We start from the raw sequence: 220,207 nt of genomic DNA on the forward strand, positions 1-220,207 counted from the left end.
ATTGGGAAAGGCAGAGGAGGCCTTCCTAAGACAACTTGTATGTGATGGAAGATTAAACAACAGACTGAGCTTCAAGTATTAAGTGAACACAAATGGACAAAAAAACTATTGCAAAAATGAAAGCAAATGTATTTGCAGTTTGAAAATCAATAATAAATGTGTCCAGAAGATAAAAATCAATTGGGGCCAATCCATCTGAAGTAAAGCAGGAAAATGGCATCCGCCGATTTCACCTTTGTAGAAAATATTTTAGTATGATTACCTGGGAAATAAATGGGAGATTGTCATTTATATCTATTTGCTGTAATATTCAACGCTGGGTGACTGAGTACAACAGTAAGGGTGAAGTCGATAAGAAGTCAGGGTGGGTAAACACGGATTTTGGTAATGAAGTCTCCTATCATAGTTTTGTAAATCTTTTATAGATTATGGGTAATACCTCATTTTTCTGGTTCATTGCTGTATTGTGCTTAGGATGGACAAAACATAAAATCCCAGAGAATCACTAAATTATTCTGCTCAAATCCTCCTCTTCTTTTGGCCACTGAGACACCCACAAAACCGCCCATAAACCCACAAATCTGGGCTTATTTGCATTTTGCAGTACATTAGTGCCATAAAGAGGGTGGTTGGGAGGTATGGTGCTGGTGGGGTGGGGGGGTCTTTTCCTAGACAGACACCCAAACTCAAATAGGACAGTTGACAGATGTGCTTATAGTCATAAACGGATTGAACCACGGTACTTAATATTTTCTAGTTAGAAAATAATTGTATTTATCGTATATTCCTTCCATAAAATCTAGATAACAATATAATCACATTTCTCGCTGATACTCCTACAGGTTGAATGTTTCAGTCTAATCAGACCTTCCTCAGCTATATGAGTCTATATAAACGTACAAAACTAAAACATAACAATAAAAAAAAGGGCAAAACATGCAATAGAGAGCAATCACAAACAATGAGTTCAATAGGATCCTAGACAGAATAGGTATATAACCCATCACAATGTAATTAGTACAAAGAAAGCAGCAGGTATCTATGGTCAGGGAAATAGGTCCCTATAAGATAATGTACAATATATAACCTATCAACTGTACAAGTAAGTCCATTGATAATTTAGCTGACAGGCTCATGGACACGATTAAAGATATATCCGTATAACATTGTAACAAATATATGTCGGAAAGGAGATTATACGGTATATGTCAAATCAAAATATAGCTGTGGCAAAAGAAAAAGTGTCCTATCTTGCTAATCACCTACCCAAGTCAAGGGGTCCACACCGCGAGGCGGGATGCACACAGTCGATGCCTGTGTTTTGTAGACCTGCAGTTCGAGGTCTGCAAAGCATGCAGGGTCTTTACTCATACATATCAATGCACCCTAACACAAACTAATACCCATTTTCATCCAACCCTCCGCACATGCACATTTTCACATATCAGACCACCCTGCTACATGCCAGTGTGATAGGTAACATTCTTCACCAATAGAGTTGAGCGAACACCTGGATGTTCGGGTTCGAGAAGTTCGGCCGAACTTCCCGGAAATGTTCGGGTTCGGGATCCGAACCCGACCCGAACTTCGTCCCGAACCCGAACCCCATTGAAGTCAATGGGGACCCGAACGTTTCGGCACTAAAAAGGCTGTAAAACAGCCCAGGAAAGGGCTAGAGGGCTGCAAAAGGCAGCAAAATGTAGTTAAATCCCCTGCAAACAAATGTGGATAGGGAAATGAATTAAAATAAAAATAAAATAAATAAAAATTAACCAATATCAATTGGAGAGAGGTCCCATAGCAGAGAATCTGGCTTCATGTCAGCAGAGAATCAGTCTTCATGTCATAGCAGAGAATCAGGCTTCATGTCACCCACCACTGGAACAGGCCACTGTCAGATATTTTTAGGCCCCGGCACCCAGACAGAGGAGAGGTTCATTCAACTTTGGGTTGCCCCGCAATATAATGGTAAAATGAAAATAAAAATAGGATTGAATGAGGAAGTGCCCTGGAGTACAATAATATATGGTTAAGGGGAGGTAGTTAATGTCTAATCTGCACAAGGGATGGACAGGTCCTGTGGGTTCCATGCCTGGTTCATTTTTATGAACGTCAGCTTGTCCACATTGGCTGTAGACAGGCGGCTGCGTTTGTCTGTAATGACGCCCCCTGCCGTGCTGAATACATGTTCAGACAAAACGCTGGCCGCCGGGCAGGCCAGCACCTCCAAGGCATAAAAGGCTAGCTCTGGCCACGTGGACAATTTGGAGATCCAGAAGTTGAATGGGGCCGAACCATCAGTCAGTACGTGGAGGGGTGTGCACACGTACTGTTCCACCATGTTAGTGAAATGTTGCCTCCTGCTAACACGTTCCGTATCAGGTGGTGGTGCAGTTAGCTGTGGCGTGGTGACAAAACTTTTCCACATCTCTGCCATGCTAACCCTGCCCTCAGAGGAGCTGGCCGTGACACAGCTGCGTTGGCGACCTCTTGCTCCTCCTCTGCCTTCGCCTTGGGCTTCCACTTGTTCCCCTGTGACATTTGGGAATGCTCTCAGTAGTGCGTCTACCAACGTGCGCTTGTACTCGCGCATCTTTCTATCACGCTCCAGTGCAGGAAGTAAGGTGGGCACATTGTCTTTGTACCGGGGATCCAGCAGGGTGGCAACCCAGTAGTCCGCACACGTTAAAATGTGGACAACTCTGCTATCGTTGCGCAGGCACTGCAGCATGTAGTCGCTCATGTGTGCCAGGCTGCCCAGAGGTAAGGACAAGCTGTCCTCTGTGGGAGGCGTATCGTCATCGTCCTGCGTTTCCCCCAGCCACGCACCAGTGATGGGCCCGAGCTGCGTTGGGTGCCACCCCGCTGTGAACATGCTTCATCCTCATCCTCCTCCACCTCCTCCTCATCCTCGTCCTCCAGTAGTGGGCCCTGTCTGGCCACATTTGTACCTGGCCTCTGCTGTTGCAAAAAACCTCCCTCTGAGTCACTTCGAAGAGACTGGCCTGAAAGTGCTAAAAATGACCCCTCTTCCTCCTCCTCCTCCTGGGCCACCTCCTCTTCCATCATCGCCCTAAGTGTTTTCTCAAGGAGACATAGAAGTGGTATTGTAACGCTGACGTCATCGCCACTGGCCATGTTGGTGGAGTACTCGAAACAGCGCAACAGGGCACACAGGTCTCGCATGGAGGCTCAGTCATTGGTGGTGAAGTGGTGCTGTTCCGCAGTGCGACTGACCCGTGCGTGCTGCAGCTGAAACTCCACTATGGCCTGCTGCTGCTCGCACAGTCTGTCCAGCATGTGCAAGGTGGAGTTCCACCTGGTGGGCACGTCGCATATGAGGCGGTGAGCGGGAAGGCCGAAGTTACGCTGTAGCGCAGACAGGCGAGCAGCGGCAGGATGTGAACGCCGGAAGCGCGAACAGACGGCCCGCACTTTATGCAGCAGCTCTGACATGTCGGGGTAGTTGCGAATGAACTTCTGCACCACCAAATTTACCACATGCGCCAGGCAAGGGATGTGCGTCAAACCGGCTAGTCCCAGAGCTGCAACGAGATTTCGCCCATTATCGCACACCACCAGGCCGGGCTTGAGGCTCACCGGCAGCAACCACTCGTCGGTCTGTTGTTCTATACCCCGCCACAAATCCTGTGCGGTGTGGGCCCTGTCCCCCAAACATATGAGTTTCAGAATGGCCTGCTGACGTTTACCCCGGGCTGTGCTGAAGTTGGTGGTGAAGGTGTGTGGCTGACTGGATGAGCAGGTGGAGGAAGAGGAGGAGGAAGCTGAGTAGGAGGAGGAGGCAACAGGAGGCAAAGAATGTTGCCCTGCGATCCTTGGCGGCGGAAGGACGTGCGCCAAACAGCTCTCCACCTGGGGCCCAGCCGCCACTACATTTACCCAGTGTGCAGTTAGGGAGATATAGCGTCCCTGGCCGTGCTTACTGGTCCACGTATCTGTGGTTAGGTGGACCTTGCCACAGATGGCGTTGCACAGTGCACACTTGATTTTATCCGATACTTGGTTGTGCAGGGAAGGCACGGCTCTCTTGGAGAAGTAGTGCCGGCTGGGAACAACATACTGTGGGACAGCAAGCGACATGAGCTGTTTGAAGCTGTCTGTGTCCACCAGCCTGAATGACAGCATTTCATAGGCCAGTAGTTTAGAAATGCTGGCATTCGGGGCCAGGGATCGAGGGTGGCTAGGTGGGAATTTACGCTTTCTCTCAAATGTTTGTGAGATGGAGAGCTGAACGCTGCCGTGTGACATGGTTGAGATGCTTGGTGACGCAGGTGGTGGTGTTGGTGGTACATCCCATGTTTGCTGGGCGGCAGGTGCCAAAGTTCCTCCAGAGGCGGAAGAAGAGGCCGAGGCGGCAGCAGCAGAAGAGGCTGAGGCGGCAGCAGCAGAAGAGGTAGCAGGGGGAGCCTGAGTGACTTCCTTGTTTTTAAGGTGTTTACTCCACTGCAGTTCATGCTTTGCATGCAGGTGCCTGGTCATGCAGGTTGTGCTAAGGTTCAGAACGTTAATGCCTCGCTTCAGGCTCTGATGGCACAGCGTGCAAACCACTCGGGTCTTGTCGTCAGCACATTGTTTGAAGAAGTGCCATGCCAGGGAACTCCTTGAAGCTGCCTTTGGGGTGCTCGGTCCCAGATGGTGGCGGTCAGTAGCAGGCGGAGTCTCTTGGCGGCGGGTGTTCTGATTTTGCCCACTGCTCCCTCTTTGTCTTTTGCTACGCTGTTGGCTCGGTCTCACCACTGCCTCTTCCTCCAAACTGTGAAAGTCAGTGGCACGACCTTCATTCCATGTGGGGTCTAGGACCTCATCGTCCCCTGCATCGTCTTCATCCCTGACCTCCTGTTCAGTCTGCACACTGCAGAAAGACGCAGCAGTTGGAACCTGTGTTTCGTCATCATCAGAGACGTGCTGAGGTGGTATTCCCATGTCCTCATCATCAGGAAACATAAGTGGTTGTGCGTTAGTGCATTCTATGTCTTCCACCGCTGGGGAAGGGCTAGGTGGATGCCCTTGGGAAACCCTGCCAGCAGAGTCTTCAAACAGCATAAGAGACTGCTGCATAACTTGAGGCTCAGACAGTTTCCCTGATATGCATGGGGGTGATGTGACAGACTGATGGGCTTGGTTTTACTGCGCCATCTGTGCGCTTTCTGCAGAAGACTGGGTGGGAGATAATGTGAACGTGCTGGATCCACTGTCGGCCACCCAATTGACTAATGCCTGTACCTGCTCAGGCCTTACCATCCTTAGAACGGCATTGGGCCCCACCAAATATCCCTATAAATTCTGGCGGCTACTGGGACCTGAGGTAGTTGGTACACTAGGACGTGTGGCTGTGGCAGAACGGCCACGTCCTCTCCCAGCACCAGAGGGTCCACTAACACCACCACGACCATGTCCGCGTCCCTTACTAGATGTTTTCCTCATTGTTACCGTTCACCACAATAAGAAAACTATTATTTGGCCCAATGTATTGAATTCAAATTCAGGCCTTTTTTGCAGACACCTAACACTATCTGGCTATCTATTTAGGTACCGTATTACACTAATACAGGCACAGCAGTAATGACAGATTTAGCTGAATATAAATTTCAGGCCTATTATTTAGGCGCTGGGTGACAGGTATACGTTTATGGACAGAATTAGACTTGGATATGCACAGTAGCGTGTGTGTGAAGTTATTGAGAATGACCCTATCAGCACCTAAAATCTAATATACCCTTTTAGGGATAGATTTAAAGTAGGCCTGATACAGCAGAAAACCACTAATTTAGAAAATTGCTAGGTTGGGAATTGTATTTCAACCCAGAACAGAAACTGTGCTTTGACGGACACAAAATAACTTGAGCAGCTACAGCAATAGCCACAGATTTAGCTGAATATAAATTTGAGGCCTATTATTTAGGCGCTGGGTGACAGGTATACGTTTACGGACAGAATTAGACTTGGATATGCACAGTAGCGTGTGTGTGAAGTTATTGAGAATGACCCTATCAGCACCTTGAATCTAATATACCCTTTTAGGGATAGATTTAAATAACCACACTATTGATGGTTAAATGGACTTGGTGGCAGCTTGCCCCTGATGTAGGATATAGCCCAAAAATAACCACACTATTGATGGTTAAATGGACTTGGTGGCAGCTTGCCCCTGATGTAGGATATAGCCAAAAAATAACCACACTATTGATGGTTAAATGGACTTGGTGGCAGCTTGTGCTGGTGCACCACAAGCCACAAAATGGCCGCCGATCACCCCAGAAAAAAGTGACTTAAAAACGCTCTGGGCAGCCTAAAAACAGTGAGCAATTGAATAGCAGCAGTTCAATGATCCACAACTGTAGATCGATCACTGTCTTAAGTGTTTTGGAGGAGTTAATCACTGCCTAATCTCGCCCTAACGTCGCAGCTGCAACCTCTCCCTACACTTGTAACAGCAGAGTGACGTGCAGCGCTACGTGACCCAAGCTTATATAGAGGCTGGGTCACATGCTGCACTGGCCAATCACAGCGATGCCAATAGTAGGCATGGCTGTGATGGCCTCTTGGGGCAAGTAGTATGACGCTTGTTGATTGGCTGCTTTGAAGCCTTTCAAAAAGCGCCAAGAAAGCGCCGAACCCGAACCCGGACTTTTACGAAAATGTTCGGGTTCAGGTCTGTGTCACGGACACCCCAAAATTCGGTACGAACCCGAACTATACAGTTCGGGTTCGCTCATCCCTATTCACCAACACTCAAGGTAGTGCACGCAGGGTTCTGGCTCCTTACAGCATTATTTGCCTTTGCAATAAAATTAAAAAAAGAAAGAAATTTATGAGTCTGATATTGCATTTAATCCATAATGCATACTTCCCCCAATGGTGTCCCTGATGGCCATCACACCATCCTTCACCTCGTTCCATCCCTGTATACAGCCTACTTGTCACGGCCTATGGTGTGCTTAGTGACATTTTCCTTCACTTGATTGCCCGTGACTACGTTTGGTGTTGTATGCATGTGGTGGCAGTGTCTCGGCCTTCTGGCTGATCCCCAGGACATGGTTGCCACGCATGCCGTTGCCCGCGGCAACAGGTGAAGTCTGTGTTTATGTGTGTACTTCCCCTTTAAGTGGCCATCTTCCCTTGCCTTGTGTTGGAAGGGTTAACTTCCTTCCTAGTATGTGTGCACTGGGTGTGTCTGTGTGTGGGTGTGGCTACATGGGCTATAAAGCCTCAGTTTAGATCAGTAGTCTGAGGGGTACTTCAGCCATGGCTAGCTGGAGTCATCCTCCTGTGATATACCATCTGCCAGTGGGGGCCACCCTTGTGGTCATAGCTTATGTTACATTGTGTTATGAAGGTGTGTGTTTGGTCTCTTTATTTATTGCAGCTTATGGTTTCCTGGGTTCCCGTGTGATGTGTGGTGTGTGCTGTGTCCCTTGTGTTGTTGTGCACAGCAGCACTTGCACATGGGTTCCAGGCTGTGTGTCTGTGGCAGGTAGGTGTGGTTCTTGTTTCACTTACCTGCCATTGCCATATGTCTGTTTATGTTTCCCCTTTCTTTATGGCTTGGCCAGTGAGACTCCTGTTCGTCCGTATCCTGGAGGAACAGGTAGCCTTACCCTTCTCCTAGTCCAGGGCCACACTGAGGGCGAGTAGGAATATTAGGTTCCGGAGTATGAGCCCTCCCACCATCAGGGTCGGCTCATACGGATAGGAGACAGAGTCAGAATTATGGATTGATAGGAGGTGACCTGCTCCCTGATTCCTGTCCTGGCCTTGCATCGACCATCCATCTTCTGGCATCGCACGGCTGAGGGTTTTCCCCATCCTCAGCCGTGACACTACTATTAAAGATGTGCTGCTGATTATTAATACATGTTGAGGACCACTACTTCCAACATGGTGTCCACGGTTTCTTTGCTAAGCTCCATGGTCAGTGTGGATGTTGTTTGTTCTAGCCCCCCCTTCCTGGTTCTTGGGGATAAGTCATACGTATAATTTGTTAGCCGCAGCCTTCCTCCACTAACAAATCAGTTCTCAATTTTGATGGACAAGCACTCGGGAATGGACGGACGATATAACAGTCTTTTCTGCACTGCTCTACATTTCTGGCCATAGGGGGCAGCATTATAATAATTAGTAGCGATGATATTCTACTTCAGTCGTCAGGTCCATGAATAGAGCCAGAAATGTATTCAGATCATATTCCTCCCTGACTGCAATACTTAGCGGGGTGTGAGAGTGAGCACAGAAGGGTGTTTCTGCCTGGGTAAGGAATCTGAAATCTGTGCTCCACCCTGAGGCATGATGAGAGTGACCACTAGCGTGGAGCGAATCAAAGCCAAATAAATTAACTTTGTCCGAATTTCAAGCAAAATCTCACGTGGGGTGTTGTGTGACGTCACCATGCTGGCCAGGCGCGGTGATGTCATCAGTGATTTCCCACGGTTTCATTCATCAAGATGGCCGCGACAGCTTCTCCGCGAGCAAATGGATAAGGTGAGTACGTTTTTTTTCCCCTAACTCTGATTAACCCCTGAAAGGCCTCCATTTTAACATCAGATGCACTGATCAGCAATGAAAACGGCATTGGAGGGGTTCAATGACGGGGGGGGGGGGGGGGGGGGGACAGTGCAATCCCCGTCATTGTACCCACTGCTTACAAAGGAATGTGATTCGTGACAAAGTAATTTATAACAACCTTAAAGGGAGTCTGTCACCACAATATGAACATATACAGCACTTACATTGTCCTGTAGCACACCTATATATAAATGTAATAGTACCTTTGTTATTTTCTTTACACTTGCAGAAGCAGGAAAAACAATGTCAAATTCATATGCAAATGAGCACTCGCAAGTGCCCAGGGGCGACTTTCAGTGTGTAGGAGCCCAGGCTGCTCTGCCTTCTTTCAGCTTTACTCCTCCCCAGCCTCTGCCTTCGCCCTCCCCTCCCTTGAGACATCCCTAGGTCCGTACCCGAATGGTGTCCGTTCGCCGATGCATGCGCATTAGTTGAACCGATGCCATGCCCGCAATAGGTTGCCCGCCCTCCTATTCCCTTGCATTATCCCTAGGTCTGGCCGAGATCTTGCACCCGCGCACTGAGTCACCGGGGCATGTGCACTGCAATGCCCATTGTGGGCACGGCATCGCTTCAACTAGTGCGCATGTGTCAGCGAACGGACACAATTTGGGAATAGACGCGAGGGAATAGGTGGGTGGGCAAAGGCAGAGGCTGGAGAGGAGTAACACTGAAACGTCTCCTACACACTGAACGTCACCCCTGGGCACTTGCGAGTGCTCATTTGCATATGAATTAGACATTGTTTTTCCTGCTTCTGCAAGTGTAAAGAAAATAACAAAGGTACCATTACATTCATGTATAAGTGTGCTATAGGACAATGTAAGTGCTGTATATGTTCATATTGTGGTGACAGACTCCCTTTAATTCATAAGAATATTTAGTTATGCTTATCTATATCTGTCTGACAAGGTCTTGATGTCCACTCTGCAGTCCATATCTACCAGACGGTAGTACCAGCGTTTATAGGCTCATCAGTCATAATATCAAGGATGTGGCATGGGATCGCTAACTACACCCCGTCTGTAAAGAAAGGCCACTCTGATCATCCACTCTGATCATCCTACGTCACTCTGGCTCCACACATTTCTCCTGCAGCGGCCACTAATGGGGAAAAGCAGTTTTGTTTTTTGCTTCAGTGGAATAAGTAACACATTCCCCCCCCCCCCCCCCCCCCCCATCACTACTTTATGTCACACATCTGGTTACATTAGACCCTGTTCATAGGCAACTGTGCCACCTAAAGGGGAAAAGTGTGAATTGCAACTATCAAGTGAAACACCAAGGTTTTATTAGGCCCGGGCTGCAGGTCACATGAAACTTAAAGAGGACCTTTCACCAGTTTTTACTTTATAAAATCGATACCTCACACTGTTGCCCATGTACCCTAGATGTCATATCGCTAATTTTCTTCATGATATGCTCCACCGTTGCGCCACTGTGCTCCTCGTTCTGTTTAGGCGCCCTGTATGCTAATTAATAGCTTTGGAACAGGGAGGAGGAGACATCAGCTTTTCTCGATGGGCGTCTCTTCTATCTGGCTGTAGCGCGGTCCAGTCACAGCGGACAGCGTCACAGCTATTGAGAGAAAAAACAGCTCGCCTTCTCCCTGGCTGTGACGCGCTCCGCTGTGATTGGACAACGCCACAGCCAGATAGAAGAGACGCCCACTGAGAAAAGATGATGTCTCCTCATCCCTGTTCTGATGCTATTAATTAACATACAGGGCGCCTAAACAGAATGAGGGGCACAGTGGCGCAACAGAGGAGCATATCATGAAAAAAAATTGCGATATTGCAGCGAGTCAGACTGCAGGGGCAACACATGAGTTACGGTGGGCCGATGGGGGTAGTACTTCATTTATTCACAGTTAGCAGAGCCTCCCTGGGCCGGCAGTGCAGTGAAGGGAAGGACAGCACTAAATCCTCTGGGGCACTCTCTATTGCAGGGAACACCAGCCAGATGGAAGTTGAGGTGCCCTTTATGGTATAGGTATTTAAGGTGCTCAGGTGGCTGGGCCACTGTGTTCGTGACGCCAGCATCATAAGGTGCAAATGTTCAGGGTAGTAGAAAGGATGAGGAGTCAGTTGTAGTAAAACAGTTGAACTTTTACTTAAATCAAATGTCTCAGGACCGTTGGTACAGTTCATCAGTACAGTGCACTTACTGTATATGGCATAAAGGATGATTCAGAAATTAGTTTAGCTGTAATCCTTACAACAGGTCTGGCAATTATCAGTTGAGGACTGAGGAGTTTTCCTAATGCTGTTATTTTACAGGCAAGACAAAAGTTCTCTTCTTAGATAGTTCTACTTTAAGTCCAATCTCTAGCACTCAGGTACTGAATATAATGGTTTCCATACTTTTATATTGAGCAATCCAATAATGGCATTTCTCCCTTGTGGCAGGCAAACTCTCTGCTACATTATTTTTATGCAGGATGCTCTACTGAAATATTCAGGTTCACTATGTCCCAGAAGGCGTTTAGTGAGAAAGGATAATTCTGCGCACTAATCATCCAGTTGTGTCCAGGTACCTTTAAGTTCCTCCTGGTCACTGGTGCTTGTAAAGTCCCTTGGCTAGACTCAGCTCTAATCTTCCCTAGACTTGCTTTATATTCGTACATAGACTCGCTTATCTGTGCTGGGCTGCTGTTACTACTTGGTCTGTCCTCTCCAGGCTTGATCAGGGCCCAGAGGAAAGAAAGGCAGCTACATCTTGGACTAAGCACGCTCTGCCCCTGCTCTTCCACTTGCTTCCTTCTCCTCTCTGTTTCCTTTCTACACACTTCCTCTCCACTCTCCTACTACTTCCTTATTAGCACACCCCAAGTTATATATATGTGGCGCCAGCACCACCTAGGGGTGAAATAATATAATGACACTGCCAGCCTGATATTAGGAAATACAATACATTAAATACATATACAGAAATTTAAGGGGACCACTTATACACACAAATATGACATCTAGGGAACATGGGCTACAGTGTGAGGTATCACTTTTATAAAGTAAAAACTGGTGAAAGGTCCTCTTTAAGGTCGTGAGCTGCTTGTGATATGGCTGCGCTGCGATTGAGTACCACGAGGGCTGGGCTCTAAGTAAACGAATAAAGTCCATAGAATTCAGTGGGCCTGTATTTTAGGTGGCCGTGCAGAATTAAAGGTGCTACTTACAAAAATGGATCCGTCACCCATTGACTTTCAATATATTTAATGATGGATTCGTTTATTCCGTTTTGATGTCACACAATCGTATCCTAACTGAATGGATGCATCCTGATGTGCAAAATCAAAACAGATCTCAATACTGGAATTAACAATGCAAGTCTTAAAGTAGCCTTAGGGTGCTTTACTGCCTGATTTATCATCCTGCATGAGCCACTACAAAAAATGTGGTGCAGTTTAAGGGTACATTCACACGACCATATGTATTTTGCATCTTCAAACCGCGGATCTGCATAATACGGATACTATAAGGCCTCACGCACACAAACGTATTTTGTTTCCGTGTCCGATCCGTTTTTTTGCTAATAGGATGCGGACCCATTCATTTCAATGGGTCCGCAAAAAACGCGGACATCACACCGTGTGCTGTCCGCATCAGTATGTCCGTTCCGTTGCTCCGCCAAAAAATAGTGCATGTCCTATTTTTTTCTAGTTTGCGGACAAGGATAGGCATTATTACAATAAATCCGCAAAAAAACGGATCCGCAAAAAAAAAAAACGGATGCCATACAGAACGTCATCCGTTTTTTTTGCGGATCCGCAATTTGCGGACCGCAAAACACATACGGTCGTGTGCATGTAGCCTAAGTGTGGCATCTGCATTTTTTCAGACCCATTGAATTTAAAGAGTCCACAGTCCGCATTTGCTGCCAAGAATTGGCAGGAACATTTTCTATCTTTCGCTGAACGGACATCTGGATGCGGAAAGTACACACAAATGCCATGTCTGTATGTCCGTTCTGCAGAATATAGAACATGTCCTATACGGTCATGACAATGCACCCTAAGACCGTCTAAGGGGGTAAAGTATCTAATGCACTGTGCCAGAAAAGTGCCTGTTTTATTGGTGGAGTAGGCATTTGTAATAAATAGTGATTGGTTGCTATGGGCAACTGTTTGATATTTTTGCCCGTATAGATTTGTAGTTGAGGCCCTTGTGTCCATTTCCTCAGACAGCGAGTGCAAAGAGAAAGCGGTCTCCCATAGCAACGCATCAGAACATTGGTTGTATTGGTGGGAGTCCAACTGCCAGGGCCCCCATAATCTTCACAATTCCTCTGAACAGTGGTGATCCAGGATCACTGTGCAGGAAGCTGTAGCAGGGACTCATAGCTGCCACAGGCACCTTAAGGGAACCTGTCATGTGGACATTTGATTATAATCTAACTAATTATATACAATCATTAACTACTAAAAAGTGCATTAGATGTATTCACTTACTGGTGTGACAGATGGTTACCTCATAATATACACACAAAGATGCCGCATGCCGCATGCTAATGAGCTGATTTGAGTCCAGCGTGATGTCATTGAGTCCAGCGTATATTTAAAGGGTTTCTGTCACCCCACTAAAGTGATTTTTTTTTTTGGGCTAGTTAAATTAGTTATATAGCGATATATTAAAATATAATAGTGTTCCTTACTTTGATCCAGCAGTTTAGTCAAAAAACAAAGTTTTATCATATGCAAATCCGGTCTCTACCAGCAAGTAGGGCGTCTACTTGCTGGTATCTGCTGCAGAAATCCGCCCCCTCCTCTTGTTGATTGACAGGGCCAGCCGGGATCTCCTCCTCCGGCCAGCCCTGTCGGCATTTCAAAAATCGCGCGCCCGTGTTGAATCTGCGCAGGTGCTCTGAGATGAGGAGGCTCGTCTCCTCAGAGCTCCCTCAGTGCGCCTGCGCCGATGACATCATCGAAATAGAAGACGTCATCGGCGCAGGCGCACTGAGGGAGTTCAGAGGAGACGAGCCTCCTCATCTCAGAGCGCCTGCGCAGATTCAACACGGGCGCGCGATTTTTGAAATGCCGACAGGGCTGGCCGGAGGAGGAGATCCCGGCTGGCCCTGTCAATCAACAAGAGGAGGGGGCGGATTTCTGCAGCAGCTACCAGCAAGTAGACGCCCTACTTGCTGGTAGAGACCGGATTTGCATATGATAAAACTTCGTTTTTTGACTAAACTGCTGGATCAAAGTAAGGAACACTATTATATTTTAATATATCGCTATATAACTAATTTAACTAGCCCAAAAAAAAAAAATCACTTTAGTGGGGTGACAGAAACCCTTTAATTAACAGCTATAGCCACTCCCCTGCCCACCTGCTGCGGATTCATATGGAAAATAACTGTCATTCAGCAGCAGGTGGGCGGGGAGAGTCAGGAGCTCATGAATATTCATTACTCATCATTATCAGCTGGAGCTTTTCAATACAAGATGTTGGCAGATTGACTGGGTCAATTAAAGAAAGTGACCCAGCATTTTGCTTAAAGAATCAGTCACTTATTTATGTTGCCCTTAGTTAGGACACCATAAAATTGGTGACAGGTTCCCTTTAAGTCCATGTCCCCCATAAAAGTGGCAACGGATCCGTCTTACTCTGCAGCACATCGCGGGCAGAAAAACGCTGCTTTCAGTGTTATTCTGTCCTCGATGGAAGTGCAACCAAATGGAACGGAATGCATTTTGGAGCATTCCGTTTCATTCAGTTCAGATTTGTCCCCATTGACAATGAATGGGGACAAAACTAAAGCGTTTTCATCCGCTATTGAGATCCTATGACGGATCTCAATAGCGAAGTTGAATGTGAATGTGAGTGTGAGTGGGCCTAAGGGGTCATTCATGCAACCGTATTTTTTTTGTCCCACGTATTTTTCTGCTGCCTCACTACATTGGGCGGGCATGGGAATCGCTCCACTCACCCGGTGTCTGTTGCAGGTCCGGCACTCCGGACCTTCTGCCTGTACTCTGATGGGGACCGAGCACACCAAAGCCAGCTCAAAGGAGTTCCCTGGCATGGCAGTTCTTCAAACAATCTGCTGACGACAAGACACAAGTGGTTTGCACGCTGTGCAATCAGAGCCTGAAGCGAGGCATAAACATTCTAAACCTAAGCACAACCTGCATGACCAGGCATCCAAGTGCAAAGCACGAGCTGCAGTGGAGTAGACAACTCAAAAACCAAGAAAGGTCTCTGGCTCCTCCTGCTTCCTCTTCTGCTGCAGTCTCGGCCTCTTCATCCCCCTCTGGAGTGACAGTAGCACCTGCCACCCCGCAAACAGAGGATGTGCCAGCAACGCTACCACCTGGGTCACCAAGCATCTCTACAATGTCCCATGGACGCGTTCAGCTGTCTATCTCCCAAACACTGGAGCGAAAGAGGAAGTACCCCCCTACCCACCCGCGATCCCTGGCCCTGAATGCCAGCATTTCAAAATTCCGGCCTTTGAAATTCTGTCATTCCATCTGGTGGAGACAGAGAGTTTTAAAAGCCTTATGGCGGTGGCTGTCTCACAGCATGTTGTTCCCAGCTGCCACTACTTTTCCAGACGAGCCATCCCTTCCCTGCACAACCAAGTGGCGGACAAAATCTGGTGTGCAACGCCATCTTTGGCAAGGTCCACCCAACTACGGATAAGTGGACCAGTAAGCATGGTCAGGGACGTTATATCTCCCTAACAGCACACTGGGTAAATGCAGTGGCGGCTGTGCCTGAGGCGGATAGCAGTTTGGCGCATGTCCTTCCACCACCGAGGATTGCAGAGTGTTTCTCTTTGCCTCTTGTTGCTTCCTCCTCCTACTTCGCTTCCTCATCCTCTACCGCCTCCTTATCCGGTCAGCGTAACACCTTCACCACCAACTTCAGCACAGCTAGGGTTAAACGACAGCAGGCAGTTTTGAAACTTATCTGTTTGGGGGAGAAGCCCCACACCACGCAGGAGCTGTGGACAGGCATGGAACAACAGACCGATGTGTGGTTGGTGTCAGTGAGCCTCAAGCCCGGCCTGGTGGTGTGCGATAATGGGCGAAATCTCGTAGCAACTCTGGGCTTAGCCGGTTTGACGCACATCCCTTGCCTGACGCATGTGCTGAATTTGGTGGTGCAGAGGTTCCTGAAAAATTACCCCAATATGTCAGAGCTGCTGCAGAAAGTGTGAGCTGTCTGTGCACGCTTTTGGCGTTCTCACCCTGTTGCTGCTCGCCTGTAAGCGCTGCAGTGTAACTTCGGCCTTCCCGCTCAGCGCCTCATATGCGACGTGCCCACAAGGTGGAATTCCACCTTGAACATGCTGGCCAGACTGTGCGAGCAGCAGCAGGTGATAGTGGAATTTCCGCTGCAGCACGCACGGGTGAGTCGCTCTGCGGAACAGCACCACTTTACCACCAATGAGTGGGCCTCCATGCGAGACCTGTGTGCCTTGTTGCGCTGTTTTGAGTACTCCCCCTACTTGGCCAGTGCCTATGATGCAGTTCTCAGCGTTACTATCCCACTTCTAAGCCTCCTTGAAAAAACGCTTCGGGCGATGATGGAAGAGGATGTGGCACAGGAGGAGGAGGAAAAGGGATAATTTACAAGGGTTTCAGGCCAGTCATTCACAAGTGGCTCCGAGGGTGGGTTCGTGCACCAACATACGCCAGGTACACAATTGTCCAGCCAGGGCACAGTTCTGAAGGATGATGAGGTGGAGGATGAGGAGGAGGAGATGGAGGAGGAGGAACCGTGTTCACAGCAGGGTGGCAACCAAACCAGCTCATGGGCATCACTGGTGCGTGGCTCGGGGGATACAGAGGACACAGACGATACACCTTATCATTGTTGTATTTTTTATATTTCCCAATGTTTTGGGGTGTACTCTAATTTAAACAACAAAAAAAAAAATTAAAATAAAAAAACAGTGTTGGCTACCTCCTCCCTCTCCACCGCCGCTTCCACCTACACCGCTACATCCACCGCCTTCTCAACCTCCTACTCCATATGGACCTCCACCTCCTAGATCAAGATTATACATTTTTATTTTTACGTATTTTATGTTATTTTAAAGGAATTCTGTCATCAGATTTTACCCCTATAACCTAAACATATGCTCATGTCTGGACTAATAAGAAAAATCCTAAGCTGGCCTTATTAAACCTCACTGTGGCTCTTTTTGCCCAAAAAACAGGTTTTTATAACCTGTCAATCACTTACTTAAGGTGCCCAAGGGGAGGTCTGTTAATACAGGGTGCCTAGCCGCACCCCTCGCCGTCCGGTGCCCAGCGTCGCCTTCCCTGTCTTAATCGCCGCCTTCCCTTTCTTCAGCGCCGCCTCCTACAGCTCAGCGCCGCCTCCACAATCCTCCCGTCCCTCTGCCAGATCCCGTGCCTGCGCACTAGGCTCAGCCAATCTGCAGGTCATAGTGCACAGGCGCGGGATCTGGCAGAGGGACGGGAGGATTGCGAAAGGCGCTGAGTTGTAGAAGGCGGTGCTGAAGACAGGGAAGGCGGCGCTGGGCACCGGACGGCGAGGGGTGCGGCAGGGCACCCTGTATTAACGGACCTACCCTTGGGCACCTTAAGTAAGTGATTGACAGGTTATAAAAACCTGTTTTTTGGGCAAATAGAGCCACAGTGAGGTTTAATAAGGCCAGTTTAGGATTTTTCTTATTAGTCCAGACATGAGCATATGTTTAAGTTATAGGGGTAAAATCTGATGACAGAATCCCTTTAAAGTCATTTCACTAATTTGTCTGATACATTGTTGGGTGACATATCCCAAATTTTTGGCTGTGATATACCCCTGCTCTACATTGTGGACAGGGAAATACATTTCATAAATTCATCTGTTACATTTTTGGGTGACATTCCCAAATTTTTGGCTGTGATATACCCCTGCTCTACCTAGTGGATAGGGAAATACATTTCACTAATTCGTCTGTTACATTGTTGGGTGACATTCCCAAATTTTTGCCTGTGATATACCCCTGCTCTACATAGTGTACAGGGAAATACATTTCACTAATTCGACTGTTACATTGTCTGGTGAAATTCACCAAGTTTTGGCTGTGATATACCCCTGCTTTACATTTTGGACAGAGAAATACATTTCACAAATTTGTCTGTTACATTGTTGTGTAACATTCGCCAATTTTTGGCTGTGATATACCCCTGCTCTACCTAGTGGACAGGGAAATACATTTCACTAATTCGTCTGTTACATTGTTGTGTGACATTCACCAATTTTTGGCTGTGATATACCCCTGCTCTACCTAGTGGACAGAGAAATACATTTCACTAATTCGTCTGTTATATTGTTGTGTGACATTCACCAATTTTTGGCTGTGATATACCCCTGCTCTTCATAGTGGACAGGGAAATACATTTCACTAATTTATCTGTTACATTGTTGGGTTAAATTCACCAATTTTTGGCTGTGGTATACCCCTGCTCTACATTGTGGACAGGGAAATACATTTTACTAATTCGTCTGTTACATTGTTGTGTGACATTAAACCTTTTTTGGCTGTGATATACCCCTGCTCTACATTGTGGACAGGGAAATACATTTCACTAATTCGTCTGTTACATTGTCGGGTGAAATTCACCAATTTTTGGCTGTGATATACCCCTGCTCTACATTGTGGACAGGGAAATAAATTTCACTAATTCGTCTGTTACATTATAAATTAAAAAAAATAATGTCTGCACACACATATAAGCAGTAAAGCTTCTTGTAATATTTATCTGAGGGTGGCGCCTCTTTTAGACTGAGCACACGCCCATCTGCCTGGAGCTTCTGAGCAAAGTAAAAATGAAGCTGGTTCCTTCACTGCCCTGATAATGTGGACTTGGATAAGTCCAAGAGAGGCGGTATATTAGTGATAGGGACCCATCCGCGGAAGCCACCTTGACGCGTGGTGGATGGGCCCGACACAAGTTTGATCAAAATGTGCACTAAGAGCTTCCATTGATTCCAATAGTAGGTATAGTACCACTTGAATTTAGAATGATCCCCATTTCTCAGCTTTACTGCTTATATGTGTGTGCAGCCATTATTTTTTTTACTTATTATGTTTGCCTTATGGATGTGCACCCATGACTATGATTATGAATAAGAATATGCCAGTCTAAACTTTCTTGTAATATTTATCTGAGGGTGGCGCCTCTTTTATACTGAGCACACGCCCATCTGCCTGGAGCTTCTGAGCAAAGTACAAATAAAGCTGGTTCCTTCACTGCCCTGATAATGTGGACTTGGATAAGTCCAAGAGAGGCGGTATATTGGTGACAGGGACCCGTCCGCGGAAGCCACCTTGACGCGTGGTGGATGGGCCCGACACAAGTTTGATCAAAATGTGCGCTAAGAGCTTCCATTGATTCCAATAGTAGGTATAGTACCACTTGAATTTAGAATGATCCCCATTTCTCAGCTTTACTGCTTATATGTGAGTGCAGCAATTATTTTTTTATTTATTATGTTTGCCTTATGGATGTGCACCCATGATTATGAATAAGAATATGCCAGTCTAAACTTTCTTGTAATATTTGTCTGTTACATTGTCGGGTGAAATTCACCAACTTTTGGCTGTGATATACCCCTGCTCTACATTGTGGACAGGGAAATTGTCACGGATGTAGTAGTGGAGAACACCAAAAGACAACAAGAAGGAAGGGAAAAGACACTAGGCCTCACTGCTAGGGAAGGAAAAGGGTCACCACCTATAAAACCCTGCTCCTGGCCCTAATTCCTATCCGTATGGGCACCTCTTGATGGTAGAGATGCCCATATACAGGAACCTAGAAAACCCTGGTGGCCCTCGGATGCCCTAATCTTAACGACAGGGCAGAGACTACCTGCTCCTTCCCTGGTGAAGGAACCAGCGTCTCGCTGAGGCCTAGTAAACAACTAAGGTGTGGGGGGGAATACAAAATACAACAAACGGAACACTTAACTTCTGAGGCTGATGGATGATGGATGAACAGGACTTCAACTAGAACAGCTCTTCTAAAAACCAAATGAAGCTATCCAGAGCAAGGAGTGATGGGTAGAGTCAGGCTAAATAGGGGGAGATAAAGGTCACATGATCCAGACCTGAACAGGAGGTGTGGACATACAAGCAACACACAAAGTGAAACCAAAAGAGGCTGTCAGATCACTAATGTGCAGATAATCTTTCAGACCTTCTAAAACCTGTCACCGGTGTGACAGAAATACATTTCACTAATTCGTATGTTACATTGTCGGGTGAAATTCACCAATTTTTGCCTGTGATATACCCCTGCTCTACATTGTGGACAGGGAAATACATTTCACTAATTCGTCTGTTACATTGTCGGGTGAAATTCACCAATTTTTGGCTGTGATATACCCCTGCTCTACATTGTGGACAGGGAAATATATTTCACAAATTCGTCTGTTACATTGTTGGGTGACAAATGCTCATCTTTTGCACTAGAAAGTACATTTGCGGCCTACAGTGCATTTAGAACAGTACGAATGGTGAGTCCAGAACAAGTACAGACAATAGTAGATTGGGTGGCTGACAGTGCCTCCAGTTCCTTCACATTGTCTCCCACCCAGTCCCCTGCTGAAAGATCAGAGTTGGCACCTACAGCCATCTGTCTTTCAACTCACCCCCTTGCAAATCAGGCAAGCAGCCTGAGCCCCAAGTCATGCAGCAGTCTCTTATGCTTTTTGATGACTCTGCTGGCAGAGTTTCCGTGGGCCATCCACCTAGCCCTGCACCAGAAGTGGAAGAGATTGAGTGCACTGATGCCCAACCACTTATGTTTCAGGATGAGGACATGGGAAGACCACCGCAGCACGTCCCTGCAGACCGACAAGGAGGGCAGTGGTAAAGAGTGGGTGGAAGATGATGTGGAGGATGATGAGGTACTAGATTCCACATGGAATTAAGGTCATGCAAGCGACGTGTGCAGTTTGGAGGAAGAGGCAGTGGTTGCACAGAGGCACAAGCACAGCAAAAGAGGGAGCAGGGTGCAAAAGCGTCTGTTACATTCTTGGGTAACATTTCACCATTTTTGCCGTGAATAAACCCCTGACTCTGCATGTGACAGAGACCTAAATTTCCAAAAATCGTCTGTTACATTCTCAGGTGACATGTTACCGTTTTTGCCGTATACAAACCCATGCTCTGTATAGGTGACAGGGAACTAATTTTTGTAAAATCGGCTGTTCAATTGGTGGGTGACATGAACCCAGTTTTGCCGTGAATAAACCCCTACTCTGCATAGTTGACAGGGACCGAAATTTTTAAAAATCGTCTGTTCCATTGGTGGGTGACATTAACCCATTTTTGCCAATGAAAAATCCCTGCTCTGCATAGGTGACAGGGACTTAAATTTCTAAAATTCGTCTTTAATTGACGCTCGCCCCCTCCTTTCATTCGATCCTTCCGCTTTAACAACTTGTCCCACATTTCCGCTCAATCACATTTCAGCCATTGACCTCCCTTGGATGTGGTATCCCTTTCTCACTCTCCCTCTCCGGCATGGAACCCTGATTCCCAGTTACACGTGATCACCATGGTAGACGCATAAAAGTACATCAAAAGTTGATAGAAAAGATATCCAATTGGATCGTGGACGTCACGGGGACGTGCGATCAGGCAGAAGTTATCTAGAGTCAACAAAGCGGCAGCAGGGCCTCTCCTGTCTAACGTTTCCAAATCCAAAATACCACAGTGACATTCCCTGTAATTTTTTATTAATCATTCCAATAACAGGGCATCTTAAGAGTCCTGTATTGTTATTTATCGTCACTGCCTCCCCCGAGTTGGGAGTGGGTAATTGCCGCGCGCCCCCTCCTTTACTTGCATGCTTCTGCTTTAATAACTTGTCCCACATTTCCTCTCGATCACATTTCAGCCATTGACCTCCCTTGGATGTGGTATCCCTTTCTCATGCTCCCTCTCCGGCATGGAACCCTGATTCTCCGTTACCCATGATCACCATGGTAGGCACATAAAAGATCATTGAAAGTTGATAGAGAAGATATCCAATTGGATCGTGGACGTCACGGGGACATGCGATCAGGCAGAAGTTATCTAGAACGCCCACCAATTTTAACACCGGGTCATAGAAAAAATACTAAGAAGAGCCTTCACTAATGAAAACTCACACACAAAAAAGTTGAACTACGGCTCCACCATGTAAATAAATAGAAGATTCTTCATTCAATAAACATTAGACAGACATTATAACATGTAAAATCGGCAGTAAAAAAACATACTTCGATGAGGAATAAAACCCTAGAGGGGACTGGGGGATCGACACACAGGGGCATCCAGTGTCAAAAGAAAAAGCCACACATAGAACCAACAAGGAACAAGTGACCCCCGGACATAAAGGTCCGCTAAGAAAGTTAGCAAATTAAATGTGGAAATAAACAGTAAATACCCCAAAGGTGCGCGCCGATCCCTTTAGTCTCCTCCTCCCAACGTCGTTTCGCCAGTGGACTGGCTTCTTCCGGGGATAAGAAACTCATAACACAATCCTTTTTTTATAGCGTCCTCACAGGTGCAGATTGGTAATACCATCATCATTAGGTGTGTCATGGAGACTAACTCTCCAATAGAAACTCGCATAGTGGGTCAGGTGGTCTAAAAAATGGGGGCCGGTTTAGCACAGTTGTGTGAAGCTGGACGCGCGGCCGCTGTGACGCATCGGTCACGTGGGACACACGTGACCGATACGTCAGTGCAACGTCACGCCAGCCACACCTACCAGTACTACAATAATATATACAAACAAGCCGCTTAGATATCATATCCAAAAAAGTAACAGGAGCAGCAATAATAGTAATCAAGTCCCCCTGGAAGGGGAGATGTCTCAAAAACATAATATTATACACGGACATCCCTAAATACAAGAAGAGGAGGGGAGGAGCTGATCCCGAGCAAAATTACCAATTCGGTCACATGGCTAATGACGCGCCAAGCACGTAGATCACGTGATCGGAACATCAACATGCAAATGACCTCCCATAAATGCCGCAAAGCATAAACCACAAGATTGCATGATATAGGAATTAAGACCAATTAATTAAGACCAAAATAAGTGAAAGATATGTGAAAAAGGGTGACAAGAGAGAATATAGTGAGGAAACTAACAGGAAAACGAAAAAGGTGAGTGGCAAGGAAAGTGAAAATAAATATTAATACAAAAAATCATACCATAAGTATATATTAAATATATGCAAGTGAATTAAATACGATCATGGGAAATCAGTTATGTGAGAGGTTATCTAGAGTCAACAAAGTGGCAGCAGGGCCTCTCCTGAGCAGATATCCAATTGGATCGTGGACATCACAGGGACGTGCGACATGGTGGAGCAGTATGTGTGCACACGCCTACACGTACTGACTGATGGGTCTGCCCCTTCAACTTCTGGGTCTCCAAATTGGGCACATGGCCTGAGCTTGCCCTTTATGCCTTGGAGGTGCTGGCCTGCCCTGCAGCCAGTGTATTGTCTGAATGTGTGTTTAGCGTGGCAGGAGGGGGTTATCAAAGAGAAGCGCAGCCGCCTGTCCACAGCCAATGTGGACAAGTTCACGTTCATTAAAATCTGCCACTTAGATCTTTCAACATTATTGTTAGCCCACGATCTGAAGGGACATGAAGGGCTATGTAGCTTCCAGTACAACCTGCGCCCAATACTAGACTCCTAAACAAAAACCTGCAGGTCTTTTGCTTCCTCTGCCTTTGATGCCCCTTGGCAGCATATTGCTATAAATTTTATCCCTTACCTTCCCCTATCCTCGGGATGCACAGTAATCTGGATGGTGGCCAATCATTTTTCTAAGATGGCTTATTTAGTACTTCTGTCTAGCCTCCTTTCTGCTAGTCGTCTGGCGAACTTGTTTATAAAACACATTTTTCGAGCTACACAGAGTACACATCACTGTACCATTACACATTGCATCTGACTGAGGAGTTTTCAGCACAGACGGTGAACCCTAACTGGAACCCAGCCCCCTTTCCTTTCCTACTTGCAGTGCAAGCCCTAGGCGCCAAGTCCGTAACTAGTCGATGTTCCCTACTCTGCTAGGTGCAGGACTAACACACACACACACACACAGAAAAAGAAACTACACAAAGACGTAGTTGTACAGGAATTGGTCGGAACCGGGTGGATAATGCAGTACCAAATCAGACGACAGAAGTTAGTCAGAATAGCCAAGCCGAAGTCAGAACCAGACAGGAAACACAGTACCAAATCACGAGACAGAGAGTGGTCAAGGGCAAGCCGAGGTCAATCCAATAAGCAATCCAAATGCACACAGAACAGAATTTGGAGCACAGCTAGGGAGTGTAAACCTATCACTGGGGTTGACAAGAGACTAAGGCCCCTTTTACACGGGCGAGTTTTCCGCGCGGGTGCAATGCGTGAGGCGAACGCATTGCTCCCGCACTAAATCCGGACCCATTCATTTCTATGGGGCTGTGCACATGAGCAGTGATTTTCACGCATCACTTGTGCGTTGCGTGAAAATTGCAGCACGTTCTATTTTGTGCGTTTTTCACACAACGCAGGCCCCATAGAAGTGATGGGGCTGCGTGAAAATCGCAAGCATCCGCAAGCAAGTGCGGATGCGGTGCGATTTTCACGCACGGTTGCTAGGAGACGATCGGGATGGGGACCCGATCATTATTATTTTCCCTTATAACATGGTTATAAGGGAAAATAATAGCATTCTGAAAACAGAATGCATAGTACAGTAGGGCTGGAGGGGTTAAAAAAATAAAAATAAAAAATTTAACTCACCTTAATCCACTTGTTCGCGCAGCCGGCATCTCTTCTGTCTTCATCTGTCAGGAATAGGACCTTTGATGATGTCACTACGCTCATCACATGGTCCATCACATGATCCATCACCATGGTTAACACCATGCCTATGTCGATGTCCGGGATTTTGGGATAAGTTGTCCAGAAAAAAGGAAAATTCTGGTTAGCAACTCTGTTCCACAGTAATTTATAATAGCAACAAACAAGTCAACAATTAACGATCTATGAGGAGATAGGAGTACAATTCCCTATTCAGGTTGGTGGGGACATTCACATAAATTACATGGTCCCATGGTAAAAAAAAGTCCTGAAAAATGTATTACCTATAATACGCCATAAACGTCTGTTCAATGTTGGTTGCACATAGCTGAAGCCACACCTATGTGGAGAACTGTTGTCACCCAACCAACTGGTGAGATGGTCAGGGTTAGAGCATGTTCACATCTGCATTTGGGGCTCCCTTCAGGGCTTCCTTTACAGAAATGGTCAAAAATATCGGAGAGAAAAGTCCTGCATAAATGACCTTCTTCTCTGCTAAAAAATGCTCTCCAGAATGAAAACTGAACAGATCCCATTATAGTCAATAGGATCTGTTAGGTTCTGTTCTTGTCAGTTATGTGTCGAATCTGGCACTTCCGTTATTTTCGTTCTTCTGCTTTTATAATGAAGCAGAAGAATGGAAAATAATAGTCACGATGCCCTTACAGAAACAGCTGAACGAGCTGTGCTGCACTGTTTCCGTAACCTGGTCACCTCTCTGGGCACAACATAGGTCAGGTATACTGATCTCAGCCATATATGATTTGATAATTCCTATGGCCATTAAATCCCATCAGGTCTGACCCCTTCTCCTATGCAAATTTATAGGCCGGGAGCCTAGGAAAGTTGGGTGACAACTCCAGCTTTCCCAGAAGCAGATGCAGCTGACTAGAATATTTAACCTCTTAGGCCTCTTTCACACGGGCGAGTTTTCCGCATGGGTGCAATGTGTGAGGTGAACGCATTGCACCCGCACTGAATCCGGACCCATTCATTTCTATGGGGCTGTGCACATGAGCGGTGATTTTCATGCATCACTTGTGCGTTGCATGAAAATCGCAGCATGCTCTATATTGTGCGTTTTTCACGCAACGCAGGCCCCATAGAAGTGAATGGGGCTGCTTGAAAATCGCAAGCATCCGCAAGCAAGTGCGGATGAGGTGCGATTTTCACGCACGGTTGCTAGAAGATGATTGGGATGGGGACCCGATCATTATTATTTTCCCTTATAACATGGCTATAAGGGAAAATAATAGCATTCTCAATACAGTAAATTAAGGATGGAGGGGTTAAAAAAATAATAATAATAATTAAACTCACCTTATCCACTTGTTCGCGCTGCCCGGCTCGTCTTCTTTCTTCTTCTATGATGACCTCGGAGGAAAAGGACCTTTGGTGACATCACTGCACTCATCACATGGTCCATCACATGATCCATCAATGGTGATGGACCATGTGATGAGCAGAGTGACGTCACCAAAGGTCCTTTTCCTCCGAGGTCATCATAGAAGAAGAAAGAAGACGAGCCGGGCAGCGCGAACAAGTGGATAAGGTGAGTTAAAAAAAATTTTTTAACCCCTCCATCCTTAATTTACAACACCTAACCCAAACCCGAACTTCTGTGGAGAAGTCCGGGTTCGGGTCTGGGTACCAAACATGCCGCTTTGCACTAGTGCAGAAAAATCGTGCATTTTCCCACAACGCACCCGCATCCTATCCGGCCCTCACACGCGACGCCCGTGTGAAAGAGGTCTTAAAGATTAGGCCTGTGTTCATTTTTGCATTTTTGATGTTTCTTCTCCACATTCCAATTGGCATAACTTTTTTATTTTTCTGTTCAAATAGCCATATGAGGGCTTATTTTTTGCAGGACAAGATGCATTTTTAATGCTACCATTTAATTTACCATGTCTTGTAATAGAAAACAGGGACAAATTTTTTGTGGGGGAAATTTAAAAAGAAAAAATAAATTCAGCCAAAGTTTTTTGGGTTTTTACATCACGGCGTTCACTGTGCTATGACATGATGTCCTTATATTGCAGATCAATGCGATTATGGCGATACCAAACTTGCATAGTTTTTATATCATTATTCAGCCATAACTTTCTTTTATTTCCGTCCACAGAGCTGTATGAGGGCTTGTTTTTGTGGAACAAACTGTAGTTTTTATTGACACCATTTTTGTGGTATGTACAACTTTTTGATCACTGTTATCCAATTTTTTGTGGGGGAGAAGATGACTAAGATGACTTTTTCATTTTTTTCCATTACGGCATTCACAGCACATTAATTTTAAAAAATATTTTAAAGGGGTTATCCGACTTAAATAAATCTATTCTAATTGCATTTATTGTAGACCAGTGAAAGATTTTTAAAATCACTTTTATCACCTATCACTGTTTGGCCAGTTCAGTTCAGGGTCATGTTACACCTGACGTCAGTAAGCCTGCTCTGCTGGTGACGTTTCGTTTACAAGCTTTTCCCTGCTTGAGGGAGTGTCCAGGCTCTGTAAACGAGACGCCTCTGGTGCCCTCCCCCCTCCCCCCCTCCAGCTCTTGTCACTGCCTCGGCTCTGCTATGCGATCACTCATGTGCAGTACAAACCAGAGTGATCTCCAGCAGCACAGGGTATGTTTGTCCCTCCTGCATTCACTGGGGCTAGAGGTGGCAGTTTGTAAACGTTCCCCTCTGCGTCTGGGGATCATTATTACAGCCCTGGTCCCCCCCCACACTAGTACACTTTCAACACCCCCTGGGAAATATAAATAAATTATTGGCCATCATTATTATCATCATCATTATTCAGCTATATAAAATCCTTATCTGCCACCAATATATGGATTTATCTAAGCAATATCCATATTGAATATATATTTGAATAATATAGATATTGCTTAGGCCTCTTTCACACTTGCGTTGTCCGGATCCGGCGTGTACTCCACTTGCCGGAATTACACGCCGGATCCGGAAAAACGCAAGTGTACTGAAAGCATTTGAAGACGGAACCGTCTTCCAAATGCGTTCAGTGTTACTATGGCACCCAGGACGCTATTAAAGTCCTGGTTGCCATAGTAGGAGCGGGGAGCGGGGGAGCAGTATACTTACAGTCCGTGCGGCTCCCGGGGTGCTCCAGAATGACGTCAGAGCGCCCCATGCGCATGGATGACGTGATCCATGTGATCACATGATCCATGCACTTGGGGCGCCCTGACGTCACTCTGAAGCGCCCGGGGAGCCGCACGGACGGTAAGTACACTGCTCCCCCGCTCCCCACTACACTTTACCATGGCTGCCAGGACTTTAGCGTCCCGGCAGCCATGGTAACCACTCTGAAAAAGCTAAATGTCGGATGCGGCAATGCGCCGAAACGACGTTTAGCTTAAGGCCGGATCCGGATCAATGCCTTTCAATGTGGCAAGTGTTCCGGATTTTTGGCCGGAGCAAAAAGCGCAGCATGCTGCAGTATTTTCTCCGGCCAAAAAACGTTCCGTTCCGGAACTGAAGACATCCTGATGCATCCTGAACGGATTTCTCTCCATTCAGAATGCATTAGGATAATCCTGATCAGGATTCTTCCGGCATAGAGCCCCGACGACGGAACTCTATGCCGGAAGACAAGAACGCAAGTGTGAAAGAGCCCTTAGATACAGATAATGCTAATGATATTTTCACACTAGCGGCAGGAAGTATCCGACAGGCTGTTCACCCTGTCGGATCCGCCCTGCCGCTTTTTGACGGTGCCGCTGGACGGATCCGTTATTGCAATGCATTTCTAGACGGATCCGCACCTGGATCCGTCTACAAATGCTGTCACTTGTCACACTGATCGGCGCATCCAGCAGGCACGCAGCTCCGACGACGGAGCTGCAGTGCGGATCCAGCGTTGCAAAACAACTGAAGGACGGATCCGCCCTTCCGGTCTGCGCATGCGCAGAACATGAAAAATGTGAAAAAGACTGACAGAGGGATCCGTCCATCCGCATGACAAGCGGATAGACGGATCCGTTATTGCAATGCATTTCTAGACGGATCCCCACCTGGATTCGTCTACAAATGCTGTCAGTTGTCACACTGATTGCCTGATCCGGCGGGCAGCTCCGACGATGGAACTGCCTGCCGGATCACACTAACGCTAGTGTGAAAGTACCATAAAAAGTCGAAAATCCAGGACTTTGAGTCAAGTGGCCGCTCGCTGTGCACTGCCGTGCTGCGCCATAGCTCCAACACCGTCCCCTTTATAGTCAATGGCGACAGAGCGGCAGTCCAGCGGCACGGCAAAATAGCGGCAGGGCGGATCCGACAGGGTGAACAGCCTGTTGGATCGATCCTGCCTCTAGTGTGAAAGTAGCCTTAGGCTCCATTCACACATCCGCAAATGGGTCCGCATTTGTTCTGCAATTTTGCGGAACGGGTGCGGACCCATTCATTTTCTATGGTGACGGAATTTGGAATTAGTGCAAATACGTCCTCCTTGATATACTGTAATAACAGAACATTTTTAGACTAGAAACAAAACCAAACATGAAAGAAATGTATGTAAAATAACATAACTTACACTGTGCAGCTGCAATGTGACAGGGAGGTCTTCTGCCCTGTGTGTGCAGAGCAGGGTGAGGGGAAGGGCAGGTTGTTCACGCCCAGAAATATTCATGAGGCAGAGCTCAGGCTTTGTTGGTACACGCCCCCTCACCTTGTACTGCAGCATGTAAACACAGCAATGACAGAACCATGAAAAGGTGCAAATATGGGTTTTAACTTGATGAAATCAAGCTTAACCAAATTATATGTATATCCTGATGGATTTTAAGTGTTTTTTTTTTTTTTTTTTTATTAACTCGGATAACCCCTTTAATAATTCATACATTTTCGGACGTGGCAATACCTAATATGTTTATTTTTATATGTAAAATTGGGAAAGGGGAGTGATTTGAACTTTTAATATTTTGGTATTTTTATTTAATAACTATTAGCCCCTTTTGGGGGCTAGAACATTTGATTTTTTGATCCTTTGTCCTATTCACACTAATAGAGATCTAGGGTGAATAGGGTTCTTATACATGGCAGGCCTGGTAAGCTTCAGAAACGTCCAGCCCTACGATTTCACTATTAGGGCTCCTCACAGATGCCGCGATTAGCGTTGATCACAACATCTTAGGGGTTAAATGACAGGGTTAGCCATTCCCCATCATTGCAGCCGGGTGTCTGCTGTATGATACAGCCGGCGCCTGCCGTGTATGGAGTGGGCTTACCGCAGCAGCATTCTCCGTACAATTGCGCGCGCATAATACCGTAAATGTATGGCATATGGATTGAGGAGTTATAGGGGTTTCATGATATTGATGACAAATTATCAGGACAGGTCACCATATCAGATTGGTGGGGGCGCGACTTCCAGTATCCCTGCCAATCAGCTGTCTAGATTGTAGCAAGGGCACAGGGTAATTACAGCTTTTCGCCCCATTCACTTGAAATGGAGATAGGATAGGCTATCAATATCATGAAATCTGACAACCCCTTTAAGGACTTAACAGAAAGGGATGACCTCAGGTCTTGTATGTTTTTTTTTATTAGTATAATACTAGAGAAATACTTACAGTATATGAGCAGTTGTATCACTTGTCATGTGACTTCTACTGCAACTGTGTCACCTGGGCAGAAAGTCATGGTCACCCATCCTCATACCTACCAACTTTTGAAAATCGCAAAGAGGAACAATATGTGCGGTGAGCATCACGGCAGTTTTTTTTTATACTAGGCCAGGCCTCAAACTCTGCCCATAGCATAATTACTGACTCGGTCAGAACTGCAGTAGCTGGGGATCGGATAGGTGAGTGTAAGTTCCTATATTCTTTTTTTTATTTACAGCATGTGGAGCCCCTGGGACAATTTTTTTCCTTGCACTTCAATATCCATTTAAATATTAGCTCATAAATCATCAGATTATAGATATTTTAAGGTACAAACAGCACCAAATAATGAAGTTCTGGTCTAATATACAGGTAGAAACCATACAGATAATTTAGTAAGGAGCTATTTAGTAAAAAATTTTAAGGCACATTTATGCATGAATTCCCCAGGTCAAAAAGAGGGACATTTAAAGGGGTTTTGCCGTCACAGAGAATGGGGGCATATCGCTAGGATATGCCCCCATTGTCTGACAGGTGCAGGTCCCACCTCTGGGACCTGAACCTACAATGAGAACAGAGCCAGAAAATGAACGGGGGGCGCACTGCGCATCTGCAGCCGCCCTCCATTCATTTCTATGGGGCCTCCAAAAAAAGCTGAGGGCCCCATAGAAATGATTGGGAGCAGGGGCCAAGCGTGCACAGTGTGCTCCCATTCACTTCTATGGGAGCAGCGCTTGGTGGTGGATGGACCCTGGGAAATCCGGGGTCCTCCAGCCACAGATCCCCCCGTTCCATTCTCGTTGTAGGTGCAGGTCTCGGAGGTGGGACCCACACCTATCAGACAATGGGGGCATATCCTAGCGATATGCCCCCACTGTATGTGATGGGAACACCCCTTTAAGGATCAAAAAGGGACAGAGGGACTTGGGTCAAAAAGAGGGACTGTCCCTCCAAAAGAGGGACACTTGGGAGGTCTGCATCCTGTCTGGGGACACCTGAATTGTATCACTTCGATAACTAAGTATATTTCAATATGACCTTCAGCGTAGGAATTTGTATAATTCTGCTCATTGTCACCCATATATCTGATTAAAGTATATATATATAAAAAAAAAAAAAAGACAGACTGAGAAATAATAATAATCCCCTTTAGAACAGAACAAGGATAAATGGTCCCGGGTCAATATCGAACGCTGTACAAAAAGCGATTTATTTCGTTTGGTCTTGAGCAGGCACCGTAGTTCAAAGTTAGTCTTTGCCATAGTTTGTCCTTCCGTGGATCCCGTACCGTCTGCGCCTGCGTGGTGGGTGCTGCAGGCTGTGTTATCATGGCGGCGCTCAGAGCCGGGTTACTGGCGGCGGTGACCCGCAGAGCTGCCCTGGCATCTCTTGCTGGACGGGCAGCCGGTGCCGGGCGGGTCCTGCAGTGTTCTAGTGTCCGGGCAGGTAGGTGACATGTAGTTACATCCAACGGTTGTGCTCTGGAGGGCGCGGGCAGGGGCGCAGCGAGTCACCTTCACCCAGGACGGGGCAGTGACAGCTGCAGTGCTATGTGCATGTGCATGTGCATGTGCTATGTGTGTGTATACACACATACATACATACACATACACATACATACATACACATACATACATACATACATACATACTCTCTGAGTAGATATGAAATACAGCTATACATAGGAGAGGGATTCAGAGACCGGCAGAAGCACCGGAGTGACTGTGGGTTATTCCCATCTTGGATATGCCACCAATGTCCTATAGGTGCTCACCTCTGGACCCCGCTCCTGTCTCCAGAACGGGACCCCAAAGTGAAGGGAGAAAAGTCGCACATGGCGCTACAGGAGTTCCGCAAGTCTATTTCTATTAGTCCTATAGAGGTGAATGGGAGTTGTCAGTGCTTTTGCGCCGCTAAGGGTACTTTCACACTAGCGTTATTCTTTTCCGGCGCTGAGTTCCGTCCCAGGGGCTCAATACCGGAAAAGAACTGATCAGTTTTATCCTAATGCATTCTGAATGGAGAGCAATCCGTTCAGTATGCATCAGTTCAGTCCCTCTTAAGTTTTTTGGCCGGAGAAAATACCGCAGCATGCTGCACTTTTCTCTCCTGCCAAAAATCCTGATCACTTGCCGGAATGCCAGATCCGGCTTTAATTTCCATTGAAATGTATTAGTGCCGGATCCGGCATTAAGTGTTGCGGCAAAACGGATCCGGTTTTCCGCTCTGCGCATGCGCAGACCTTAAAAATGCAAAAATACATACGGGATCCGGTTTTCCGGATGACACCGGAGAGATGGGTCCAGTATATGAATGCATTTGTCAGACGGATCCGCATCTGGATCCGTCTGACAAATGCCATCCGTTTGCGTCCGGATTGCCGGAATCCTCTGCCGCAAGTGTGAAAGTAGCCTAAGTTAAGAGGTAGTGTTGAGCGAACTTCTGTTTTAAGTTCGGCGTCTAAAGTTCGGCTTCCGGTTAGCGGAGAATCCCGATATGGATTCAGAATTCCGTTGTGGTCCGTGGTAGCGGAATCAATAATGGCCGATTATTGATTCCGCTACCACGGACTACAACGGAATTCGGAATCCATATCGGGATTCTCCGCTAACCGGAAGCCGAACTTTAGACGCCGAACTTAAAACAGAAGTTCGCTCAACACTATTCAGAGGCCAAGCTCTGGAGACAGGGGTGGGACCTGCACCTATCTGACAACCTCTCTATCACATCTACAGCAGTCTGTGATCATTATACATCAGCACTTAAGTTACTTGTCCAAAGGGTTTGGCCCATAAAGAACTATGGTTCAGTGATAAATGTATTATCATTGGGGGGTCCAAATGCTGGGCTCCCTACCAGTCCCAAGAACAGGGGTCCCCGAGTACCCTGCGCATTATTGATCACCACATCCTTCACTTAGGGAACTGTCAGAGATGGCAAGTTGTGTCCTTGGCAGTCCCATAGTGTTCACTGACGCTCTCCTGGCACAAAGTACTCGGCAACCCCTGCTCTCGGTATCACAGAGGGGTTCCAACAATCAGACCCCCCTCCCCCCCCCCCCCCCAGCAATCCTATTTATCTTCTATTCTGTGGATAGGTGGCAAATGTTCTTGTACCAACTCCTTACAGGAATTGTGCAAGAATAGGGGTTTGGCAAAGGAAAGATGAAGCCTCCCCCACTTCTCCTATTGCCGGTGATGCTCTGCTGGGTTCTGTCACTTGTATTGGCAAATGGAAAAATTCTTTGTGTTGTGAAATTGAAAAAGAAAGCCATGAGGTTGCTATGGTTTTTTTGTTATTGCAGCTCTGGGTTAGAATCTGACCAAGGCCAACATCTGCATGCAGTTTGGGTCTTCTGCCCTTGTCTTGGTGGGTTTCCTCGGTAAATAAAATAGTTTGTGCAGAACTTCGGAGAGGTGACCCTTAAAAGACGTTTTCTTAGATGCCATAAATGTGGTAACAGTTGTGGTCCGAGGGCTGAGACCACTTCCACTCCCTAGTATGAGGGTTGTCCGGACCCCCGTTCCTGGCAGAGACTGCCACACGTTAGTAAGAACTTGGAAGCAGCCACAAGCCAATCTACTCTTTTATGTGTTTTTCAGCTTCTGACCTTCCAAAGGATCTTTTGCCTGGACGTTATCCCAAGACTGAAGCAGAAAGGGCGGCTGCAGCCAAGAAATATAACATGTTATTAGAGGACTACAAACCTTACCCAGATGATGGAATGGGGTGAGGACACTGGTGTCATTTCTGGTCTTCTCTTCTACCTCTACTTCTCTCTCAGAAATCAAAGGCTGACCTTCAGACCAACACGCAGCCTCTTGTGGCAATTTCTGCAAAAAAAAAAAATGTTAACGTTGGGTGTTTTTTGCTGTGCGTTTTGGTGCAGAAAATGTGACCAAAATCTGTGGCAAAAATACTGTGTAAACACGAAAGGATGATTCCCATCTTAAAGGGTTTCTGTCACGGGAAAAACCGCTATGTAGATGACTGTTATGTGCGATGTGCTAATGTCAGCACTACATAACCGTATGCTTTATAACTCCCTGCCTGCCGCCGTTCTCTTAAAATAAAATGAAGACTTTTAAAATATGCTAATGAGCCTCTAGGTGCTATTAGGGCGTTGCTTCAGCACCTAGAGGCTCCGTCTTTTCACCCTTAGGCACGCCTAGGTCCACTTGATTGACGTCCTTCTTCTCCGCATCGTCCTCATAATCCCGCGCCGTCCCGTTTAGTATACGGCGCAGTGAGTGAAGGATGCTTGGTTGCTGCCAGCTTCCTCACTGCGCCTGCGCCGATTAAGTCACAGGCCTGCCGGGGAGGTAGTAGACCGAGCCTCTAGGTGCTGCAGCAACGCCCTCATAGCACCTAGAGGCTCATTAGCATATTATAAAAGTCTTTATTTTAAGAGAACGGCGGCAGGCAGGGAGTTATAAAGCATACGGTTATGTACTGCTGACATTAGCAAATCGCTACATAACGTTTTTTTCCATGACAGAAACCCTTTAAATCCTAGGGATATGCCATCACTTGATGGGGGAATAACCCTTTAACCACCTCAGCCCCCAGTGCTTAAACACCCTGAAAGACCAGGCCACTTTTTACACTTCTGACCTACACTACTTTCACCGTTTATTGCTCGGTCATGCAACTTACCACCCAAATGAATTTTACCTCCTTTTCTTCTCACTAATAGAGCTTTCATTTGGTGGTATTTCATTGCTGCTGACCTTTTTACTTTTTTTGTTATTAATCGAAATTTAACGATTTTTTTTGCAAAAAAATGACATTTTTCACTTTCAGTTGTAAAATTTTGCAAAAAAAACGACATCCATATATAAATTTTGCTCTAAATTTATTGTTCTACATGTCTTTGATGAAAAAAAAATGTTTGGGTAAAAAAAATAATGGTTTGGGTAAAAGTTATAGCGTTTACAAACTATGGTACAAAAATGTGAATTTCCGCTTTTTGAAGCAGCTCTGACTTTCTGAGCACCTGTCATGTTTCCTGAGGTTCTACAATGCCCAGACAGTACAAACACCCCACAAATGACCCCATTTCTGAAAGTAGACACCCTAAGGTATTCGCTGATGGGCATAGTGAGTTCATAGAACTTTTTATTTTTTGTTACAAGTTAGCCGAAAATGATGATTTTTATTTTTTTATTTTTTATTTTTCTTCCAAAGTCTCATATTCCACTAACTTGTGACAAAAAATAAAAACTTCCATGAACTCACTATGCCCATCAGCGAATACCTTGGGGTGTCTTCTTTCCAAAATGGGGTCACTTGTGGGGTAGTTATACTGCCCTGGCATTCTAGGGGCCCAAATGTGTGGTAAGGAGTTTGAAATCAAATTCTGTAATAAATGGCCGGTGAAATCCGAAAGGTGCTCTTTGGAATGTGGGCCCCTTTGCCCACCTAGGCTGCAAAAAAGTGTCACACATGTGGTATCTCCGTATTCAGGAGAAGTTGGGGAATGTGTTTTGGGGTGTCATTTTACATATACCCATGCTGGGTGAGATAAATATCTTGGTCAAATGCAAACTTTGTATAAAAAAAATGGGAAAAGTTGTCTTTTGCCAAGATATTTCTCTCACCCAGCATGGGTATATGTAAAATGACACCCCAAAACACATTGCCCAACTTCTTCTGAATACGGAGATACCACATGTGTGACACTTTTTTGCAGCCTAGGTGGGCAAAGGTGCCCAAATTCCTTTTAGGAGGGCATTTTTAGACATTTGGATACCAGACTTCTTCTCACGCTTTGGGGCCCCTAAAATGCCAGGGCAGTATAAATACCCCACATGTGACCCCATTTTGGAAAGAAGACACCCCAAGGTATTCAATGAGGGGCATGGCGAGTTCATAGAAAAAAAAAAATTTTGCCACAAGTTAGCGGAAATTGATTTTTTTTAATTTTTTTTTCTCACAAAGTCTCCCTTTCCGCTAACTTGGGACAAAAATTTCAATCTTTCATGGACTCAATATGCCCCTCAGCGAATACCTTGGGGTGTCTTCTTTCCAAAATGGTGTTATTTGTGGGGTGTTTGTACTGCCCTGGCATTTGAGGGTCTCCGCAATCATTACATGTATGCCCAGCATTAGGAGTTTCTGCTATTCTCCTTATATTGAGCATACGGGTAATGAGATTTTTTTTTTTCCGTTCAGCCTCTGGGCTGAAAGAAAAAAATGAACGGCACAGATTTCTTCATTCGCATCGATCAATGTGGATGAATAAATCATTGCCGGGATTTTTTTTTTTATATATATACAAAGTGTTTGCCAAAGTATATGAACACCGCCGCCACCTCCTCAGCTCATATGCCTCGGCAAACGTATCTTTTACTGCAGAGGAGAAATCTCGTCTTGCAGCGCCGCATACACCGACTTGCGTGTAATCTGACAGCAGCGCAATGCTTCTGTCCGAATGCACATCAGTGCTGCAGCTAGTCGATCGGTTGGTCCACCTGGAAGGTAAAAAAAACAAAACAAAAAAGAAAAAAACAGGCCGCAACGCAATACATTTAATAACTTTTGAACAGAACATATAAACTTTTTTTAACTTTTTTAACTGAACGTTAACTTTTTTACTTACCGGTATTTTTTTTTTTGTTTAGTTTTTTTTACCTTTATAGAACAAACCTCTCCTTCCCCATGGGACAATGTGCAAAGCGCAAATCGCCCAAAGATGTGGCGAAGTACGTTATGCACTTTATCCCAGGTGAAAGGAGAGGTTTGCAGCAGCTGTGAGTAAAAGGGCCCTAATAGCCCTGTGTGCCTGTCCTGTGAGATGCAATCCCTATGCTAAGTGTACCTGTGTGTGGTACTTCCGGAAACACTCTCCATAGCATAGGGCAGGGTGGTCAGGACAGAAATAGCGGGTGTCACGCCTTATTCCACTCCTGCTACAGACACGACATCTTTTTCGGGGTGACGGTTGGGTTGAGGTACCAGGAACGACACTGGGGAAATGTCGCTCGTGTAGACGGCTAACTACACTGGTGGATGGGGCCACGGAACCTCCTGGATAAAGGAGGTTCTCGATGATCTCTTCCTGGAATTTGAGGAAGGATCGTGTTCTCCCAGCCTTACTGTAGAGAACAAAACTATTATATGCAGCCAATTGAATTAAATATACAGACACCTTCTTATACCAGCGTCTGGTTCTGCGGGAAACTAAATACGGAGACAACATCTGGTCATTGAAGTCCACCCCTCCCATGAGCGCATTATAGTCGTGGACACAGAGGGGCTTTTCAATGACACGGGTTGCTCGCTCAATTTGTATTGTCGTGTCTGCGTGAATGGAGGAGAGCATGTAAACGTCACGCTTGTCTCTCCATTTCACCGCGAGCAGTTCTTCGTTACACAAGGCAGCCCTCTCCCCCCTTGCAAGACGGGTGGTTACAAGCCGTTGGGGGAAGCCCACGCGACTAGTTCGCGCGGTGCCACAGGCGCAAATCCGTTCTAGAAATAAATGCCTAAAGAGGGCCACACTTGTGTAGAAATTGTCCACATAAAGATGGTACCCCTTGCCGAATAAGGGTGACACCAAGTCCCAGACTGTCTTCCCACTGCTCCCCAGGTAGTCAGGGCAACCGACCGGCTCCAGGGTCTGATCTTTTCCCTCATAGATCCGAAATTTGTGGGTATAGCCTGTGGCCCTTTCACAGAGCTTATACAATTTGACCCCATACCGAGCACGCTTGCTTGGGATGTATTGTTTGAAGCCAAGGCGCCCGGTAAAATGTATTAGGGACTCGTCTACGCAGATGTTTTGCTCGGGGGTATACAAATCTGCAAATTTCTGGTTGAAGTGGTCTATGAGGGGCCGAATTTTGTGGAGCCGGTCAAAAGCTGGGTGGCCTCTGGGACGGGAGGTGGTGTTGTCGCTAAAATGCAGGAAACGGAGGATGGCCTCAAATCGTGCTCTGGACATAGCAGCAGAGAACATGGGCATGTGATGAATCGGGTTTGTGGACCAATATGACCGCAATTCATGCTTTTTAGTTAGACCCATGTTGAGGAGAAGACCCAAAAAAAATTTAATTTCGGAAACTTGGACTGGTTTCCACCGGAAAGGCTGGGCATAAAAGCTTCCCGGGTTGGCGGATATAAATTGTGTGGCATACCGGTTTGTCTCTGCCACGACTAAGTCCAAGAGCTCCGCAGTCAAGAACAGCTCAAAAAATCCCAGGGCCAAACCGATTTGAGCTGTCTCAACCCGAACTCCAGACTGGGCGGTGAAAGGGGGAACTAATGGTGCGGCTGAAGTTGGTGACTGCCAATCAGGGTTTGCCAGCACCTCAGGGATTCTAGGGGCTCTACGGGCCTGTCTGTGCGGTGGCTGCGACGGGGTAACTACTGCACGTGCCACCATACCAGCTTCAACTGCCCGTCTGGTGCTCGCCACGTCACCATGTTGTACGGCAGTGCTGGTACTAGGTCCAGGGAGGGCTGCGCTGCTGGTGTATGCCTCACCACGTGATCCGGCAGCGACAGCCCCACTCTGCTGCTCTTGAAGCGGATCCTGCATAACCTGTGGTCTAGCGACACGGGGCCGGGTACGCCTGGTGCTGCCAGGGACCTCCACCTCCTCGTCCAAACTTTGGGTCAGAGAGCCACTGCTTTCTACAGGTTCATATTCAGACCCGCTAGATTCGTCAGATGAGGGTTCCCATTCCTCATCCGACTGGGTCAGAATCCTGTAGGCCTCTTCAGAAGAATACCCCCTGTTTGACATTTTGGACTACTAAATTTAGGGGTATTCCCTGAGACTACCCAAGAAAAAAAGCAAGCCTGTCTTACAAAGGGGAGGCTAGCGAAGTACCGGAGGCCGCTGCGGTTGATAAAAAATATCAAAACTGATTTTTTTATCGCCGCAGTGCGTGTAAAATGAATGTGCAGTGATCAAAAAAATATATATTTTTTGTCACTGCGGTGGGGCGGGTGTGGGCGACCGATCAGGCCTGATCGGGCAAACACTGCGTTTTGGGTGGAGGGCGAGCTAACGTGACACTAATACAATTATAGATCTGACAGTGATCAGTTTTGATCACTTACAGATACTATAAAAGTACAAATGCTGATTAGCGATACGCTAATCAGCAAATAAGTGACTGCGGTGGGCTGGGCGCTAACTCACGCTAAACTACCTAACCAAGGGGCCTAAACTATCCCTAAAACCTAACAGCCAATACCAGTGAAAAAAAAAAAGTGACAGTTTACACTGATCACTTTTTTTCCTTTCACTAGTGATTGACAGGGGCGATCAAAGGGGTGATCAAAGGGTTAATTGGGGTGCAGGGGGGTGATCTGGGGCTACAGTGAAGTGTTTGGTGCTACTCACAGTTCAGTCTGCTCCTCTGCTGGATCCAACCGACGAAAAGGACCAGCAGAGGAGCAGAGAAGCCATATAACAGATCATATTTACTAATATGATCTGTTATATGGCTTGTGATTGGATTTTTTGAAAATCGACAGCCTGCCAGCCAATGATCGTTGCTGGCAGGCTGGTGACGAACTTGTTCTTTAACTTTTGCCGGCCCGCGATGCGCATGCGCGGGCCGGCTTTGAGCGAAATCTCGCGTCTCGCGAGATGACGCGTATATGCGTGACTGTGCGCAGCGCTGCCACCTCCGGAACGCGAATCTGCGTTAGGCGGTCCGGAGGTGGTTAAAGTGTATGTGGCTGTCAGCAATACTTCTATGCTTTTAAATACGCTAACATAAAATGAAATAAGAACGCTGCGATGTGGCCGTCAATGGAAAACAGTAGTGTTCAGTGATGAAAGCAGGTTCTGCCTTGGTACCAGTTATGGCTGCATCAGATTTTGCAGGAGGGCAAGAGAGCGCCTATTGCCATCATGAATAGTGTGGAGACGCACAGAACTAGCACCAACTGTCTGTTTGGGGTGCCTTTAGATACCATGGCCGTTCCCATTTGTGGACGGAACATTGACCAGCGACCAGCCTTGAGTATGTCCAGGACATGGGGGAACGAGCTCTACTGCCTTTTTTGACTCTGGAGACCTGGTGTTCCAATAAAATAATGCCCGCTACTCAATGTGCTCTTTAGGGCATCCAGCAGCTCCCCTGGCCAGCTCGATCACCAGATTTCTTTCCCATCAAGTGTCTGGGACTAGATGGAGCGACGGATCTCCAATACACAACAGCCAACAACCACCTTAAAGGGAATCTGTCACCTGCTTTAACCATTTTTAAGCTGGCACCATCGCTATGTTGACTAAAGTACCTTATTTCCAGCAGTCTTCTTTTTACTTGATTTCGTTTTGTAGTTTTGATATAAAAGCGCTTTTTATGTTATGCTAATTGGGGTCCAAGGAGCCCAGAGGGGCGTTTTTTCCCCTCTCCGGAGCCCAGTGACGCCCCCCTGCAGTGCCCAGCCCGCCTTAATTTGAATTCCAAGAACGCCTCCTGATCATCAAATAACCTCCCACAGCCCGGCAAATGGTTCCGCCCCTCCCCTCGTCATAGTCTACCTTATAGAAATGCCCCGTCCTTCTTCCTGTCTGCGGCCAGAAAACTTGCGCAGGCTCAGTACTGCCAGCGGCCTGCGCGATCATCAACGTCCTGAGGGCAACAGCGCTCAGGTCACATCACTGGGCTCGGCACATGCCCAGTGAGACTTTTGAGGCTGTTGCCCTCAGGAGGTTGATGATCGCGCAGGCCGCTGGCAGTACTGAGCCTGCGCAAGTTTTCTGGCCGCAGACAGGAAGAAGGACGGGGCATTTCTATAAGGTAGACTATGACGAGGGGAGGGGGCGGAACCATTTGCCGGGCTGTGGGAGGTAATTTGATGATCAGGAGGCATTCTTGGAATTCAAATTAAGGCGGGCTGGGCACTGCAGGGGGGCGTCACTGGGCTCCGGAGAGGGGAAAAAACGCCCCTCTGGGCTCCTTGGACCCCAATTAGCATAACATAAAAAGCGCTTTTATATCAAAACTACAAAACGAAATCAAGTAAAAAGAAGACTGCTGGAAATAAGGTACTTTAGTCAACATAGCGATGGTGCCAGCTTAAAAATGGTTAAAGCAGGTGACAGATTCCCTTTAACTGAAGAACAGGACCAAGTTGAGAGAGCTTGGAATAGCATACGACAGCATCTGTATGACCGTTACCATGCTAGAGTGGTAGCCTGTATGCCAGCATGGAGGGATGCCACCTACTATTGATATTACCCTGCTTTAACATTAGCCCTGCTGCAGAACCCAAAATAAAGGGTGCACCAGCTTGGTTGTGAGACGATTGACCAAGCACCACTAGCAGTTTATACTTTGTCAGTCTCAGCTCAATCACATTTAAGGCTCCCTGAGTTTTCGTAAAAGTTTTTATATGTCATGGAGGCATATGATATTTCATGGAGGCATATAAAAAGTTTTTATCGGTGGGGGTCTGAGTGCTCACTAATCGCTAGAATGAGGAATGAGTAGCCCGCACATATCACACTCTCCCTTCTCACTGTAAAGGATGGAATCTGGACAGGCCCATCGATTTTTAATCCGTCTCGCTTCTCTCCTGTAGAGAGGAAAGAGGGTGTTATGCAGGCGCTTCTCTCTTCAGGGAAAAAAGCCATAAAAACTGAATATAGTATGAAAACAATGCGAGTGGTTTGTATGTCATTTTTTTAGTAGTGGAAAAAAGCCAATGCAAAATCATGTGTTTAGGAGCCTTAGAAAGGTATTGATTATTTGCAAGGGTTAAATCCCCATTTCACTATTGCAGTTCCTAAATTATAATCCTTCAGTTGGTAAATCATGTATCGGTCATCAGTTACTTATGATGTTCTTTTTATAGGTATGGTGATTATCCAATGCTGCCTGACAAATCGCAGGAAGAACGAGACCCCTGGTACAAATGGGACTATGCTGTCTCTAGGAGAAATTGGGGAGAGGTGGTAAGTGTCTAGTTCAGGGAGGAATATCAGTGGCAAGAAGTCCGTTACAATGCGGCTCTAACCACACCTAATGGCTCCAATCATGGAAATTCAATCAACACCTTACCTCCATGACTGAATCACGAGTCACCAGTATTTCATGTGGGAGCATTCTCGTACAAGCCATTCTAATTGAGAAAGCCCGTCGGACGACTAGCGAAAAGAAAAAATGCACAAATCCAGTTGTTCTCACTTATTACTACTGATATACCATTACATGGATACAGAAGAACCTTCATAGACCTATTGCAATTAGGGGAGCAATATGCAGTATCGCTAACACGGACAACATTGCACTTTGGGGGAGCAAGGCGACTTCCTGTGCTTGTGCCACACATGGTAATTTCTGCGTCCCCACTGAAACACATTCAGGGGTACTTGTCATGTATACATACTTCTGACATAGATCAGTGGGGTTCCAGGTGCTGGGACCCCTGCTTAACATTATAACAAGGGGACAGAAGTGCTTAGCTGAGAGCTGTGGCCCTTTGGCTCTGCCTTGGTGTGCTCACGCTGGTTTGCATTGAAACGTATCAGTCATTAGTCTGCCCACTATAAGAGCAGCAATTATGGAGACAAGTCTGCTCTGATATTAGCCCAAAGAGTCCAAAAATATTGTGAATGGCTGTTCTGTATCTGTTAGTATACATGATGGTCATCAGTCCACTTAGTGGGGGGGTTAGTCCGCTGTACTCTAATAGCTGTTATTATATATATATAATTTTTTATTGTTTTGTAACATGTGGGCTAATAGTGCAGTGGACCTGTCTCCCATAATGTGCAGTCATCCTTTTTTATTGTTTCAGTAGTTTATGCACTTATTTGTTTTTCTTTTAGATGCACTGGGACTTTGATAAGTTCATCCGTGTCCGGGTTGATACGTCTCCCACCCCTGCACCTTTCAGTTCTATGTGTAAAGTTTTGGCTGTATTCCTGGGCACAATGTTTGTCTTGTTCTACATTGGACAAGTGTTTCCATCATATTCCCCTGTTGTAAGTATTTTATAATTAACAAAACTACGTACAATGAACATAATTTAGAATTTACACTCTTGGTGTGCAAATATAAAAAAAACTATAACTTGAACCAGCCAGCGAACTCTAATATTTAGAAGCGTTGACCCCTTTCCCAGCTTCACGATGGTGCGCAACAGGAAGCTCCATATCCGCAACAGATCAAGGTAGTCACAAACACATTAAAAGTTCTTCTCCAGCACACATCTCCATAAAATAACAATTTATTCAATGATTATTAGTAACATAGCAAATGCAAAAAGTCCTAACAGATGCTTATGCGTTTCGGACAGTGCAGCCTGTACTTAGTTAAAGCTATGACTAATGACTGGCTGCAGTGTCCAAATCATGTAAGCGTCTGTTGGGACTTGTAGGGCTGTGGTAAGGGAGACTGCATACAAGTGCTGCTGCTCATCAGCCACATCCCCACCTCCTCTTTGTACTTTGTGTCTCCTCATGAACTTCATTCCCTGGAGATCCAGCTGAAGATCTTATCAGCTGTATTCAGGATCATAATTCCTGACATGTAGAGCAGAGAGGAGGATGAGGCGGCTCTTTAGCTCAGTGTTGTGAAGGAACTTGTCCTCCTGTGTGATTAGGACAGGTTTTGTGTGTATTTTTTGGACGGCAGCCATTTTATTTCCCCTGATTGCTCCACAGACAAAACAAGCTTTTATGACTAATATATTGGGAATTTATTTATAATTAGGGATGAGTGTATCGACTTCGGATGAAACATCCGAAGTTGATTTCCATAAAACCTTGTTTGAATACTGTACGGAGCGACGTACAGTATTAGAATGTATTGGCTCAGATGAGTCGAAGTTATTACTTCGCGAGGTCTTGCGAGACTTCGGGTAATAACTTAAAAAATGTATTTCTACTGTTAAAAACCTTTTCCCGAACTTGGGTTCGGTTCCAAGTTGTCGATTCGCTCATCTCTCTTTATAATAAAGTTTGTGTTTTCATTTTCTTAATTTCCCGGTGAACCCCCTAAAAACAAGTTTTGCTTACTGTATTTTTTGGTTTTATAATACTCACCTGATTATAAGATGCATCTAGGTTTTAGAGGAGGAAAATCAGAAAAAAATATATTTTTCAACTGGACTCATATCGGGCATAAAAAAAATAATCTTACCTCTCCAGCCTCAGACAGCGTGCTCTTCCTGCACTCATCGCTCCCTGGTCTTCTTTTGGACCCCGCACTGCACTGTGATCTGATGGCGCACACCGTCCGGTCATAGTGCATGCCTACGTGCACCATGTCCTGACTCCGTATGCAGTCAGGACAGTGCAGCTTGGTGCCTGGAAAAAGACCAGGGAGCAGTGAGTACAGTCACCACTCCCCACGCCTCCTGCATACTAATGAGCTATTGAACTATTGGAGAGAAAAGTGCGTCTTATAAAGTGAAAAATACGGTAATTATAAATTTTTTAAATTTGGCTGGTATTACAACTTTTTTCATTGGTCTGTTTCATAGTGACAGGTTCCCTGCAATAAGTTTACACGTTGACTCTCATATTATTGGTTGATGTCAATTTATCTCCTATCTGCTTTAAGGTGGCTTCCTGCACCCATAACTTCCTCCTACTCCTCATTGGTTCACAAGGGCAATGTTAAAAAGGTGTATTGTACCCTGTGGTTTAGTTTTTTTTCAAGGTGTATTCGCTGTGTAAAGGGCATGTCCAGGTCTGTGACCACAGAAATCTATGCTTTTCTTTCATTTATGATTTAAAGATACAACAGGTAAAGGGTAGCACAACTCCAAAATTCCTGAGTAATGGGTGCCAGTGTATATGACCTTGATCCAGGGTCCAATAATAACCAAAAGAAACTGCACGGCACTCCAAGAAGTAAAGGGGGAAAAAGTGGATTTTATTCACCCATGTGACTGCGACATTTCAGTCCTCTCTGAGTGAATAAAATCAATTTTTTTCACTTTACTTCTTGGAGTGCTGTGCTGTTTCTTTAGATTTTAAAGATACTGTATATTACCATTTTCTAAATACAGTGACACCTCTCTAAATGTCCACTTCATTGTTTTATCCAGATCAGATTTCCTGTGACAGATTTTCGGTTCCACCATATATTTATACTGGCTTTCTTTGAGAAGCTCCCCCTTCTCCCGTCAATGAAATTTTGGATGGCCATCACAAACACTTTTCTCAGTCTATACTGCTGCCTATGTATCCGTTACTTTATGTTGTCTGTTTCCCTTCTAGGCTCCCAAGCAATATCCTTACAACAACCTGTACTTGGAATACGGTGGAGATCCTGATAAGAAACCTCCAGAAGAGAAAAACTTCACATTCAAATAGAGTAAAATACATGGCTGACTGCTGCGCTACCACTGTCCTTTTTGGAATAAAGTGGCATCCTAAAAACATATTTATTTAACCTATTTGTATTTTTGTATTTTTTTAAATTTAGGATTATATATTCAAAGAGTTATATTAAATGACTGCTGCAGCCTATCCCTAGTCTCAGCAGTATACGGTGCAGGACCAGTAAACCAATGATAGGTTACGGCAGTCATGGGCCGTACACATCAATGTTACCACTGCAGTCTTGTATACATAGAATGGGAGAAGGACAGGTGATCATAGGATTATTTTTTCTTATGCAATGTACTGGCAGAGGGCAAAGTTTAATATAACTTGGACAACCCCTTTTAGTTATACTTCGCACATTACTATTTTTTTTTTTTTTTTTTTTTTAATTTTTTTTTTTTTGTAATTTTTTTTTTTTTTGTCTGCAATATTGTGTTGCTGACCACACAGCTCTCTGCTTTGTTCATTGTGTTGTGGTAGAAACAATGGGCATAGGTAATGCACTGAGGCTATGTATAGTCTCATTCGGCCATCATCCGATATAACGCATAACGTGACATTGTGACAATTTTAGGTTTTGCTGCAGTTGAAAAGATCTTGGTGCAGATTTCCTAATCCTGCATAAGAGACAATGTAAACCTGAGCTAGGCAGTCTGGAGAAGAGCTAAATGCATCATAGTGTCCCATTCTGGAAGATAAATTTGGTACATGGCAAGATACTTTTTGTCTGAGAGCCTCTTCACATAAGTCTAGCGATTTGGTTCAGTTTCCAGCGTAGGGCAGAAAACCATAAAGAGAAACTGGTCTAGGTCTTGCCACAACAGGGCACTAAAGTGCTTCCCCTACACAAAGGCTCTCAGAGGCTACTTTTAGGTAGTGTACCTCTTGGTGAGAGATTGGTAATTGTTAGATATGCCTCTATCACACACTCAACATTTTGCCCAGTTGACAAAGTGAGAGGGCGCGCATGACTGGACTGAGAGAAGCAGATGGTAATTTCTACGAATTGCCCGCCATCTTAACTGTTCTGACCCAGCTGTTAAGTGGTTGGGTGGGGACACGCATACATGTTGAACAGGCTCTGGATGGCCGAGACAGACCCAGCAGTACACATTATCAATTGATCCGACATCAAGCACTAACACCCAGCGATATGTGTAGGACATCCTGCGGCCAGATGATCTGCCTCTCATGGCAGGGTTTCCAAATGGTATTTTTCAGCATGATAATGCAAGGGTTTCCTAGGAATGTCTTTGCCAGATTCCAACACCTCCTTGGCCTGCCCAGTTGCCAGATTTATCGCCGATCAAGCGTTGGGACGCCAGCTTCAACAACCTATAAGTGTGCAGTATCCATAGGCCCAGCTGCAATTTCTTGGGTAAATGTGCTGAAGTATACCATACAGAACCTGTATGCCTCTATGTCCAACCATATCTCATCTTGTATCCAGGCTAGGGGTGGCCCAACAGGGCACCACAGCCTCCTTTCAATTGTACAGTTTTCTCCAGCAAACTTATCCTTTCGTTCTAATATTTTATAATCATTACATTCACACATAGAAAGTTTCATTCCAACAACTCCTTCATGGTGTGTTATTTTTTATTTATTTTTTGGCATGGAGTGTACATCGGGTGCTGCATAATTTTTTTATTTTTTTTTGTGTATAGAAACTGGACCTGTGCTTTTATCAATTGTGTCTGGCTCCACAAAAAAACTAAAATAAATTGGTGGGCTACAACTGATGTATGTGCACCCGGCCTCACTAGGGGGAGATTTATCAAAAGTGGTATAAAGGAAAACTGTCTTAGTTGCCCATAGTAAGCAATCAAATTTCATTTAACAGAGCTCCTTTTAGATAATGAAAGGTGGAATCTGGTTGCTATCCGGAACTAAGCTAGTTTTGCTTTACACTCCTTTTGATATATATCCTCCTATGGGGACATTTATCAATGTCTTCATGCCAAGATAGTTGCGTAAAAAAATTTGCAGAATATGGCACGCTCTAAATGTACACCATAATTTGCAACTTTTTAAGCTTCTCTGTACTTTCCGGAAGTGCCGCAAAAAGGAGGTGGCCCACTGGAATTGCAATAACTTTTGCCAGAAAGTGGCATAAGTTATAGCTGATGTCTATGCTAGCCTGTAGCCAGCGCATGGCAGGGCAGAGATGCACCTAATTGTTCCCTTTTTATTTAGAGACTAATAAAACATAATGAGACATTTGGGACGATTTCAGTAGGAAATCCTTAAGTCAGTTTTCTGGGGCTTAAATATTTATGGTTTTCAGAACTTGAGTAGTGCCCTTGAGCCAAGAGTACTTTGGACTATGGACGTTTGTGGACCGTTGCCCCCTATTGCTACTACACAAAGCCATCAATTCACTACTTTTATGCATCTGAAAGAGTTAAAGGGGTATTCCCTTCTTGATGATCATAGTTAAACTAGTTCCTAATGTAAAATTATAAACTTTTGTAATTACCTTTTATTTGTTTTCTGAATTGTTTGCTATGTATTCCTCCTCCTTCCTCTTCTATGTTTATCTTCTATTTCCATTACTTACAGCCACCACTGCGCTACTGCTACAGTGGAGGCCAAGCTTGTCTCTATGTGGCTGGCCAGGCCGACGGGACCGCACATTGCTTGCTCATGTGCACTAGCTCCCAGGCCATCCACTGTGCTGTAGAAGTGAACAGCCGTATTTCAGTCCCTAAACTGTGAAGGCGCTCTGTATCGATCTTCTGCTGTGCAGGTAAATAGGGCAGCTTCTGCTGCCTCCAGCATCATGCACAGAGCAGGGACCCGCTGTCACAGCCTTCATGCCGTGCTCCTCTGCAAGTCTCTCACTGGAGCGTCAGCCCTTATTGAGGTGAGCAGCAGAAGAGACACAGCATATGAGCAGCGAGGCACAGCAATGCTGTAATCCACAATCATGGTCTGTAGGACAGGAGAATGCACTGCAGGGTCTGGTAGGAACGGGGTTGGGGAGAAGAGACAAGATGGCTCAGCACACAGTAGTGTAAGGCCAGATGCACACGATCCGCAAATTGCAGATCCACAAAACACGGATGGCGTCTGTGTGCGTTCCCCAATTTGCTGAACAGCACGGACAGTCTGATATAACTGCCTATTATTGTCTGCAAAACGGACAAGAATAGGACAGGTTATATTTTTTTTGCGGACCACAGAACGGAGCAACGGATGCTGTCCGCATCTTTTGCGACCCCTTTGAAGTGAATGGGTCCCCATCCAAGCCGCAAAAACTGCAGCTCGGATGCGGACCAAAATAATGGTCATGTGCATGAGGCCTTAACCTCAGAGCAGCTCCGAGATAACAGTCTGCAGCATTCCTTCTACTTGGGTCTCGTGAGCTGTCACATCCATAGACACTGAAACGGACGCTGCCTGGGCTACAGATAACACTGGCGATGTGCAGTGCCACTTCTCCAACCTCCTCCTAACTACACACACACAAGCCCTTTTCATAACCTTATCAAGGGTTACAAGGAGCAACAGCACAGCTATTACACGTTTCTGTAGGTGCATCGGGAGCGTGCACATGTCATGTGATGAAAGGGGCAGAGTACCACATGACTTCAGAGCTGGGGAACAAGGATGAGCAAAAGTAGACAACAGGAGATGAAAGTGGTGAGATGGGAATACCCCTTTAACTTGCACTATGATTTGTGCTGTTTACAGTTATACTGAGATACTATTGTTGAGCTGCATTTTATGTTTATTGTAATATATCCTGTTCATTTGCAATGTTATTGCAATATATCTGCACTGTAGTGTGGAAAGGGTTAATACACAGTCAGCTGATACTGAGAGACTTTGGGACATTCTATCTATGAACTGAGAAGTTAGAAATCTTTCACAGCTACTATGAGAGACAATGACTCGGTGACCTTTTAACTGTCTGTTTTAGCTCTGTTTACATCTAAAGATTTGTTTATGTCTTGAAAAACGACTTAGTCATTCCCATAGACTAGTGTTGAAACTCTATACAAGTGTATGACAGACTGAAATTACTACATTGGTTCTGTTTAGGCTGTGTTTCTCCACTCCATCCCTCCCACTAGAAGATTCTAGTTCAGCTAGAAATTGTATATAAGAGGAGCAGATGCTGAGAAGATGATACCCTGCCACAGACCCTAGGTTACGAGCTCTTTGAGTAGAGGGCCATCTGGGTGACGGAGCAACAGTCCCTTGGCAACCAGCACTTTGGCAAGGGTACCACCCTTCTGAGAAAGAGGCCCCTTTCAGATGAGTGAGTTGCATACTGCGGACCCGCAGCATGAGTATAAGACAGCTCCTGTCCAGCACTGCCGGGGTTGCATAGCTTTGTGTTGACTTATGATGCTATGTAACCCTTACAGTTCTGGAATGTATTGGATAACTCATTATCCAATATTACCCAATACACTCCAGAACTGTAAGGGTTACATAGCATCATAAATCAATATAATGCTATGCGACACTGGCAGTGCTGGAAGTTCAGGACGGGAGCTGTCTTATCACGCTTTGAGGCCGCAGTATGCAACTCACTAGTCTAAAAGCGGCCAGGGAGAGGGACAGCTAGCCAGGGAGGAAACTAGAGAAGCCAACTCAGGGCCTTGCACTTGAGTTCCCCCCCAAAAAGAAGCACACTGGTCTAACTGCAAACCCTGACTCTCTGGACTTTTTTCCCACTAAAGTGTACCATGCCTTCAGAGAGCAGCAACAGGTGGTGACACCTCAACGGTGTCTGGGGTACCCAGCATAGCTTTGGACCACCCCAAACCTGGCCACTACATGTATAACAGCAGAATAGTTCACTATGTATAGACTAGAGCAACAAAGTCAGCCTCCCGGTGCCTGTGTGCACAACAATTATATCACCCTCTTTCCCCTTGAGTCTTCGGCCTCCCCACCCACAAGGCCACAAAGTGAAGACAACATGTGTGGAGCGTACAACAGAATAGGTCACTAAACACAGACTAAAGATATCATCTGTTGTGATCAGATTTTGTTAAGGCACCATGTGGATGAGATTGTTGCAATCTCATCCACTATGCTGTTACCCTAATACACTGTGGATTTTCCACTGCAGTTCCAAAGTGGATAATTTGCAGTGTATGCAGTGTGGAAGTGCCCCAAAACTGTTGAGAATGATTCAATGCGATAGTGTAGCCATGTTTACATAATGTCTTATGGCAATGATTGTATCCTGTGGTCACTAGTGATGCTACCACCCTGCGCCATTAAAAATACCTACAAAAAGACACTAGAGTCTAAATGGCTTAAATATAAAAATGTCTTTATTACATAATTAAATGTGACATAACATGATTAGCAAAGATAAAAACGATAGTAGAAAAGGTACCGTTCCCCTGAGGGACGGTATGGCACTACAATGGTATTCTACAGGGAGTGCAGAATTATTAGGCAAGTTGTATTTTTGAGGATTAATTTTATTATTGAACAACAACCATGTTCTCAATGAACCCAAAAAACTCATTAATATCAAAGCTGAATATTTTTGGAAGTAGTTTTTAGTTTGTTTTTAGTTTTAGCTATTTTAGGGGGATATCTGTGTGTGCAGGTGACTATTACTGTGCATAATTATTAGGCAACTTAACAAAAAACAAATATATACCCATTTCAATTATTTATTTTTACCAGTGAAACCAATATAACATCTCAACATTCACAAATATACATTTCTGACATTCAAAAACAAAACAAAAACAAATCAGTGACCAATATAGCCACCTTTCTTTGCAAGGACACTCAAAAGCCTGCCATCCATGGATTCTGTCAGTGTTTTGATCTGTTCACCATCAACATTGCGTGCAGCAGCAACCACAGCCTCCCAGACACTGTTCAGAGAGGTGTACTGTTTTCCCTCTTTGTAAATCTCACATTTGATGATGGACCACAGGTTCTCAATGGGGTTCAGATCACGTGAACAAGGAGGCCATGTCATTAGATTTTCTTCTTTTATACCCTTTCTTGCCAGCCACGCTGTGGAGTACTTGGACGCGTGTGATGGAGCATTGTCCTGCATGAAAATCATGTTTTTTCTTGAAGGATGCAGACTTCTTCCTGTACCACTGCTTGAAGAAGGTGTCTTCCAGAAACTGGCAGTAGGACTGGGAGTTGAGCTTGACTCCATCCTCAACCCGAAAAGGCCCCACAAGCTCATCTTTGATGATACCAGCCCAAACCAGTACTCCACCTCCACCTTGCTGGCGTCTGAGTCGGACTGGAGCTCTCTGCCCTTTACCAATCCAGCCACGGGCCCATCCATCTGGCCCATCAAGACTCACTCTCGTTTCATCAGTCCATAAAACCTTAGAAAAATCAGTCTTGAGATATTTCTTGGCCCAGTCTTGACGTTTCAGCTTGTGTGTCTTGTTCAGTGGTGGTCGTCTTTCAGCCTTTCTTACCTTGGCCATGTCTCTGAGTATTGCACACCTTGTGCTTTTGGGCACTCCAGTGATGTTGCAGCTCTGAAATATGGCCAAACTGGTGGCAAGTGGCATCTTGGCAGCTGCACGCTTGACTTTTCTCAGTTCATGGGCAGTTATTTTGCGCCTTGGTTTTTCCACACGCTTCTTGCGACCCTGTTGACTATTTTGAATGAAACGCTTGATTGTTCGATGATCACGCTTCAGAAGCTTTGCAATTTTAAGAGTGCTGCATCCCTCTGCAAGATATCTCACTATTTTTGACTTTTCTGAGCCTGTCAAGTCCTTCTTTTGACCCATTTTGCCAAAGGAAAGGAAGTTGCCTAATAATTATGCACACCTAATATAGGGTGTTGATGTCATTAGACCACACCCCTACTCATTACAGAGATGCACATCACCTAATATGCTTAATTGGTAGTAGGCTTTCGAGCCTATACAGCTTGGAGTAAGACAACATGCATAAAGAGGATAATGTGGTCAAAATACTCATTTGCCTAATAATTCTGCACGCAGTGTATATACACTCACCTAAAGAATTATTAGGAGCACCACACTAATACGGTGTTGGACCTCCTTTTGCCTTCAGAACTGCCTTAATTCTACGTGGCATTGATTCAACAAGGTGCTGATAGCATTCTTTAGAAATGTTGGCCCATATTGATAGGATAGCATCTTGCAGTTGATGGAGATTTGAGGGATGCACATCCAGGGCACGAAGCTCCCGTTCCACCACATCCCAAAGATGCTCTATTGGGTTGAGATCTGGTGACTGTGGGGGCCATTTTAGTACAGTGAACTCATTGTCATATTCAAGAAACCAATTTGAAATGATTTGAGCTTTGTGACATGGTGCATTATCCTGCTGGAAGTAGCCATCAGAAGATGGGTACATGGTGGTCATGAAGGGATGGACATGGTCAAAAACAATGCTCAGGTAGCCCGTGGCATTTAAACGATGCCCAATTGGCACTAAGGGGCCTAAAGTATGCCTAGAAAACATCCCCCACACCATTACACCACCACCACCACCACCAGCCTGCACAGTGGTAACAAGGCATGATGGATACATGTTCTCATTCCGTTTATGCCAAATTTGGACTCTACTATTTGAATGTCTCAAACAGAAATCGAGACTTATCAGACCAGGCAACATTTTTCCAGTCTTCAACAGTCCAATTTTGGTGAGCTCGTGCAAATTGTAGCCTCTTTTTCCTATTTGCAGTGGAGATGAGTGGTACCTGGTGGGGTCTTCTGCTGTTGTAGCCCATCCGCCTCAAGGTTGTGCATGTTGTGGCTTCACAAATGCTTTGCTGCATACCTCGGTTGTAACGAGTGGTTATTTCAGTCAACGTTGCTCTTCTATCAGCTTGAATCAGTCGGCCCATTCTCCTCTGACCTCTAGCATCCACAATGCATTTTTGCCCACAGGACTGCCGCATACTGGATGTTTTTCCCTTTTCACACCATTCTTTGTAAACCCTAGAAATGGTTGTGTGTGAAAATCCCAGTAACTGAGCAGATTGTGAAATACTCAGACCGGCCCGTCAGGCACCAACAACCATGCCACGCTCAAAATTGCTTAAATCGCCTTTCTTTCCCATTCTGACATTCAGTTTGGAGTTCAGGACATTGTCTTGACCAGGACCACACGCCTAAATGCATTGAAGCAACTGCCATGTGATTGGTTGACTAGATAATTGCGTTAATGAGAAATAGAACAGGTGTTCCTAATAATTCTTTAGGTGAGTGTATATTGAAACAAGAGGAGTCCATAATAGACAAGAGGAGTCAACAATAGATAAATCCCGTATATCATAAATAGATACTCACTACCTATTAGTAAAGTGCAAGTGCCGGGACAAAAAGGTCAAACAGGTATCTAATTCAAAAGCAGAGGGGCTCCCACCCAGATAACACAATACAACTAATAAACAACAAATAACATAGGCTACATACCCATCATATAATGAAGACCCTCAGGAGAATCGCACACCCCTGGCTCTTCTTGAATACATAGCTCACCAATCAAAGGATTGTATCTGAATAATGAAAATTGCCTACCGATGTGTAGTGGCGGCATGAGATGCGTATGTATCTCCCCCAGCATGATGTGCCGCCTGCATCAAACCGGAAGCGCGTCACGGTCACGTGATGGCCAGCCACGCAACCGCAAGCGTCCTCCGGTTACTAAGATACAGGTACACATCAGCGAGTGGAGATCAGCGCGTACCAAGCGTCCCATTAGTGTAGCAAAAGTGATCATTATATATCAATGTGATTAATAAAAGGATATATATATCACACAGGCATCACAGTAATATAATTTTACATATGTGCAATAGAACGAGGAGTGTATATTGAAGTGTTATAAAAAATAAAGTGCTAGTGGATTAGAAGCATATAATAAATATGCCAATAAATAATCACAAAAAAATAAGTAATTGGTAAGAAAAAACAAAAATGTTCATAAAGAATATAGTGACAACGTGCAAATACATATAAACAATCAATTAAGCAAAACGTGTAAATAATGATATGTACACCAGTAAATACAAAATAGAAATTAACATAATATACAGTATTTCATATCATGTTGGTGAAAAAATGTAAATGTAAAAATAAAGGAAATCATAATATTTATATTTATATTTATTTATCAATGTCACAAACATGTTCCCTGACACGTATCTTCAATTCTCTCGTGGTCAGACCAATATAAATCTTAGGCCATGGACATGTTGCTTAATAAATTACAGCTTTAGTGGTACAGGTAATACTGTGAGCAATTTGAAACGTTTTCCTTTTAGCTGAATCGATAAAGTCCGTAGCTTGTATTATGTTTGGACGCGCAACACATTTGCCACAGGGAATACATCCCCATTTCGGTCCCTTTGATCCAAAGAATTCACCAACTTTTTTTTGGGTGATTATATGATTTGACCAAATGGTTCCTAAGATTTCTTGATTTCTCAGCTACAATAGCTGGATAGGGGGGTCAGATATTTGGCCAAAATGGGGTCTGCCCTTAAAATAGGCCAGAATCTTTCCAACAGGGAGCGCATATTCTCCCACTGTGTGTGATAACTAGTAATATATCTCACCGTGTCTTTTAAGTCCTTCTTTTGTCTTGGATGGACCAGAGTAGCACGTGATATATTCTTGGCTCTATTGTATGCCCTCTTTATAGATCTCTTACTGTATCCTTTTTCAAGAAAGCGTTGTTTCATGATATCAGCCTGATGTTCGAAGTCTTCATCACTGGAGCAAATCCATCTAATTCTAATGAATTGGCCTGTTGGGATTCCTCTGATTGTCTGTGGAGGATGGGATGATGAGGCATGTAAATATTGCATTTACGGAGGTCTATTTACGATACACATTAGTTTGCAAAAGACAGAGATCATCACACTTAATAGTGACATCCAAAAAAATCAATCTTTTTCAGATTATATTTTTAAGTTAAATGGATGTTGTATCTGTCCTTGTTGAGATCCTCAAAAAACAGATGCAATACATCCAATGTGCCCTGCCATATCATAAAGATGTCGTCGATGAACCAGTCCCAAAAAATGACCTGGTCCATCGACGACAACCAATCTGACATAAATAGCTCCATCTCCCACAGCCCTAGGAAAAGATTAGCATACGAGGGTGCACACGCCACCCCCATAACTGTTCCCTGGAGCTGTAGGTAGAAGGAGCAGTGATGGCCAGTTCGCAGTGTTCGCCAGCGAACACATCCGGGCTGCCATCTTTACTCACAAGTCTGGCGATGCACAGGTAAGTCCTTACCTGTGCGAGAGCCGGTCTGAAACAGATGCAGTCACGGGAGCAGGCAGTTCCAAGAACAGCCAGATGAAGGCCCCCGGCGGCTGTTCTCGGAACTGCCTGCCCCCAGTGACCACATTTGTTTAAGACCAGCTCGCGCACAGGCACAGGTAAGGACTTACCTGTGCATCGCCGGATTTGTGAGTTAAGATGGCAGCCCGGATGTGTTCGCTGGCGAACACTGCGAACTGGCCATCACTGAGAAGGAGCTACTAAAAATGAATAAATTGTGTGACAAAACAAATCTTAATAGTTCAATGAGAAAATTTGACATTCCATGGTGTATGTCACTCATTGACAAAAAGTACGAGACCGCCTCAATTCCATCCTCGAGTCTGATGCTGGTGTATAGCTACTCAACATCGCATGTCACCAGCATCATATCAGGATCCAAATGAATACCATCAATCTTTTGAAGAAAATCGGCTGTATCTCGAAGATACAAAGGCAAACACTCCACCAGGCGTTTAAGATGGTAGTCTAAAAATTTGCAAACGCTCTCAAAAAGGCCCCCACAACCCAAGATTATTGACCTACTTGGAGGTGTTGTGGCATGCGCATGCGTAATGGGACCTCCTTCACTTGCGGGGCGCCATTCTCGATATAGGTGCGGGTCCCAGCAGTGGGACCCGCACCTATAAGACAATGGGGGCATATCCTAGCGATCTGCCCCCATTGTCCATGATAAGACAACCCCTTTAAGGCTGTATCCAATAGATGAGATAACAAAATTACTGTAAGATGAAAGAGGATTTAAGGTAAGTTTTTTTTTGTAGCAGGTAGTATTTCTCAGTTGGCGATAAGCCTCAATCTCATACATTTTACGTGGCCAAATGACCACATTGCCACCTTTATCTGCCGACCTAAATTCTACGTCCTCTAAGGACTGTAGTCTATTTAGACTTTTGCGTTGACTAGATGTAAGATTATCATGTATTCGATTCATTGGCATCTTCGTGAATTACTTAGTTACAGACTTCACAAAGAGATCCACTGCCGGACATATAGATAAAGGGGAACATTTTTCCGATCTTCTAATCACTGTAGGTACAGTATCTTACCTGAGTCACCTGTATATTGCTCCTGTAGTAGCCCTTCTAAGATCATCAAAGTCTCTTTTTCGGTTGGTGTATTAAAATCTCCCTCCTCAGTTAGGTGATAGTCTTTTACTGCTACAAAGACATTAAATGGGGTATAAGATGAAAAGGTAAGGCCCTTCTGTAAAACCAAAATGTCTGTATCAGAAAGGTGATGTTCAGATAAATTGATTACCTTTAGATTGGTATTTTCTTGGTATCCATCACTTCTCCCATCCTGCCTCTTCTTATTAGGTTGTCCTCTATGCTCCCATCTCCTTTTGTTTTTTTCTCTCCATCGAGTGATCATCCCTTGAATGTTCTGACCACTAGTTTGGCTATTAGTATCACTTGCCATTGACAGTGAGGAGATGGACAATGTCCGACTAAGTATAGCCAGTGGATCTCTGCGTCTCCATCGGTATACCTTTTTTTCGATTGAACATCATTCAAATCTCTATTGAACCATTATCATCGTTCTGGGGAAAGAACAAAAATTACAGCGCTAGGAGGCAGAAAATAATGAAGAACTCTGTGTTCAGTATGAATGCTGTTCCCATATCACCCAAATTTAGGAAGGTCAAAGAGGGACACTTATGGCTCATTGGGTGAAAGATCCAGTTGCTGGCTGAGGCTGGTGATGGCAGCATTCACAGCAGGGGCGGAAATAGGACTTAAAGTTGCCCTGAATTTTTTTTTAAAGTGGCCCCAATGTTGTAGATGGGTCCAAATTGACAGAAGGTGGGGCACCACAAGTATATGGGGCCAGTACAAGTTGGCAGGGTCAATAATACCATAGTGTAGTACAGAATACCATCCCAGAGAACTACATACCACAGTGAAGCACAAAATACCTCCATAAGCTGTCCCTCTGTGGTGGCCATCAATAGCTGTCACGTTCTGTCTCTAATATGGAGTAGGGGGGTTGGAAGGTGAGATGTAGGCCACAACATGAAAACAGCCCTACCTTCACCATGCTGCCTGGACTTCCTGTGATAGTGTCCCTAGTAGTATGTATCCGGCCAGCTGCAGTGAGGAGGGCTCGGGTGACCCTATGGACATCGGCTCACCAGGAACATTCCCTGTAGGGTCTATGGCCAGTCCACTCCTGATTCACAGCCGTTTCCTGGTATGCAAGAACAGTATCAGGAAGGTGGGTGCAGTGGGAATCGGGCACCACCAGAACTGCAGCCACAGGTGGTACAAGTTTTTATTTTTATCTTTTATTTTTTACACTAGCGTTTTTAGATCCGGCAGGATGTTCTGGCAAGGAACAGCCTGCCGGATCTCTCTGCATTCTGGCATTGCCGGAAACCACTGCACCACTGACTTCCCAATTTGCTATAATGGGGACTGGCGGAGATCTGGCTGCAACCCGGCAAAAATGGGGCAGATTAAAAACGTTGTGCGCAGCGTTTTTCATCCATCTGGTTCTCAGCATATTTGCTGGGTCGCGGACGGATCTCTGCTGGTTCCCATTCTAGTGAATGGGACTGGCAGTTGTCCAGATATCTCCGGCAGGCTGCTCCCTGCCAGAACAGCCGGCCGGAGATGTCTAACACTAGTGTGAAACTAGCGTAAGGTGGGTACGGTTCTGTTACTTTTTGCAGCCCCTGGTACAGCTTTTTGCTTGCATTGGAATACTCCTTTAAATATTAGCACAAAAATCATCTGATTAGAGACATGTTCAAAATTTGGGTTCAAATTGTACCAAATAATATAAAAATTATTAGCCTGAGGTCGAATATACAGGTAGGAACCAGACAGATAGGTTCTGGAACCAGTGTCAAACTAGGGTGCCTAGCGGAGACTAGGGGACCACCGGGGGATTTTCCTGTACCCCTGTGGGCCAGTCCGAGCCGGCCTAAGATCAGTGACTGCAGACTTTGTGTATAGGAGGTCCTGTCTCCATATAAACTTGGTCTGCTGTTCTTTACCTATCTCATACTTTGCAGTGCAGCACTGCCTGTTCAATTTTGCTGATGTGTAAGTGGAGGGTCAGTACTTAAAGAGATGATTAGTTTACAATAAGGACAGAAGATTATAGACTACAGGGACCCAAATCCTCAGAGAGAAGAGGACTATCAGGAAGCTAGTGCATGTAGATGGAGGGAAGGGACATTAATAAGGGGGAAGGGCCTGGGGAGGTGCAGCCATTGATTAGTAAACTCTTGACTCCTCCTTGCTTTGGGTGTTTCCAAATGTTATGCCTAGTTACGCCCTTGGGTACTGTAAGGCCCCACACAGGGAGGCACCGGCAATTAGGCGAGGTGAGGCGATCGCCTCAGGCGACGCGGCCCTGGTGACGGTTGGGGGGCGGCAGGGCAGCAGGAATGGAGACGAGCGCTTCCATTGCAGATCCATTTGCCTCTATCTGTTTGCGAGCAGATTAATAACATCTACAGTGTAGTGGTCAATGAGCCCCTGAAACATCTAAAATTTCTCAACGTGGATCAGCAGAGAAACACCTATGACTGTGGGGTGTTCGCCATAGCATTTGCCTTTGAGTTTCTGGAAGATGACGGTGAACCCACGGCGATCTTCCAGCACAACATGATGAGAGACCATCTAATATCCTGCCTGCAGAATGGCAGGATCACAGGCTTTCCCAAAAAGGTCAATTAGCGACTCCACGTCTTTCATGACATGTTGAGTCTATGATGGGCCAAGAGGTCGCCCTGACCAGAAGCCTGATATTACCGAAACAGACCTGGATCCTCTATGTCACTAAAGCTGCAGTCTCTACCCAACCCCAAATTACAACCGCTGACCCGTGGTACAGGTCTAGAACCCACAGACTTGTTGGCATCAGTAAGTAACAGGTGACGTTTCTAAGTTTGATCATCTTCATGTACTGATTGTAATAATGTCTTCTCATGTGATAATATATGTATATGTAATAAGTATTCGACAACCACCAAAGGTTTGGGATAGTCACACCCCACAAACATTGGACTCTTAACCTATGGGTCCCATAACTTTGCTGTGTCTATAGTTATACCTATTAGTGAGGGGGGGATCCTAATTTATTATTTTAACTGGGTTCTAGAGACCTGATTATCAGGCAGTTGTGTTCCGGGAACATCTGTCAGACTATCAGATGATAGGGACCACATCCACGAGAAGACCTTGTATCTTCATTGGGTATATTGATGATTTGTGACTTTTCTGCTTCTTGATATTTAAGGTGTTTTCTGTATAACTTGGACGCAGTGGTATCCACTGGTCACCACCTGCCTGGGGTTAAGATGGCAATCACAGCAGATCGGATCACCAGAGGTCTGAGACAAAATGAGGCGCAGAATAAACCATCTCCTGATCTCCACCAGTGACCCCTGCTAAAAGGTATTGGTCTTAAGATCCCTAAATAAGGTAAGAGACATAAAATGTAATGTGATTTATGACTGGAGCTCATAATAATAACAGACATGATGCTAAGTTCTGGAGGCACCAGAGTGATGACACAGAATAATTTAGGGTTTAGATTATCCACGAAGATGAGCAGAGCAGTGGCCATTAGTGGAAAATCATCCAAATCGCCTGATACATGGCATATAAGTATGATACAATTCTAACTGCCTGCAGTTACCACTAGGGGGAGCTCCCATTGACCTTGATATGTAGATCACCTTGAGCAATGGCTTCCAGAATTTTAACAATGGAAGTGCGTAAGAAAGCAGGGGTTTCGGTGATTTGTATGAGGAGAAATGAGCTCCAAACCCTGTAAAGATATATGAAAATAAACCATCCCACAATTATAAGATGTATTCTGTTTATGTTGGATACAGCAGTGGACCCCAGAACAAGAATAACAGCTATAACAGTCAATGACAATGATAAGCATTTGTATCACTGTTATAAACATGGGCCTAAGTTTAATACAGTTAAAGGGCTTATAATGACCCACAGTGACCGGGAGAAAATTGTATGTCACTTACATGTAATTTTCCACTGCTCCATGTTCAGTCATGATTAGTTTTATTATTTGTATCTGCAGATCACTGTACCAGAGCGGGGGTCTCACTGTGATCTGACAATGAATATGGGATACAGCTGGAGGTGATGACTCTACCACAAGTCAACAACATGGTGGCCACCATGACAGGATCAGGTGACCTGCGCTTACGCAAGAGGCAGATTCCGTAATCGGTCTCTGCACTCACCCACCGGACTTTCTGCAGTCAGACGTATTCACCAAAGAAGTGAGCTTCCTGCTGCATGAAAGGCAGATTCCAGGCTTGGTCTCTGCATTCGTCACTGGACTTGTCATTCACCGGACTTTCCGCAGTCAGATGTATTCACCGAAGAAGTGAGTTTCCTGCTGCATCAAAAGGCAGATTCCAGTCTTGGTCTCTGCAGAAGTCAACGCACTTGACATTCACAGTTGATTCAAGGAAAATCTACCGTCCTTGTCACGTGCCATTGTTTTCCTCCACTGCCTAGGGCAGTGGTCGGCAAGCCGCGGCTCGCGAGCCACATGCGGCTCTTTACACACTTTAATGCGGCTCTTCTGCAGGGCTCCAGAAGCCATTTGCGACTGGACCCGCCGCCGCAGCTCTGCTCAATACAGCGGCGGGCACAGGAGATGATCGTTCTCAGCAGCGCAGGAGGAGTCTCCCCCCCCCTGTGCTGCTGCCCCCGCCGCTGCCAATAAGAAGAGACGGGAGGAGGAGGGGAGGGGCTGTGGCCACTGCGCCACCAATGAAGAAAACTGACCTGTTAATACAAATACAGGAGGCGGGTGCCGGAATCAAATAGCCGACACCCGACCTCTATGACAGGGAGCTGCGATCCGCTGCAGTTGAGTTAACCCTTCAGGTGCGGTACCTGAGGGGTTAACTGCCGCTGATCGCAGCCCCCTGTCACAGAGGTCGGGTGCCGGCTATTTGATTCCGGCACCCGCCTCCTGTATTTATATAAGAAACGTTGGTGGCACAGTGCGCCCCCCCCCCCCAGTATAAAAAACGTTGGTGGCCCAGTGCGCCCCCCCCCCCCCCCAGTATAATAAACGTTGGTGGCACAGTGGGAAGTGCCAATGAGGGTTAAAAATAATAAAAGAAAATTAACTCTCCTCCTCCAGTTGATCAGGTAGCTGCCGGTCTCCTGTTCTTACTTCTTTCTAGTTTCTTCAGGACCTGTGGTGACGTCACTGAGCTCATCACATGGCCCATTACCATGGTGATGGATCATGTGATGAGAGCAGTGATGTCACCACAGGTCCTGCGTCCTGAAGAAACTAGAAAGAAGTAAGAACAGGAGACGATCAATTGGAGGAGGTGAGTTAATTATTTTTTTATTTTTTAACCCTCATTGGCACTGCCCACTGCGCCACCAATGTTTATTATATTGAGGGGGGGCGCACTGCGCCACCAATGTTTATTATATTGAGGGGGGCGCACTGCGCCACCAATGTTTATTATATTGAGGGGGGGCGCACTGCGTCACCAATGTTTATTATATTGGGGTGATGGGGGGGCGCACTGCGCCACCAATGTTTATTATACTGGGGTGTTGGGGGGGCGCACTGCGCCACCAATGTTTATTATACTGGGGTGATGGGGGGGCGCACTGCGCCACCAATGTTTATTATATTGAGGGGGGGCGCACTGCGCCACCAATGTTTATTATATTGGGGTGATGGGAGGGGGGCGCACTGCGCCACCAATGTTTATTATATTGAGGGGGGGCGCACTGCACCACCAATGTTTATTATATTGAGGGGGGGCGCACTGCACCACCAATGTTTATTATATTGGGGTGATTGGGGGGGGCGCACTGCGCCACCAATGTTTATTATATTGACCTTCTACTATGCTTTCAGTATTCAGAATGCTATTATTTTCCCTTATAACCATGTTATAAGGGAAAATAATACAGTGAATAGACTTTCATCCTAGCAACCATGCGTGAAAATCGTACTTGCTTGCGATTTTCACACAGCCCCATTAACTTCTATGAGGCCTGCGTTGCGCGAAAAACGCACAACAGAGCATGCTGCGATTTTCACGCAACGCACAAGTGATGTGTGAAAATCACCGCTCATGTGCACAGCCCCATAGAAATGAATGGGTCCGGATTTAGTGCGGGTGCATTCCAGTATTTTGAATGCCGGATCCAGCACTAATACATTCCTATGGGGAAAAATGCCGGATCCGGCATTCAGACAAATCTTCATTTTTTTTCGCCGGAGATAAAACCGTAGCATGCTACGGTTTTATCTTTTGCCTGATCAGTCAAAATGACTGAACTGAAGACATCCTGATGCATCCTGAACGGATTACTCTCCATTCAGAATGCATGGGGATAAAACTGATCAGTTATTTTCCGGTATAGAGCCCCTGTGACGGAACTCAGTGCCGGAAATGAAAAACGCTAATGTGAAAGTACTTTAAAATATTAAGTTTAAATCCCCCCTTTCCCAATTTTACATATAAAATATATAAACAATAAATAAATAAACATATTACATAGCCTTTTTAGTCACCTTGTCACCCCAAAAAATAGCATAGGACTGTTCTATTATGGGCCGAATGTTTCATAAAATGCGAAATGCACGCAGCTTTTTTTGGTGTTTTTTTTTTTTTGCGCGGTATTGAGTATCACAATACTTTTTTATGGTGACGAAAGCGAATCAAAATTTTGGTTTCAAAACAACCCTACGCCGATCTGATCAGCGTACCGTTGTCACGATACCAAAATTTTGATTCAGTTTCGATTTGGCGACTAAAAATTTGATTTGGCTCCTAAATTTTTCAGTTCAGGAGCCAATGGCTACTAGGATTTTTTTTTAGTCTGGAGCACTGTTCTGTGTGCCGGGCGCCCGCTCCCCTCCCTCCTCTCGGGGGCGGCAGCCTGCGGCTGTCCTGCCTACATGTGTGCCGTGCGGCGCTCAGGCCAAAGGAGGCGTCACTGACTGTCAGTGGGGCCGCGGCGGAGGGAGGCGAGGAGGCGGAGCTGCTCTGTCTGCTATGGCCTGTAAAAGCTGCCCCTCCAGGCTGGCAGCAGAAGAACACAGTCACAGAGTAACACTGAGGCACGACTTGTTGGAACTTGGCCGACCCTGCTGGACTCTAGTCTGGACTCTGGAGAAGACACCTTAAGGCAGAGCCAGCTGAGATTGGAGCCAGGACCAGACCGACCCCACTCCAGCCAGACCCCAGTGATATATCAGGTACCGACTCCAACATTGTCCCTCATCATGTCACCCCCCCGATGGTGCAGACTCCAACATTGTCCCCCATTAGGGAGCATAATGGATGGGGGCTGACGGCTGTCATGGGGGGCATGATGGCTGACATGGGAGTAATGATGGATGGGTGCTGACGGCTGACATGGGCATGATGGATGGGGTGCTGACGGCTGACATGGGCATGATGGATGGGGTGCTGACATGGGGGGCTGACGGCTGACATAAGGTCATGATGGCTGACATGGGGGGCATGATGGATGGGGGCTGACGGCTGACATGGGCATGATGGATGGAGTGCTGACATGGGGGGCTGATGGCTGACGGCTGACATGGGGTGCTGACGGCTGACATAGGGGCATGACGGCTGACATGGGGGGCATGATGGATGGGGGCTGACAGCTGAAATGGGCATGATGGATGGGGTGCTGACGGCTGACATGGGGGGCATGATGGCTGACATGGGGGGCTGATGGCTGACATGGGGGGTAATGATGGATGGGGGCTGACATGGGCATGATGGGGTGCTGACGGCTGACATGGGCATGATGGATGGGGTGCTGACGGCTGACATGGGCATGATGGATGGGGGGCTGACGGCTGACATAAGGTCATGATGGCTGACATGGGGGGCATAATGGATGGGGGCTGACGGCTGACATGGACATGATGCATGGAGTGCTGACATGGGGGGCTGATGGCTGACGGCTGACATGGGGTGCTGACGGCTGACATAGGGGCATGACGGCTGACATGGGGGGCATGATGGATGGGGGCTGACAGCTGACATGGGCATGATGGATGGGGTGCTGACGGCTGACATGAGGGGCATGATGGCTGACATGGGGGGCTGATGGCTGACATGGGGGGTAATGATGGATGGGGGCTGACATGGGCATGATGGGGTGCTGACGGCTGACATGATAGATGGGGTGCTGACATGGACGGCTGACGGCTGACATAAGGTCATAATGGCTGACATGGGGGGCATGATGGATGGGGGCTGACGGACCACACAGAGGAGAAGCCAGCTGCTGCAGACAGAACCAGGACCAGGTGAGCTGCGGGCGGGGCGGGGGGAGGGGGGGGGTCACCGAGATGTAGCTTCGCTTGTGTTGCCAAAAAATCCTTGCACAGGCTCTGGTCACGTCCACGTGACAGGGCCGGTGCAAAGAGTCCCACAGTACCCGACCTATGTGGATACTTGCATGCACAATATTCTCAATAAAAACTTATTGAAACTAAAAACAGTGTACCATCCTATGTATTTTCGGTTTTAAAAATGTGGCTCTCAAAATAAATTTCAATCGTGGTTTTGGCGAGATTTGGCTCAGTTGAAAAAAAAGGTTGCCCACCACTGGCCTAGGGTAATGGCAGTCCTTCAGCCATTGTTAGAGGTTTCCTCCACTGGGAGTTTTTCCTCTTCTGAGTGCTGAAGGACCGACTCTTCATGAGTCAAAGGCCCATCATCAACAGGGCCACATTTAGGACCAGTGCCCTGACTTCTAATGAGAACATCTACTGTACACTTGATACCTTGCAGTTCAAAAATAAGTCAGTGTATATGAAGTAGTGGTAAGTCTGAGCCTCTTTATGAATCTTCATAGTCAACCGGATGGGGGTGCAGGGTGTCTTAGTTTTACAACTCAGCTTTTTTTTTTTTATCCCCTGCCTACAGGATAGATGTAAGTATCTGATCGGTGGAGACATCTGGGTCCCCCATCATCATGAGAATGGGGATCCTGTGTCCCCAAAGAAATCAAATTGTTAGCCATGTTCCCTTCTGCTTCATTCAATGTCTATGGGACTTCTGGAATTAGCTGAGCATTGTACTCCGCTATCTCCAGAGAGTGAACAGAGTAGCTATGTGCACGCTGAACCTGCTACTTTATTGATCAGGAGACACAGGCTTCAGTTCTTGTGATCAGTGGTGATCCCAGATATTCTGTGGATATGGAAAAGTTTTGTATTGACAGAAACTATCTCTGGACCACATACACATTGAAGTCAACAGGTCCGCAAAAAATGTGGATGTAACATGGACCACATCCATATTTTTTGCAGATCTCCGATTTGCAGACCGCAAAATGGATATGGTTGTATGAATGGGGCCTTGTACAGATTCTACTGAAAAAAATAAATAAATTAAGCGTTACAGTTAGCGGTGTACCTCCAATGGAGGCAGATCACGCCGCTGCCATGATCCCCCTGGAGGAAGAGGGCCCGGTTTTGGACAAAAGGCTCCGCCTCCTCATTACACTTAATTGTCGCTCCTGTCTTGAGTCCCTGTCCGGGGCTCAGGCTCTGTTTTCCAGCTCCCTGATTCCTCTGTACTCTCCTCGGGGCCCCCCTTTACTCAGCACATCATCAGTGGCTAGCACTGCACCCGCTGAAGTCCCGACTAGCGCTCTGTGTTGTCTCGCTGCTTGGCGCTGGGCTGGCCAATCAGCATTAGCGGTGCTTGCAGAGCCTGCTGGTGAAACTTTAGTGTCCTGAGCCACGGAAGTCGGGATTGCATTCCTCTGCAAGCAACTTGCATGTTACAGTGTAGAGGATGATGAGAGTGACTTCTGCGGAAACGCTGACTTTAGATGAGAAGTGACTGTGCTGTCAGTAATATGTGTTTTGGGGGTGAAGTGAACCCCTCATTTCCAGTCCTGAACTCCCAGTTCTGATGCAGAGTTCTATTCTCTCAGGTCAGCTCTGCAGACGAACATGCCCTGCTCTGTGCACTCGGATGTAGAGACACATTGTTTGTCGTGCTTTAAACTGCAGCTTAGCTCCGTAAGGGCATTACTGACTGGAACAGTTTAGTAAGGTCTGATTCACACCACCGTACTCAGTCCGGGTAACAGCTTGTGTGTCAACTATATATCTCCAAGACCGACCCCAGCTCCCCTGGTCCCAACTGAATGCACCATCGTGATTTCAGCCAGTTCCTATCTGATTGTGGGTCTATTGTACTGCACTCACATCGTCATGTATACAATAGTCCCGCAATCAGATAGGAAACGACTATCATAGATCACTATGATAGTTTGCATTAGGGGAGCACGGTTGGTCCAGGACATGCGGTCAACACACGGGCCGTGTTTCCCGGACCAATCAGGCCCCCATCTTTGTGCCTTGGAAGGGTCCCAGCGGTCAGGCCCTCATCAATCAGACATTTTTCAACCATTCTGTGAATAGATGATAAATGTGCACCACAAGGCTCAGCTGAATATATATTTATTAGGGTACTTTCACACTAGCGTTGAAGTTTTCCAGTATTGAGTTCCGTCACAGGGGCTCAATACTGGTTCAGTTTTATCCTAATGCATTCTGAATGGAAGGCAATCCGTTCAGTATGCATCAGGATGTCTTCTGTTCTGTCCCTCTTATGATATATGGCCGGAGAAAATACTGCAGCATGCTGCGATATTTTCTCTGGCCAAAATTCCCGGAACACTTGCCGGATTGCCGGATCCGGCATTAATTTACATTGAAATGTATTAATGCCGGATCCGGTACCAAGTGTTTGGGAAATTGCCGTATTGACGGATCCGGTTTTCCGGTCTGCGTATGCGCAGACCTTTAAAAATGTGGAAAAAAATAAATACTGGTTCCGTTTTAACGGATGATACCGGAGAGACGGATCTGGTATTTTAATGCATTTGTCAGATTTCCGGATCCGGCAGGCAGTTCCGGCGACAGAACTGCCTACCGGATTCTTCGAACCCTAGTGTGAAAGTACCCTTAGCCTCATACAGCAATAAACCATACCTAAAGTTCAGACTGACACCTGCTGGAGTAATATATATTGCATTAGTGTAATTCTATTGACCAGCTGCAAAAAAGCAGAGTAGGACAGAGAAATTATGTACAAGACAAAATTGCCCACATGTTTTTTAGAAATGTCATTTCTCCAGTAACCGGCGGCATATCTGCTGCTTTAAATGACAGCTCGCTGAGCTGTGAGCTTGGCGCTGTTGTTCAGCCCGGGAACCAGCAGATGGCAGCAGTTCCACCACCTCCAGTCTTGGCCTTGACCGGCCAGCCCCAGCAGACACAGCAAACTGGGCAGCGGCTGGGTGCGCTGCGCTACAACGCGTTTTCTTCGGTGCGTCCCACTCCGGCCGCCGTAAAGACCCCGTCCAGGACAACTGGCTCACCTAGACCGGTAAGCCACGGCACCGGAGGGGAGGAGGGGGGAGGGGAAGTGTCAGCATGACGGGAGTTAACACCTAGCTACTTCAGAGTTGTGCTGACCACGAGTGACGTAGTTACCGGGCCTGTCACTGGGGTGTATGGGGAGACCCTGCAGGCTGGCGGGTGTGGGAGGGCATCACTGCTTCCTGACTAGGGCAGTAGTCTTGAGGGCTGGCACGCTGGGTGTTGTTGCTAGGGAAGGCACATTGTTATTCCATACATGGGCAGAGTGTGTGCCATCAGGATGGCACTGGGGGTTATAAGAGGATACTGGATGATATAAGTGCCCATGTCATACCCATCAACCCCCAGTAACATTCTGTAACCTGGAATCCAGTAATCCGGAAAGTCTGGTAATCCGGCAGAGGACCTTCAACTGGAGACGGAACCGAAGCCCTGCGTACTGGCCTTTGTTCTGCTGGCATCGGATTAAAGGACTTTTACTGGCATTTCATATTAGACCACAAGTACAAAGGGGACGTGACTATAACGTGATTGGCATAATCTTACCCTAAGTCCGTCTGGAGCGGTGACATTGTAGCCATGGCGATGACAATTCCAGCAGTTAAAGGGCTGGTCTGAATTGTTTAAAGCAATTCGTCTTGTACGTGACCATATTTTTGGTCGGCGTCCGTAAAAGCGGACCCATTCATTTCTGTTGGGCCGCAAAAAACACAGACAGGACAGAGGTGTTAGGTTCCGCTGTCAGTGGTTGGTTTCCCACGATTGACCATTTACAATGGTAAAAATAATAATCTTATTTATACTTAACGTGTGTACTGAGAAAATCCCAGCCATACCCCTCACACGGGAGGGTGGCCCTTGTAGCCACGGACAGCATGCAAGCGAAGCCTAGCCAGTAATCGGGTTGTCCTAATTCATTATTTATTTTTTTTTTTAACGCAGGAAACTTTGAAAAGGGAATGTCTCACTGCAGCATATTGCCTTTATCATGTAGAGACAGTTAATACCAGGCACTTACTAATGTATTGTTATTATCCATATTGCTTCCTTTGCTGGCTGGATTAACTTTTCAATCAGATCGTACACTGCTTGTTTCCATGGTTACGACCACCCTGCAATCCAGCAGTGCTGCACACTGTAGGAAAAAGTGCTGGCCACTCCAGTGGCTGGGACCACGGGAGTGCTTTTTCCTATAGTGTGCAAGCACGGCCACCACTGATGGATTGCAGGGTGGTCGTAACCATGGAAACGAACAGTGTATAATGGGATGGAAAAATGAATCCAGCCGGAAAAGGAGGCAATATGGACAATCACATTACATTAATAAGTATGAGTGATATTTTCTGAAGTTCACACTCGGTTTGTGGATCTAGCAGGCTGCTCCGGCACAGAGCATCTTGCTGATCCCCATTGACTGCAGTGTAGTCTGGCTGTAATCCGTCCAATTTCCGACAAAAATGCTGGGGTAGGCATAAACTGCTGCGGAAATCGTCCGGATCACCGCTGGACCCCATTGCAGTCAGTGGGGATCTGGCGGTGAAGTAAAGGATCCGTCAGGCTTCTCTGTGCCAAAACAGCTCACCGGATCCACAAACGGAATGTTTGATGTAGGGCTGAAACGATTACTCGAATTAATCGATTAACTCGACACAAAAAAATCATCGAATCGGTGATTCGTTTGTGCCATGTGACCACAGAGTGTGATTGAAGAGCTTTCTATTTACTCACGTTCCGTGGTCACCCTCCTGCCCGCACAACGCTGCTTTGGATCCTGACGCACACACATCGTTAGGACATTTTAGTTCACTGGCGCTGCGGCTGGGCACTGATGGCTAGGAGGGGAAGTGGGAGAACTGATGGCAGTGGGAGGGGTAGCAACTGATGACATGGGGGAGCTGGTGGCACTGGGTGGGGGAGAGCTGAAGGCACTGGGGGAGTGGAGCTGATGGCACTGGGGTGGGGGAGATCTGATGGCACTGGGGTGGGGGAGTGGAGCTGATGGCACTGGGGTGGGGGAGTGGAGCTGATGGCACTGGGGTGGGGGAGTGGAGCTGATGGCACTGGGGTGGGGGAGTGGAGCTGATGGCACTGGGGTGGGGGAGATCTGAAGGCTAGTTATTGGCTGCACCAGAGCATATGACCATGCCCATGTAGTGCCAGGTGTAACCACTACGAGGACCGGTGCCTGGATACAGTGGAGGCAGCGCAGAGGACCGTAGTGGCGAGGAGCAGGTAGATATGAATTTTCTGTTATAGGAGGCAGGCTGTGGGCATTAGATAAAAAGTAATTTATTCCCAGAAACCCCTTTAGGCCACAGTACTTGGCAGAGAGACCTTGTGCGGGCCACAGGGTGTTGCACGCAGTGGCACAGATATACTAATCCTCTCTAGACAGTGTAAACTAAAGGCGGATTTAGATGGGGCAATGATCAGGCAGACTATTGGTAACGAACTTGCCTCCAAACGCTCATTCCCGACAATATGCCCGTATAAATGTGCCACCGATCACCTGATGAATAAGCGAAACGCTCATTCATCGGGTGATCCTGGTGTTCATGCAGGCAACTAAATGATCCTTTCTGGGCAGCAGATCGTGCTGTCTAAACAGTCATCTGCTGGCCAATGCAGATGTATGAGGACGAGCGATCGCAATAGCGACCCCTCGTCCTCCTGCTGTGGAGGAGATTGCAGAGCTTCACCTCCACTGATCGAGCAGCCGACTGTTGGGAAGGAACACTTCTTTCCCGACAATCTGCTGCGCTTCACCCCGTGTAAATCCACCTTTTAGGGCTTATGCACACGATAGTATTTTCTTTCCGTGTCTGTTACGTTTTGTTTTTTTTGTAGCCCATACGCGGAACCATTCACTTCAGTGGGTCTAAAAAAAATATGGAAATGACTCCATGTGCATTACGTATCCGTATGTCCGCAAGTCCGTTCCGCAAAGAAAAAGAACATGTCCTAGTTTTGCAGACAAGGACAGGCATTGTTACAATGGATCCGCAAGAAAAACAGATGCAACATGGATGTCATCCGCTTTTGTGGACCGCAAAATACATACGGTTGTGTGCATGAGCCCTTAAGGTGGATTTACACGGCCCGAATATGGGGCAGGTTATCGGGAATGAATGTTCCTGCGAACTCTTGTTCCTGACAATCTGCCTGTGTGAATGTGTCGCCGAGGAACAAGAAAAACGTTCATCGGGTGATCCTGTCGCCCGTGCAGGCACCTAAATTATCGTTTCTGGGCAGCAGGTCGTGCTGTCTAAACAGGGATCTGCTGCCCAAAAACAATGCAGCCGTATGAGGACAAGCGATCGCAATAGTGATCCCTCATCCTCATACTGTGGAGGTGATCGCTGCGCGTAAATGAAGAGCTTCATCTATCCTATTTTATGGGGGGACACTTGACTTTTTTTTTTTTTTTTTTTCCCTTACAACGTTCTCCACATTGGAGATATTTTTTAAATATTTTAATAGTTCAGACTTTTTCGCCGGTTCTTGCAATACCTAACATGTTTGTTTATGGTTTATATACTATTATATGTAAAATTGGGAAAAGGGATGATTTTAACTTTTAAACCTTATTTAATAACTATTAGCCCCTCTTTTGATCCCTTGTCCTGCGTCAATGGGGAGGGAGGGACGCTCTCCTTCTCCACTGTGCCGGCTGGCGGGCGTACTGGTGGAATGTGGACGTGCGACTGCCCCTATGACGTTGCTAAAATACAGCGGTAATTAAGGCTACTTTCACACTAGCGTTGTTTTAATCCGGCGTTCAATTCCGACACCGGAACTGCCCGCCGGATCCGGAAAAACGTGTGAAAACGGATTACATTTGAATCCTGATCAGGATTTTGATCACAATGAAAAAATGCATTGGAAAAAACGGATCCGCCATTTATGGACTTTAACTTTTTTTTCACATTTTTCGGGTTTAACATGCAAAAGCCGGATCCGTTTTGACTGAACACACAGTGCCAGATCCGGCGTTAATGCAAGTCAATGGGAAAAAGGCCTGATCCGGCGTTCAGTCAAAGTGTTCAGGCTTTTTGGCCGGAGGTAAAAATACAACATGCTACGTTTTTCTGAAAAGCCTGATCAGTCAAAAAGACTGAACTGAAGACATCCTGATGCATCCTGAACGGATTGCTCTCAATTCAGAATGCATTAGGATAAAACTGATCAGTTCTTTTCCGGATTTGAGCTCCTAGGACGGAACTCAGCGCCGGAAAAGAAAAACGCTAGTTTGAAAGTAGCCTAAGAAATAGCTATATCGCCATATCGCAGTTTTTTAATACCACGGTATATCATGAATACCGGTATATTGCCCAACCCTAGCGTAGCAGGGTATCCATAGAAATAGATTGGGTAGCAGCATGACTCACAAGTTGGCTGCGACCGCAACCCCAAAATTGTAAAAAAGAAAATCCAGCACACAACATGACTTGTCTTTTCCTAGATGCCAGGTGATTTAAGGCTAGGTCTACACGACGACATGTGTCGCTCGACACATAGGGCACAACTACACTGCAACATGTGTGCCGTGACATTAATGTTGCGCGACAATTTTTATAATGGTAGTCTATGGTGTCGCACTGCGACATGCTGCGACGCGACAGTTACAGAAAAATCTATTTCGAATGGATTTTTTTGCAACTGTCGTGTCGCAGTTGCAGCATGTCGCAGTGCGACACCATAGACTACCATTATAAAAATTGTCGTGCGACAAAATGTTGCGCGGCTAATGTCGTCGTTTAGACCTAGCCTAAAGGGTATATTCGGTTTCTTATATTGATGACCTATCCTTATCAATACAGGTCATCAATATCAGATTGGCGGGGGTCCGACTCCTGGCTCCGCTGCCGATGTATGAAGAGAACGTGGCGCACCTGCAAGTGCTGCATTCTCTTCACCGTTTACCATTTCTGCTCCGCCGTCCCATTCACTTGAATTGGATGAAGCAGTTGTAGTTACATTCCTTCCCATTCAAGTAATTGCACCTGCTCGCCGCTGCAGTTGATGGTGAGCAGGTAAAGCATCTGCCGCAAGAGGATCCGGCACAAATGCCGGCTGCCGGACAGATCAAAAAACGCTGCATGCAATGGTTTTTGTCCATTTGTGCCAGATCACCGTCGGATCACTTTATAGTCAATAGGGATCTGTAGAATCCGGCATTGCTGGATCCGGCCGGAAACATTCACCGGAGATTTGAATGTGGGCTAAACAAGTAAGGGACGGCACCGATCGCAGGGGCACTGTGCTCTCTTCAAACAGCTGGGGGTGCCGGGAGTCAGATAGAACATCAATATCAGAAACTGGACAACTCCTTTAAAAGAAAAACCTACAGCACAAACACATGAGCGCGCATAGTCCAAGTCTGGATTTTCAGTGGGAATGTCAGATGCAGAGAAGATAAAATCATCTGTGACTGCAGCGGTCTCTTTGTACGAGGCGGAAAAGGCACATTTCTTTCAAAAGAGGTTCTGCCCTTAGGTTTGCATATGACAAAACTGATTTATTTGAGCAAGTCCCCATGTTGGTGCCTGTGGTGTATTGACTCCCTGTCCCAGGTATGAATGGTATTTGTCGTCTATGATGTGGAATTGCCGGAGCTGCACAAAGCAAATGCCAACTTCAATCTTCGTCATGGCATCTCGCGTTGAGAGGGGGACAGATGTGGACAGTGACATGTTTTCAGTTACTTTCTATGTGATTGACAGGAGGGGAGGAGGATTGTAATAGACTTTACTGCAGTGAAACATCATTTCTCTTCCAGTCCAGCGTCCCCAGATAAGACTCGGACGCCAGGTCACAGTGCGGGATCTGCGCTGTTTTGTGTAGTCCAGCTTTGTCATCCACATACAGTCAGGTCCATAAATATTGGGACATCGACACAATTCTAACATTTTTGGCTCTATACACCACCACAATGGATTTGATATGAAATGAACAAGATGTGCTTTAACTGCAGACTGTCAGCTTTAATTTGAGGGCATTTACATCCAAATCAGGTGAACGGTGTAGGAATTACAACAGTTTGCATATGTGCCTCGTCTTTGCAGATGTACATGCAGTCTGCAGTTGAAGCACATTTTGTTTGTTTTATTTCATATCCATTGTGGTGATGTATAGAGCCAAAAATGTTAATATTGTGTCCATGTCCCAATATTTATGGACCTGACTGTATACATGAAGGCTGCTGCTGTTTATTCCTTGCCTCCACCACTCCTGGTAGCGGCTGGTGGAGATAGCTTCATAGTGGAGTGCACAGAAGTTTAATTAAAATATGGGTCCCGGGTGGAGACTTGTGTGCTCCTGCTTGAGCTTTACTTTCAATCCTTGGCTGTAAAATTCTGCAGATTGAGTTCAATCAACCCTGGGTCTTGTGTATACACTGTGAAAAGCTCCTAGAGTATGTATGAAATGCATGGCTCCATTTACCTGACGCGACTTATGCCCACTGATATAAATTGGATGCCTGAACAGAGGAATATTTTAGAGCCTTCTCTTATGTGTTGGGAAATCTTAATGATGCAGTGTTTACAGATCCTAAGGGTAGTGTTACAGCAGTGACTCGAGGCCGCCACTGTTCAGCGCACCCATCCTGGTCCTCTGCCTCCTGCTCTCTTACTGTCCTCACTGGGCCCAGCCACCGTGGTAGCTCTGTCTCTCCACTCAGACTGTGGCCCGCTTGCTGGCTTAAGCCTCTCCTTCTTAGGGCTCATGCACATGACCGTATAGCTTTTTCAGTGTTTTATGGGCCGTTTTTCCGTTTTTTGTTTCAGTAGTGTTTCCAGTTCCGTTTTTCCATATGGCATATACAGTATACAGTAATTACATAGAAAAAATTGGGCTGGGCATAAAATTTCCAATAGATGGTTCCGCAAAAACGGAACGGATACTGAAGACATATGGAGTACATTCCGTATGTGTTCCGTTTTTTTTTTTTTTTTTTGCGGACCCATTGATTTGAATGGAGCCATGGAACGTGATTTGCGGGCAATAATAGGACATGTTCTATTTTTGAACGGAAATACGGAAACGGAATGTACACGGAGACGTTTTTTTTTGCTGACCCATTGAAATGAATGGTTCAGTATAAGTAACGCATACTGAACTAAAAAAACGCCCAGTATACTGAACACAAAAAACGTTTGTGTGCATGAGCCCTTAGTGTGTAGAGTGCGTTTACTACTTTTAAATGGCCAGCATGTGTACACCCTAGTTCACACCAGCCAATGGCTGGTTATCTATGGTTACTTAAGGGTGGAAGGGTGCCTGAGCAATAGGTTGTCTAGCTTACTAGTTCCCTGAGAAGGTTTGCTATATTTGTTTGTCTACCAGTTTACTGGATTCTGACCCTTCTCTGCCTGCCCTGACCTTAGACCAGTGATTCTCAACCTTTCTAAAGCCGTGACCCCTTAATACAGTTCCTCATGTTGTGGTGACCCCCAACCATTACATTTTTTTCCTTGCTACGTCATAACTAATTTTGCTACTGTTATGATGACCCACCAAAAACACGCACAGACACCAATACACCAAATGTTAATTCAAATACACAAGTATTCATTCACAACCACAGAACTTTAGCATAAATACAAAATATTTGTAAACCAAATAAATAACTTTAACCACTTCCCGCAACTGTAACGCCGAAAGGCGTCATTGCGGCGGCTCCCCCAGGCTACGCTAACGCCAATAGGCGTCATCTCGCGTGAGCCGAGATTTCCTGTGAACGCGCGCACACAGGCGCGCGCGCTCACAGGAACGGAAGGTAAGAGAGTGGATCTCCAGCCTGCCAGCGGCGATCGTTCGCTGGCAGGCTGGAGATGTGTTTTTTTTTAACCCCTAACAGGTATATTAGACGCTGTTTTGATAACAGCGTCTAATATACCTGCTACCTGGTCCTCTGGTGGTCCCCTTTGTTTGGATCGACCACCAGAGGACACAGGTAGCTCAGTAAAGTAGCACCAAGCACCACTACACTACACTACACCCCCCCCCGTCACTTATTAACCCCTTATTAGCCCCTGATCACCCCTGATCACCCCATATAGACTCCCTGATCACCCCCCTGTCATTGATCACCCCCCTGTCATTGATCACCCCCCTGTCATTGATCACCCCCCTGTAAAGCTCCATTCAGACGTCCGCATGATTTTTACGGATCCACTGATAGATGGATCGGATCCGCAAAACGCATCCGGACGTCTGAATGAAGCCTTACAGGGGCGTGATCAATGACTGTGGTGATCACCCCATATAGACTCCCTGATCACCCCCCTGTCATTGATTACCCCCCTGTCATTGATTACCCCCCTGTAAAGCTCCATTCAGACGTCCGCATGATTTTTACGGATCCACTGATAGATGGATCGGATCCGCAAAACGCATCCGGACGTCTGAATGAAGCCTTACAGGGGCATGATCAATGACTGTGGTGATCACCCCATATAGACTCCCTGATCACCCCCCTGTAAAGCTCCATTCAGATGTCCGCATGATTTTTACGGATGCACTGATAGATGGATCGGATCCGCAAAACGCATCCGGACGTCTGAATGAAGCCTTACAGGGGCATGATCAATGATTGTGGTGATCACCCCATATAGACTCCCTGATCACCCCCCTGTCATTGATTACACCCCTGTCATTGATCACCCCCCTGTAAAGCTCCATTCAGATGTCCGCATGATTTTTACGGATGCACTGATAGATGGATCGGATCCGCAAAACGCATACGGACGTCTGAATGAAGCCTTACAGGGGCATGATCAATGACTGTGGTGATCACCCCCCTGTCATTGATTACCCCCCTGTAAAGCTCCATTCAGATGTCCGCATGATTTTTACGGATGCACTGATAGATGGATCGGATCCGCAAAACGCATCCGGACGTCTGAATGAAGCCTTACAAGGGCATGATCAATGACTGTGGTGATCACCCCCCTGTCATTGATTACCCCCCTGTAAAGCTCCATTCAGATGTCCGCATGATTTTTACGGATGCACTGATAGATGGATCGGATCCGCAAAACGCATCCGGACGTCTGAATGAAGCCTTACAGGGGCATGATCAATGACTGTGGTGATCACCCCATATAGACTCCCTGATCACCCCCCTGTCATTGATTACCCCCCTGTAAAGCTCCATTCAGATGTCCGCATGATTTTTACGGATGCACTGATAGATGGATCGGATCCGCAAAATGCATACGGACGTCTGAATGAAGCCTTACACGGGCGTGATCAATGACTGTGGTTATCACCCCATATAGACTCCCTGATCACCCCCCTGTCATTGATCACCCCCCCTGTCATTGATCACCCCCCCTGTCATTGATCACCCCTCTGTAAGGCTCCATTCAGACATTTTTTTGGCCCAAGTTAGCGGAATTATTATTTTTTTTTTCTTACAAAGTCTCATATTCCACTAACTTGTGTCAAAAAATAAAATCTCACATGAACTCACCATACCCCTCACGGAAACCAAATGCGTAAAAATTTTTAGACATTTATATTTCAGACTTCTTCTCACGCTTTAGGGCCCCTAGAATGCCAGGGCAGTATAAATACCCCACATGTGACCCCATTTCGGAAAGAAGACACCCCCAGGTATTCCGTGAGGGGCATATTGAGTCCATGAAAGATTGAAATTTTTGTCCCAAGTTAGCGGAACGGGAGACTTTGTGAGAAAAAAATTAAAAATATCAATTTCCGCTAACTTGTGCCAAAAAAAAAAAATTTCTATGAACTCGCCATGCCCCTCATTGAATACCTTGGGGTGTCTTCTTTCCAAAATGGGGTCACATGTGGGGTATTTATACTGCCCTGGCATTCTAGGGGCCCCAAAGCGTGAGAAGAAGTCTGGTATCCAAATGTCTAAAAATGCCCTCCTAAAAGGAATTTGGGCACCTTTGCGCATCTAGGCTGCAATAAAGTGTCACACATCTGGTATCGCCGTACTCAGGAGAAGTTGGGGAATGTGTTTTGGGGTGTCATTTTACATATACCCATGCTGGGTGAGAGAAATATCTTGGTCAAATGCCAACTTTGTATAAAAAAATGGGAAAAGTTGTCTTTTGCCAAGATATTTCTCTCACCCAGCAAGGGTATATGTAAAATGACACCCCAAAACACATTCCCCAACTTCTCCTGAATACGGCGATACCACATGTGTGACACTTTTTTGCAGCCTAGGTGGGCAAAGGGGCCCATATTCCAAAGAGCACCTTTAGGATTTCACAGGTCATTTACCTACTTACCACACATTAGGGCCCCTGGAAAATGCCAGGGCAGTATAACTACCCCACAAGTGACCCCATTTTGGAAAGAAGACACCCCAAGGTATTCCGTGAGGGGCATGGCAAGTTCCTAGAATTTTTTATTTTTTGTCACAAGTTAGTGGAAAATGCAGATTTTTTTTTTTTTTTTTTTTCATACAAAGTCTCATATTCCACTAACTTGTGACAAAAAATAAAAACTTCCATGAACTCACTATGCCCATCAGCGAATACCTTGGGGTCTCTTCTTTCCAAAATGGGGTCACTTGTGGGGTAGTTATACTGCCCTGGCATTCTAGGGGCCCAAATGTGTGGTAAGGAGTTTGAAATCAAATTCTGTAAAAAATGACCTGTGAAATCCGAAAGGTGCTCTTTGGAATATGGGCCCCTTTGCCCACCTAGGCTGCAAAAAAGTGTCACACATCTGGTATTGCCGTACTCAGGAGAAGGTGGGGAATGTGTTTTGGGGTGTCATTTTACATATACCCATGCTGGGTGAGAGAAATATCTTGGCAAAAGACAACTTTTCCCATTTTTTTATACAAAGTTGGCATTTGACCAAGATATTTATCTCACCCAGCATGGGTATATGTAAAATGACACCCCAAAACACATTCCCCACCTTCTCCTGAGTACGGAGATACCAGATGTGTGACACTTTTTTGCAGCCTAGGTGGGCAAAGGGGCCCACATTCCAAAGAGCACCTTTCGGATTTCACTGGTCATTTTTTACAGAATTTGATTTCAAACTCCTTACCACACATTTGGGCCCCTAGAATGCCAGGGCAGTATAACTACCCCACAAGTGACCCCATTTTGGAAAGAAGAGACCCCAAGGTATTTCGTGATGGGCATAGTGAGTTCATAGAAGTTTTTATTTTTTGTCACAAGTTAGTGGAATATGAGACTTTGTAGGAAAAATAAATAAATAAAAAAAAATCATCATTTTCCGCTAACTTGTGACAAAAAATAAAAAGTTCTATGAACTCACTATGCCCATCAGCGAATACCTTAGGGTGTGTACTTTCCGAAATGGGGTCATTTGTGGGGTGTTTGTACTGTCTGGGCATTGTAGAACCTCAGGAAACATGACAGGTGCTCAGAAAGTCAGAGCTGCTTCAAAAAGCGGAAATTCACATTTTTGTACCATAGTTTGTAAACGCTATAACTTTTACCCAAACCATTTTTTTTTTACCCAAACATTTTTTTTTTATCAAAGACATGTAGAACTATAAATTTAGAGCAAAATTTCTATATGGATCTCGTTTTTTTTGCAAAATTTTACAACTGAAAGTGAAAAATGTCATTTTTTTGCAAAAAAATCGTTAAATTTCGATTAATAACAAAAAAAGTAAAAATGTCAGCAGCAATGAAATACCACCAAATGAAAGCTCTATTAGTGAGAAGAAAAGGAGGTAAAATTCATTTGGGTGGTAAGTTGCATGACCGAGCAATAAACGGTGAAAGTAGTGTAGTGCCGATTTGTAAAAAAGGGCCTGGTCTTTAGGGGGGTATAAACCTGTGGTCCTTAAGTGGTTAAAATAAATAATAAACAACAAATACCCCCTAAAAAATAAATCAGTGGTGCGCACAGTACCCCTCAAATAAATAACTCAGTGGTGCTCACAGTACCCCCCCCCCCAAAAAAAATAAATAAAATCAGTGGTGCTCAGGTGCCCAGGGTACCCCTCAAATAAATAAATCAGTGGTGCTTCAAGTCCCCCCCAAATAAATACATCAGAAGTGCTCAGGGTCCCCCAAATAAATAAATCAGCAGGGCTTCAGGTCTCCCCCAAATAAATAACTCAGCGGTGCTCAGGGTACCCCCAAATAAATAAATCAGTGGTGCATCAGGTTTCCCCCAAATAAATAAATCAGCGGTGCTCAGGGTCCCCCAAATAAATAAATCAACGGTGCTTCAGGTCCCCCCCCAAATAAATAAATCAATGGTGCTCAGGGTCCCCCAAATAAATAAATCAGCGGTGGTTCAGGTCCCCCCCCAAATAAATAAATCAATGGTGCTCAGGGTCCCCCAAATAAATAAATCAGAAGTGCTCAGGGTCCCCCAAATAAATAAATCAGCGGTGCTTCATGTCCCCCCAAATAAATTAAGCCTTGCTCAGCCAAATATTTAAAATAAAATTGGCCAGGCTCAGCCAGGCTCAATTAAATCATTGGTGGCAGTGGTGCTCAGCGGCGGTGTCATTAACGAAAAAACTCGGACCTCAGCAGACAGGCGGCCCGACTTACCCTTCCAGACGTCAGGCTCCTTTAAGCACAGGCAGTGATAGGACATTACTTCCTGTGCCCGAGGATAAGGGGCCGCTGCTGTTGTGCGGGCGACCCACAATAGGAAGCCTCAGGCGACCCCCCGGAAAGGGCCGATCGACCCCCAAAGGGGTCGCGACCCCTAGGTTGAGAACCGCTGCCTTAGACCATTTACTGTATAACACATACTCCACCAGCTCTGAACTCTGTCTGTCCTTGACTACAACTTTGCCTGACCCCTCAGTTCTCAGCATTGGTGTCTCTAATCGCTGTGGATCAGATGTCAATGACACAGAGACTACTCCAGGAGGTAGCGGCCTGATGTTTCCCCTGCAGAGAAGTCTAGGGGTTAAAGGGTGAATATTAGGGGACTGCCAGGATTATCCCAAAGTAAAATCTGTTGGTTGACCCAGTGGTTCCATACCCACTACTGTAACAGCTAGTTACACTAGAGCATAATTCATGTGCATTTCTGCGCCTGTATTTCAGCTGAATGTCCTGGCCCGAATGCGGGTCTAGTAACCCCATCTAACAGCATTCAAGGGATTTATGATGCCGTCAGCTCAAATCATTAGGCCTGCGGGCAGCCCGGGACATTCAACCATATTAGGCTTTGTTCACATCACCGTTCAGCCTTTGTCACATAAGGACGGATTTGTCACATAACTGAGCCGAACAGAGCCCACGGGCCCCATAGACTATAATGGGGTCCAATAGGTTTCCGCTCAGAAGAAGATTTTGGAGCGGAGACTAAAGTTGTGCATGGAGGACTTTTGTCTCCGCTTCAAAAATCTTCTTCTGAGCGGAAACTTAACGGACCCCATTATAGTCTATGGGGCCCGTGGGCTCTGTTCGGCTCAGTCATGTGCCGAATCCGTCCTTTCCATTTTCCTGCCCGAGAACGGAAAGGCTGAACGGTGATGTGAACGAAGCCTTATGTATGTGTGAAACTGTCAGTTTTTACTGCACTTGAGTTCTGTTCCTGGACCTGAATGACACGGTTGAGAAAAAAAGGTATCATGCCCTCCAAGTTAGAAGGTTATTTTAATTGTGCTGCAGTGAAAGGAAGTGTTGAAGAAAAAAAATACCAGATTATTTTTTTTTTTTATAAGAAGAACAATGAACTGTAATAAGGTGTAGTGATCTGTATTCTGTACGTCTCTTTTCCTCATCCATGTAGACAGTCCTGACATCTGTGCACTGCCTAATAGGTTTTATTTACCGAGCAGAACTACCGGTACTTGGAATGAATTCACACTTGGCAGTTTTTTTTGCTATTTTTGGCAATGATTTTGGCAAGATTTTGTGATGTTTACTGCAAAATAAAAAATACACTCTAACTTTTTTCTGCTGACCAGCCTTGATATACGTCCATGTTTGCACAGTAAAGTTTGGAGACAGTTTATTAAAACCCTTATCCGAGTAGTGGAGAATCTCTTTTTCATAGAGGAGAGTGCCTGGGAATGCTCCTTGCCACGTATGAAATTCCTTTGAAATATTTCTGTCTGAAGCACAAGCTCCTCCACCTTCAGTGACTCATACAACAAGTCTGGACATTTCTTCAGTTTATACACCCATCATCACTGGAGGAAAATATTCTTCTTGGTCAGGACTTGCTACTCCTTTTTTCTTAGTGGCTAATTGTAATTTGTATTCACCAAGAATACGGGTTGGTGTTTTTGTTCCTGGCCTCCTACTGCAGACAGAACAGTTGGGGAAGGCTCCTGCTCCAGCCAGTTGTCCTATAGCTGGACACAGGACAGTTCTTAATGTTTCTCACAGTTTTGCTTGCAGCATAAGAGCCCGTTCAGACGGCCGAATAAACGGGTCCGCACCCGTTCAGCAATTTTGCGGAATGGGTGCGGACCCATTCATTTCAATGCGGCTGCAAAAGATGCAGACAGCACACAGTGTGCTGTCCGCATCCGTGGTTCCATTCCGCAGAAAGGATAGAGCGTTTACTACTCTTGTCCGCAAGAATAGGCATTTTCTAATATGGTTGCGGCCATATGCGGTCCGCAAATTGCGGAATGCACACGGCCGGTATCCATGATCCGCAAAACACTACGGCCGTCTGAATGAGGCTTAAGACAAATATGCTCAAAGCATAAAGGATAGTAAGGGAGAACTTGTGCTTTTGTGTACTTTTGTACTTACTGTATGTAACATGCCATTTTATTAGGGTACTTTCACACTTACGGCAGAGGATTCCGGCAGGCAGTTATGTCGCCGGAACTGCCTGCCCGATCCGTCAAAACGTATGCAAACTGATGGCATTTGTCAGACGGATCAGGATCCTGATCCGTATGACAAATGCATTGAAATGCCGGATCCAGCAAAAACGCATCCAGCATTTTTTTTTTTTTCTAATTTTTTGCGGTCTGAGCATGCGAAGACCGCAATGCTTGATCCGTTTTGCTGGAACACTCTGGGCCGGATCCAGCATTAATGCATGTCAATGGGAAAAAATGCCGTATGTGTTCCGGAATTTTGGACGGAGATAAAACCGTAGCATGCTGCGGTATTATCTTCGTCCTGAACAGTCAAAAAAGACTGAACTGAAGACATCCTGATGCATCCTGAACGGATTACTCTCTATTCAGAATGCATGGGGATAAAACTGATCAGTTCTTTTCCGGTATTGAGCCCCTAGGACGGAACTCGGTGCCGGAAAAGAATAACGCTAGTGTGAGAGTACCCTAGCTGACTGGGAGGTTAAAAAAAAATTCTATACAGCTCTTCCCTCGAATTCCTTTGTTTGTCGGAACCTGCTGTAGAAATTCTAGGGTGACCCTTGGATCTCTGCAATATGGATTTCCATTGAAGACAATGAGGTGTGGAATTTGGTGTTGTGTGTGTGTGTGTGTGTGTGTGTGTATGTATATATATATATATATATATATATATATATATATATATATATATATATATATAATATATACCAGATTTTTGTGGAAAGCTTGCTGTGTGAAGGACCCTTGGACAGCAGGTTTCTAGCCGTTTTGGTCATCCATTGCTCATGACAAGTGGCATTGATGATGCATGTGTACAGGGATTTATAAATTGCTAATCTACTTTTTTTCTACTATTAGTTTTTATTCAATACCTGTTTTAAATAAGACAGATATTTAATTTTACATATATTGCTCCCTCGCCACCAGTATTCTAGTAGTGTAAGTTGTTACACCCTTAGGCCTCATGCACACGAACGTTGTTTTGGTCCGCATCCGAGCCGCAGTATTTGCGTTTTGGATACGGACCCATTCACTTCAATGGGGCCAGAAAATATGCGTACAGCACTCCGTGTGCTGTCTGCATCCGTTGTTCCGTTGCGTGGTCCGCAAAAAAAATATAACCTGTCCTATTCTTGTCCGTTTTGCGGACAAGAATAGGCAGTTATATTAATGGCTGTCCATGCTGTTCCGCAAAATATTGCGGAACGCACACAGACGCCATCCGTGTTTTGCGGATCCGCAATTTGCGGACCGCAAAACGCACAACGGTCGTGTGCTTGTAGCCTTACTCGGTTGCATCCATGCATTTTGAACCTTTTCATTATGGGATCTGGTTATTGGATCTCAAGTCTGACATCTTGCTCTAATGTGTAAACATGAACTCTGTCTCTCCGGTATGACTGACTACCTGTGAACTCATTGATGACATCATTACAATCAGATCCCTCCTGGCAGCAATCGGGCTCCTCCATACCCTCCATGTTCCGCTGTATACCCCTCTATTCTGTTGAAGATATAATTCTCCCCCATCTAGAGGACCAGGAGTGCAGTTATATAATAGGTGAACGTATGCAGCAATTAGCCACAGTTATATAAACCTCCTGACTCACACTGCCTGCCTGTACTATCTTTGTGTGCAGACTCTCCAGTGTAGTTCTATGGGATGTAGCTTCACACTGTTCTCCCTGCCTCATACATGCAAGAGCTGATAGGGAGAGAGAGAGGGCAGACAGGCTGGAGACCCTGCAGTGTGAGGGGACAGCAGCTTTATGTCACTAAAATGTCTTGGCATTGTGGTAAGGCTCCAGCCCTCTGTCCCTGCAAAGCCAGGTATGATGGGAAATGTAGGAATTATTAGGAAAACCATATTTAAGGGGAGAGGAATAAAGATGGCAGACAACGAACAAATTACACATCAAATAAAACAGGTATACACAAGAGCCTCTATCTTCTTCTCTATTAAAGGGCCATCCTGCACTATATAGGCAAAGAAAAACAAATCCCGGGGCTTCTTTAAACTCCAGATGTCTTACCTTTTGCGTTGTGATAAGTCTGTGCCTAGCAACATTTTTATCAGCCTTGCTTTATAGCTACCAGAGAGAGAAATCTTGCTGCCCTGATTTACCTTCTGACTTGTCATATAGATATCAAAAGACAACATGAAAGGAAAATTCAGAAATGCCTGATACTTGAGGGTATTTAACGCTCTGGAAGAGGTGTGAAACTAGGCACTCCGGCCTCATTGAAATAGATAGATGGAAAAATTCACATAGATGGAAAAATTCTTGAAATCTTAAGTGCTATTTATTCTTAGCAGAAAATGCCTCCTTTGATAGGTTCTTACAGTAGGAGATGTTTTTTTATTATTTTATTTAGGGTACTTTCACACTTGCGTTGTTGGATTCCGGCAGGCAGTTCCGTATGCCAAGTTATGCAAACGGATACCATTTGTAGACGGATGCGGATCCATCTCACAAATGCATTGCAATATCGGATCTGTCTCTCCGGTTGTCATCCGGAAAAACGGATCCAGTACGGATCCGTTTTTCTGGAACACTTAATGCATTTCAATGGAAAATAATGCCGGATCCAGCATTCCGGCTCGTGTTTCGGAATTTTGGATGGAGAAAATACTGCAGCATGCGGTATTTTCTCCGTTCAAAAACCGTACAGTGACTGAACTGAAGACATCCTGATGCATCCTGAACGGATTGCTCTCCATTCAGAATGCATTAGGATAAAACTGATCAGTTCTTTTCCAGTATAGAGCCCCTTTGACGGAACTCAATGCCGGAAAAGAATAACGCTAGTGTGAAAGTACCCTTATGTGGCGGTGGCAGCAGCATGGCCTGTATTGCTGTGCAGATTCACATCAGTCCCTGTTGGGGCTCACTATCTAAATCCCAAATTAACTAACATCCGTATGTTTTTGTCGTGTGGGAGTTAACGAGAGTTTCAAGAGAAAATCCACACAAATATGGGGAGAACATGCAAACTTTGCAGATGTTGGCATTGGTTTGATTCATACCCAGGACCACAGTGCTAACCAGTGACCCACCATACTGCCTGTACTTTACAAATTAGAGCAGCAGCGTAGCTATTTATGTGAAACGTTTGGCCATATAATGGGGTAACTCTGTGGTTGAACATATTTCCTCCATTAAGTGTATGAATTCACTGGTCGCATTGTGTTTCTTTTTTTTTTTCTCAGCTATTCACGCTGCGGCGGTGTCATTGTCACATACATTGTGCAGTATTGTGTTAAGGCCCCTTGCCAACCACTGTATATGTTTTGCGGCCTGCAAACACGGATACTGGCTTTGCACATGCCGCCATTTTCTCCCCCTCTACCTTAACTGCACCCATGGAGAGGAGGATCCACCTCCAAGGACTGGAAACCTATAAAAAAGCTTTAGGACCTCCTTTGCCCTCAGTGTAGTTACCGAGTTTTGAAGCCTGGAGATATAGTCAGGAATGTGGCAACACCTCCTGCTAGGAGAGTAGACCTTATAATGTGCTCAGCCTTAGGGTCCATTCACAAGTCTGCAACTGTTTTGCGGTCCGCAAATTGTGGATCCGCAAAACACAGACACCGGATAACCCACAGGATCGGATAACCCCTTTAAGGTCCATTCCACCAGGGCCATGGCAGCCTCATGGGCAGAAAAAGGCAATGCTTCTATTGACCAAATTTGCAGGACAGAAGTCTGGTCATCTCCTTCTACCTTTTTTTGCCACGATAGGTTAGATGTGGGACTTTCTGATGTTTCCTTTGGGCGTTAAGGTTTTGCACGCGGTGGTCCCACCCTAATTTTTTGTTGGTATATCTCCGTGGATACTGTCATGGGAGAGGGGGAAAATGATAATTGCTCACTAGTAATTTGATTTCCTCAAGCCCATGACGGCATCCTTTATATTCCCACCCTCTTTCTTCTTGATGGATTTTGGTGGTGTACTGGTGTGCAGAAAACAAAATACATGTTTACACGGTGGTTAGCTTCTGGCCACTTGGTGATGGTATGTCACATTACTAACCATATCTCCAGGCTCCAAAACTTGGTCACTACACTGAGGGGAGGGGAGTCCCTAAAGTTTTTTTTTTTTATAGGTTTCCTGTCCTTGGAAGCGGATCCTCCACTCCGTAGGCGCTGTCATGGGCTTGATAAAATCAATTTATCGGTAAGTAATTATCATTTGTTTCACCTCCTGTAGAAATGTTCTGTTATCCGCAAAATGGACAAGAGTAGGCCATGTTCTATCTTTTTTTGCGGGGCCAAGGGACAGACTTAAGGATTCGGAAAGCAGACCAGTTGCTTTCTACGTTTTTTGTGTCCCCCATTGAAATTAATGGGCCTGCATCTGATCTGCAAAAAATAAGCATCGGATGCGGACCGAAAATACAGTCGTGATGGATAGATGGATGGATGGATGGTGAATCTTGGCATCATAAAGCAGGCTGAGCACAGGTCCTTGTTGATTCAGGCCATGGATTCCGGTTCTCTAAAATGGTTTACATTTATTTTTTTGTACCATAGAAAATGAAGCTGAAAGAAATTGAACGATCTGCTGTCCAGTCCTGGAGTCCAGCCAAACAATACCCAATTTACTTAGCTACAGGTACGCTTTTATTTTACATGATATCATGTATTTATTCACTTCTACAAGTTTATGTTGACTTCCCTATGATTGGTATCTTATAAGCTCCATAGTTTTGCCTAGTTATGGACTGTTCATAAACTGAATGAGTTCATTTTATTGTTCTGGAGGTCTCTGAAATGTGTGGTCTGTGTAAACTGTTCTTCATTTCTTCAAGGTACATCTGCACAACAGCTTGATGCCTCCTTTAACACCAGTGCAGCCCTTGAGATATTTGAGGTGGATTTTGGGGACCCTCATCTTGAAATGAAAAGAAAAGGTGTCTTCCCAGCAGCCAACAGGTATAACAGTTCCCCTGAGGGTTTCTTGTGGACAAACCTTCTCTCATACATTGGTTTTCATTTAGAAAGCTTCAGCGTTGAGTTCCTATTCGACTTTCTCTTTTCAGGTTTCATAAGATTATCTTTGGCAGCTTTGAAGGAGATTCGGTCGGCCCTTCTGGAGTGATTGTAGGCGGTGGAGATAATGGAGAAATTACACTATACAGCACTTCACAAATATTAACATCTGGAAAAGAAACGGTTATCACTAAAAATGCGAAACATACAGGCCCTGTCCGTGCACTTGACCTAAACCCATTTCAGGTACTACAATCCCTTGACACAAATGATATTGCCATAAAACAGTGGGTGGATTTTAGCCATTCTGTTAAGTCTTTTTTTGCCGTGTCAAGTTGGCAAGAATTGCTTTGGATTGTTAATTTGTGCCCAGCATTTACCGTATTTTTCGCTCTATAAGACGTGGCTCATAAGATGCTCTTAGGTTTTAGAGGAGGACAATAAGAAAATATTTTTCATTAGACCTCAGGTCAGACCACCGATCAGACCCCCAATGTTAATCAATAAAACTATAGATTAGACTCTCAATCAGACCTTGGCTCAGACCCCAATGTGAATGACCCCCAATCAGACCCCAGATAAGAGCCCCATGCCTCTCATTAGCCCCCAGCCTTTGAGTCAGCCCCCATGCCACAGAGCACAAAAAATAAAAAACCCACTTACCTCTCCTGCACGGACGCCGCCACTCCTTTCTTCCAGCACTCTTCCTGCTGCCGGATGTGCTGTGACCTGACATGTAGCCACTGCACAACCTCCGATACTAATGAGTCCTTCCTTAGTATTCAACCCATAAGATGCAGGGACATTCCCCCCCCCCCCCCACACTTTTGGGGGGAAAAATGCATGTTATGGGGTGAAAAATACGGTACATAGGATTATGAGGCAATTAAGCCTTGAGATTTGCCGTCATAAGAAATTTGTAGGGACTCTTCTAAGCATTCATGTCTTGTCCATTTACAGAATAATCTCCTGGCTTCTGGTGCCAATGATTCTGAAGTTTTCATTTGGGACCTAAATAATTTCAGTGTGCCAATGACCCCAGGAGCAAAATCTCAGGTAAGTAGTTAATGATGCTTAGGCGTCTACCTTGTAAGAAGAAAGTAAAATAGCCCCTATGTTACATTCACTTGTGGAAATCTACAATGTAAGAGAATTCTAATAACTATGGTGAGTGGTCTTCTGAAATGCGTCAGTGAAAGGGGTAAGTCCATTTCTAATGAATGGCCCTCTGCTTTCATAAAAAGGTTTCTCACCTATGAATGCTGTGTTCTCTAACTCCTTATAACGTGTGATATAATATTCCGCCATGTCCTGAGTGCTAAGACCCTTGAAAAGGGGAACGCTGGTCTTCCAAGTGTTTTGATAGCAGTACTCCCAGCACATTCTTCTCTTCATAGATCTGTGACCCTTTGGTCATATTCACCTTCAATCAGTAGCAATGCTGTAGTGCCATTCAGTGAAAGGACTGACGGTTTTGCTTCCGCCTGCTGAAACCCTCACAATCGCAGAAATATCCAAACACCATGTCACTTTGGCTTCTGTCAAACTCCATTGGCATGATAGGAATTTGCGCACCTACTTCAGTGTCTTGGTTATTATGCTTACTGACATCATAGTCAGGTAAATTTAAGGGGTTATCCCACCTTCGCTATGTATGCTTAGATCCCAATTGTCTGGCTTCACCCCTGGAGCCCGCATCAATGTAGAGAACGGATGTCCTCCATACCATCTGATGGGGCGACCACCGATTCAGACAGAAAATAAAGAGGGAGGTAGCAGCCCTTGTGTGCGTCTCTCTTGATTCACTTCTATGGGAGTTACTGCAACAGTCAACCAGGACGGTTGGAGGAGGACTAGCATTATTACACTGTATGGCATATACTTGGATAGGCTATAAGCATCCAAGGTGAAAATCCCAGTGGTGTTATTGCTTACTATTAAAGGGGTTTTCAATATATATATTGATAACCTCAGGATAAGTCATCAATATCAGATCAGCGGAGGGCCGACTACTGGCACCACCGCTGATCTGCTGTAGAAAGCAGAGCTTGTGTAAGTACCAAATTCTCTTTACTATTTACCTGCTCGCTGTCGCAATGAAGCAGCGAGCAGTGTAAATCACTTGACTGGAAAAGTAGTTACAATTACACTGCAGGTAAACAGTGAATGAGAACACAGCGCTAATATGTCTCATCAAACAGCTGATCGATGGGGCTACCTGGAGTCGGACCCCCAGCAATCTGGTATTGATGACATCCTGAGGATAGGTCATCAATACTGGTAACCCGACAACCCCTTTAAAGAGTTTTCCAGGGGTAAGATATTAAAGACCTATCATTGAAATAGGTCATCAATATCTGAAAGTTGGGGTCTGACTCCTGGCACCACTACCATCAGCTGTTTGTAGAGGCCGTGGCGTTCCATTGAGCACTGTGGCTTCTTGCTAGGCCTGTGACATCATATTCAGTGGTCACATGGCCTACGTAAAACTGTGTCATTCAAGTGAATGGGCCTAGGCTACAATACCATGCACAGCCACTATACGATGTATGGCGTTGTGCTTGTCATCCGAGCGCTGTGGTCCTTTAATACAGTTTATTGACCGGGATACCAGAGTCAGACCCCCACCATCAGATATTGATGAGCTATCCTGAGTTAGGTCTTTGTATTCCTGTAAAATCCTTGTTAAATATGTTTTTTTTAACCAATATTTAAACAGAAGTTGTCGTTAGATCTGTCTTATAATTGTAATTGCATGGGCACGAAAGCGACAAAGAATACCCTTCCTGTTGTGGAGTTGTATTGCATTTCGCTTGATCCGTTCAGCCCTGAAGAATGTCATATATCTGTTTTTTAGCGCTACCGATTGGCTGACAGGTCCAAATTTTTTGGGGGTATTTAGTAGGTGTAATCGCATCCACTAGTATAAAACAAGTGTCCTTACATACTTAAAGGGATGAGTGATGTATTACAGTAGGAAAAACATGCATTCCTTCTCTTCCTTTTATTGAAGACACTTATAATAATTTTATATTTTCAGCCTGTAGAAGACGTCAGTGCTGTTTCCTGGAACCAGCAGGTCCAACATATATTATCGTCTGCTCACCCTAGTGGTAAAGCTGTGGTATGGGACCTCCGTAAGAATGAACCGGTCATTAAAGTTAGTGACCACAGTAACCGGGTAAGTGCATGGCCACCAAAAAAAAGTTCAGTGCTTGAAAGATGCTTCATCACAGAATTTTCCTGCTCAGCGATGCTCTTGGCGCCTGCTCGAGAGCGGAGGGCTCTTCCATTAGAAGGGTTGTCCAAGTTATTTTTATTGATGACCTATTGGGATAGGTCATCAATCTCAGATCAGCAGGGGTCAGACACACCGCACCCCCGCCGATCAGCTGGTTGAAGAGAAGGTGCATGCCTTGCCAACGCATCCGTCTCTTCGTTGTTATCTGCTCGCCATCACAACAGCAACGGTGAGCTCATGTAATTAAAAGAAGCCGTCCTATTCACTTCAATGGGACTTCTGCTGGGTGTCAAACATATCCGTGGGGATAGGTCTTCGATTAAAATAACTCGGACAATCCCTTTAACTCAGGATTCCATAATGGGGTATATGACAATGGAACAACCGCTTCAAGGCAGCATGAAAAACTTCTGTTGATCAAGAATACATCACTTTGTGGGGAGAACGGATGTATCAACCAAACTTCTAATTGATCAGACTTTTTTAATCCGTTTGATCAGTAAGTTTATGGCTGCTGTTAGACCTTCATTGCCGTTTTCAAACATGAACATGGTGAACCTCGTTACATCGAAGATATCAGTCCGAGCCTTTATCTGGCACGAGATTTCATGTTCTCTGTAAAACGGACATCAGAAAAAGCTATTAGATAGTCCAGGCAGCCCCTTTAATCCATGTAGTGACTGTTTCCTGTAAACCGCTTATGCTGAGGTTTTGCATTATTATTTTTTCCCCCCCAAGATGCACCTTTCAGGGATGTTGTGGCACCCAGAGATAGCGACTCAGCTAGTCCTTTCTTCTGAAGATGATCGCCTACCAGTCGTTCAAGTTTGGGATCTGCGCTTTGCTAGTTCCCCACTGAAAATGCTAGAGAATCATAAAAGGTAAAGATTGGTGCATTCACTTTTCTCCACAGGTATACAATCCATCCTTTGTATTAGGCCTCATGCACACGACCGTATTTTTTCACTGTCCGCAAAACGGGGTTCCGTTGGTCCGTGATCCGTGACCGTTTTTTCGTCCGTGGGTCTTCCTTGATTTTTGGAGGATCCACGGACATGAAAAAAAAGTCGTTTTGGTGTCCGCCTGGCCGTGCGGAGCCAAACGGATCCGTCCTGAATTACAATGCAAGTCAATGGGGACGGATCCGTTTGACGTTGACACAATATGGTGCAATTTCAAACGGATCCGTCCCCCATTGACTTTCAATGTAAAGTCAGGAGTTAATATACCATAGGATCGGAGTTTTCTCCAATCCGATGGTATATTTTAACTTGAAGCGTCCCCATCACCATGGGAACGCCTCTATGTTAGAATATACCATCGGATTTGAGTTACATCGTGAAACTCATATCCGACAGTATATTCTAACACAGAGGCGTTCCCATAGTGATGGGGACGCTTCTAGTTAGAATATACTACAAACTGTGTACATGACTGCCCCCTGTTGCCTGGCAGCACCCGATCTTTTACAGGGGGCTGTGATCAGCACAATTAACCCTTCAGGTGCCGCACCTGAAGGGGTTAATTGTGCGTATCATACCCCCCTCCCTCCCCAGTTTGAATATCATTGGTGGCCAGTGTGCGGCCCCCCCCCCCCCACCCGGCCCCCCCTCTATTGTAATATCATTGGTGGCCAGTGTGCGGCCCCCCCCCGCCCTCCCCTCTATTGTAATATCATTGGTGGCCAGTGTGCGGGCCACCCCCCCTCTATTGTAATTTCATTGGTGGCCAGTGTGCGGCCTCCGTCGGCCCCCCTCCCCCCCCTCTATTGTAATTTCATTCATGGCCAGTGTGCGGCCTTCCCTGCCCGATCATTGGTGGCTGCTGAGATTCCGATCGGAGTCCCAGTTTAATCGCTCTGGGGCTCCGATCGGTAACCATGGCAACCACGACGCTACTGCAGGCCTGGTTGCCATGGTTACTTAGCAATATTACAATATTAGAAGCATCATACTTACCTGCTGGCTGCTGCGCTGTCTGTGTCCGGCCGGGAGCTCCTCCTACTGGTAAGTGACAGGTCTGTGCTTAATGATCTGTCACTTACCAATAGGAGGAGCTCCCGCCCGGACACAGACAGCGCAGCAGCCAGCAGGTAAGTATGATGCTTCTAATATTGTAATATTGCTAAGTAACCATGGCAACCAGGCCTGCAGTAGTGTCCTGGTTGCCATGGTTACCGATCGGAGCCCCAGAGTGATTAAACTGGGACTCCGATCGGAATCTCCGCTGCCACCAATGATTCGGGGAGGGGGGAGGGGAGGCCGCACACTGGCCACCAATGATATTACAATAGGGGGGGGGGGGCAGTCATGTACACAGTTCGTAGTATATTCTAACTAGAAGCGTCCCCATCACTATGGGAACGCCTCTGTGTTAGAATATACTGTCAGATTTGAGTTTTCACTAAGTGAAAACTCATCTCTGAAAAAGCTTTTATGCAGATGGATCTTTGAATCCGTCTGTATGAAAGTAACCTACGGCCACGGATCACGGACGCGGATGCCAATCTTGTGTGCATTGACTTGAATGGGTCCGTCAAAAAAATAGGACAGGTATTTTTTTGACGGACAGGAAACACGGATCACGGATGCGGCTGCAAAACGGTGCAATTTCCGATTTTTCCACGGACCCATTGAAAGTCAATGGGTCCGCGACGGAAAACGGCACAACGGCCATGGATGCACACAACGGTCGTGTGCATGAGGCCTTACATTAAAATTGATGATATATTAGGTTTGCAATATTTTACTTATGTAGTTTAACCTGTTTCATGACCAAGGGAGTTTTAGGCCTTCATATCATTAGGACTTAAAATTGGAGTGATTTTCATTTTATGTCTTTTGGTCTTATTTAATGGGAAAATAATTTATATTTTTTTTACTCGTTGTATCTTAACGTTGCACCACTCTATACTAAGGAGCTATGCCTGCACCATCCGCTGAGGCTGTCTGCAGTAAAATACAGCTGCCACCCTTCTGTAATCGCTATGTTGTCAGCCATTTTTTTAAATTCCTTTTATTATTTATTTATTTCTTAAACTTTTTTTTTTCCACAGTTACGACATAAGACAAAAAATTGAACAATTAAACACATAAAAAAAAAATATAAAATACAATAAAAATAGATAAAAAATAAAGTTCTCTCTCGTTCTCTCTCATTCTCTTTTTCTCTTTCTCTTTTCTCTTTCTCTTTTCTCTTTCTCTTTTCTCTTTCTCTCTTTTTCTCTTTTTCTCTCTTTCTCTCTTTCTCTTTCTCTCTCTTTTTCTCTCTTTCTCTCTTTCTCTCTCTCATGTCCCACTGCCCTATCTCAGTACAGTTCATATCCTCAGATCGATTAACTGAAAAGAGTCACAAACGGTTACGTCTATCAGGATTCAAAACTATTCACTATATGTAGGATAGAGCTCAAACTAAGATAAAATAACAAAACTTTATTTGTATTCACGTTAAAATCTGAATGAATGGCTATCTGCCTGTAATCCTGAACAACAGTGAGCCACACTCCGTGCTTCAACTCTTCAGCACACCTTTTTCTCATCAAGTGTGGGTTGATATTATGGCACACTTATGTAGAGTGTAACACTATCATCCGCTGAGCTGACCTAGTGCTCACTTAGATCATTAGCAATATAGAATTGCAAGACACAGTGATCCCCTATGTGTCTGGCACACTGATGGTGTCTTGCCATTATGATCCACTGAGCTAAAATAATGCCCAGCTAGATCAATAGTAACACGGGTTAGTTAAGCACGGTGTTGCCCTATGTATCATCCCTCTATAAATCGCCCTCACTAAAATTGGCTACATATGTAACTGGCTTATTGACTAGCATCTTCCTCGAAGCGTTTCCCTGCTGGATACACCCAGCTGTTCATCAGGAGTAAAGGCGCATGTGGTTAAGCCGGTTTAACCCCTTCCCAACCAGCGTCGTAATAGTACGGCGCAGCGGGACGTGACTTGCCGGCCAAACAGCTGCAGCGGACCAGCTGTTCCCGTTAGCCGGACCCCTGCTGTATGTGCCGACATCGGTGGAAACACTGATGTCGGTGCATTAACCCCTTTTATGCCACGGTCAGCGATGATGGAGACCCCTTCTATGCTGCGGGTAAGGGAGCCCACTGGGTCACCGCGCTGCTGTGGCGGGGACCCGATGGGTGAGAAGGCAGCCCGATGCCGTGCAGAGGCTGCCCAATGCCTTGCACGGCATCAGGACCTGCCTTCTACGGGTGCCCAGGAGATTCAGCCTCAGGCTGGGTCTCCTAGGCATCCTGTTAGTGTATTACACAAAGTAATACACTAATAGGCAATGTATTACAATACAGATGTATTGTAATGCATTGCAGAGGGGATCAGACCCCCAAAAGTGAACATCAGAAATAAAGTTATAAAATAAGGAAAAAACTGTGTTTTTAATAAAAAAAAAAAATAATTCAAGTGAAAAAATTCACAAATTTGATAATAAAAAATTGATAAATAAAGAAAAAACACACATATTAGGTATCGCCGCGTCCGTAACGACCGGCTCTATAAATATATCACATGATCCACCCCGTCCGATAAACACCATAAAAAATAAAAACTGTGTAAAAGAAAAAAAAAATAATAATAATTTGTGTCAACTTACATCACAAAAAGTGCAACACCAAGCGATCAAAAAGGTCTATGTCCCACAAAATGATACCAATAAAACCGTCACATCATTTTTGTGTCAAATTTGCTATTATTGTGTTAAGGTGAAATAAAAAAAGAAATGTATACATCCCGCAAAAAATGAGAGCCTAACTAAGACAATCGGTCAAAAAATAAAAAAGCTTATCACTCTCAGATAATGGAGACACAAATTTTTTTTTTGTTTGCCTCAAAACTTCTATTATTGTGCTAAAGTCAAAAAAAAAAAGAAAAAAGTAGACATATTAGGTATTGCCGCGTCCGTAACAACTAGCTCTATAAAAATATCACATGACCTAACCCCTCAGGTGAACACCGTAAAAAATAAAAACTGTATCAAAAAAAGCAATTTTTTTCACCATACATGACAAAAATTGCGACACCAAGCGATAAAAAAGGCATATGCCCCCCAAAATAGTACCAATCAAACAATCACCTCATCCCGCACTGTAGTCCAGGGGCATGCGTGCACTAGCTGCAGCACGGATCTGACAGGCTGTTCACCAGCCGGAACAGCCTGCCGGAGTTCCTTGCTGCTAGTGTGAAAGTATCCTAAAGCTTTTCTGCACAGGGAATCTGACCACGGAAGGAACCATGCCATTACCTCATTCATGCACATGGAGTTTGACCTGCCTCTCGGTTACATGGGCAGACACATGAATCGGCTGATGAAACGTTTGTGATCAGTTACATGTTAATGTTTCTCTCCCTACGACTGATTATAGTCTTGTATTTTTCCACACAGGGGTATTCTGTCGATTTCGTGGAGCAGAGATGACCCAGAATTACTTCTCAGTAGTTCTAAAGATCATCGTATATTATGCTGGAATCCAAGCACAAGTGAGGTTAGATATTCTTTGTATTCATTTCATTATGGCGCTGTTTACAGTATAGCACAGTAAAGGTGAAAGGTAAGGAGAATCTGGCCATAACTGAGTAGTCATCTAGGACTCCTGAAGCCTCTATGTATTAACCATCTCAGCACCAAGCTTAATGTCATCAGAAAACTCCGTTAAACCAGGCACAATGGGGGTCATTAATTAACAGTTTTATGTCTATTTTTGGCGTTAAATTGTCACATGAACCCTTTTTAAATGCTCATGCGACAATATTTGTTGCAGGGGCGTTTTTACACTGCGTTCGACACAGGGGAATGTTGAGGGAGTGGTGGGAGCCAGGCATATTTACTAATTTTGCTCCAGGAATATGGCGCTAAAGTTGGCAAAACAAAAAAAAAGTTGTCCTTGCGTCCACTTTCCGGCAAGCGCAATTTATGACTAGGCGCACGCCCCATCATAAATCCGACGCATCTTCCGTCAGCATAAAATGAACAAAAATGACGGTCTTGATAAATGACCCCCAATATCTTGGATGCGATGATGCCATTCACTTATGGTACAGCTACACTGCGACCGAAACGGCAGAAAAGTGGTGTGACACAAGAGGCTATGGCTGCATAGTGACATTTCATATAATGTATTGTGACTGCGATTCGCGGGATGTTGCCTGTCAGATTGCAACACTATTAAAATGCATCATATGAAATGTCACGCAACTTTCTACATGTGCAACACGTCGCCGTGTATCCGTACCCTTAGGCTACTTTTCCACTGGTGTTAAGCTTTTCTGGAGGTCTGGCCGCAGCACTGCAAACATGCTGAGAGGCGGCCAGACAAAAGCCGCAGTGTGCAGCTGAATGGGGCAGGGTGGACCTCCAGCAGCACATGTGTGCAAACGGTAGTACATATCCGGCAGGCTGTTCCCCTGCTGGAAAAGCTTAACGCCAGTGTGAAACTGACCTTAGTGATCCGTTTCTCAATGGGCGTCTCCTTCTCCCTGGCTGTGACGCTCTCCGATGTGATTGGACAGCGCTACAGCCAGGGAGAAGGAGACGCCCATTGAGAAATCCTGGTGTCTCCTCCCTGTTCAGATGCTCGGTATTAGCATAATGAGCGCGAAAACTTCAGGAGGGCGCAGCGGCCGTAGGAGCGATGTTTAATATATAAAAAATAATATATAAAATAAAAATTTAAATGTAGAGTATGTTTCGTGACACAACCGCTTTGTTCAAAAAATCACTGAGAAGGCTTTCACATTAAGGGCTCGTTCACACGAACGTAATTTGCGTTCCATATACAGGCCGTTTTCAGCGTTCCACATACGGTACGTATACGGAACCCTTCATTTCAATGGGTCCGCAAAAGATGCGGACAGCACTCTGTGTGCTGTCCGCATCCGTGGCCCCGCAAAAATGATGAGGCATGTCCTATTCTTGTCCGTTTTGTGGACAAGAATAGGCATTTCTATAATGGCCTCCTGTTCTGTTCCGTTCGCAAATTTGCGGAAGGCACACAGGCGGCATCCATTTTTTGAGGATCGCAATTTGCGGACCGCAAAAAACGGCACGGTCGTGTGAACAAGCCCTTAGGCTGGATACATACAGAGCTAGTTTGTGGTGTTTTTCATTTGTTTTTGCATTTTCAGTGTCATTTTTTGCACATATGTTAGCTGAAAGTCTAGGGCAGTGATGGCAAACCGTTTAGAGGTCGAGTGCCCAAACTGCAACCCAAAACCCACTTATTTATCGCAAAGTGCCAACCAGGCAATTTACCCTGAATACTACAGTCCAGTATAGTATATCCGCCATCTACTTTATCACTTAGCTATAATAGTCTGCCTACATTCAGTGCCCTGCCTGTGCTGTTCATAGCACGCCCTGCACTGATGAATGGGAGGAAAAGTCTAAGGCATATTGGTACACCATAGACTTTATCCAAGGTGCGAGTGCCCACAGAGAGGGCTCTGAGTGCCGCCTCTGGCACCCGCGCCATTAGGTTCGCCACCACTGGTCTAGCGGATAAAATGTTTGTTTTGTTTTTTAACGGGCACTAAAGGCGTTTTCTCGCCCAGTTTCCTTGGGGGACACAGAAGACCTTGGGTATAGCTCATCTCCATAGGAGGCGTGACACTAAGTGAAAGCTGTTAAGCCCCTCCTCCACAGCTATACCCTCAGCCTGGAGAGAGAGACAGCCAGTTTTTTGCTTAGTGTCCAAGGAGGCAAGACACTCCCTGCTCTGCAGGGCTGGTTTCTCCTTGTTTAAATTTTAGATTTTTACTTTTTTCTTTTCTTTTTGTTCCAGATCATCAGGGATAACAGAGACGCACTAGACCTCTCTGTTCTCCCGGGGTTGAGCTGCGCCAGTGCCGGTCACCCGCACTGCTGCCTCCCCCACAGAAGACAAGGTGGATCAGGGCAGCCCAGCTCCCCTACATCCCGCCAGCGCAAGGGTCGCCCGCACGCCAAGTCCCTCTTCCAGCGTCCTGCCACTACGGTGCCAGTAGCTGAAGGGGCGACCCTGCTGGAATGGACCGAGGGTGAAGACGGCTGTGGTAAGAGAGAGGCTTCTCCAGCCCTACGTCCCCCACCCCCCCACCCTGGTCTCCTGCGTGCCTGACGCCCATATTGGGCCTCTAGTCCCCTGCTGGATCTATGCTGGCCCCTGGGGTCAATCTCCTTCTGCCTTACCCCCCCCCCCCTGCCTGGCTCCCATAGACATGCAGCCAGTGGCTGTCTCCACAGCCAGCTACAGAAGCGGCAACATAGTTTATTTCTCTATCAGCACAGGCACCCGGTCTCTGGGTCCCCCCCTACATCTCCTACCGGAGTGTTGCTCCAGGCCTGAGGCTCCTGACGGCTGTGGAGTAAGGCCTCGCCTCCGGCCGACATTGGTATTCCGGTGCGGCCGGGCGCCGCAAAATCTTAGCCCAGGCTCCGCGGCCTGCTAGGCCGCCATTCCGGGTCCCTGACTTTTCCGACCGGCGGGGTGGGCTCCCGCGGCCGGCAAGCCGCCATTCCGAGCCCCTGACTCTTCCGGCCGGCGGGGTGGGCTCCCGCGGCCGGCAAGCCGCCATTCTGGGCCCCTGACTCTTCCGGCCGGCGGGGTGGGCTCCCGCGGCCGGCTTTGGGCTTGACTTCTAGGCCCAGCAGGCCCCGGCCAACCGTCGGTGCCGGTCGGTGGGGCTCCGCAAATTTTGGCCCAGGCTTCGCGGCCTGCTGGGCCGCAATTCCGACCGGCCCGCGGGGTGGGCACCCGCGGCCGGTTTGATGCGCCACTCCGCCTCAGGTCCCGGCGGTACATACCGGGCGCCGCAAATTTAGACCCCGGCTTCACGGCCTACTAGGCCGCAAAATTCCGGCCTCTGGTGGAGGGGGCGGGAACTTCTCCAGGCGCGAATTTTTCCCGCCGGGAGGTTCCTCCGCCCCCAGGGGAACGCAGCGCCGTTCTCCAGGCCGGATCCATGTTAACCCTTTGGGTACAGGCCGGATCCCAATGGGCCTGTATGGCTGGCCCCCCTTTTTCCTTTTTCCTGACTATCTCTGCCCCTATATGGTGGCCCCCTTTTAGCCTCAGAGAGGCTGTGTTTTTAATTAAAAAAAAAAAAAAAAAAAAAAAGAAATAATAATAATAGATTTCTTTTGGACTGCGCAGGATGCTGCAGCCTCATCAGTAGTGCTGCATGTCTGCATGCCCTCTTTCCACAGGCGGCATAGTGTTGCGCTCCCAACCTGCGTCGCTGCTAGGGCATTTCCCCTTTTAGGCGGTTTTCCTGCCCTCTTCCAGGATACGGCGCTGGCCAAGTGCATGCGGCCCTTCCGTAGGCAGCATTCATCATCTCTCCAGTTATGGTGCCTGCCATGTGCATCCCCCCCCTCCTAGGCGGGATACTGCACTCTACCTGGCTGCCGGCTGGCCATGTGCATGACCCCCTTTTAGGCGGAATACTGCACCTTCACCGGATACGGTGCTGGCCATATGCACGACCCCCTTCCATAGGCGGAATGCTGCACTCTCTATGGATTTGCTGCCGGCCATGTGCACGACCCCCTTCTCTAGGATTCACTGCCGGCCATGTGCGTGACCCCCTTCCATGGGCGGAACGCAGCGCTCTCACTGGATTAGTTGCCGATCATGTGCATGACCCCCCTTTTTAGGCGGAATACTGCACTCTCACCGGATACGGTACTGGCTATGTGCACGACCCCCTTCCATAGGCGGAACGCTGCACTCTCTCTGATGGGCTATGATGTACTTATGTACTATGTTACTATGCTGCACTCTCACTGGTTTCGCTGCCAGCCATAGGCATGACTCAGGCAGCATACATACATCCCTCTGTCTGTGGTTGTTTTCTCGCAGGTACGTTACTGGCCATGTGCATGTACCCCATACATGGCGGGGTGCTTGCACTCTCGCTGGATCCGCTGTCGGCCATATGCATGACCCCTCTTCCGTGGGCGGTGTACGCACTCTCGCTGGATTCGCTGCCTGCCATGGGCATGCCTTCCTTCTTCAGGTGACATACACACATTCTCACTGACTGTGTTTGTCTCTCACCAGTACGTTGCTGGCCATGTGTATGACTTCCATACATGGCGGGTGCACGCACTCTCCCTGGATGAGATGCTGGCCATGTGCATTACCCCCCCTTTTTTTCTGGGCGGCATGCTACACTCTCACCGGATACCTTGCTGGCCATGAGCATGGCCCTCTAACATGGGTGGAACGCTTGCACTCCCATTGGATACGGTGCTGGCCTTGTGCGTGACCACCCCACAGTCCATGGGCAGAATTTGGCACGCTCATGAGATTCACGGCTGTCCTTGTATGGCTGTGCTGGACTTGTACATGTCCCCCTTCATTGGCAGAGTAGTTGCACTCTCGCTAAGTCAGTGTTGGATGTATTATTGCACACTCACTTAATGCTAGGATAACCCTGTGCATGTTCCCCTTTCACTAGGTGGACCTCCTGCGTTCCTGCTGGATTATAGGGTATGTCCTGCTTCTCTGAAGTAGGTACGGCCTTAGGCATCACTCCCTTTTGGGACCGGCCTTTGCACTCTTGCCGACTGCAGTTTGCCAGATACAATTTCCCCCCTTTCGGGGCGGACTGCTTGCGTTCCATCGCATGCTATACTAGGCTTGTGCATAACTCCCTTGCAGGTTGCACTTTGCAATTACGTACATGCTGTGGCACTCTGTGGCGAGCCCCCCTTTTCACTGAATTAACCTTTTTGCAGTGAGCGGACGTTCTTGTGCGTTGTTTGGGCCGTGTATGCCTTCTCCTCCTGTAGGTGGGTTGGCCTTCTCACTGCTTACGGGCTGCTCGTACGTATGCCTCATCTGCTTCCTGCGGCATACTTTTGTTTCTTGGGATACGATGCTTGCCGCAAGCCTTGCACTCGTCTCTAAGGAGTTCATTCTGTCCACCTGACCCGGACGGGCTCTACTTGCTCTATGCTGCACGGAGCTGGGTGGTACTCATTCATTTAGTTGGCCCTTCATCCCAGGGAGTGTTCGTGGTTCCTAGATGCGTGCCCATTCGTCCTTCCGCGGTATTGCTTCCCTGCGCTAGTGGTCACATGGTCGAGAGTGCTGTTGTCTGGAGCGCCCCTCGAATTCTTCGTTGGCTCTGGCAGGACTGCGGTTCCCTTGCCTGCTCAAATTTCCTCCTCTTCGGATGTAGTGTGGTATGAGTCCTTCCTCTTGGCGCCTCTACGCTTCAGTCTGATCTGCTACCAGGTGCGGGCCGCTTTTCTCGGGAAGGTCACCCAAATTCTCTTGGGTGCTCGATTACCCAGGTCGGAGGACCTCCACCTTGGGTTCTTCAGGGTATTCGCCTTCTGCGAGGCGGTGAACCGGGCATCTCACAGTGTAGCAGGGTTCTGCTTTTGAGCTGTCCTATGGCTTCCCTGTTGCCCACTCCTCCGTTCGGTTGGAGGGTGTTATGCCGGCCTCTGTCTCGACTACCTTATCTCGCTGGCTCTGTTTGGCTCCCGCTCGGTACAGATCACTCCGATGTGGCTTGTGTCCCGCCAGACTTCAGAGACTGTTCCTTCACTGTCCTCCCCTCTGGGGAGAGCATGGTTGTTCATGTGGATGGTTCCGGTGTTCCTTTTGGCCTCGTACTGTCTCCCTTGTTCACACTGGCTGTATTAGCTGTGCCTATTTACTGAGTCTACCGCGTTCTGTCCTCCCGCTGAGTGCAGATTGCGTGGTCCATTCTAAGACAATGGTCCTGCTGTAGACTTACCTCCTCGGTAACTTGGGGGGACTACCTTTCGGTCCAGATTGTCCTTTGATCTCCCACACCGGGACTGTAGAACATGGCTACATCAGCATGGACTTTAGCCTGTCTTGTCCTGGCATCTGGCGGATACTGGGCGGACCCTTTGGTTCCGTTCCGTCTGTCTTTCTGCTCCCCCACTCGGGTGGATACGGGACAACGTTGCTCGGGGGCCGACGGGACCAGTTTTGTCGACTTCTGCCCGTGTTACTGGTCTGCGCCTGATCACATTGGGTTTTCGCCCGCTTGCCAGGCGACTCCAGCGGGTTCGCTATTGTCCGCTCCTGGCTGTATTTTCGTCCAGGATCTGTCGTAAGACTTATGGTTTTTTTGTCTGGGGTTCTGTGGGAAGCTGTGCATTCCCCACTCTGACTTTTTCTCTCCCCATGGTTCTGTCTTTTTTCCAGTCCGGCCTGGACCTGGGACTGGGATTCCTTTACTTGAGGTGTCAAGTGTCAGCGCTGTTCTTCCTCTTCCAGCGTTCCCCGGCCCTCTGGCCTGTCAAGACCTTCTTACTCGAAATGGCTCTTGGGTTTCTCTGTACTGTCCTTCGGTACCGCCCTGGGAACTACATACTGAGCTCTCGGCGCTCCAATCTTTTCCTTGGAGCCGTTACAGAAGTTCTCTCTACCCCGCCTGTCCTGTACGGTTGTGTTTCCGTATCAGTCGTGTCTCTGACGGGTGCCTGAATGGCCCCTTTTTTGTTCTGAGCCTTCTGTCTTTTCCCAGGACAGGGCTGTTTCTACATCCCGTTCCTTCCTTCTGAAGGTGGTGTTTGCCTTTCGCTTCAACACTTCACCGATTTGGACGTTGTTTGGGCCTTGCCGGTTTTTACTTGGAGATCTCCGACTCTTGTCGACGTTCGGTCTCTTGGGTTTCCTGGAGGTCCGCGCTTAGAGTTGACGGACTCCAGGGTGGTTTTCCTCCGCTTTATCAGATTGGCTATTGCTGAGGTTACCGCACCGAGGGCCCTATTCTGCCTTTGCTGTCACCGTTCATTTCACCAGAGCGGTCGGTGCCTCCTGGGCCGGAGGCATTGGGCTTCGGCCATGCATTTGAGCAAGGCGGCCACAAGTCTTCCTTGCACGCTTTACAGAGTTCTACAGGGTGCATACTCTGGCTTCGGCTTATGCTGCCTTGGTCCGCCTGGGTCTGCAGGCGGCGGTTCCTTGATGCCTTCGGGTGCTTCGCCTTGGAGCTGTGGTCCCTCCCCTTTTGGACTGCTTTTGAACGTCCCAAGGTCTTCTGTGTCCCCCAAGGAAACTGGGCGAGAAAACGAGATTTTTGTATAACTTACCAGTAAAATCTCTTTCTCGCTCTTTCCTTGGGGGACACAGCACCCACCCATTCATTGTTTTTCTCTACACGGTTTCCGAGTTTGTGTTACCCGTTGGGTAGTGGGCTTGTTGGTTCCTTGTTGGACTTTGCCTTTTCTCACTGCTTGGACACGCAACTGGCTGTCTCTCTCTCCAGGCTGAGGGTATAGCTGTGGAGGAGGGGCTTAACAGCTTTCACTTAGTGTCACGCCTCCTATGGAGATGAGCTATACCCAAGGTCTTCTGTGTCCCCCAAGGAAAGAGCGAGAAAGAGATTTTACTGGTAAGTTATACAAAAATCTCGTTTTCCAGAGTTAAAAAAGTGGCTGCGTAGTGGGAGTGACTTAAAAATAAGAACAGGGACAAAAAAGTCTTAGGGTCTATTCACACGTCCGCAAAATGGGTCAGCATCCGTTCCGCAATTTTGCGGAACGGGTGCAGACCCATTTATTTTCAATGGGGCCGGAATGTGCTGTCTGGATCCGCATTTGCTAAAAAATAGAACATGTCCTATTCTTGTCCGCAATTGCGGACAAGATTAGGCATTTTCTATTATAGTGCCGGCGATGTGCGGTCCGCAAATTGCGGAATGCACATTGCCGGTGTCCGTGTTTTGCGGATCCGCGAAAACACTCACGGACGTGTGAATGGACCCTTACTGCTGCCGTTCCAGCACTGCCCAGGTTCCCCATTACTCTGTACTTCCTGCTCTCACTACTAAACAGAGAAAGTGTCTGGAAATGCCCTCAGCCAATCACGGGCTGCAGCGTTGCCCTGCCTCAGCCATTGATCGGCAGAACCGGCATTTCCTGTGTGCCAGGATAGGAACAGGAAGTTGGGACATGGCTAGCAGCTGGGCCTCGGAGAGGTGAGCATCTGTACTTATGTTTCTAAGCCACTCTAAGGATTCCTGAATTGGGGACTGCAAATTGTGGTCCCCAATGCACGGGCACTCTCAACTGGAATGGGTCCGCGATCCGTCCACATCGCAAATAAATAGAGCATGTGTTTTTGCTGTGCAGAGGCACGGACTGAAATGCCATGGAAGTGTGCTCCGTAGTGCTTCCTTGGCCTTCTGCTCCATATCTTCTGAATTGCGGACCCATTCAAGTTAATGGGTCTGCATCCGTGATACACGGCCTGTGCCCATATATTGCAGACTTAATGTTTGCCGGCCACAATAGGGGCATGGCCAGCACACATTTGTGTATATGCTAGAAGCTATAATAAAAATTTGACTCTGATGCATGGAATGTAGACGCAAATATTAACCCTTTTCTCTTCCATATTTGTATTGTTGGATAGTATGTAAATTTTAACCCTTGATTTCTGTTTGCACTCCTAAATGTAGGTGGTATATGAGCTGCCGGTTGGAAATCAGTGGTGCTTTGATGTCCAGTGGTGCCCACGGAATCCATCTGTGTTCTCTGCTGCCTCCTTTGATGGTTGGATCAGTGTGTACTCTGTCATGGGAGGAAGCCTTGAAGCTCAGCAGAGGAGCCAAGCTGAAAGGGTGTGTCCCAGCTTGTACCTGGTTTAGTCATATTGAAACCTGCCTAATGTTTTAATGGTGATGTATGCAATACTTTCTTCATGGTACAATCTTCTAACAAGGCAGAAGCAAAGATTTAGTTGATTTCTCCTTTAGTGACTTGTCAGATTCAGCTGTTGGTGCTGTATGCAACAGAAAGCCCACCAATGTCATTTTCTAAGGGGCAGAAATAATTAGTAGGGCATTCCAGGTAAAGATGACATTTTCCCTCTAATGGTTACCCCTAGAAGGACTACATTGGTGGTGCTTGCTGTCCATTTTGAGGGACCATTGAACTAGCTGATGCGTAGCTTGCGAGGCAGTTTTCACAGAACTCACTGGGGCAGATTTGCAAAAGAAAATGCACCGGTTTTTGGCACAATTTGCAACAAACTCATGTGCATGCTTTGCATCACTTTTATTAACTGTTTTTAACACTTTTCTAAGATTTTTCCACCTCGTCCGACAAGGGGCGTGGCTGAACTAGAAACAGCGTGGTTTAAATGCGGCCCCTGTGCGCTAAAAATGCACCAAAATTTTGGTCTAGTTTTGGAGTAAAACTATGCCAACTTATTTGTGGTCTAGACAACAGTTTTTTGCCACACAGACAACGTGATAGCATAAATCTGGAGCAGGATTTACAACACTCCAAATTTACAAAGGTCCATGTGCCAGAGTAGTAAACTTGTCCAAAATGAATGCCTTATCCCTTATTCACACATCCGTGTTCGGTCAGTGATTTCCATCAGTGATTGTGAGCCAAAACCAGGTGCGGCTCTAAACACAGAACAGGCACAGATCTTTCCCTTATACCTTATGTCTGTGGAGGCCCCAATCCTGGTTTTGGCTCACAATCACTGATGGAAATCACTGACCAAATCACTGATGTGTGTATGAGGCTTTATTCACACTTCCGTGTTCGGTCAGTGATTTCTATCACTGATTTTGAGCCAAAACCAGGTGCAGATGTGAAAGAGCCCGCATACCTTAAGGCCTCATGCACACGACTGTTCCGCTTTTTTCTGTCCGCAAATTGCGGATCTGCGAAACAAGAAAGCCGCTCGTGTGCCTTCCGCAATTTGCAGAACGAAACAGGCGGCCCATTGTAGAAATGCCTATTCTTGTCCGCAAAACGGACAAGAATAGGATATGTTGTTTTTTTGGGGGTTTTTTTGCGGGGCCACGGAATGGAGCAACGGATGCGGACAGCACACGGAGTGCTGTCCGCATCTTTTGCGGCCCCATTGAAGTGAATGGGTCCGCACCCGAGCCGCAAAAACTGCAGCTCAGATGCGGACCAGAACAACGGTCATGTGCATGAGGCCTTAGTCTGTGGAGGCTCCACTCTTGGTTTTGGTCTACAATCACTGATGGAAATCGCTGACCTAAACACTGAGCGTGAATGAGGCTTAAGACTGTGATTCGTGTAAAGTACGACGCTATTAGCGAATGTACTTTGCCTGGTTGCAGCAATATCTAGTTTAGCAACATGGACTTGTTTTATGCTTCTTGTTCCACTACGTTCAAGAGACAAATGAAAGGTACATTTAGTAATGTTTTACATTTTGGCATGGACTTGGACCATTGCTGATGTGCCCTATGCATCATCATGTTTTGATTGGTGAAGCTTCAGTAGAAAAAAACACTCGAGAAGCCGTGGTTTATATTATACTGATGTCCAATTCCCTATCCCCGTGTTCTGTAGTTTTGTAGCAAAAGCCACTTCCTGAATGTGATGTAATATGAACTTTTTACTCGACAAGTGGAATTTCTGCCGTGTTCACTGTGCTAATTTGAAGAACATGCTTCTTGTGGCCGACTGAAGTGGTCCTTGTGTTGCCTCTGTCCTTTATTTTGATCTGAACTTTTGCATAAAAGTGTCATCGTAGCATACTCTGTTCTAAAATGATTGTGGCTTTTCTACTTATCTGTTTTTAGATCTCTTCCTCTTTCAACAACTTAGATCCATTTGGGACAGGACAGCCTCTACCTCCCCTCCAAGTGCCACAGCAGGCCCCGCAGACCACTGTTATTCCTCCCTTGAAAAAGCCTCCTCGCTGGATTAGAAGACCAGTCGGGGTTTCTTTTGCGGTGAGCTAGTTTTATAATACATCATTTTTTTTCTTTTTTTTTTCTGACTGACTCTTTTAGGCTACTTTCACATCTGCGTTTTTGCTGGATCCGTCATGGATCAGCAAAAGCGCTTCTGTCATTATAATAAAACCGTCTGAATCGGTTTTGAACGGATCCGGTTGTATTATCTCTAAAATAGCCATGACGGATCCGTCTCTAAAACCATTGTAAGTCAATAGGGGACGGTTCCGTTTTATTTTGTGTCAGAAAAAACGGATGCATCCCCATTGACTTACATTGTGTGTCATGATGGATCTATCTTGCTCCGCATCCCAGGACGCACTCAAAAACGCTGCTTGCAGCACTTTTGTGTGCGTCATGGAAACGGAACGGAATACATTCTGGCGCACTCCGTTTTGTTCAGTTTTTTTGTCCCCATCGACAATGAATGGGGACAAAACTGAAACGGTTTCCCCCGACATTGAGATCATATGACAGATCTCAATAGCAGAAAGGGAAAGCGCAGATGTGAAAGAGTAGCCTTAGGGTCTGTTCACACGTCCGTAGTGTATTGCGGATCCGCAATACACCTGGTCGGCACCCCCATAGAGCTGCCTATTCTTGTCCGCAATTGCAGACAAGAATAGAACATGTTCTATTTTTTTCGGGAGACGCGGACCGGAAGATGGGGGACGCGCTCCGGAAATGCGGATGCGGACAGCATCTCTTCCTCCCCTATAGAGAATGAATAGGTCCAGATTCGCGGAACGCATCCGGACCTATTCTACGGACGTGTGAATGGACCCTTATGCTGTTAATTTCTAGCAGCTCTGTCCTGATATTCAGGAGCTTCTGGCCTTCTTTACACCTTGCCATTGTGACAGTTTTTCTAACTGAATTTGCATCATGGAGGGCGGAGAAAGCCAGGAGCTCATGAATATTCAGGGCTCATTGTCATGCGCTGGAGCCGCTCAGTACAGGATTTTAGCAAAAAGGCTGGGTCATTTAAAGAAAATGACCCAGCGTTATGCTAAGGGAATCTGACATCTGTTTATATTGCCCTTAGTTAGGACACCATAGAACTGGTGACAGATTCCTTTTATTTTTCATTTACTGGTCAGACACCAAATTCAGCAGGAGGCTCCCTGACAGCCCCCAATGGCGCAGATATGTGGGAGGTAACCGTCCAATCCTTTTGTTCTTCGGGGGGGGAGGGGGGGTAAGCTACTACCACAGTTGTCTGGCTGCAGCTTTCTCCCAGATTAGGACCTATGCATGCCCAATGTATGGAGAGATCATGTGGCTGTCTGCTACCCAATGTGTTTGGCCTGTTATCAAAGAGTCCATATTGCTTTATTAACTTCTGTAGTATTTCCTGAGGTAGAAAATTCTGTCTCATCATGTTTGAGATTGTGAAATATCTCTTGGTTATATAATATTAAAAATGAATACTAATAATGTGTATATATCGCCAACAAATTTCCTCAGATTAAAGCGCTGAGGAATCTGAGGGTTCATGTGCAAACAAAATCATTCATTACATAGTAACAATCAAGTCAAATATCAAAGGGGTTATCCAATTCTGAAAATGACCCCCACAACGCCCAGGCCCCTCCTATAGATCATACTAACCCGCTCACTGGCACCTGCATCACTCTGTATCCCTGCATCGCTGCATCTCTCATACTGGCGGATCAAAACATCCGGCGACGGGGGGTGCAGCCGATAGCAGGCCGCGACGGTGACCAGCCATGAGTGATGTGACCCTCAATGCTAGGGAGGCTGGTCACCGTTGCGGCCTGCTATTGGCTGCCCAGACACTGGATGTTTTGATCTGCGTGAATAGGAGATGCACCGGCGGCCATGCAGGGATCTAGAGTGACGCGGGTGCCGGGGAGAGGGGTAAGTATGATCTATAGGAGGGGCCCGGGCATTGTGGAGGGCATTTTTAGAATTTGATAACCCCTTTAAAACAAGAGGCATGAGGGCCCTGCTCACAAGAGCTTACAATCTATAATGTATCTATAATACAACAATGTTATTAGCCATAATCATCACTTTCATTGTTTGTGGATTTCATGTCGATTACCACAAATATTTTCAGCAGACGCTAATCTTACAATTTACATGTCTCTCTTTTTCTGCCAGTTTGGGGGAAAATTGGTTACTTTTGACTGTCCCAAAGCAGCTCTCCAACAGACGCAAGACCCCACACCTCGCCAGGTGTACGTCAGTCAGGTGACCACGGAAAAGGAGTTCCTAACGCGGTCTAGTGAGCTACAAACAGCGCTTCTCTCTGGCAGTCTCCTGGGCTTTTGCCAAAGTAAAATTCAAAACTCCTCAAATGCATTTGACAAGAGTATCTGGAACTTTCTGAAGGTATTTTAGTAAAAAATACTCAACAACTGTATCAGTGCTTTTCTATGTCACTACGATGGGTCCCTTTAAATCATGCTAGCAGTGTCCAGCCTGAACTAAAGAGTGTAAATGCATCCACTAAACAGCTCCCCGATTCTGTGGAGTTACATGGTATGTCACAATCATCTAGTTAGGTAATCCCATGACACGGACTGTACAGAAACCACAATCCTATTATTATCAGAGCAGATGACTGGCTGAGAGAGCTCATGTGATGTGTCATGTGACTTCACAGGATTGGGAAGTTTTCTTTTCACCTCCGTCCACAGTTGAGCACTGTAAGTGTAATTCTATTAAGGTATTATCCTGATGATAACACTGTCCTAGTAATGTGTTCTATCTAACCCCTTCTTGCACCTTTACATTTTGGAAAATAGCTAGTTCCCACACCATGCTTTAAGTGTACTACTTTATTGTAACGGCACAAGCCCAGAAACGACACTATGCTCCCAAATTATGGAAACAGCATAACTCCCATTTACTTGTGAGAGTTACAGAAGCTTGGCTATTTCAGTAATGTCATTCACCTCTGACTGCCACATACTGACAGGACGGGGTCATGGAACCCCCTCTTCTAGAAATAGGTGCAGGTCTCAGTGGTGGGACCCATATCCTATGCATCTGCTACAAATAGCCCCATGTTAAGCAACCTCCATCACTCCAGCAACCTCCACTCTTCTAACAACTATCCTAGAAATGAATGGAGCATGCTGGGTATTGTAGTTTCACAACAGCTGGAGTGCCGAAGGTTGCTGACCCCTGCTATATCCTACTTATCATTCAGTGCCTATTACTGTGGTACGTGCACAAGTATTGTGGGTGGTCACTCTGGTAGACACTTGGTAGCTGTGCAGGAAGCAGGGACACAGACGGGATAAAGTCCGATTGAAGTGCTTTTATTTCACACTTATATATTTAAACATAAGCATAGCCTTAACAAATAGGCTTAAACAAGCCCTGCTCGGCTGACCAAGTACCTAATACAACAAGACAGTCTCTGACCCGGCCCCAGGTACAAATGGAAAGTATTGGGTGGCACATGCAATACCTTCTGTAGTTCAGCAGTCAGCTTCTCCAGATATGGCCACACTGCTCAGTATTAGGCCCTAATGACCCATGTGACTCGCAGCTGTGGGCTATGGGTGGAGTGAGCGTCCCACTGCCAACCTCACTCACGCCAGTATAAGCAGATCCTAGTACGTATTTTACAACCTGTATGTTAGCTATGGCTAACATAGACCAAACAGGCTATCAACCCTGCTTATCCTGTGTCTGGGTTAACCTTTTGGTTCCCAGAGACACACCCAAGGCTTACCACACACAGTTTAAGGCTCCATTCACACGTCCGCAAATAGGTCTGCATCCGTTCTGCAATTTTGCGGAACGGGTGCGGACCCATTCATTCTCTATGGGGACGGAATGGATGCAGAGAGCACACTATGTGCTCTCCGCATCTGCATTTCCGGAGCGTGCCCCCGATCTTCCGGTCCGCAGATCCGGAAAAGAAAAGAACATGTCCTATTCTTGTCGGCAATTTCGGACAAGAATTTCTATGGGGGTGCCAGCCGGGTGTATTGTGGATCCGCAATACACTAGGGACGTGTAAATGGACCCTAGCTGTTTCAATGGCAGATATTGGTTCTCCCAAACGATACCCTTCTCACACAAGGTAGATTACTGATGGCTGTTTTGTAACCCCTATAAACCATAGACTTGTGTGATCCCCATATGACCAGGTTTAATTCACATCCCCTGGATATGGAAGATTCCCATTAAATGTGATTTCAAGGAAATATATTGAAAATCAGACAGAATTAATACAGAAAAAGGAATACATTTTTCATTGTGTTCGCCATTTTAGAGAAAAAAGTTTTCATAGTTAAAGTATGACTATTTTTTATAGCATACCCCTTCTGTGAAAATAAAGGTCCCCGGATGCGGCTGCCAGTGCTGGACAGTATCGGCCTCTGCAGGCCCCTAACAGAAGCTGAACGCACTCATTGAAAATACAGGCAGAAGAATCTTCTGTATATTTTCAGCACTCGTCTACTGTTCAGGGCCTGCGCAGAAGTAGAAGCAGCCGAGAACAACCCGTGATCATTTGGGTAAATCACGTGACCACCTCCATCTTGCATCATCTGGACGCAGGCACCAACGCTGTCCATTACTTACATGGCACATACAAGGCAGCCAGGGACCTTTTTTTTCCGCACAGTTATGGTTTGATGTAAATGTAGTGATAACATGAAAAGTAAGTTTATTGGCTTTTCATATTTTTTTTTCTATAAAATGGCCAACTCCATTAATCATTTGTGGATATACACGTGGCATCGCCTGGTTACCCAGTATTTATCAGTTGGAGATCCCTGGAGGTTTTATTCTTCTTGTAATACCTATTCCTGTCCTGTTACCAGTTTGCAAATTTTGTCTCTTCACTGACTTCTTTCATTTCAGGTTAACTTTGAACAAGATGCAAGGGAAACATTCTTGAAATTGCTTGGATATCATAAGGAAGAGCTGGATAAGAAGGTCTGTTATACTGATTCAGACAGATGATTGAGCTACATACATAAGTACATACATACAGGAAATACCATTAGTTGTCTAGCAAAGCAAGCATCTTAAAATCCCAAAACCCCCACCCACCCATCCTTTTTTTTTTTTTTTTTTTTTTTTTTTTTTTTTCTCCAACAGCAGACGTCTGAGTATAGTCTTGCTGCTCCCATATGTATGACTGTCATTTGGATCAGTAATCAGAGCTCATTCACATGACGCGGCCATAAATAAGCCAGCATCTCATCTGCAGACAGCTATTTTATGGTGATTGCCCCTCATCACTGCAAAGCAGAGGGTTCTGGCTTAACAGGGTGAGAGGCCTAACTCAGGATTCGGCGTATACTATATCTCCTTTAGGAGAGCACCTAATCGGTGTGAGGAGTCCTATAGTCCAGGCAACACTCACCCACCCAGTTAAGCCAGTACTCTCTGCTCTGCACTGATAAGGGGCAATCACCCCGAAACAACTGTCTGCAGATGAGGCGCTGGCTTAATTATTATCCAAGTCATGTGTCAAGGTCTACCTAAAAGTCGAACATTGACTTATAGGATAGCTACCTTACATCTGGTGGCATTAGAGGCAGGGCTTGCTAAGAGCTCATTTGCATACCCTCTTCCCAGAATACTCCTCACACTATTTGGGCACTCTCCATAAGGAGATATAGTATTCCCCGAATCCTTAACATATATTAAGTTACTCACTTAAGAAGTTATTTCAGACATTCAAGAAAAGAATTACACATTGCAGACTAGGAAATAAATGACATCAAATGAATTATGGGTTATTTGTCGTTTTGGGGGGGGGGGGGGGGGTGGTTTGTATTTTTTTATATATTTTTCGTGAAAACAGGGAACTGGTTTATAGGCTGCCTATGTCCTTTAACCATGGCAGTTTGAACTCGCATACCTTTACATTTCACGATGCTGAGCGGACCACATAAATCAGCCAATACATTCCTTAGCTGGTCAGTTGCTTTGTAGCCGGAGAGGGTGACAGCGTGGTGTAAACAGAATACAGCCAGACAGGACTGCAGCAATTCATCAGCACTTTCCTTGCAATGCTATCCAACCCTCTGAATTTAGATTGAATAGATATGGACTCCACTGATCTTTTCAATATCATCTATCAGTGACTGCCCTCTGCAGTAGTTGACCAAAGTAATAGTTGTTGCCTAATGTCAAAACGGACACACCTGCAACCTACATAGACAAACATTAGTCGTAGAATGTTTTATCATGTCATAGGATAACAACTTTCCAACAAGGCAGACCTTTTTCTGCCCTGGGGGATGCATTGGTTAAAAGGGTTTTACAAGATTTTTATACTGATAACCTATCCTCAGGATAGCTCATCAGTATCTGATTGGTTGCGGTCCGACACCCAGGACCCCTGCCGGTCAGCCTTACCAAGCACAGAGCTGTACATTATATAGTGGCTGTGCTTGGCATCACAGCTCAGCCCCATACACTTCTATAGGGCTAAGCAGCTCCTAAGCCATGTAACACATTAATGTGTCGTCACTCGGCCTAGGAAAAGCAAAGAGAAGGCCGTGGCGCGCACAAGAGAACAGCTGATCGGCAGGGGTCCCGGGTGTCAGACCCCTGAAAACCCCTTTAACTATGCATGTCAACGCTTGTTTCATTAGTGAATTAGGATTGACTCAATACAAGGTCTGATCTGTTAGTGTGCTGCCATACGTTCAGGTTTTCTTGATGCAGTTTTTGGAGTCTGTCTTCAAGGGAATGTGTCATCAGAAAATTACCTATTGTTTAAATCACTTTATTTTTTAAAATTGTACATTTTTTGCCTAATAATATGTTGAGACTTTCAGTTCTGTTCAGGTAACTTCTTAGTAGCCATCACATTATCATCACATGCAGAATTACAATAACAAATATCACCTCTATATAGATGACCCTGGATCCGCCATTCGCAGTAGATGATATCACAGCTTAACTACTCCCTCCTGACCTCTGCACAGGTCACAGCGCATGCCTAGAAAATTCTCCCATAGAAGTCAATGAGGTTTCCTCCTGTCTATTGGGGCTATGGCCCATGTGGCTGTAGCAAAGAACAGGAGGGCTTAACGTATTTTACGCTTAGTGGAAAGTGTGAAAATTCCATGATTTCAGGATTCTTTTTTTAATTATAGATAGTGACATGGGAATTAAAAAAGATAAAAAAATCGAAAAATTATGGGGGGAATTTATCATGAGGGGAATATTTGAAGTCAGTGTTGCTTGAGTCTGTGTTGGCATACTTTATGACATATTTATCAAATGTCGCATGTTGTATGATAAATTTGTCTCATCCTTAAATCTAACACTTTTTTGTCTATAAAAGCTACTCCAGTTTTCCTACTCCACCCTCCTACTAGAGTAAGATTGTGACTTTTTTTAAAAAGTCTCGGTGATAAATCTGGAGTGAAACTCATTATCGTAGCTAACCACGCCCGCTTTCCCATCCATATTTCAAAACTAGAGTGAGAGGTGTAAAAATGCAAAGAGAATTTTTTGGTGCAAGTAAGTCCAAAAAGTCACGAAAGCACAGTTTAGTGACTTTTTGAAGCCAGAATTCTGGAGTGAAGGCATGGTAAATCAGGGCCTACATGTGTAACATAAAAACTTTAAACAACGGGTCATTTTTTGAGGACACATTCCCTTTAAAAAAAGAGAAATATATATTATCTCTTCTTTTTTCCGAAGGTGTGGCAGCACCCTTATTGGAACCGACATCGACAAGAAAATGACTTACTTTATAGTATCTGAGATGAAGGCAGCATGTTAGAGCAGGAGATGCTGAGCAGATTAATATATAGGATTGTGGAAAAAGGTGTAGTATAATGTGCATTTCCTTCATTTATATTTCTGCTCATTCTGGGCTTTGAAGTGGAGGAGGCGGTCCTATCAGTGATTGACAGCTATCACTGACCGTCGGTGCCGGTCGGTGGAGCTCCGCAAATTTTGGCCCAGGCTTCGCGGCCTGCTGGGCCGCAATTCCGACCGGCCCGCGGGGTGGGCACCCGCGGCCGGTTTGATGCGCCACTCCGCCTCAGGTCCTGGCGGTACATACCGGGCGCCGCAAATTTAGTCCCCGGCTTCACGGCCTACTAGGCCGCAAAATTCCGGCCTCTGGTGGAGGGGGCGGGAACTTCTCCAGGCGCGAATTTTTCCCACCGGGAGGTTCCTCCGCCCCCAGGGGATCGCAGCGCCGCCCTCCAGGCCGGATCCATGTTAACCCTTTGGGTACAGGCCGGATCCCAATGGGCCTGTATGGCTGGCCCCCCTTTTTCCTGACTATCTGTGCCCCTATATGGTGGCCCCCTTTAGCCTCAGAGAGGCTGTGTTTTTAATAAAAAAAAAAAAAAAAAAAAAGAAATAATAATAATTATATATATATATATAATAATAATAACAGATTTCTTTTGGACTGCGCAGGACGCTGCAGCCTCATCAGTAGTGCTGCATGTCTGCATGCCCTCTTTCCACAGGCGGCATAGTGTTGCGCTCCCAACCTGCGTCGCTGCTAGGGCATTTCCCCTTTTAGGCGGTTTTCCTGCCCTCTTCCAGGATACGGCGCTGGCCAAGTGCATGCGGTCCTTCCGTAGGCAGCATTCATCATCTCTCCAGTTATGGTGCCTGCCATGTGCATCCCCCCCCCTCCTAGGCGGGATACTGCACTCTCCCTGGCTGCCGGCTGGCCATGTGCATGACCCCCTTTTAGGCGGAATACTGCACCTTCACCGGATACGGTGCTGGCCATGTGCACGACCCCCTTCCATAGGCGGAATGCTGCACTCTCTATGGATTTGCTGCCGGCCATGTGCACGACCCCCTTCTCTAGGCGGAACGCTGCACTCTCGCTGGATTCACTGCCGGCCATGTGCGTCACCCCCTTCCATGGGCGGAACGCAGCGCTCTCACTGGATTCGTTGTCGGCCATGCGCGTGACCCCCTTCCATGGGCGGAAGGCAGCGCTCTCACTGGATTAGTTGCCGATCATGTGCATGACCCCCCTTTTTAGGCGGAATACTGCACTCTCACCGGATACGGTACTGGCTATGTGCACGACCCCCTTCCATAGGCGGAACGCTGCACTCTCTCTGATGGGCTATGATGTACTTATGTACTATGTTACTATGCTGCACTCTCACTGGTTTCGCTGCCAGCCATAGGCATGACTCAGGCAGCATACATACATCCCTCTGTCTGTGGTGTTTTCTCGCAGGTACGTTACTGCCCATGTGCATGTACCCCATACATGGCGGGGTGCTTGCACTCTCGCTGGATCCGCTGTCGGCCATATGCATGACCCCTCTTCCGTGGGCGGTGTACGCACTCTCGCTGGATTCGCTGCCTGCCATGGGCATGCTTTCCTTCCTCAGGTGACATACACACATTCTCACTGACTGACTGTGTTTGTCTCTCACCAGTACGTTGCTGGCCATGTGTATGACTCCCATACATGGCGGGTGCACGCACTCTCCCTGGATGAGATGCTGGCCATGTGCATTACCCCCCCTTTTTTTCTGGGCGGCATGCTACACTCTCACCGGATACCTTGCTGGCCATGAGCATGGCCCTCTAACATGGGTGGAACGCTTGCACTCCCATTGCATACGGTGCTGGCCTTGTGCGTGACCACCCCACATTCCATGGGCAGAATTTGGCACGCTCATGAGATTCACGGCTGTCCTTGTATGGCTGTGCTGGACTTGTACATGTCCCCCTTCATTGGCAGAGTAGTTGCACTCTCGCTAAGTCAGTGTTGGGTGTATTATTGCACACTCACTTAATGCTAGGATAACCCTGTGCATGTTCCCCTTTCACTAGGTGGACCTCCTGCGTTCCTGCTGGATTATATGGTATGTCCTGCTTCTCTGAAGTAGGTACGGCCTTAGGCATCACTCCCTTTTGGGACCGGCCTTTGCACTCTTGCCGACTGCAGTTTGCCAGATACAATTTCCCCCCTTTCGGGGCGGACTGCTTGCGTTCCATCGCATGCTATACTAGGCTTGTGCATAACTCCCTTGCAGGTTGCACTTTGCAATTACGTACATGCTGTGGCACTCTGTGGCGAGCCCCCTTTTTCGCTGAATTAACCTTTTGCAGTGAGCGGACGTTCTTGTGCGTTGTTTGGGCCGTGTATGCCTTCTCCTCCTGTAGGTGGGTTGGCCTTCTCACTGCTTACGGGCTGCTCGTACGTATGCCTCATCTGCTTCCTGCGGCATACTTTTGTTTTCTTGGGATACGATGCTTGCCGCAAGCCTTGCACTCGTCTCTAAGGAGTTCATTCTGTCCACCTGACCCGGACGGGCTCTACTTGCTCTATGCTGCACGGAGCTGGGTGGTACTCATTCATTTAGTTGGCCCTTCATCCCAGGGAGTGTTCGTGGTTCCTAGATGCGTGCCCATTCGTCCTTCCGCGGTATTGCTTCCCTGCGCTAGTGGTCACATGGTCGAGAGTGCTGTTGTCTGGAGCGCCCCTCGAATTCTTTGTTGGCTCTGGCAGGACTGCGGTTCCCTTGCCTGCTCAAATTTCCTCCTCTTCGGATGTAGTGTGGTATGAGTCCTTCCTCTTGGCGCCTCTACGCTTCAGTCTGATCTGCTACCAAGTGCGGGCCGCTTTTCTCGGGAAGGTCACCCAAATTCTCTTGGGTGCTCGATTACCCAGGTCGGAGGACCTCCACCTTGGGTTCTTCAGGGTATTCGCCTTCTGCGAGGCGGTGAACCGGGCATCTCACAGTGTAGCAGGGTTCTGCTTTTGAGCTGTCCTATGGCTTCCCTGTTGCCCACTCCTCCGTTCGGTTGGAGGGTGTTATGCTGGCCTCTGTCTCGACTACCTTATCTCGCTGGCTCTGTTTGGCTCCTGCTCGGTACAGATCACTCCGATGTGGCTTCTGTCCCGCCAGACTTCAGAGGCTGTTCCTTCACTGTCCTCCCCTCTGGGGAGAGCATGGTTGTTCATGTGGATGGTTCCGGTGTTCCTTTTGGCCTCGTACTGTCTCCCTTGTTCACACTGGCTGTATTGGCTGTGCCTATTTACCGAGTCTACCGCGTTCTGTCCTCCCGCTGAGTGCAGATTGCGTGGTCCATTCTAAGACAATGGTCCTGCTGTAGACTTACCTTCTCGGTAACTTGGGGGGACTACCTTTCGGTCCAGATTGTCCTTTGATCTCCCACACCGGGACTGTAGAACATGGCTACATCAGCATGGACTTTAGCCTGTCTTGTCCTGGCATCTGGCGGATACTGGGCGGACCCTTTGGTTCCGTTCCGTCTGTCCTTCTGCTCCCCCACTCGGGTGGATACGGGACAACGTTGCTCGGGGGCCGACTGGACCAGTTTTGTCGACTTCTGCCCGTGTTACTGGTCTGCGCCTGATCACATTGGGTTTTCGCCCGCTTGCCAGGCGACTCCAGCGGGTTCGCTATTGTCCGCTCCTGGCTGTATTTTCGTCCAGGATCTGTCGTAAGACTTATGGTTTTTTTGTCTGGGGTTCTGTGGGAAGCTGTGCATTCCCCACTCTGACTTTTTCTCTCCCCATGGTTCTGTCTTTTTTCCAGTCCGGCCTGGACCTGGGACTGAGATTCCTTTACTTGAGGTGTCAAGTGTCAGCGCTGTTCTTCCTCTTCCAGCGTTCCCCGGCCCTCTGGGCCTGTCAAGACCTTCTTACTCGAAATGGCTCTTGGGTTCCTCTGTACTGTCCTTCGGTACCGCCCTGGGAACTACATACTGAGCTCTCGGCGCTCCAATCTTTTCCTTGGAGCCGTTACAGAAGTTCTCTCTACCCCGCCTGTCCTGTACGGTTGTGTTTCCGTATCAGTCGTGTCTCTGACGGGTGCCTGAATGGCCCCTTTTTTTGTTCTGAGCCTTCTGTCTTTTCCCAGGACAGGGCTGTTTCTACATCCCGTTCCTTCCTTCTGAAGGTGGTGTTGCCTTTCGCTTCAACACTTCACCGATTTGGACGTTGTTTGGGCCTTGCCGGTTTTTACTTGGAGATCTCCGACTCTTGTCGACGTTCGGTCTCTTGGGTTTCCTGGAGGTCCGCGCTTAGAGTTGGCGGACTCCAGGGTGGTTTTCCTCCGCTTTATCAGATTGGCTATTGCTGAGGTTACCGCACCGAGGGCAGGATTCTGCCTTTGCTGTCACCGTTCATTTCACCAGAGCGGTCGGTGCCTCCTGGGCCGGAGGCATTGGGCTTCGGCCATGCATTTGAGCAAGGCGGCCACAGGTCTTCCTTGCACGCTTTACAGAGTTCTACAGGGTGCATACTCTGGCTTCGGCGTATGCTGCTTTGGTCCGCCTGGGTCTGCAGGCGGCGGTTCCTTGATGCCTTCGGGTGCTTCGCCTTGGAGCTGTGGTCCCTCCCCTTTTGGACTGCTTTTGAACGTCCCAAGGTCTTCTGTGTCCCCCAAGGAAACTGGGCGAGAAAACGAGATTTTTGTATAACTTACCAGTAAAATCTCTTTCTCGCTCTTTCCTTGGGGAACACAGCACCCACCCATTCATTGTTTTCTCTACACGGTTTCCGAGTTTGTGTTACCCGTTGGGTAGTTGGCTTGTTGGTTCCTTGTTGGACTTTGCCTTTTCTCACTGCTTGGACACGCAACTGGCAGTCTCTCTCTCCAGGCTGAGGGTATAGCTGTGGAGGAGGGGCTTAACAGCTTTCACTTAGTGTCACGCCTCCTATGGAGATGAGCTATACCCAAGGTCTTCTGTGTCCCCCAAGGAAAGAGCGAGAAAGAGATTTTACTGGTAAGTTATACAAAAATCTCGTTTTTTTCCGGTATTGAGCCCCGAGGACGGAACTCAGTGCTGGAAAACTTTAACGCAAGTGTGAAAGTAGCCTTACTCCAGCACAGGGGAACCAAGACTGGTGTATGGGTATGCTGGTCTTGATAAATGTCCCTCATTGTCTTCTTGATTTGCAACAATTTGGTTACTGTTTTTATTTATGTATTTTACTCACTTATATAGCGCTGACATATTCCGCAGAACTTTAGAGACATTATCACACTGTCCCCAATGGGGCTCACAATCTAAGTTCCCTATCAGTAAGTCTTTGGAGTGTGGGAGGAAACCGGAGAACCTGGGGGAAACCCCTCGCAATCACGGGCAGAACATATAAACTCCATGCAGATGTGTCCTTTGTCGGATATGAGCCCAGGACCCCAGCACTGCTAGGCACTTCTGCTAACCACTGAGCCACCATGCTGTTTATTATCATTTAAAATACTTTTTTTTTTTTTTTCTGTTCTTTTACGATGAGAAACCTTAAAGGAATTCTGTCACTAGTGAGCTCCCTATCATACTCATGGCATAGATAAATAAGTTTAGGTCAACTGAGTAAAACCTGCTTTCCTGCTTCCTGATCCAAGGCTTTGCTCCTGAGTTATGAGCTGTTTGGTGTAACAAGGGTGTCACTGTTATTGTTGTTTGGTATTTTCTCCCTGCTTTGATTGACAGGGCCAGACAGTGGTGATGTAATCTCGTCTGGCTGTGTGTTCACGCACATGCCACATAGCTTCACATATCGGCACAAGCGCAGTACAGTTGATTTTGGCTCTGCTCAAATTCTTTTGACGCCCAAGTATGTGCTTTTTTCATCCAAGTTAAAAAAGAGCACATGGATGCAGTCTATTGCAAGCTCTCTCCAAAAGAAAGACCCCAATAAACCTTCTCCAAGCCAGAAGGCCCCACAAGGGTAAGGGATTGATGGCCTTGCTTCTACAAGGCTTAAGGAAAGCCTGTCTTTCTTCTAGCTTCCACCTGCGCTGCCACCCCAGTGTGCACCAGGAGCCAAAGTTGAAGTTTGACTTCCCCGAAAGGGGGAGCTGGTGTTGCCCAGATAGCCACACACACCCCCCACTTTAGACTTCTAGGAGGGATATCCCATAAGGGCACTGCACCCTGACAAGAGCCTTGTTCCAAGCATATCACATATGCTATACCATATGGCTTAGGGCTCATTCAGGCAACCATATGTATTTTGGGGTCCGCAAATTGGGGGAAGCAGCCAATGGCAGGCGGGGACGAGGACGAGCCTCCCTAGCACCCTAGTATCGCGGGTGACGGGAGCGGGATGAGTATATTACCTGTGAGGGGCCGGGCACATGGGGGGGGGGGGGGGGGGCTGAATGACAGAGATTTGCATTTACCTACTGCGCTCCATAACTTTGCTAAGTAACATTTAAAGGCACCCAAGAACATTGCAATTGGTACACTAGGTATCTAGTAATTTTATTAGCTTTTTGCTTAACAGCAATTTTTAAAGTGCAAAGAAATGCCATTTGTAGCATCTTAAATGGACACTTTCTCATCAAAATTTATCACATATTAACAGCCTATATATATGTGTATTCTATGTACATTTTTTTTCTCAATCAGATCATTACTGCTGCCAGAAAGGGAAGCTGGATGAGGGACTGAATTAGAGCATCACGCATTACACTGATAAGAGAAATGCTTTTCTGTGGACATCTTTATCTTGGTCCATCAAGAGAACAAAACTTTCATACTGTTATCTCAAAGCTACACCTGTTATCATAAAGAGGATTACTTTGCAGATAACAGCTCCCACTCAAAGCAGCAGTAAACGAACAGTGAATTACCTATCTATATAGGTGTTATCATTTGCGTCAAATGCTACAGAAGGACAATCATTTATATTTGATTTTTTAATGGTATAACTATTGCAGCATGGTGGCTCAGTGGTTAGCTCTAGTGCCTTGCAGCGCTGGAGTCCTAGCTTCAAATCCGACCAATGACAGCATATGTATGGAGTTGTTCTCCCCGTGTTTGTGCGGGTTTCCTCCGGGTACTCTGGTTTCCTCCCACACCTCAAAGATAAACAGGTAGGCAGTCTATATTGTGAGAACCACTGGAGATAGTAAATGATGATAAGGTCTGTAAAGCACTGCAGTATACGTCAGCGCTATAGAAGTGAGTAAAAGAAATACTGCCAAAATAGAATACATAGAACCGAAAAAGAAGAAGAGGCCTCCCTACGATACCATAAATGAGGGCAACCAGAACCAATCATATAAACCTAAAAATGTTGCTAGAAGAACAACCATAGAATGCCCAATAAAAATATAAATATTTTATTAAATCATCAATTGATCAAAAATTATTTAAAGACATTTTCACAGAATTACTATGGAGAAAAATCAGCAAAACAACCTGGATACAGTAGTCCCCCCTGTCGGTGCCTCAAAAGCCCGCCAAATAGATGATATACATGTCCATGCAATATGCAGTGAGGTAATTCACAAGCAGCAAATATCAGGTAAATACCTGCTACAAGTGACTGTGATATTCACCTCACTGCACAGCCCAGTAGAGAGTAGTGTGTACTGATGAGGCCCTAAATGGTAGTATTCTAGAGCACATAATCACATACCATCCGTTAAATAATTTCAAATGAATATACCCCTAAACAACAGGTCATGGATAGCAGACTACAAAATAACAAGCTATTACACAGAAGTACCCACTGGGAACGTGAACATACCCATAGACATGATGAAGGGCTGAGACACCGAACACAGGGCAGGCAAGAACCCCGACGCGCGTTTCGCCTCAGCTTCGTCAGGAGGTTAATGAGAGTGTGGCTATGGCTCCCCCTTTATACCCCTCATGTGGCTGCACATATGTAAATAATTGATATAACTCGGCTGATACCTGTTAACCGAGCGCTTGTGCCCGATGATGCACGCCGTGGACATCATGGAGGCGCCGCATTCATCAGGAGGAGGGGTGGAACGCAAGCATGCGTTCCAGCCCGCCTCCCAAGGAAACACAGCGGCGTCCCCACGTGACCCGGCGCACAGCGCATCCTGGCCAAGCGCTGCATCAGCTCATTCAGCAGACATGCCATTGGACTCTGGAAATGTCAAACCCTCTTCAAATATATGGGAAATGGTTTTAGCCCTAAATAGAGTCTACATTGAGTGTATATGGTTCAAAAATGACAGAGGACCGCTGAATATTCAGAACTAATAGCAGAGAAGATAGAAAAGAGGGGTAAAAAAGAAGAGCGGGAGGGATCAGGAGGAATGAACAAAAACTCCATACCATATATTATAAAATTAGATCATGGATATGTGTATCCATGATCACATAATTATACAAGGGATCCTTGGTGTCGTACTGTATAATAGTAAATTAATACATCAGCAATAACATGATTCTATGGACAATTAAGTGCCCGGATTCCCAACAAGAAAAACTATAATTCCACAGTACCATGATTTCATACAAGATTACAACAAATTAACATGATAGATGTATACAAGAAGAATACCATGATTCCACATTATTTGAATCCCATGATTTTTAGCAATAAATTTACATATCCATGACACCATGATTACAACAATCTATCACCAACAGACATTATGTGCATAATTATGTGATACAATATGTATTTCCTCTAAGACGTAATAAATATACATCAATTATGTACATATATATATGTAGAGGAAAACAATAATATTCCAAAAACAAAAGTGATGTTGCTCTCATACCAATATTACCAAAGACAGATTTAAGTAACCCATCCAACAATTCATTCCATAGAGGTGTAGATTCCATTAGATAAAAATTGTGTCCTATCAAGCCCATAAAAGGGACATTTTCATAAATTCATAAATAGTGTGAAGCACCGCAGGGAATGATGTTTTTGGAATATTATTGTTTTCCTCTACATATATATATATATATGTACATAATTGATGTATATTTATTACGTCTTAGAGGAAATACATATTGTATCACATAATTATGCACATAATGTCTGTTGGTGATAGATTGTTGTAATCATGGTGTCATGGATATGTAAATTTATTGCTAAAAATCATGGGATTCAAATAATGTGGAATCATGGTATTCTTCTTGTATACATCTATCATGTTAATTTGTTGTAATCTTGTATGAAATCATGGTACTGTGGAATTATAGTTTTTCTTGTTGGGAATCCGGGCACTTAATTGTCCATAGAATCATGTTATTGCTGATGTATTAATTTACTATTATACAGTACGACACCAAGGATCCCTTGTATAATTATGTGATCATGGATACACATATCCATGATCTAATTTTATAATATATGGTATGGAGTTTTTGTTCATTCCTCCTGATCCCTCCCGCTCTTCTTTTTTACCCCTCTTTTCTATCTTCTCTGCTATTAGTTCTGAATATTCAGCGGTCCTCTGTCATTTTTGAACCATATACACTCAATGTAGACTCTATTTAGGGCTAAAACCATTTCCCATATATTTGAAGAGGGTTTGACATTTCCAGAGTCCAATGGCATGTCTGCTGAATGAGCTGATGCAGCGCTTGGCCAGGATGCGCTGTGCGCCGGGTCACGTGGGGACGCCGCTGTGTTTCCTTGGGAGGCGGGCTGGAACGCATGCTTGCGTTCCACCCCTCCTCCTGATGAATGCGGCGCCTCCATGATGTCCACGGCGTGCATCATCGGGCACAAGCGCTCGGTTAACAGGTATCAGCCGAGTTATATCAATTATTTACATATGTGCAGCCACATGAGGGGTATAAAGGGGGAGCCATAGCCACACTCTCATTAACCTCCTGACGAAGCTGAGGCGAAACGCGCGTCGGGGTTCTTGCCTGCCCTGTGTTCGGTGTCTCAGCCCTTCATCATGTCTATGGGTATGTTCACGTTCCCAGTGGGTACTTCTGTGTAATAGCTTGTTATTTTGTAGTCTGCTATCCATGACCTGTTGTTTAGGGGTATATTCATTTGAAATTATTTAACGGATGGTATGTGATTATGTGCTCTAGAATACTACCATTTAGGGCCTCATCAGTACACACTACTCTCTACTGGGCTGTGCAGTGAGGTGAATATCACAGTCACTTGTAGCAGGTATTTACCTGATATTTGCTGCTTGTGAATTACCTCACTGCATATTGCATGGACATGTATATCATCTATTTGGCGGGCTTTTGAGGCACCGACAGGGGGGACTACTGTATCCAGGTTGTTTTGCTGATTTTTCTCCATAGTAATTCTGTGAAAATGTCTTTAAATAATTTTTGATCAATTGATGATTTAATAAAATATTTATATTTTTATTGGGCATTCTATGGTTGTTCTTCTAGCAACATTTTTAGGTTTACAAAATAGAATACAGCCAAAAGTAATAAGAAAATAATTGTTTATGAATAATAAGTTAAAAAATACCCCTTTTTCATGGAAGTGTCCCATAAATGCGTAGTGCAGTAGTTTCAGATGCTTCTTCTTCATTTCAGATTTCCACTGCTTTGGGGGATAGCTGGCAACACAAAGGTAGCCCATCAGAGGGAGAGGATCTTGTACAGAGTATTCAGTCTGTGTCTAGCCAGGTAAACTTTTTTTTACCATAGTGTACATACTACTAGACTTTTCCTGGTATATTTTGCTAGACCACTAAATGTTTGTGAAAATTAAAATGGCATGTATTGTCTGATCTCTTCTTACATTAGGCTTCAAGTAGCTTTACTGGGCAAACTGTGTCCTCCTCCTCCTCCATGGAGTTTTTTAATCTACCTCCTCAGGAGACCACCAAGTTTGATATCCCTGTAACATCAGGTATGTACGAATCCTTCCGTTTTGCACCACTGTTATGGCAGATGGATATTTACTCCTTAAAGAGGTTCTCCAGGAATTAAGAAAATAAAATTACTGAAAATACTTAAATATTACTTTATTCTAAATATATTCCAAAATACCTTTCATTAGTTATAAAGGCTTGTTTTGTCAAGGGAGCAATTATTAGGAGAAAAAAAATGGTCGCCATCGTATTAGTACAGACAAAACCTGTCCTAATCACACAACAGGACAAGTTACTTCAGGACACTGAGCAAAATAGCTGCCTCATCCTCCCCTCTGCTCCTCCTGAACTCCATTCGTACAGAGATTCAGCTGAAAATCTTATTAAATTGTATTCAGGATCATAATCCCTGACAGGTAGAGCAAAGAGGAGGCTGAGGCAGCTCCTTAGCTCAGTGTTCTGAGCTCTGTGTGGTTAGGACAGGTTTTGTGTTTACTAATACAATGGCAGACATTTTATTTTTCCTAATGATTGCTCTGAAGACAAAATGAGCCATTATAACTAATAAAAGTTAGTTGGGAATATATTTATAATAAAGTAATATTTAAAGGGGTTGTCCAAGTCCCTGGAAGTATTTTCATTTTCTTAATTCCAAGAGAACACCTTTTAAAGGGCCTTTCTGATATTAGAAAAAAGAATCTGCTTTTCTCGTGCATGGCATTGGGGGACACAGCACCATGGGTATATGTCCAACTACCACTAGGAGGCGACACTAGACATAAAAAGTGTTGGCTCCTCCCCGTTGGGCTATACCCTCTCCACAGACACTAGGCAGCTCAGTTTTGTTCTAGTGTCCATAGGAGGCAGACCTGACCTGCTTTTTTGTGCAGGTCATCCTGCTACTTTTTTATTTTATTTTTTCTTTAATCATTTTTTCTTTCTCTGCAGGTTTCGGCCTGCGGCAGGGGTGGCTCCATCGTGTTCCACTTTAGTTGCCCCCCTGCGGGCGCGTACTCAGGTACCTGGCAGCCACCCAGTCCCCAAATCTGCTTCCGCAGTGGAATTCCGGCAGTCCCACGGTTCCCGTGTTGAGTCCGCCGAGGGGGTGGTTACTGCTGCGCCTGTAGACGTCTGAGGGTGAGTATGTTAGATTAGGGATCCCACCCTCCTTCCCGGGCCTGGACGCGTTCCCCCCTCATGTTCCCTACCCGGATACATGATACCGCTTTTATTGCTGTGTGGGACAATGCCTTGCCTCTGATAAGCTGCCTTGCCTCTGCTACATAGCTTGTTGGTTTTTTCTCTCAGCTGTATCCTGGCCCCTGAAACCCCTGGCCTTCCGTTTTTTTCTCTCCCTGGGGGTCTCTTCCTCAGCTCTCTCCCCCACCTGGCCCCCGTTCGTCGCGGCAATTCTGGGGCACTATCGCGGTCGCGGCCGTTCGCTCCCGGCCGCGCTCCATTACTTTAGTCCCCGGCTTTTCGGGCCTACTAAGCCGCAACTCCCCGCCCACTTTCTTCTCTTCCCGGGCTTACTCCGTCTCCTCCCCTCCGTGGGGGGAGCCTGGGAGGGGCCTCTTCTGCCTGCCAAGCCGGCCCCAGGTTCTCTGCTCTCTCTCTGAGGGGCGGTTCTTTCTCCGGCTGTCGGCTCCTTCTTTCTCCGGTCGCCGGCTCCTGCTATCTCCGGTCGCCAGCTTCTGCGCTGGGTGCGCTGCATAACTCCTGGGGTCCGGTAGGCAGCCTCTGGCTGAATTGCTCCACAGGCCCCTTCCCTCTCTCCCCTCTCTATTGCTGCATTCTCCTGCAGCCCTGCCACCTGCATGAGGTTTCCTGCCTACTATATAGCTGCTGCAGCACCTCTTGGGAACTGTTGTTTCCGGGGTTAGATAGGTCAGCCCTGCTGCTCTATGGGGCCTCCTCTCCCAGCCTCCGTATCGGATCGCCACGATTTTCGTGCGTCCGTTGTCTACGGAGGTTTCCACGTGGTAGGGCCCCCCCCGCGCGCGAATGGGCTCTCTCCATGGCGATCCTTCAGTCCCTGGCGGATTCGCTGGAGCGCTACCTACAAATTGCGGTCTCCTTCCCCCCTGAGCCACGCGCACGCTAAGATACAGGGTCACGCAAGGAGTAGCCCATGGACCACCCTTGGGTGGTCTCAACTAGCTTCCACCCCTCCCCAGCATCCTCGGGTCCCCCAGGACAGGCCGGAGGCTGGTGACGAAGCCTTCTCTGTCAGTTGCCTCTGGGGACACCTCTGCACCGATTCCCTCGGAACAGAGCATCAGGCGGTCTTCCACCGTGCAGAATCCCTCTGCGTGGTCAAGTCAAACGTGCATGGTGGTACCTACCCTACCAGGTTTGGTGCCCCTCTTGTGGACTTTCAGATGGCGCCCTCCTGCCTGCACAGGTAATTACCGCACAGGTAAGGCAGCCGTCACCGTGCTTAGCAACTGGGACACCTACGCGGTGTCTCTGGTATGTACGCCCTCGTAGGCTGTGCACGACAGACCTTCCTGGCCCCTATCCAGGGGCTATGTTTTAGGCAAGCTGATAATTCAGGCAAACGCCACTTGTAGGGTTGGCTCCCCTTCTCGGCCTCTAAAGGTTCTTTTGTAATGCCTGTACCAGAGAATACAGGCCGGCTTCTATGCCGTGGCGATTACATCTGTCTGTTTCCAGCTGCCTTGTTACTTTCATAGGTAGAGTTCCTGCTGACTGGTTAGGTGTTCCATGCGGCACTATTTCCCCCTGCCGGGCGAGATACACAGGCCGCCTTCAATTGCCGTAGCAATTGCACCTGTCTGTTTCCAGCCACCTTGCTCCCTTCATGGGTAGAGTCCCTACACCATCTCCTGATGCTGTATCCAGTATCCCTGGCGGGCTCTATTGTTCTGTGCGGCACTATTTCTCCCTTCCCGGCGAGATATAGAGGCCACTCTCAATTGCTGTGCAATTGCCTCTGTTTGGTTCTAGTGGGCACCAGGCTGCCACCTTGTGCCCTTCATTTTTATTTAACCTCTCTATCTCCAGGAGCTGTTGCCGTTGCTTCTGTCTGGCCTTATGGTGTACCTTGCGGCACTATTTCTCCCTTACTGGACGAGATATTGAGGCCACTTTGTAGTGCCGTTGCCACTGCAACCTCATCTAGAGTGAACCAAACAGCCATCTTACTCCCTTCTTAGGTGAGTTCCTGCACCGTCTCTGATGCTGCAGCCGTTACACCTGTCGGGCTCTATGGTGTGCCATGCGGCCCTATTTCCCTCTTTTTAGGTGAAATAGAGGGCATTCTTCAGTTGCCATTGCACTTACCTTGTTGTGGTGTGCACCTGTCGTTCCTTGTGGTACCGTGTGGCCCTATTTTTCCCTTCCCGAGCGAAATATAGGTGCCATAGCTAACGTGGCAGCCGTTGCACTTCTCTGGTCCTAGGGTGCTCCATGTGGACCCTTCGCTCTAATCTTAGACCTAGTACCTCGGCCATCTCCAGATGCTGTACCCATTGCACCGGTCTGGTCGTATCTCTGCACTACACAGCATCATGTCTACCTTACAGGTTGAGGACCTGTACCCTCCAAATGCGGTCGCATTCCTGGATGCTGTGGTTTTGTTTCCACCCTCCTTAGTGTGCATCATGCAGCCACTTTACCTCGGTTTTGGGCGTGTATTTTTAGTACCCACGTGCTGGGCCCTATGGTGCAATCTGTGGCCCATACATTTTCTGTATTACTGGGTGCTTCCTTCCCCGGGCTCTACTCTGTGCTGCGGATGTTGGTTACTTCCCTTTTCGGCATCCTGGTTCAGCACGAATATGGTAGCCATATCTGGCAGGGGTGGGCCAGCCCAACCTCCTCCTTGTCGGTCTATTTCTACTTCTGGTGTACCCAGTATATGACTGATCTGTTCTGATCTGGTGGGTGGTCCACATACAACCACGCTCCCTACACCATGGCCTGGTGGTTGTTGGTTTTTGTGCTAGGGTTGCTATTGCCATCCTTATCAAATACTACTTTCGGCTGCACTCCGCGTTCCACATATTATAAAGGAGTATCCGCGCTGTTTTCTATTACAGGGCGGACCATTCCTCGTGGAGTACAGTGATCTCCACTGGATCTTCTCCTTGTTGGGATACGTAGCTTGCTGAGCTCCGGCCGCTGCAGTAGTTTTTCGGCCATCACTTGATGTCCTCCGCCACACGGAATCCTCCTGGGGTCAGCGACATTTCCTCGCTGGACGTCCTCCCTGATGAGTCAGGGACAGAACCACTGAGCGTCACACACCTGCCTGGTAGGTGAATTTTCTGCTGATTGCTCTGACATAGGACAGGGTTCCGTAGTTCCTTCTGGGTCCGGGTTTTCCCTTATATCTATGCTTAGTTGTACTATCTAACAGAGGGCAGTCCTTTGGGACCTTGCTATTGTCCTCGCCCATCTGGTACTCTCTCCCCCTGGGAGCCTTCTGTATGTCGGTCGCAGCTGGTTTCTACATTTCGTGTAGTCACCCCCGCTTCTTTTATAGCGACTTCACCATTCCTTATGCATATGGGTGTCTGTTGTTTTAGTGGTACAACCCAAGCCGCTGTATTTGCCCTCCCCGGGACAATGTATGCTGATTGCTAGCCACTATTCTTGGAATGGCTAGTTGTCCATGGCCAATTCCTTCCCACAGGGTGGTTCTTTTCATTTTTTCTTGGATATTCTGGTTTTTGTTGTCCTCTGGTGGTTCAGTTCCTGGTTCCTTGTGAGCCCATTGCGGGTAACTCCTTTCTGGAGTCCCTGTCCCCGTTCATTTGATCACACAGATTCTGTAGGATTATCGTTGTTTGGGAGGGGCCTGGGTTGATTGTTCCCCTTGCGGGTTCCAATAGCCTTTTGGACCTCATGGGGTTCATGTCTGTCTTCCCATCCTCCCACTTCAAGTACCTGGTGTTGAGTGGTTTAGTGCTACGGTTTGCATGTCCACCTTATGGTATCCTTCGGGAGGGACTCCTCCTGTTTGTAGAGCCTTCCTCCTTAGACTTTTGGGAGTACTCTCCTTCTCCTCCCATGTCTCTCAGTCCAGTGTGTCCCTGCTGAGATTTCCTTGCCCTGCATTTCCCTGATACTTCATTTGGCCGGAGTTTTCTCCGGTCTTGCGCTTCTCAGCGATTATTTTATTTCAGGGGCTCGTTCCTCGTCTCCTGGTTTTAGGATGCAGGTCTTCTCTTATTTTTTTCTTTTTACCTGGCCTTTACTTCCTACCCCCTCCCTTTCCAAGGGTTGGCGGTTTCCCTTAGCGCCTTTGGGAGTTTTCTCTTTCCAATTGGACGTTTATCTTCATCACCTGCTTCGCGGTGGGGGGGGGGGGGGGGGGGAGTCCTGCTCCCTTCATATGTGAGCCTTGCTATGGCTTCCCTCTCTCCAGTGTGCCCCTGCTGAGATTTCCTGGGCTTGCATCTGGTTCCCTTCTTCCCTGATAATGAGTTTCGCCAGAGTTTCTCCGGTCTTGCGCTTCTCAGCGATATTTTGTTTTCAGAGGCTCGTTCCTCGTCTCCTGGTTGGGGATGCAGGTCTTGTCTTTTCTCTTCTCTTTTCCTGTTTTTTACCTACAACCCCCTCCCCTTCCAGGGGTTGGCGGTTTCCCTTAGCGCCTTTAGGATCTTTTCCTTTCAATAGGGCGCTTAGTTTTTTCACCTGCTTTGCGGTGAGAGGAGACCTGCTCCACTCTCATGTGAGCCTTGTTATAGCTTCACTCTCTCGTTTGGCCTTCAGTGGTTCCAATTTCCCTTGCTCCCCTGGCCCTTCAGGGGTTGACCTCAGGGTGTTTGTGCTTTCGCCTGAGACAATTGGTATGTTGGGTAGATCCGATACGCGATGCTGTCCTACTTTCACTCCAGCCTTCGGCTGAGCTGGGTGTTCCTTGCCTTTTTCTTGCATTTGGGACCTTCTCCCAGGCATTTGTCCTGGGGTGCTGGCAGTCGTCACTGTGGCCTCCTTGGAGTTTCTCCCTTGTTATGAGGCTTCCTGCCTATTCCGTGCTTTTCTCCTGTTGGGTCACATGGTTCTCCCGCACCTGTATGCCCACAGGTGGCATGGTTGTTCTTCCCACCCTCGGGGACTGCTTTGGGACGTCCCATGGTGCTGTGTCCCCCAATGCCATGCACGAGAAAATTGGATTTTTTGTACTCACCGTAAAATCCTTTTCTCGTAGTAGGCATTGGGGGACACAGATCCCTCCCTATGTTGTTTTACTTCAGCTTCTCCGGGCTGGTCTCTTGATCTTTCCCGGTATGGGAGTTGTTGGTTCCTTGCCTTTCTTCTCTCTCCTACTGCTTTTGGTACAAACTGAGCTGCCTAGTGTCTGTGGAGAGGGTATAGCCCAACGGGGAGGAGCCAACACTTTTTATGTCTAGTGTCGCCTCCTAGTGGTAGTTGGACATATACCCATGGTGCTGTGTCCCCCAATGCCTACTACGAGAAAAGGATTTTACGGTGAGTACAAAAAATCCAATTTTTACAAGTAAACAGCTCCTACATCTGTCTGAGTTCTGCCCGGTTTGTCTGCAGTTTAGCCTTAGTGAGTTGAATGAACAGGAAATGTAGATTTGTAATGAAAAATTAAACAATTTCCCAATATACTTTCTGGATCAATTTCTCATAATCTCTGATTGCTGTCTTTCAACAAAAACGTTCACTGTTTATTTCCAGTTGGTAAATAATCAGTCCTGGTCATAAGGAATCGATACAGAAAGTACATAACCCATTTTAAGGATTGGCCAAATGGTGGGCTTTGCTGTAGCTATGTGCCACATACTGCATTAAATATTGGATAATTTTCTAAATGCTTTTATTTTACATGTTTTATGTTATACTGATTTCTAATGATGTTTTATTCTCTGCCAAGACAGTACGTCTTCTGGTGCATAACTGTGAGCCGTGCATTTTGGAAGTTCAGAGGGCAGCTAAGCTGTCCAGTAGCAGTCGGCTGGGCAACGTCTATTCCTCTCAGCCCCCATGCAAATACATGTTCAGCTGTATCCTCCCTGAGAACAAAAGGATTGGGCATGTTGAAATCAAACATACCATCCTTATTTCCCCAACATCTTTCACAGGAGAGTCAGTAGCCCCCCATAAAGATGGATGGATGACACTAGATGGATGGCCAATACCGCTGAAATCAGTGGGCTCGGCTGATTCTAATCTAATGTGTATGTTCAGCCTTCCAGAGAACTAATCTCTTAAAAGAATTGTATAACATTCTTACAGAATGCAGCTAACCCAGTGATCAACTGATTTCTTTATCCTGTCCCCACTATTCCTCTGTAGAACTTGGCTGTCTGGAGCACTATAGAATGGGCACTTATCAGCTCTAACCAATAAAGAGGGGCTTCTCTATCAACCACCTAACAGTTTTGCTCAAGCTCTGCTTGGGCTTTGAGAAAACAAACTAACAGTTCAGCCTGAGTGGAGCTTGGGCAGCAAGGTGAGAGGGGGAGAGCTACTTTAACCCTTCATATCTCAGGCTGTGTAGTAGCTAGAGGTATGGGCCTGACAATCTAAACTTTCCCAGGATCACAGCATTAGCTTCTCTGCATCGGGAGATACAGCCTTTAGAAATTGTGTCAGCAAAAATCAGGCCTTAGGTACTTACACTCCTGACCCGATTTCTAAAGGCTATATCCCCCTTCCTTTAGAAGCTAATGATTCAATCATGGTCTTGTTTGAACCACAGAATAAAGTTATCATGTTAGGCTTCTTTAACATCTGCGCCTTTACTTTCCACTATTGAAATCAGTCATAGGATCTCAAAAGCGTGGGAAAACGCTACAGATTTGTCCCCATTCATTGTCAATGGGGACAAAACTGAACTGAAGGGAACGGAGTGCATCAGAATGCGTTCCATTTCATTGCGTTCCCATGATGCACACAGAAACGCTGCAAGCAGCATTTTGGATTTCGTCATGGGATGCGGAGCAAGACTGATCCGTCTCCATTAACTGGCATCTCATGCGGGATCTCTGACATAAAAAACAAACGTCCCCCATTGACTGATTTTAGAGACAGACCCGTCATGGCTATTTTAGAGATAATACAACCGGATCCGTTCATAACGGATGCAAACGGTTGTATTATCGATTCGTGACTGCATTTTTGCTGATCCATGACAGATCCAGCAAAAATGCAGATGAGAAAGTAGCATTACTTATGGTGTAGCATTACTTGGTGTTTCCCCAAAAATAAGCCCTACCCTGATAATAAGCCCTAGCGCTATTTTGCAGGGTTTTTGGAGTAGGCTTTAAATATAAGCCCTACTCCAAAAATAAGCCCTAGATACAGCCGTATTTTATTTATACGGGGGAAATGTGCGGGCTGCAGCAGCTCAGGAGCGCTCACTAATGGCTCTTGAGCTGCCACGAAACTGTGGGCAGCGCAGGCTTCAGTGAATTAGCCTTCAGTGAAGCCGCTAGCCCGTGCATATATCGCGGCACTAAGCAGCACCTGACCGGCGGGCTGGCGGCTTCACTAAATGCTAAATTATGCCGGCAACCCGCGATTCCCTTCACTTTCGCGTTGGGCGGGCTGGAGGTTTCTCTGTATGTCCTGTACTGCCGCCAGCCTGCACGTTCTTACTTGCATGAAGGAGACAGCAGGAGGATCTCCTTCTCCTCTCTGCTGCCTGGAGGAGCTCCCTACATCTCTCCTGTGCCATATCTGCTCTCTCTGGTACCGTAGATTGCTGCCTAGGTCCCTTGGGTAAGAACAGCTCAGGGGCAATATACGGTACCAGAATGAAAAATGTGTGTAAATATGCCTATAACCCCCTTCATCCATAGGAATATACTGCAGTATATGGGTGCATTCCTATGGATGAGGGGAGTTATAGTCATATTTAATATAAACACTATCCAGGGACTGTTCTGTAATTGGCATGTGTCTATATAAAATATGTTCATGGAGCCAAAATAAGCCCTACCCCTTTTTTCGGAGAAAAAAATAATATAAGACCCTGTCTTATTTTCGGAGAAACACTGGGTACATTTCAGGCACCAGAGTTGTGAGCCAGCTATATTTATTTCAGACATAAATTCAAAATCTATAATGAGAAAAGTGACATTTTCGGGAGGGTCTTTCCAATTTTAATGTGACTGGAGCTTAAGTGGTTGTTTTAAGTTAATTAAAAAACATACCAACAATAAATGGTCTAAAATAACAAAAGAAGTCTTACTTACCACTTTTCTACTGTGCCGCTTCCAGCATTGTGCTCCGGTCCTCCCTGCCAGCGTTTGTTTTCCTGGGTGTAGCAGTGACACCCAGCAGTCGCTTGCCATATCCTGCGGAGGCCAGTGATTGGTCTGCATGATTAGGTCCTTGGTAAGTGTAAGATGTCACAGCTTTAGCCAGGAAGATGACTTCAGTAAAAGACTGGAACACGGCGCTTGAAGCAGTAGCGGAAAAGTTGTAAGTATGCCTTGTGATTTTTGACCATTCTCTGTTGCTGCAGGGTTTTATTTAACGTGGACAACCCATTTAACCTCCTTACAATCACATTAAAATTGGAAAAACCCTCCCACAGATGTCACTTTTTTTAAATTGTAGATCTTTAATATATGAAGTAAATCCTATTGCCGAACAACTCGGGGGACACAGTAGCATTTTAACCCCATAGTGACATAACTAATGTTAGCCTTACCAGTAGGACCAGTAACATTTTCCCCCTTTGTGTTCCAGCAGTCATAACTTTTTTTTTTTATTTTATAAATTTTTTTTATTTTTTTTTGCAGGATTAGTTGTAGGTGTTTTAGGAACCATTTTGGGGTATAAGTAGAGTATTAAATAACTTTTATTATTTTGTTTTTAGGGAGAAGATAAAAACAGCAATTTAAACATTATTTTGTGGAATTTATTTATGGTTTTCACTCTGTGGTATAAATAACATAACTTTATTATGTGGTCAGTGCAAGGAGGATCATGCCAAATTTCTATATTTTTTCTTTCTTTTCTTTTCATTTCTTTTTTCTTTCCTCCTGCAGGCTGTCAGCTCCCCAACAGCCACCCTGACTGAAGAAGGGTGGCTGCTTGGGCGGGGCTTAGGGGGGGGTCTTGGGCGGGGCTTAGGGGGGGACTTAGTGGGTGCTGGTCGGCGCTGACTGATTCACGCGCATAACAAAACACAAGGTGCATGTTAAAATAGATAACTATTATATAAATGTGACTCAAAACTGACTAGGGGCTCTGCTGCACTGGGCTCTGCTGCACTGCTGATATTTTCAAGGTGACATGGAAGAGGAACTGTAGGTCATTCTCCCGCTCACTCCCTCAGATACTATCTGAAACCCCTCCCCCCTCCCCTCGGGCCTTCATGTTCATTTCCATTGGTGGGGCAATGAGACCTAACCAATCCCTCCCTCACTAGCCCTTTTCAGCTTTCTCATTGGTGGCAGTGGCTGGCCAGCATCACAGTTGGAAGGAAGGAACGCTCTCCTTCCGACTTGCTGTACGGCCGCACGCTGTGTGTGATATGCGCGTCGGGCACGCATGCGTCTTGCGCAGTGGCGTAACTAGAATTCTATGGGCCCCAGGGCAAACTTGGAATTTGGGCCCCCGTGGCAATAATAACCATGAGCACCACCGTGCCCCTCATGTGGCCAACGTGGCACGGTGGTGCTATTATTGCCAATGTTTTTTCAGTACCGGTTATTATAATGTAATATGATATTAGGGCAGGGGCAGCAAATAATGAGAGGGCAAAATGAAAAGGAAATATATAGAGAATGGGGGCTAAATGAAATATAGGTAGAGAGGGGCCACTGACAAAACTTTGGCAATAATAACCCGGTTATAATTGCCAATGTTTTGCCAGAGGACCCCTCTCTACCTATATTTCATTTTGCCCCCATTCTCTATATATTTCAGTTTTTGCCCCTTATTATTTGCTGTCCCTGCCATGCCCTCATATGGCCGGTGCGGGCTCCCCCCTTTCTGAATTCAGACATTAGTGCCACTGATCATCATCTGTTCCCCCCCCACCCCCGTAATTGCTCTGTACTTGCAGGCTGAATAAAATAATAGACGGTGGAGGTGCAGTAGACATCGCATATCTAGATTTTAGTAAGGCTTTTGACACTGTCCCACATAGAAGACTTATCAATAAACTGCAGTCATTGAGCATGGACTCCCATATTGTTGAGTGGATTAGGCAGTGGCTGAGTGACAGACAACAGAGGGTTGTAGTCAATGGAGAACATTCAAAACAAGGTAATGTTACCAGTGGGGTTCCACAGGGATCTGTACTGGGACCGATTTTGTTTAATATCTTCATAAGTGATATTGCAAAAGGCCTCGCTGGTAAGGTTTGTCTTTTTGCTGATGACACAAAGATATGTAACAGGGTTGATGTTCCTGGAGGGAAACGCCAAATGGAAAAGGATTTAGGAAAACTAGAAGAATGGTCAGAACTCTGGAAACTGAAATTTAATGTGGATAAGTGCAAGATAATGCACCTGGGGCGTAAAAACCCAAGGGCAGAATATAGAATATTTGACACAGTCCTGACCTCAGTATCTGAGGAAAGGGATTTAGGAGTAATTATTTCAGAAGACTTAAAGGTGGGAAGACAATGTAATAGAGCAGCACGAAATGCCAGCAGAATGCTTGGATGTATAGGGAGAGGTATAAGCAGTAGAAAGAGTGAAGTGCTTATGCCGCTGTACAGAACACTGGTGAGACCTCACTTGGAGTATTGTGCGCAGTACTGGAGGCCATATCTCCAGAAGGATATAGATACTCTAGAGAGAGTTCAGAGAAGAGCTACTAAACTAGTACATGGATTGCAGGATAAAACTTACCAGGAAAGGTTAAAGGACCTTAATATGTATAGCTTGGAAGAAAGAAGAGACAGAGGGGATATGATAGAAACTTTTAAATACATAAAGGGAATCAACTCGGTAAAGGAAGAGAGCATATTTAAAAGAAGAAAAACTACCACAAGAGGACACAGTTTTAAATTAGAGGGGCAAAGGTTTAAAAGTAATATAAGGAAGTATTACTTTACTGAGAGAGTAGTGGATGCATGGAATAGCCTTCCTGCAGAAGTGGTAGCTGCAAATACAGTGAAGGGGTTTAAGCATGCATGGGATAGGCATAAGGCCATCCTTTATATAAGATAGGGCCAGGGGCTATCCATAGTATTCAGTATATTGGGCAGACTAGATGGGCCAAATGGTTCTTATCTGCCGACACATTCTATGTTTCTATGGCTGTGGCGGGCTTCAGTTCGGTGCGCAATCCCGTGGCTCTGCCTGCCGCGCACCGCCGTGTCATTCCAGCAGTGATCCCGCATAGGGAGTCTGCTGTGGTAGTGAAACAATACTGTGAGTTAATATGACACACACATGGCAGGCGTCGCTCTTAGAATCACTGCGCACTTCACTTATTTGGGCAGTAACGGGGCCAAAACTGACTAAATACCTCAAGTGTGAACTCGGCCTTACAGGTCGATATTAGCGCCAGGTATAAAGAACCGTGCAGAGGCCCAAGATTCTACTGTAGCGTGAAAGAGCGCACTTCTTTTACACCGTTGTTAGCTGATTCCACATAGATGTCTACAGAACCGGTTCTATTAAACACTTATACAAGTAGAGCCCCCCTGACAGAGTGGAGAGGGTGTCAGCAGTAAGTTTGTGTTGACGTGACTGATATTTTTGCCCTTCCTCTGATCCGTCAGAACAATAACGCCCCAAAAAAACAGATCCTGTCTGTAGCATCCGCCTTCACTTGGTCAGCATGGATCCAAAACAGAGATGACACGTGAATGGAATATTTGCATATCTTCTGTGTTTTGTACCCACTCCTACTTTTGCCTACCAAATCATAATCCAACTCTGATGGGACAATAAAGGTCTTACAGCTGCTACACAGACAGGATCCGTTGTGCGTCTCATTTTCCCTTCCTTCTGACAGATCAGAAGAAGGGTCAATTAAATGATGATGTCAACCAGGCCAAAAAAGCTAAATAGAAGTCCACAGTGTTGAGGTAGTAGCAGCATGAGGAGACTGCAGAGTGGCCCATTTGCATAGTATTGAGGTGGCAGCAGCATGAGGAACATAGTGTTGATTTAGCAGCAGCATGAGGAGACGACAGAGTGACATAGTGTGGAGGTGGCAGCAGAAGCATGAGGAGGCCACAGAGTGACCAAATGACAGTGTTGATTTAGCAGCAGCATGAGGAGGCCACAGAGTGGTACAATGACATAGTGTTGATTTAGCAGCAGCATGAGGAGGCCACAGAGTGAACCAATAAAATAGTATTGATTTAGCAGCAGCATGAGGAGGCCACAGAGTGGTACACTGACAGTGTGGAGGTGGCAGCAGCAGCATAAGGAGACCTGAGTGGTGAGGTGGCAGCAGCATCAGGAGACCACAGAGTGATCTGGTGACAGAGTGGGGAGGTGGGTGGCAATAACAGTACCCGCTGACGATGGTGGGTGTAAGAAGTAGCACTTGTCATCAGATGTGTGGCATCAGGCGGGTGGCAGCATCAGAATTGTAGCTGAGGCAGATAGCCAGAAGAAACCGGTCTCTTTTGTCAAGGTTTAGGTGAGGCAGCATGGATGATCTAATCTGATGCATCAGGCATTGGTGGAAATCCTGGCTGACCTTTGTCAAGATGAATCAGGCGTGGATTAGTCTCTCCACATTATTGGTGGATAGGCGAGTTCTCCTTGGGGTAACTATGGCCTCCGCCACACTAAACTCCCACTCTGATGCCACACTACTGGCCGGGCAGGACAGCTTTTCCAGGGCAAACTCGGACAGTTACGGCCACAAATCCAGTTTGCCTGCCCAGTAGTCCAGCGGATCTTTAATGTGGGCTGGCAGGGTGCTGTCCAAGTATGCCACCAACTGCTGGTTCAGGTTCTGCTCCAGGTCTAGCTGCTGCTGCTGGTAAGTAGTTTCTTCACTAGGCGGGTTAAGAAAACTGCTCATTATCGACTCTAGACTCAAGCTGCTGCTGATAGAGCGCAGAGGGCCCCCCGGTCGGACCTGCGAGAGGATGGACGATGGCGCAGATAGGCAGCGGCCAACTTACTACATAGGATGTCTCTATAGTAGTTCAGTTTGTCCTCCCTCTCAGAGGGTGTTAAAAAGACCCCTATTTTGGACCTCTAGCGAGGGTCCAATAAGGTGGAGAGCCGGAAGTCATTCCTCTGCCGAATGGTGACAATTCGTCTGTCACTACCCAAGCAAGTGAGCATGCAGCAGGCCATTTGCACAAGTGACTCGGAGGGACTTCCTGCCTCCATCTCAACTACATACTGCCACGGTGTGCCTGGGTCATCTGCCTCGTCTTCCTCATCTCCCTCTTGCTCCTCTGGCTGCTCATGCTCCTCCACCCATTTCGCTACGCATTGCTTGTGCTCCAATGTCCTCCGCCTCCTCCTCCAGTTTAGCCAGGGATCATGTGGCCGTGAGATGTAGGCAGAAGCGGCGGAACATGGAGGCGGAAGTGGCGTCACCTTGCCAAGTTGCTGGTTTGGCTGGGCAGGAACCACATTTACCCAGTGGGCCGAAAAGGACATATATTCTCCTTGACAGTAGTTATAGCTCCACACGTCGGCGCTGCCGTACACTTTGGCAGACACCGACAGGCTCAAGGACTGGCCCCCCTTCTGTTCTACATATTTGTGCAGGGCTGGTACTGCCTTTTTGGCAAAGAAATGGCGCCTTTGGACTCTCCACCTCGGCTCGGCACAAGCCATCCGTTCTCTGAAAGGTGCAGAGTCCACCACTTTGAAAGGGAGGTACTGCAGCATGATGAGTACACACATGCTGTCTCTTGGCAATCGTTTGGTGATCGATTGCTGACGGAATGACTGACGAGGCGTAGGAGGTCGAGGAGCAGGAGCATCAGGACTGGTAGATGATGGGAAGGACAGACTGCTCCCTTCGCTCAGGTGGTGGAGCCTTGACTGCCTGAAATCGGGTGCGTGCCACTGGGTGATGCAGCGGTTGCTGCGGCAGGCTGGACCACAATATTGGAGCAACGGTTCTCCCAGGCCACTTTATGGTGACGCTACATATTTTGACGCAGGGCCGTGGTGCCAACACGTCACCTTCTGCCCACGGATTCCACAAATGGCCATGTTCACCTCCTCCGGCCGCTTAACAAAAAACTGCCACACCGCCGAGTAGGTGATTTTACCCCTAACGCTCCACACTGACTGTCTGCTACCGCTGCTGCCTCCGTGACCCCCTGCACCACTACTTTCCAGGCAGGTAGGCTCCTGCAAAGCGGGTAGTCTATCCCGGGCACGTTTGGCTCCTGACCTCCCACTGCTGCCACCCTGCTGACTCCCGGCCACGCTACCGACTTGATGCCTCACGCGCAAGCTGCCACCCTCTTCTCCTGATGATGATGAATACCCTAATTCACCCACCTCCCAATTGCGACCGGCTACATTATTATCGAGTACTGTCTGCACGTCACTGATGTCCTCCTCAACGGTCTCTGAGCCAGGAGCCTGACCACTCGCAACACCAGCTCCCATGCCACTCTCATCACTACTTGCCCGCCTACCGGAGGAAGCGGTGGATGTCTCCTCCAGATCTTGGCAGGGCAGTAGCTGCTGACTGTCCTCTAGTAGCTCGTCCTTACTGTATAGTGGAATTAAGCCCACAGCATATAATACTTGTCTGGCTGAGGGAACAGAAGAGTACAGAGGCACGTTAAGGACAGGTGAGGGCACAGGGCCTGCTCTCAGGCCATGTCAAGTAAGGGCTGTGTCTGACGAACCCACCGACTCTTGGCTGGGGGTGTCTGATGTCACTTGGGACGAAGTGGATGACCAAGTCAACCATTCAAGCACCGCTGGGTTGCTGGTCAAGACACGACCGCTAGCAGACACTGGGAGCTCAAGCCTCTGGAAGTGACCCCTGCTGCTACGCCCCCCCTTCTCTGTTGCGACCTGTGCCTGTACAGGGCCTGTCACTACTCTGTCTGACATACTGTTAGATCAAATAAGTAAATAAAAAGGAAATGAATAAACTCCAAAAAAGGCAGTCATTTTGTCACTTCACCACACAACAGCAAATAATTATTTTTTTTGCCACTAATACACGCCAAAAAAGGCTTTAAAACATATAACTGCACCGCTGAACGGCAAATAAAATATTTTATTTTTTTTTGCCACTAATACACACTAAAAAGGGCTGTAATTTTGTCACTTCACCACACAACGGCAAATAATAATTTTTCTTGCCACTAATACACGCCAAAAAAGCTTTAGAATATATAACTACACCGCTGAACGGCCAAAAAAGCTTTAGAACATATAACTGAACAGCAAATAATAATTATTTTTTTGCCACTAATACACGCCAAAAAGGCTGTAATTTTCTCACTTCACCACACAACGGCTAATAAGCCCCTTTTCCCCCCACTAATACACGCCAAAAAAGGCTTTAGAACATATAACTGCACCGCTGAACGGCAAATAATACTTTTTTCTGCCACTAATACACCAAAAAAAGCTGCACCGCACAATGGCTAATAAGACGTATAAATATTTCCTAGTAATACACTCTGTTAATGGCTGTATCACACAGCACTCGCACCCCAATAACAAGCAAGGTTTGCTGGAATTACAAAGGTATCATCTATTGCAAACATGAAAGCAGCAGTATAATGGCAATTTGGATCCCCAGTCAGTGCAGCAAGGTGTAATAGGATTGTTCCTATTACCCAGGCTGTACACTACCCTATTGGACCCTGTTCTGCTTCAATACTGTGGAATAATTCCCCCCTATCCTTTTCCTACACTTCTAATGCTCTTTCCCTGAACTTCTATTCAGCTAAATATAAATTTTTAAGTCTTTCCTAGCACTGTCCCTAGTGCCTGCTGATGTCTCTCCCTGCACTAAGTACACTGGAAAATGGCTGAATCCAAGATGGCTGGGGCTAATTATAGGGCCGTTACATCACAGGGCTGGCTGCTGATTGGCTGCATGCATGGCATTGTGGGTAATCCCTCGTTCCCAGAGTTCCTTCCTCCATGTCCTAACATGTGCAGCAGCCATTTTATGAAAAAATTTGATTCGTTACCACGAAGCGGTGCGAATCGAATAATTCCTGAAATTCAGATCGAATTCCACTTCGTCAACTTCATCTCTATCCAGCAGCAGTGGCTGTGCTTATACACTATAGGTAAAAGCGCTGGCCTATCTGGTGCCCGGGACCGGCGGAGCGTACATAAGCTATTGCTTTTTCCTATAGCGTGCAAGCGTGGCCACTGCTGCTGGATTGCAGGGTGGTCGTAACCATGGAAACGAGCAGTGTATAATGTGATGGGAATATGGGCAATCACAATACATTAGTAAGTGCCTTGTATTAACTTCCTCTACATAATAAATGCTATTTGCTGATGTCAGACAACACCTTTAAGTGCTTTTCCCAAAGCCCAAGCTAAGTTTGAGTAAAACTGTTAGGTGGCTAAAGGGAATATGTCATCAGCGACCTCCCATCAAACTGTTTGCATAGACACAAAGCTGTGGTTCGTCTGATTTAAAATGTAGTTTTTCTTTTGGTAATCTGAGGCTCCTTTCCCAAGTTATAAGTTTTCTTAAAATGCAAATTAGGGTTTTGGTGTAAAGAGGGTGTCCTTATTGCTCTTGTTGCACCCAAGCTCTACTCCTTCTGTGGCCAGCCCCTCCTTCACAGCTTTGTCACTGCCTGACCTTGGCAATCAAAGCAGGAGGGAGGGTCTGGCCACAGAAAGGAGTGGTGCTTGGGTGCAACAAGAGCAATGGTGATGCCCTCATTACATCAAAAGCTTAAAAAGTATCGTTACTCAGGAATGAAGCCTTGGATCAACTTTAGAAAAACAGCGTTTTAATCAGGTGATCTACAGCTATGTGTCTATGCAAATAGTTTGATAGGGAGGTCGCTGGTGACAGATTCCCTTTAAGTCGTTTGTCTATCAACGAAGTCCATATAATCCAGTCTGTTTCCAACAGCTGGAGTTGAAAATTGAAATCACTAAAATCTGAACAAAAGCTAGTTTTCTGTCCATTTTTTATTCCAGTTTTTCTAAAAGCAGAATTCCAAAGTAAGTTGTAATTTTAATATGAAGCATATAAATCCTATGCATTGTCCAGGATCTATCCTTTAGGCGCTCTTTGACTTTGCATATTAAGAGTACGAGTCATCTGAACTGTTAAACCAAATGGCAGGGAAAAACATTGGGCCATTTGTCTAATAGCAGCCAAATCGTCCTGAAGTCTTGAGTAGTGATGGTTCCCTTAACCCACTGTTCCGTCTTCGGTGTGAAGCCACCACTGTATTCACTTTCCGGCATCTTGTTCAGCCACATTATATCCCTGGTTACTCTTTCAGACACAGATGGCCTTATAAGCCAGGCGCTGTTATTAGGAAACTTTGAGGCTGCTGTGGACTTGTGCCTGAAGGATGGTCGCTATGCTGATGCCATTATATTGGCCAATGCTGGAGGGGAAGACTTGCTGAGAGAGACACAACAATGGTACTTTGCCCGGCAGAAAAATAAGATCACTACAGTAAGTAGGCAATATCAACTTGCTACAGAAGTTAATATTTTTCTAGTGAATTCTCAATGTTAGCGTCTCTTATCATATGCCCCAAGGCCTTTTATTCATCGCAGATATCAGCCTCTGCTGTACACAGCACCTACAGCGCTCGTACTTCCAGCTCTGTAAAATTCAGAAATTTGAGCAAAGAAATTATTGATCTGAATCTCGGTGCAGAAAAAATAGATTGCCCGTTACTCTCATTATTTTTTGTGCCTGCTAAATTAGTAAGCTAAAAACAGATATGCATTGATGGGAATTGCGCTCTTTAGCCGCAGAAAACATTCAATAGTAACCTGATAGGATAGTATGCACTACCAATTACTAAAGGTGCACTTACTGTTATCCTGTCCGCAGCTCCTCTCCTCCGTGGTACAGCACAAGTGGAAGGATGTAGTTCTGGGCTGTAACTTGCAGAGCTGGAAAGAAGCATTAGCTCTACTCCTGACCTATTCCAAACCAGAGGAATATGCTGAGCTTTGTGGTAAGTATCTGTACTAGTGCGGTTATATGCTGTACTAAGGACTTTTTACTGCCTTTCTTGCTGTATCTGTATTTGAGTCTGCTTTACATAAAAAAAATATATTATTCTTTTTAGTGACATTTTTGAAATTGTTACTTTTGTCAGATGTCCGTTTTTAATAATTACGTTTATTTATTCGGCGCATAAGATGTTGAACGATGTTCTAGAGAAAAGAATATGGGGGCACACCAAATACTAATCTCAGAGTGCAAGCCACGGCATCAACATAAAGCAATAGGAAGTAAGAAAAAGAAACACCGTATACACCAGCTGCACCTCTTGTTAAAAAGATAAATTTATTTAGGAACACAAAACACTAAATTTTTTAAAAATCATTGTATACAATTACGACATTGTGTGTGGATCCATAATATATCCAGCACACATACCCACAACAACCTGGTTCTAATTAAGAGCATCTGTATACCACCACATAAGTACACAATGTATAGAATACTAAAATATGGCACCACAAATTATGGAATACTTATCAAATAGACAGATTGGTGGTGCAGGTTGGTGGGCAATACGCCCCACACGTATAGCCAGATCACGCCAGCTTCATCAGGGGTCAACTACTCATGTTAAATGTGATAGAGATATATATATATATATATATATATATATATACAGTGAGGAACAGAAGTATTTGAACACCCAGCGATTTTGCAAGTTCTCCCACTTAGAAATCATGGAAGGGTCTGAAATTCACATTGTAGGTTCATTCCCACTCTGAGAGACAGAATAAAAATAGAAAAATCCGGAAATCACATTGTATGATTTTTAAAGAATGTATTTGTCTTGCACTGCTGAACATAAGTATTTGAACACCTGAGAAAATATGTGTTAATATTTGGTACAGAAGCTTTTGTTTGCAATTACAGAGGTTAAACATTTCCTGTAGTTCTTGGCCAGGTTTGTACACACTGCAACAGGGATTTTGGCCCACTCCTCCACACAGATCTCCTTTAGATCTGTCAGGTTTCGGGGCTGTCGCTGTGCAACATGGAGTTTCAGCTCCCTCCAAAGATGTTCTATTGGATTTAGGTCTGGAGACTGGCTAGGCCACTCCAGAACTTTGATATGTTTCTTACGGAGCCACTCCTTGGTTATCTTGGCTCTGTGCTTCGGGTCGTTGTCATGTTGGAAGACCCAGCCATGACCCATCTTCAATGCTCTGACTGAGGGAAGGAGGTTGTTGCTCAAAATCTCACAATAAATGGCCCCATTCATCCTCTCCTTAATACAGTGCAGTAGTCCTGTCCCCTTCACAGAAAAGCACCCCCAAAGCATGATGTTACCACCTCCATGCTTCACAGTAGGGATGGTGTTCTTGGGATGCAACTCATCCTTCTTTTTCCTCCAAACTCGACGAGTGAAGTTTAGACCAAAAAGTCCTACTTTGGTCTCCTCTGACCACATGACTTTCTCCCATGCCTCCTCTGGATCATCCAGATGGTCATTGGCAAACTTCAGACGGCCCTGGACATGTGATGACCTGAGCAGGAGAACCTTCCGTGCAATGCATGATTTGAAACCATGATGGCATAGTGTTCTACCGACAGTGACCTTTGAAACTGTGGTCCCAGCTCTCTTCATGTCATTGACCAGCTCCTCCCTTGTAGTTCTGGGCTGATTCCTCACCTTTCTTATCATCAGTGATACCCCACGAGGTGAGATCTTGCATGGAGCCCCAGTCCAAGGGAGACTGACAGTCGTCTTTAGCCTCTTCCATTTTCTAACAATTGCTCCAACAGTTGATCTATTTTCACCAAGCTGCTTGGCAATTGCCCCGTAGCCCTTTCCAGCCTTGTGGAGATCCACAATTTTATCTCTGGTGTCTTTTGACAGCTCTTTGGTCTTGCCCATGGTAGAATTTGGCGTCTGACTGACTGTGGGGTGGACAGGTGTCTTTAAAGAGCTCAGACAGGTGCTACTAAGTTTGATTAATGAGTGGAGTAGAGGTGGACTTTTTAAAGGCACAGTAACAGGTATTTGAGAGACAGAATTCTTGCTGTTTCTCATGTGTTCAAATACTTATGTTCAGCAGTGCAAGACAAATAAATTCGTTAAAAATCATACAATGTGATTTCCTGATTTTTCTTTTTTAATTCTGTCTCTCAGAGTGGGAATGCACCTACAATGTGAATCTCAGACCCTTCCATGATTTCTAAGTGGGAGAACTTGCAAGATCGCAGGGTGTCCAAATACTTCTGTTCCTCACTGTGTGTATATATATATATATATATATATATATATATATACAGTCCTGATCAAAAGTTTTTAAGACCACTTGAAAAATGCCAAAAAATCATATTTTACATTGTTGGATCTTAACAAGGTTCCAAGTAAAGCTTCAACATGCAACAAGAAGAAATGAGAGTGAGACAAAACATTTTTTGAGCATTCAATTAATTGGAAATAACGATTAAACTGAAACAGGCTGATTTTCAGCTGATCTAAATTTTAGGACCACATGCCAAAGGCCAAATCTGTGCAAAGATGTGGATTCATTGTAATTTTCTGTCAGGTAGTCACACTCCCTTCTTGAACGTGGTCGGGTTGTTGAACGGCATAAGCAGGGTCTCTCGCAGTGCGCCATCGCTGCTGAGGTGGGACGCAGTAAGACAGTCATTTGGAATTTCTTAAATGATCCTGAGGGTTATGGAACAAAAAAGTAAAGTGGAAGACCCAAAATAATTTCATCAGCACTGAACCGGAGGATCCAATTGGCTGTCCGTCAAGACACTGGACGATCCTCGACCCAAATTAAGGCCCTTACTGGTGCTGACTGCAGCCCCATAACCATCAGACGGCATCTGAGACTGAAGGGCTTCAAGAACAAAAAACGTCTTCAAAGACCTCGTCTCCTTGAACGCCACAGAACTGCTCGTTTGGACTTTGCAAGAGAGCACCAAACATGGGACATTCAAAGGTGGAAGAAAGTTTTTTCTCGCCCATTCCATTGGGGGACACAGACCATGGGTATAGCTTAGGCCATTACTAGGAGGAGACACTATGCAAATAATAAAAAACAGCTCCTCCTCCACTGGCTATACCCCCATGCTCCAACAGGAGGACCTCAGTTTTAGCTTAGTGTCGGATAAGGAGGTGACACTCCTGCTCATGCATGGTGCGTCCCTGGTCTCTCAGTGGAGTGAGCGCCGGGGTCGAATGGCCGTCCCCGGCTATCCTCCCTTTCCCCCCAGAAGATAAGTGGAACCGGGCTCGACCTGCAGCTCCGGTGGCCTACCAGATCCGGGGTCACCTAGTCCTGCCCTCTATCCAGTGCACTGCCACTCCTTGTGCCAGATGACTGAAGAGGTGACCCCCTGCTGGTCTGGTACAGAGGGTGAAGACTGCAGGACTCAGATAAGTACACCGGCTCTCCTGCAAGCTCCCCCTCCCCCCGTGCTAACACTGTGACACGGTTCTTTAGGGCTTACCTGTGGATCTGGGAGGGCCAGCTGGGAGGAGGGATTCCTTCTTGTCCCCTGCATTCTGGTGGTGGGCGCCATTTTCGGAGCCGGGGTCTGCCTTTTTTCATAGTTTCCGCGCGTGCGCGATTTTTTTTTCTGCGCGATCGCTGACGTGATTGGGGGCGGAGCTTATCGCGTCAGCGCCGGCGCTTCCGCTTTGCTCAGCGCCTCTCCACGCTTTACTGCTACTCCAGCTCCTCACAGGTCACAGTAGGACAGGCAGTGTTCTGCAAAACGGTAGGTGACCCTGACTCCGGGATTGCCACCATCATGCCTAAACCTGGGGCCTCCCAAAAATCTAAAGCGACGCCTCAGGTCCCACTGGGATCCTGTAAGGTCTGCTGCTTGCCACTGTCGGTTACAGGCTCCTGTGACTCTTGCTTTGCCTCGGGACGGGATCATCCACCTCCTCCTCCCCTTCCACCAAACCAGCCCAGTCCCTCCTCCGCCCCTTCGGAGCCTGCGGAGCCCTCCTGGGCCTCTGCCATAGCTAGGGCGGCCGCGGACTTGGCCCAAGTCTCGCACGCGGCCATGGCCTTTATGGAACACATGGCGGCCACTGATCCACCGCCTGCAGTGCCTGTGGTTAGCACCGCTCCACCTCCCGGTGCCCCCCACAGAGGACGCTCGACCGTTAAGAGGCAGCGTATGCAGCAGCATCCCTCCTCGGATGACTCTGCTTCCCCCCCTCGCCTGGAGGTGTGTTCAGCCTCTCCCTCTCGCAGGGATTACAGGTCTGAAGGGGAAAGGTCTGGCTCGGACGAGGACACGGAGCCGGAACCCTCACCTAAGCTCTCCACCATGGTGGCAGACTTGGTCACGGTGGTACGTGACACCTTTGACATCCAGGGGGAACCTCCTTCTACTAGTAGCCAGGAATTCCCCCTCTTCCACTTCAGAAAACCGGAGGCAGTCACATTCCCCATTCAAGGTCCTTTCTAAGGCTTGGGAACGCCCTAATCACCGTTTTTCTGCTACAGGGCGCATGGATACTCTTTATCCTTTCCCGGCAGATAAAGTGCAGCAGTGGTCTTCTCCTCCTAAGGTCGACCCGCCGGTGGCCAGATTGGCTAAGAATGCGGCAATACCAGTCCTGGACGGGTCCTCCCTACAGGACTCCGTTGACAGGCGTTTCGACTCTTTCCAAAGCCATCTTCTCTCTGGCGGGCACAGGTCTGCGGCCCACGTTCGCCTCGGCCTGGGAAGCGGGGGGCGCTTTCGGTGTGGTTGCAGCGCCATCATCAGGACCTCGCGGAGCAGAATGCCTCTGCGGACACCCTGAACTTCATCCTCCAGATGTCCCAGGCGACAACAATCCTCTGTGAGGCCTCATTGGATGTCAGCACTCTCTTTGCGCGGATTTCGGTCCTCTCGGTCACGCAGCGTAGGGAGGTCTGGTTGAAGGTCTGGGACGCCGACGCTTCCTCCAAGCGCTCGCTCACTAACCTCCCCTTTGCGGGCTCCAGGCTCTTCGGGGCTAAGCTGGATGAGATTATCTCTGACGCTACGGGGGGCACGAGTACACACCTGCCCCAATCTAGATCCAAGCGTGCCTTCAGAGCTCGCCCCTCTGGCTCTAGAAACCAGTCCTTTCGGCGCTTTTCCTCCTCCAGGTCTGCGACAGCCCCCTCCTCTGGCGGCTCTCAGGACTCCCGCAAGAAGCCTTCCTTTAAGCCTCAACCTTCCTGGCGCCCGCGGGCACAGTTCCAGGGGAGTTCTGCCCGCCCTGCGGTTCCCAAGCAGTCTTCCGCCTGAAGTGGCGCCACCACAGCTTGCGGTGGGGGGCCGTCTGCTCTCCTTTCAGCATGTCTGGAGAGCTCACGTTCAAGATGCCTGGGCCCTGGAAATTGTAACTTCCGATTACAAGATAGAATTTGTTTCCAGACCTCCGGAACGTTTCTTTCCGTCTCGTGTTCCCGGAGATCCGGCCCGAGCCTCGGCCCTTTTACAAGCGGTTTCTTCCCTTCTGGTCAGGGGAGTAGTTGTCCCAGTTCCTCTGGAGGAACAGGGGGCAGGTTTCTACTCAAATCTCTTTTTAGTGCCAAAGAAGGAGGGATCAGTGCGTCCGGTCCTAGACCTGAAGCTGTTAAACAAGTCCCTGTGGGTGCGGAGGTTCCGGATGGAGTCCCTCCGCAACGTTATTGCTTCTCTTCTTCCAGGGGAGTTCCTCGCGTCGGTGGACATCCGGGACACCTATCTGCATGTCCCTATCGCAGAATCTCACCACAGGTTCCTGCGCTTCGCCATTGGCAACTGTCATTATCAGTTCGTCGCCCTTCCCTTTGGGCTGGCGACAGCCCCGCGGGTATTCACAAAGATATTGGCGCCGATCATGGCGCTTCTCCGTACCAGGGGCATATCTCTGCTGCCCTACCTGGACGACATTCTGATAAAGGCTCCCTCTCGTCCGCAGGCCGAAGACAGCGTCAGGATCACTGTTCAGACTCTGCAACAGTTCGGCTGGCTGATCAACTACCCGAAGTCCTCTCTCCAACCTTCCCAGAGGGTGTCCTTCCTGGGGATGATTATGGACACTACTGCAGCCCGGGTATTCCCCCCAGATTGCAAGTTCTCACGGATACGGTAGTCGGGGTTTCACCTTCTGCATTCCCCGTGTCTCTCCATCCGGGAGTGCATGCAGGTTCTGGGGCTTATGGTGGCCTCCTTCGAGGCAGTCCCCTTTGCCCAGTTTCACACTCGGCCTCTGCAGCAGGCGATCCTGTCCTTCTGGGACAGGACATCGAGGGGTATGGACTCTCGGATCCTCCTTCCTCCTCGGGTTCGCTTGGACCTCCCATGGTGGCTGTCCCCTCAGAATCTGACTTCGGGGAAATCCTTCCTCCCAATCTCCTGGACAGTCGTCACCACCCATGCCAGTCTCCTGGGTTGGGGTGGTGTTCTCCGGGCTCGGACGGTTCAGGGGGTGTGGTCAGAAGTGGAAGCCCGCCTTCCGATCAATGTATTGGAGCTCAGAGCAATTTTCCTCTCTGTCTCATTGGACCCCCCTCCTAACGGGTCTCCCGGTAAGGATCCAGTCGGACAATGCCACAGCCGTGGCCTACATCAATCATCAGGGCGGAACCCGCAGCCGGCCGGTGATGCAGGAGGTGAAGAGGATCCTCCAATATTGTCTGCAGTGTACATCCCAGGGGTCGAAAACTGGACGGCAGACTTTCTCAGCCGCAACAGGGTGGATCCGGGATAGTGGTCTCTGCATCCGGACGTATTCGAGGACGTCTGTCGCCGTTTGTGCCGCCCGGACGTGGACTTGATGGCGTCCAGGCTCAACAACAAGGTTCGCTTGTTCCTGGCCAGAGCTCAGCATCCGGAGGCGTACGGGGTGGACGCTCTGGTGTCTCCGTGGCAAGACTTCGCACTCCTCTATGTCTTCCCACCACTGCCTCTACTCCCAAAGGTTCTTCGCAGGGTCGCGGCAGAAGGAATCCCGACCATCCTCATCGCCCCCAATTGGCCTCGCCACGCCTGGTTCTCGGAGGTCACTCGGACCAGCTTCCTCCCGGATATACTATCGTACCTGGAAGGCCTTTCTTGCCTTTTGCGAGAAGATGGGCGTTTTTCCCCTTCATTTCTCCGTTCCTGTGGTCCTCTCCTTTCTCCAGTCGGGTCTTGAGATGGGAATGTCCCTGAGCTCTCTGAAGGGTCAGGTCTCCGCTCTGGCCATTTTCTTTCAGCGCTCTCTGGCTCTGCTAGGTCCGGTGAGGACCTTCCTGCAAGGGGTGGCGCATTCGGTCCCTCCTTATGTCCCTCCTCTGCCCCCTTGGGATCTGAACCTGGTTCTGTCTTCCCTCCAGGCGGCTCCTTTTGAGCCCCTGAGGGACATTTCCCTGAGTTTTCTCACCTGGAAGGTGGTCTTTTTGGTGGCCATCACCTCTATCAGGAGGGTATCGGAGCTGGCCGCCCTTTCCTTTAAAGAGCCCTTTTTGGTCTTCCACAAGGACAAGGTGGTACTGCGCCCTGTCCCTTCCTTTTTGCCCAAGGTGGTCTCCGCCACCTTAATGAGGACATAGTCCTGCCATCCTTTTGCCCCGCTCTGGCGAACCCCAAGGAGCGCGCTCTCCATTCTCTGGATGTTGTCCGTGCTTTACGGGTGTACCTGTTGGTTACTGCCCCATTTCACCGCTCGGACTCCGTTTTTGTGGTTCCCGAGGGGCCTCGTAAGGGTCTGGCGGCCTCCAAGGTCACTGTGGCTCGGTGGATTCGGTCGACTATTGCCATGGCCTATCGATCCCGAGGTAGGGTTCCCCCAGCGGGGGTTACCGCGCAGTCCACCAGGGCGGTGGGGGCCTCCTGGCCTAGGCGCAATCAAGCCTCTACATCACAACTTTGTAAGGCGGCCACCTGGTCGTCCTTACATACCTTTACAAAGTTCTACCAACTGCACTCTTTGGCGTCGGCTGATGCTGCCCTAGGGCGCAAGGTATTGCAGGCTGTGGTTCTTGTTTAACCGTTAGTCGTTTTCCCTCTGGAGGTGCTGGTCTTCCCACCCCATGGACTGCTCTAAGACGTCCCATGGTCTGTGTGCCCCAATGGAATGGGCGAGAAAAGGAGATTTTTTGTGAAACTCACCTGTAAAATCTTTTTCTCGTCTTTTCCATTGGGGGACACAGCTCCCACCCATTCTTGTCTGTTGCAGGAGGGGTTGATTCTATTCTAGTGGGACCTTATGGTTAACGGCCGGATGGCAGTGTTCCTTGGTTCTGCTTTTCTTTGTTTAATATTTGGTTTCTGATCTCCTTCTCTTACTGCTTTTGCACCCACTGAGGTCCCCCTGTTGGAGCATGGGGGTATAGCCAGTGGAGGAGGAGCTGTTTTTTATTATTTGCATAGTGTCTCCTCCTAGTAATGGCTTAAGCTATACCAATGGTCTGTGTCCCCCAATGGAAAAGACGAGAAAAAGATTTTACAGGTGAGTTTCACAAAAAATCTCCTTATTCTCTGATGAGAACATTTTTTACCTTGATGGTCCTGATGGTTTCCAACGTTACTGGCATGACAAGCAGATCCCACCTGAGATGTTTTCTACGCGCCACAGTGGAGGGGGCGCCATAATGGTCTGGGGTGCTTTTTCCTTCAGTGGAACAATGGAGCTTCAGGAAGTGCAGGGGCGTCAAACGGCCGCTGGCTATGTCCAGATGTTGCAGAGAGCGTTCCTCATGACTGAGGGCCCTCGTCTGTGTGGTAACGACTGGGTTTTTCAACAGGACAACGCTACAGTACACAATGCCCGCAGGACAAGGGACTTCTTTTAGGAGAATAACATCACTCTTTTGGCCCATCCTGCGTGTTCCCCTGATCTAAATCCAATTGAGAACCTTTGGGGATGGATGCCAAGCGAGGTTTACAAAAATGGACAACAGTTTCAGACAGTAGATGGCCTTCGTGCGGCCGTCTTCCCCACTTGGAGAAATGTTCCCACTCACCTCATGGAAACGCTTGCATCAAGCATGCCGAAACGAATTTTTGAAGTGATAAACAAAAACGGCGGAGCTACTCATTACTGAGTTCATGTTTGGAAGTTGGATTTCTGTTTTGGGGGGTTTAGTTTTTTTTTGGAGGTGTGGTCCTAAACTTTTGATCAGCTGAAAAACTGCCTGTTTCAGTTTATTCGTTGTTTTCATTAAATTGAATGCTCAAAAAATGTTTTGTCTCACTCCCATTTCTTCTTTTTGCATGTTGAAGCTCTACTTGGAACCTTGTTAGGATCCAACCATGCTAAATATATGATTTTTTGCCATTTTTCAAGTGGTCTTAAACTTTTGATCAGGACTGTATATACAGGAAGATTAAACTATAATCGTATTCACCTAATCTGAAGGTAAAATCAGCTGGAAAAGGAGGTGTGGTGAAACATGCGAGTATCCCCGGTGCAGGACCCATAGGGTTGTACAATTGCGCTGTATAATGTGAAGTGGCTTCTCAGATCTTTCCACGCGCATGCGCAAGATGTCGCTCAAACTGAAGAATCCATGCGATGCGTTCCATAGCCAGGAAATGAATCCTGGACCTGGTGGGCGCCATCCGCGCATGTGTGGAGAGTGCAATGTATGTCCTGGTGTGCGTACTAACGACAGGAAATATATCCTGATGTGCGTTACATCAACAGGAAGTGTAGATAAATATAAATGCCTGCATATTACCATATGTACAGTCAAGAGGGGTAGAGGGAAAATTCAATTAAGTCGGATATTGAGTACAAAACAACTGCTTCACAGCAAATCAAGGTGCCCTATAGTCAAAACGGATCAATTCATCACAAAACACATGATTATATAGAAAAATCAATAATGAACATGATTGTAAGAATAGATATATAAGAGCATATATATGAACCTCCCTTCCTTTTTATATCTCTAATAAACCGATAATCCATAAATATATTGATAATAAAGTGCAAGTGCCTGCATAAATAAAAATAAAAAAATACTATTATATCAATAAATAAAAAATAATACAGAATTCATATAGACCAATTAATTTATCAAAAATGAAACTATTGCCCCAAAATCACAACAAATTCATAAATAGATAATTTAGTGCATATAAACCTTCATACAGTTATATTAGGTGATCCATAAAAGTGGGGGAGGAGAAATGGTGATTATTATTAAATCAAATGTACTCAATCATAATTAGGAATCTTCTGAATCATGATCAATTCCCACAAAATGACTATAAACATTATTATAATATTTATCGCCAAAGTAGCCATTATTGTCAAGATAAAACGCAAGCATATTTGGATGTACTCAGAACATGATTATATCACTAATACCCAATCCTGAATAGACATAATTATATTTAAAATAAATATGATGCCATTGCATACACAATAGAGATCCAAAAAGAGGATCAACTACTATGTTAACCTATAGGTCTACATCGGGGAGACACAACATGTTTAGGGGTGAGAGAATAAATGAATAAATGGATCAATATCAAAAATATTTGCATAGACATGATATTAAAGTCCATTTAATATATCTTCCATGGAGTCCTGGGGGGCCCGTGGTCTTGAGGAGGACGGCTTCTAAAATGTCTTCACAAATCCATCTAAGCTCTTTTAGTGTCCCCATTAAAGTGAGATCCATTCAAAAGTGGGGTGTGCTGATAGTATCTCTCCATGGGGCAAATACAACGATGTTCTAATATTCATCTATTTAAAATTTTGCTTGCAGACCTTTTATAGTATCCATACCGTAGCCTCTCCCTAAAGAAAGAAACGGCCCATTTTAGTTCTGTAAAATGCATCCATAGGAGAGCTGGATAGGAGTAAACATGGCATCAGTCATGTGAGCCGTCATGTGTCCTGTCATTCAGTTAACTGCCCAGGTATCTAACAGGAGAATAGTAGTATACTGAGGAGCAGAACATGTACAGTATATACAGTATTACTACCAGCAGCGGTATCTCATCATGTCTGTCAGTGTCTGTATAGAAACAGATCTGAGCATGTTGTTATTATTTATTTTTTTCCCTAAACTTTATTAACAACATGGCAGCATCACCTAAAGACAACCAGCCATTTTACAACGAATCCAACGAGTCAGATAGCTATTTTGCAAATCACCTACAGACAAGCAGCCATGTAAAGGTAGTAATGTAGTTACTGTAATAACCACAATAAAAATAATGATTCCAGGTAACATAAACTAAACAATTTTAAAAAATTTTAAAGTTGCACCAGGTTTATTATCCAGTATCGGCAACTGTAATAAATCTAGCACATTTTTAGACTGTCTAGCCTATCATTATACTACACATTAGTTGAATTACCTTATGTTAGAATTTTGTGTCAAAGTAATAGTGCGCTTTTTGGTGCATGTTGCTGCAATTCAAGCCACACCCCCTTTCCCAGTAAGCCACGCCCCATAGTTGACCAAATTTTTTAAAAAGCGGCTAAAACACGTGGTGTCTGGTGTTTTTAACAGTGTTTTGTGTTTAGCTAGATGTTACATTCATGTCTATAGTGAAATAAAAACAATGCGCCAGAATCCGGGCTTAAAACATAACACAACTTTCTGATATAGCTATGTTTCAGTTGCCCACCGATATCAAGATTTTTGCTTGTGTTGGTGAATTGAAGCATTCTTATTGACAGGAGTAGGTAGGGGATCAGTTTGTCACAGTGTAACCGGTCTAGATGATGCTCCTCGTTTGATCAGCCAGAGCTGAAGGTGATTCATATCACATCAGACAGGACAGAACTGATTATCTTGCTGATGAGTTTCATAGACTGACTATAGCGTACACTCAGTTCAGTTGTAAGAACCTGCCGCTGTCTTTACATCCGATTTAAAGGTGTTCTACCATCTCAACATTTGTGGCATATCGCTCGGATATGCCACAAATGTCAGATAGGTGCACGTCCCACCTTTGGGACCCTCCTGTCTTCAGAACGAGGCCCCTGAAGTGAAGGAAAACACACCGCACATGTGCAGTATCCTCTCTATTCACTGCTATGAGACTCCTGAAAATTGCTGAGTGAGTGCGCTTGGCTAGTTTTGGTAAGTCCCATGGCATTGAATGGATAGCAAGCTGTGGAAGCCTAGCCAGGGCCGTCTTTAATATTGATTGGACCCTGGGCAAGAATTTACTTGGGCCCCATGGATCCCGCCTTCCCACACCTTAAAAAAAAGTGAAAATCTTATACTCACCTGTTTCCTTTCACTGGCGCTCACTAGCTGCTGGTACGGCGAGGGATGGTGCAACGCAGACACGCACACCTCACCGCGTCCTGGCACAGGCGGGCGTGTTGACATCATCACGCCTGCCTGCGCTGGGATTTCACTACCAAATAGATCTCAGGCCTGTAGCCTATGACAAGTCTTGTCGCCATCTGCAAATTTTAAGGCGCATTGGCGACCATTTTGGTCGCCATCTGGAGCGCTGTATTGCATCAGTGACATGAACACTCTCCACATATAATGTTATATTACATCAGTGACATCACCGCTGTCCACATATAAGTGATATTTTACATCAGTGACATCACCGCTCTCCACATATAAGTGATATTTTACATCAGTGACATCACCGCTGTCCACATATATGTGATGGGCGGTGATGTCACTGATGTAATATATTACTTACCGGTATATGTGGACAGCAGTGATGTCACTGATGTAATATATTACTTATGTGTGGAGAGTGGTGATGTCACTGATGTAATAGATCACTTATAAGTAATATATTACATCAGTGACATCACCGCTCTCCACATATAAGAGGCATATTACATCAGTGACGTCATCCCTTGGCGCTGGGGTGCGCAGCCAGGGCCGGCCTTAGGTGTTCAGGCGCCCTGTGTGAGCTAACCTTGTGGTAGTGTTACCTGCAGTCCTATGTAAAACCACAGATAACACTAGTGCTAAATAATGTAGTAGTGTTACCTGCAGTCCTATGTAAAACCACAGATAACACTAGTGTAGATCATGTGGAAGTGTTACCTTCGTCCTTAGTGTGCCTCCCTGTGTCTATCGCACGGACTCCATGCTGGCGCTGCCTCCTCTTCCATCTTCTTCCTCTTGCCCCGCACAGAACGTTCTGAAGCAGCTGCGTCAAGACATAGGAACACTGTGGGCATGGTGATACACACAGGGACGGGGACACACACACAGGGACGGGAAAACACACACAGGGACGGACACACACACACACAAAGGGACAGACACACACACACACACACACACACAAAGGGACAGAGACACACACACACACACACAAAGGGACAGAGACACACACACACACACACAAAGGGACGGACACACACACACACAAAGGGACAGACACACACACACACAAAGGGACAGACACACACACACACAAAGGGACAGACACACACACACACAAAGGGACAGACACACACACACACAAAGGGACAGACACACACACACACACACACACACACAAAGGGACAGACACACACACACACAGGGACGCCCCACCCCCCAGGGTTACCAAATACCTGTAAGTTCTGTCAGTTGCTTGGCTGGCTCAGGCTGTGTGTTGGGGCTGCTGGCTCGGGCTCCGCCTCCTTCCTCTCTCTCTGCCTGTGCGGCAGCTCAGCTGCGTCACTCTCCAGCAGCCACTGGTCTGCTCTGTTAAAGAGACAGGAGGCCAGGCAGCAGAGCGGCCGCGGGCCCCCCCCCCCCCCCACGCCCCCTCCTCACTCAGTCTATTTCTATAGTCCGGACCGTGACTTTGTGCTGTTAGATGGCCGGCGGCGGCAACAAAATATAGGGGGCCCAAGTAAAATCCAAGTAAAATGCTGCTTGGGCCCCCCAGGAGCAACTGGGCCCGGGGCAGCTGCCCCTTTTGCCCTGCGGTAAAGACGGCCCTGAGCCTAGCCACATCTCCGTTCACTGCCACTCAGCTATTTCCAGAACTCCCATAACTGTGACTGGTGGGCTGCTCTCTGGAGAATAGGAGTGCGTTTCAGAGGTGGGACTCGCACCTGACATTTATGACCTATCTAAATCATATGCCACAAATGTTGAGATGTGAAAAACCCCTTTAAAGCATCCCCTGTGTAGTTACAATGAAACTGTAAATTAAGTTTTGACTGGTTGGTTCATTGGAACTTGATGAATCCATGAATCATATCAATCTGCTTCCTATAGATGCTCTTGGAAACCGCTTGGAGTCAGAAGGAGAAGGAAAGTTGTCTTCTCAAGCTTGCTTGTGCTACATATCCTCGGGTAATGTCGACCGGCTGACAGAGTGCTGGGTCCAAAGCCATGAAACCTCAACACCTCTTGCACTGCAGGTAAGAGAACTGGCTTCAGTGAGGGAGCACAGTTTCCATCTTAGGATAGGTCATCTATATGATATTTTTGGAGGTCCAGCTCCCGGCATCCCACTGATCAGCTGTTTGAAGGACCTTTTGGTGGCTGCTCCCAGTCAAGTGATCCTCACTGATTTAATATTCATTGTCTATTTTAAGTCCTAGAGGACCCCTCCAGGTTTTAGGAAACACTTTTCCACAGTTATTCTGTATGATCTGTAGAAACCATAGCATTTCAGCACAGGAAGTATTTTTCCTTCCTGTTTTAATGATAGAGCTGCTTTCATATATTCTGAAATAGTTTCTTGTCTTTTTAGGACCTAGTGGAGAAGGCTATGGTACTAAGAAAATCCATTGAGTTACTCCGAGGGTCTGCACTGCCACCGCAAGGGCCTGTGTTAGCAGAGAAGGTAGCACAATATGCCAGTCTCTTGGCATCTCAGGGGAACCTAACTGCTGCCATGAGCTACTTACCCAGTGACTCTGAGGAGGTATGTTAGTTTATAAGTGGAACATAAAGACTAGGTTCACATATACATTGTGAATCCCAATGGTCTGTTCTGGCAAAGGAACGAACTGTCAAGTTCACCATATCTGGCATAGCCAGACACTGCCAGATCTTCATTGACTATAATGGGACGCAGCTGCTTTTTCCTGCTTGCATGCCTTAATGTGGTTATATCATCAGAGCATCTTCATCCTTGTACTTTATGTAAGATAACAGGTAATGGCGCAAGCTTTTTTAATCAGTGGCGTACAGAAAAACCATGCCTAGTAGAAGTCATTGGGGTGCCCTATTTACAGATTCATACAACTTGTAATACAGATGCACATATTCTCATTTTTTCCCCTAAATACACAACTTCCGTTAGTCCAAGGCTATAATCACAGTATGTTCACTGTGTATATAAAAAAAAGGTCCTGCCAATATATATTTTATGTACTTTGGGCAAACATTTGGCAGGTATATTTCCATAAAACTGTCTTCAACTGTATTTAAAAAAAAAAGTGTAGCTGTCTACAATTGTCTGCACTATGGTATCACTCTATAATGGTTATGCTAGGAGGCCTGTATGTTGGATGTGGTGGAGGTGTGATTTCCGGTGGATGGGATGTGTTGCAGTACTCTGTTGGGAACTTTGCTTAGCTATCACTCTTGCCATGTCATTCTAAGGAATGCTGGGGATTCCGGCAGCCAGGCCTCCACGATCATTATTTGTAGTCATAACCTAGCAATGTGCCATTACTGAAGCTGGCTGAGGGGAAAACTAACTCTCCTTAGGGAGAGAGCACCTTAATCAGTGTGAGGAGACTTATAGGCCATACATGCTCCTCTAGAATTCTGGGAGGGAACGGATGCAAATGAGCTCTTAACAAGCTCTGCCTCTAATGCCACCAGATGTAAGGCAGCTATCCTATAAGTCAATGTTCAGCTCTTAAAATAAGCCTTGAGACATGACTTGGATATTAAATAAGCCAGCACCTCATCTGCAGACAGCTGCAGCTGGCTGTACACGTCAGATAAATGTTGGCCGAACCCCGCAATTATCTAATGCGTATGGGGACCTCCCTCCTGTCAGGGCCAATAAAGATCGGGCAGGTTTCAAATGCTTGATCCTTTATCTTCAGGGAGATAAGTCACTGCTGGCAGTGGCTCTGTCCCTCGTTCAGGAGTCAGGATGCATGCACACTCGGTCAAAAAGTTGGCATGTTCATAGGTGATTCAGAAGTGGTAGCTGCCGGCTGAAAGAGTGTTTGCTTGACCAATGTCTAGTGTTGCCGTCCTTACAATGGTGTGAAAAACCATGTCCTTTCTAAACTATATATTTTTTGAAATGGCTCCCAAGGTGGCTTTAAGGGGTTATCCCCAGGATAGGTCATCCATTTATAAGATCGGCAGGGGGGTCCAACTCCCAGATCTGCAAAAAAAACACTGATGTGTGCATGGCCTCAGAAATGAATGGGTCATTGTGCTGTCCAAAAAAAATGCAGATAGCACATGGATGAAAAATACAGTCATGCGCATAAGACCTTACTCTAACACTTCACAATTTGTTCTTTATTGTTTTAGAGTTCAGTACGTGAACTACGTGATCGCCTTTTGCATGCTCAGGGACGGGCTGCAAATGGGCAGCAATATTCTTCAAAGACATCCAGTAGCTACCCATCGCCTGCAGGCAAAGTAAGCAGAGCGTCAGAAGGCTTCTTGTATAAAGAAGTAAGCAAACAGGTTTGTGTTTGATCCAAGCTAAATCCACACTCTGCAAGTTCAATTATTAAAACCACAGTTGAAATATAGCATCATAGCAGAATTGTCCTGCTGAGTTTCCAGCAGTAGGTGGCAGCACTGTGCCACATCATCCTGCACTTGTCTTATTCTCCTCGTTTATAAGGTTTATATATTCTACATTTTCATCCCAAGTAGTTTTCTGTCTCTCAATGCATGCACAGATCAGTAGTACAGTGGTCAGACGTTTGTCATTCCCACCTTCCTGTGCAGATCTACTGGCAGCCTTATGCAAATGAAACTCCAAACCTTTTATTACATAGAAGTCTTATATTATTAGAGATCATATCACCGCTTAAAGGGGCATTAAAGCTTTATGAAATAAAGCTTAATCGTTGTCTAATGTTCCACACGGTTTTCCAGATCTCTACTTGCTATCATTCAGTAGGATCAGACGTGATCATATCAGTGTTCGGCTTACAGTACAGTTATCAGTCTGCGTCTTATAACAAGAATAACCTTTATTTGCTTAAAAATGTTTTAACGTACCCCCTGTGTTAGTCCCTTTAGTTTATTTTGAGATGTTTTTACTGAATAGCATTGACTAATTTCATTTTTAAAATTTGTAGGCTTTATCCCAGTCTCCAGTTAGCACTGTACCTCCGCCTCCAGTGCCTTCACAATTCATACCTCAGCCAATGCCTGCTACAGTGCCGCCCCGTCCATCCATCCCATACCAGGCTTCCTCTGGCCCGTCTTCTAATAACTATTATCAATATGGTGGCTGGCAGCCTTACCCAGGATCACAGCCCCAGTCAGCTGTGCCAGGTGAGTGCAGCAGCATGTATGCATTCTGGTATTGTTAAGCATCCATTACTTAATATCGTTCCAATTACATTATACCTCCGTTGATCTGTCATTGACATGATGCTGTCACACATATTGGCCACCACGCAGCAGAGCCACAGACTTGATACTGCCCAGAGCTCCAGGTCTCTTCAGATTGCTAATGAACCAAGTGGGAACTCTTTTCTTTAGCGAACTATATGGCCATTAAACAGCAAGGAGTGATGGTACCCTCAAAAACCTTTTTAAGAGGTTGTGTAAATTCAAGTTTTTAATCTAAAATTAAAATATAAGTTCTCATTCACTTTCTGGCTGCACACTTTTTTAATTCACTAAAGGGCAGAGTAGTAGTATCTTGAATTACTTCTTACATTTTGAGAGATAGTGAGGGAGATGGAGCTAATATAATATAATATTATCCAAAAAGAGAAAAACAAGAACTTGCTGGCTAATGAATTCCTGTGATCACTGCAGCATCAGCTTGAATTCAGGCATATAGGCTATCTCACTATATTTTCTTTCTCTTTCTTGGAGAAGTGTAAATTGAGCTAGTAGGTTAGTAGACAGTCCGTTCTGTAACGTGGCAGACAATGATGACAACATCCTGGCTTCACAGTGGTACTGTGTATAAGGATTTAAGAGCCCACTGAAATAGTTATACATTTACCTGCGCAGAATACTTTCAAGAGAGCAGAGCTTCTGCTGCAGGGGTACTTACTTATGAAATAATAATTGCACCATAATTGCTGTGTGTGACCAACCTAGGTGGAGCTTTTAATCATAACAATCTATCTGTTGTGGAGGACGGCCATAAGCATAGGTTTATTTTATAACATGTCTTGACTAGACTAGAGCGTGAAGGAGCCCAGCACCGCCCCGCATCCTCAGAATCTCCTCCTTGCTCCCCGATGCCAGAAATCTAGAGCGCTGTAATCTCGCGATGCGCGAGCTAGCTCGCACGCAGTTCGTTCCCTTAGGCTGATGCCAGCACAGGGTAGGAACACTATGAGGACACTGCACATGTGCTAGCTCACGCATCCCCGAGATTACGGCGCTCTAGCTTTCTGACGTCGGGGAGCAAGGAGGAGATCCTGAGGATGCGGGGCGGTGCTGGGCTCCTTCACGCTGGACTCATCTCAGGGGCAGGACACATCTCAGGTTAATTTGCATATGTATAAAATCGTTTTTTTTAATCAATAAAAGCACACAGAGCTATGGGGACTGGGTATTGCGGATGTGCTAGCGGCGATCTAGCAACCCATGTCCTCAGCTCTATACACAAAATTCCGGTGACAGGTTCCTTTTAAAGCAGTGTTTTCCAGGAGTAGATTGTTGATGCCGTATCCTCAGGATAGGTCATCAATATCTGAAACCTGGCACCCTCAACAGCTGTTTGAAGAGGCTGTGGTGATCTGGTGAGCGCTGTGCCCTTTTCCTAGGCCATACACTAGTCACATGGCCTATCTGCAATTCAGTACCATTTCAAGTGAATGAGCCTGGCCTGCAATACCAAGAACAGCTGCTATACAATGTATGGCTCTGTGCCTGGTATTATATAAGGAGGACGCAGTAGTTACTGGAGTGATGTGGCCTCCTCAAACAACTGATTAGCGGAACTGCCATTCCATCCGCTGCCTCGGGGGACACCTCTGCTCCGATTCTCTCTCGGTAACAGAGCATCAGGCGGTCTTCCACCATACAGATTCTCTCTGGGTGGTTAAAGACAATTGTCCACTGAGGAACCTCTCCTCTCCGTGGTTGGTATCCCCTCTAGTGGACTTTCGGATGGCGCTCCCCTGGCTGCACAAGGTAAGTCAGCCCGCCACATGGTTAACATGCCGGCACACGTACGTGGTGTCTCAGGTACGTACGCCTTCCCCTTAACAGGGGGGTACTTGTACCATTGCCAAATGCTGTACCCAGCACTGCAGCTATTTCTCTATACCAGGGGCTATATTCTACACACCCTCCTAGTCGGAGAGTGTTCCCGCCAGGTGCTGTAGCCAAAACAGCCATTCTGGTGCTACCGTGCGACCATATATACAGAGGGAGCCCTGGTTCACCAGAGTGAGTGCCTGTAGCCATTACAGTACACTATGCAGCAGTATCCGAGCAGCTACATTACTCCCTTCATAGGTAGAGTACCTGTACCATCTCCAGATGCTGTAGTCAAAACACCTGTCTGGTTCTATGGTGCTCCATCTCCAGGGGCTGTAGCCATTACACTTGTTCTAATGTGCACCAAGCAGCCACATTACTCCCTTCATAGGTAGAGTACCTGTACCATCTCCAGATGCTGTAGTCATAACACCTGTCTGGTTCTATTGTGCTCCATCTCCAGGGGCTGTAGCCATTACACTTGTTCTAATGTGCACCAAGCAGCCACATTGCTCCCTTCATAGGTAGAGTACCTGTACCATCTTCATACACTGTAGTCATTACACCTGTCTGGTTCTCTGATGCTCCATCTCCAGATGCTGTAGTAGTTATTACACCTGTCTGGTTCTATGGTGCTCCATCTCCAGGGGCTGTAGCCATTTCTTATGCCTGGTGCTAGTGTGCACCAAGCTGCCACATTGCTCCCTTTAGAGGTAGAGTACCTGTACCATCTCCAGATTTGCTGTAGCCGTTACACCTCTCTGGTTCTATTATGCACCATGCAAGCCCTATTTCTCCCTTACCAGGCGAGGTATAGAGGCCCTCTTCTAATGCGGTAGCTATTGCACTTCTCTGGTTCTAGTGCGCACCACGCAGGCATCGCTCCCCTCTGACGTTGAGTTCCTGTGCTATCTCCAGATGCTGTACCCTTTACACCTGTCTGGTTTTAAGTCTGTACTACACAGCCGTATTTCTCCCTTATTAGGTAGAGTACCTGTACAGCCTCCATATACTGTGGCATTTCCAAATGCTGTAGCTATGTTCCACTCTCATTATAATGAGCTCCATGCAGCCACATTACTTTTATTATAGGCGGAGTATTTGCAGTATCTCCAGGAACTATGCCCTATTGGTACAATCTGCGGCCCATACGGCTCCTGCATTACTAGGCGTTTTTCTCCCTTCCCTCGCTCTGATTTGTGATAGGCAATCATGTGCCACCCCCCCCCCCCCCCCCCCCCCCCCCCCCTGCATTCACGTGGAGTGATGTTTCCATCTCCTGATGCTGTATTCATCACTCTTTTCTGCTTCTAGCATACATGGCCTACCTGGGATCCATATGTCTCCCCACTTCCTGGGCGGAGTAGAGTTGCTTTGTTAGTTTCAGTAGATTGCTGGCCTGTTGAGATCTGACACCAGGTGCAGTTCCTCCTGAACCAGGCCCTCTATGTCTTCTCTCTGCCTCTGTACTAGGAATGATTTTTACTTCAATGCCTGACGCACTATTTAACAAGACTTCCCAGTCCTGTTATGCACCAGACAGCTGCTCTCCCCCCATGGGCAGGTTGTTGGCTGGCATGCTAGGATTGTTCTTTGTCAACCCTGTAAAGTACTACTGCATGCTGCACAGCTGCGTTACCCGATTTCATGATGGAGTACTCGCGTTGTTATTACTGCTCCTCTGCTTTCTTTTTACAGAGTTACATGGCACAGTCCTGGCAGAGTACAGGGATCACCACTGAATGTTCTATCCTGCAAGAGTACCCAGCGTTGTGAGCACTAGTCGCTACTGCAGTTTTGGGTCATGCGTCTTCGCTGGACGTTCTCTCTGATATGGCTGTGACAGGACTAGTGAGTGCCACACACCTGCCGGTGGGTGGACTTTTCCGCGGCTTGCTCAGGTTTTGGACATGGTCCCGTACGTCTTCCATGGTCCAGGTGTTCTTGGTACTCCCTTATGTTTTCTAATTATTTATGCTACATGACAGAAGGGCCGTTCCCTTGACCTGGCCGTTGTCTGCACCTGTCAGTTCCTTTTTCCTTCCCTGGGGGTTTCATTGTGCTCTGCTGGTAGCTGGTTTCTACATGTCAGTGTAGTCTCTCCCGACTTCCCCTGACGACTTCTGCATCCTTTCTGACATATGGATGTTTGGCGATTCTTTTACCAAGTCCAGGCTGCTGTACTTACTCCTTCTGGGACAGTGTTATACAGTTGGCTGGTCACTACACTTGGGATGGTTGGTCACCCATGGCCGATGTTATTTCCTTGGTTTTCTGGCTATTGTTGTCCTTAGGACGTCCGGTTCTTTGGACCCTTCTTGAGCCCCTGTCCGGGTAATCCTGCTTGGAGTCCCTGACCCCACTCTTTCTTAGACCATCTAGCTGGCCGCTCCCTTCTGGGGAAGCTACCCATGACATTTTGACTGCACAGGCTCTGTATGACCGCTGCTTCTTTGGGCCCAGTTTGGTCCTTTTTCCCTCCTGGATACTCATAGGTTGTTGCCTTCTTGAGATTCTAACCTCTCTTCCCTTTCCCTCGTTTGGAGAACTGTTCCTCCTTAGGCTGTTTGGAGTCTTCTCCTTCTACTCCAATATCTCTCAGACCAGTGGGTCTCCACTTGTATTCCCAGGGCCTGCGACTGTTTCCTTTTTTCCCTGTGACTTTATGTGGCCAGGGATTTCTCTGGTCTTACATTTCACAGCGATATTATGTCTTTCAGAGGCTTGTTCCTTGCCTCCTCTGTATGGGAAGCAGGTCTTTACGTTCCCTTCTCCTGACCATTACCTAAGACTCCCCTCCTCCGGGGGTTGGCTGTTTTCTCTGGCAGGAAGAGGTTTCCACCTTCTCATAGGGTGTTGCTCTTTCCCCCCTTTCTTGCTGTGAAAGGAGGCTCGCTCCCTTCCCTTGTGAGTCTTTGTTATGATTTCTCTCAAGCGTTTAGCCTCCAGTGCTTCGTTGTTTCCTCTCTGCCCTGGCCTTTACATGTGGTTGGCCACGGACAGGCTGTGTTTTGGTCTGAGACAACTTAAAGTTTTAGTCTTTGGTTGAGGACTGCTTCTGTCCTTTTTCCAGGCATTTTATCTCCTGCCAGGCACCCTCATAGTCTATTTTATCTTGTTGGGTCTGTCCTCTTAGGGATTCTCCTCCTTGAGCTTCCTTATCTACAGTATGCAGAGCGCTAGGTTATTGTTTCCAACTTAAGTCCTTTCATATGCAGAGCGCTAGGTCGTTACCAACAGACGTTGCTGTGCTACTCTCCTGTTTCCTCAGGGTGAGCCCTGGTTCTTCTAGATCCTTTCTCTGGCTCTCTAGTGCACTCTTGGTCAACTCTTGATTCTCGCGCAGGGCATCTGGTCCTGTCCCTTATCCTCTAGCGCTTTATTTTTTTTCCCACCTTGGGTGGAGCTGGGTGTTTCCCTTTGTTCCTTCTTGCTGGCTTTGTTTCTTTTTTTTCTTCTTTGGAACTATTTCATGCTAGGGTCTCTCCTGGTCCTGTTGGGTCACATGGTTCCTCTGCACCTGTTTTTTTGTACTTGCTGTAAAATCCGTTTCTCGTTCAATGCATTGGGGGACACAGATCCCACCCTCTGTTTTACTTACTATCCCTGTCACCGGGTTGCTGTTCTCTTTTCCTTTCCCGGTCCAGGACCTGTTGGTTCTTCGCTTTTGTTTCTCTCCTACTGCTATTGGTACAAGCGGAATAGCCTAGTGCTGTGGAGAGGCTTTAGCCCACCTGGGCGGAGCCAACCTTTTTTGATATCTAGTGCCTCCTAGTGGTAGCTGGGCATATACCCATGGTGCTATGTCCCCCCAATGCATTGAACGAGAAACGGATTTTACTGTAAGTACAGAAATCCAATTTAACTCCACTGTCAAGGGACTGACCTATTTTGACTTACTGTACATGTGACTAATTTGCATGAAGCTAACACTCTTCAGATAAGGCCACACATAGTGGGATTTTTCTGCTGCGAAGCTTGCTGCAAGTCTGATTTTGCTGCAGATTTCATCCCTATACATTGAATCCCCAATTCAGTTCTGTGATATTTCAGCAAGGTAATGAGCATGTTGCGTATTTCTCATTTTGCTTGTTTCTCTGTACTTAATTTACAAAACCTCATCCACATGTATTGTCCACACTAAAATTGCAGCATGTCTGAATGTGGCTTTAGGGTGAGTTCAAAGATAAAAGTGAAATTATGTTTTGATGCAGAATTGTACAAAAAAACGTGTAATACTGATGCATTCAGGGCTGTTACAGATTTAAAGGTTTACAGCTCATTCATTGTATATTTTTTGGGAAACTTTTTTTTATACTTTTTTTTTTTTTTTCTTAGTTTAGTCTTGAAAGTTTTCATGAAATCTGCATGTAGTCATTGCACGAAAACTTTTGTTTTCTTGAAGAGGGTGGGAATCTGTCCTGTTGATGTGATAGCTTTACAGGTGCAACTTGAATGGAACAGCTCTGTTCAAAGAATAGTGGCCGTGCCGGGATACTGCAGCTAAGAGAATGGGAGCTAAGCTTACATTACCGAGCTGTGCATCGTGCACCAATGAAACTGCTAGATCTGGCACCAGAGGCTGCAGGGAACAGCTGATCGGTGGGGGTGTGGGGTGTTGGACCACCTCACCGATAATGTAGAGAAAGGCACTTACTAATGTTGATAGGATATGACTTAAATGCCCACCAATGAGACCTGCTCCTATCTTAAGAACAGGCCCCTGCTGTGATTTGAGAGGATGCCATGCATGCATGACTTTCTTCATTCTATGCTATGAGACTTGCGAGAATAGCAGAGCCAGCAGTCGATATGCCATAAATGTCCAGCTGGGCTGACTCCTTTAAAGGGATTCTGTGGGACTTTAACATTGATGGCCTTTCCAATAGGACAGACCCATCAATACCAGATTGTGACTCTGACAAATGATGTCCTCTTCGTTGTTTGTCCTAAGGAAAGGCCATGAATGCCAAAGTCCCAGAAAACCTCTTTAATTCCTATGGTATAGCAGGACAGCTATTTATTTATTTTTTATTACATCAGATTACTGTACAATGACTGCTGTAAAGACCGCACATCCTAAAATGTAATCGGAAGAGCAAGCTCTGTGCTGACATCACCCAGCCAGAAATGAGATTTCCGCTCTGATGTTTACAAAATTCTTAATGCAGCTCTTTACTAGACGACCAGTCCTAATTCACATTTACTCTACTTTTCCGCAGCTTAACTTAGTGTTGAACACTGTGAGGGAGCGACAGGATGATTAGGCGGGTACATGTGGAGGTGGAATTTATCCCTTCTGTATGGGCAGCATTCTGCCGCACTCAATAAAGATTAGCCCGTGACTTGTATTTGCAGGTGCCACATCTTTTATTTGCAATGTAACACTGAAAGAATATTTTTTAAAGTTGTATTAAAGTCTGATTTAAGAGAATGTAGGTTTTAATCCTTTAAATTTCTCTGCTCAGGCAAGCTGGGCTCCTTTTTATACTTTAATGCTCACATAATTGCTTTTCCTTGCTCGGAGTGGACGCTCGGTAAGATCAGTTTGATTCTAGACTCCTGCATGAAGTCTGTCACTCTTTGTCTGCAATCCATTTAGATCGTTGAAAGACTGGTGGCAGGTGGGTGGGGAACTGGTCACATCTCAAGTGCTTAATCCGCCAACTGTTGCCAAACACTCCAGTGGCTGTGGGAGATTTCTGCAGGTCCTTGATGCGGTTTTGTTCGAATACAATTCTCCTGTGTTGGCTCTTTGTGGCCTCCTCTTTAGAAGGAGCTGGGGATATAATAGCAATAGGGAAATAAGTTTCTCCCGGCCTGTGACTTTGAGGCTGTTGACAAGTATATTAGTGAGGGAACGTTGCTGCGCTTCTCTATTTGACTCCCATAAAGATTCTATAGCTTTGCTGCATGGTCTCTATTTAACATATAATGAATCTTGCATTTCTTTTTTTCAACAATAGTTTTTATTAAAGTATTTTCAAAGAAATCACAGTATACATTAGTGGTATCGCAGTACCGGCATAGATTTATACACTGGATAAAAAGAAAAAAACAAAACATAGGAAAAGGTACAGTAGCATATCTGTTCGACGCTGGTAAAGTAGCAGTTTGTGCGTATATTGCATGCAGTAGTTTAGACAGAAGTACAGTATTTAAGTTTAGACCAAATATTTTTAAGGACCCTGCAGGGTATCGGCATTGGTATGATAATGTTTTCTCATACGTATACGTGGAGTTAAGTCTGTGTATTACTTTAGAGACTTGAGGAGCAATTTCACTCTTCCAATTGGAAGTGATTGATAGTTTCGTTGCTAGAAATAAATGTGCCAAAACTCCTCTACATCTGCTGGGGATGATGTCCAAAAGTCAAGGTATAATAAGGCTAGGGAAGGGGCTATTGAATGACCAGCCAGGTTAGAAGCTATCAAGAAGACTTCTCTCCAGAGTCCATCAAGCTTAGGACAAGACCACAAGATATGCATTAATGTGCCCTTGCCTCCACATGCCTCCAGCATTGGTGTGAAGTTCCTGGGAACATGTGGCATAGTCTGGCGGGGGTATAGTACCACAGTAGCGTGGTCTTCATGATAGATTCATAATGTGAAGTGCATTTAAGAAGTCTGGCAGATAGTCGTAGAGCTGCTGACCACTGGGCATTCGAGAAGGATTTGTTTAATTCCAACTCCCAGGAGAGAAAGGGTGAGGATTTAATAAAGGTCTCCTTGTTGCCCATCATGACGTAAATAGGCCTAAGGGGCAGATTTTTCATCCTAGGGACTGACCATAATTCCAATAAAGAGAGATTGATGTTAACAGAAACACGGAGCTCTGATTGGACAAGATGACGTAGTCTTAGGTACAAAAAATCTTTAGTCGGGGTGTTGTATTTATCACATAGGTACTGAAAAGGGTGTAGATTAGACATGGTTGCTACCCGTGTTGTTTTTGTTTTACCCAGGACTGCCCATGTGCCTAAGTCTATGTTGGGAACAAGGAGACAGGTGGAATCTAGGGGCATAAACTCCAGGATAGGTGTGGGGCTATGACTGGTTAGGCTTCATTCAGACATCCGTAGTGCATTGCAGATCCGCAGTACACACCGGCCGGCACCCCCATAGAAATGCCTATTTTTGTCCGCAATTGCGGACAAGAATAGGACATGCTCTGCTTTCTTGCGAAGCTGCGGACCAGAAGATCGGGGCCGCGCTGCGGAAATGCGGATGACGAAAGCACATAGTGTGCTCTCCGCATCTCTTCAGACCCCATAGAGAATTAATGGGTCTGCACCCGTTCCAGATAATTGCATAACGGAATTGTGGACACATTCATTTCTATGGGGCCATACTATGCGCTGTCCGGATCCTCATTTCCGGGTCCGCTATTCCGTTCCCCAAAAAAATAGAACATGTCCTATTCTTTTCCGCAATTGCGGACAAGATTAGGCATTTTTTTCTATTATAGTGCCGGCAATGTGCGGTCCGCAAAATGCGGAACGCACATTGCCGGTATCTGTGTTTTGTGGATCCGCAAAACACAAACGGATGTGTGAATTGATCCTTAGAGCGTGGAATTTCTTCCAGTGTCTCATTGCTGCGTCCACAAGGTAAGGATATTGGTTATGGGAGAAAGGAGACCAGCAGTAGAGACCTCAGAGATGTCTGGGGGACGGAGGACACTTCTATGTGCACCCATTGTTTGCTAAGGTCTCCCTGCAACCAGTCTTGCAGCTGTTGTATTTGAGTTGCCAAAAAGTAATCAAACACATTGGGTAGTCCAATGCCCCCTTAAGCCCTCTGTTTATATAGCAGGGAGGCAGGCACCCTTGTATTTTTACCCGTCCAGGTGTAGGTGTTGATCATTCGGGTTGTTTTAATAAAGAAGGATCTGGGAACTAAAATCAGGAGAATATTGAAAAAATACAAAGTATCTAGTAGTGGTATATAGTTGGATTTGTACAAAGCTTTCTTGGAGCAGGTGAGTTTTAGGACTAGGTAGTCTATCTGTTGGGTCTGGCAGTCTAGAGAAAAATTTGCTTTGGGGTACTACTGTTCCTCTACTGGTGAAATATTAAGGGGTAGGATTTGGGATTTTGTTTCATTAAGCTTATAGAAGGAGAGTTCTCCAAAGGCTTTTATAAGTTCCATAGCCGTACCCAAAGATTTTTTAGGATGAGTGAAGGTTAGCTATAGATTACCTATAACAACCCCAGTTATATCCGGGTAGGTTCTAATAGCCTGTGTTAGCGGCTTGATTGATCGCACAAATATCATAGGAGAAAGGTGTCGTGTTACATTCGTTATGGGGAGTGAATCCGATAAACTGGAGCTGGCGAGCACTCGAGCGGAAGGGGCAGAGTATAACGCTAAGATTGCATTAAGGCACACACCCTCAAATCCCATGTGTCGCAGGACTGAGAAGGCGAACGACCAATTCACGCCGTCGAACGCCTTCTCAGCGTCTAATGTCCCCAACACCGCAGGGGATTTCCGTCTCTCCAGAGTATCTAATATGTTGACAATCCTTCTGGTGTTTTCAAAAATCTGTCGGTCTTTTATAAAGCCTGTTTGGTCAGGAGAAACAAGGTGTGGAACCAATGCAGCCAGGCGGTTGGCAAGGATTTTGGCATATATTTTTACATCCAAGTTCAGCAGGGAAATTGGCCGAAAGTTTTGAGGGACGTCAGGGGCTTTGCCCGGTTTGGGGATGGTGACAATGGTGGCTTCTAGCATTTCTCTCATGAATTTCCCCTCCTGCATAGCCTGCTGTAGGGTGTGGGTCAAATGTGGGGCCAAGATGTCTCTGTATGTCTTATAATAAGCTTTTGAGAGCCCATCCAGGCCTGGAGCGTTGTGTAGGGGTAGGGACCGGATAGTTGATAAGACCTTGTTTCAGGTCAATGGTGCATTTAGAGATTCCATTTGGGATATGGTTAGTTTAGGGAGGCGGAGGAAGTCCAAATACACATCTATAGCTGCCTGTTGTGGGTGAATGGAAGGGTTATTTTCCTCTAGATTATATAGTGAAGCGTAGTAAGTTTTAAATTTATTGGCAATTCTGTCCAGGTCATATATAGTGGACTGTTTTTTTTATTTTATGGCTTTTTGTTTGATCTTATGTTCGAATAGCCTACCTGCTATGTTATCCTGGGATTAATATGTAGTCTTGGTCTTTCTAAGACCCTGTTCATATTTATACAGTAAGAGTTCTCTAAGTTGAAGTCGCAGGGATTTTAACTGTGCAGTGCTTATGGGGGAAAGTGCTTTATTGAGAGCTTCTAGGCGCGTGATGTTAGACATGAGTTCCGAGAACTCACGCTCTCTTTCCTTTTTTGCCTTGCTACCTATTTTCATGATGACTTCCCTTATGTAGGCTTTGTGGCCATTCCACAGGGAAAAAGAGCTAGAGACTGAGCCCTAAGTAAATTTGAAAATATTTTCGAAGAGCGGAATTGATTTTCTCCTTTATATGTGTTGTAGGAGTTATGTCTAGAGTGGTAGATGTCCTGCAATGTTAAAGTAACAGCTGCATGGTCTGACCAGGTGATCACTTCTACCGATAACGCTATTGCAGCATGGATCAAAGATCTATTTAGGAGGAATATGTCTATCCTTGAGTAGGAGTTATGTGCTGTGGAGAAGAAGAAGTCCCTCTCATTATCATGGTGGATTCTCCAGATATCATACAGATCCCTTGATAGAAGGAATTCCCTCAACCAGGGTGTTCTGTTGACAGTGGAGGTGGTATCTAGAAGAGGATCTACAATTCCGTTGAAGGCCCCAAACCATATAGTTTGGCCTTGCCTAACTCGCTCCACTTTCCTGGAGAGTTTGTTAAGGAATGTAGTCTGATGTCTATTAGGGGCGTAAGCTGGCACTAAAGTATAAATGACGTTATTCAAGGAGCCCACTACAATAATGAATCTGCCATTAGGGTCCGAAATCACTTTAGAGAGTTGGAAAGCTACTGTGTCTCTGATCCCTAAGATAACTTCTCTCAGTTTTTTATGGTAGTGGGATTGGTATATAACCGGGAAGGAGCGGTGGTGAATCCAGCTGGTATCTGCAATTATGAGGTGTGACTCCTGAATCCTGAACATGTCACACTGGAGGCTCATGATCTCCCTCCACATAAATGCTCCTTTATGGGGGCTATTCAGTCCCTTAACATTGAGCGATGCAATTTTTTACCATTGGAGAGGAAGGATGGTGAAGTGCTCAGCATGTCCAGAGGGCCAAACCAAAGCAGTGGAGACGAACCACAGGAAATATAGTCATCTCCACTGGGAACTAGTGCATAAGAGGATTTAGCCCCTGTAGATGTAAGTAGGTTGGACAAGAATGTACTGTACCAGGATAAATGCATTAACCAAAAAAAAAAACATTAAACAAAACAGGTACTTTCTTAAATAGAAATTAAAGTTCGCTGTCAGCATAGTTTCAACTGACACTTATGTCTGGGTGGAACCAAATAACTAACGGTTTATGACCGAGTATATCAGTTCAGCCCCCTTATACAGCTAGTCGGCTATTTCGGCTCCTGGACTTGCGCTTGGAGGAGACCACTTTCCATTCTTGGCGTAGATGGGTTGGTACCGATGCTTGGTTCTGGAAGGCTTCTGAAACCGGAATGTTCCATTGTTGCAACAGATGCTTGCCTTCTTCCAAGGAGGAGATGGATTGTAAAGCCCCACTGTGTTGTATTCAAATCCTCGTGGGGAAGCCCCATCTATAGGGCATAGCGTGGTCTCGCAGGGCTGCGGTTATGGGGGCCGGTATCCTCCTTTGCTGCAGGGTGGCTGCGGATAAGTCTGCAAACAACTTGATCTCCTCATAAAGGGAAGGCAGGATACCTTTGTTTCTGCTGGCTTGGAGTAATGCCTCTTTTATTTGGAAGAAGTGGATCCGGGCTAGGACGTCTCTAGGAGTGGTAGATGGTAGATGCTTAGGACATGCCACTCTGTGTATTCTGTCGATAAGGAGGTATCATTCAGAGATGGATGGGATCAAGACTTGCATCAGTCCTTTAAGGTAGGACCGTAGCTCCTGTGGTTGGACTTCCTTAGGGATCCCTCTTATTTTGACATTGTTTCGACATTTCAAGGTCAGTGAGCTTGTGCTTTATTACCTCAATTTCATCTGTGAGGTCATTGTGGGCATCGATGAGTTGGTTATGTGAGGATGCAAATTCTCCAAGTTTTGTTTCTGCATGTTAGACCCTGCAATTCAGATCTGATACAGAGGCCTGCAGAGGGGATATGAGCGAGTCCATATTGTCCTGCATGGATCTGCCGAGCGCCAGTAGCATATCTTTCAGGATAGACCCAGAGGCCAGCATATCTGAGGTAGGAAAGTCCTGCAATGTTGCTCCAACGTGCCCCGGGGTACTACTGAGCGGGGATAGAGACCCATTTGCGGCTCTTGCTAGAGGAGCTGCTGAGTATGGCGGCTGTTAGTGAGAGAGGCGTTCATCCGGGACGTGTGGCCTACAGTTCAAGGGCTCCCTCCGGGGCTGTTATGCAGTGAGGGGGTTGGGGAGCTGTCGACTCTGGTCGGAGTACTCAGTGGGTGACTGGGATCGAGGGCTTGGCCCTTTACCATCTCCAGGCTCGTCTGTGGCGGATAAGTGAGAGCCGCGTCTCACTGGTGAGAAGGGAGTGCCACCGCCATGTTGTCCTCGCTCTTTATCAAAGAAGAAGCTTAGTTTGGCTTGGGCCTTCATAGATCTCTTGCCCCGGGTCATCATAGATGTCTGAGACATGTAGGCAGAGAGGATGTAGCAAGAACCTGCAGTTGGGTGGTGATGGCGGAGTCGGCCACAATTCTAAAGTGGGCGGAGGAACATGTACCAGCGCTATCGGCAGTCTACATTCCAGGAGTGGAGAATTGGACGGCGGACTTCCTCAGCCGGAAGACTGTGGACCCGGGCGAGTGTTCTCTGCACCCAGAGGTGTTCGACTCCATGTGTCTCCGTTGGGGCTGTCCAGACGTGGATCTGATGGCATCCAGAATCAACTATAAGCTTCCCACCTTCATCTCGCGGACAAGAGATCCCCGGGCATGCGCAGTAGATGCACTGGTGGCCCCATGGGACGCCTTTTCCCTCCTGTACATCTACATCTTCCCCGGGAGGGCATCCAGACGGTTCTCATCGCCCCGGATTGGCCGCGCCGATCCTGGTACACCAATCTTATTCTTCTTCTAGTAGACGCTCTGTGGCCGCTTCTGCTCAGGGACGACCTTCTCTCTCAGGGACCCGTCTTCCACCAGCATTTAGAATCACTATGTTTGACGGCTTGGCTTTTGAAACCGCCATTCTTAAGCGTAAGGGTTTCTCCAATGGAGTCATACGCACCATTATTAAGGCCAGGAAGCCTACGTTGTCCAAGATATATCACAGGACTTGGAAGTGTGGCGTTCTCCTGTAGGGAGTCCTTTTTTATTCTGCACCAAGATAAGGCGGTGCTTCGCCCTGTGCCTTCCTTTCTTCTGAAGGTAGTCTCCGCCTTTCATGTCAACGAGGACATTGTTCTCCCATCATTTTGTCCCTGGCCTTCACATCCTAGGGAACGTGCCCTCCACCAGCTGGACGTGCTTCATGCCCTGCGGATTTATTTATCTGCTTCAGAGTTGTTTCAGCGTACCGACTCACTGTTTCTGAGGGTCATCGCAAGGATTTGGTAGCCTCCAAAGGAACGATTCCCAGGTGGATCCGATTGGCCATTGCCGAGGCGTATCGCTCCCGGGGCAAGGCTCCGCCCCTCCATATTACGGCTCATTCGACCAGGGCGGTGGGCGCTTCTTGGGCCTGTTTTCACCAGGCTTCTGCTTTACAGTTGTATAAAGCAGCAACCTGGTCTTCCTTGCACACGTTCACCAAGTTCTACAAGGTGCATACTTTTTAATCGGCAGATGCCGCTCTGGGCCGCACGGTCTTGCGGGCTGCGGTGTCTTAGACTCCCGCAGCTGTGACTTCCATGGGAGTGTGGTTTCTCCTTCCCCGTGGACTGCTTTGGGACGTCCCACGGTCCTGTGTCCCCCAATGATACGAGCAAGAAAACTAGATTTTTGTGGACTCGCCTATAAAATCTCTTTCTTGCTGAGTTCATTGGAGGACACAGCTTCCACCCGTTGTTTTTGTTTCTAATTTTGCCACAGGTGACGGCAGTTGATTAACCGGTAGGCTCCTCCGTTTTTGGTTGTTACGTTATTTCATTTCTGATTTATTTTCTTTCTACTGCTTGTGCACAAACTGATATGCTTTCTCCAGGCTGGAGGGGATATAGCCAGCGGGAGGAGCTAACACTTTTTAGCCTAGTGTCGCCTCCTAGTAGCAGCAGCTATACCCACGGTCCTGTGTCCCCCAATGAACTCAGCGAGAAAGAGATTTTACAGGTGAGTCCACAAAAATCTCGTTTTTCAGTATACATCCAGTATTCACCCAGGCACTTTCATACAATTTTGTATCAAAGTGCAATTTTCATAAAAGTGGGGTAAAACTGTAACCAAAGTAAGAAGCTATGCTTCCCACATTTCCTAAAAATAAAAGATCGACTTGTGAAGAGTTTATACACACAACTTAAAGGACATCTGTCAACAGATTTGTACCTATGAAACTGGCTGACCTGTTGTATGTGCACTTGGCAGCTGAAGTGGCAATCTGTGTTGGTCCCATGTTCATATGTGCCCAGATTGCTGAGAAAAATTATGTTTTAGTATATGCAAACGAGCCTCTAGGAGCAACGGGGACGTTGCCATTACACCTAGAGGCTCAGCTCTCTCTGTAACTGCTGCGCCCTCTGCACTTTTATTGACTGGGCCAGGCAGTGTAAATGTGAGCACACCTGGCCCTGACCTCCTAAACTCAGTCAGTCAAAGTGCAGAGGGTGCGGCAGCTCTAGAGAGAGCAGAGTCTCTAGGTGTAATGGCAATGCCCCCGTTCCTCCTAGAGGCTAATTTGCCTATATTAAAACATTATTTTTCTCACATGAACATGAGACTAACACTGATGCCTTTAGCTGCTAAGTGCACATGGAACAGGTCAGCCAGTTTCATAGGTACAAATCTGCTGACAGATGCCCTTTAAGCCTAAATTTACACAAATCACCAGAACTGGGAAGACCTCTAAAAAAAAAAAAAAAACCTCTAAAAAACCTCAAAAAACAACAAAAAAAAAACAACTTATGAAATACAGATTACAGATGTTACACAGTTTAAAAAGTAAGTTCTCCACCAAAATGTATATACTCCGTGAAAGCAGATAACCTGATCATTTCAGTCGTCTTGACGAGCTGCTGACAACCATGTCCACCTTCAAGTAACTATATGACAAATAAAAATGATTTAAAAAAAGCATGCATCAAATAATCATTGTGCCTAAGACTCGCATTAAATCCAAGCAGAGGTTTACACAGAAAAATAATATAAAAGGGTGTGAAAAGTTCATATTTATTACAAGAATATACGTCATCAAAAGCATGTGCATTCAAAAACACAAATGGAGACCATGCAATTTGGCTGACACCCACAAATGTGTTAAAAATATGTACTTAAACTAAGATGCCAAAATCTAAATTTTTCAAGAGCACTCAGCATACCATGTATAAAAATACTAAATAATAATACACACACATCCACCTTCATGCAGCTTTGCAGAAAACTGATTATAAGCAAATACTGCGTGAATAAATAAAATTTGCAATTAAAAGGCGTACTGAGTAAATAAGTCATTATGGAAATAAAAGATAATCTGCAAAAAAACACTGTCAGGCTCGTTTCACACTAGCCAAGCGATCTGGCAGGCTGTTCTGGCAGGGAACAGTCTTCCAGATCTCTCTGCATGAAAGTCTATGTCCGGCCCCATTAACTGTAATGGGGACCAGCAAAGATCCGGCTGCAACCCGGCAAATATGCAGAGAATCGGCCAGAAGAAAATTGTTGCGCATTAATGGGGCCAGATGGAGACTTTTATGTTTTCGGAAATGCCAGAATGTAGAGAGATCTGGCAGGCTTCCACCAATCATAAGAATTGGGACCCGTGTTACCCATTTTGAATGGAGGCCGTGGATAGGGGAAGTTATTGTCATGGGAAAACCCCTTTAGAGAAATGCAAAAATCTGCAGGAATCCGCCTTTGCATTCAAACATTGGGAATTATATAGTAGATCATTTTCTATCCCCTCCATACAAACAGTTTTTCGAATTTTAAAAGTATCAATCCCTAAACGGACAGATGCACTATTCTCCCGCTTTATGGACACACCACCTGAACCCTCTACGGTTCATCAGAAAATGAGTTAAAGGGGTAATCCCATGTCAGAGATTGATGGCATATCACTAGGTTATAGAGCCCCCGAACTGAAGGACAGCACGCTGTGCATGAGCGACATACTGTTCATTCACTGCTGTGGTACTGCTGGAAATAACCAAGCGTGGCTATTTTCTGAACTCCCATACATAGTACATAAGGCCGAAAAAATACATTTGTCCATCCAGTTCGGCCTGTTATCCTGCAAGTTGATCCAGAGGAAGGCAAAAAAAAACCTGTGAGGTAGAAGCCAATTTTCCTCACTTTAGGGGAATAAAAAATTCCTTCCTGACTCCAATCAGGCAATCAGAATAACTCCCTGGATCAACGATCCCTCTCTAGTAGCTATAGCCTATAATATTATTACACTCCAGAAACACATCCAGGCCCCTCTTGAATTCCTTTATTGTACTCGCCATCACCACCTCCTCAGGCAGAGACTTCCATAGTCTCACTGCTCTTACCGTAAAGAACCCTTTTCTATGTTTGTGTACAAACCTTCTTTCCTCCAGACGCAGAGGATATCCCCTCGTCACAGTCACAGTCCTGGGGATAAATAGATGATGGGATAGATCTCTGTACTGACCCCTGATATATTTATACGTAGTTATTAGATCTCCCCTCAGTCGTCTTTTTTCTAAAGTGAATAACCCTAATTTTGATAATCTTTCAGGGTACTGTAGTTGCCCCATTCCAGTTATTACTTTAGTTGCCCTCCTCTGGACCCTCTCCAGCTCTATGTCTGCCTTGTTCACTGGAACCCAGAACTGTACACAGTACTCCATGTGTGGTCTGACTAATGATTTGTAAAGTAGAAGGAATATGTTCTCATCACGGGCATCTATGCCCCTTTTGACGCAACCCATTATCTTATTGGCCTTGGCAGCAGCTGCCTGACACTGTTTTTTGCAGCTTAGTTTGCTGTTTATTAAAATTCCTAGATCCTCTTCCATGTCAGTGTTACCGAGTGTTTTACCATTTAGTATGTACGGGTGACTTGCATTATTCCTTCCCATGTGCATAACTTTACATTTGTCAGTGTTAAACCTCATCTGCCACTTATCTGCCCAAGCCTCCACTCTATCCAGATCCCTCTGTAGTAGTATACTGTTCTCTTCAGTGTTAATTACTTTACACAGTTTAGTGTCATCTGCGAAAATGTATATTTTACTATGCAAGCCTTCTACAAGATCATTAATAAATATATTGAAGAGAATAGGGCCCAATACTGACCCCTGAGGTACCCCACTAGTGACAGTGACCCAGTCTGAGTGTGTACCACTAATAACCACCCTCTGTTTTCTATCATTGAGCCAGTTACTTACCCACTTACAGACGTTTTCTCCCAGTCCCAGCATTCTCATTTTATATACTAACCTTTTATGTGGTACAGTGTCAAATACTTTGGAAAGTCCAGATACACAACATCCATTGATTCGCCGCTGTCAAGTCTAGAACTTACCTCCTCATAGAAACTGATTAAATTAGTTTGACATGACCGATCCCTCACGAAGCCATGCTGATATGGCGTTATTTTCTCATTTCCGTTAAGATGCTCTAACATAGCATCTCTCAGAAAACCTTCAAACAGTTTACCCACAACAGATGTTAAACTTACCGGCCTATAGTTTTCAGGCTCTCTTTTTGGACCCTTTTTGAATATTGGCACCACATTTGCCATGCGCCAATCCTGTGGGACATTCCCTGTCAGTATAGAATCTGCAAATATCAGAAATAAGGGTCTGGCTATAACAGTACTTAATTCCCTTAGGATACGGGGGTGTATAGTGGTGAATAAAGCATGTCCATGGATGTGTGGCTGTTCACCCTTCAGTTGGGAGGCCTGTTCTGGAGATAGGTGCAGGTCCCACCTCTGGGACCCGCTCCTATCTGACATTGATGGCATATCCTAGCGAAATGCCATCAATGTCTTAGATGAGAATACCCTTTTAAAGCCACATAACTTCGATTCTGATGAGTCGTGGGAGGTCCAGGCGGCGCCCCATAATGTGGACACAAAAAAGCGCCGGTGTTGCACCATCTAAAACCTGCCATACTATTTGTTTTTGAAAACTAATTGATATGGGGACAGTCAGAGGGTGAACTATCTTTTGTGACTGATACAAGTCTTTTCCAATTGTCATAAATATATTAGATATTTTTCTGTAGTGGTAATTGTTTTTGGTGTTTTACTGTAGCAAGTAACAGGTACCACTAGCATTTTTCTATAGTAAGATCAGGTATGGAGAGGATGGGGACAGTATAAAATGGAAACTTTTATTGATGTTTGTGTAAATGCGTGATGTGAAGGTGATGTGCAACTAATTTGATGCCGTGATCCAGACGCTGGTAAAAGTCTGGGTCATAGCCTCAATAAACTCGACCACATAAAAGATGACATAGTCAGCAGTACCTGGTTGCAGTCTTAAATACAGTCATCCGGAGCAGGAGGACTGTATGTAGAGCGGTTAGGTGGTACACAACAAAATAGATCCATAATCCATAACTTGTGAAGAAAAAAGATACGGCTCTCACCACTGTAAAGCTTTAATGTTTTATTAATCCTTTAAAAATGGGCTGACAGAGATGTACAGTGCAGTATATGCTACTTTAACTTGGTCTATTTCAGGCTGTATAGCAGCTAGAGATATTATGCAATACGTGATATGAGTAAGTGCCGATGAATAAGCTGTAGAAAGAGTTAGGCTAGTTTTACACTAGTGTTAAAACCATCCTGCAAGCTGTTGCGGCAGAGGAACAGCCTACCGGAATTCATTATGTCAGGCATAGCCATAAATGGCTGGAACAGTGCCAGACCCCATTGACTATAATGGAACCCGGCAGAGAACTGCCTGTTTTCAGCATGAGTGCCAGGAATCAGCCAGACAAAAAATGTTGCTTGCACTGGTTTTTGTCCTCCTGAATCCTGGCACTCGCGCCAGAAGCAGGCCGGATTCCCGCCAGGTCCCGCTATAGTCAGTGAGCTCCGGCAGGGAAAGGCTGCTGGATGGTTTAGTGCTAATGTGAAACTAGCCTTAGTATTGTTATCTACAGTAAAGAAGCCAAACTTAATTTTTTTTCTGTAAGCAAATCTAAGAGTGTGGGTTTTCTAGTGTTTTATATTCATATAAATTCTTATTTAACTTTTTAGGAATCCTACAGCCTCCACCCATGAACCAAGCTCCCCCAATGTCAACCCATACTACATTTCCTCCAGCATCTCATGATGTTCCTATGAATGTTCCTGGAGTATCTAATGCATACCCTCAAGCCTCCGTTCCACCTTTGCACCCATCTGCTTATCATCCTGCTTCACGATCAGGCATGAGTCAACCTCCAACACCACCCACTATGACTACATCCCATGTTCCTTTTAACTATCAACCAGACATGGGATTTTATGAAGGAGGACCCGGAGCACCAACTGTCCGGCCGCCGCCACCACCACCTCCAACAGGTATATTTTTGTTTATCCAGTTCTGATTTAAAAATAAATAAATAAAAGTTAAGCCCTGTGCAATGTCAAACGAGTACAGTGTGGATCGTACAGTGTAGAAAAGTAAGTGTGGTTTGTATGAAACCTATATACACTCCTCAACATTGAAATTGTAACACCAAGAAGTAAAAGTCGTGGAATTATGGAAATCACAGGATCAATAGACATGTTAATGACATGCAAATGATAAAAAAATGTAAACAAAATATTCAAAACATCTCGATTTATTCAGTATCTAGTATGAGTGCCACGCGCAGAAATACACATTCTTTTATTCCTTGGCATTCTATCAATGAGGTTATTAATGGTTGTCTCAGGAATGTTCTGCCACTCTGTATGTACTTGGGCACATAAATCATCAAGATCCGCTGCTTGCAACTTCCTTTGCAATTGCCAACCAATGACATCCCAGATGTGCTCGATGGGAGACAAGCCCAGAGACGCTGCACGCCGTAGTAGCACATTTAGGCCATGCAGGCTGCTCACAGTAGCACGAACAACATGCAGCCCGGTGTTGTCCTGTCGAAAAATGGCTCCTAGGACACTTAGGAGATATGCCCATATCACAGATTCCATGACCAAATCAATGCAACACCAAGCTGTTTCTGTACTTGCAATAAAGACTAGAGGGGTCTGGCTGCTGTACATTATGCCACCCCAAATCATAATTCTGGGAGTAGGAACAGTGTGATGTTTCCTTGTTGTGGCGTCTTTGTGGCATTGCCCATGTATCTAGACCAATCTCCGGGTATCGTTGTGTCCAAAACAAAAGTGGGACAAAGAGTCATGGTGTGAAGTCAATGGAACACTTGTAGCTGGACGTCATGCTCATAGCCCAATGTCGTGTAAACCCCGTCTGATGATTTATGTAGATACAGTTTGCCGCCCTATGTTTGGGATGTGATGTCCAAGTTCACTTGCAGTACAGAATGTGTCACTACATGCCATACTTCTCATCATACGATCTGTCCGTGCAGAGGTTCGCCTCTGTGCACCGCTGTCTTTCCAGTTTTTTGTTGTTCTCCCAACCACCACCCGGACACAGAAAATTATACAGTGCTAACATCTCGGCCAAGGCGTGTAGTGATCTGCCAGATTGATAAAACAAGGTCTCTCATTTGAAGGATTCTGTCTTTCTCAGTTTGTGACATCTGGTGATAACTGGCACGTTGTCGAACAGGGGGCATCGTACAATCATCCCACATGACTTGATCTGATTTTGAAGGTTTCATGTGGCTTTCAGTCTGGCTTTTATGCCCCTCCCACATGCCACAAAGGTGCTTGAAAATGTGATCGTCTGCAGATCTTAGCGACGCCTGCTGCTTCCTCGATTTACATAACCTTACGGCTTGTCCTTCTTTGTGTTACAATTTCAGTGTTGAGGAGTCAGTCAGCCATAACATTAAACCCACACAACGGGGCTGTGAATAACATTGATCATCTCATTCCAATAGCATCTGTCAAGGGATGAGATACAGAAGGCAACAAGTGAGCAGTAAAGCTCTTGAAGTAAGGGTACATTTATCCGATTGTATGTACTTTGTGGTCTGCAAAACGTGGATCCACAAAAAATACACGATATCGGTGTTGCATCTGTTTTGTTTTTGCAGAAGCATTGAAACTATGACTATTCTTGTCTGCAAAACGGACACGTTCTATCTTTTTTGCAGGACTGTGGAAAGGACATATGATGTGGACAGCGCACAGTTTTTTTTTCATTGACATGAATAGGTCCTTGTTCAGTCTGCAATAAATGTGGATCGGATGCGGACCAAACATACAGTCGTGTGAATGGGGCCTTATTGTGTTGGAAGCATTAAAAATGGGCAAGCATAAGAATAGAACAAGCGTCTCCAAAATAGCAGGTCTCGGGGCTATTCTCAGTATTCAGTTGTTGGTACCTACCAAAAGTCGTCAAAGTAGTAGGAGCAGCGGGTAAACCAGTGTAAGGTTAATGAGCGCTCGGAGCTGTTCAGTGCAAGTGCGGAGCGAATGATAGCCCTATCCCACAGAAGAGCTACAGTTGCCGAAATTGCTGAGCAAGTAAGAGGGCTTTTGCACTAAACAACACTTATTCCTTATCCACAGTGTAAAGGATTAGTGTCCGATCGTGGGACTCTCTAACTGCTGGTACCCATGCCTATAATGATAGTGGGTTACCCTGTTCCCCCTGGGGATAGATGTTATTAAAACACTTTCAATACTGGACAACTTCGGGGTTCTTTTGGACTCCATGCCTTGATGGGTCAGGGCTTTGGTGGCACAAAGGGGACCTACACATAATACACAGATGGTTTTAATGTACTGATTTATTGGTGTGCATGGTACACAGTAAAGACACAATGAAGATATCTTAAAGGGATTCTGTCATGAGATTTGAGCCCTATAAGCTAAACATATGGCCAGGTCCGTACTAATAACATGAATCCTAAACTGCCCTTATTAACCTCTTCACGACTGCATTCTGTGTATATATACGTGATAGCTGCACATACCCCGTGCAGCTATCACGTGTATAGACGTCAAGCCAGCTCTTTAATCCAAGCGCTGCAAAACGCTTGGATTAAAGCTTCTGCCCCTGTCCTGCTGCTGTCACGGACAGCATACAGTCTAGTAATGCCAGCAAGGGGCCAATCAGAGTGGCCCCTTGCCGGCAATCGATCCGATTAGTTAGTCTGTGCAGACTAACCAATCGGATCGCGGCAGTGTTAAAATGCCCGTTTCAGGCTCTGATCTGCGCTCTGCAGATCAGAGCCTGAAAGTCGATAGTGTTCCTCATGCTCTATGCTGACACTCTCCTGTAACCCTATAGATGCTGCGGTTGCGGCATCCATGGGGTTAACAGAGGGAGGGAGCTCCCTCTCTCCACCATCGGGGCTGCAGCGCTGTGATTGCAGCACCCGATGGTTGCCATGGCAAAGGCGTCCAGTGCTGCCACCGACAGGCAATCTGGAAGTATTATACTTTGCAATGCAAGAGCATTGCAAAGTATACTAAAACTATCAGCCCCACTGGATCTTCAAGATCCAAGAGGGAACTGATAAATAAGTGAAAATAATAAAAGTAAAAATAAATCAATAAATAAATAAAAATGTAAATAAAAAAAGACATTGCCTTTTCCTATAAAAAAATAAAATAAAATACACATATTAGGTGTCACCGCGTCCGTAATGACCGCCTCTATAAATATATCACATGATGGACCCCGTCCGATAAACACCATAAAAATAAAAAAAACAGTGCCAAAAAAGCTATTTTTGTCACCTTACATCACAAAAAATGCAACAGCAAGCGATCAAAAAGGCTTATGACCCCCCAAAATAGTACCAATCAAACCGTCACCTCGTCCCGCAAAAAATGATACCCTATTTAAGACAATCGCCCAAAAAATAAAAAAGCTATGGCTCTCAGACTATAGAGACACTAAAACATCATTTTTTGGGTTTCAGAAATGCCATTATTGTGTAAAACTTAAATAAATAAGAAAAAGTATACATATTAGGTATTGCCACGTCCGTAACGATCTTCTCTATAAAACTATCACATGACCTAACTCCTCAGATGAATGCTGTAAAAATAAATAAATGAAAACTGTTCCAAAACAGCCAATTTTTGGGTCACCTTGCCCCATAAAGTGTAATAATGAATGATCAAAAAATCCTATGTACCCAAAAATGGTACCAATAAAAACCTCAACACTTTCTGCAAAAAACGAGCCCCTGCACAAGACGATCGGCAGAAAAATAAAAAACATATGGCGTTCAGAAAACCAATCCAGCACAATCTACCTTCCAAAAACCGTACGGCATTCCTTTCCTTCTGCGCCCTGCCGTGTGCCAGTACAGCAGTTTACGACCACATGTGGGGTGTTTCTGTAAACCGCGGAATCAGGGTAATAAATATTGAGTTTTGTTTGGCTGTTAACCCTCAATGTGTTAAAGAAAAAAATATATAAAATGGAAAATCTGCCAAAAAAGTGAAATTTTTTAATTTCATCTCCATTTTCGTTTAATTCTTGTGGAACGCCTAAAGGGTTAACAAAGTTTGTAAAATCAGTTTTGAGTAACTTGAGGGGTGTAGTTTCTATAATGGGGTCATTTATGGGGGTTTCCACTATGTAAGCCCCACAAAGGGACTTCAGACCTGAACTGGTCCTTAAAAAGCGGGTTTTGGAAATTTTCTTAAAAATTGTAAGAATTGCTTCTAAACTTCTAAGCCTTCTAACGTCCTAAAAAAATAAAATGACATTTCCAAAATGATGCCAACATAAAGTAGACATATGGGGAATGTTAACTAATAAATATTTTATTAGGTATCACTTTCTGTTTTAGAAGCAGAAAAATTGGTAAATTTGGGATTTTTTCATAAATAAAGGTGAAATATATTGACTCAAATATATGACTATCATGAAGTACAATGTGTCACGAGAAAACAATCTCAGAATGGCGTGGATAAGTAAAAGTGTTCCAAAGCTATTACCACATAAAGTGACACATGTCAGATTTGTTAATTTTGACCTGGACACTGGGGCATCAATGACCATTGGTCATGAAAGGGTTAAACCTGCTTGTGGCTCATTAGCCCAAAAAACAGTTTTTTTATAAGCTGTCACTCACCTACCTAAGGTGCCCAAGGGGTTTTACATTAACCCAGGGTGCCCGCCCGCACCCCTCGCCGTCTGGTGCCCAGCGCCGCCTTCCTCACCTCAGCCCCGCCTCCGCAATCCTCCCGTCCCTCTGCTAGATCCTGCGCACTGAGCCTGATGCGCCGCGGACTCCTGGCAGCGGCTTCGTTGAGCGAAGTGCGCATCAGGCGGCGCATGCGCACTTCGCTCAACGAAGCCGCTGCCAGGAGTCCGCGGCGCATCAGGCTGAGCCTAGTGCGCAGGCGCCGGATCTTGCAGAGGGACGGGAGGATTGCGGAGGCGGGGCTGAGGTGAGGAAGGTGGCGCTGGGCACCAGACGGCGAGGGGTGCGGGCAGGCACCCAGGGTTAATGTAAAACCCCTTGGGCACCTTAGGTAGGTGAGTGACAGCTTATAAAAACCATTTTTTTGGGCTAATAGAGCCACAAGCAGGTTTAATAAGGGCAGTTTAGGATTCATGTTATTAGTACGGACCTGGCCATATGTTTAGCTTATAGGGCTCAAATCTCATGACAAAATCCCTTTTAAAGGAAGTTCTAGCAACTAGGTATGGCTTGAAAAAAACAGGTGAATGAGTTTGGAGGCAGTGGGATACTAAAACGAATACCAGCTTAATGGTGGATAAAAAAAAAAAGAGGGGAGAGGGGTAATGGAGACCTATCCCAAGAGGGCATATATCTCAACATGGAGAATTTATAAACCATGTTACTAAGGTATGGGCAGAGTTGTATTATGGTCTGTGGAGTCTGTCAGGGTTGTTGCCAGCAGTAGACTTCATTCTACCATACAAGAAACTACTTGAGTTACAATAACACTTGTTGATATGGGGAATACTACATTTTCTGCCTAAATCACTGTAGAAAAGTATTGTCTCTGAGAAACTCCAGGTATGAAATCGGTGTGTCTGGAACAAACATCCTTTAGCCTAGGGTGCCACTTTTCTTCCAGGGTTGACTTGACATATTTGAATGACCAATTCATTTCTAGGTTTCTTTCCCTGGCTGGAAAACAGACAAGATGCTACAGGTAAAGACTTGGGAAGTCCTTCCTACTCTGTAGTGTATATATATATATTGAGGGAGATTACTAAATTGTGCCAAAAAGTGGATTATGTCTTTTATATGGTTATGTTTTTTATACTTTTTAAAAGATATCCCTCCAACAGTTTTGAAGGATTTTGCTAGTTATTAACCAAATTTGTTAAAAACTTTGGGGGAGATTTATCATCTCCCTGCTCCTCTTTTTTGGCAAAAAAAAAGTCACAAACCTTGCATTTGCAATTTTTTAATTGTGGCGTTTCTGCGCCACCCTTGCCATTTTCTTAAAAAGGAGAGTGGTGAGGGCTGGGCTAGGGGGTCTTCCACATTTAACTTCATTTGCGCCTGTTCGCTGTTCATTGAAATCTACAACCGCTACGAGCTGCTGTATATTTTATTCTGGAGCACAGACTGCCAGAGAATGAGCCTAATTTATGACGAGGCTTATGCGTCTTTATAAGTCAGTTGCATTTTCCAGCAGCAGACTATTAATAAATCTCCCCCTCTGAGTTTCACTGCTTTGTCTAGTGAGCAGCTTTATGTAAATGATGTGCTGCGCATGCTCTACCCAGCGCAAGGGCCTAGCTGGATGTGGGTTGGCTGTGTCAGGAAGTAATTTATTTGACAGTTACATTTTATTGGACTGCACAATCCAAGCTGTATTTGCTTCCTGAAGGACATTATTGTAGCTCGGTTCCTTGATATGGGGCCTTTGGATAGAGAGAGCCTCTTTTTCCAGCATGCCAACGCTATTTATGACTGAAAAAGAGAGAGATAAGGCGGCTCAACTGCTCAATGGAATGGCTGAGGTGCTGAACTGCTGGTTTGACTCACCCAGTCAAAGAAAGAGAGTTTAAAATAAAGAGATAGCAGGCACACTCATAAGTGGGATTAATAATGGTAGTTTTTATTTAAAATACTAGTTTAAAAGTAGGATAGGGATTTTTATAGCATAGGTGAGTGAGTAGGGGAATCTAGGCACCGAGGTCCAGAACACCAATTCCCCCACAGGTTGTTGTTTCTTTCCTCCACAAGCAAAAGCTTCACATTGTATACTATACAGGATAGTGCTTTTTTATCCATTTTTCCTTTTAGCGCTACCTTATATAAACTATAGTCTCACATGGGACCACACTGTGTATGATTATATTTTACAAAACTTGACAACTTCTTTTTTTCGCAACCTATACATCTATCTACTTATAAAGAGTCATAGACTGATCACCAACTGCTGGGAAAGGATATTATATCCATAGAAGCCCACCAGAGAAGATCCAACTCATGGTCAATAGTACCAGTAGTACATCTTATTCACCTTTCCAACTTTTTTCATCCTGAAAAGTACATTATCTTTCACAGATTTTCTAATTTTTATTTTTATTTTTATGTCCTAATATTTTTCATTTTTATCATACCTTTTATCATTTTTTATCACCTGTTTTACCACCTTTTTACCACCACTTTATATACTTATTATCCTAATGGACTAGACACCACTAATTTTCCCACACGGATCCATCCTAAAAAACTGGTACCAGCCACCCCTTATCTGGCACCCACCACATGTGCCTAGATTCCCCTACTCACTCACCTATGCTATAAAAATCCCTATCCTACTTTTAAACTAGTATTTTAAATAAAAACTACCATTATTAATCCCACTTATGAGTGTGCCTGCTATCTCTTTATTTTAAACGCTATTTATGACTGCGCTTCCTGTTGGATGATGGCGACACATCTGCCAACAATACGACATTTAATAACCAATAAGCTTTTGTCTGCACACGAGTAGCATTTGTTTGTGCTTTCCATGTGACTACTTTAGTTTGTAGAATGCATGTTTTGGAGACCCTTACATTGAGATTCCAGAGCACCAACTCCATGTGGAAATGATGCTTGACGTTCTGGATTTCGGACTTGCATCGCATGCTCGGCGCTGGCTAAGCTGGTTTAGGTGGGGAAGACCGAAATCTGTCAAAAGCTGGAGCCATTTACAGAACCACAACAGAAAAAAATCGAGCAAGGCGAAATATAAAAATATCAATTTGTTTATTAGTACTAAATCTCCATTAAAACATATATCTCAAAAGCATGCTGGATATTGTTAGACTCAGGCGTGTCTGTTCAACTGATACCAACTTTGAGAAACAGGCGTCTATTTCAGAAACGTGGTTATAGCAATAAAGTTATTCAAAATGGCAGAGCGCACGGCAGCTCACAAGAAAATCCCTGTTGGTGAGTAAACTGCAAAAAACACACCAGTTTGAACAAAAAACTAGATTTATTACAACATTCAATCGTAATTGGAGAGAAATACGTGAGATTTTTCAGTGTCATTGGCCTATTTTGCTGTCGGATAGAGATCTGGCTTCAACGTTAGTCCCCTATCCTTCCATTACGTGGAAAAGGAGTCGAAATCTCAAAGACATTTTGACCTCCAGTCATTATGTCCTCCTAAGGCTGCCTGTCTGTTTGGCAGTAGGGGCCAAAAATGTGGCTCATATTCTTGTGGGAGCTGTGTGGCATGCAAGTTTATGGTTAGAGCCACCAACTTTGATGGATCGGATGGTAAGACCCAATACAAAATTGTCCACAACATCACCTGTCGCACTGAAGCCGTCATTTATTATGCCCCTTGTCCATGTGGACTTATCTACGTGGACATGACCTCGAGGCCTTTTAAAGTCAGGATCTTGGAACATGTCAGCAAGAACCTGGCAGGCGGTAGGGCGTCAGGTGATGCTGTGGACAAGTTACACAATTTTCCAAGGCATTTTTGTGAATGTCATATTAGTTCTCCAAATGGGTTCAAAGTGAGGGGGATAGATAGAGTTTACCTGGGCTCTAGAGGTGGCGATATTCAAAAAGCGTTACTGAAAAAGGAGACCAAATGGATTGTTACATTGAATACAGTCAGTCCTTTGGGACTCAATGAAGCAATCAATTCAAATCCTTCTTATAAATAGCGTTGTTTTTTTTTAGCATTGTCGGACATTATTTTAATAATTTTTTATCTTAATTTTGTGGCCTCCTGCTATTTTTGGAACTATTGCTCTATGGTCCATTGTGAAGCTTTATATGCAGTGTTAATCTGATCATCATGTGATTTGTATTATTCAATTTTCAGATTTATTTTTGTTTGCTTTCATCTATTTTATTTTTTTTGCACATTATTTTCTTTGCATGTGTTTTCATATTGTTTTTTTTAGCACTGTACGTTATTCTGTAATCCTCACGGTTTTTATCACTGTCACTTTATCATTGATATGCTTATATTCATTTAGGATTTTGTAATTGACAGTTACCGTAATCATGTTGGTATCAAATTCAGCACTTTATATGTATGAATTATGTTTAATGGAATCATGTATTTTGTACTAGTTATCACATTATTATCATTATTTTGATGTATGATTATGGTCTGATATCTATGACATTTACCATATAGCATTTGTTCACTTTCTTTATCCCCTTTTTAAAATATATTATACACAATTTCTTTTTTTAATATATATGCACTTCAGCACTTTATATTTTTGCAAATAGTTCGGATAATATACACCTTCTCACGTATTTGCACAGACGCACATCACTGGTGCGCTGCGTTCCATCGGCTGCCAAGTGCCGTGCTGACGTGCGTTCCGGATCGCGTCAATGTCACGTGACCCGGAAGTGCGAGGCGATGTGCGCGCAAGCCTTTGGACCACATCACCATGCTGCTGCGCTGCTTCGCACAATGCAGGTGAGCATAATTGGGTGCATATATGTTTGCACCTGTTTGGAGGCCTATATATGCCTGGCTTTTTATTACACACACACACCTCCTGACGAAGCCAGTAGGTGAAATGCGCGTCGAGGTGGACTTGTCAGTCTAGCGGTGTGTTCTCCATGATGTCTCCATGATGTCACAGGGTAGTCATCACTGATATTGTGTATGTAATTTTGTCTCCCTTTTTACTTATGTCATTGCGGATATCAGTTTATTTTCTGATCCCGAACAGTAGGTTTGTCAGGAAATGTGCATATATCTATATTGTGGTGTGTGTGTGTGTGTGTGTGTGTATATATAATATACCATTTATTGGTTATTATCATTTAGCACCATAGATGGTTTCTTTCCATTTATTAGTACATTATTTAGCACATTTCCTGACCAATTTACTATACCATAATTCTCTATTGTGTCAATTTTTTCCTTATTTTTGAGTTTTTATCATTCTGCACTACACTTACCTGTTATGACATTGATGGCGGACTGCGCCCTATGTGTACTCTGTATTGTTAGGGCTATCTCTAACAACATCCAGCATGCTTTTGAAATATATATTTTTAATGGAGATTTTGGACTAATAAACAAATTGATATTTTTATATTTCACCTCGCTCGATTTATTTATTTTATTTATTTATTTTCTGTTGTGGTTCTGTATATGGTGTGGAGCAAGACTTCACGTTTCATGTGGGCATATGTAGGTGTTATTAAAGCTGGAGCCATTGTCACAATAGGAAACCCCATCTGTACTGTTCATTTAAACCTCATTTCAAGTGTGCTCCTTACTTTTTTTTTTTTTTTTTTTTTTTAGCAGTTGAACAGGAAGGTTGGACAGATTCCTTCTCGATGAAACCTGGTATTCAACGGAAGAAGGTATTTGTGTAACATTTTACATGTGATTTATGTCTGTAGCCAAAACTTACCTCCTGCAATGACTGTAGTAAGTGACAAAATGTGTGGTCTGCAGTCAAGAACTGAGCAAATGACCATTCCTCCAAGTGTGCAAATACAGATAACTAGACATAGACCCTCTTCAGCGGTTTTCCCACCATAGAAGTATATTGCATACACACAGCGTATGCTATTAATGTCTTAGGTGGTATTCCAACTCGCTGGATCCCAGCTGCTGAGAAAACTAGGATTCCCGGACCCGTGTTTTACCAAGTGAGGGAATTGCTGGCCATTGCATCGATGAAGAGATTGAATGGAGAGGTAGCCTGACTGTTTCTGTAAGGCTACATTCAAACAACAGTGAAAAACAGCCAGTGAATGGCAGGCATAAAAAAATAGGACATGACGTTTTTAACGTCCCTTTAGACAGGAGTGTACCCATCTAACGGTTGTTAAAAATGGGTACGCTAGTAAAAAAAAAACTCCTTTTTAGGGGTTACAATTTAAAAAAAAAATTACCTTATCCACTTCACTTGATGCAGAAGGACCTGCGCTCGCAGCGTGATGACGTCACCATGTGCTCCCAGCATGATGACATCACCACACTGGGAGCACATGGTGACATCAACAAGCTGGTCCCAGAGCAACCATCCCTGCGCATGCAAGTGGATGATGTGAGTAAGCAAAACTGTAGTACTGGGAGCCACTAATAAGGGCATTCGTTATACTTGGGGGGGGGGGGGGGGGGGGGGGAATATGGGGGCCACTATTCACACTTGAGGGCAATATAGGGGCATTATTTATATTGGCGACATTATTTGATGTCCTGGGACCATTATGTATACTGTGAGGACACTGCGAGGGTTTGGATAATAAAAAAAATGACTCCATTGTTTCTCCTACAGTTCCTGCATGTGGGTGGCAGAAAAGCATTGATTGTAGCGACAAGGCACTTTGTATTACTTTATTGTAAGAAAATATGACGACTCATACATGAAGTATTTACACTTCTCTGTCTCCTCCCTAGTCATTAGGGCTACTTCTAATCTGCTTTTGCAGTATTTGAAAGCGCCCAGATTATCCATAATACCTAGAGTATCTTTTTGGCTCCATGGGGCTGCATGGTATATGGTTTTTGGGTTTTTTCTTGTCCTTGGATACCCCTGTATACCAGGAGAGCTATCACAGCCACTGCTCAGCTGAACGCTTCTGCTCAGCGAGCATCCTACGATCAGACCTCAAGAGCAAAACGTCTGACATGTCACTAACCTGTCCGAAGTGGTTTAAAATGTCAGTTACACGTCAATACAGTAGAAGTCGGATTTCCATTATTATCACAGAAATTTAGCGAAGTGGCAAACACTTTTCTCTCTCTATGGAAATGAGTGTCCTGTGCAAGTTGTTAATCATCTGTAAGTATCCTTTCTGTATGGCGTTCACTCTCCTGTGTGTCTGTAGAAGGCCTGGCTGGGAATCAGCTGCAGGCTGTGCTCAATAGCTTCTCGTTAAAACCATCTCCTTTTGATCTGGCCTTATTGGAGATAATCTTCCTTGACGACGTGGCTTACCCAAACCAGAATTATGCTCTCACCTCTCAATCTGACATGCCATAAGAATTGTATTTATAGGTTTAAATCCTCCCACGGCTTCTAGAAAGCTGACATTATGAGGCAGTTTACTAGTCCCTAATAGCTTCACTCGTGACTCATGCCGCTGTTTAACCCTTTCATGACCAAGGCATCATTGATGCCCCAGTGTCCAGGTCAAAATTTACAAATCTGTCATGCGTCACTTTATGTGGTAATAGCTTTGGAACACTTTTATTTATCCAAGCCATTCTGAGATTGTTTTCTCGTGACACATTGTACTTCATGATGGTCATAAATTTGAGTCAATATATTTCACCTTTTATTTATGAAAAAATCCCAAATTTACCAAAAATGTTGAAAAATTCCCAATTTTCAAAATTTCTATTTCTCTGCTTCTAAAACCGAAAGTCATATCTAATAAAATATTTATTACTTAACATTCCCCATATGTATACTTTATGTGGGCATCATTTTGGAAATGTCATTTTATTTTTTTAGGACGTTAAAAGGCTTAGAAGTTTAGAAGCAATTCTTTAAATTTTTAAGAAAATCTCCAAAACCACTTTTTAAGGACCAGTTCAGGTCTGAAGTCACTTTGTGGGCCTTACACAGTGGAAACCCCCCATAAATGACCCCATTGTAGAAACTACACTCCTCAAGTTACTCAAAACTGATTTTACAAACTTTGTTAACCCTTTATTTTTTAAATTTCCCTTTTTTGGCAGATTTTCCATTTTATAAAAAAAAATTCTTTAACACATTGAGGGTTAACAGCCAAACAAAACTCCATATTTATTACCCTGATTTTGCGGTTTACAAAAACACCCCACATGTGGTCATAAACTGATGTCAGGGCGCAGAAGAAAAGGAGCGCCGTATGGTTTTTGGAAGGCAGATTTTGCTGGACTGGTTTTAGATGCCATGTCCCATTTAAAGCCCCCCTGATGCACCCATACAGTAGAAACTCCCAAAAAGTGGGAAACTAGGGGATAAGGTGCCAGTTTTATTGGTACTATTTTGGGGTACATATGATTTTTAATTGCTCTATATTACGTTTTTTGTGAGGATTGTGATTGTGAGATTCATCTGACAGGGTAGATCATGTGCTATTTTTATAGAGCAGGTTGTTACGGACGCAGTGATATCAAATATGTTTACTTTCTTTGTTTCAGTTTTACATAATAAAGCATTTTTGAAAAAGAAATGATGTTTTTGTGTGTCCATTTTCTGAACGCCATATGTTTTTTATTTTTCTGCCGATCGTCTTGTGCAGGGGCTCGTTTTTTGAAGAAAGAGTTGAGGTTTTTATTGGTACCATTTTTGGGTACATAGGATTTTTTGATCATTCATTATTACACTTTATGGGGCAAGGTGACCAAAAAATTGGCTGTTTTGGAACAGTTTTTATTTATTTTTACAGCGTTCATCTGAGGGGTTAGGTCATGTGACAGTTTTATAGTGCAGATCGTTACGGACGTGGCAATACCTAATATGTATACTTTTCCTTATTTATTTAAATTTTACACAATAATAGCATTTATAAAAAAGCCAAAAAAAATTATGTATTAGTGTCTCCATAGTCTGAGAGCCATAGCTTTTTTATTTTTTGGGCGATTGTCTTAAATAGGGTATCATATTTTGTGGGATGAGGTGACGGTTTGATTGGTACTATTTTGGGGGTCATAAACCTTTTTGGACTGTAAGGTGGCAAAAATGGCTTTTTTGGCCCTTTTTTTTAAATTTTTTTTATTTTTTTTTACGGTGTTCACCTGAGGGGTTAGGTCATGTGATATTTTTTAGAGCTGGTTATTACAGATGCGGCGATACTTAATATGTACACTTTTTTTTATTTATTTCACTTTAACACAATAATAGCATATTTGAAATAAAAAGATTATGTTTAAGTGTCTCAATGTTCTAAGAACTATAGTTTTTTTATTTTTAGGTTTTTTTTGTTTTATTATTTTTAGTTTTTGAGCGATTTTCTTATGTAGGGTCTCATTTTTTGCGGGATGAGGTGACTGTTTTATTGGTACCATTTTGTTTGATATATACCTTTTTGATCGCTTGGTGTTGCACTTTTTGTGATGTAAGGTGACAAAAATTGCTTTTTTTACACTTTTTTTTTTTTTTATGGTGTTTATCGGGCGGGGTCTATCATGTGATACATTTATACTGTCGTTACAGACGCGGTGATACCTAATATGTGTATTTATTTATTTTCATTTTTTATAGGAAAAGGCAATTTTTTTTTTTTTTTTTTTTTTTTTTTTTTTTTTTACTTTTATTATTTTCACTTTATTTTTTATCAAGTCCCTCTTGGATCTTGAAGATCCAGTGGGGCTGATGGCTGTACTATACTTTGCAGATGTATTGTAGGTGGCAACACCGGACGCTTTGCAAAGCCATGGCAACCATCGGGCGCGGCAGCCCCGATGGTTGAGAGAGGGAGCCCCCTCCCTCTATTAACCCCATGGATGCCGCGGCATCTAAGGGGTTACAGCAGAGTGTCAGCATAGAGCTGACACTCGCTGCTGATGGCGGCGGCTCAGGAACAGAGCCACCACCATCACACACAGCAGGGGGACCGCATCGGGGGCAAAGGGCAGGGGGCAGCGCTGGAAAGGGGGAGGGGGAAGGTACGACCAGCATTGAGGGGCAGGAGCAAAGGGGGACAGGATGAATGTATGGGGCGGGGAGGGGGCGGACCGCATCAGGGGCAGGCTGCATGAATATGGATGGGGGCGGGGGGAACTGCATCAGGGGCAGGCGGGGACAGGAGGCGCACAGGAAGGGGTCACAGATCGGGGGGCACGAGGAGACATTACCTGATTTCAGGCTCTGATCTGCAGAGCGCAGATCAGAGCCTGGAACAGGCATTTTTTCACTGCCGCGATCCGATTAGTTAGTCTGCACAGACTAACCAATCGGATCGATTGTCGTCAAGGGACCACTCTGATTGTTCCTTTGCCGGCATTACTGCACTGTATGCTGTCCGTGACAGCAGCAGGGCAGGGGCAGAAGCTTTAATCCAAGCGTTTTGCAGCACTTGGATTAAAGAGCTGACTTGACGTTAATACACGTGCTAGCTGCACGGGGCATGTGCAAATAGCACGTATATAAACGGATTGCAGTCGGGAAGGGATTAACAAGCGGCTGGGCCTGTGTTCTTGCCTCAGAGGTGACTGAAGCACCCCCCTCCACAAATAAGACCCTTCAGACCCACCTCATTGCAAACAATGCTATAAATAAATGTGGTTAATGTAAAAAGATGCTGCAAGGAATATCAAAGTTCTTGAAAATGGATCAGCAGACTAATTCAACATCCACCTCATTCATAAAATGCTATAGTCTGCAAGGAAGCTGCCAGGAATTTCAAACTCCCTGCAGCCTTAGGCCTCATGCACACGGCCGTTGATTGGCCTTTATGTGCTTTGGGGACCGCTATTTGTGATCCCCAATGCAGGGGCAACATCTATGCGGATTACGCAGACGGATCCAGACCCATTCAACTTGAATTGGTCCGTGATCCGTCCGCAGCGCAAAAAAGTTCCATACCAGACCTTCCGGATGGCAGACCCAAGTGAATAGGTCCGTGATGTGGGGTACACATGGCCGGTGCCTGTATATTGCGGACTGGCTGTTTGCAGGCCGCAATACTAGCACGGCCGGGCAACGGACGTGTGCATGAAACCTTAGGCTGTGTACAAGACATTTTGTTGCGCGATCTAGCGTGACAATTGCTTTTTGTAGAAACAAATGAGATTGCGGCTTTGGCCCATATTTGCAGAAACTCTACAAAACTGCTATAGGACAAGCTGTGTTTTTTTGTGGCGCAATTTTTTATGTTTTTTTTATGTTTTATCTTTATTTTATACCGTACATTGAATATAATAACAAATGTCTCAGGTGAACGAAGTTATTAACGAATACTTCAATAAACATGAACATAAAAGCCCGTTAGCAATAGGGCCGAAATGTAAAGAAGCAAGTTGAAGAAGGGGTAGGAGGGTATAGGAAATGAGGGGGTGGGGGGGTTCTTGCGCTACAAAAGTATCACCATTTCTGTCTCATGGAAGCAGTTGGTAATTATGTGAGTCTTGGTGGGGTTAGGCTTTCGTAGTCAGTGCAGTTTGGATAGCTTGATCCCAATTTCGGATCCAGGGAGACCAGACTTTTTGATATTTTTCTATAGATTGTGGCGCAATTTTGATGTCGCTTCCTGTTTCTGCGGTGACACAGTAAGCGCCCTGCAGAAGAGCGATCTGCTGCACCCACATAAACTTCCTAAAGAAAGTGTTGGTGGAAACACCCTTCTATCATGGAGTTGTTGCTTCCCACAGTTACGAGAAGTAGACATCGGGCGGAGAATTTGTTCACTTTTTACAGTTAAAACAGTGAATTCACTTGTGCACAATTTTTGCAAAAAATTCTGCTACTGAAAATCTGTTCAATTCATCTAAATGGGGTTGTTTCGTGGCCTGCATATGGTTTTCTGCAATCCCCATTCAGATGAATGGGACAAAGATTCCTGCAACAAATATGCTGCTTGGGAATATACCGTAACAGGGACAGTATAAAGGGAACTTAAGAAATCCAGTATCTTGTGGAAGGGGCAATTCGACACTGAACTGGAAAGAAAAGACACATTGTGTAATAAAAGTCATTGAAAGGTAAAATGAGCATTTAAACCCCTCTAATAATTGTACTGTTGTTTTCAGTCAAGCCCTTTGGTCCCTCTAGCGCCCATTACTACCCCGGTGATGAATTTGCCTTCTGAGCCAGAAACCTTCCAGCCCCATATGGATCCCAGTCAGACGCCTCCAGGAGCACCTAAAGAAGCAAGCATGCAGGTAAACATAAAAAATATTGTCCTCTTTTTTTGTGGACCCCTAATGACTTACTCTCCCCGTCCCCTCATGATTTTTAAGACCGCTGCAGTGTTTATAGGCCGATACACAACGGCGGTCATTAATTGGTGAGGGGAGTGGGACGGGGTTGGGGCACAGCTCCTCTCATGAATACAGCAGATATATCAGAGTCTATTGTATTCTTCTTTTTTTTTATGCAATTAACCAAAGTTGGTTTCCGGGAGGGGGTTGTGCCATTTGGTATAATAACCCAGCAGACTTGTCACTGCCAGCTGCCGTTCTGAGGTTTTAGCTCAACTTGTATTCTTTGCAATACTTTGTATTGTTGGTTGCTTATAAGTGTCTTTTTCAGAATAATGTATTTAGTAAGTCTTCTAACATTCTGTGTTTCCCTCCTTATGATGTCATTGGCCAAGTTCATCTAAACAGGGCAATTATCATTGCCTGTACACATCATAAAGCTAGTTGTTAATAAGCTTTAAAAGGTCAGTCCGGGTAGGTCGGCTGCCATGTCTCAAGGGTATGTTCACACAGAGCGAAGGCGCTGCAGATTTGTGGATCTGCTGTGTTACAGTAACAGCAGAATGGTTGACGTTTTAGTCAATTTAATCCACTTCAGAGAACTTGCATGGACCTGAACCACACTTATCTCAAATACTGATTCCATGCACCTCAGTGGGGACGTGTATATCTTTGTATAAAAATTAAATACATGGCACGTAAAATGCCATCTTCCCTAGATGCACTGCTTTCAGTTCTTCTAGTTGGCAAATACAGTGCCATTTAGGAGCAGTGCTGACTGTAGTATGAGACCTAAATTTCACTTTGTTTACAGTTCCATCGGATGGCAGTGGAAAAAATAGAAAAAAAAGAATTACCTGCGGAGCATCTACCACTGCAGAGAACATTCAGTGGTCTAGTCCAGCGTTGCTCTGCGGTGGCATCTGACCCAGTAAGTATGTAGTGTGTATGGATAGATAAAATAGATAAATATACACAATACAGTACTGTGCAAAAGTTTTGCAGGAAAAATGCTGCCAAGTAAAAATGTTTTCAGAAATAGAAGTGTTCATAATTTTTTTTTTTGTCAATTAACAAAATGCAAAGTGAATGAACAAAAGAGAAAAATCAAAATATTTGTTGCGACCATCCTTTGCCTTCAAAATAGCAACATTTATTATAGGTACACGGTTTTTCAAGAAACTCAGCAGGGAGTTTGTTCCAGACATCTTGGAGAGTTAAGCACAGATCTTCTGTGGGGCTGTATAATCACTTCTAGGACTTATTCTTCTTTACGCAGAAGATACAGTTAGGTCTATGGACAGATACAACATTTTTCAAATTTTTGTTCTGTACATTACCACAATTGGATTTTGAACAAAACAATTTAGATGCAGTTGAAGTTCAGACTTCCGGCTTTAATTCAGTGGGTTGAACAAAATAATTGCACAAAAATTGGAGGAACTAAAGCATTTTTTAAACTCAATTCCTTCATTTCAGGGGCTCAAAAGTAATCGGACAAATTAAATAATTGTAAATAAAATTTTAATTTCTAATACTTGGTTGAAAACCCTTTGTTGGCAATGACTGCCTGAAGTCTTGAACTGATGAACATCACCAGACGCCGTGTTTCCTCCTTTTTAATGCTCCGCCAGGCCTTTACTGCAGCGGTTTTCAGTTGCTGTTTGTTTGTGGGCCTTTCTGTCTGAAGTTTAGTCTTTAAAAAGTGAAATGCATGCTGGGTTCAGATCAGGTGACTGACTTGGCCATTCAGGAATATTCCACTTCTTTGCTTTATTAAACTCCTGGGTTGCTTTGGCTTTATGTTTTGGGTCATTGTCCATCTGTATTATGAAATGCCAACCAATCAGTTTGGCTGGATTTGAGCACACAGTATGTCTCTGAAAACCCCAGAATTCATCCGGCTGCTTCTGTCCTGTGTCACATCATCAATAAACACTAGGGACCCAGGGCCACTGGCAGCCATGCATGCCCAAGCCATCACACTGCCTCCGCCGTGTTTTACAGAAGATGTGGTATGCTTTGGATCAGGAGCTGTACCATGCTTTCGCCATACTTTTTTCTTTCCATCATTCTGGTAGAGGTTTCATCTTTCCAAAGAATGTTCTTCCAGAAGTGTGCTGGTTTTTAAGATGTTTTTTTTAGCAAAGTCCAATCCAGCCTTCTTATTCTTGAGGCTTATGAGTGGCTTGCACCGTGCAGTGAACCCTCTGTACTTACTTTTATGCAGTCTTCTCTTTATGGTAGATTTGGATATTGATACGCCTATATCCCGGAGAGTGTTGTTCACTTGGTTGGCTGCTGTGAAGGGGTTTCTCTTCACCAGGGTAATTATTCTGCGATCATCCACCACTGTTGTCTTCCGTGGGCGTCCAGGTCTTTTTGAATTGTTGAGGTCACCAATGCTTCATTTCTTTTTCAAGATGTACCAAACTGTAGATTTTGCTACTCCTAATAGTGTAGCAATTTCTCGGATGGGTTTTTTCTATTTTCGCAGATAAAGGATGGCATGTTTCACCTGCATGGAGAGCTCCTTTGACCGCATGTTTACTTCTCAGCAAAATCTCCAATATGCAAGCACCACACCTCAAATCCACTCTAGGCCTTTTATGTGCTTAATTGAGAATGAAATAATGAAGGAATTGGCCACACCTGCCTATGAAACAGCCTTTGAGTCAATTGTCCAATTACTTTTGGCCCCATTAAAAACAGGGTGCCGCGTGTAAAGTAGCTGAAACTCCTAAAACCTTCATCCAATTTTAATGTGGATACTCTCAAATGAAAGCTAAAAGTCTGGACTTTATGTCCATGTCCATTATATAACTATAACTTGAATATGTTTTAGTAAACAGGTAATAAAAACAAAATTTGTGTCAGGGTCCAAATATATATGGACCTAACTGTAGTTCTTAAAGGGGTTTTCTGGTTATAATGATTATTAAGCAAGTGCCTGCAGCCTGCCTGCGGAAAAAAGAAGATTCATACTTACCTGCTCCATGCTACTCTGCTTCTCCGCACTGCATCCATCTTCCAGTCCCCGGACTGTTTTCTTCCGGCCACATGCACAACTCCAGCCAGTGACTGCCCGTGCACCACCAGATGTAAACAGGGCGGGGACCAGAAGATGGAGACAGCAGAGGCATGGAGCAGGTAAGTATGAATCTTCTGTTTCAGTAGGTGGGCTGCTGGTACTTGCTTAAAAATCATTATAACCAGAAAACTCCTTTAATGATATTGGCTGTATGTTTGGGGTCTGTGTCCTGCTGCAGAATAAATTGAACTTTAAATCAGCTTTGCTCAGAATGTGAGTACGTATATATTGTTCCCTGCTATTACTGTACATGCTTGTTACATCCATGTCATTTCCTTTGACATGACTAGATTAGTAACAGCTCTTACTTATAGGAATAGGAGGCTTGGATTGCTGCTGTGCTCCATCGGGAGGACACAGAGTGATTGTTGGACCGTTGTAACAGAATGTTTTTGCTTAAATGGAATGAGTAGACGAGAGAAGCCATTATAGCCTGGTTGATCTACAGAGCTGCCTGAGGGGAGGCAGCCTAGGTGAAGCAGCAGGAAGGACGAGGCTCAGCAGGATGAATTCTGCTTTCCCAGCATGGAAAATTGCTTCTATGAGATCTTAAATAGATGTAGAGACAAAAGCCAGCAGTGAATACATATATTGAGCTCCTTCTGTATGGGCCTCTAGTCAATGTAGAATATAATCATTGAGTATTGGATGCAGCTCATTCTCTTCCATTCACATTCTTCTGTGTCTTGGAGGAGGTTGGGAAAGTCTTTAAAGTCAGATGACATATTTTATTTATCTCCATTTTCTATAGTTTTATTTTCATTCATTTTCTTTGGCATACCTCTCTTCTTCTGTGTACACTGGTATCCATCCACGATATTCATTATTATAGGCACTGTTCACATGACATTGTCACGGTAAGGACCATTGAGCCCTGAACTCCTGTCCCTACCTGTTTGCACAATCTGCCCTAAACCGTCGATCACAATTGGACGGCAGTCTTTCCTAAATAAGTGCAGGGTCCGAATCGGGGAAGAGAGGGCAAGGAGACAAATAACAAAAGACTAGTGACAGAATGGCACACAAATCGGATGCCAAAAAACAGAAACGTACCAAGTCGAGAACCGAAACAAAAGGGGTAAAGGATATCTCGTTGAGTCCAAACAGTCAGGCAGGAGGCAGAGTCAAGGTACAAATCCAAGGTCAGGTATCCAGAAGTCCATAATGCATACATTTAGTGTATACGTTAGATAACGCTCCATATGTGTGCATGTATGTATGGATCTATTGTATTTTTCAGACTATAAGACGCACCCTCTGCTTGTGTGGACTCACACATTCGTTTATGGGCTGCTATGTATTTTCTGTCTTCACATTATGAATGGTTAATCTAATTTTGCAAAGCAAGTAAGACAGCACAATTTAAAGGAACACTAAACATAGAAATAAATAATAGAAGTAAACTGGAAATGTGGTTCCACCCACTGTTTATATTGGGATCTTGTAGAAAATGCTGCAGACTGTCAGTCTTGTAGCAATCCTGCAGAGAGATCACTGGGTTAAACTCCTGCAGAGAGATCCCCCATCTTTGGCCAAAGATCGGCTGAGGACTTAACAAACGTTTTCTCCTGCTGCAAACAAGACGCAGCAGGAAGGCTTCTGCTCCAACATGTTGTATTCCATTCAGGTACAGGACAGTGAGGAGGAGGAGGGAGGACATGGCTAAACTCCCAGGACACAGAGAGAAGATTTTTTTTATGTATTTATTAGTATTAATTGTAATATGAGACAAAATAGGACCAAAGGAAAGGAAGTGATTAATGTTGGAAATGTTAGTTTTCCTTTTAACCACCTCCGGACCGCCTAACGCAGGATCGCGTTCCGGAGGTGGCAGCCCTGCGCAGAGTCACGCATATATGCGTCATCTCGCGATGGCCGAGATTTCCTGTGAACGCGCGCACACAGGCGCGCGCGCTCACAGGAACGGAAGGTAAGAGAGTTGATCTCCAGCCTGCCAGCGGCGATCGTTCGCTGGCAGGCTGGAGATGTGTTTTTTTTAACCCCTAACAGGTATATTAGACGCTGTTTTGATAACAGCGTCTAATATACCTGCTACCTGGTCCTCTGGTGGTCCCCTTTGTTTGGATCAACCACCAGAGGACACAGGTAGCTCAGTAAAGTCCCACCAAGCACCACTACACTACACTACCCCCCCCCCCCCCCGTCACTTATTAACCCCTTATTAGCCCCTGATCACCCCATATAGACTCCCTGATCACCCCCCTGTCATTGATCACCCCCCTGTCATTGATTACCCCCCTGTAAAGCTCCATTCAGATGTCCGCATGATTTTTACGGATCCACTGATAGATGGATCGGATCCGCAAAACGCATCGGGACGTCTGAATGAAGCCTTACAGGGGCGTGATCAATGACTGTGGTTATCACCCCATATAGACTCCCTGATCACCCCCCTGTAAAGCTCCATTCAGATGTCCGCATGATTTTTACGGATGCACTGATAGATGGATCCGATCCGCAAAACGCATCCGGACGTCTGAATGAAGCCTTACAGGGGCATGATCAATGACTGTGGTGATCACTCCATATAGACTCCCTGATCACCCCCCTGTAAAGCTCTATTCAGATGTCCGCATGATTTTTACGGATGCACTGATAGATGGATCCGATCCGCAAAACGCATCCGGACGTCTGAATGAGGCCTTACAGGGGCATGATCAATGACTGTGGTGATCACCCCATATAGACTCCCTGATCACCCCCCTGTAAAGCTCCATTCAGATGTCCGCATGATTTTTACGGATGCACTGATAGATGGATCCGATCCGCAAAACGCATCCGGACGTCTGAATGAAGCCTTACAGGGGCATGATCAATGACTGTGGTGATCACCCCATATAGACTCCCTGATCACCCCCCTGTCATTGATTACCCCCCTGTAAAGCTCCATTCAGATGTCCGCATGATTTTTACGGATGCACTGATAGATGGATCGGATCCGCAAAACGCATCCGGACGTCTGAATGAAGCCTTACAGGGGCGTGATCAATGACTGTGGTGATCACCCCATATAGACTCCCTGATCACCCCCCTGTCATTGATCACCCCCCCTGTCATTGATCACCCCTCTGTAAGGCTCCATTCAGATATTTTTTTGGCCCAAGTTAGCGGAATTTATTTTTTTTTTTCTTACAAAGTCTCATATTCCACTAACTTGTGTCAAAAAATAAAATCTCACATGAACTCACCATACCCCTCACGGAATCCAAATGCGTAAAATTTTTTAGACATTTATATTCCAGACTTCTTCTCACGCTTTAGGGCCCCTAGAATGCCAGGGCAGTATAAATACCCCACATGTGACCCCATTTCGGAAAGAAGACACCCCCAGGTATTCCGTGAGGGGCATATTGAGTCCATGAAAGATTGAAATTTTTGTCCCAAGTTAGCGGAACGGGAGACTTTGTGAGAAAAAAATTAAAAATATCAATTTCCGCTAACTTGTGCCAAAAAAAAAAAAATTCTATGAACTCGCCATGCCCCTCATTGAATACCTTGGGGTGTCTTCTTTCCAAAATGGGGTCACATGTGGGGTATTTATACTGCCCTGGCATTCTAGGGGCCCCAAAGCGTGAGAAGAAGTCTGGTATCCAAATGTCTAAAAATGCCCTCCGGAGGTACCACATGTACGGAGTACGGAGATACCACATGTGTGACACTTTTTTGCAGCCTAGGTGGGCAAAGGGGCCCATATTCCAAAGAGCACCTTTAGGATTTCACAGGTCATTTACCTACTTACCACACATTAGGGCCCCTGGAAAATGCCAGGGCAGTATAACTACCCCACAAGTGACCCCATTTTGGAAAGAAGACACCCCAAGGTATTCCGTGAGGGGCATGGCGAGTTCCTAGAATTTTTTATTTTTTGTCACAAGTTAGTGGAAAATGCTTATTTTTTTTTTTTTTTTTTTTTTCATACAAAGTCTCATATTCCACTAACTTGTGACAAAAAATAAAAAGTTCCATGAACTCACTATGCCCATCAGCGAATACCTTGGGGTCTCTTCTTTCCAAAATGGGGTCACTTGTGGGGTAGTTATACTGCCCTGGCATTCTAGGGGCCCAAATGTGTGGTAAGGAGTTTGAAATCAAATTCTGTAAAAAATGACCTGTGAAATCCGAAAGGTGCTCTTTTGAATATGGGCCCCTTTGCCCACCTAGGCTGCAAAAAAGTGTCACACATCTGGTATCTCCGTAATCGGGAGAAGTTGGGGAATGTGTTTTGGGGTGTCATTTTACATATACCCATGCTGGGTGAGAGAAATATCTTGGCAAAAGACAACTTTTCCCATTTTTTTATACAAAGTTGGCATTTGACCAAGATATTTATCTCACCCAGCATGGGTATATGTAAAAAGACACCCCAAAACACATTCCTCAACTTCTCCTGAATACAGAGATACCAGATGTGTGACACTTTTTTGCAGCCTAGGTGGGCAAAGGGGCCCACATTCCAAAGAGCACCTTTCGGATTTCACAGGTCATTTACCTACTTACCACACATTTGGGCCCCTAGAATGCCAGGGCAGTATAACTACCCCACAAGTGACCCCATTTTGGAAAGAAGAGACCCCAAGGTATTCGCTGATGGGCATAGTGAGTTCATGGAAGTTTTTATTTTTTGTCACAAGTTTGTGGAATATGAGACTTTGTATGAAAAAAAAAAAAAAAAAAAAATAAGCATTTTCCACTAACTTGTGACAAAAAATAAAAAATTCTAGGAACTCGCCATGCCCCTCACGGAATACCTTGGGGTGTCTTCTTTCCAAAATGGGGTCACTTGTGGGGTAGTTATACTGCCCTGGTATTCTAGGGGCCCAAATGTGTGGTAAGGAGTTTGAAATCAAATTCTGTAAAAAATGACCAGTGAAATCCGAAAGGTGCTCTTTGGAATATGGCCCCCTTTGCCCACCTAGGCTGCAAAAAAGTGTCACACATCTGGTATCCCCGTACTCAGGAGAAGTTGAGGAATGTGTTTTGGGGTGTCTTTTTACATATACCCATGCTGGGTGAGATAAATATCTTGGTCAAATGACAACTTTGTATAAAAAAATGGGAAAAGTTGTCTTTTGCCAAGATATTTCTCTCACCCAGCATGGGTATATATAAAATGACACCCCAAAACACATTCCCCACCTTCTCCTGAGTACGGAGATACCAGATGTGTGACACTTTTTTGCAGCCTAGGTGGGCAAAGGGGCCCATATTCCAAAGAGCACCTTTCGGATTTCACAGGTCATTTTTTACAGAATTTGATTTCAAACTCCTTACCACACATTTGGGCCCCTAGAATGCCAGGGCAGTATAACTACCCCACAAGTGACCCCATTTTGGAAAGAAGAGACCCCAAGGTATTCGCTGATGGGCATAGTGAGTTCATAGAACTTTTTATTTTTTGTCACAAGTTAGTGGAATATGAGACTTTGTAAGAAAAAAATAAATAAATAAATCATAATTTTCCGCTAACTTGTGACAAAAAATAAAAAGTTCTATGAACTCACTATGCCCATCAGCGAATACCTTAGGGTGTGTACTTTCAGAAATGGGGTCATTTGTGGGGTGTTTGTACTGTCTGGGCATTGTAGAACCTCAGGAAACATGACAGGTGCTCAGAAAGTCAGAGCTGCTTCAAAAAGCGGAAATTCACATTTTTGTACCATAGTTTGTAAACGCTATAACTTTTACCCAAACCATTTTTTTTTTATCAAAGACATGTAGAACTATAAATTTAGAGCAAAATTTCTATATGGATGTCGTTTTTTTTTGCAAAATTTTACAACTGAAAGTGAAAAATGTCATTTTTTTGCAAAAAAAAATCGTTAAATTTCGATTAATAACAAAAAAAGTAAAAATGTCAGCAGCAATGAAATACCACCAAATGAAAGCTCTATTAGTGAGAAGAAAAGGAGGTAAAATTCATTTGGGTGGTAAGTTGCATGACCGAGCAATAAACGGTGAAAGTAGTGTAGGTCAGAAGTGTAAAAAGTGGCCTGGTCTTTCAGGGTGTTTAAGCACTGGGGGCTGAAGTGGTTAATACCGTAAATATTATTGGAATAAAGCAATATGTGTGTTCTGTGCCTGCAGAAAACTAAAAGAAAACTTGAGGATGGATTGCAGAGGTTGGAGTTTTTATATGACAAGCTGAGAGAGAATACTGTGAGTATGAATTACTTCATTAATTATGCACACCAAGGGGCCATTTAGTGCCATATTAAGTGAATCACTGCTTTTCACTGTGAAGGGTATAGTAACAGAAGCTGATTAGGGGTTTTGCTCTAGAAAGATGCCATAAGAATAATTTTGGAAACGTAGTATTCCATAGTGTCCATTCAAATGTGTGTGTATATATATATATATATATATATATATATATAATCTACATACCCATTATGGTCCCTTTTTTTAAAAAATTTTTTTAATTTATTTATATATATATATATATATATATATATATATATAATAATAATTTTATTTATTATTATTTTTTCTTATTTAAAAAAAATAAAATTTTAACAAAAAAGGGACCATAATGGGTTAATAACTAAATAGGTATCCTAAATTCACCCTCACCGATTCATCACTGCTACCTTTCATAGACTAGTTCGGGTTTCCTGTGCTCTTCACTTTCTGGTCCTGGCTCGACCTGCCAGAAAAAGCCCTGATTCTTGTAAAGGTGTTAATACATCTTCAGTAGTGTTTGGCCGACTCCCCGTACACATACACACATTAGCTCAGCCATGGAATTTATGTGGGGGGGAGAGGAAAGCCGCTGACAGACACATCTAATCCTGGCAGTTAGGTTTTCGTTGCACCACTATACGAAGGAGGGAGCCCCATTGTAATAGTGATCATGGTCCCTGGCTGCATGATTTCAGACCAGGAACCAATAAAGGACCCCAGGACTGTCTCATGTGTATGCGGGTATACTTTTACTATACCCTTAATTGTCATTTGTGCATATTTCTGTGCACAGGCAAAATATGCTGGCCTGCAGAAATACGGCAACATATTGTAAAAAAAAAAAACTGTGGGAAATATAAAGTTTTTTTTTTTGCTTGTACCTCGAAATTAAATGCATTAATGCGGAACTACCATATTCATACTTCAAAGTGGTAAAACCAAAAAGCACAGTATGCCCTGCAACAAAATTTATCCTTATTCTGTGACTACACTACAAAAATAAAATTATGGAGGAATACAGAGGAAAAAATATTGTCTGCTCCTCAATCCCAACATACCCTGCATGTTAAGAGGTTCAAGGAGTTGGTCAACAGGGCTCCATTTTCAGTAAAGTGCTAAGAATGGTGTAGATGTACACTAATCGTGCAGCTGCAGAGCCTGCTGTCAGTTATAGAGAAGGTAGGGAAAGGTTCTTGGTGTCCCGGTCTTCCTCATCACTTCTCTCTCTATGTATAGAGATCAGGAAGCGGCACTGCTGCTTTCTGCTTTGGTCCTAGCAATCATGTAATCGCCCCAGTTACAGGAGAAATCGGCAAAAAAAAGTGTAATCTTCAATATCCCCTAAAGGTCTTATGTGACCTAATGGGGAACAAAAAGTGTAAATTAAAAAGAAAAAAAAGAAACCGCCACCACACGCCACACCGCAGCTTCTAGCCCCATGTCCGGCGACCATACCCCATACATTAAAAAAGTTAAAAAAAAATAAAAATAAAGCCCCATGCATCACTGAAAAAGGCGCAAAAATTATTTACATAACCATATGGAAATAACAGTTATGGCTTTCAAAATGCATGTAGTAAAAAATGGACAAAGAGTCTGGTCAGGAAGGGGGATAAATGGCGCAGTTTTGAATTGTTCAAAATGCCTGGAGTATTGGATGTTTAGTATTTTTAGTATGTTATTATCTTTCTTATGATTTCATCATTGTGTATAATCTATTATGATATAAATGTACTTAAAGGGGTTGTCTCACCTCCTTATTTCAGTCGTCAGTGCACGGCTCCTGGGGCACTTCCTGAGCTGTAGTGGGGGGGGGGGCGGTACCTCTGTTGTGATTGATGGAGCAGGCATGAGGCGCTTGGATAATATAATGCCGCCCCTTGACTACACGTGCACGCTCGTGAGGCTGCTAGACTATCTGAAACACTAGCAGTCTCAGCGGAGCAGACCCTGTAGAGATCATGACAACCTATGGTAAGTGGTTGCAGCGATTTGTATCTTACAGTAGAGAATCACAGAGAGGTGGACGGGAGCTGCTGCGCATGCGCACGACCCCGTGCGTGCTCACTCCATCAATTCCCGACCACCAGAAAGGCTGGCCTTTTTTCTAGCTCTGCGCAATCGCGGCCACCGCTGCTGCACTGCAATGGTGGCCGTAACCCCTGGAGATGAGCAGTGTATAAAGAGGACGAAGAAGTAAGATGGTGGGGACCAGAGCCATTTCTGCCACTTCATCTACATTAGTAAGTTACTTATATCAATGTCATGCGCATAATAAATATAACTTGATGAGTTGAGACAACCCCTTTAAATAGCGATTGATAATGAAGATGTAAAATAAACAGGGCAGTAATGTCTTGTGTGGAGGTCCATCTCATGCTGCCATTTTCTTTCCTTCAGCTATCGGCACATATTCTGGCTGGCCTACATGATATTGCCTGTTGTATGGAGAATCGCAATTACCAGCAAGGTCTTGCTGTACACACGCAGGTGGTCAGTGGCAGTAACTTCAGTGAAGTCTCCGGTTTCATGCCCATTTTAAAGGTCCTTATGACGATCGCCAGCAAGTTGGGAGTGTAGCACTAAAAAAGAGATGCGGACATTACAGGTGCACATTCGGGAACCAGCAACATGAATCCTTTTTGAACTGCAGAGTGGGGTGATCAGCTCGTACCAGGCCGGTGCATTGGGTGCTTTCTCATATACGTACAGTGCATGCGGAAGCAATCCAGCACAGTCTAGTCCCTGTAGATTACCGAGCAAGTTGAACGTGGATCAAGCAGGATGCCATCTTGACATTTTGGTACACTATTTACCCCGGTCGTAAATTCAAGATGGCTCCAGTTTGTGCATGGAATAGTATGGTTTATAATCAGGACAAAATTCATAGTAAGCTTCGCAATTGTGGCAAGGGAGCACACCCCTGCTTCCAAAGACAATCTGGATGACCTAATTGTATGGTATAGGCCTTTATAGTCATTGGCTTTGCAGTGAATATTATTATTATTAGAAGCATCTGGAGAAATGAACCTTTACCTATTGCCTGCTTTCCCTGTACTGTATATGCAGCAGGGCCTTTCTTTGTTTGATTCTTTTTCTTGGCGTCCAGTGCTGGTTGTAATTGTCCCTGGAGGTGCCAGATTAAAAGATGTTCTCTAGTCTCAGATGACCTATTAAAGGAATTTTACTATACTGTATAAAAAAGCCACGAGGAAATTACAGCCAGCAGTGTGAACAAGTTACGCCTCTTTCTTATGTAAGACTATGGTGTGTTTGTAAGATAAAGTATATGCTCAGGTAGTTACTGCATCGTTTTAAGTTATTGAATTATTTAAAATCTGTTTCCAAAAGCACAATATACTGAATAAACCATTTAACGTCACTCTTACGTCTTAATTGGGTGCACAAGTGGGAAAACAGGGTTGTGATACATTGATTAAAGGGGACCTGCAGCTCTCCTGACATGCTTGTTTTACTAAAAACTTACATTCCCAATTAAAGGGGTCATCCCACAAAAAAATATTGTTCATTTTTCAAACCATCACCTGGATCTGAATACTTTTGTAATTGAATGCAATTATAAATTTAGTATAGCCACTGAGTTATTCATTAAATTGTATCTGTACAGTGCCAACTGCATTTTTTTTTCTTTATTTCTCTGTCCACCTCACTGAGGTGGTCGCACATCCTCACTTCTATCCTTCGTCATGTTGTGACAGCTACAGGGAGAGAGCTGCTGCAGCAAGGACGAGTCCTCTGAGCTGCCAGCAAAGCAATTGGATCAATGAATAGGCAGATCTCTGCATCCATGTGAGGTACAGGGCTGGTTCCACCTTTGCTAGAAAGAGACCGTCATGCCATATATGATGTCTGATTTTCATTTTTATATTCGATGAGACAGCCCCCTTAAATAACTATTCTGGAGTGGTAAGACTGTAGTTACACACCCTTTTGACAAGAGGAATGGTAATACCTGATTTTTCTAAGAAAAAGTGCTCCAGAATTTTTTTGTGGTGAATACAATTTTTGCTAAAACAAATATGTCAGGCTGACTGGTCCTCTTTATGGCATGTCAGACTTAAAGGGGATGGCCCATCTCAGACATCGGTGGCATATCGCTAGGATATGCCACCAATGTCTGAAGGGACACAAACCTATCTCTAGAACAGAGCCCGTAAAGTGAAGGAGAGTGGACTGTCCCTGTGTGGCCACCCTCCATTTATTTCTATGGGACTGCCAAAAATAGCCGAGCGCTGGCTCAGCTATTTCCATCAGCCCCATAGAAATGAATGGAGCAGTGGGCGCACTTGCTTGTTGTGCTTCCCATTCATTTTTTTGGGGGACTTCTGAAAGTAGCCGAGCTTGCCGCTCGGCTATTTTCAAGTCTCCCATAGAAATGCATGGAGGGCGGCTGGGACCCGCACCTATCAGACATTGGTGATATGCCACCAACGTCTTAGATGGGCCAACCCCTTTTAAATGATTAATTATTTAATTATTTGGAAATGAATATTTATCTGCATGCACATCACTAATGCTGGTTACAACTGATGTATAAATGACCCAGGGAAATCCAAAACTTAATATATGTGAATGCTTTACTGCATATCCAAGGACCGGCATACACACTACATTTAAAGTGACCCTCCGGTTTAAGAAAAAACTTCACATTGACTAGGGAATGAGCAGAACACTTACCTGCTGCCCTTTGTTTCATCTTTTTAGTTGCAGATTCACCACGACTCATGCTGTTCTTTTCCCATCCAAGATGGCCGTGCAGCTTCGCATACTGTGTGCATTTAATAGCCCAAGACACTTCCTGCTGCTTGTGAATTGGCCAGTACTGTGCACATGACGAGTGCTGGCCAATCAAAGAGTAGGAAGCGTCTTGAGCAGCCGATACACACTGTGCATCAGATTGTCTGAGAAACCGTGTGGCCGTCTTGGATATCAGAAGAGGAGCCCAAGATGAAAAGGAGGTCCTAATTTAAGAGTTGTGTTCATTCCCCAGTTAATGTGAATTTAGTTTTTTAATCGAATGTTTGCACATCAGCTAAACATCACAGTTAAATGTTTAGTAGTTGTAGCATTCCAATAATAGACTACATAAAAAGTTATTGAAAGAGGGGGGATTTACTAAGATAAGCATTTCATATGCCAGTATTAGTCTAAAATGCGCTGGAGTAAGATGGCACAGGCGCATCTTTTATCTGTGCACCAGGAATGCAGATCTGCACCAGCTAGGAGATGGCATAGATTCGTGCTATCATTTACGCCACTTTATGGTATAAATTATAGTAAATTTGCCAGCCCGTGCTTGGCCTCGCCCTATCTGCTATTTCTTTTTTCGGCATAACATCGCAAAGTTGCAAAAAATGCTGTGTGCCAAATTTTTCAACTTTTTTGATGCCAGTTTTTTGGTTCAAAGAAATTGAGAACTGAACACATTTTGTAATACTTTATGAATTGCTTTCTGATTGCCCATTGCTAATTTAAATGTGAAACAGGATATCGCATGACCTTGGCTTCTACTTGCTGAACAGAACTATGGACATGACTTTCAAATGAAGACATACGACTTGGGACGGAAATGTCAACTTTTCAACAAAATTTTTAGGTTCAAGATTGCTTGCTGATTAATTTCATAATGTATTTTGATCGGAGCTCCACTTCCTTGAGGCACAGACAAAACTGCTTACTTGTAGCCACCAGTAGAGGGGACTTAGAAGATTACTGCATGCAGTTTTTTTGTGGTTGTCTGGAAGGTCATTTTTTTTACACCAGAACAGCATAAAAAACAAAGTGATATTCTCACCTCACAGATTCCCCATCGCTCCTGATCCAGCGATTTGCAGGTTCCTGCCGGACTCTACTTTCTGATTCTTCTCGACACACTGTTGGGCACAGGGATGACCTACCTCTGCCGTGATTGACTGTGTATTGTACATTTCCTGTGTATTGAGAATACCAGCGGAGACCTGGGATGCATCAAACCAGAGTTCTTGGGTATTGGTGAATATCACTTTTGTCTCTTTATGCCATTTTGATCCCCTCAAAAATCCTGCTCTGACAGCCCCTTTAAAGAGGACCTGTCACCACAAAATGCAAATTAATCTGGAGGCACCTTGTTATAAAGCAGAAGGAGCTGAGCAGATTGATAAATAGTTTTGTAGGAAAAGTTTCAGTATGACTTGTAATAAACATTTTATATCTTTTGATTAGATTTTTTTAACTTTTCACCACCCTGTGAACAGCCGTACACGTTGGAGGTGTTAGAAGTGATTGATAGCATTTTCCGTGTAAGTGTGTATACAGATATACACTGCCTGTCCAAAAAAAAGTCGGCACCAAAAAAAAGCCTTTAGCTTTGATTACAGCACGCATTCTCTGTGGCATTGTTTCGATAAGCTTCTGCAATGTCAAGATTTATTTCCATCCAGTGTTGCATTAATTTTTCACCAAGATCTTGCATTGATGATGGTAGAGTCTGACTGCTGCGGAAAGCCTTCTCCAGCACATCCCAAAGATTCTCAATGGGGTTAAGGTCTGGACTGTGGTGGCCAATAGATGTGTGAAAATGATGTCTCATGCTCCCTGAACCACTCTTTCACAATTTGAGCCCGATGAAGCCTGGCATTGTCATCTTGGAATATGCCCGTGCCATCAGGGGAAAAAAAATCCATTGATGGAATAACCTGGTCATTCAGTATGTTCAGGTAGTCAGCTGACCTCATTCTTGGAGCACATACTGTTGCTGAACCTAGACCTGACCAACTGCAGCAACCCCAGATCATAGCACTGCCCCCACAGGCTTGTACAGGAGGCACTAGGCATGATGGGTGCATCACTTCATCTGCCTCTCTTCTTACCCTGATGCGCCCATTAGTCTGTAGCAGGGTAAATCTGGACTCATCAGACCACATGACCTTCTTCCATTGCTCCAGAGTCCAATCTTTATGCTCCCTAGCAAATTGAGGCTTTTTTTTCTGGTTTGCCTCACTGATTAGTGCTTTTCTTACGGCTGCACAGCTGTTCAGTCTCAATCCCTTGAGTTCCCTTCTCATTGTGCGTTTGGAAATGCTCTTACTTTCACTATTTAACATGGCCCTGAGTTCTACTGTTGTTTTTCTTCGATTTCACCAAACATTGAGGGCTACTTTCACACTTTCGGCAGAGTGATCCGGGAAGCAGTTCCGTTGCCGGAACTGCCTGCCGGATCCGGCAAAACGTATGCCAACTGATGGCATTTGTAAGACTGATCAGGATTCTGATCAGTCTTAAAAATGCCTGATCAGTCAGAAAAATGCATTGAAATGCCGGATCCGTCATTTATTGCCGGATTGGCATTTATTTTTTCACCTTTTTTTCGCATGCGCAGACCGGAAGGATGGATCCGGCATTCCGGTATTTTGAAAGCACTAATACATTTCTATGGAAAAAATGCCGGATCCAGCATTCAGGCAAGTCTTCAGTTTTTTTTCGCCGGAGATAAAACCGTAGCATGCTACGGTTTTATCTTTTGCCTGATCAGTCAAAATGACTGAACTCAAGACATCTTTATGCATCCTGAACGGATTATTCTCCATTTAGAATGCATGGGGATATACCTGATCAGTTCTTTTCCGGCATTGAGCCCTTTTGACGGAACTCAGTGGCGGAAAAGAAAAACGCTAGTGTGAAAGTTCCTTTAGTGATCGCCGATCACGATCATTAAAGATTTTTTCCCCCGCCACATTTCTTCCTCGAATACGATGGGTCCCCACTATCCTTCCAGTTTTTAATAATGCGTTGGACAGTTCTTAACCCAATTTTAGTAGTTTCTTTAATGTCCTTAGATGTTTTCTCTGCTTGATGCATGCCAATGATCTGACCCTTCTCAAACAGACTAACATCTTTTCCACGACCACAAGATGTGTCTTTCGACATGGTTGTTTAGGAAATGAGAAGCAACTCATTGCACCAGTTGGGGTTAAATAACTTATTGCCAGCAGAAAGATAATCGCTCATGGAGTAATTATACAATAGGAGGCTCATACCTATTTTGCTTAGTTAAATCCAGGTGGCGACTTTTTTTTTTTTCGGACAGGCAGTGTTTATATACACTGTTACAATGCTAACAGTCACTGATAACACCTTCCCTGTGTTCAGTTATTGGTCACAGTCAGCTATCTCTGTATACACAGTTGCTCACACAGTACCAGCAGTCACTAATAACACCTCCCCCCGCCCATGTACAGCTATTGTTGACTGTCTCTATATACACACTTACACACACAATGCTAGCAGTCACTGATAACAGCTCCCCTGTGTTCAGTTATTGGTCACAGTCAGCTATCTCTGTATACACACTTACACACACAATGCTATCAGTCACTAATAACACCTCCCCCCGCCCATGTACAGCTATTGTTGACTGTCTCTATATACACACTTACACACACAATGCTATCAGTCACTAATAACACCTCCCCCCGCCCATGTACAGCTATTGTTGACTGTCTCTATATACACACTTACACACACAATGCTAGCAGTCACTGATAACACCTCCCTGTGTTCAGTTATTGGTCACAGTCAGCTATCTCTGTATACACACTTACACACACAATGCTATCAGTCACTAATAACATCTCCCCCGTGTACAGCTATTGTTGACCATCTCTGTATACAGTTACACACACAATATTAGCTGTCACTGATAACACCTCCCTGTGTTCAGTTATTGGTGACAGTCAGCTATCGTTGTATACACAGTTACACACACAATGCTAGCAATCACTGATTACACCTTCCCCATGAACAATGAAATCAGAAATTGCAGAGATTTAAATGTGAATTATAAGTGTTACTGAATCTTTTCCCATAAAACGATATATCAATCTTCTCTATAACATGCTGCCTGTAGATTGTACTGCATTTCAGGTTCTCTTTAAGTTCTATGTATAAACAATATGCAGTAAGCTCCCTCTTGTGGCGGCTACAGGAAGCCAAACTTGTATTATTTAATGTCTATGTAAGGGTTTAGGAGCCCTATGTTAGGAAAAGGAAGCTTCAAATGCTAGATCAAATGCTTACAAAATTAACCAACCTGAGGTTTTAAGGTGGACATTGACTCATTTAGAAAAAAATTTAAAAAAATTATACACATAAGATGTGCAAACCTATTCTATGCAATTCTATCATATAACAATCTGATAGATCTTTTTAGGGATTCAGCTTGATCTGTATAAACCTCAATGCAGTAAACTCCGCCTAGTGAAGGCAGACAGAATTTTATCTTTTTATTTTGTTTAGGCAGATCCACCCTCCCCATGGCTAGACCTGCAAAGGGGAGTATATTTACCTTCTTCTCACCTCTGGGTCCTGGCTCCTTCACATCCTTGCCGCCGCTTTGCTCAGATCCTGTACTGTCAACATCCGCTTTGACACCACTGCAGCCAATAATTGCCACATTGGTGACCTGCATCCCTTGTGTATTTGACCAGTTGACATGACGCAAGAAGGGCAGGTCACCGCTGCGGCCAGCATTGGCTACAGCAGCGTCAAAGCGGATGTTGACAGCAGGGTACCCGCATGAAGTCGTGGAGAACAGGTCAGTATGCTTCCCTTTGCAGGTCTGGCCAGGAGGAGAGCGGTCTGCTCAAATACCCCTAAAAGGTAAACGCCCCCTTCTGTATAAAAGGGGAAAAGGGATATGAATGGAAAAAAATTGAGCTCCAGTAACCTATTTAGGGTATATTTTGATGGGACCTATTTTGCCGCATCAAAATCTGTTGCGGATTTCCCCTTTATGTATTGAAGGGAAAATCCTAAGTGGAAATCCGCAGCATAAGTTGACATGCTATGTAAAATCCTCACTGCAGATCAATTTGTGGATTTCTTTTCTGCAGCTTATGGATGAGATTTGCTATTACTGTAAATGCTGCAGATTTTCCAACTGCAAAGTTCCTGAATGTGAAATGGAGTGTGTTGGCTGATGCATGGGGTTTCCATTAAAGGGTTTATCCGACCCCTGAAATGCCCCCCATATGCCCGGGTTCCTCACACACAATGATCTTACCTTAATCCCCGGCACCTGCATTGCTTCTGAAGCCTGCATAGCCACTGCTGCATCTCCCCGTTTCACTGATAAAAACATCCAGCGTCAAGGGGGGGGGGGTCTGGGAGGCAGCCAATAGCAGACTGTGACAGGGACGAGCCTCCCTAGCGTCATCCGCAATGCTAGGGACGCTAATTCCCGTCGCGGCCTGCTATTGGCTGCCTCCCGACGCCGGATGTTTTCATCCACACGGCGAGGAGATGCATTGATGGGTGAGGATGTTGTACATTCCTCCTTACTCCACAGTGGTCCTTGTGATCTCCAGCCAAGCCAAGGTCTTCAGTTTCACTCCCCTCTTCCTGTATTTGGAATTAGGAAATGATTTAGGGTAATTTAATGCATTCTTTCTCAGTGGGTAGTAAAACAGCTACTTATTTCCAGATGATAACACCGAGAATTTACTATCTGTACAATACAGCTCAGTTTTACTGTTATCCTCTTCCATTTTGTTATTTGCTTCTATATTTTCAGATTATTATTCAAACCATAGCATTTGCAGTGACAATTGTACACATATGGAGATATTGCGTTGGTTATTTTGTGT

The 220,207-nt window shown here is 45.4% G+C and overlaps 2 protein-coding genes and 1 long non-coding RNA gene across 8 annotated transcripts; 2 read left to right on the forward strand and 1 right to left on the reverse strand.

Annotated features, from left to right (window-relative positions):
- Positions 1 to 31,321: 31,321 nt before the first annotated feature.
- Positions 31,322 to 45,434, forward strand: NDUFB8 (NADH:ubiquinone oxidoreductase subunit B8). Its single transcript, XM_040437598.1, has 5 exons — positions 31,322 to 31,483; positions 33,640 to 33,766; positions 41,861 to 41,960; positions 42,837 to 42,992; positions 45,237 to 45,434. The coding sequence occupies exons 1-5, from the start codon at positions 31,366 to 31,368 to the stop codon at positions 45,330 to 45,332; spliced, it is 597 nt and encodes a 198-aa protein (XP_040293532.1). The 5' UTR covers positions 31,322 to 31,365; the 3' UTR covers positions 45,333 to 45,434.
- A 9,172-nt stretch (positions 45,435 to 54,606) lies between these two features.
- On the reverse strand, positions 54,607 to 57,183 carry LOC121004239. Its single transcript, XR_005779680.1, has 2 exons — positions 56,686 to 57,183; positions 54,607 to 55,110 (listed from the first exon to the last, which is right to left on the reverse strand). It is a non-coding gene; the product is annotated as an uncharacterized LOC121004239 (long non-coding RNA).
- A 10,733-nt stretch (positions 57,184 to 67,916) lies between these two features.
- Positions 67,917 to 212,944, forward strand: SEC31B (SEC31 homolog B, COPII coat complex component). Of its 6 annotated transcripts, none has more exons than XM_040434631.1 (27): positions 67,917 to 68,045; positions 87,365 to 87,446; positions 87,643 to 87,766; positions 87,874 to 88,069; positions 88,784 to 88,879; positions 90,864 to 91,004; positions 91,803 to 91,945; positions 96,479 to 96,578; positions 105,526 to 105,687; positions 107,644 to 107,796; positions 109,927 to 110,157; positions 112,651 to 112,725; positions 126,037 to 126,129; positions 126,250 to 126,355; positions 144,679 to 144,857; positions 145,245 to 145,371; positions 159,530 to 159,675; positions 160,011 to 160,184; positions 161,765 to 161,923; positions 162,550 to 162,748; positions 183,104 to 183,409; positions 189,080 to 189,118; positions 193,712 to 193,773; positions 200,102 to 200,233; positions 201,087 to 201,203; positions 209,469 to 209,540; positions 211,965 to 212,944. In XM_040434631.1, exons 2-27 carry the CDS (start codon positions 87,368 to 87,370, stop codon positions 212,142 to 212,144), a joined length of 3,591 nt encoding a protein of 1,196 aa, XP_040290565.1. In that variant the 5' UTR covers positions 67,917 to 68,045; positions 87,365 to 87,367; the 3' UTR covers positions 212,145 to 212,944. The 6 variants fall into 6 exon arrangements, 5 of the variants coding, with proteins under 5 accessions (XP_040290565.1, XP_040290566.1, XP_040290569.1 ...); XM_040434632.1 differs by having other exon boundaries at positions 161,765 to 161,911; XM_040434635.1 differs by having other exon boundaries at positions 161,765 to 161,875.
- Positions 212,945 to 220,207: the final 7,263 nt, after the last annotated feature.

The sequence above is a fragment of the Bufo bufo genome, chromosome 6 (genome assembly GCF_905171765.1).
Source record: "Bufo bufo chromosome 6, aBufBuf1.1, whole genome shotgun sequence".
Classification (NCBI taxonomy): domain Eukaryota; kingdom Metazoa; phylum Chordata; class Amphibia; order Anura; family Bufonidae; genus Bufo; species Bufo bufo.

Coding starts and splice junctions, on each gene's coding strand:
- NDUFB8 (XM_040437598.1), top strand. CDS start 31,366: ATGGCGGCGCTCAGAGCCGGGTTACTGGCGGCGGTGACCCGCAGAGCT. Junction 31,484..33,639: donor GTGTTCTAGTGTCCGGGCAG/GTAGGTGACATG, acceptor TGTGTTTTTCAG/CTTCTGACCTTCCAAAGGAT. Junction 41,961..42,836: donor GGAGAAATTGGGGAGAGGTG/GTAAGTGTCTAG, acceptor TTTTTCTTTTAG/ATGCACTGGGACTTTGATAA.
- SEC31B (XM_040434631.1), top strand. CDS start 87,368: ATGAAGCTGAAAGAAATTGAACGATCTGCTGTCCAGTCCTGGAGTCCA. Junction 87,767..87,873: donor GTCTTCCCAGCAGCCAACAG/GTATAACAGTTC, acceptor TTCTCTTTTCAG/GTTTCATAAGATTATCTTTG. Junction 96,579..105,525: donor GGAATCCAAGCACAAGTGAG/GTTAGATATTCT, acceptor TCCTAAATGTAG/GTGGTATATGAGCTGCCGGT.